General features: G+C 42.3%; 5 protein-coding genes, 1 long non-coding RNA gene and 1 pseudogene across 9 annotated transcripts; 3 read left to right on the top strand and 4 right to left on the bottom strand.

The window, feature by feature from the left end:
- Positions 1 to 7,625: 7,625 nt before the first annotated feature.
- On the top strand, positions 7,626 to 30,880 carry LOC139553399 (prostasin-like). 2 transcript variants are annotated; one of them, XM_071365680.1, is made up of 10 exons: positions 7,626 to 7,711; positions 14,117 to 14,137; positions 14,262 to 14,421; positions 14,553 to 14,821; positions 14,989 to 15,134; positions 15,341 to 15,527; positions 17,466 to 17,643; positions 24,385 to 24,641; positions 30,317 to 30,414; positions 30,512 to 30,880. In XM_071365680.1, exons 1-10 carry the CDS (start codon positions 7,645 to 7,647, stop codon positions 30,812 to 30,814), a joined length of 1,686 nt encoding a protein of 561 aa, XP_071221781.1. In that variant the 5' UTR covers positions 7,626 to 7,644; the 3' UTR covers positions 30,815 to 30,880. The 2 variants fall into 2 exon arrangements, with proteins under 2 accessions (XP_071221781.1, XP_071221780.1); XM_071365679.1 differs by having other exon boundaries at positions 15,341 to 15,557.
- A 4,093-nt stretch (positions 30,881 to 34,973) lies between these two features.
- LOC139553398 (tyrosine-protein phosphatase non-receptor type 21-like) lies at positions 34,974 to 63,958 on the bottom strand. 2 transcript variants are annotated; one of them, XM_071365676.1, is made up of 20 exons: positions 63,769 to 63,958; positions 62,260 to 62,563; positions 59,239 to 59,408; positions 58,743 to 58,840; positions 57,371 to 57,438; positions 57,182 to 57,252; positions 52,676 to 52,763; positions 52,274 to 52,362; positions 51,645 to 51,732; positions 51,271 to 51,350; positions 51,071 to 51,166; positions 50,637 to 50,697; positions 50,305 to 50,386; positions 48,582 to 50,092; positions 47,610 to 47,744; positions 42,600 to 42,818; positions 40,206 to 40,334; positions 39,803 to 40,037; positions 39,433 to 39,593; positions 34,974 to 38,510 (listed from the first exon to the last, which is right to left on the bottom strand). In XM_071365676.1, the coding sequence occupies exons 2-20, from the start codon at positions 62,437 to 62,439 to the stop codon at positions 38,382 to 38,384; spliced, it is 3,690 nt and encodes a 1,229-aa protein (XP_071221777.1). In that variant the 5' UTR covers positions 62,440 to 62,563; positions 63,769 to 63,958; the 3' UTR covers positions 34,974 to 38,381. The 2 variants fall into 2 exon arrangements, with proteins under 2 accessions (XP_071221777.1, XP_071221778.1); XM_071365677.1 differs by lacking the exon at positions 51,071 to 51,166 and having other exon boundaries at positions 63,769 to 63,956.
- A 6,319-nt stretch (positions 63,959 to 70,277) lies between these two features.
- Positions 70,278 to 74,236, top strand: LOC139553397 (uncharacterized). The gene is made up of 2 exons (XR_011670647.1): positions 70,278 to 70,396; positions 72,979 to 74,236. It is a non-coding gene; the product is annotated as an uncharacterized lncRNA (long non-coding RNA).
- Positions 74,237 to 74,636: 400 nt separating this feature from the next.
- Positions 74,637 to 122,978, top strand: LOC139553395 (potassium channel subfamily K member 10-like). Of its 2 annotated transcripts, none has more exons than XM_071365675.1 (7): positions 74,637 to 74,836; positions 83,689 to 84,101; positions 117,415 to 117,532; positions 118,128 to 118,288; positions 119,355 to 119,547; positions 120,025 to 120,167; positions 120,588 to 122,978. In XM_071365675.1, coding segments are annotated over exons 1-7 (1,629 nt in total). In that variant the 5' UTR covers positions 74,637 to 74,835; the 3' UTR covers positions 121,188 to 122,978. The 2 variants fall into 2 exon arrangements, with proteins under 2 accessions (XP_071221776.1, XP_071221775.1); XM_071365674.1 differs by lacking the exon at positions 74,637 to 74,836 and adding an exon at positions 74,904 to 75,443.
- A 20,547-nt stretch (positions 122,979 to 143,525) lies between these two features.
- On the bottom strand, positions 143,526 to 144,616 carry LOC139553041 (psychosine receptor-like). The gene has a single exon (XM_071365029.1). It carries the CDS (start codon positions 144,614 to 144,616, stop codon positions 143,642 to 143,644), a length of 975 nt encoding a protein of 324 aa, XP_071221130.1. The 3' UTR covers positions 143,526 to 143,641.
- A 1,564-nt stretch (positions 144,617 to 146,180) lies between these two features.
- LOC139553040 (B2 bradykinin receptor-like) lies at positions 146,181 to 150,804 on the bottom strand (annotated as a pseudogene).
- A 4,512-nt stretch (positions 150,805 to 155,316) lies between these two features.
- Positions 155,317 to 156,354, bottom strand: LOC139553038 (B2 bradykinin receptor-like). Its single transcript, XM_071365028.1, has one exon. It carries the CDS (start codon positions 156,352 to 156,354, stop codon positions 155,317 to 155,319), a length of 1,038 nt encoding a protein of 345 aa, XP_071221129.1.
- Positions 156,355 to 207,118: the final 50,764 nt, after the last annotated feature.

The following is a 207,118-nucleotide window of genomic DNA, read 5'->3' as shown; positions in this document are numbered from 1 at the left end:
TAGATGTCATAACCAGCCATAAAATAACGCAATATATGTCATGACAGTGTTATGACCAACTAAAACAGGCTATGACAAGTTGTCAGCTGTTGTGACATATTATGACATGGTTATGACCGTGTCATAACGTGTTATGACGCTGGGTGTCAATTAAAGTGTTACCCATATTTTCTATACTGATGGTATGTTGGTAGTTTAAGCAAATTAAAATGGTTGGAAATTTGAATCATGGTAATTATTTTTTTGATTTGAAGACTTGGGGCTCGATTCAATCCATAATCGCAGAAGTTCAGCACTATAGTGTCATTGAAATTGAAAGATCATTTCAAATTGAGCTGACATACAGTAGGCCTATGCAGCGTTTACTGTGAATGCAGTCTCCACGAACACGGGAACATGGCCTTTACATTTTAATCGTGCTATAGCACTGTACTTCCGCAATACGAATTGAATCTAGCCCTTAATCTGATTGATTTGAAAAATAAAATGTTTTTCAGTTTGAAATGTCTAGGTTCCCTGTGTGTGTGGGGGGGACTCTATGGATCTGTCTTTGTACGTTAGTCACACACGATATCTCAGACAGCACTGGCCCGATTTTGACAAAACGTGGGTGAATGAAGTGTTTTGTCATAGAGATCCGGCATTTACAAAATGACTTTGATTGGCCCAAGGGGGGTGCTGTAGTAATCAACTGAAATGCCAAACTTTGAACAAGTATATCTCCTGTCCTGTTTGAGCTACAGTTATGACATTTTGTACATATCACTAATTGGCCCGGGGGGCACTGTATCGTTCATGGGGGATGACATGTTTAAGGTTACCTTGTTTACTTTGAACCAGAGAATGTACAGTATGAGTAATGATATATTGTACTGACTATTCTCTAGCTCGATAGAGAGGGTTCTCCATCAATTGAGCTGAGTTGCCGAAATCCCCAAGAACAAAGGGTGCTAAAGGCGCCTGCAGATTAGGTTCTTACTGCTCCAAGTAGAACTCAAATAGGCGAAAGTGAACGTCTGTGCTGGCATACTCCCTTAAAAGACCTTTGATTGAAAAGCTAGAAAAAAGCTCTTTATCCTTCAGAAAGACACCATAGCAACAACATAGCCAGAACACTTCCTCAAAAGAGTCAGAAAAATATGTCATTTTTACATTTTTGCCAAGGAGGTCTTAGTCGTGCAATTTTACATCTAAGATGTTTGGTGTATTTCTCAAGTGAAAGAATTTGCATGAAACAAACAAACAACACTATGGATGGGATTCTGATATTAGAAACAACGTCACAAAATGTCATAATATAGGCCTATGTGCAAACTTTTTAGACTGGGAAGCATACAGTAAGCTTTGGGGAGTTTTGTAGTGAGCCAAGAAAGCCAGAGGGGTATACTACAAAGCAGGAACAATGAGTTAGCCAGCTAACTTTGATAAACAACCAGAAATACCAGTTGATTTTCTGGTTCGTTAAGAAAGCTAAACATAGGTGTGTGTGTTTGGTTGTTAAGTCAATTAGACCATGCTCATTTCAAGCTTATCTTTCTAAAAACTAAAAAGTTATTTCAGAATATTCAGGCAAGTTAGCTGGCTAACCTTGATCTTCCCCTCTGCTCGCTGGGAAACCAAACACATGAAGCCCCGGTGTTAAACTGCATGAGAGCGGTAGGACACCAAGAGCAAAGGGAAGTGTTAGGGACAGTTTAAAATTTACTGAGGGGTGGGCTTTAGCCAACAAACACACAATATTTTTGTCACAAAAACTGCTGCGTTAAATAGCAAATGGGCCTACTATGGTCTTGGCACGCGCGCTCTAGCCAACAGCTCGCAGGTACAGTGGGTAGGCTGTGCTGGTGTAACACAATCTCACACTCAATTCATGCAAATATGTACAAAAAGTATTTCAGCAGATTTTGTCTGTGTGGGTTAATTTGTGTGAAAATACACACATTTTAGTACAACTTAATTCGTAAGAAAATACACCCATTTTTGTGCAACTTCATTCATAGGAAAACATTTTTTTGGGGGGAAAAACAATCTTTTGAAAGTTATTGGAGCAATGCATTTTGGGCAACGGTGTTCTACACTGCCTTTTTTGTGTCCCACTTTTATTTATATCAAATAACAAATGTGTTAACATCCCAATATTGTTAATCAAACAGAAGTTAGCAAAGTTTTAACAGTTATGCAACTGTTTGAGGGGCTGAATCAAGATTATGAATGACATGTCATAATCATCACTTTAATCGTCTGAAGTCAATGGCACGCAAATCCCTCAAATTGTCTAATCCATCTCTCCATTGTTACAGCCTGGCTCAACTGAGATCACTGATAACTCAGGGTAAAAACCATGATCTGCACTGGTCTGCTGTACTCTATAAACTGGTGTTAATGCAATGTCACAGTTCTTTACCATCTGGTTTCCATCATGTCATAACGGCGCTCCAACACTGTTGGTGTGAAATAGCCAGACAGTCCTGGTTCCTTTAGGCCTCTGTGTATAGTGGGGGGGGGGGGGGGGGGGGGGGGGGGGGTTCAGCATTGGACTGACACCTATGATAATGTGATGTATTGTAGAATAAGTATTGTAACTGTGTATTGCAACAGTGAGTTGTTTTGTGAACAAGAAAACTGCCATATTGAATGAGACAAATTTACTTTTTTTATGTCTAAAGGACATCATACCATTTTCCCCCAATCCGGCATTAATTTATACCTGGCTTAAACTCAGGATCTATGCCTTGCAAACACATGTAACCTGAAGCTTCCAACCCATAGCACCACAGAAAAAGGCATATTTCAATGGCGAGATGGGCGACACTTCAGGCTGAGGAGTATGGGCTTGTATCAATCAGTAGGGCTGAAGATCACCGTTGTAGCGTGATTGACAGAGCAGCTCACAGATCACTGCACCTGTACCTAGCTCATCTGTAAATAGCCCATCCAATCTACCTCATCCCCATACTGTATTTATTTATCTTGCTCCTTTGCACCCCAGTATCTCTACTTGCACATTCATCTTCTGCACACCCTACCATTCCAGTGTTTAATTGCTATATTGTAATTACTTCGCCACCATGGCCTATTTATTGCCTTACCTCTCTTATCCTACCTCATTTGCACATGCTGTATATAGATTTTTCTACTGTATTATTGATTGTATGTTTGTTTATTCCATGTGTAACTCTGTGTTGTTGTATTTGTTGAACTGCTTTGCTTTATCTTGGCCAGGTCGCAGTTGCAAATGAGAACTTGTTCTCAACTAGCCTACCTGGTTAAAAAAGGTGAAATATATATTTTTTAATTGACATTTGAAGGCAATGTTCCTGCGTTAGTGGAGACTGTATTCACGGTAAAAGCTGCTTATGTCGGCTCAATCGAAAATTAGCTTTACATTTAAATTGCGCCATAATGCTGAACTTCAGTGATACAGATTGAATCAAGCCCTACGTTTCACAGATCTGCTACATATGCATAAAATCCATTTTGGACAGTTTGTTGAAGACACACTTATATCAGTGCAGTTGACATGGAAATGTTGAGTATGCTGAAAAGACCAAAAATAATTTATTGTCAACACACATATTCCATTATGTAGAGCACTCAAAGCGTGTCTGTTGCCCAAACTCAGTTTCCTTGTTTCCGTAATGATGCCAGGATGCGTTTGCACTTTCAGGGTACATGTAAAACACTTCATTGTGAGACTAAATATAACGGCTGGACATGCAGACAAATGAAAGTCAGATAAATAAAAAGTAGATTTTTCTGGGGTCTCTGGACTGATATGGTTAACCGTTTGACCCTGGCCAAAAGGCCACGGGATTGTAGTGCTAGGGGTTATACGGTGAAGGTGAATCATGGTTAATAAATCATGTTTGGTGATGTGGAGTGTCCACTATACCTGAATATGTCAAATATTAGAGCTGCGCTTGATTTTGAGTTTCCCCAGTACTCAACTGTCAAGTATTTGACATATTTGACCCAGGTCTGGTGTGCATATGGCACAATGAACACTTTTAGGGTTAGTGCTGTGATTGGTGGAGGCTATAAGATCCAAGTTGATGCAACAAGCCAAGGGTAGACAATGAAGTTACGTTGTTTGTTTTACGTTTTGTGCCTTGAAGGTGACCAAGCCACTTGTTGTCTTTCCTCAGGGCTCAGGACCCATCAATAACACCCACGATGCTTCACTTCTCTTTTTAGGTCAACAGAAAGACTTGTCACAGTTTCCATAAAGTGGACTATATTGTCTCAACAAGGAAATACAGATGTCATCTCAGCGAATGTCATGGCATTCAACTTCTGTCTTATGTGACAGGGCCAGTGTCACGCCCTGACCATAGAGAACCATTGTTGTATAGTAGGTCAGGGCGTGACTAGGAGGTGATTTAGTATATGTATGTCTATGTTGTATTCTAGTTTATTATTTCTATGTGGGTATTCTATTTTTCATATTTCTAGGTTGGTGTGCTTGATATGGTTCCCAATTAGGCAGCTGGTTATTGTTGTCTCTAATTGGGGATCATATTTAAGTAGCATTTTTTCCACCTGTGTTTTATGGGATATTGTTTTGAGTTAGTGCACGTAGCAACGCTGTAGTCACGGTTCGTTGTTAGTTTATTGTTTATTTGTTTTTGTCTTTGCTTAGTTTCACTTTCTAATAAATAATGTGGAACTCAACATCCGCTGCGCCTTGGTCCGACATTTATTCAAGCGAACGTGACAGCCAGAAAGGCCCCTATTAACTTTTTGTACCTTGGTTGTTGGTGGAAACACCTACTAGCATATTTCAAGGTGCTTCATGGTCATTCTTTAACTGATCTAGCTAGCGACTGCATATTTGTTTTTAGTTTGAATTGGAGCAGAGGAAATGAGGGGTTGGACGGTAAATACTGGCGTGACAGGAATATGGAACAAATAAAGGCCTTCGAAAACTTCTCAGACTGAAATATTGATAGTAAATGGGCAGAGGTAAAATCGCATGTACGGGAGTTATCTTTTCTACAATATCAATTTTGGGTCTGTAACTCCCCACAGCACAACAAAGGAAAGTATGGTAGTGTGTGTGTTAATGCGTCCCTTCTGGAGAGGAATAGTGGACTTGAAGATGTTCAGTACTGGCTCACTGCAAATTTGTTAATCTGTATACCTTCCTCATTCACTTCGCTGTTATGTTCAAGGAAAAGGGATGGGTTTTACAGAAACACATTCAGGTTGACTGGATTTGTGTGACACAATATGATGCATCACAATTCAATTCACTCACCTTATTAAATCACTATTTCGAAATCAGTGAATTCCCTATTATTTCCAATGAGAATATTCTCAATATAACGATTGACTTTCCAATTAATTCCCTGAATAAAATGGCCTCAGCCCTGGTACAGTATTGTAACATGTACAATACACTTAGGATGCATAGAATGGTGGCTGTCTCAAACTCAGACAATACCAACACACGCCTAATGCTCGGGAAAAACCTTGGTACCTGTAGGGGAATCTTTTGAATAGATTTGTCAGCAATTTCTTTAAGAGGGAAACAAAGAGGGTCACAGAAAAACAATGTGTATATGTGGCTCAGTCATTAGAGAATATCATGGACACAGAAATGTTACAGGGCAAGTTTATCATCCCATCACAACCTTCAAGTAATTTCTTCTCTCCATAGCTGCTGGAAGTAGGGGTGCTGAGGGTGCTGCAGCACCCCCTGGAAAATAAAGTAAGTAAAAAATATAAATATGCCTCCGGGTGGCGCAGTGGTCTAAGGCACTGCATTGCAGTACTAGCTGTGCCACCAGAGATTCTGGGTTCGAGCCCAGGCTCTGTCGCAGCCGGCCGCGACCGGGAGGCCCATGGGGCGGCTCACAATTGGCCCAGCGTCGTCCGGGTTTGGCCGGCAGGGATATCCTTGTCTCATCGCGCACTAGCGACTCCTGTGGCGGGCCGGACGCAGTGCACGCTGACCAGGTCGCCAGGTGTACGGCGTTTCCCCCGACACATTGGTGTGGCTGGCTTCCGGGTTGGATGTGTATTGTGTCAAGGAGCAGTGCGGCTTGGTTGGGTTGTGTTTCGGAGGACGCATGGCTCTCGACCTTCGCCTCTCCCGAGTCCATACGGGAGTTGCAGCGATGAGACAAGACTGAGTTACTGCCAATTGGATACCATGAAATTGGGGAGAAAAAAGGGGTAAAAAAATATATATATATAAATACATTCCCACCCCCAAAAATATGTATATTCTGTTTTTTTCTCATCAAAAGTAGCGCGCTGGGCCTTTACAACTCCTGTATTAGCAGACCGATATAGCCATCTGCAGTGGAGGGGAAAACATTTCTCACAAAAGTTGTGGACTGGGCCTCCTGTATTCCTGGTCATTCTGCTGCCCTAGGCAAGACAAAAATATTGCACCCTGGACAAAACTAGAGTAGAATAGTCCCAGTAAGCAAAATTACTGAGAAAATATGTAAATAATACATATTTTCCAGACGTTGAGGTTAGTTTCAGTTTAGGTCCTGATTGAAAGGTGAAAATACGTATTTCCAGGAAGTTAAAATCAGGTACATTTTCAGTTCTGAATGAAAGGGTTCCCGAGTGGCGCAGTGATCTAAGGCACTGCATCTCAGTGCAAGAGGTGTCACTACAGTCCCTGGTTCGATTTTAGGCTGTATTACATCCGGCAGTGATTGGGAGTCCCATAGTGCGGCACACAATTGGCCCAGCGTCATCCGGGTTTGGCCGGTGTAGGCCATCATTGTAAATAAGAATTTGTTCTTAACTGACTTGCCTAGTTTAATAAAGGTTAAAAAAATTAAATTGGTTAAAAATAAGCTATTTATAGAAGTCCAGACCGGACCAAATCTGAACCAAACACGGACATCTATGACATGGACCAAAAATCTATGTCCTTGGACGTTGAACTCAAGGCCGGTCTAGACCGCACCAAATTGAACCTTTTTGATTGGGACAGCGTTATTGAGCTGTTTTCAAACAGGCGTGGGGGACTCTTCAAGATAAATCAATGTCATTTTTGTTTTCACTGAATCTCCGTTTGGATATTTGGTAACAATTAGTCTGGGAAAATGTTAGCTAAGTGGGAAATGTAAACTAAATTGAGGTGAGTGCTAATGATCATTTTGATTTTAGAACATTTTGCTACATGTCATACAAGAAGATTTTGCTGTTCACTCACATAGTAGTAGTAGCCTTTCCTACTCCCAACCAAAAGCATGTGACTTGTCTGATAATTAATCAATGTGATTTTGTTTAACTGTCTGTCTGTATATTTGGTTAATTAATCTCTGGTTGGACAAGTGGAAGTGGTAGCCAAGAGTGTGTAAAGCTGTCATCAAGGCAAATGGTGGCTACTTTGAACAATCTCAAATATAAAATATACTGTATTTTGATTTGTTGAATTTTTTTTTGGTTACTACATGATTCCATATGTGTTACTTCATAGTTCTGTTGTCTTCACTGTTATTCTACAATGTAGAAAATTGTTAAAAATAAATAAATAAGAAAAACCCTGGAATGAGTAGGTGTGTCCAAACTTTTGACTGGTACTGTATAGATATAGATAGATATATAGGGGAGGAGTGAAGGCAGGGATGAGTACAAAAGTATAAACACTAAACAGAACAGGCTGTTGTGGTGGGCATGGAAACAATGGAAGTCTACAAAGCACTCTGTTTGGTGAATCTACTAGTTGCATTCCTTTCAAAAGGTAAGAGACACGATTCCCATTATTCCACTGCTTTACTTCTATGGACAGTTCTACAGTTGACTCTGGAGCTAAAGGGATAGTGTGATTATGCTAGTTGTAGGGGAGACCATGCTAGCTGTTGAGCATCACTCCATCATGGAAAAAAGAATAGGTGTATTCTTTTTAAAAACGATATCTACTTATATTTCAGGATGTTTTGTATCCCTGGAAATAATTGGAATGCATGTAACCTCGAACACAAATTAATTTGACTTGTTGAAAATCAGTTTTCTTTTTACCTAACTTGCTTACCACTTTTTCCATGTGGTTTCTTCCTTCACGGACTTTTAGAAACACGGGTAGCTGAACTTACCCCTTTGGCTCAATTTACCCCACTCTCCCCTACCTGTAGACTTCCAGTCATTGTGCTAACCTAGTGGCTTGCAAAACGACCTACAACTTCTTTCAAACTGCACACAGAGACATAAAAACGGTATCCATGAGTTCATCTGATGCTTGGCAAAATCTTGCACTATCCCTTTAAGGAGTTAGTCAGGTTATGCAATGGTGCTGGTGGTGAGCAAGGCCAAAACAGACAGTCAAAGTCAATACAATGTCATGTGCCTTGTGACACAGGAGAGAGACCTGTTAGACTGTTTTGGGCCTTGAGGATGCTGCTGTGCGTGCAATGAGGCAGAACGTTTACATTTGTCTAACACGTGTGTTGTGTGAGCATCAAAGCAACACAACAGAAATTGTATTGAACATGACTGAATTACACTGCAAAAGGTTCAGTGTGTATAGTGTTGAAGTGGACCAGCTGATGTCATCTTTCAAAGCAGTTAAAGGGACAGAATTAGATATTTAATGAGATGAAAGTTGAATCGTACAAGGAACTTAAGTTAGGGAGAGAAAAAAATACAAACTGGTAACAGAGTAACTCTTGGCAAGTCTTCCTCATAAAAGAAGACTGACTTCAAATGGGACTTCTTGGATTAAAAAAGGTTAAAAAAACAAAAAGACCACCAGTAAAACATTTTAAAAGCATCCAAGTTCCTCATTTAAGTAATGAGACTCATTAAACTACAATCTGACGCTAAGTAAAATGTTTATGAGAGAGAAAGAAAGAAATGAAAGGAAAAGGGTCTGCATGAAACCTCACTTTGATTATAGGGTGTCATGACAACTGATGATAGCATAAAGGAGATACGCAATCCCTGAAATAAAAAAGACCACAGGCAATGTTCCTTTACATGTCATGTGTATACCTTTATACAAACTAAGATTCTCCCAGCCAGCCAGACAAATGCACGCTGTATTTTGCATGAGAATTTGCATTTGAGAACAGCCTAAGAAAAAAAAAGCTAAAGCACTCTCAAGTAGAGACACCTACAGTTGAAGTCGGAAGTTTACATACACCTTAGCCAAATACATTTAAACTAAGTTTTTCCATAATTCCTGACATTTAATCCTTGTAAAAATGCCCTGTCTTAGGTCAGTTAGGATCACCACTTTATTTTAAGAACGTGAAATGTCAGAATAATAGTAGAGAGAATGATTTATTTCAGCTTTTATTTCTTTCATTACATTCCCAGTGGGTCAGAAGTTTACATACACTCAATTAGTATTTGGTAGCATTGCCTTTAAATTGTTTAACTTGGGTCAAACGTTTTGGGTAGCCTTCCACAAGCTTCCCACAATAAGTTGGGTGAATTTTGGCCCATTCTTCCTGACAGAGCTGGTGTAACTGAGTCAGGTTTGTAGGCCTCCTTGCTCGTACACGCTTTTTCAGTTCTGCCCTCAAATGTTCTATAGGATTGAGGTCAGGGTTTGTGATGGCCACTCCAATACCTTGACTTTGTTGACCTTAAGCCATTTTGCCACAACTTTGGAAGTATGCTTGGGGTCATTGTCCATTTGGAAGACCCATTTGCGACCAAGCTTTAACTTTCTGACTGATGTCTTGAATATTGCTTCAATATATCAATATATCCACATCATTTTCTTTCCACATGATGCCATCTATTTTGTGAAGAGCACCAGTCCCTCCTGCAGCAAAGCACCCCCACAACATGATGCTGCCACCCCCGTGCTTCATGGTTGGGATGGTGTTCTTCGGCTTGCAAGCCTCCCCCTTTTTCCTCCAAACATAATGATGGTCATTATGGCCAAACAGTTCTATTTTTGTTTCATCAGACCAGAGGACATTTCTCCAAAAAGTACGATCTTTGTTCTCATGTGCAGTTGCAAACCGTGGTCTGGCTTTTTTATGGTGTTTTTTGAGCAGTGGCTTCTTCCTTGGCGAGCGGCCTTTCGGGTTGTCAATATAGGACTTGTTTTACTGTGGATATAGATATTTTTGTACCGTTTTCCTCCAGCATCTTCACAATATCCTTTGCTGTTGTTCTGGGATTGATTTGCACTTTCGCACCAAAGTACGTTCATCTCTAGGAGACAGAACGCGTCTCCTTCCTGAGCAGTATGACGGCTACGTGGTCCCATGGTGTTTATACTTGCGTACTATTGTTTGTACAGATGAACGTGGTACCTTCAAGCGTTTGGAAATTGCTCCCAATGATGAACCAGACTTGTGGAGGTCTACAATTGTTTTTCTGAGGTCTTGGCTGATTTCTTTTGATTTTCCCATGATGTCAAGCAAAGAGGCACTGAGTTTGAAGGTAGGCCTTGAAATACATCCACAGGTACACCTCCAATTGACTCAAATTAGGTCAATTAGCTTATCAGAAGCTTCTAAAGCCATGACATAATTTCCCCAAGATGTTTAAAGGCACAGTCAACTTAGTGTATGTAAACTTCTGACCCACTGGAATTGTGATACAATGAATTATAAGTGAAATAATCTGGCTGTAAACAATTGTTGGAAAAATGTATTGTGTCATGCACAAAGTAGATATCCTAACCGACCTGCCAAAACTATAGTTTGTTAACAAGACATTTTTGGAGTGGTTGAAAAATGAGTTTTAATGACTCCAACCTAAGTGTATGTAAACTTATGACTTCAACTGTACATTCTAAATAAATACATATATGTATATCGACACTTGCACCACATATGTGGCCTGTATGACTGTGGTTAGTTCTTAGATCTAATACAGCTGTAAAGCCAGTGCTGATGCACCTGTAAAATGATGGACACTTCTTCCTGTTTATGCCACTGGAACTGATGTGAAAAAGGCACCTTTAATTAATTAGGCCTATCAGTCTTTCACTGATGTGTGTGTGTGTGTGTGCAACATTCCCTCTGAAGCGTATGGAGAGTTGAGCAAGACCATTGAATGGCTTTTCAACACGTCAAGGAAATGTTTCACCTTCAGCTGACAATTCCATCTTACTGGAAACCGTTAGCTTGAGTCACCAATGTAATCATTGCTTGTCTGTCGTTATCTTAAGGACAGAGTACAGGGAGGAAATTGAGGTTCCAAAGTGTATCAAAATTGGTGGCGACAGGAAAGTTGTGCCTCAAATCACAATGTTTGTCCTTACACACAACAAGTTGGATGGAATACAATATTTGATATATTCATTATGTAATGCAATATTTCATGCAATGAATTTGTAGAAATATATAATTTTGCAATAGAGAAGTCTGATTTGTCGATTGCTGTTTGCCTCTTTGTGTGTTGTATGCATTTATAAAAAAATATTTAAAAAACATGACCTGATTTTAATTTAGTGGGTGGGGACTGAATGTGAAGCCAGCCAGACACACCCACAGATCACACAGAAGTAGGGTGCTTATCAGTAGGCCATTAGTCTCTCACGGTTCTGGTTGCCAATATCAGCAGTCCAGTGGATCCCTCACCTTGTCTGTTCTCCTTTAGTTGCACTGGTATGAAAAGACAGAGTAGTTGAAAGTGTTATTAAGGCAGAAGTTTACCAGGGTTGCTGATGCTTTCACCTTGTCAGTTCTTTCAGATCCGAGGAGAGGAAGCCACTTTGGAAGATCCAAAACATTAGAGGAGGCAATAGAAGGGCAATTTGGGTTACCTTCTTTGTATTATTTTCTGTGAAATCCCTATATAGTCCTACAGCCATGATGACTCTGTTGTGACCACAACGCTTCCTTTGTAGGATGATTGTGTAAAAAAATTATTGTTATTGTTTTGTTTGGAAGAAATGTTTCCAGACGAAAAACCTGAATGGACAGTTTGGCACAAAGTTAACCATAACATCAACACCACTTTAAAAAATATATATATTTCTCCTCCTAAAATATATATACAGTGCATTCGTTAAGTATTCAGACCCTTTGACTTTTTCCACATTTTGTTACGTTACAGCCTTATTCTAAAATTGATTAAATTGTTTTTTCCCTCATCAATCTACACACAATAACACATGATGACTAAGCAAAAACATAATTTTTATGTATTTTTTGCAAATGTATTAAAAAAACAAAACTGAAATATCACATTTACATAAGTATTCAGATCCTTTACTCCATCCTTTTTGAAGCACCTTTGGCAGCGATTACACCCTCGAGTCTTGGGTATGACGCTACAAGCTTGGCACACCTGTATTTGGGGAGTTTCACCCATTTTTCTCTGCAGATCCTCGCAAACTCTGTCAGATTGGATGGGGAGGGTCACTGCACAGCTATTTTCAGGTCTCTCCAGAGATGTTTGATCGGGTTCAATTACGGGCTCTGGCTGGGCCATTCAAGGACATTCAAAGACTTGTCCCGAAGCCACTCCTGTGTTGTCTTGGCTGTGGGCTTAGGGTTGCTGTCCTGTTGGAAGGTGAACCTTCGCTCCAGGCTGGGGTCTTGAGCACTCTGGAGCAGGTTTTCATTAAGGATCTTTCTGCTCCGTTCATCTTTCCCTCGATCCTGACAAGTCTTCCAGTCCCTGCCGCTGAAAAACATCCCCACAGTATGATGCTGCCACCACCATGCTTCACCGTAGAGATGGTGCCAGGTTTCCTCCAGACATGACGCTTGGCATTCAGGCCAAACAATTCAATCTTGGTTTCATCAGACCAGAGAATCTTGTTTCTCGTGGTCTGAGTACTTTAGATGCCTTTTGGCAAACTCCAAGCAGGCTGTCATGTGCCTATTACGGAGGAGTGGCTTCCGTCTGGCCACTCTATCATAAAGGCCTGATTTGTACAGTGGTGCAGAGATGGTTGTCCTTCAGGAATGTTCTCCCATCTCTACAGAGGAACTCTGGAGCTCTGTCAGAGTGACCATTGGGTTCTTGGTCACCTCCCTGACCAAGGCCCTTCTCCCCTGATTGCTCAGTTTGGCCGGGCGGCCAGCTCTAAGAAGAGTCTTGGTGGTTCCATACTTCTTCCATTTAAGAATGATGAAGGCCACTGTGTTTTTGGGGACCTTCAATGCTGCATACATTTTTTGGTACCCTTCCCCAGATCTGTGCCTCCACACAAGCCTGTCTCAGAGCTCTACGGACAATTCCTTCGACCTCATGTCTTGGTTTATGCTCTGACGTGCACTGTCAACTGTGGGACCTTATATGGACAGGTGTGTGCCTTTCCAAATCATGTCCAATCAATTGAATTTACCACAGGTGGACTCATATCAAATTGTAGAAACATCTCAAGGATGATCAATGGAAACAGGATGCACCTGAGCTCAATTTCGAGTCTCATAGCACAGGGTCTGAATACTTATGTAAATAAAGTATTTCTGTTTTTTGTTTTTTTTATACATTTGCAAACATTTCTTGAAACCAGTTTTCGCTCTGTCATTATGGTGTATTGTGTGTATATTGATGAAGGAAACAGATGTTTAAAACCATTTTAGAATAAGGCTGTAACGTAACAAAATGTGGAAAAAGTCAAGGGGTCTGAATACTTTCCGAATGCACTGTATATTTCCTCATCCTATTCATTTTATTCATAAAGGTTTGGTCCAAAACGAATATCTACGTATTTCTTTAGTATTAGTTCATTAGTATTAGTTCATTTAGAACTATACTAAATGTCATAGTAATTCTGAGAGTAATCTATTCTCATATGTTGTTTTAATAATAGGTAATGTGCTCATTAGTATTAAACTGTCAAGCCTACTTCCGCTCTCTCTCCAGCGCGGAATTCGGGATAATGTTAAGTGTACAGTAATGTTCGGTAACATACGCAGTGATGAAATTAGTTTTGACGGATGGCGTTTTGTCAAACAATCCACAGACTAATGACAAACATCCAGCATACAAAGTTCGCTCACATGGAAACTATGGAGCAATACTAAATACACTAACTAATTGACTGACTGGCTTGCTGGCAGTGCTCAAGACTGTATGTTACTACCATAGAGATCCTATTCAAGTATTCTAATTCCTTATGTGGTTGCTATTGTAAAACCAGTAGGGTGCAAAGAGTTAAGTTACATGTTTGCCCACAGTGTGCCAAAACCAAACTGTTCAATTGTTTTTCTCCTCCTGTTTTTAGGGTCTCACTCTCAGTTGGATGGTAAGTATTTTTCTCATTGAATGACATTACCATGCACCAATTCACTAACTAGTGAGATTTCAATCTCTTCACTTCCTTTGTGTGCTCCATTTCGTAAACCTTCATCCACATGTGTCTCTGTTAGTATGCGGAACCCCTCTCAACATTAGGATTGTGGGGGGTCAGGATGCTCTTGCAGGGAGTTGGCCATGGCAGGCCAGTCTGCACAGATTTGGCAGGCATTTTTGTGGGGGATCCCTCATCAACAAAGAGTGGGTGCTGACCGCTGCTCACTGCTTCTCCAGGTGAGGAATTGCAGGATTGCTAGAATCCTAACATTTAACTCTTACACCAAACCTAATCATAACTCAATTGAGCCTCCTTTTACAGCATTACCGTTATCTTTTTAAAATATATATATTTATTTTTTTCTCAGCCCCAGTACATCAAATTTGGTGGTCTACGTTGGTCGTCAGAACCAGAAGGGCTCTAACCCCAACGAGGTGGACCGGGCGGTCACTCAGATCATGTCCCACCCCAACTACACCAAAAGTACTAATGACAACGACATGTGTCTTCTCAAGCTCTCCTCCCCTGTGACTTTTACCAACTACATCCGGCCAGTCTGCCTAGCTGCACCAGGCAGCTCCTTTCATGCCGGCACTACTAGCTGGGTCACTGGCTGGGGCACCATCCGCAGTGGAGGTGAGATCTGATGGGAGAGATTAAAATGTAATGCATGGGCAATAGTCAATATGTAAAATATATCCGTAATATAATAGGAGTGATCAATTGGAACAAAATACATTTTCCTCATTTCAAATCATGTCGTACTAACTTTACTTGTCTGAATGTGTCTCCCATCTCCTCAGTGTCCCTGCCTTCACCAAAGACCCTACAGGAGGTGGATGTGCCAGTAGTGGGAAACAGGCAGTGTAACTTTAACTATGGAGTAGGTTCAATCACAGACAACATGATCTGTGCTGGTCTAGTAGCAGGAGGAAAGGATTCCTGTCAGGTAAAATCTCTTGGTTATCCTTTTTGTTTATTACAGTGTGGGTCAATTACATATTGGTCCGATTCCCCGGACACAGGTTATACCTAATCCTAGTCTAAAAAGCATTTTCACTTTGAAAATGGTTCTTCATCTGGGAAACCGACCCATTATGTTTCATAATCCTGTGAAAATGCAATCTCAGTGACACTAAGTCTGTCTATGCATAGGGGGACTCTGGAGGTCCGATGGTAACCAAACAGGGTACTCGCTGGATCCAGTCTGGTGTTGTGAGTTTCGGCCAAGGCTGTGCCCTGGCAAAACTCCCAGGAGTGTACGCCAGAGTGTCCCAGTACCAGACCTGGATCAACAGCCAGATCAGCAGTGACCAGCCAGGCTTTGTCACCTTCTCCTCCAGTGGGACTGACTCTGACCTCAGTGTCTTCTGTACTGGTCTTTCAGCCCCTACAACTGCCCCTACAACCACCACCACAACTGCCCCTACAACCACCACCACAACTGCCCCTACAACCACCACCACAACTGCCCCTACAACCACCACCACAACTGCCCCTACAACTGCCCTACAACCACCACAACTGCCCCTACAACCACCACTACCACCACAACTGCCCCTACAACCACCACTACCACCACAACTGCCCCTACAACCACCACAACTGCCCCTACAACCACAACCGCATGCACATACCTACAGTGCCTTCGGAAAGACCCCTTGACATTTTCCACATTTTGTTACGTTACAGCCTTATTCTAAAATAAATTAAATTGTTTTTTCCCTCAATCAACCCCATAATGACAAAGCAAAAACAGGTTTTTAGACATTTTCTAAATAAAAAACGGAAATATCATATTTACATAAGTATTCAGACCCTTAGTACTTTGAAGCAACTTTGGCAGCAATTACAGCCTTGAGTCTTCTTTATGACGCTACAAGCTTGGCACACCTGTATTTGGGGCATTTCTCCCATTCTTTGCAGATCCTCTCAAGCTCTGTCAGGTTGGATGGGGAGCGTTGCTGCTATTTTTAGGTCTCTCCAGAGATGTTCGATCAGGTTCAAGTCCGGGCTCAGCTGGGTCACTCAAGGGCATTCAGAGTCTTGTCCCGAAGCCACTCCTGCGTTGTCTTGGCTGTGTGCTTAGGGTCATTGTTCTGTTGGAAGGTGAACCTTCGCCCCAGTCTGAGGTTCTGGAGCAGGTTTTCATCAAGGATCTCTCTGTACTTTGCTCCATTCACCTTTCCCTCGAAGTCTCCCAGTCCCTGCCACTGAAAAACATCCCCACAGCATGATGCTGCCACCACCGTGCTTCACCGTAGGGATGGTGCCAGGATTCCTCCAGACATGACGCTTGGCATTCAGGCCAAAGAGTTCAATCTTGGTTTCATCAGAGCAGAGAATCTTGTTTCTCATGATCTGAAAGTCTTTAGGTGCCTTTTGGCAAACTCCAAGAGGGCTGTCATATGCCCTTTACTAAGGAGTGGCTTCCGTCTGGCCAGTCTACCATAAAGGCCTGATTGATGGAGTGCTGCAGAGATGGTTGTCCTTCTGGAAGTTTCTCCCGTTCCACAGAGGAACTCTGGAGCTCTGTCAGAGTGACCATCAGGTTCTTGGTCACCCCCCTGACCAAGGCCCTTTACCCCAGATTGCTCAATTTGGCCGGGCGGCCAGCTCTAGGAAGAGTATTGGTGGTTCCAAACTTCTTCCATTTAAGAATTATGGAGGCCAGTGTGTTCTTGGGGACCTTCAATGCTGCTGAAATGTTTTTGTACCCATCCCCAGATCTGTGCCTCGACACAATCCTGTCTCAGAGCTATACGGACAATTCCTTCGACCTCATGGCTTGGTTTTTGCTCTTACATGCACTGTCAACTGTGGGACCTTATATAGACTGGTGTGTACCTTTCCAAATCATGTCCAATCAATTGAATTTACCACAATGGCTCCAATCAAGTTGTAGAAACATCTCAAGGATAATCATTGGAAACAGTATGCACCTGAGCTCAATTTCGAGTCTCATAGCAAAGGGTCTGAATACTTATGTAAATAAAGTATTTCTGTTTTTTGAAAACCTGTTTTCACTTTGTCATTATGGGGTATTGTGTGTAGATTGCTGAGGAAAAACATGTATTTAATCAATTTTGAAATAAAACTGTAACATAAAATGTGGAAAATGTCAAGGGTTCTGAATACTTTCCGAAGGCACTGTATAGTCTAACTTGTGCTTATGGCTACACCTTAATGTGAATCTTTACTTTTGTAACAAATCTGACTACTGGATTACTCCCTTTTATTTGTCTCTCAAATTTGTATCTGTCTTTCCCTCCCTCTGCAGTTGTGGTGTGTGGCAGCGCTAGCGCCTCTTTGAACTCCCATGTTGGTGGCGGAAGCTCGTTGGCGACAGCAGGTTTGTGGCCCTGGATAGCCAGCATACAGACCAACGGAGCGCACGTCTGCGGGGGCACGTTAGTGGCGGTAGACTCTGTCATGAGTGATGCCAGCTGCTTTTCTAGGTAAGTTAACTCTACCTGTATGTCAAAGGGGGAGAGTAAGTAGCTGGATTGAAATGTCACTCCTTATATGATTCTAAGGAAATCTCGTCATAGAACCTACATTTTGATTGGATTTAGATTTTTTTACAGTGCCATTACATTAACAGTTAGTGACACATAGAAAAGTTTCCTTTTCAACCCTAATGCAAAGGTTAACTAAGATTAGTACATATGACATTTGTACAATCATTGTGCTACTGAAAATTCTAGGAGAGATAGCTGTCTATAAACAACACCCATGTTTTACACAACCTTGGCTGCAGATGTAACGGATGTGAAATGGCTAGCTAGTTAGCGGGTACGCGCTAGTAGCATTTCAATCAGTTACGTCACTTGCTCTGAAACCAATATGTAGTGTTGCCCCTTGCTCTGCAACGGCCGTGGCTTTTGTGGAGCGATGGGTAACGATGCTTCGTGGGCGACCGTTGTTGATGTGTGCAGAAGGTCCCTGGTTCGCGCCCGTGTCGGGGCGAGGGGACGGTCTAAAGTTATACTGTTACATTGATACTGTTACATTGATGCTGTTGACCCGGATCACTGGTTGCTGCGGAAAAGGAGGAGGTTGAAAGGGGGGTGAGTGTAACGGATGTGAAATGGCTAGCTAGTTAGCGGGTACGCGCTAGTAGCATTTCAATCAGTTACGTCACTTGCTCTGAAACCAATATGTAGTGTTGCCCCTTGCTCTGCAAGGGCCGCGGCTTTTGTGGAGCGATGGATAACGATGCTTCGTGGGTGTCAGTTGTTGATGTGTGCAGAGGGTCCCTGGTTCGCGCCCGTGTCGGGGCGAGGGGACGGTTTAAAGTTATACTGTTACACAGAAAGCATGATTATGGTGTCATCATCATGTCAACCAGTGTCTAGGTGTGACTCCATGGGATCAACAGGCACTTACTGTAGTAGTTACTGTAGTGTACCAGAGGGGGGAGCCACCAGCCAACATCTCTCCCACACTACTGTTTTACCATCCTAATCAGCTGGACAGTTTAACGTTTTGGTACCTTCACAAGGAATTTAGTGGCCCATTCAGATTTAGGAAATCTATGCCTTTTTACGTGTTTTGATTTTAGCACTTCTCAGTAGTTGGTATTCAGATTTACACTACATGGCCAAAAGTATGTGGATTCGACTGACAGGTGTATAACAGCACACAGCAATGCAATATCCATAGACAGTAGAATAGCCTGTACTGAAGAGTTCAGTGATCTTTCAACGTGGCATCGTCATAGGATGCCACCTTTCCAACAAGTCAGTTCATAGAATTTCTGCCCTGCTAGAACTGCCCCGGTCAACTGTAAGTGCTGTTATTGTGAAATGTCTAGGAGCAACAACGGCTCAGCCACGAAGTGGTAGGCCACACAAGCTCCCAGAATCGGGACCTCTGACTGCTGAAGCGCATAAAGATCATCTGTCCTCAGTTGCGACACTCACTACCAAGTTCCAAGCTGCTTCTGGAAGCAACATCAGCGCAATAACTGTTCGTCGCAATGCCAAGCGTCGGCTGGAGTGGTGTAAAGCTAAACAATGCCAGGAGAACGCTACCTGCCCGAATGCATAGTGCCAACTGTAAAGTTTGGTGGAGGAGGAATAATGGTCTTGGGCTGTTTTTCATGGTTCGGGCTAGGCCCGAAGGAAAAATCTTAAAGCTACAGCATAAAATTACATTCAAGGAGATTCTGTGCTTCCAACTTTGTGACAACAGTTTGGGCAAGGCCCTTTCCTGTTTCAGCATGACAATGCCCCCGTGCACAAAGCGAGTTCCATACAGAAATGGTTTGTCAAGATCTGTTTGGAAGAACTTGATTGGCCTGCACAGAGACCTGACCTCAACCCCATTGAACAGCTTTGGGATGAATTGGAAAGCCGACTGTGAGCCAGGCCTAATCACCCAACATTAGTGCTCGACCTCAATAATGCCCTTGTTGCTGAATGGTAGCAAGTCCCCTCAGCAATGTTCCAACATCTAGTGGAAAGCCTTACCAGAAGAGTGGAGGCTGTTATAGCAGCAAAGGGGGGACCAATTCCATGTTAATGCCCATGATTTTTTTGAACGAGATGTTCGACGAGCAGGTGTCCACATACTTGTGCAGGTGGGTAGTGAGCTCTGCTGGTGTGGCTCCCTTGTTCGCACTGAATAAATGTGATTCAATTAAAATGTTTTGGTTCAATTAGTTTATCTCAAGCAATCCCTTTAAATATTGTGCAGCTTTAATTTAAATTAGATCAGCACAAGACTAATTCAGGTCTGAATTTCCCCTTAATGAATAATTACGTCAACAACTTCAAGACAAAGAAAATATCAACTTACTACAATAATTAATTGTATGTCAAATGATGATAACATGAATGAAGAGTTGAGTATGAAGGGTGCCTACCTAGGGCATAACACATTCATAACCCATACATATTACATTCATAAGCAGTACATAAACATTTCATAAGACAATAATCAGAATGAAGAGTTTAGTATCCCTCACTAAAGTAGCCTTACACAAGCCTTGGCTTGTCAAGCCAGAACGGCTCATTGGAGCAGGGTGAGGCCGCTTGATGTACACTCCTTGGACAGGACGCTAGTCTATCACAGGCAGTGGAGGCTCCACAGAGAAGGAAGGGGAGGACCATCCTCATCAGTAAATTTCATAACAATGTAAATTGTAAAACATTAAAGTTAACATTTTTAGATTAAACTATACTAAATATAATCACGTCACCAAATAACTTATTAAAACACTATTTTGCAAAGAAGGTCTACAGTAGCCTCAACAGCACTCTGTAGGGTAGCACCATGGTGTAGCCGGAGGACAGCTAGCTTCAGTCCTCCACTGGGTACATTGACTTCAATACAAAACCTAGGAGGCTCATGGTGCTCACCCCCTTCCATGGATATACAAAGTAATTATGACAACTTCAGGAGGACGTCCTCCAGCCTATCAGAGCTCTTGCAGCATGAACTGACATGTTGTCCACCCAATCAAAGGATCAGATAATTAATCTAGTACTGAAACCATAATCTACAGCTTGCTAGCACTGCAGTGTATAAAATGTGGTGAGTAGTTAACTCAAAGGGAAAGACAACAATAGTTGAACAGTTATTTTAACAAGTGAATTTCTTCCTAAATGAAGGAGAAGCAAGAGAAAGAGATGGTCTTTTTTTCAGTTTCACTTACTTAGCTAGCAAATGCAGCTAGCTAGTTTAGCCTACTGAAACACCCAGCTCAGAGGGATGCTATGTTAGTTAGCTGGCTATGACTATCCAACACAACACTGGAACTATTACTAATTTATTCTCACCGGGGCCTGTCGGTGTAACTGCTTACTGACTGTACACTAACTTCACTGCATGATAGTAGCAGGTTTTACTAACGCATTAGTTCTATTAACTATGACATTACTTTAGCTAATATGGTGACAACGATGTAGGCTGTGTGTAGTGTTTTGGCTTGTAAACTCTCGTTTGCAACTGTTGGAACCTCTTTGGGCTAGGGCGCAGTATTTTGACGTCTGGATGAAAAGCATGCCCAAAGTAAACTGCCTGTTACTCAGGCCCAGAAGCTAGGATATGCATATATGCATATTGGTAGATTTGGATAGAAAAGACTCTGAAGTTTCTAAAACTGTTAAAATAATGTCTGTGAGTATAACAGAACTGATATGGCAGGCAAAAACCCGAGGACAAACCATCCAGAAAAAAGAAAAAAAATTCAACCCACAACTGTTTCCAATGGCTGTCATGTTTAATATGAAGGGAAAACCTCCCCGATTGCAGTTCCTAGGGCTTCCACTAGATGTCAAGTCTTTAGAAAGAGTTTCATGCTTGTTTTTGGAAAAATGAGCTAGAATTTGTAGTTTTTCTAGGTGCCTCCCATTTTGGCTGTAGTGTTTTCATGCGCGTGGATGAGAGCGTGTTCTTTGTTTATCTCCGGTAAAGACAATAACGATTCTCCGTCTTAAATGTTATTGTTTATTTACGTATTAGGGTACCTGAGGTTTGATTATAAACGTTGTTTGGAGAAGTTTATTGGTAATGTTTGGGATTCATTTTATATGCATTTTGAAGGAGGGAAACCGGTGGGTTATTGAATGAAACGCGCCAGCTAAACTGAGATTTTGGGGATATAAAGAAGGACTTTATCGAACAAAAGGACCATTTGTGATGTAGCTGGGACCTTTTCGAGTGCCAACAGAAGAAGATCTTCAAAGGTAAGGCATTTATTTTATCGCTATTTTTATTTTTTTTTTTACCGTTATTTTACCAGGTAAGTTGACTGAGAACACGTTCTCATTTGCAGCAACGACCTGGGGAATAGTTACAGGGGAGAGGAGGGGGATGAATGAGCCAATTATAAACTGGGGATTATTAGGTGACCATGATGGTTTGAGGGCCAGATTGGGAATTTAGCCAGGACACCGGGGTTAACACCCCTACTCTTACGATAAGTGCCATGGGATCTTTAATGACCTCAGAGAGTTTCTGACTTTCGTGTCGCACCTGCCTGGTTGAAAAATGTTTTTAATGCTTTTGTGTGCGGTGCGCTGTCCTCAGATAATCGCATGGTGTGCTTTCGCCGTAAATCCTTTTTGAAATCTGACACAGCGGCTGGATTAACAAGAAGTTAAGCTTTTTTTCTGATGCATGACACTTGTATTTTCATGAATGTTAAATATTACTATTTCTGTAATTTGAATTTCGCACTCTGCAATTTCACCGGATGTTGTCGAGGTGGGTCGCTAGCGCCACGTCTAGCCATAACAGGTTTTAATGATTGCACCGAATATCAGCTAGATGCAGGCAAGAGTGTGAAAGGCGGTATTGAATGTCACTGTCTGTCACCTCAAATTGTCTCTCGATCTGTGTGCGTGCACCTAAGTTGTAAACTTTCATTCATGAACTAGGTTGTAGCAAGCTTATGATGGGTATAGGGAAAATTCCAGTATCGTGTGCAGTTGAAGTCAGAAGTTTACATACACCTTAGCCAAATACATTTAAACTCAGTTTTTCACAATTCCTCTTAGGTCAGTTAGGATCACCACTTTATTTTAAGAATGTGAAATGTCAGAATAATAGTAGAGACAATGATTTATTTCAGCTTTTATTTCTTTCATCGCATTCCCAGTGGGTCAGAAGTTTACATACACTCAATTAGTATTTGGTAGCATTGCTTTTAAATTGTTTAACTTGGGTCAAACATTTCAGGTAGCCTTCCACAACAAGTTGGGTGAATTTTGGCCCATTCCTCCTGACAAAGCTGGTGTAACTGAGTCAGGTTTGTAGGCCTCCTTGCTCGCACATGCTTTTTCAGTTCTGCCCACACATTTTCTATAGGATTTAAGTCAGGGCTTTGTGATGGCCACTCCAATCCCTTGACTTTATTGTCCTTAAGTCATTTTGCCACAACTTTGGAAGTATGCTTGGGGTCATTGTCCATTTGGAAGACACATTTGCGACCAAGCTTTAACTTCCTGACTGATGTCTTGAGATGTTGCTTCAATATATCCACAATTTTCCTACCTCATGATGCCATCTATTTTGTGAAGTGCACCAGTCCCTTTTGCAGCAAATCACCCCCACAACATGATGCGGCCACCCCCGTGCTTCACGGTTGGGATGGTGTTCTTCGGCTTGCAAGCCTCCCCCTTTTTCCTCCAAATATAACGATGGTCATTATGGCCAAACAGTTCTATTTTCATCAGACCAGAGGACATTTCTACAAAAAGTATCTTTGTCCCCATGTGCAGTTGCAAACCGTGGTCTGGCTTTTTTTATGGCGGTTTTGGAGCAGTGGCTTCTTCCTTGCTGAGCGGCGTTTCATTTTATGTTGATATAGGACTCTTTTTACTGTGGATAGAGATACTTTTGTACCTGTTTCCTCCAGCATCTTCACAAGGTCCTTTGCTGTTGTTCTGGGATTGATTTGCACTTTTCGCACCAAAGTACGTTAATCTCTAGGAGACAGAACGCGTCTCCTTCCTGAGCGATATGATGACTGCGTGGTCCCATGGTGTTTATACTTGCGTACTACTGGTTTGAACGTGGTACCTTCAGGTGTTTGGAAATTGCTCCCAAGGATAAACCAGACTTGTGGAGGTCTTCAATTTTTTTTCTGAGGTCTTGGCTGATTTTCTTTTGATTTTCCAATGATGTCAAGTAAAGAGGCACTGAGTTTGAAGGTAGGCCTTGAAATACATCCATAGGTGCACCTCCAATTGACTCAAATGATGTCAATTAGCCTATCAGAAGCTTCTAAAGCCATGACATAATTTTCTGCAATTTTCCAAGCTGTTTAAAGGCACAGTCAACTTAGTGTATGTAAGCTTCTGAACCACTGGAATTGTGATACAGTGAAATAATCTTTCTGTAAACAATTGTTGGAAAAATGTCTTGTCATGCACAAAGTAGATGTCCCAACCGACTTGCCAAAACTATAGTTTGTTAACAAGACATTTTTGGAGTGGTTGAAAAAGGAGTTTTAATGACTCCAACCTAAGTGTATGTAAACTTCTGACTTCAACTGTAGTAGCCTAAACCTATCGCTGTTACATTGAACTGGGTGAATGGAATATGAATGAGTCATCCAATATGCTGTAATAGAAAAATAAGGCCATGCTCATGAAAAGAAAATAGCCCTCCCTCATTTTAAAGGGCACTGACCGCCAATGATCACAGGACCTCACTAAACAGAGATGCAACTCATTATATCTCTCCAGCCAGGCCAACGCCTCTGAGTGGACCGTGATTCTGGGTCGTCTGAAGCAGAGCGGCTCCAATCCCCACGAGGTAACCCAGAACGTCATCAACATCACCATGAGCAATGTGACAGGCAAAAACGTGGCCATCCTCCGACTGGCCAGCCAACCCACATTGTCTGACTACATCCAGCCTATCTGTGTGGACAAGGGAACCAGAACCTTCAGCACAGGGACTCCGTGTTGGGTAGCTGGCTGGGCAACAGGCCAGGGTGGCGGTGAGTGGAAGGACTACTGTCTTTGTGTGTTAGTGAGAAATGTTCTCTGTTCAGAAACAAACCCTATAGCACCAAGGCATTTGTGTAGATCTGAAAGAATTTGGTAAGCAATGGTAGTAGGTCCACCTGTCTTCTGATAGGATAGGTGAGATTTTCACCATATTGCTTACAACCTATCCAGGCCTCTGAGATCTACACAAATGCCTAGGGTAGGGGCTGGCTGCACTGTAAGACGTTTCTGTAATTTCAACAGTAAAACACTGTAGAATAATACACAGTAATTATCATGCATTGTGGGAAAATGTTGTGGGCAGGGAAAGTGTCTTTGGCTCATAAATATATTTGAATGTGTGCCTTGTAAGAGGCTATATTTGTTGCACCTGTGGGTGAGAATGCTGTACACAGAATACAGTAATATACTGCATTTTAGGAATTTTACTAATCTTGTCCTGAAAATGGACAGTTATTTACTCTAATTCAGAATCCTGTACCATACTGCATTTTTGGAGCGCCAAAAACCTTTTGAACAATAGTGGGTGGATGGTATTGTGTTTCTGACTAACATATTTTTAGGCGTGTCTTGTAAGAGCTATATTTGTTGCACCCCGTTAGGGAGAATCCTGTACGTGTTAGTGGTCCCCTAACAATTTCATTTATATAGGGGACAAATCACTGGCAGCAAGTCTCAAACCTTTAATAGTTGAATGGCTAGCCATGTCCTTTTGATCGGTTTTGCCCTGTAGTCACTGTCAGCATAGAAGCCTTTGTTAAGGCATAAAGTGCAAGTGATATAAAACACCAAATATACAGTGTGGACAGTTTATTAGGTACACCAATCTAGTACCGGGTCAGACCCCTCTTTGCCTCTAGAACAGCCTGAGTTATTTGGGGAATGGATTGTACAAGGTGGGGAGTTCAAACGTTGCTCAATTGGCATCAAGGAACCGAACGTGCCAGGAAAACATTCCCCACACCAGAGCCATCAGCCTGTAATGTTGACACCAGGCAGGATGTGGCCATGGACTTATGCTACTTACGCCAAATCCTGACTCTCCCATCAGCATGTCGCAACAGGAACTGGGATTTGTCAGACCAGGCAATGTTTTTCCACTCCTCAATTGTCCAGTGTTGGTGATGACAACTTTCTACTTTTAAACTCGGACAAAACAGAGATGCTTGTTCTAGGTCCCAAGAAACAAAGAGATCTTCTGTTAAATCTGACAATTAATCTTGATGGTTGTAAAGTCGTCTCAAATAAAACTGAACGACCTCGGCGTTACTCTGGACCCTGATCTCTCTTTTGACGAACATATCAAGACTGTTTCAAGGACAGCTTTTTTCCATCTACGTAACATTGCAAAAATCAGAAATTTTCTGTCCAAAAATGATGCAGAAAAATTAATCCATGCTTTTGTTACTTCTAGGTTAGACTACTGCAATGCTTTACTTTCCGGCTACCCGGATAAAGCACTAACTTCAGTTAGTGCTAAATACGGCTGCTAGAATCCTGACTAGAACCAAGAAATTTGATCATATTACTCCAGTGCTAGCTTCCCTACGCTGGCTTCCTGTTAAGGCAAGGGCTGATTTCAAGGTTTTACTGTTAACCTATAAAGCGTTACATGGGCTTGCTCCTACCTATCTTTCCGAGTTGGTCCTGCCGTACATACCTACACGTACGCTACGGTCACAAGACGCAGGCCTCCTAATTGTCCCTAGAATTTCTAAGCAAACAGCTGGAGGCAGGGCTTTCTCCTATAGATCTCCATTTTTATGGAATGGTCTGCCTACCCATGTGAGAGACGCAGACTCGGTCTCAACCTTTACGTCTTTACTGAAGACTTATCTCTTCAGTAGGTCATATGATTGAGTGTAGTCTGGCCCAGGAGTGTGAAGGTGAACGGAAAGGCTCTGGAGCAACGAACCGCCCTTGCTGTCTCTGCCTGGCCGGTTTCCCTCTCTCCACTGGGATTCTCTGCCTCTAACCCTATTACAGGGGCTGAGTCACTGGCTTACTGGTGCTCTTTCCTGCCGTCCCTAGGAGGGGTGCGTCACTTGAGTGGGTTGAGTTACTGACGTGATCTTCCTGTCTGGGTTGGCACCCCCCCTTGGTTTGTGCTGTGGTGGAGATCTTTGTGGGCTATACTTGGCGTTGTCTCAGGATTGTAAGTTGGTGGTTTAAGATATCCCTCTAGTGGTGCGGGGGCTGTGCTTTGGCAAAGTGGGTGGGGTTATATCCTTCCTGTTTGGCCCTGTCCGGGGGTATCATCGGATGGGGCCACAGTGTCTCCTGACCCCTCCTGTCTCAGCCTCCAGTATTTATGCTGCAGTAGTTTATGTGTCGGGGGGCTAGGGTCAGTTGGTTATATCTGGAGTACTTATCCTGTCTTATCCGGTGTCCTGTGTGAATTTAAGTATGCTCTCTCTAATTCTCTCCTTCTCTCTTTCTTTCTCTCTCTCGGAGGACCTGAGCCCTAGGACCATGCGTCAGGACTACTGGGCATGACTCCTCCTTGCTGTCCCCAGTCCACCTGGCCTTGCTGCTGTTCCAGTTTCAACTGTTCTGCCTGCGGCTATGGACCTCTGACCTGTCCACCGGACGTGCTACCTGTCCCAGACCTGCTGTTTTAAACTCTCTAGAGACCGCAGGAGCGGTAGAGATACTCTTAATGATCGGCTATGGAAAGCCAACTGACATTTACTCCTGAGGTGCTGACTTGCTACACCCTCGATAACTACTGTGATTATTATTATTTGACCATGCTGGTCATTTATGAACATTTGAACATCTTGGCCATGTTCTGTTATAATCTCCACCCAGCACAGCCAGAAGAGGACTGGCCACCCCTCATAGCCTGGTTCCTCTCTAGGTTTCTTCCTAGGTTTTGGCCTTTCTAGGGAGTTTTTCCTAGCCACTGTGCTTCTACACCTGCATTGCTTGCTGTTTGGTATTTTGGGCTGGGTTTCTGTACAGCACTTCGAGATATTAGCTGATGTACGAAGGGCTATATAAAATAAACTTGATTTGATCATGTGCTTACTGGAGCCACTTCTTCTTGTTTTTAGCTGATAGGAGTGAAACCTGGTATGGTCGTTTGCTGCAATCGCCCATCCGTGACAAGGACAGACGCGTTGTGCGTTCCGAGATGCCGTTCTGCACATTACTGTTGTACTGCGCCGTTATATGCCTGTTTGTGGCCTGCCTGTTAGCTTACACGATTCTTGCCATTCTCCTTCGACCTCTCTTATCCACAAGCTGTTTTCGCCCACAGGACTGCCACTGACTGGATGTTTTTTGTTTGTCGCACCATTCTTGATAAACCCTAGACACTGTCGTGTGTGAAAAGCCAAGGAGGCTGGCCATTTCTGATATATTGGAACCGGCGCACCGACGATCATACCACGCTCAGTCACTTAGGTCATTCGATTTGTCCATTCTAACGTTGAATTGAACAGTAGCACTGCCTCTGCCCGTCTGCCTTCTTTAAATAGCAAGCCACGGCCATGTGACTCACTGTCTGAAGGAGCAAAACATTTTCATGAATGGGGTGGTGTACCTAATAAACTGGCCACTGAGTGTACAGTAAATTCATATGCTGTAATATATCATTGGATTCACTATTAGCAATTGTAGTTTTTCAATACAATTCAACAATAAATTGCTGTATATTTAATGCAGCATACTGTAAATGATGGTGCGTTGCATCCAGGTCTTGGACCCTCCACGTCACTTGCGGTGTCCCACAAGGATCTATTCTTGGACCCATGCTGCTCATCCTGTACATGGTCGTTTCATTAGCCAGAATGGAATCTCATTCCACTGCTATGCTGATGACACCCAGCTGTATGTAAAAACTACCCCAAGTCCGTCTGATGCATATGCCTGTCAGAACACCTGCCTTGAAGAGATAAGTGCATGGATGAAGCAAAACGTCCTTCAACTGAACAGCAGAAAAACCGAGGCCCTGCTTGTTGGTACCCCCCACCAGGTCCACTATTCATCAATAGCAGGACAGAACCTCCCTCTCTGCCCCTCAGTTTCCAATCTGGGTGCAAAACTTGATTCCTTCCTGACCTTTGGCAGCTACGTCAAAGAACTGTGTAAAGTGCCATTCTATCACTTCAAGAACATTGCCAAACTCCGTCCCATCCTGACTCAGTCTGATGCAGAAAAGCTCATCCATGCCTTTATCTCCTCAAGCCTGGACTACTGCAACACACTCTTCATTGTGATCCCTGGCAGGAGTCTCCAGAAGCTCCAATACATCCAGAACAGCACTGTCAGGATCCTGGTGAGAGTGCGGTAACATCACCCCCATCCTGGCATCTCTGCACTGGCTCCCCGTCTCATTACGGATTTAATTAAAAACCCTCTTGCTGACTTTCCAGCGTAGTCATGGATATCCCACTCCTTATCTCAAATACCATAACCCCACCCGCACCCTCAGGTCAAGCGATGGCCTGCTCCTCCACGCCCCCAGGACCAAGCTCTGCTCCTTGGGGGAATCGGGCTTTCGACCATCCCGAGCCTCTAGAATACCCTCCTGGACCACCTGAAGGCACCACTGACTGAGCTCCTTTGTTTAGGAAGGTCATTCTGTTGATAGCTGTGCTCCTTGGTGTCCTTGTCCCTTGTAGCGTCAGCTGGGTTCTTTGTACCAGTTGCCCTGTCATTTAGTTCTTTATTTTAAGGCAATTTGAGATTATTCTGTATAATGAAAAGCACTTTACAAAGGTAATAAATATTATTCATTGCTGGAGGGGAATGAATCACTGTCTCATGAACATATTTTAAGGCGTGCCTTGTAAGTGGCTATAATTGTTTCACCCATTAGTGAGAGTCCTGTACTAATTTAAGTGATGTGGTAGTAGTTCCCTAACAATTTAAATGTATATAGAGGACAGATCAGAGTGACAGCAGGTCTTAAACCTTTAATGGCTGAATATTTAACCACATCCATTTGATCTGTTTTGCCCTGTAATCAGTCAATTTGGAAGCCTTTGTTTAGGCCTCTGGGTCTTATTTAATATGCTGTAATATACAAATGCCTAGCAGCCAATCTGCTTACTCGAATCCCTTGTAATTACAGTAAAATACTGTAAAAATGACTTTCCTACAGTTTATTTACAGTTCCTTACAGTATTGTACTGTGTTTTATTGCTTTGACGTTTTAGTAATTTACAGGAAGCTGGCATCAAGTTACCGTGAATATCTCAGTAATGTATCATTATAAGATATCTTGTTGTAATTAGAATTATTTTAAAGACCAGTATATCCTTAACTACAACAACATTTTCAGTAATGGTTAGAGAAATGTTTACATGCTATGACTGATGTTTTTTTTAAATCAACCTTGGTTGACTGCACCGACTACGTTGATAAGGGCAAGAGCGACACTAAGTGACTAAAATGAAAACTTGCAAATAACACTGGGTAATATGCAGTAATTATAATTGGTACTGTAAATTAGATTTAAGTAAAAAATTTGGTACCGTTAAATGGATTACAGTAGCTGTACTGTAAAATAAATTATAGTACCTTTCTGGCCAATTGCTGCCAGTAAGTTTCTGTTCATTTTACAGGAAATGTTTTAGTGTAGGGATTGTTTCCGGACAGGACCGTGGGGGTGGGTGGGTAGGTATGATAAGTAATAAACCCATCTCTTTATCCTTAGCTGAGGAAGTTCTGCAGGAGTTCCAGACCTCTGTGGTGGAATGTGTGAATGTTTCATCTACGGACAACATTTGCACCGGAGCTGTGACACTACTGCAGGTTTAGTACAGATCTGTCTTACTATTTAGCTTGCAACATGTTGTTATAAGCACATAACATTATATCCATATTAACCCTAGTGTACTTCTCCCCACAGGGTAATGCCGGTGTTCCTTTGATGTGTAAGCATGGCAACTCATGGTTCCAGACTGCTGTGTTGACTGTCGACAGCAGCAGCAACACCACTAGCAATAACAGCACCAACAAAGCACGTTGGAGCAGGGGTCCCCACAGCTCCCCTATCCAAGTCTTCACCAAAACCTCCCACTTCCAAAGCTTCCTGGCTGCCAATTTGGGAACATTCCTATCCCCTGCCACCTCAGCTGGTGGCAGCAGTGGAGCTTCCCTGGCCCACTCCTCTCTCCTCCTCTCCTCTGTCCTACTGTTGGGTTGGTACTAAGAAATTCCACGGCTACCATTGACAAGCCCTCTCTAACCTCCAACCAATTAAAAGTATCTTTTTCAAGCCATTAATCAATTTGTCAGTGACTGGCAGTGTGTCAAAGCCAGGATTCTAGTTTTGAACTCAGGGAGCCTTAATTTCCAACTTCGTCTTTCTTTACTATTTTTGCCGTCAATGTTTGTATCAGTAGCATTTTCTGGATACTATTTTGTTATGACACTTACAACATTGCTGTTTGAGACGCAATATGCAAGCTTTTATGTTAACTGCCTGGGTATGTGTAACATTGTTACATGAAAATATCCAGATACCATGTAACATAATAATGTTGCTGCAAATAATGTTTTCAGAGTTGACCCTTTCTAGCCTGAGCGGAATGTTCCATTTCTTGCAGGATCAAGACCTCTGCGTATATTAATGGGTATACTTTGCTGGTGTAAAACCACATATGAAAACATGATAGGCATTTTGAAAGCTGAGAAACAGCCCCTTGAAATGATATGACATACAATAGCATCCCATCAATTTTAATCAGTCAAGAAATAACCTATGAAAATATGCTTTTCCCCAAACAACTGCCATTACCACAACTTTTTAATGAAGAAAGAGGGCATATTGTCTTTGATAAGTGTTGAACATTTGAAATCAGAATAGAAATACCTTTTACTGTGACTGTTATTTTTCAAAAAGTCTATGGAATATTCCTTGATCAGACACTTTCTTATCTGGATAGTAAATAAATAATGATAAGGAATGATACATGATAAGGAAATAAATAAACAAGTAATATAATATTAATAAAACAAAAACCTTCACCTCAGTGATTTTACTATAAAAATTGATCTGGAATTACAGTGCCTATAGAAAGTCTACACTCCCTTGAACTTTTTCAACATTTTGTTGTGAGAAAATAAGTATATATTAAAAATACAAAACTGGATAAGTCTCCATCCCCCTGATTTAATACTTGGTGGAAGCACCTTTGGAAGCAATTTCAGCTGTGAGTGCTGAAATAAGTTTCTACCAACTTCGAATTCAGAACTCTTGACTTTTTCCACATTTTGTTACATTACAGCCTTATTGTAAAATTCATTAAATTCCTCAATCTATACACAATAACCCATATTGACATTGATCATCCTTTTGATGTTCCTACAACTGGATTGGAGTCCACCTGTGATAAATTCAATGGATTGGACATGATTTAGAAAGCCACACATCTGTCTATATAAGGTCCCACAGTTGACAGTGCATGTCAGAGCAGAAACGAAGCCATGAGGTTGAAGGAATTGTCAGTAGAGCTCAGAGACAGGATTGTGTGGAGGCACAGGTCTGTGGAAGGGTACCAAAACATTTCTGCAGCATTGAAGGTCCAAGAACACAGTAGTCTCATTTTTAAATGGAAGAAGTTTGGAACCACCAAGACTCTTCCTAGAGCTGGCCGCCCGGCCAAATTGAGCAATCGGGGGCGTAGGGCCGTGGTCATGGAGGTGACCAAGAACCCAATGGTCACTCTGACAGAGCTCCAGAGTTCCTCTGTGGAGATGGTTGTCCTTCTGGAAGGTTCTCCCATCTCTGCTGCACTCCACCAATCAGGCCTTTATGGTAGAGTGGCCAGACGGAAGCCACTCCTCAGTAAAGGGCACGACAGCCCGCTTGGAGTTTGCCAAAAGGCACCTAAAGGACTCGGACCGTGAGAAACAAGATTCTCTGGTCTGATGGAACCAAGATTGAACACTTTAGCCTGAATGCCAAGCATCACGTCTGGAGGAAACCAGGCACCATCTCTACGGTGAAGCATGGTGGCGGCAGCATCATGCTGTGGGGATCTTTTTCAGCAACAGGAACTCAGAGACTAGTCAGAATCGAGGGAAAGATGAACGGAGCAAAGTACAGTACAGATTTGGCAATATATGAACATTCTTCTTTACAAAACTGTTCAAGTTAGGTCAAGTTCCTTGGGGAGTGGATGGACAGCAACCTTCAAGAAATGTCACACATTGTTAATTGGACATTTATCTTTTTATTCCTTAGCCATTCCACTGTAGCTTTGGCTGTGTGCTTCGGGCTGTGTGCTTCATTGTCATGCTGAAAGGTGAACTTCCGTTCCAGTTTCAGCTTTCTTGCAGAGGGCAGCAGGTTTTCCTCAAGGACTTTCATGTACATTGCTTTTTTCATTTTCTCTTCTATCCTGATTAGTTTCCCATTCCCTGACAATGAGAAACATCCCCAGACCATTATTCCTCCTCCACCAAACGTGACATTTGGCACTTTGCATTGAGGCAGATATCATTCTCCTGGCATCCGCCAAACCCAGATTTGTCCGTCGGACTGCTAGATGGTGAAGCGTGATTCATTACTCCAGAGTCCAATGGCGGCGAGCTTTACAACACTCGAGCCGACGCTTGGCATTGCGCATGGTGATCTGAGGCTTGTGTGCGGCTACTCGGCCATGGAAACCCATTTCATGAAGCTCCAGACGAACAGTTCTTGTGCTGACGTTGCTTCCAGAGGCAGTTTGGAACTCAGTAATAAGTGTTGCAACAGAGGACAGAGGATTTTTACGCCCTATGTACTTCAGCACTCCGCGGTTCTGTTCTGTGAGCTTGTGCGGCCTACCACGGAGTTGTTGCTCCTAGATGTTTCCACTTCACAATAGCAGCACTTACAGTTGACCGGGGCAGCTCTAGCAGGGCAGAAATTTGACTAATTTACTTGTTGGAAGGGTGCCATGTTCAGAGTCACTGAGCTCTTCAGTAAGGCCGTTCTACTACCAATGTTTGTCTATGAATATTGCATGGCTGTGTGCTCGATTTTATACACCTGTCCGCAACTGAAATAGCAAAATACACTAATTTGAAGGGGTGTCTACATACGCTATATAATACAAAAGTAGTCTAGGAGGGGATGTTGCAGGCCAGCTCAGTGCTGGAATTGGTGGAGCCACCTTCAAGATACTGTGCCTACACAAGGATTAAACAAACAACTAGAGTTAAACTGTTTACATAGTCCTTCCTAGATTTACCAGTATATAGCCTTTTGTGTATTTCATTGTTCTTCTAAATTCTTGATAATCGCCAGTGCGCCTGCCTCTTTTTATACAACGTATTTTACGCACCAATGCATATACTGTATTTTCTGCACGCAGCTCTGATAGGACGTGCATAAAGCTATCTTTGTATAGACAACATTCCTGTGCCGTTGAATTATTATTATTATTTTTGATAAAAATGTACTTTTCATGTTGCCTCTACACTGACGTGATGTATATTGATGTTGTATATAGCCTAGTTATTTAGGCCTACCTGTCATGTGACATTTACTTTTCGGGTTGTCCCCACCTCTATTTCTAGAGACATGTCCACAAAGCTGCCCGAGAAAGATTAGTTGTCGAAACGCGTTGTAGTTATGCGTCCTGATGTACTATGATGACTGCTCCTATATGTATTATTGTGTAAGTATATTGTGTTAATAGTTAACTAAAGTTAATTGCAACGTACTAGCTGCTTACTCGTCTGAGCGCGAAGGGTGGCTGCCGTCAAAAGTCCGACAATGAGCACTTAATGGTTTCAGAAGGCACTCTATCCCCGCTCTTTCAAAGAGAAAGAAACATGTTTTAAGTTCGATGCAGCGATAGAGCGGTATTTGAACTAGGGCTAACTCTGTTCAATCTATAAAGCTGAAGCGTTACAAATTCTGTGATTGAGATACAACGGTCATTTCTGATTGAGCCGATATGCAGCGTTGACAGTGAATGCAGTCTCAATTCATTTCACTAGGCCTGTCCCCCCCTCTCTTCCCTAAATGTTCAATCAATAGCTATTGTTTTAATCTAAGAAAACGGTGATTTATTTACTTAGGCTATTCATATCATTTGGAATAAGAGTAGCTATATTTCCATGTATTGTATATGGCATAAAATATATGGTGTAGTGTAAATGACGGTAGTCTTCCATCTGGTGCTGATGTGACCATGATGATGAAAAATGCACTTTCCTATATGTCCAGCAGTTGGCAGGATGTACATGGTCTGAGTTCCAGAGAACACAAAAACAAAATATCGTATGCCTTCACGTATGACTGTGATTCAGTTCAGCTGTTTCTTACAAGACTCAATATCATAATTATTTCAAATACTTAATCTTAGCAGAAATGACTCCTTTAAATATATATATTTTTTTTTACAATGGAATAATTCATTTTTTCCCCTTCATTTTATACAGGTAATAGGTCTAAATTGGTTACAACATGGTGCTTTAAAGCTGAGGATTTGACAATGTGTACAGCATAGCAAACCGGTATAACATTCTTAGGAGATCAGATATGGGCAAAACTGTAGCCTCAGTCACAAATGTGTTACATTCTGTAACAACTTCCACAACGTAATAAGACTCAAATCAATAATCAGCATGATCTTTAAAAAAAAAAAAAAAAAAATTGAAGCAGCATGTACAAGGGCCTTTAAAATCCAGTTCTGTTCTAAGCCAACCAATGTCCACTCAGTTTCAGGGTTATGAGTTTTTTCCAGTTCAATCTAATAAATATGGTAAAAGTTTAAACAGTTTCACACCTAAACAAATTAAATTGTCATTCTAAAGCAAGCCTTATCAAACCCACCTTTCTGGAAGAGACTACTACTCTTGTCAAAATCTTCTGGTTGCAATGTTGGAACCTGCTTTTGGAATCATCATTCCTGATTGATAGACTGCTTTGACCATATGGTCCTCATAAGGATATACATGTCAGTCAAAATACTTTCTGACAGCAATTAATTTTAAAAAAAACTATCCCTTTACGATTACTTTACAGGTACTGTGTCTATAGGCTAGCAAAAAGATCACGGTCCAAAAATGGCACCCTACTCTCTAGTGCACTACTTTTGAAAAGAGCCTCTATGTGCCCCTGTCAATAGTAGTGTAGGGAACAGTAGGGAATAGGGTGCCATTTGGGAACCAATTTGACCTGATATATAGGATAGGATCTTAACTCTGGTCCAGCATGTATTGGTTGTCACTGTGGTTAGGCCTGTTAACAACAGGATGTGTCTCTCTCTGTAGCAGAGGTGGGCCAAATGTCTCACTGGGGTGAAAACAAGCACTGTGCCCAGGATAACTGCTGCCAGTGATACTCTGAACCATTCAGAATCCACTAAACACATCTGTAATACAGCCCTGACACATACCTCCTCACACTAATGAGCATGGTACTTAGTTGAACATACCAAGCACCACTAGTGAACAGGATGACAAAATATGATTAGTGCTTTCCAATGAATGTGTAGGTCTGAATTCTCATGAAATACTTGCTTTTCCTTGCCTCTTTTTGATCATGGCCGTGAACATAGGTGACATTAAAAAGATCTAACCCAATCAAGTTCTTTCAATTTTAGCACTCAAAGGAAAGAAGACAAGGAAAGGAAGCTATTTGTTACCATTGGGACGCTGCCTTCGTGAAGAGGGCCATTGAACACGTCACATGTGTTTCTCCATAAGATGAGTAGAACAGACTACTTCATGGTACTATGATGTCAAAAGAAACTGATACAAACGATGCAAGAAAACATGGCAATTTAAAGATGGTCATTCACAACAAATTCCATCCGTGTTGTTTCCTTCATATATGCAATACATAAAGCCCTTTCAATGCAGATTTCTACACTTAAAAAATATATATGTAAGCACTTTTTCCCCCCAGATATAAAGAAAGCTCGCTGTAAAGGGGTATTTCCTCAACAATAGTTATGGCACTCATTTTAAACACATTCTGTGTGTTTAAATTAGTATGGATCAGCAGCGTTCAGTCTCTGAACGGCTAAATATGTAAATCATCCACTACAAACCAAACCTTTCCACCTCATTTCTCAATCCTTTTTCCATCTCATACACATGAATCTGACTGAAGTAATCAATCAATGGCCATGTCTCAATACCTACCTCCTTACAAACCGCTTTCTGACCTACAGTGCATTCAGAAAGTATTCAGACCCCCATTTGTTGCAGCCTTATTGTAAAATGTATTAAATAATTTTCTCTCAATCTACACACAATAACCCATAATGAAAGTGAAAAATTGTTTAGAAATGTTTGCAAATATAGATTGAGGGGAAAAAATCTATTTAATCAATTTTTGAATAAGGCTGTAACGTAACAAAATGTGGAAAAAGTCAAGGGGTCTGAATACTTTGACTCCACCGCATGTCCTTTTTCAATTGAAACGGTCTTATCCCAGAGTCCACCAACCATTTAGGCACACATCAGTTAGAATGGAATGTACATAAGGGTTAATCTGCAGTTACTACATCCATTTTTTTTTTTTTTTTTTTACTTACAAATGAATATGTGCCCATTGATTCTTGAAGAATATAAAACGTATAAATGCATCATGAGCTTAGTTCAACTGTCATATCCCATCAGAACTTAAAATAAGCTTGTTTTACTCCAATGTTTGTAAACAAAGTAAATGTAAAAGCCAATGTAAACAAACACTGTATAGCCTCAAAACATGGTTCAAACTATAATTTTGACATCATGGATGGTCAGTCCTTGCACACATAGCTCTGTCTATGAATTTGAGAGTGGCTACATTTCTCCAGCCCCACTCCTCAGCTTTTTACCAAAACAGTGGCGGGAAAAACACTTCGATATTTTTTCTACTGCGGATTGCACATTATGTGTGAGCCATGTCTGGTATAGTGCTATATGGGAGAGACAGAATGGGGGGGGGGGGGGGGGTAATTTAATTCCATCAATTCCAGGTATGTCCAAATACCTCAATGTGTGTTTGTGTTTAACAGTAAAGATTCTTTGGTAGACACCTGAATAACTCAACATGTGAAGCTATTGACTTTAGCTCTTTGGTTACAAATACCCAGTTTTCCCCAAAGTGAGGTTTGTGATACCATAAAATGAACCCCTCTTATAAATCAATACATGGTCTTAGTGTCAGGCCTATTGCTAAGCCAAATAAGAGCAAAGGAGAAATCCTAAACCACCACAGTAGAAACATGGTAACACATCTACACTCCTTAGATACAAGTGCAGTTCACCAAAGATGCCCTTCATTAAAAAAAGTGACCATTCTCATCTTCCACCGTCAAGCAGACAACAAACAGTAGTCCAACGTAATCAAAGTGTGATTTTAACTTCCTTCAGGAATTCTCAATCAAAACATTAGTCAAGTCCTTCTTTATAAAGACCATCATCCAGCACAGCACACAAATCGTCAAAACTAAAATCTGTGATAAACAAATATCTGTAATTAATGATATTGATATACAATAATCAGAGTGCTGGGTTTCATGTCTAGGTTTCAAGTGCTGGGTTTCATGTCAGTAATTGTGTAAAAATCCTACAGTGAAATCTCATTAATACTGTTCAAGAGTGGGACACGCACAAAGTCATGCGATCCTTTCATTGTCAGGTTTTATCGCAGTCTCACCTCCACTAACACTTCGAAAAAGGACCATCCACCAGCACCACCATTTTGGAGCTAAAGGCCACAGATGCTTCCTCGTGGGCGACACAAACCTTTGGGGGGGGGGGGGGGGGGCTGCCGAGGTTTGCGCTTAGATAAGCCTGGAGTTGCGAAGGAACTGGATAAGGACTTTGTAAATGAAGGTGTATTGTGAGATGGTCTGCACCATCATCATGCGTTGCTGCCGGAGCATGTTCAGGACGGTCGGGACGTCCAGCATCTGGAGGAAAGAGGGGGAAACAGGACACAGACATGTTAAAAAAGGAGTATGTTATTGGATTTGTTCAGGGGCCTCTTGAGCTAAACCATAAATGGGCAACTTTGATGGTGGTGGGAACCACAAAAAATTGGAACTCATAATGAGGGGCCGCAGTTGCGCCCAAAACATTTTACTGGCCCTCTTGACAGTGGAGAGAAATGTTTTACATTTTAATTTTGTACAATTCTATTCTGCCATGGGTTGTAGAGAACATGTACTAGTTTTAAGGCAAGTTCGTGGCAATTCTATACATTTCTCCATGGGGGGGAGAGATTTAGCAAATTTATAGCTAACAATGCAATACAAATTTTTCCATGGGCGGAGGGGAAAATGGGCTGTTTTACAGCTAATTTCCTGTAATTCTATCAATTTTGCCATAGGGTGTAGAGAAATGTTTACAGTTTTTAATAGATCTAATTGAGACTAACAAAATCAAATGGGGGCCCCCCGGCCGGTAATTCGACCATGATAACACGTTTAGATAGCTGGCCCTAAACTAACTTAGCGATCAAAAAATTGCACTTTGTGTATTTTACTAGTCTAACTCGCAACAGTAAGTTAATGAAATCAAATTATTATTTGTTTTTTTGGGGGAAATTGATCCGAGGGCCTTAAAAAGGGGGGCCCGTGGGCTGGCAGTTGCCCATCCCTGATCTAAACTGACCAATGCCTGCATTACTGATGGAATAGACTAGGGTTCAAGCCTGGCGACATGATTCACGCTGTCCTAACATAAAACAAAGAGAAGCATGAACCTTTACAGAATGTTTTAGGCATTCTACATAGCCCAGCAATGTAATGGCAATATGCAGATCCCACTATATAGCCCAGTAGACCAGTACTGTAATGGTAATATACATGTAGACGTTAGCTTGTTTTTTACCTCGTTGTGTTCCAGACAGGCGATCATAATCTCAGTGAGTATGACCACCCCGGTGCGGCCCACTCCAGCGCTACAGTGGACCAGCACGGGTAGGTTGGTGTTCTTTGGGTCGCTGGTGCTGTTGGTGTGTCTCCTCACTGACTGGATCTCCTCCAGGTACGCTGGGTAAAAAAATAGATAAATGATTTATTTTATTAACCAAACTCTTAATGAAAAAAGAGGATTTTACAACAAAGTGCCAATTAATCACCCCTTCAAATTAGACTGGAACTGCCTTCTTGACCTCTCCCTTGGAATATAGATTTACAATCTTAAGGCGAATTCCTGGTTTGAATACACGTTACATCTACATTTCAAACGATCCACTCACAGAGGAAGCCCTTGAAGTCCTCGGGGCAGCCGTGGTCGGGCCAGTCTGTGTACTGCAGGTGCCATACGGTGCGCTCCTGGCCCGTCAGCAGGTGTTTGATCTTCAGGCCCGTGGTGGCATAGCAGCCTGAGTCCGTCCTGAAGCGTGTGGTGATCTTAAAGCGTCCGTATGTCACCGTGTTGTGGCGAGAGCCCAGCCGTGGCCAGTAGCGGAAACTCTTCTCCCTGCCACCCTCCTGCAAAGGGGGTTAGAGGAAAAGGTTAAAGGTTAGCCAGAAGGATAGAGCTGAGAAACCTGCTACAGAAAGGTCAACAAGTCATGTTACTGCTAGATCTGAGGACATTCAATAACAACTTACACTTCTGACAGACATAATAAAGTTCAGTTTAACAAACACACACACCTCTTCAGCTGTAACCATGGCGATGATGGCCACACCCTGCTCCCACACCATTTGCCAGAAGTCCAGACAGGTGTTAGAAAGAGGGCCCTGGGAGGCGATGTAGCTCCACTCGTCTCCACCCACCGTGATCTAGGAAAAGCCAGAGGAGAGATATGGTTAGTGACCTCATTAAGCAATAAAGGCACATTCTGTGTTCTCCATCTAAAGCCACAGCAGGTATGCATGCATGCATGCCATGCTGCTCATTACCCTACCCAGCCCTGGGGAAGGAATGATTATCAAGGAGACAATGTCTGCACAGATGCCTGAGCTATCAGCAGTAATCTGGAATGAAGAGCATTTATAGGAATGTTGTTTTTTAGGATGTGACAGTCAACATTTGGAGGTAGTGACTTAACATCCAGCACTTATTACTGTGCTGAGGACTATTTGTCTGTAATAAAGCCCTTCTGTGGGGAAAAACTTATTCTGATTGGCTGGCTCCCCAGTGGGTGGGTCTGGCTGCCAAGTGGGTGGGGTCTATGCCCTCCCAGGCCCACCCAAGACTACACCCCTGCCCGGACATGTAAAATCCATAGATTAGGGCCTCATTAATTTATTTCAATTGGCTGATTTCCTTATATGAAATGTACCTCAAACTCTGAAGTTGTTGCACGTTGCGTTTATATTTTTGTTCAGTATATTTTGGCACCTGATGTGTCAATCCTACACCACATAACCTCGTTGTTCCCATGCACTGTCAGTAAGTTAACATACAAGACCCTGAAAATACCTTACATTCTGACTAAGTATGATTGATTACATCTGAAAATATTGACTTAAATTACTGGGTGCAGTAATGCTATTCAATGTAATGCTATTTTACACTGTTTTATGCTGCTATAACAGAGTAGAAAAGTTAGGGCAAAAGGATCAAATATACTTTTCTTTAAATATCAATGTTTTGGCTACAAGGTCCTTTTCAAATGAAGTTCCAATGGTACAATGCACTGTTGAAAACAGTTGATTAAGGGGCTATATCCTTTTGTTGGACTCATAAGTCAGCATGAAATAAAATAATCACTTCTGGATTCATTACGTTTTGTTGTCCAACTGTTTATAAAACTACAGGGTGTGCGATGCAACATGGCCTTGAGAACAGCAGGAACTGTGTTGGTCATCTTTCATCTCTTGCAGGTAGCCTATGGTCTCATTCTTAGCTTTGCAGTAGCCCTTGTTAAATAACAATTATAAACTGGGTGGTTTGAGCCCTGAATACTGATTGGCTGACAGCCGTGGTATGCCCTGGATTTGACAAAACATGTATTTTTACTGCTCTATTTACATTGGTAACCAGTTTATAATAGCAATAAGGCACCTCAGGGGTTTATGGTATATGGCCAATATACCACGGCTAAATGCTGTATCCAGGCACTCTGCTTTACATCGTTCCTAAGAACAGCCCTTAGCTGTGGTATAGTGGCCATATACACCACACCCCCTCATGCATTATTGCTTTAGTAGCTTGTTGTTATTCAACCTATTCTACAGACATTAAAACGGCATAAAATAAAGATTACTCTGAATCTTCTTCTGGTCTGTTGTATTCAGTGACATTCTCTGTTAAAACCTGTTTGGGATAGGGGGCAGCATTTTCACATTCGGATGAAAAGCGTGCCCAGAGTAAACTTCCTGCTACTCAGGCCCAGAAGCTAATATATGCATATTATTAGTAGATTTGGATAGAAAACACTCTGAAGTTTCGAAAACTGTTTGAATGATGTCTGTGAGTATAACAGAACTCATATGGCAGGCGAAAACCTGAGAAAAATCCAACCAGGAAGTGGGAAATCTGACCTGTAGCACCACCTGCACTCTGACATTACCACCTACACTTGGTACAAGAACAGATAATAAGAAGAGAATTACCCCAGAGCCAGGACTGAAGGGCTATGGCACAAAACCAATCGTGGGCCTCACACCTCTACTTTCTTATTGACCTATGTGGGATGTTTTCTACATTTAACTTTAGCCGAAATTCATCATTCCTTCTGGACGTTAATAATAAAATAAAAAAATAAAAAATATATATATATAATCATTTATTACAGTAATGGGATAATGTTTTCATAGTTCAAGATTATGCTTCTGTTCTTTCTCCATGGGATTCACTATTTCCAGATTTATCACTGGGTAATGTACTCTACATGGAAAATATTGACGACATATTAAAAAGCTATTTTTGCTTTTCGACTAAGTTGCTCTTAATTTATATGGTTTAGGTTTGTGCGTTCACATTTGTTTTTATGAGACACAGTTTATATTACATTGTGATTAAGGTCAAAATTCTGTTTGAAATAAACATTTTAGAGAATATATTTAAGCATATGGTGTATGTAGTCTGTGTAACATTACCCTGATGTGCGAGGCGTTGATGTAGCCTGTGTTGTTCTCCTTGGTGGGCACCAGCTCCACACGCGTGTCGTCGTAGGGCAGCACATCCTGGAAGCGATTCCTCTCGCCGCTCTCTGGCAGCTGGGCGATGCTGCAGTCGCCTGCCGGACGCCGCTTGGCCACCTGCTCGTACTCTGTGAACACCATGCCCTGCTCCATACGCTGCTCCAGCACCTTACACTGAGAGAAACAGAGTATGACACATTGGATTGATCAGCTTCTAGACATGAAACGGGTATAGAGTTGAAAAGCTATAGTTTTGTAAGTACGCAAGAAGAAAGTACATTTTCCTGATGGTTAGAAACATGTAGTAGCAGTATCTGTTGTGCATGAGACGGAAACATATCAGCCATCTCAATAAGCATTTTTCTACGGTTGGCCATGCTTTCCACCTGGCTACCCCTACCCCGGACAACAGCACTGCCCTCCCCTCTGCTACTCGCCCAAGCCTTCCCCATTTCTCTTTCTCCCAAATACAGTCAGCTGATGTTCTAAAAGAGCTGCAAAATCTGGACCCTTACAAATCAGCCGGGCTAGATAATCTGGACCCTTTCTTTCTAAAACTATCTGCTGAAATTGTTGCCACCCCTATTACTAGCCTTTTCAACCTCTCGTGTCGTCTGAGATTCCCAAAGATTGGAAAGCAGCTGCGGTTATCCCCCTCTTCAAAGGGGGGGACACTCTTGACCCTAACAGCTACAGACCTATATCTATCCTACCCTGCCTTTCTAAGGTCTTCGAAAGCCAAGTCAACAAACAGATTACCGACCATTTCGAATCCCACCATACCTTCTCCGCTATGCAATCTGGTTTCAGAGCTGGTCATGGGTGCACCTCAGCCACGCTCAAGGTCATAAACGATATCTTAACCGCCATCGATAGGAAACAATACTGTGCAGCCGTATTCATTGACCTGGCCAAGGCTTTTGACTCTGTCAATCACCACATCCTCATCGGCAGACTCGACAGCCTTGGTTTCTCTAATGATTGCCTCGCCTGGTTCACCAACTACTTCTCTGATCGAGTTCAGTGTGTCAAATCGGAGGGTCTGTTGTCCGGGCCTCTGGCAGTCTCCATGGGGGTGCCACAGGGTTCAATTCTTGGACCGACTCTCTTCTCTGCATACATCAATGATGTCGCTCTTGCTGCTGGTGATTCTCTGATCCACCTCTACGCAGACGACACTATTCTGTATACTTCTGGCCCTTCTTTTGACACTGTGTTAACAAACCTCCAGGCGAGCTTCAATGCCATACAACTCTCCTTCCGTGGCCTCCAATTGCTCTTAAATACAAGTAAAACTAAATGCATGCTCTTCAACCGATCGCTGCCTGCACCTGCCCGCCTGTCCAACATCACCACTCTGGACGGCTCTGACCTAGAATATGTGGACAACTACAAATACCTAGGTGTCTGGTTAGACTGTAAACTCTCCTTCCAGACTCACATCAAACATCTCCAATCCAAAGTTAAATCTAGAATTGGCTTCCTATTCCGCAACAAAGCATCCTTCACTCATGCTGCCAAACATACCCTTGTAAAACTGACCATCCTACCAATCCTCGACTTCGGTGATGTCATTTACAAAATAGCCTCCAAAACCCTACTCAATAAATTGGATGCAGTCTATCACAGTGCCATCCGTTTTGTCACCAAAGCCCCATATACTACCCACCACTGTGACCTGTACACTCTCGTTGGCTGGCCCTCGCTTCATACTCGTCGCCAAACCCACTGGTTCCAGGTCATCTACAAGACCCTGCTAGGTAAAGTCCCCCCTTATCTCAGCTCGCTGGTCACCATAGCAACACCTACCTGTAGCACGCGCTCCAGCAGGTTTATCTCTCTGGTCACCCCCAAAACCAATTCTTCCTTTGGCCGCCTCTCCTTCCAGTTCTCTGCTGCCAATGACTGGAACGAACTACAAAAATCTCTGAAACTGGAAACACTTATCTCCCTCACTAGCTTTAAGCACCAGCTGTCAGAGCAGCTCATAGATTACTGCACCTGTACATAGCCCATCTATAATTTAGCCCAAACAACTACCTCTTTACCTACTGTATTTATTTATTTATTTTGCTCCTTTGCACCCCATTATTTCTGTCTCTACTTTGCGCTTTCTTCCACTGCAAACCAACCATTCCAGTGTTTTTAGTTTTATTTTACTTGCTGTGTTGTATTTACTTCGCCACCATGGCCTTTTTATATTTTTATTTATTTATACATATATTTGTTTGCCTTCACCTCCCTTATCTCACCTCACTTGCTCACATTGTATATAGACTTATTTTTTTTTCACTGTATCATTGACTATATGTTTGTTTTACTCCATGTGTAACTATGTGTTGTTGTATGTGTCGAACTGCTTTGCTTTATCTTGGCCAGGTCGCAATTGTAAATGAGAACGTGTTCTCAATTTGCCTACCTGGTTAAATAAAGGTTAAATAAAAAAAATAAAAAAAATCTCCATAAATAAAGTCTTATATAACGCATGATGTAAAACACAACCCTTTGAATACAGGTGACCTGGATGTACAATAGATGTTAGAAAACTCCCAACAAGCAATCCTTGTAGACAACATTTACTCTGCCTGCTTGATCACCTGGTAATCGGAACCACTTACACATCCCAAGTAAACTATGCAAATGTGGGGCAGTGAGGAGCCATGTCTGTTTCTTTAAGGGCTGGGTTTTATTTCTAATGTTCCCACCTACAAGCATGGCATTGTTTATTAAATCAGAAACACCTGCAAAGTTCAGAGACGCGACTGAGTCAAACAGCTTTTCGTCTTCGCCTACACTGAGCTATAGGGGGTGAAGACTTATTATCCAATGGATAACAAGTTATTTTGACTTATTTCTGCGCAAGTCTAATATTAAATATATACACACAGAGTACAAAACATTAGGAACACCGGCTCTTTCCACAACAGACTGACAAGGTGAATCCAGGTGAAAGCTATGATCCCTTATTGATGTCACCTGTTAAATGCACTTCAATCAGTGTAGATGAAAGGGAGGAGACAGGCTAAAGAACGATAAGCCTAGAGACAATTGAGATAACGATTGTGTATATGAGCCATCAGCGTGTGAATGGGTAAGACAAAAGATTTAAGTGACTTTGAACAGGGTATGGTAGTAGGTGTCAAGAACTGCAATGCTTGACACCATGCCCCAACAAATTAAGTCTGTTTTGAGGGCAAATGAAGGTGTTCCTAATGTTTTGTACTCATGACTATTTTATAAATGGTATAATAATTGCTTGATATTATTGCATTTTGCAACCCTGTTCCCCCTCCGTCGGCCCAAGATGAATGGCTTTGACCACTAAAGTCGCTTCACTGCTTTAAAATTGGTGCAGCTAAACCACAAGTATCTATCCTATAATGAAAAGGCACCCACAAAATAAAATTAAAGGAACTTGTTAACCTATTTTGTTGCGCTGTTGTTATATTTGTATTTTGTGTCTGATGCGCTCAGGGTGTTACATGCCATTTGCAATGAGCATCATGATCAAAGTCATTGTAGCCCAGCGGTCACCAACCTTTTCTGAGTCAAGATCACTTTCTGTGTCAAAATGCAAGCCGAGATCTACTGCTCTGATTTTTTAAAGCCTATGCAACATTAACCTATTAAAACAATACTGTAGCAATGAGGTTTGTGCAGCTTTGCTTGTTGTTCGGACCATTTTCGTTTTTTGTATTACTTGAGGCACAGCTGAGTGAGCATACATTTAAATAATTTGCTTTTTATTTTACTGGGCTGATGGTCCCTGCATCTGATGGTCAGTGTCAGCGGAAGGGGAGAGAGTAGCAGACTGAGGGTCCGCCTCTCACCGTCCGTCCTTTCCTCTACGATACACTTTCCGACTCATTCATTACAACTGCAGTGCTGGTTGTAGCGCCAATGGAAGTAGGAAGAACACACATTTTATGGCTTATAAAAGTGACGAATAAAGTGTTGAATAAAGTGTTGACAGTGCTGAGTAAGAACTTAAACTCACTCATAGAAACAGCAGCTCTTTGCTTTATTCGTTGACAGTTTCACTCTAGTCAACTATGCCTTAACTTTCTTTTACACCTCCTATGTTACTGCAAACATTGTAATCTGAGCCATCCGATTGGCCAGTGGTAAGGCCTATAGTGCACTTGATTTTCTCTCCAGGCCCTCTGGGAAGGCAGAGGTTGTACCTTCAGACACATGAAATGGGAAAACAGCCTACCCGGCGCGTCTGGCAGCTGAAACGGGTGCACCTACCGCCGACAGCGCAAAACAAATAAATAAAAACACGAACGCAAGGCTTTATCGTTGGGTGTTTACGGAAATGTTTGGCGATCGACTAGGATTGCCTAGGAGATCGACCTTTCGATCGTGATCGACTGGTTGGTGACCACTGCTGTAGCCTATCATTTCACTTCCCCTGTGAGGACCATGAGCACGGGCTGACTGGCTTTGCTGTACTGCAGCCGACCTACCAAAAGGTTGCACCGTGCCCATTACAATGTAGAAAAATGCATGGCTCATATTGAAGATGCAAAAACTTGAGATAACAATAGACGGCAAAGTCAAAGATACTGATTTCCATCTGTGGCAAAGTTTTCCCTAAATGCTTATGACACATCCAGCTCCAGCCAAGTCAGCTAGCTAATCTTTTGAATATGGTGTAGCAAAAAAACAAACGGCAAGAACAGATAACATTAGCTAGCTAGATAAGGTCAGCATACTAGCTAGCTACACTGACAGCTGTTAGTTCCCCATTTGTTGATATTTCTCCACTCAATGTGGAATTCACCACAACGTTCTATCCCAACCCCAATTCGTAAATATATATAAGTAGCCTGTGTCATTCTTCTGAGGTGGAAATGTAACTATTTTGCTCTAGTGCAGGAATTACGCCGAATTAGGGGACGCATTGCTCCCTGGTGGGCACCTTTAAACTAGTCTAGAGCATTGCCCTCTGCCAGTGCCTACCCTCTCGTCGTTGGAGGCCTTCTCAGGTTGGTCCTTGCCTCCCTCGTGCATGGGCAGCCTGGACAGGGTCAGGCCGTTGAGGGCCGCCACCTTCAGAGGACCCATCTTCTTCAGCTCAGCCCGCTTCTTCATGCCCTGTTGTGACGGAGGACAGAGAGAGAGGTAGAGGGGAGAGAGAAAGAGTGAGTATGGCTGAAGTTGACCGAATGTCTAAGGAAGTTAGGGGCGGGGCAGTTATGGCTCAGCCTGGTTTGGTGGTGTGTTTTCCCATGGAATGAGACCGAACCAGCTACTGAGGTCGCCTTGCAACATTCCTTTCAGCTACAGGTGCACAAGGTGTCATCGTGAATCGGTCTCCCAACCACCATGAAACTACCCAGAATACCCCTGCATTGGTGGGTCAGTGAGTTTAGAAGTGATTGTGATGTCACAGGTTTAGTCACCTGATTTATTTAACTAGGCAAGTCAGTTAAGAACAAATGTTTATTTACAATGACGGCCTACCCCAGCCAAACCCTAATCTGGACGACGCTGGGCCAATTGTGCGCCGCCCTACGGGACTCCAAATCACAGCCAGTTGAGTGACACCTCTAGCACTGAGATGCAGCGCCTTAGACCGCTGCGCCACTCGGGAGGTTGAAATGAACATGGCCCACTTCTGGCCTTTGGTATATTCCACTATTGTGTTGTGTGACAGTCCGTGATGGGAATGACAATCATTCAAATGTCAGACATTTTAGCTAAGAGGAAAAATATATCTTAACTGACAGAAATTAAAAATAGTCTCCAAGACATGAAGATAGGGTAACAGCTGTTCCTTGAACAATGAAAGACACACTGACACCTCTAGTCAAACTTAGTAGTCAAATGTGCTTTTAAAAAACAATTCTAAATACACAGGCATGTTTGGGCAGCGAGTAAGGCAGTGGAGACTGGGGTTTACTATGGCAGAGGAGAGGGTGTATGACTCACGGCAGGAGGCAGGCCATCAATGGGTTTCTTCCCAGCAGGAACGTCTGACACAGGCCTCTTCTTGATGAAATCCTTCTTGGTCTTCGGTTTGTTCTGCCCACTGATGTCACTATCCGACATCGAGGGCACCATCCTGCCAGTCTGCCCGCCCTCAAACAGGTACAGTGACTCCGCCTCCTGGATCAGTGGGTGCACCTGATAGGCCGGGAGGCCAGACAGGACAGGGTCAAGGAAGGAGCCAATGGGATATGCGGGCGGGGGCTCCAGGGGAATCTGTCCCAGATTGGTTAGAAGCTGCTGCGGGTCAGGCCCGGACAATAGTGCATCGTGGGATTGGGGGGTGTGGCGTCCGCTCTCATCCTCAAACTCCTCTTCCTCGCTGCTGTGCACCAGCATGGTGGCGTCTGACAGGGACTTCTTGTGGCCGTAGCGAACGTCCTCTTTCCCCTCCCCTCCGTCCTCTGACTTGGTCCGCTCCAGGAACACGTTGAGCTGGGAGCCTGAGGGGCCATGCGGGGCCAGAGGGGGGGTGTCTGCGGCTGAGGCAGATACAGTTCTTTCCTTGACCCTCATACCCTCCAGGCTGTAAGCCAGGCCGGCAATCTCGATGGAGTTGCGTTTGTGTGCGTTGTGTTGGTGGGGGTGGTGTTGTGGGGGTCCAGCCAGGAACAAGGGCTCGGATACCTCCTGCAGGGAGTGGGCTACAGGCAAACTGTCCTCCTGGAAGGTCTGGACCGAGTGGTGCACGCGCCGCGTAATGATCAGGTCCGGGTTGCTGCTGCTCACATACAGGTGGCGAGACAGGTCCGGCGTGCTGTTGGCGGGCCGTGGGTGGGCGCCGTATGGGTAGGGGGGTGGAGGGCGGTACACTTGGGTCCTCATGATATTGGCTGCAGGATACTCCTGTGCCTGCTGCAGCTGGACGTTTGTCAGCTCGGGCACACTAACCGCCCCCACCACCGGCCTCCTCTCCGTGGGGTAGGGGTACGGCGAGGGGCTGTGGAAGCTGGAGTTGAGATGGAAGGGGTAGTGGTGGTGCGCTCCTCCTCCACCATGCTCTCCTCTGATCTCCGGCTGGCTGTAGACCAGGGGGTCCGGCCTGCTGTAGGCGTACGAGTTCCCAATGTTCAGGTTCCTCATGGAGTGGCTCTGGCGGTGCTCGTGGCCATGCACCATCCCTCCTCCACCTCCCCGGTTCTTCTGCCTCATGACCGTCTCGTAGTCCGGGGTGGCGCGGTAGGAGGGGGGGATGAGTGCGCTATGGCGGTGCGAGGGCACGTAGTCGGGCCGGGTGATATCACTGCCTGTGATGGAGGGGTTGGAGGACATGGGCGAGGGCTGCATGTAGTGCTGGGGGTTGGTGAGGGAGCTGGTGCTGTGGGCGCTGTACACGCTGCCGTTACGCAGCCGCCCGTTCCCACCGCCGCTGTTGCCGTATTCAAGTGGTGAGCGGTCCAGGCTGGTCTGGGAGTGGTAGTAGTAGCCGTGCTGACTGTTCATGTACAGGTTGTCTGAGACAAAGACAGGGTATTTTAGAACTACAGGCATAGGAAGGACATACCCTTTAATCTAAGCATTGTGGCATGATTAAGCAGTGAGCGGACATTCACCTTCATCTCTTTGTTCATTAGGGCTCAGATAGATGCATGGTGCATGATGGTGGTTGAAACTAGAGAAGAAACACCAGTGATCCTGGTAAGGTCAGGCCTAACTGTATAAGTACCTTGTGAGGATGTGTAAGGCTCAGTGAAGTGACCATTGTAGTGCATCTGTGGCGGGGGCAACATGTAGGGTGGGGGCTTTGGCTGCACAGAGAGAGAGAGATCAACCAACAACACGATTTAGTTACTACACACTTGATCTTCATGCAGCCCAACAGCATGGATTTACACACAAATCTAATGGTGTGCTGAAGCACTGGCCAGAGTCTGACATTTGTCATGTTCTGCGCTCCACCGGCCATAGCTTAGAGGGAAAGTGTGTGTGTTTGAGAGAGAATTCGTGTTTGTGTGTGTGTGTGTGTGTGTGTGTGTGTACAGTTCACTGGCAGCATACCAGAGACATCCTGGTGGAGGATCGGCGACTCACTGGGTTCACAGCGGTAGGCTGGGTTTGGCTGAGAACAGGAACATAAAAACGAAACAGGTAGTAAAAACAAAAAGGCTTTCTTTCAAGTTGAAAGGGACTCGGGGAAGTAGTTTTAAGAAGGCTGAATAGCTCAGATCACCTCTTCTCTGTTAAATTAAATCTCCCTTTATCGCAGTGAAAAATACAAGCAATATCCAGGAGAGAACTCCTTTTCTTAAGATTTGTTTTATTTGTATACGTCTTTCTTCGCCCAAACATTGAAAACATAAAAAGGTGGTGATGAGAGGATTGGTGTCATTTGAATGTAGCTAGGGTGTTTTGTAGGGCTCTGGTTGGTTTTTAGGAGAGGCTCTCTGAAGAGACCTGTACTGTGGGCGGTGGCTGCGGACAGCGTTGCTCACCCCTTGTTAGAAGGCAGAAAAGGAAAGCGAGGAAAGGAAAGAGTGAGAATGGACTTCTGGGAGCCCTCAGAAGGCGAAGGGGGGTCAGACTCCTCTCTGGAGAGAGGAGGAGAGGGGACAGGAATGAGTAAAAAACACACACACACACACACACACACACACACAGGAACAGGGCTAGATTCCTTAAGAGAGACACTTACAGGCTGCTCTTGTTAATCTTATAAAACTTGTGCCTGGCAAGACACATCCGGCACACATATTTGGAGGTTTCCAGGTCTTCCTGTAGAGGGGAAAGAAAACATTCACAGCGTTAGACATTCAGTACACTGGTGGTGGTGCTCTACTCATCCGCCTACCTAAATACAACTGCATGGGGCTTTGCCCAGCGGTTGTTGACTCTATACGCATGTGGCATAGTTACCGCCATACAAGATCACATGTTTATCTAGAAAGGTCAATACACATTCACACAGAATGCACTGTGAGAGCATAGAACTCCAGTGCATGTGTGGGACAATGTGTATAATGGGAAGAGGATAATTGCGGTGTGTGGTGGTGGTGGTTTGACACTCACGGTCTGGAACTGCACGCTCTCCTCTTTGTTGGTCAGCTCCAGGGCAAAGAAGGACTTATTGTGAGTCATGTTGTTAATTTCATTCCACCTACACAGTACATTAAAACACAAGGGGGGCGAGAGCATGAGGCAGTGTCAGTGGTCACAAAACCTCAGTTTCTGCAGCCTGCTGTGGGAGGGGAGTGACATTAACAGAAACCATATCTGAGTCAATAGTTAGAGAAGTGTTTACATTCAACACTCTCAGTAGCATTTAGACTGGGATATTCTACACAAAATGAGACTTCCTCTGTGTAAAATTGAAGTCATGTGACCTGATCTGAGGCCTAGAGTTTCTTCTTGCGAGGTCACATGGTCAGGAAAAACCCCTGACCCCAACTATAGAACATCCCATCTGATCCAAAATAGCCAGAGACGACCATGCCATCTAAGAATAGTAGCTAGCTGTGGACTGAACCAGACTCAATATGCTGAATCATTGGATCTAACACAATTACTGCTTCATGTACACAAATAGCAGACAGGCTTTTATTCAGACAGCCCGTATTTAGAAGAAGAACATATTGCAGGGCTGGGCGAATACTGTAAAAAATGTATATAAAAATAAACTAAATGATTTCCTGTCTTACTTGAATACAAGGGGTGGCCTGCCGTTTTTGTGCTTGACAAAAATGCCATCCAGACAGGCCCCAAGAAGGATATCAGTGCCTTGGCTGTCCTGTGGGGATGGGAAGAGAGAAGAGGATTAAATAGAAGAACTATAGCTAATGAAAAATGTGGACCTCACTGAGCTTTTTTGTCCTCTGTGCTGGAGGGGTCTATATTTATACTTCTATGAATATATTCCAGAAGATCAGCACCTGCTGAATTTTGAACTGAAAAACCATCTGTCCCTTTATTCATGTCTTCACACATACATAATGTTGAAAAATAGAGGTATTGACAGAATGTCAATAGGACTGGATAGCAATGTAGTAGTGCAGTAAAGCTTTGGTGGAGCAGGTAGTGTAGGTTGGTGTAGCTGTGTTCACCTTGGCTGGGGTACTCTCCTGGCCATAGCCCTCCATCTTCTCCACCTCCTGCATGTACAACATCTCAGCCTCTGGGGCAGGCAACCCCCTGAGAGAAACACACAGCAATATAAGTTAACAAACAATACACATGTCCAAAGCAGACAGACACAAATGGAGACACCAACATCCATTAACCAGCACAGACAGTACACAGACAAACCCACACATACTTAGGTCACATTCCAAAACAGGATTCATGACATCACACCCAGGGCTCCAGACTAACATTTTCCCCTGTTGGCACTGGTGCCACTAACTCTTTCAGTTGGTGGCACCAACCCATGATTTCACTCCGTGACACAATAGAAGAAATAAGGGATCATCTTATAAAGTCATTCAAAGTGCTTTATTAAAAAGGTGTACTAGACTACGGTTTGAGATTATATTCAAGAATGAAGTTGTTTCATCTAACATGTCTATGCAGGAATAATGCATGATTCCAGCAAATTTTGGGCTGATAATTAGGTTATCGTTATATTACTGTTAAAATAGGGCCCCATCATTTTCAGGTTTCAGCATCGTAGCTGGTGAAACTCTATTGCATTGATTGCAGTTGATTATTATTTTCCTTCTTCTGCCGATTGGTGATAAAAATGCATATCCCTGTGAGATGGTAAGGCCGAGGTCAGGAGGTTGCAACTTTGCATGATGGTAAAGGAGCAAGGGCCACACTATCATGCAATGCCATATGGCCACATGGCACTAACAAGTGATTGAATATGCAAACTTTTAAATCGCACACCCCTCATCCTGTTTGAGCTCGAGTACTGAAATTCAGTAGATAGGTCCCTCTCCTCACAAGGAACAAGTGTGCCTCAAGGACCCATAAGGTCCACCATGATGGATTTTCTACCATTTAGAAATTTGTGAAAAACAGTTAACTTAAAAACACTACTTCTCTGGCACCAAATGACTGATGTGCACAAAACATGGCATCGATGGAGCAAGCTGTCACAAATTCGTTTTTCCCAGGATAGCATCTCAAGCATTGGCTACTGACCAATAAGCAATCACGTGGGCGTGGTCTGGCACAAATGCATTTAACTCTGACAGATATTCACATTGTAACCAAATTTGGTACACATCAAACACTGTCAAGACTCAACATATCTAAGCACATTCAGCTCAACCACACAGTAGCGCTATAATGGGCATGTTTATAAATTGCTTGATCGGATTGACTCAGTGATGAAATTTGGCACACATGCTCAGGGATATGAGCCTGGTTAATCTGTTAAGTATGGTTCAGTTTGGCTCCATGGTGGTGCTGTTGGAAAGAAAAAAAAATCATCATTCATGCACACTCATTGGCTAATAGCAAGCATATTGTTTGAGCAAAAGTCTTGAAAAATCGATCGGACCAGTGGTGCTGTAGAATACATTTGAAAGTTGTAAACATCCTTCAAAATACATCAAACGGATATTACACTGCATGATCAGTTTGATTTTGAGTTCTGATATTTGGCAAGTGTGGTAAACAATACAGAAGTAATTCATCGTAGGGCAATGTGCCCAATTATTCCTGATGGTGACACAGTGGGCCCATTGCTGAACCTTGTCTTTTGTTCAATAAAGATACATTTATCTACATGTACTAATATAACTTTTTTGGGGCTTATTCACTACCTGAATGTGAAAATTCCAAACACGTTAGCTAGATCGCTAACTCTAAACATAATAGCCACTGATGGTAGCCACGTATTAATCTAAAAGTTTTTTATTTTTTAACCTTGCTGTGGTAGCCTACTACTCAATGGAGTCCCATGCACTTGCAATGGACAATGCACATTTCTTGTGCAAAATATCTCAGCCATATCAAATATCTTGGTTGTAAAATAGTTTCTATAGAGCTCCATTATCAGAAAGAAAAAAAATGCCTACACAAAGCTAAGAAACTTCTCTTCAACAGTGACGACTGTAGTTGCTTCCAAGGCTGTATTTTTCCCGCAATTGAGTTAAATGATATTTCCTACAATCTGAGCACGGTGGAGAGAGAGTGGTTCGCTCACTCTTCACAGCATCAAGTTCCATCGGAACAGGCACAGGGCAGAGACTTTCATTACAGGAACCACAAGGATTAGGGCCGTCCCTGACAAAAAACAATATTGTTTGACCAAGAGTCGTCTGTTCTTTCGACCAATCGGTTGGTGGCTGACTTAGTTGCTGAAGTGGCAACATAAATTACAGTAATTTCCGACTGAAAAGTTTACGAAAAACATTCCCCTCAACCCTTGCTCTATTTATGTGACACATGTACGCATTGCCTGAACTATTGCATATCATAATCACATCAATAAACAAACTCTGAACACCGTAACACGTGACAGCAGAATTGATACAGAAGACGTGACAAACACAAGACGGGGAAAGTTTACTGGTTAATCAGGAAGTAAAGGGGAAGTCAGATGTGTGAAATAAATTTCACTAGTTGTGGAAAATATTGGCGTTCAAGGGAAAAAAAGAGGTAAGGCGCAAGCGCTGCGTGCATATTATGTGTGCCAAACAGGTGCTGTTAGATTACAATATTATTTTTCTGACCGTTTGGAACAATGTAAACACTAAATACATTGCAAGCCTACCAGAGTCCGTTGTAACACTTTTTTTGGTAAAGCCTTTATTACAGCAAAGACTAAAAACAGCCGCCTTCATTGGTGAATGCAATTTCCGAAATGGAATAGTTATGGCCTATTTATTGTTTACGCTAATTATTCAATGGTCGCTTTGTTATTTTAAAACTAAAATGCTTGATTGCATTTCAAATCAGGAATTTCCCTTCTAGGCAGAGTTGAAGAAAAAGCCATATCTCAGACTGGCCAATAAAAATAAAGAACAGACACTGGACTTTTGAACAGTAGTGTATATGGATGATTTATAAAGCCAGGCACATTTATCAGTTAGGCTATTGATTATAAACCTAATTAAGTTGGGGTTTCCTCTCTCCTCACTTGTTTAGATAAACAGATGTCTAAAAAAAGTTAAGGGCTATTTTCTCGCCTCCTAACTCCATTGCTGCCTCCGCCGCATTGTTCAACACCAATATGCTGGTTAACTTTGCTATCATGCACATAGCAACATGGTCTAGGAAAAGGCGCTAATTCAGTGCACTAATTCGTTTCAAAACCGGACAATGACCACTGTCCGCGGGAGAAAACGCATTGGTTATAAAATATTATTTTTGGGGGGTTTTGCACAATTGTTCTTATGTAATATAACCATATACAATTTCCGCAGCACATTTCTTAAACTGATGGACTGTGCCATCCCCACAGCCTCCACAATGGATTAGTCCACTCAGACAGCCTCCAGGGGGGGAAAAAGCATTGCATGTGACAAATTCACTAAACCTCAACTAAATCTTGTAATGAATAATGTGGAAATTGAGCAACTTAAGGGGAGTAAACTGCTTGGAGTAACCCTTGATTGTAAACTGTCATGGTCAAAACATATTGATCGGGAGAGGTCTGTCCATAATAAAGCTAACATTATTAATATGCATGTCAATCTCGCCTGGCTTAAAGTAAAGGAGAGATCGACGTCGTCACTACTTGTACTTATGAGAAGTATAGACATGTTGAATGCACCGTCTGTTTAAACTACTAGCACACAGCTCGGACACCCATGCAAAAACAGATAAAAAGACACCTTATGGAACAGCGGGGTATGTGAAGACACACCCACAAATACATATACGATAACATATGCACAATACACACATGTACACTGTGCCGGAGGGCACACACTTAATGTGTTGTGAAATGTATTGTAATATTTTTTAAATTACTTTAATTTTGCTAGACCCCAGGAAGAGGAAATAGTCTGGAGCCCTGACAACCCATATCTCAACAAACTGAAAGTGTCAGTCTAGTTCAACCACCAGCAAGATCAGCTGCTGCTATGTGCTATCCCCCATCATCTCCATCTTCTGTTCATCTGTGTCACTGCACTTCGATTGACACACACAAAGCAGTGAAACCATTTCATACACACCAACATTGAGGCAAGCATCAACTCCTCACCTCCAGAACCCAAACCCCAACCTGACACCTCCCTCCCCTGTAGCTGGGGCCCAAAACAGCTTTTTCCATCTATCTATCCAGTTCATATGGGGGGTGAGCAGAAGGCTGGAAACCTGCAGATTGGGATGGCCGGAATGAAAACCAGCTGGCCTTGGAGGTGGCTTGGTGCCATGCCGGCCCCGGCTCGGGGCTTTTCATCCATCTGCCTGACTGTAAATTAGAGCTGAGGACCCCTGGTCAGATGGGTTTATTTTCAGCCTGCTGAGGCCAGATGAGAAAGAAGCACCATGGACTGGCCCACTGCATGGATCGAACCTGGACTCAATTAAAAGGCACTGCGAATGTCAGCCTCAGGAGATGTGAAGGGGGGTTCCTGTGGAGAATATAAGGCAGGTCTTCTTTTCCACAGATGGAAAATCTGATGTGGGAACATCTGAAGATTTCTCACCTGTAGTTCTGGTAAAGCACAGCCACTTTCTGAGTGGCCTCTTCCAGTACTCTCTCATCCTGGATCCAGCCCTATGAATAGATGGGGAAACCTAGATTACATTGTGCACATTCATGAACAGATGACTATAGATCGTAAAACAAGAACTTTGAGACGCAAAGCCATAGAGAAAAGAAAGAAACTGCTTACGATAGGAAAGAGCACAAACTTCTGAAGAAACTCCTGCGAATCGTAACGATTGAAGTCTCCAAAGTCAGCTGAAACAGAAAATAATAAAATACAATCTTAATTTTAGTACACTGGGTGAATACATATAACACTACAGTAATATTTTTCCTAGCAGTGAATACAAGTGAAAACCTGACAAACATTTATTTAAATAGGTACAAGTCTGTAATGAGTCTATTTCTGCAGTTAGTGCGAGGCAGACAAAGCGTCCATGGATTTTCGGAATGGTATGATGCTTATTTTAGAAAAGCAGGGGACCCGTGTGTTATGACACGGGATTGCTTTAACGTCTGAAATTGTAGTGGTCCAACGTTAACAGCAATCTCTGTCTGCACGCCAGCTATGTTCACAGCTATGTTCAGTATCCCAGGCATTAGCCATGCTAGCTACGGCTCTACCGGCCAGGCCCCCACAAGCCCTAACCTCAGCAGCTAGGTAAAAATAGACAATGTCCAAAACCAAAAGCAAACTTAGCAGGGCTTTTTTTAAGTCAACAAATACTTGAGGTTTCTTAAAGCTTTTAGTATTACTGGGATGCTATTTTGATCTAGCTTGCTATGCAGTTTGGGCAGCAATAGTTTGGACCTGGGTTGCACCAGTAAGTGATCTCAGTTGCTGTGCAATGTTAACACCTAGGCCAGTAACTTGCACTGCCTGATATAACTTTGCCAGTAATGTTTGAGATTCTTCTGGCTGGGCAAAAGTGGGAGTCCAGAAATGTCAAGCTGGAGACTCATGCAAAGGGAATCTACACTCCCTGAGCATGGCCAGTTTATAGGTGGGTTTGGGCTTGATGGTGCTTGATAAGTGTCCTACATTAACAGACTTGTGAAAAGCTCAATAAACCCAAAATAAAGTGCTCCTCAGCTTTTATACAAACAAGGTTACTTAGGATAGTAGAAAATGGCCTTACATTGTACAATGAGACATCAATGATGTTCTTTTGAATAGCAACTGAAAATATTCAAGTTTAAAATTCACGTTTTCCCTAGGTATGCTTTGAAATCATATGAGACTTCTGACGAGTCCCGAGCTGAGATTCAGTAATGATCCTCGAAACCATACTCTAACAACTTCACTCCTGTTGCATTGGTGTACCGTCACCAGCTTTAGGTTCAATAAAGCATGAGCTGTGGAATTTACAACAACAGGTCATGACAGCAGTGTGTGAGTGTGGTGCAAAACACTTGCTGTGGCCACCTATGGCAGGACCTGACCTGTCACCACAGTTTGAACAGGTGGCGATCCTCAGTCACCCCATCAGTAGATAAGTGTGTACCGAGTTGAATTTCCCTTTGTCACATTCAGAGCCAGTGTTCAGTATTCACATTACCTTGCACTGCCAAGCCAGCCAGGCGGATGGCCTGTTCTATGGAGCAAGGGATTCGGCCTTCGAGAACATCCTTCTTCAACTGGAGATAATACTGATATCTGTAGGGAGGTAGAGGAAGTTGGTTAATCTCAAGGTGTGGACAGAAAACAAACATGACTTGGTTTGACACCTCCATTCAAATCGGTCAGTGAGAGATGTGATGTCATACTGTAGTGGGTGCCAACACAGGAAAAAACAGTGGTTACTGGACTGAGTTGCTCAATGCTCAGTAAGTGTTATGGCATACGGAGTATGGCAAATCCTCTGGCATGTAGGACACACATGCATTACATCCCACTACTTTTGACTGGTCCAATAGAAATGGATAGATTAAATCAATATGGTGGGAACTGTGTGGCTAAGAGTTAACCAAGAAATACATGAAGGAGACAACATTTTGGCATGAGAAGCAACCTGAATGAGTGTCTGGTGTCCCTCTGTTAAGTGGATATCTGACCTAGTGATCTCCTGCTGCAGCTGGCCTACGGTGGGCACGTAGAAGACCACGCCGAAGTAGACAGTGGGCTCCAGGCCGTACTTGTCCAGCTGCTTCTTCAGGGGCTTCTCCAGATCGATCCAACGCTGCTGGTTCTGCTTGTTGAAGTACCATAGGCTGAAGTATGTTATCTGGTGGGGGAGGAAAGGAAATGTGGGGCTTTAAAATCGGGGAAACAGGAAGCAAACTATTGAAAAATGAGGCGATTGTGAAATCATTACTTGTTAATGAAATGACAGTAATATGGTATTTTGGTTTACAATGACAATAGCTTAGGTTAAATTTCCTACGCTAAATTATAGAATACTTAACATGTTTGTGCTTCCTTCATAAACATGGCGATACTACTACACATAGCTTGTATTCATCTGAAACATGAATCTTGACCCACAAGCCCAAAGTAAAGTTAAAGGCTGCTGTGCTGCTGCCACTCCCTGTCCAGTCTTGTGACTGTCTACTGGGGTGGAGCAGTGTGCATCACACAATGAACAGTGGTTCTGGAGTTGATCTGTATTGTTTATGATGAAGGGAGTCTGGCCACAAGGCTCACAACGTGATTGCTCTGACTACAATTATACCATTGCTAACCCATTTACAACGTCTGAATGTCTATTTGAAGTGTTGGAAATTATATCAGAAATCACTGCTAGGCAATTTAAACCCTCCCCTATTGCAAACAGTTCACAGAAAGTTCATGGTAAAGATCATCAACGTCTGTGAGAGAATCAAGACATTCCAACAAAGAGCATATTCTAGAGATTCTCTGAAGGCAAAATAGTCAGGCCAAAACATAGGCTACCAGCCTACAGATTTTGAAAGCATTTCTATCTTCCTTTTATATATTGCATGGTAACAGATCCTTCAACCATGTGACCATAGATTTATTTCAGTGTCCTTTCCTATATAGGGCCCTATAAAATCTGTAATTTTTTTGGGCCTGATGCCATTTAGTTTTTCCCCAAATTCAGTTCTCTGTTTTGTTTTCCAGGATTCCGGTTTAAGCTCAAAAGAAAACAAAACACTTTTTGATTAGAAAAACAAAATTGGATGTTCAAAGTCCACAATGCTTAAACCATGAGACCACTTTTGAGGTCTGGGAAAAATCTAAAGAAATGTAGACTTTTTGATTGTAGTTACCGAGAGAAGTTTCTGTAGCGCTCATGTGATTGCAAAGTCGTCTATTCTTCCAATCTATCGACTGGTCTACATTTTTTTTGTGTATTTTCCATTTATAGACCCACCCTATGTGTTTTAATAAAATCAACTATATGCACTGAGCGATGCTTTAAGGGCACTGTTTGATGAAATAATTAAGACACAAATGACTCAAGGAGGGAGCCAGAGATCAAGACAACCAAAAGAACAAAAACCTGTACCCGACCATCCTCCTCCCGCTCTTACTGGCCTTTGCAGATTCTGCCGTTATGCTCCTGAAGTTGCCGGTAGGCTACACATACCTGTTTCATGCCGAGTGCCAATTTATCTAACCATTTCTACCGATCTGTGTGCCAGTTCTGGTTTTCATATGCACATTCTCAAACAGTTTCATTTCATTTTTAATAATGTCTTCGCATCTCAAAACCGTTGTCGTGTTGTTAATGAAAATTTGAACTAAATGAAAATGATACAAATCTAAAAGTAACTTATATTGCCAACTATGTAAAAATATCCTATATAAAGCCAACAAATAAAAACATTGCAGACTGCAGGTAGAAAATATCCTATGAATCACATTGGCTACACATAGCCTGTCTGCAAGGAACTTGAAACATTGTATCAACTTGGTCTGGTGCTAGCAAACTAGCAACACTGTATAAATATTCTGGGCCCTCAGAGTTTCCGGGTCAGACACAGCTGTAGGCTTTTTGAGCAAGGGATAAGAAGTAATCAGGTAGAACAATTTTATGAAGTTTCCACTGGATCAGAGCATTGTTGTTTTATTTTGCAGAGTGGTTATTGAGCTGTAAAGATTATTCAAATAGTCTACACTGAGGAACTATTGTCAATGGATGTAAAAACAGACTGTTTATTTGCGGTTTGAGATGAATTAAAAAATACTTTGAGATGCTCCACAGCTCAGTTGTGGTGGGTTAAGACAATCAGAAATACTATCAGATACTATCAGATACTATCAGATTTGAGCTCTGCAAACAACGTGTCCACTCTGACAATGAGAACAGTAAAAGACTGTCAAAATAATAATAATAATATATTGAATACATTAACAGAAATGACCATAACCAAACAAACATTGTAGATTAGAAATTATGAGAATTAACAGTAAATGTACTGGTGATAGGGGTGTGCCATCCCCTCGGCCTCCACAATGGATTAGTCCACTGAGCCTATCGACCAAACAATTTACCAGTCGACTAAATGGGATCAGCCATGGCCACTGGATTTATGTAAATAATCATGATATAAATTCTGCCAGGTAAGCTTAGGCTACTTTATAGCTAACATTTAATAGATTTTTTTTGGAAAGCCTTTCCATTCTTACCAGAAGATGAGTATCATTAGCATCATCGTTAATGGCTACACAAAGTATAGACATACGCAAGCACAATATATTCTTTATGCGGATTCTAGAATATTCACATGAAACTCTGTTGCCAATTAGAGGGAAACCTAGCTACCGAGTCTGATTCAGATGCATACTGAATCACAGCACAGGTGTGTCCACTGTGTCCACAGCAGAGGTGGGTCCACTTGAGCGGTGCATGCATGGCCTACGTGATTGAAGAATGACTAGGTCAATGTGGAATGCCTTTGGCTGAAACAAATTATTCTTTCCATACCCTCAAGACAATAGGAAAGGTTCTAGGTTTCTGATTGTTTTATAATGACAGGACTATCAGGTAGGCTGTTGGAGAACAGATCATAGACCATGATAACTTTAGCCTAAATGGCCACCCACTTGAGAAGAGTAATCACGAACAAAACGACAACCATCAGTGTTTCAGTCATCTTGAGCATACATACCTCTCGTAACTCGAGTCTCTGTGCAACTGCCTCCAAACATTCCTGGCCGGTGCTCTCCACAGAAAGAGTAAACTCAACAAATTCCCCATTGAGCAGCTGAATGCGTGTGACCAGACAGCTCTTGCTTGAGACAGTATACCTTCGAGTTCTTTTGAGTTTTAAGCCGAATGGCAAGGGCATGTTTCAAAGTCCTTTGGCAAGGAGTACTTCCTTGATCCAGAAATATATGTCCCGTTGTCTCTAAACTTTGCCCATCAAAAATGTAGTGGATAAGAGGCCATCCATGAGTTGGATACATGTATCCCTGTGAAAACAGAAAGAGACTAATTGTTATGAGACAATATAAATGATTTGATCATTCCAGATAACATTTTCAAGACAAACATAGCCAGCAGTATTATACTATATGACATGTTATTCGGAATCACCAACTTTGGTTCTGGAGAGCAACATTGTGTGCAGGCTTTTGTTCCAACCCAGCACTAACACACCTTATTTTAATGTTCAACATTGATAAGTTGATTCAGTTATGTAGTGTGTGTGGCTGGAACAAAAGCCTGCAATCCCTGACCACCAGCAGAGGTAACCAATCTCAGAACATAAAACAGATGCCCTTTATGAAACAACCCATCTTATTGGTAATCCACTTAGCTAGTTAGACAGGGAGCATCTAATTTCTTGGTGCAAATCAGACAGTCGAGTGATTATTGAATGAGCTGCAAATAACTCTGTACCAGTAGCTTGCTAATGGTTCTCCATCCCAAAGTTATCTGTAGGACACTTCCATTACACTGGAATAACAGAGATCAAAATTGAATGTTGATAGACAGTGCAGTGGGCTCCAGTCCAGATTTAACTAGTAAACTAAAGTTGTTTGGAACAAATGACATCAACGACTTTTACTAGCTAATAGCCAATATACTAGATGACAACGTACAATACATGATATTGTAGAGACGGACAGTCTCCATCAGATATGAGCATTATTTTTTTAACGTTAGTTAGCTAGTCCAGCTAGCAAAGTCAGGTGGCTAACTAGCCGTGTTAATTTAGTTAGCTAACGTTAGCTCATTAACGCCATTAAGTTGAAGCAACAAATTACTTGAGGTTACATGAAAAATAAACAAACTATTTTAAACAAAGTTAGTTATACAGTTATAAAACAGAGATGCTCCCAAAAAAGCCTAAACATAGAACCACAGACAGTATAGTACGTTTAAAAACGATCCAGTAAGTTACTTCATGATTTCCCAAGCTCGGTCCTGCCACCATCCCCCGACTGCACTTTTTGTGTTTTGTCCTAGCACCACACAGTTGATCCAAATAACCAACTCATCATCACACTTTGACTAGTGGTATGGCAAAAGTTTGGGAAAGCCTGCAGTACACTAACTTTAGCTAATTAGCTTTCAGGCTAGCATAGCTAACGTCGACAGCGTCAAAATGGGCTCTCCATCACCATAACAAAATCCCTGCAAATAGCCAGATAGTTGACATTAGCATCTTTACCTTATTGATGTCCGCCAAAAGCAAATTAGTCAATTTGTAAATTGTGCATATCCAAAGCTGCCGCCAGTCATTATAGGTGATAGTTATGTCAAATATCGAAAAGGTTTAGTTTGGTAGCTGCATACAGAAAACCAACTCAGCTAACGACGTGCTTCACTTCCTGCGGAAAGAGCAACAAGTGTGTATGAATCTCTACATCCGCGGATCTATATTCTACTCTTTTTAACACAACCGTTTTCCTATAATGTTGATTTACATAGACAAACAAAACTATGAACATTTACATTAAATATATTTTCTTCAGGTCCTGTATGAGTTTCAACGGCTGTATTTCTTTATAAAAGTTTGAGTAGTTCTTCAACAGCGGCGTGATACACGGCAGATTTAGAGGCAATGACATCAGACAGCTGGAATGCCAGGCAGGGAAAATGCCAAGAATGAGACAGCTGCCACCCTGCTTACGACGTACGTTATTCAGCCCCGTACACTGAAAATCTATAATTCTGCTCATGTTATACTAATTTGTGAACTGTCCGTTTACTTTACTAATTTATTAATGCCAGCTGAGGTTGCTGTAAAACAGTGTGATACTGCTGGATGAAAATAGACGCACACACACCCCTCCCACTAGGACAAAGCTGAGACAAGTCGACTTTTGTGCAGAGTGCATGATGAAAGAGGAGGCGGTTCATAACAACATAACAAAACATTTTATTGTAAACATGAACAACACTGTTAGGCAGTCACAGCAAAGGTCACAGTTAACTAGGCTACATGTTGCAGAGAGCACAGTGCCTCTTATTAAAGGTATTTCCTAGAATATTCACAGATACTCTGTTATTTGAAACCAATAGGCTACAAAGTGAGCAATACATTGATAAATATATAAAAATACATTTCTGGTCTAGTTCATTCTCATCATTGTGTAACAATAATCGAAACACATATTGGTCAATACTTTGTACCGTAAATCTCCACGGCAATACAGTGTCCAGAACAGGAATGGGCATTTACAAAAAGTATGAAATATACAGCTTCCGTTTATAAAACACATTCGAGATTCAAAAACCTCAATATCAAATTGCTCGTAGCGAAAATAGCATCCTTTGACTTCAAAGCTCATTAAACTAATCCTTAAAATACAAATAAAATCAGAACTCATCATCACTGAAAGAGGCTAGAGTGTTTATATTCTCAGTGACTCCTGGCGCTGGGAAATCAGATGCATTGGACACGTGGAAAGACTCTTCCAGCTCTTTGGACAGTCCACCACGATTGTCTTCTAGGTTGATTGTGATCCTCCTCAAGGGGCAGAGGGGTATTTTCACCAAGTGAAAGACAACAGCTTTTTTCCCTGTCATGATCTTGCTCATCAAGGCCCTCTGTACCTTCATCAGCATCAGATGAACTAACAGACAGACACAGAGTCAGTCCTCTCAGGAGGAGGGCTACCATGTAACGGTGTGGACACTGACAATGGAACGACATTCTCCAGCCCACCACTGTCCTTGTTACTAAACAATGCATAGGGAAAAAGGTAATTGTCCTCTTTGGTTTCTGATGGTGATCCTCTGTCTAGAGACTCCATACACTGCAGATGACTATGAAGAAGGTCCATCTCTGTCACTTCACCAGTCTCAGGCTCTGCACCACAGGTAGGTGTGTTCGCTGGACTTTACAAGTCATTGCGCAAAGTCTCCAGAAGATGGCGCATGTTGTCCTTAAAAATAACAAAACCAAACTTATTGAAAAAAGTTCACTGTCTGTGACACTGAGTAATTCTCGGACAGATCTCTAATTTCATGTACATAATGTATCAGCTTGTTTGATTTCCTTTTTGCCATTTTGTATGTAGCATGAGTGTAAAAAACAACAACACAATAAGGCTGCCAGTGCAGATGCCCATGTAGAGTTGAGACACTCATCTCATCTAGTCAATGTTTGTTCTTGTCCACATGATGTTCAAACAACTGCTCTAAGACCCTTTGGAAGGAGAAGAAATTAGTATGAATACCTACATGTGGTAACAACACATTCATATTCACACGGACACAGAGACCAGTTAATCAACATCATTATGCCCCTGTTTAAAGACATATTACAGGTTTCATGAGGTGGGATTATTACGAGTAACATCACTTGTGATTTATAGCCCAGCATTAATACCATATGAGGTGCTGGCTACAAGGTCTCTCATGTCCTGAGAAAAACAGTTCATATAAAAGTGACATACACTATACAGTGCATTCGGAAAGTATTCAGACCCCTTCCCCTTTTCCACATTTTGTTACGTTACAGCCTTATTCTAAAATTGATGAAAGAAAAAAATCCTCATCAATCTACACACAATACCCCATAATGACAAAGCGGAAACAGGTTTTTAGAAATGTTTAAAAAAACAGAATTACCTTATTTACATAAGTATTCAGACCCTTTGCTATGAGACTCGGAATTGAGAATGGGTGCATTCTGTTTCCATTGATCATCCTTGAGATGTTTCTACAACTTCATTTGAGTCCACCTGTGGTAAATTCTATTGATTGGACATGATTTGGAAAGGCACACAACTGTCTGTATCAGGTCCCACAGTTGGCATTGCATGTCAGAGCAAAAACCAAGCCATGAGGTCGAAGGAATTGTCCGTATAGCTCTGAGACAGGATTGTGTCGAGGCTCAGATCTGGTGAAGGGTACCGAAACATTTTTGCCTTTATGGTAGAGTGGCCAGACGGAAGCTACTCAGTAAAAGGCACATGACAGCCTGCTTGTAGTTTGCCCAAAGGCACCTAAAGGACTCTCAGACCATGAGAAACAAGATTCTCTGGTACGATGAAACCAATATTGAACTCTTTGGCCTGAATGCCAAGCGTCATGTCTGGAGGAAACCTGGTGGCAGCATCATGCTGTGGCAGGGACTGGGAGACTAGTCAGGATCGAGGGAAAGATGAATGGAGAAAAGTATAAAGAGATCCTTGATGAAAACCTGCTCCAGAGGGCTCAGGACCTCAGACTGGGGTGAAGGTTCACCTTCCAACAGAACAACGACCCTAAGCACACAGCCAAGACAATGCAGGAGTGGCTTCAGGACAAATCTCTGAATGTCCTTGAATGGCCCAGCCAGAGCTTGGACTTCAACCCGATCTGACATCTCTGGAGAGTCCTGAAAATAGCTGCTCATCGACGCTCCCCATCCAACCTGACAGAGCTTGAGAGGATCTGCAGAAAAGGATGGTAGAAACTCCCTAAATACAGGTGTGCCAAGCAGGTAGTATCATACCCAAGAAGACTCGAGACTGTAATCACTGCCAAAAGTGCTTCAACAAAGTACTGAGTAAAGGGTCTGAATACTTACGTAAATGTCATATTTTAGGTAACAGTGGGTTAAACTGCCTTGTTCAGGGGCAGAACAACAGATTTTTACCTTATCAGCTCAAGGATTTGATCTTGCAACCTTTCAGTTACTAGTCCAACACTCTAACCACTAGACTACCCTGCCGACCCATTGTAAATAAGAATTTGTTCTTAACTGACTTGCCTAGTTAAATAAAGGTTAAATAAAATTAAAATAATATAATAGACAAACATTGGCAGTAGTATGGCCTTACTGAAGAGCTCAGTGACTTTCAACGTGGCACCGTGACAGGATGCCACCTTTCCAACAAGTCAGTTCGTAACATTTCTGCTCTGCTAGACTTGCCCCGGTCAACTGTAAGTGCTGTTATTGTGAAGTGGAAACATCTAGGAGCAACAACGGCTCAGCCGCGAAGTGGTAGGCCACACCGCGAAGTGGTAGGCCACACAAGCTCACAGAGCGGGACCGCAGAGTGCTGAAGTGAGCAGTGTGTAAAAATGCAACACTCACTACCAAGTTCAAAACTGCTTCTGGAAGCAACGTCAGCACAAGAACTGTTCGTCGGGAGCTTCATGAAATGGGTTTTCATGGCCGAGCAGCCGCACACAAGCCTAAGATCACCATGCGCAATGCCAAGCGTCGGCTGGAGTGGTGTAAAGCTCGCCGCTGTTGGGACATTCAAGGTACATTAATTATTTCTCCCTGTAGAGAAAATAATGGTAAGCCGGAATGGTTACTTTACAGGGGAACTATGTGCTGTAGGTGAGACTGCTAGGAGCTGCTAGGGCTCTGAAGTGATCATGAATTTATTATATCTAGCAGCCTATTTCACACTTTAACATATTCTCCTATATTTATAAAAGCTTTTAAAGCAGTAATTAAAAGTTTAAAAAAATCATTCTTACTCTGCAAAAAAGCCCTCTTCATGATAGATTTCATTATTTCTGGTGAAACCCTGGAAGACAACAATCAAGACAAAATACATACTTTTTTACAGAAAGCACAGCATTAAAAACACAACAAATACAGTCTGAAACCAGTATAAACAGTACCTGTATGAGAAACTGAAGTGATCGCTGCTTCTGCTCCTGTTTCCCTTGCTTCGTTGTCCAAATGCTGACAGATTCATTGTATGGGACTCATCGTCTGTGTCCGAGCGCTCATGCTCTGTACCATGTCCATATAATAACAGAGTGAACAATTCATTCTGCTTTAATTAGTCTCCATGTGTTTAATTAAGCTTTCTAAACATTTTACAAGTATAATTTGCTCAAGACTTGTTCGTTGTTAATGAGTTTTGGCGTTTTTTTCCTTATTTAGACCAGAGTTGTTTACTCTGCGTCTGAAATACTTGTCACTTCAATAATATTGACCTTGCAGCACAGCTAGTGTAATTCACCTCTCTCAATTTGAAATAGTATTTTTATTGGATGCTGTTTCTTGCTACTCTAAGACAAACCAGGCTGTCAATATGATGGATGCTGCCTTAGTCATCTCCCCCTTTACTATTACCTTATGGCAAGACCTTGGCACTGCGTCCAGATCAATCACATTTGTCTCTATTCTAGCCAATCCTACTTCTTGTCTATCATATTCTTAGCATGCCATACACCACTTCAACCTTCAACCTTCTAATGGATGCTGATCTTGCATTGTCTTTCATTTGTGGTAGTTGCACTTGAATTATTTATTTAGGGATTTCCTCTAGTCATACTACTTCGTACTCTATTTAACAGCAACAAAATTCTATGAATTCTACCACACTTTTTTCCTAACTATATTGTATAATACTGCAATATGTTCCTCCAGGATTGAAGGGTTTAATCCAACCTCTGTGAATGTGAGCGGGCTGACTGAGGACTTCTCTCAGAGCTGGCATCTTTCCTCAACTGTTCCCGCCGTAACTGGTCATTGTCTGTGAATGTACACAACGATGATTAAGTAAATCAGGTCATATAGCCTATGTGCGATTTTTTTCTTCTTGAATTTCAGGCCTCTCTGGTAGGTCTACATTATGATCAAATAGCCACAGTAGCCTACTTGGCCACTGTTTAAACTGTAACTTATAGCGGGTACAGCCTCAGTGTTCACAGTAAACGTGCGCTGGAAGTTGCACAGAATTTTCACAACGTTCAAGTTTGCGCTCAGCAGACCTGAAGTTTGCTCAGTGCCAAACAAAATTAGAGGGAACATTGGCCAGTACATCTCTGGGGCCGAGCTCCATGCCATCCAGGACCTCTATAGCAGGCGGTGTCAGAGGAAGGCCCTAAAAATTGTCAAAGACTCCAGACATACAAGTCATAGACTGTTCTCTCTGCTACCGCACGGCAAGCGGTACCGACGCACCAAGTCTGGAACCAACAGGACCCTAAACAGCTTCTACCTCCAAGCCATAAGACAGCTAAATAGTTAGTTAAATAGTTAAGCAAATAGCTAACCGGACTCTCTGCATTGACCGTTTTTGCACTAACTCTTTTGATTCATCACATACGCTGCTGCTGTTTATTATCTGTCACTTTATTCCTAGTTCTATGCACATATCTACCTCATAGCCCTGCACACCGACTCAGTACTGGTACCTCTTGTATATAGCTAAGTTATCATTACTCATTGTGTATCTATTATTACTTTTATTATTACGTGTTTTACTTTTCTTTCTCTCTGCATTGTTGGGAAGTAAGCATTTCAAGTAAGCATTAGTCCACACCTGTTGTTTACGAAGGATGTGACAAATAAAATTGGATTTTGATTAGATTTTGAAAAGCCCACTCCTGGTCACTCTGATTGACTTAACTTTTCCCAAAAAAGACCATAAATGGATCACCCAGATAAACATCCTCATCAAAAAAATCGCATCCCAACAAGAAACAAATCATTGTCCAATATACTATAATCTATAAACCTTCAATTATCGGCGCTTTTTTCTTTTTCATTGCATTCTTCGACACTACTGTTGTCCATTCCTCTTCTCCAACTCCACTCGATGCACTTCTCCTTTCAAACTCTGCATTCACTTCTGACATCGTTCTCCTGTCCCTGTCTGACATGGTCAACATGGATTGGACAACATGAACATTGTGGAGGAGCCTCAGTGATTTGGAACTGGTCCGGTTGAATTAATTGTTTGTGTGCTCTGATTGGTTGCAGCAGTTATGACTCTGGAGAATGCACCTCCACCTGTTTCCTACAAGATGGTGGTGCTTTACTGCGTTTCCTGCCACAGGACAGAGAGGAAAAGACATGGCAGCGCTGCAATTGTCTCCAGACAGCTAGCAAGGTAATTCGTGAGAAGTGAAAATTGCATGTAAGTTGTAACCACTGAATTATTGTTGTACTGAGTACTTTGAGACTAAACCTTTAACCTGTAAACAACCTGCCTGCTGTGGCAGTCCAAGCCCACCAGCATACAGCCCTGATTGTACATTTTAAAGGGTAGGTAGTATAAACGTAACCACTTGTAACATATGGATTTGCATTAGTATACGCATCAAAAGTCCCAATACAAAGTTACACCTCACTTTTCGATTTTGGGGGTTATTACATAAAACAGATCTGAATTCTGAAGAATGCTGAAGTCATGTCTGAAAATGTTTTTTCCAGGTGTGATGTAATATGGAGGACCCTGCAAGCCAGCTTATTCACTATAATATAAACAGGCTGAGTTAGCTACCAAAGCGAGGGGGAGGCAGGCGCTTCACCGGGCTGAGGGAGAGTCAGGGAAATCCAATAGCTACAGTGCATTCGGAAAGTATTCAGACCCCTTGACTTTTTCCACATTTTGTTACATTACAGCCTTATTTTGAAATTGATTAAATAGAAGAAAAAAATCCTCATCAAACTACACATAATATGCCATAATGACAAGGTGAAAACAGGTTTAGGAATTTTAGAAAATGTATTAAAAATAAAAACCAGAAATACCTTATTTTAAAAAGTATTCAAACCCTTCGCTATGAGGCTCGAAATTGAGCTCAGGTGCATCCTGTTTCCATTGATCATCCTGCTCAGGTATTTCAACATGAGGCCAATGGTGACATTAAACCAGTTACAGAGTTTAATGGCTGTGTAGTTACTCCACAATACAAACCCAATTGACAGAGGGAAAAGAAGGAAGCCTGTACATAATAAAAAAATGTTACAAAACATGCATCCTGTTTGCAACAAGGCACTAAAGTATTACTGCAAAAAAGTTGGCAAAGCAATTCACTTTTTGTCCTGAATACAAAGTGTTATGTTTGGGGTAAATCCAACATAACACATTACTGAGTACCACTCTCCATATTTTCAAGCATAGTGGTGCCTGCGTCATGTTATGGGTATTCTGTAATCGTTACGGACTGGGGACTTTTTCAGGATAAAAAAGATACAGAATGGAGCTAATGTAACAGCTGTCCAGTGACGACAAGTACACTGGTCTCGGCACCAGTGTAACAGATGTAATCGTACTTCGTAACTTCTTGCGTTGTGTTTTTAAAGAAAGGACTGTCGATCAAGCGATCCCAGTTGATTGGTGTTTTTTCTGACAATAGACACAAGGAAGCACATTAGATGTGCAGGACAACAGTATGTGGATGGCTGTAGATTCGTGATGAATCTGGAAATAACTGTGAATTAGCAGGGAGCTAATGTGTCCATTACAACTAGAGCATGTTAGCTAGCTCATCTCTTACAGCAATAACTGTACAAAGCACATCCCCGGATGCCTCCAATATCTAGTAGGTACCGTACACATATAGACACATCAGGACATGTACATAGTGTACTCGTACACATTGTAAATATGAAAATAGAATACAGTATTTCAGTATGTGACCTACCGCTTGCATGTCAATATCAGACTGTGAAAATTTTACGCTTGCGATTTCCCCCTATATGCAAGCATGACCAATGGCATAACACCTTATTGACATCTGACTTGAACCAACCAATTAGAATACATAAACATAAAATACATATTTATGCAGTGTCAAGTGGAAACATAACCAACCCTGTTACACTAAGCACAGGCAAAATCCAAGAAAACCTGGTTCAGTCTATTCTTCAGACACTGGGAGAGTAATTCACCTTTCAGCAGGAAAATAACCTAAAACACAAGGCCAAATCGACACTGGAGTTGCTTACCAAGAAGACAGTGAATGTTCCTGAGTGGCTGAGTTACAGTTTTGACTTAAGTCTACTTGAAAATCGATGGCAAGACCTGAAAATGGTTGTCTAGCAATGATCAACAACCAATTTGACAGAGCTTGAAGAATTTAGAAAACAATTATGGGCAATTGTTGCACAATCCAAGTGTGGAAAGCTCTTAGACTTACCTAGAAAGACTCAAAGCTGTAATCGCTGCCAGATGTGCTTCCACAAAGTATTGACTCAGGGGTGTGAATACTTATGTAAATTAGATATTTCTGTATTTAATTTTCAATAAATAAGCAAACATTTCTAAAAGCATGTTTTATTTTGAATTCAGACTGTAACACAACAAAATGTGGAATAAGTCAAGGGGTATGAATACTTTCTGAATGCACTGTAAGTACATGTTGATTTCAGAAAGCAATTATCCCATACCATTAACAGTATAGGCCTATACCAGTAGTCAATAGATGGGGTCATGCCAGACATGACATCACACACTTACAGTAAATGGTCTCTCTCAACAGCAACAGCCAATCAAAGATAAGGTGATAAATACCCCTTTTCCAAACACAAAGAAAATCTGATGAACACTATTTTGAGTACTCTTTGGTCAAAGGAACATGCTGTCAACAGCATATTGCTATTGCTGCCATGTTCCTTGTTTTGTTTAAGGGACCTTTTGACCCAGTACCGCCCATTATGAGCAAAGCATTATGATTTATTTTACAGCTGTGTGGTGAAGTACACAAGTGGGACAGATAACTCTCCCTCGAGGCTGGAGTGTTGGCAGTGTTGGGCAGCCCACTTCCATCATAAACCAATGTTCTCTACTTTTACCAATTTGCTCGATATTTCCTCTCAGACTCCTGAGTAGCGATCATTTATGAGCCTCAAGCTTGAAATATCTCTCTTGACGTGTTTAAAGGCAAAACTCTTCATTTGTGCAACTCAATATTAGGAAGGTGATCTTAATGTTTTGTACTCTCAGTGTAGATACTTGTGTAAAACATACATATTTCAATGTTAAGTACATGAACCATAGGGACAAGTGTCATGTCAGCCATACTTTTTTATTAATGACAACTTTGTGTACAACAATCTATCCTCAATGTGTACATGTCATTGACATATGGTAGGCTATATGCAGGCAGAAACCCTCCTGTTAACCTCTTCAATGCAGATGTGTTAATTCAGAGTAATGTCCTCTGACATGCACTAGTAGTTGTTCACCTCTAATTTTGCAATGCGGTTTTGTACTGTGTATTTGAATATTGTTTTCTTCCACATATTGTATTTCTACTACTGTACATTGCTTTTTAGTTAGGCTTAGGCCTACACTGTTTATACACGCCACATTTTATGTATGTACTGGATTCTTGACATAGCTCACTGTATATCTACTGCTGTACATATCATTCTTCCTTTATGTTGTGTAAATTCATCCTGTCTGTATATGTGTAGATTGCATTTGGATTACTGTTAGTGCTATTTGGGTTGTTCATTGAATTCGTTATGACATTTCTTGATTTATTTTTATGTTTAAAAAAATATATATTTGTGCACTTGTTTGACGTTTTACTGCTTTGTTGGGAGCTAGTAACATACGCATTTCGCTGCACCCAATATAACATCTGCTAAACTGTGTGGGCGACCAATAAACTTTGATTTGATTTATTCACAAATCTATGCCCACAATAGGCTGACTACGATAGTATATCACCAACCAATGGCTTGCTTTCCTTGCAGACAGTTTTTACACTTGGTATGCCAATTCTATTTCAGCTTAAAGTCAGACAGCTGTCTATCATAAGAACTGGTTGAAGGTTCTTGGGGGAAGCATAGTCTATAGCAACTAAAGCCGCCCAGTGTTTCTGGAGGTGCACTTTTCCCATTGTGCAATGGTTTCTCTGGATATTTATACATTTGTTAACAACAGTGAGATGTTCAATGAACTGTATCTGAATGAAATGAAATTATGATTTATCCATTTGTTTGTTTAATATTTTTTTTTTTTAAGTGTCCACTAGTGGTTGAATGATATGCAATTATACTACTCAAATGCATAATTCAACACATAACATAATATGCAAATCATAGGACATTTTGATGTTGTTAACATACCAGTGGCACGGTGCTTCGTTCTGCAAGGCCGATCCACTGCAAAAATAACAATAATTTCATTTAATTTAATTTCAGTTTTTTTGTAAACAAAATGTAGCCTACTGACAAAGCGCGTTTTGTATCTTAAATGCATTTCAAGCATCCCTATAAAATAAGTGCTGTTTATCTAGAACCTCAAAATAACACAGCACAAGATTTAATGGCATCTTTTTAATTAAGGGGCACAGTGACAGTATTGCAGATTACTGGTCTCGAGGTAGGCTATTCATTTTGATACATTATGTATGATTTCTCCAACATCGGATGATGTAATGTTTTTTTGTTGTTGTCTATGCTTGAATACATCATTTATGACTTTTACTCCCGCCGCATGTGCCTACACGCCGGTACCCAATCGTGATTGGAGTGGAGTGGGGATTTAATTGAAAAAAGGAGGATAGACGCTATCCCTCCCTGTCACAAAATAGTAAGTAAACCATTTAGACATTTGTTAATTAGCATGTATATAATGAGCCTACAGTATTAGTGGTAATATCATTAGTACTTTTAGAAAAGCGTCCATTGATGGAGAGATGGACTACTATCCAAGAAACGACGTTCTTCCTTTGTTGGGGTTACATCCACATCCTTGTGTGAAGTTCGTTGTTCTAAATGCGTTCGTTGTCCACTTCTGTTCGGAGCCTTCTTCAAGTGGACTGGCGTGTGAAATGTGTTGTAGCCCATAGGGTGGTCCTGAGTGGTGCGACAGACAGTACACATACATAAACCTCATTACGATCAACCGCTGGGGTGCACCCGCCCAAGCTGAGAAGGATAGGCTACATCTATGGCTTCAGACCCTGTCATTGATCCAGACACATTTTCGCCTTACTTTTCGGGTATATTTTATCATGCCATTCTAAGCAACACATATTTGTGACAAGGGCGCTGGCACATTTGTTTTATTTTTCTTCATTATCTCAAGCGCTATTGAGCAGATCTATGCTCTTTGTGTTTATTGAGAAGAACAATAGCTATGAAATTTCCACTGGAAAACCCTAGAAAACAAGTCAATTTGGACCCGGAACAACAAGGTTAGTAAATGTAAATTTTACTCTAAAAGTGGAGTTTGTGTAAAATGATAGCTTTGTGTAAGGATGTTCTATGTTGACTGAAGAACCTGGGTATACAGTTGTCTCAGCATCTTTACTGTGTGACTTGGACAAAATTAGTTACAATGTGAATATGTGCTATAGCTTTTCTTTCAAATGATTTATTTTGTGTTTATTTCATCTAAAATAGGAGCTTTAATGCCATTTTACAATCATGCAATGTGCTTTTTATGACGCCAGGCGGTTGGGAGTGGATCTCTTTCTTCTCCATCCCTTACGTGCTCAGCTGTGTGGTAGGCTACAGTGTGCTCTTCGTTAGGGATAGATGGAGGCGGGGATAGGACAGCTGCTGGGGAGATGTCGTTCAGGCCAATTGGGAATTACTGGGCATAGACAGAGCCTTTCTACTTACATTCCGCATGCTATTATCTGATTCAGTATTTTAATGTGGTCCTCCACTCTTAATCTCCATACTGAACCCACACAGACAGACTCCTTTCATGTGATGTTTCCCCATCTACAGCTGCTAGGCTGGATAAATCAATATTCTGGCCTCCCACTGTGCCACTTGCCTGGCTTCCCAGACTCCTCGTTCCAACCAAACGCTACGCCACGCCCACGGACGTTAGCTTCTTCTCCACAATGAGTCTGGATCATAGACTTATGATAGACATCGCATCATTGTATCTGTCCCAGTATGGCGTATGTGAGAGCATGGGCAGCGCCATTGAGGCCATCTCCATTTTGAAGTAGTACATTTTCTTCTTCTACTACTTCAATGACTTCGCAAAGAAACTGAAAGGGTGCACACTGCACCTGTATATTGTGTTGTTTGAACAGGTATAAAGCCAAGGTTGGTGATTTACTGCCACCTGCAGTTCTGGAATGTTTGCTCACCAGTGTAATTAATTGGCCGATCCAAAGACAGTACAGTATGAAGATAGGCATAAACTGCTTCTCCAATAGAACAGCCCAATCATGCTTGTAGGCGATGCCATGGCAACGCTGGCTAGCTAAGCTCATGCGCAGAAACACAAATCTGGTGTAACAGTCGTCTCGTGCTGAACTGCACATGTACAGGTCATCAAATCAAAGGGAATCCTTCAATATAAAGTTGGTTTTGACAAAAATGAAAACCTGTCTGTTTTTCACTTTCCCAAAGGTTGGAGTAATAACACATTCAACTACCAATATCCCAGAAAACCTAGACCCACTCCAATTTGGATACCGCCTCAACAGATCCACAGATGATTTAATCTCTAATGCACTCCACATTGCCCTTTCCCACCTGGACAAAAGGAACACCTACGTGAGAATGCTATTCATTGACTACAGCTGAGCGTTCAACACCATAGTGCCCTCAAAGCTCATCACTAAGCTAAGGACCCTGGGACTAAACACCTCCCTCTGCAACTGGATCCTGGACTTCCTGATGGGCCGCCCCCAGGTGGTAAGGGTAGGTAACATCTGCCACGCTGATTCTCAACACAGGGGCCCCTCAGAGGTGCGTGCTCAGTCCATTCCTGTACTCCCTGTTCACCCATGACTGCATGGCCACGCACAACTCCAACACCATCATTACGTTTGCCGACGACACAAAGGTGGTAGGCCTGATCACTGACAATGATGAGACAGCCTATAGGGAGGAGGTCAGAGACCTGGTAGTGTGGTGCCAGGATAACAACCTCTCCCTCAACGTGATAAAGACAAAGGAGATGATAGTGGACTACAGAAAAAGGAGGACAGAGCATGCCCCCATTCTCATCGATGGGGCTATAGTGGAGCAGGTTGAGAGCTTCAAGTTCCTTAGTGTTCACATCACCAACAAACTATCATGGTTCAAACACACCAAGACAGTCGTGAAGAGGGCATGACAACACATTTTCCCCCCCAGGAAACTGAAAATATTTGGCATGGGTCCTCAGATCCTCAAAAAGTTATATAGCTGCACCATCAAGAGCATCCTGACTGGTTGCATCACTGCCTGGTATGGCAACTGCTCTGCCTCAGACCACAAGGCACTACAGAGGGTAGTGCGTACGGCCCAGTACATCACTGGGGCCAAGCTTCCTGCCATCCAGGACCTTTATACCAGGCAGTGTCAGAGGAAGGCCCCAAAAATTGCCAAGGACTCCAGCCACCCTAGCCATAGACTGTTCTCTCTGCTACCGCACGGCAAGCGGTACCGTAGCACCAAGTCTAGGTCAAAAAGGCTTCTTAATTAACAGCTTCTATCCCCAAGCCATAAGACTCTTGAAAAGTTAATCAAATGGCTACTTGGACAATTTGGATTGTCCCACCCCCCATTTTTACGCTGCTGATACCTTCTGTTTATTATCCATGCATAATCACTTTACCTCTACCTTATTTGTTATATTTATTTTTTCTTAACTGCATTGTTGGTTAAGGGCGTGTATGTAATAATTTCACTGTAAGGTCTACACCTGTTGTATTCAGTACAGTTTTATTTTAAAGGGATACTTCAGGATTTTGGCAATGAGGCCTTTTATCTACTCCCCCAAAATCAGATGAACTCATTGATACCATTTTTATGTCTCCGTATCCAGTATTTAGGAAGTTAGAGGTAGATTTCGTGATCCAATGCTAACTAATGACTGGAAGTCTGTGGGTATCTGCTAGCATGCAATCAGATAGCGTAATAACTGGGAGTCTATGGGTAACGCAAATTAGCAATTGCGCTAGTGCAACTTCCTTCAAACAGCATGCAGACACATAAAAATGGTATCCACGAGTTCATCTAACTCTGGGTAGGTAGATAAAAGGCCTCATTGCCAAAATCCCGAAGTATCCCTTTAAGACATTGACTCGAACATAGGTTGAGCAACTGGATGCATCCGGTTTTCAGGGGAAATGGAAGGAGAACCTCTTACACGACTTCCACTTTTGGGCATTAATAAAGCTACACTCCGTCATAACTCCTCCTCCACATTTACTGGATTGGTTCGTCAAGATCAGAAGTAATTAAACTCAGGCGTTTCTTTTCCACCTGCTATGTTAGGTTACCAAACGAATGCCAACACATTCGGGCATGTCTGATTGGTCCAGAAACCGATGGGTTGGGCCAGAGCAAGAACACGTGGGTAAAGCGCTGGTTTGAAAATGTGTCATTGGCTTTGATTTTCTGATGGTTTAGAGACAATCCAATTGCTGATGACTTCGTTTTGTATAATGCCTCTCGTCACCACAAACGACTTCAATGATGGCGGTCTCAGACTAAAGTATGTAACGCATAGAGAATGAAAGAGGCCTCTAGTGGCCAAAAGGCCGATTTAGCATGGGCAACACCATTGAGGGCTTCCACCATTTCAATGTAGTTAACTGGGTGCAACTTCCAACTTTATTGGCTGATCCCTCTTAATGACCCCGTTGGAGTCATGTCCAACTGGGTCATCAGGAGGGATCAGCCAATCGTGAAGAAGAAAATCGACTACTTTAAAATGGAGTTTGCCTCAATGGAGCTGCCCCCTGTACTCACAGACGCCATAATGGGAACTATATAGGGATGCTCTACTATTGTTTGAGCTAACGACAGAGCAGCGGAATAATTGAGTTTGAGTCGTCAGGCTACTGTGCCACAACAGTATACAAAAAGTTTAGGTGTCAGATTTAACACTTGCAATTTGTGTGGCTCAGCATAAGATATTTCTGTTGTAAACATGGATAGGAGGTATGAAATGACCATATCATGAACACTCATCATCATCATCATAATGGCCTGTGGATGGCATCATCATATCCAGGATTTACCAACATGAGCACAAGAAGAAAAAAAAACATCTTTATCATCCATGCAGTTTAATATAGCTTTTCTTTGAAGATCCTCCAGTGCATCACATCACACTTATTTTTGTCCTGTCAGCTTTGTATTCCTCTGGTAACGTCTGGATGAGAGACAGAGAGAGGGGTTGAAGATGGGGATGAGGAATGTATTGGATAAAAGCGTTAGCCTACTCTCCTGCATAATCAAATCTTGTGAAACTATGGAACTCAACAGGAGGCGGGTTCAGTGCTTTGAATACTCTTATATATTTTGTGAAAGCTGAACTTGGAGCATAATATTCATTTCAAAGCCACAGTAGGTTTCAAATCTAGATCGCCATTACAACCATGAGTTATGCTAATAATGATGGAACCATTTGTGATTGGAATTGAATGGCTATTTTTAGACGGATGCAGATTTAGTGGTAGAGAAATAGCTCAACCCCTTTCATAAAGTACTCGTCCAAGTATGATAAACTAGAGGTCGACCGATTATGATTTTTCAACGCCGATACCGATTATTGGAGGACCATTAAAACCCGATACCGATTAATCAGCCGATTTTCTTTTTTTATATTTTTTATATATATTTTTATGTATTTTTTTTTTTTTTTTTTTTAATGTATTTGTAATAATGGCAATTACAACAATACTGAATGAACACTTATTTTAACTTAATATAATACATCAATAAAATAAATTTAGCCTCAAATAAATAATGAAACATGTTCAATTTGGTTTAAATAATGCAAAAACAAAGTGTTGGAGAAGAAAGTAAAAGTGCAATATGTGCCATGTAAGAAAGCTAATGTTTAAGTTCCTTGCTCAGAACATGAGAACATATGAAAGGTGGTGGTTCCTTTTAACATGAGTCTTCAATATTCCCAGGTTTTAGGTTGTAGATATTATAGGAATTATAGGACTATTTCTCTCTGTACCATTTGTATTTCATATACCTTTGACTATTGGATGTTCTTATAGGCACTTTAGTATTGCCAGTGCAACAGTATAGCTTCCGTCCCTCTCCTCGCTCCTACCTGGGCTCGAACCAGGAACACATCGACAACAGCCACCCTCGAAGCAGCATTACCCATACAGAGCAAGGGGAACAACTACTCCAAGTCTCAGAGCGAGTGACGTTTGAAACGCTATTAGCGCGCACCCCGCTAACTAGCTAGCCATTTCACATCGGTTACACCAGCCTAATCTCGGGAGTTGATAGGCTTGAATTCATAAACAGCAGAGCTGCTGGCAAAACTCACGAAAGTGCTGTTTGAATGAATGCTTACGAGTCTGCTGGTGCCCACCATCGCTCAGTCAGACTGCTCTATCAAATCATAGACTTAATTATAACATAACACACAGAAATACGAGCCTTAGGTCATTAATATGGTCAAATCCGGAAACTATCATCTCAAACAAAACATTTATTATTTCAGTGAAATACGAAACCGTTCCGTATTTTATCTAACGGGTGGCATCCATCAGTCTAAATATTCCTGTTACATTGCACAACCTTCAATGTTATGTCATAATTACGTAAAACTCTGGCAAATTAGTTCGCAATGAGCCAGGCGGCCCAAACTGTTGCATATACCCTGACTCTGCGTGCAATGAACGCAAGAGAAGTGACACAATTTCACCTGGTTAATATTGCCTGCTAACCTGGATTTCTTTTAGCTAAATATGCAGGTTTAAAAATATATACTTCTGTGTATTGATTTTAAGAAAGGCATTGATGTTTATGGTTAGGTACACATTGGAGCAACGACAGTCCTTTTTCGCAAATGCGCACTGCATCGATTATATGCAACGCAGGACACGCTAGATAAACTAGTAATATCATCAACCATGTGTAGTTATAACTAGTGATTATGATTGATTGTTTTTTATGATAAGTTTAATGCTAGCTAGCAACTTACCTTGGCTTCTTACTGCATTCGCATAACAGGTGGGCTCCTCGTGAGGTAGGTGGTTAGAGCGTTGGACTAGTTAACCGTAAGGTTGCAAGATTGAATCCCTGAGCTGAGGTAAAAAAAAAGGTACAAATCTGTCATTCTGCCCCTGAACAAGGCAGTTAACCCACCGATCCTAGGCTGTCATTGAAAATAAGAATGTGTTCTGAACTGACTTGCCTAGTTAAATAAAGGTGTTAAAAAATATATATAAATAAATAAATAAAATCGGCAAAATCGGCTTCCAAAATTACCGATTTCCAATTGTTATGAAAACTTGAAATCGGCCCTAATTACTCGGCCATTCCGATTAATCGGTCGACCTCTATGATAAACCGTAGTGCCCATTTATTCCATTCCACTCATTTATCACAAACGATGCAAACCAATTCATGGTTTTGTCAGAGTCAAGACACTTGAATGGGTGGGCTGTAGAGATGGATGTTCGATAATGTCCATCAGCAGGCCCCTCGCTGTAGCTTGCAGGTCTGAAAATATTACACAAAATGTCTTCTAAAAATAATCCCACACAACCCTAAGAAGTTCATTGTGAAGTTACTCTTTTTGGGCCTGTCTCCCGAACTCCAAGTCTTGGACTAAAAAGCAAGCTCAATGGGGAATCTTCATCGAAAGTAGTTTTAAGTCCAGGACCACGCTTCATCTGTGTCTGGCAAACTGCCCTTAATGTCCTAAAAATAGCTTGAAAATGTTTTCCTAGGCACCGGTAATGTGGTAACTCAAAGTGGCCATGTTGGTGTTGATGTTGGTGAATCTCCGGCTGTGTGTTCCCATCCTGATGACAGTTTGTTTTGATCAATTTAAGCTGTGATCCATGTCAAAGGATGAACTAACATGATTTTGATCCCTGTAAGTGAGTGAACTTCCTTGAGTCTTCATGACGGGTTGTGTTGGTGTTCATACTGAAGGATGCTAGACAGTTGTTCCAGGAACATAGTATGTGGTAGTGTAGTTGTCACGCCCTGACCATAGTTTGCTTTGTATGTTTCTATGTTTTGTTTGGTCAGGGTGTGATCTGAGTGGGTATTCTATGTTATATGTCTAGTTTGTCTATTTCTATGTGTTTGGCCTGATATGGTTCTCAATCAGAGGCAGGTGTTAGTCGTTGTCTCTGATTGGGAACCATATTTAGGTAGCCTGTTTTGTCATTGTGGGTTGTGGGTGATTGTTACTGTGTTCCTGTGTTTGTGTTCACGTTACGGGACTGTTTTGTCGTCGTTTGTTTGTTGGTTTATTGTTTTGGTTCTTGTTCAATTAAAATGAATACTCACCACGCTGCATCTTGGTCCTCCTCTCTTTCGCCCGACGAAGATCGTTACAGTAGTAAATGTATAATACAGTAAAATACACAAAGTCTACAGTTTAAATAGAAAAATACAATTCTTCACAAACTACACATATTCTCCCAGATATGTATTAAATGAATACATTACATATAGTATGCAAAGTATGACATATCCTGCAAACAAGGCTTCTTGTTGCAATTACACAAACATATCTTTAGTACAATAAGAGATTTGCTTCTAGAATACTGACAGGGGCTTTTTAGATTGTGTCACTTTAAAAATAAATAAAAAATGGGCTAGCACGTTACATAGCCATATAGCCAGTCAATCTCTCAAATTAAACAAAGCACCTCCCTATGAACAATGAGCTCTTTTTAAAAACAGAGTGTTAGGTATTGCATCATGGTGAAACCCAGCCAGCCCCCTCCCACCCCCCCTGGGGCTCAGTCAGAACAATCTCCCATAGGAGGAGATCTAAATATGGATGCCTCCTTGACACAATCCCACACCTTGGGTGACCCCACCCCCTCCCCATTCACATGCATTTATTGCACACCCCATTCGCAAAGCAATGACCCAGTGGCAGTTATCCCCCTCTCTTACGGGCCACGCTTGTCTATTAGAGAGATTGAATCCTGCTTTCGTAGAGGAAGGCGTATAAATGTTTTAAGTACACTCTCGTCAATGTTCTTAGTGTCTCTGTGTGTCAACAACAACTTGTCCTTCCCTTGATATCAAAACACCCACCGCATAATGCCATTTAGATACGGCTGTGGAAATTAGAATCGAGGGTTGAATACAAAACAATTCTCACTGTGGTAACATTTATTACATATCGCAATGGCCTGCTGGGATCTCAGAGAGAGAGATGAAATGCTATTCTACCCTAGGGTGGAATGGGGCATCAGTCCAGGGCTGCAGGCTGAGTACTACACTAATGGCTTCTATCATTAGTCTGCTCCGATAGATGAATACAGTTATCCCATCTGCCTCTCTGTTAATGTCTAGAACTGCAGAGGACAATGCACCATACTTGAACTTTGACTGTTTTTGAGTATTATTCAGGGCAGGTAAGGTCAATGACACCATTGTCAAAATGCCCTGTAATAACAAACTAAAAAGCTAAATTCCTAGAGGTTAATTAAAACAATAGTTTGCTAACACTTTAACTCTCTCTCCTCCTGTTAGTGGCAGTCCAAACCAACTTGGTCCCTCCAAAGAAGGTCCAGTCAGGGATGGTCCAAACCAGCCCTGTCCAGGCCAGTGTGGCGGCCATGCAGAACCCGATGGGCTGTGATCCCAAGGGGGCCAACGGCCACTGCCCCTTACCCCGGCTCTCCGTCTCCTCCCGTTCCGCCAGCGTGGTGGCCAGCATGGACACCACCGGTGACCTCTTGGCCCTCCACTCTGTGATGAAGTGGAAGACGGTGGTGGTGGTGTTTGTGGTGGTGGTGGCCTACTTGGTGGGTGGCGGCTTGGCCTTCCGGGCCCTGGAGCAGCCTTTCGAGAGCAACCAGAAGGACAGCATCACCCTGGAGAAAGCTTTGTTCCTGCAGAGGCACCGCTGTGTAATGCCTGCTGAACTGGAGGCACTCATCAAGGTGAGTGTTGTGGTGGTGATGGTTCACTACATGTGGACACCTTGTCAAACATCTCATTCCAAAATCATGGGCATAAATATGGAGTTGGTCCCCCCTTTGCTGCTATAACAGCCTCCACTCTTCTAGGAAGGCTTTCCACTAGATGTTGGTACATTGCTGCGGGGACTTACATACATTCAGCCACGAGCATTATTGAGGTTGGGCACTGATGTTGGGCGATTAGGCCTGGCTTGCAGTCTGCGTTCCAATTCAACCCAAAGGTGTTTGATGGGGTTGAGGTCAGGGCTCTGTGCAGGCCAGTCAAGGTCTTCCCCACCGATCTCGACAAACCATTTCTGTATGGACCTCGCTTTGTGCACGGGGGCATTGCCATGCTGAAACAGGAAAGGGCCTTCCCCAAACTGTTGCCACAAAGTTGGAAGCACAGAATCGTCTAGAATGTCATTGTATGCTGTAGGGTTAAGATTTCCTTTCACTGAAACTAAGGGGCCTAACCCGAACCATGAAAAACAGCCCCAGACCATTATTCCTCCTCCACCAAACTTTACACTTGGCACTATGCATTCGGGCAGGTAGCGTTCTCCTGGCATCCGCCAAACCCAGATTTGTCTGCTCCAGAGTCCAATGGCGGCGAGCTTTACACCACTCCAGCCAACACTTGGCATTGCGCATGATGATCTTAGGCTTGCGTGCGGCTGCTCGTCCATGGAAACCCATTTCATGAAGCTACCGACGAACAGTTATTGTGCGGATGTTGCTTCCAGAGGCAGTTTGGAACTCTAGTGAGTGTTGCAACCAAGGACAGACAATTTTTACGCCCTACGCACTTCAGCACTCGGCAGTCCCGTTCTGTGAGCTTTTGTGGCCTAACACTTCGCGGTTGAGCCGTTGTTGCTCCTAGACGTTTCCACTATAACAGCACTTTCATTTGACCGGGGCAGCTCTAGCAGGGAAGACATTTGACAAAGACTTGTTGGAAAGGTGGCATCCTATGACAGTGCCATGTTGAAAGTCCCTGAGCTCCTCAGTATGGGCCATTCTTCTGACAATGTCTGTCTATGGAGATTGCATGGCCGTGTGCTTGATTTTATACACCTGTCAGCAATGAGTGCGGTTGAAATAGCCAAATCCACATACTTTTGGCCATGTAGTGTATGTGCGTGCGTGGCTGACCTTTATAAGGGATCATTGGGACGTTGAATAGTGATGGTTATGATGAATTAATAATTTATGTGATCTGGCAGATAATGGGATCTGTTTATGATAGATGATCATGGGATCCTCATAGAATTCTTAGGGTCAACATGTGCTTACAATAAGTATTGGTCTGTTCATATGATCACTAATCTTTTCAAATTATATTCTATGTTCTGGAGCAATTATGTTATAGTGAATGGACTTCGGTATTGTCATATCTACAAAGTTCTGGGTGTGCAGCTTTAGTGCAAAGGTACATATATGTATGATGAGTTACGTAGATGCCCAGCTAGAGAAATGTAAAATAGGGTTGTTTGTATCCATATTACATTTGCAATCCTGCTTTAGTAGCTCACTATAATTCCTCCAGCTGTGTCCATGAGTCATGAGATATGAGTTAGGAACCAGCTAGCTAGTCAGGGTTGTTATCGGTAGCAAGCTTAGCCAGCTAACTTTCTTAGCTAACTAGCTTGAAAATGAAACAACTCCCTGATGAACAATAACGTTTGACACCTAGCTAGCTAACATTAGCTAGCAACAACTCTTACCCCTAAACTCCTGCTTGCTTCACACAAAGTAACTAGCTAGCTTGATAAAATATGTTTATTAATATCTGGTACTTCATTCAGCTGACTAACATTAGCTAGCTAGTAAATAATTGAAAGAACAGCAAACATTTGATGTTCTGACACTACACTAACGTTAGACCTACTGTGTAAATTGTTCCCTTACCTCGGTTCTTTTGAAGTCCTTCATAGTTCACTTCTTATGGCTGCAGGGGCAGTATTGAGTAGCTTGGATGAAAGGTGCACAGAGGTGCCAAGAGTAAACGGCCTGCTCCTCAGTCATAGTTGCTAATATATGCATATTATTATTAGTATTGGATATAAAACACTCTGAAGATTCTAAAACTGTTTGAATTATGTCTGTGAGTATAACAGAACTCATATGGCAGGTAAAAACCTGAGAAGTTCCACTTCCTGTTTGGATTCTTCTGAGGCTGCTAGATTTTCAACCAAGCTCCCATTGAAATTACAGCGAGATATGGATGAGTTTTCACTTCCTACGGCTAACACTAGATGTCAACAGTCAATAGAACTTTGTCTGACTCTAATGTGAAGGGGGGCCGAAGGAGACAGGAATGATTCACCACTGCCATGAGGTGACCACGCATTGAACACGCGCATTCACGTGAGGGGCAGCTCCGTTCCATCGCTCAACTGAAGTCAATGTAATTCTCCGGTTGGAACGTTATTCAAGATGTATGTTAACAACATTCTAAAGATTGATTCAGTACATCGTTTGACATGTTTCTACTGACTGTTACGGAACTTTTGGACATTTCGTCACTTTATAGTTAACCAAAGTAGCTAATTGGACATAAATAACGGACATTATCGAACAAATCAAGCATTTATTGTGGACCTGGGATTCCTAGGACTGCATTCTGATGAAGTTCATCAAAGGTAAGGAAACATTTATCATGTATTTTCTGGTTTCTGTTGACTCCAACATGGCGGCTAATTTGGCTATTGTTCTGAGCTCCGTCTCAGATTATTGCATGGTTTGCTTTTTCCGTAAAGTTTTTTTGAAATCTGACACAGCGGTTGCATTAAGGAGAGGTATATCTATAATTCCATGTGTATAACTTGTATTATCATCTACATTTATGAGTATTTCTGTTGAAACGATGTGGCTATGCGATGTGGCTATGCAAAATCACTTGATGTTTTTGGAACTAGTGAATGTAACGCGCCAATGTAAACTCCGATTTTTTTATATAAATATGAACTTTATCAAACAAAACATGCATGTATTATGTAACATGAACATTTCACTGGCTGTTGTCAAATCGATCCGGTTACCGGGATTGCAGCCATAAGAAGTTAACAAAGTTAAGTCTTGTTGAAATCACAGCTAATATTGCGGAGAGGCTTGACATTTTTTTGAAAGACTGTGCTAAAAGAATGTTAAGACAGTGAGTGGATCTCTCTAGCTAACTGACACTAAAATTTAAATATTCCCGCCCCAACGTGAGTGGTACTAGCCAGTTGGTCGGGTGTGTACTGACACGACGCCATGACGTCTCCTCTTTCCAAGAGTTATCACTAGTTACCACAGCCACAAATGGCTAAACCCTGCCTTTTTCTACAAGTTTTCTTAAAATATGACTTTAAACAACCTTAATCACACGGCTAACCTTATGTCTAAATCTAACCTTAAATTAAGACTAACATGTTCTTGTTCATGTTCATTTGTGGCTGTGGTAACTAGTGACAACCCTTTGCAAGCGCGAGTGTCATGCAGTTTACACACCCGAAAATGTCATTACGTTAATGCCCAATAATGAGTATATGATCCCAGAAATCCTGCACACAAATTTGATAAATTACCGCTCACGTCAAATTTCACTGAATGTGTACACGTAATAAAATACCCGTAAACACTTATTTTCATGCAGTGCATGGGAACACACCCTGCTGACTACCCCCTGGTCGTCTGGGTGTTCTGTCACGAACCGGCTCGTAGCCCTTAACAAAAAGGGAGACAACGCAGAGATCAAGGAATTACAAAATATATTTTATACCTATAAACAATTTCTGATGATGTGTGTAGTCAGTAATGTAAGTGAATGGTTGTGTGTATAGATGATGATAATGAGGGGTGCTTAGAGGTGCCAAAACAAACAAGCCACAAAATGCCACATCCAAAAATGTATTGTGACTGCGTGGAGAGAGTCTTCTTAATGAATAGGGGAAAGGTATTTATCCCCCGGGACACACCCGAGCTCAGTTGTGTCCCATTTAGCTGACGACCCGGCCCGCGCTGCCCACCGACATCCTGTTAAGGAAAACAAGAGCACAGAGAAAGAATTCGGCAGACTGAGTGCATCCACCCGCAAGTTGAATGACAAATCCAGCGAGCAGCAGCCAGCACCGGAGTTGAGGTAAGCAGCCTCTTTGCATCCCCAAAAGCCTGTTGACAGAGGAGACCAGACGTAAACCACCTTAGCTTTCAGCGAATCTGTCATCAGAGTGATTACGGTAGAGAAGTTCCTACAGAAACTACAGTAATAACCAATCATTTCCTTTTTAGTAGTTGGTGGTGGGAAAGCATCAATAGCTACCACTTTAGCCCGAACAGGATGCACTTCACCCTGCCCAACCACCTTACCAAGGTACGTAACAGTCGCCTGAGCAAACAAACATTTATCCAGATTGATAGTGAGGCAACCCGCAGCCAGGCGGTCGAACAAGGCTTGAATAAGGGACAGATGCTCCTCCCAGGTATCTGCATAAACCACTACATCATCCAGGTAAACAGCGCACCCGACCAGACCGAAGACAACCCTGTTCACAAGGCGCTGAAAAGTGTCAGGTTCATTATGCAGGCCGAAACTAATAACCAAATAAAAGTACAGACCGGAGGGTGTAATAAAGGCAGAGATTTCACATGCCCTACTAGTCAGTGGCACCTGGTAATAGCCCTTTAACAATTCAAACTTGCTCACAAACTTAGGTGCTCCAACCTGATCAATGCAGTCCTCCAGCCGAGGAAGAGGAAATTAATCTGGTTTAGTGACACGGTTTACCCACGGTTTACCTACAAAATCTGTTTGTCCCATCCAGTTTACTGACCAAGATACAGGGAGAAGCCCAGCTGAAGAAAGAAGACTCTGCAATATCAATCTCAGCATCCAGACAATGCCGTTTCTCTCAAGAAACTACAGAACCGATGACGGATGGGGTCAGCATCCCCAATGTCAATATCGTGTTCTATTAAGTTTGTACGTGTAGGTGTATCAGAAAACAACTTAAACACAATCAGACCGATCAACTCGTCACGCCTATCAGCAGGTAGATGAGCGAGAAGGCTATCCAAAATATCCCGTGACTGAATTTTTCAATCTACCCTGCAGTACGCAATCGTCAGGACCAGGGACATCCTCCTCACCATGCACGGATCTAGCATGACAAAAAGAGGAACCCAGCAATGCAACAGTACCGGCCAAAAGAACAGGTTTTACCGTCCTCTGCGGACTCCCAGTTCGGCCCCAGAGGAATGTGCATAATAGGGTTTTAGCAGATTTACAGTTGGCACAGTTGGTGAGCAGTTAGCAGATGGCACAGTTGGTGCGCTTTCCTCCATTCCGGAGTGGCAACTAGAAAGTTTTGCTCAGTGCACTGGTGCACAACCGTATATGGACCTTGAAACATGGCTTGAAAAGGAGAACCAACAATTGGCAGCAGAGCAAGAACCTGGTCACCTGGACTAAAGTGACGAGGCTCAGCTCGCTGATCAAATATGCCTTTCATCCTCCCCTGTAAAGATGATAGCTTCTCTTTAGCCATCTCACCAGCGGTGTACAGGTGTCGCCAGAAATCACACACAAGATAACAAGGACTGAGGTGGCTCAGGAGACTTCCAGTCATCCTGGAGCACCGCTAGAAGCCCACGCACACTATGTCCGAACACTAGGTCATTTGGACTGAAACCTGTGCTCTTCTGTGAAACCTCCCTGGCGGCTAACAGTAACCAAGGCAACCCCTCCTCCATCTCCGTACAATAAGCTCTCAACAAAGACTTAAGTGTTTGATGGAAACATTCCAGCGGTCCTTGACTCTGCGCCAAATTGTGTTTAATATGGAGTTGTAGGAGAACCCTTACCAAACAGATGAGAGGTGAAATTAGAACCTTGGTCACTGTGAATAACCTTAGGGATTCCAAACAGCGAAACTGAGTCAAAGCTTTTAGCACAGACTTAGTCGTGATAGACCAGAGAGGATAGGCAGCAGGAAACCTAGTGGTCTGACACATCACAGTGAACAAGTAACTACTACCATTCTTAGAGTGAGGTAGAGGGCCAACACAGTCAATAATCAGATACTCAAAAGGCTGGCTGAGTACGGGAATAGGAAACAGCAGTACCTGCTTGATTAGGTTTACACGTTAATTGACTGGTGTTACAGGTTGAAGGCAGAAACATCCCTCTTTAACCTAGGCCAAAAGCATGTCTCAGTATGCAACTGTAGGTTTTCCTCACACCCAGATGTACAACAACATCGTCGTGGGAAGTTAATGCCAACTCAGGAAGCTTAACTGGAACAACAACCAGACTAATAACCTCCCCCACAAAACTACTATGAGGCACCCACATTCTCATCAGAACATTGTCCTGGAGAAAATAGCCATGCGACATCTCCCAACTGTTCCACAGCCACAGTTTGGTAATGAACTCTTCTCATGTAGTCAGCCCGTTGCTCCTTGTTTAGATCAGAGCGGGGCACAGATAACGGAATAACATAGAAAGTAGTGACAGATTTCTTTGTAACGTCATCATTAGCCGGCGCAGTGACCAGGTTGCCACGGCTCACGGAACCCGTCACGCACACGCAGAGAACACCTCTGCGTGGCTTAGTGGAAACCATCAGAGATGAAGACACAACAGGCCACACACGCTCACTAGCCAAGTTATTCCCAAGGATAACGTCGATTCCCTCAACAGGCAATGAAGGACGCACCCCTACAACAACCTCACCTTTCACCAGTTAAGAATCCAACATCAGTTTATGCAAGGGAATTGACAGCGTGTTCAAACCGATTTCCCCCTAATTTAAACACTATTCCCCAAATCAGTCTCAGCAGATTGTACTAACCTCCTTGGACCAATATCCCAACAGCAAGTAGAGCAAGAGTTTCCAGCCTGGGCAGGGGCCTGGAAACTAACCAATGTTACTCTCTCCAATGCAGCACACAACCAACTAGCCACCGCAGAGGCACATTTATCAAACAAACAAAGGCAACCAACACTGGTCCTACCAAACATCACACAAAAAAAAAAAAAAAAAAAAATATTCAAACAAAGCACCTAATGCCACATTTCCTCCCAAACAAAATACTCATACCAATTAGCTCAACACTAGTATTAGGCCTACTGGCATACTTTCCCATGCAACACACCATTTGATGACGTCACCGGACAACCAAAAAGCACTGATGCGTCTAAGGCACTATACCGAACACTTATAAGACTATGCAGTGAATACCAACCAAAGCACATCCCAATTAGCATTCTCCATTAATAAAATACTATCCACCAAAATATCTAGGAACAAACCTTATAATCCTGGATTAGCCCCCACTTGTCACAAACCGGCTTGTAGCCTGTAACAAAAAGTAAGACAACGAAGAGATCAAGGAATAACAAAAACATATTTATTAACTATATACAGTTAACAATGGTGTATGTAGTCAGTAATGTAAGTGAGTGGTTGCGTGCATAGATGGTGGCAATGAGGGGTGTTGAGATGTGCTGAGACAAACAAGCCACAAAATGCCACAGCTAAAAAATACAGTGTGACTGCATCGAGAGAGTCTCCTCCATGAATGGGGGGGTGTCCCATTTAGCTGATGACCCTCCCGGCTCCGCCCACTGACATCCTATTAAGGAAAACAAGAGCAAAGAGAAATAATTCGGCAGACAGAGTGGAAGGGTTGTCACAGTTCTAATTGATAAGGAAATGTAATGTGCAGACTGACAGGTCAGATCCATAGAGATCCTATTGAATTAATATTTTTCTACTATAATTCCTAATTCTATGGTCAAGCCATCCTTCCTACAGTAAGCACAATTAAGACCCCCAGGGCCTGAGTCGGTACACTCTTAAAACTTCTTACGGCTGAGATCCCGTTAACGGGATCGACTTGACAACAGCCAGTGAAAGTGCAGGGCACCAAATTCAAACAACAGAAATCTCATAATTAAAATTCCTCAAACATACAAGTATTTTACACCATTTTAAAGATAAACTTGTTGTTAATCCCACCACAGTGTCCGATTTCAAAAAGGCTTTACGACGAAAGCACACCATCTGATTATGTTAGGTCAGTACCTAGTCACAGAAAAACACAACCATTTTTCCAGCCAAAGAGAGGAGTCACAAAAAGCAGAAATAGAGAGAGAATGAATCACTAACCTTTGATGATCTTCATCAGATGACACTCATAGGAGTTAATGTTACACAATACATGTATGTTTTGTTCGATAAAGTTCATATTTATATCCAAAAATCTTAGTTTACATTGGCGCGTTATGGTCAGTAATGTTTTGCCTCCAAAACATCCGGTGATTTTGCAGAGAGCCACATCAATTTACAGAAATACTCATAATAAACATTGATAAAAGATACAAGTGTTTCACATGGAACTTTAGATAAACTTCTCCTTAATGCAACCGCTCTGTCAGATTTTTTTTTTAAATTACGGAAAAAGCACACCATGCAATAATCTGAGTACGGCGCTCAGACACAAAAACAAGCCATACAGGTACCTGCCATGTTGTGGAGTCAACAGAAGTCAGAAATAACATTATAAATATTCACTTACCTTTGATGATCTTCATCAGAATGCACTCCCAGTAATCCCAGTTCCACAATAAATGTTTGTTTTCTTCGATAAAGTCCATAATTTATGTCCAAATACCTCCTTTTTTCCCGCGCGTTTAGTTCAAAAATCTAAATTCATGATGCGCAGGCCAGACAAAGTCAAAAAATTCCATTACAGTTCGTAGAAACATGTCAAACGATGTATATAATCAATCTTTACGATGGTTTTTAACATAAATCTTCAATAATGTTTCAACCGGAGAATTCCTTTGTCTTTAGAAACGAAAAAGAACGCAGCTACCTCTCACGGGGGCGCGCCTGAGTGAGCTCATGGCACTCTGCCAGACACCTGGTTGACACACCTCTCATTCCCTCATCCTTCACAGTAGAAGCCTGAAACAAGGTTCTAAAGACTGTTGACATCTAGTGGAAGCCTTAGGAAGTGCCATATGACCCCATAGACACTGTATATTGGATAGGCAAACCTACAAACCTCAGATTTCCCACTTCCTGGTTGGATTTTTTCTCAGGGTTTTGCCTGCCATATGAGTTCTGTTATACTCACAGACATCATTCAAACAGTTTCTGAAACTTCAGAGTGTTTTCTATCCAAATATACTAATGCTTGCTATGCATATCTTAGCTTCTGTGCCTGAGTAGCAGCCAGTTTACTCTGGGCACCTTATTCATCCAAGCTACTCAATACTGCCCCCAGCCATAAGAAGTTAAAAATAAAGATGTTATCTAGAACCTAAAAGGGTTATTCGGCTGTTCCTATACAGGAGAACCCATTGGAGAACCCTTTTTGGTTCCAGGTAAAAAATGGAGAAGACCCTTTCACAGTGGGCTCAACATGGAACCCAAAAAGGGTTCTCCGCTGGGGAAAGTCGAAGAACCCTTTTCTTTTTGAGTTTTTTAAGTCTAAGAGTGTAACCATGATATTAGCCAGTATAATGCACAATGACACATCATGTACATTCACTTCAGGCATCATGTTAAGTGACACAATCGATCAGCAGTCGTCTGTTACAAAACTGTCAGCAGAGAAACAATAAGGACTTGGGGGAATAACTGGATAGGTGATCGTCTGGGTAAGAAAATCAGCCTTACCTAAAAAGTTGTAACAGCCGGACCTCTAGAAAATCTCCATTTATGCCTGATATTGTGAATAATTAAGGCTGTGTATTGATTTGTTGCTATTTAACGGCGCCCACACGTCGCTAAATCAGGAAAACAAGCTGGTGGTCACTGGTCATAGAGTTCATATTTCTTTAAATATAACAACAAGCTGTAGAAAGAGAGAGTTGTTTATGCACCAGACATCAGTTAATTGTGTAAAACATTCATCTGTGTCTTCAAGCCATTTAGTTTGGCTAGGTAGGAATGTAGTCTCAGTATATTCACCTAATATGAAAGATGTACTGTAACTGATACCTACCAATTGAACCCGAAATTGAACCGAAATTCTGAATGTAGTGTTGCTGGCTATACAGTGCCTTCGGAAAGTATTCAGACTCCTTGACTTTTTCCACATTTTGTTACGTTACAGCTTTATTCTAAAATGTATTAAATACATTGATGAGGAAAACAATCTGCACACAATACCCCATAATGACAAAGCAAAAACAGGTTTTCAGAAATACCTTATTTATTCAGACCCTTTGCTATGAGACTCGAAGTTCAGCTCAGGTGCATCCTGTTTCCATTGATCATCCTTGATTGGAGTCCACCTGTGGTAAATTCAATTGATTGGACATGATTTGGAAAGGCACACACCTGTCTAAATAAGGTTCCTCAGTTGATAGTGCATGTCAGAGCAAAAACCAAACCATGAGGTCGAAGGAATTGTCCGTAGAGCTCCGAGACAGATCTGGGGAAGGGTACCAACAATTTTCTGGAGCATTGAATGTCCCCAAAACCACAGTGGCCTCCATCATTCTTAAATGGAAGAAGTTTGGAATTACCAAGAGCTGGCTGCCCAGCCAAACTGAGCAATCGGGGGAGAAGGGCCTTGGTCAGGGAGGTGACCAAGAACCCGATGGTCACTCTGACAGACCTCAGAGTTTCTCTGTGGAGATGGGAGTACCTTCCAGAAGGACCCCCATCGCTGCAGGACTCTACCAATCAGGCCGTTATGGTAGAGTAAAACTAGGCCTTCAAAGCAAGGCCTTATAGATTTTTGTTTTACCTGGTTCCTGATCTTGAGCTAGGCTACTCATGATGATGGACCTGTATTGCTTGTTTGTTTTCTGCTTTTGGGATTGAGATTGTTATGAAAAGTTCCATAGAAATGTTCTAAATTATTATTGTAATGTCATAAAGTTATATATTTTTTAATGATAATATTCCCCTAGGTACTCATTTGGTGAAGTCACAGGCCTTTAAAATTAAAGAATGTCTCTGTCACTAACAAATACAGTCATGGGTGGTAACTCTACAATGCACTCGAAAAGAAAAGGCACCAGGGGAAATATGCAAATGAGGCTTACCCCATATAGTGTTCAAACAAACCATTTACTGTAAGTGTTTTTCCATAACACTAATGGGAGTTAACTCTAGATTAGTGCTCTCAACCCTGTTCCTGGAGAGCTACCGTCCTGTAGGTTTTCACTCCAACCCTAATCTAGTGCACATGATTCTAATAATTAGCTGGTTGATAAACTGAATCAGGTTAGTTACAACTGGTGTTGTTGCAAAAACCTACAGGATGGGAGCTCTCTAGGAACAGGGTTGGAGAGCCCTGCTCAAGATTAATGCTAGTGTTGAGTAGAAATAACACTGGGAATGTTAATTACCCCATAGTGTTAAATTTGAGCAACATTGGCAAGTGTAATACAGTGCTATTTTTGTGTTATCAGAGTACTTTTTACATGCCATAGAGTGGGACCATATGTTATCTGAGGTAACTCTTTATTAAGTATTGATTTAACGCTGCACAATTTGCTGTGTAGGCTCATGAACCTTTCAAATCCTACCAGTAAACCATTACAGTGCTCTCATGATGTCTATACTGTAAAATCACACCTAAAAATAGGCCTACTGAAGCCAAAAATGAATCCCTACATCTGACAAGCAAAGAACCGGGAATAGAAAATTGTTTGAGATCTACTGCTGCAGTTGACTGAGCTAAATGGTGAAGTATGAAGGAGTCAGATAATGGAAAGAGCTGACTGGAGATCAGTGCTGTTGTAGTGGTTTTTGATTCAGCTGGCAGTACACTCTTAGAAAAAAGAGTTCCAAAAGGGTTATTCGGCTGTCCTCATAGGATAACCCTTTTTGGTTCCGGGTAGAACCCTTTTTTGGTTTCCGGTAGAACCCTTTTGGGTTCCATGTAGAACCCTCTGTGGAAAGGGTTTTTATATGGAACCCAAAAGGTTCCAGGTAGAATCCAAAAAGGGTTCTCCTATGGGGACAGCTGAAGAACCCTTTAAGGTTCTAGATAGTGCCTTTTTGGATCATACAGCTGTAACACAGAAAATGTAACAGAAACATAATGGGGATATCGTATGTCAGATCATGTCAGGTTATTCGTCTTAGACAGCTCTTTTTCACTTCCAACTGATGAAACTGCAAATGTCACACTGTTTTAGTGAGTGTCTGCTGAGATCTTTGTTATTATCCTGGAAACAGATGGTCGTTACAGTAATTTGAGACAGAGTCAAGGGTCTATGTGTGTTGACCCTACCATCAAAACAAGCTATGGCTGCATGTTTATGTGAATCCAGCCAAACCCCAACATAGTTGAAGTCGGAAGTTTACATACACTTAGGTTGGAGTCATTAAAACTCGTTTTCAACCACTCCACAAATTTCTTGTTAACAAACTATAGTTTTGACAAGTCGGTTAGGTCATCTACTTTGTGCATGACACAGGTAGTTTTTCCAACAATTGTTATTTCACTTATCACAATTCCACTGTATCACAATTCCAGTGGGTCAGAAGTTTACATACACTAAGTTGACTGTGCCTTTAAACAGCTTGGAAAATTCCAGAAAATGTCATGGCTTTAGAAGCATCTGATAGGCTAATTTACATAATTTGAGTCAATTGAAGGTGTACCTGTGGATGTATTTCAAGGCCTACCTTCAAACTCAGTGCCTCTTTGCTTGACATCATGGGGAAATCAAAAGAAATCAGCCAAGACCTCAGAAAAATTGTAGATATCCACAAGTCTGGTTCGTCCTTGGTAGCAATTTCCAAACGCCTGAAGTTACCACGTCCATCTGTACAAACGATGGTACGCAAGTATAAACACCATGGTACCACGCAGCCGTCATACCGCTCAGGAAGGAGATGCGTTCTGTCTACTAGAGACGAACGTACTTTGGTGCGAAAAGTGCAAATCAATCCCAGAACAACAGCAAAGGACCTTGTGAAGATGCTGGTGTAAACAGGTACAAAAGTATCTATATCCACAGTATAACGTGTCCTATATCGACATAACCTGAAAGGCCGCTCAGCAAGGAAGAAGCCACTGCTCCAAAACTGCCATAAAAAAGCCAGACTACGGTATGTAACTGCACATGGGGACAAAGATCATACTTTTTGGAGAAATGTCCTCTGGTCTGATGAAACAAAAAAAAGAACTGTTTGGCCATAATGACCATCGTTATGTTTGGAGTAAAAAGGGGGAGTCTTGCAAGCCGAAGAACACCATCCCAACTGTGAAGCACGGGGGTGGCAGTATCATGTTGTGGGCTTGCTTTGCTGCAGGAGGAACTGGTGCACTTCACAAAATAGATGGCATAATGAGGATGGAAGATTATGTGGATATATTGAAGCAACATCTCAAGACATCAGTCAGGAAGTTAAAGCTTGGTCGCAAATGGGTCTTCCAAATGGACAATGACCCCAAGCATTCTTCCAAAGTTGTGGCAAAATGTCTTAAGGACAACAAAGTCAAGGTATTAGAGTGGCCATCACAAGGTCAATCCTATAGAACATTTGTGGGCAGAACTGAAAAAGCCTGTGCGAGCATTGAGGCCTACAAACCTGACTCTTACACCAGCTCTGTCAGGAGGAATGGGCCAAAATTCCCCCAACTTGTTGTGGGAAGGTTGTGGAAGACTACCCGAAATGTTTGCCCCAAGTTAAACAATTGAAAGGCAATGCTACCAAATACTAATTGAATGTATGTAAACTTCTGACCCACTGGGAATGTGATGAAAGAAATAAAAGCTGAAATAAATAATTCTCTCTACTATTATTCTGACATTTCACGTTCTTAAAATAAAGTGGTGATCCTAAGACAGGGAATTTTTACTTGGATTAAATGTCAGGAATTGTGAAAAACTGAGTTTAAATGTATTTGGCTAAGGTGTATGTAAACTTCCAACTTCAACTGTACATATGACATAGCCACCAAGCAAGCCCAGGAGCCATGCTATGTAATTCACGTGATGAATGAGAATAGCAGAGGCAAGCTTCACTTTTCTCTTCCTGAATAGGTTCTTCATTAGTCTCAGCTTTTAGGTACTAAATGTCCCCAAAGACAGAATCAACGCTGCTCCAGTGAGTATCGGAGTGCCTGTCTTTCTTTTGCCCGCTTTATTTATATTATTTCCACACCCAGTTACATTCAGATTAGTGGAGTATCATCTTTTTCATTATCTCTGCAGTGGCTGATATTCTTAAGAGGAATGAAAACAGGCTAACTAACCAACTGCTGTATTTGTAGAAATCAATGGCAGTATTTCCTGAAGGAGGTGTTGACATAAAAAACCTTTAGCATGGTGTGCCTAGAGGCTCCATTGGGAATCTATTATTCATTGTATGGTCTGCCAGTCACAGACCTTCCCCATAAGCAGCAGCAGCATCAGCCAGCTGCATCCACATCTGACCCAGCGGAGAGCATTGGGAATCTATTATTCATTGCATGGGCCGCCAGTCACAGACCTTCCCAATAAGCAGCAGCATCAGCCAGCAGCATCCACAGCTGACCCAGCGGAGAGCATTTCCTGTGGTTTATAATGGTATTGAGCAACTATAGAGATTATTTGTGAATGCCATAGTATCCAAATGATATCAAGGATTTGGAAGAAGTGCTATTTTGCTTTTTTTTCTTCAGTATAAAGGAATACATTGGAAATATGACGTGGAGTCAGGGCTGTGGCGGTGACCGTATTTTACATTTTTATTTATTTCACCTTTATTTAACCAGGTAGGCCAGTTGAGAACAAGTTCTCATTTACAACTGCGACCTGGCCAAGATAAAGCAAAGCAGTGCGACAAAAACAACACAGAGTTACACATGGGATAAACAAATGTACAGTCAATAACACAATTGAAAATCTGTACACAGTGTGTGCAAATTAAGTAAGGCGGTAAGGCAGTAAATAGGCCATAGTGGCGAAGTAATGACAATTTAGCAATTAACACTGGAGTGATAGATGTGCAGATGAGGATGTGCAAGTAGAAATACTGGTGTGCAAAAGAGCAGAAAAAACAAAAACAAATATGGGGATGAGGTAGGTAGTTGGTTGGATGGGCTATTTACAGATGGGCTGTGTACAGCTGCAGCGATCGGTAAGCTCCTCTGACAGCCGATGCTTGAAGTTAATAAGGGAGATATGTCTCCAGCTTCAGTGGTTTACTGTATCATACAGATTTTTGCAATATGATTCAGTGATTTTTGCAATTCATTCCAGTCATTGGCAGCAGAGAACTGGAAGGAAAGGCGGCCAAAGGGGTGTTGGCTTTGGGGATGACCAGTGAAATATACCTGCTGGAGCGCGTGCTACTGGTGGGTGTTGCTATTGTGACCAGTGAGCTGAGATAAGGCGGAGCTTTACCTAGCAAAGACTTATAGATGACCTGGAGCCAGTGGGTTTGGTGGCGAATAGTAGCGAGCACCAGCCATCGCGAGCATACAGGTCGCAATGGTGGGTAGTATATGGGGCTATGGTGACAAAACGGATGGCACTGTGATAGACTGCATCCAATTTGCTGAGTAGAGTGTTGGAGGCTATTTTGTATTACCACCACACCAGCAGGTGTAGTATTACCACCACACCAGCAGTCATGAGTCATGACCGCAGTCAAATTCCACGTGACCGTTGGCGTCATGGTAATCTCCTCCTCCTATGCGATCTGTACATTAATGGGGCTGATACATTTGTAGTACCCAACTCGCTAACGACCGGCAGGACTCCAATGGCCTGGTACTCAGCGCTCTATTGTCCCTCTAATCCCTCTGATGGCAATGCAAATGATATGTGGATCTTGTATCAAAGCCAAACACAACATAATGGCCAATTATTTCTAAGGTGATGATTAATTCAAAGCATTTAAGACGTCGCATGTAGAACACGCATACGCATTTTAGAACTTATGCATACTGTATGGATAGGCAAATGAGCCCAAACCTGAAAAAAGTGCCGTTATACAACACATAGCCTACCACTTAATACGCACGGCAGAAAGACACTTTGGTACATAATTGGTCTAGCCTATACTCCAAAATTAAACAAACTGTAGTAATCGCCTTTGAGTCTGGACTGTATTATTATGTATACTGGATGGACTGGTTACCTTATACTACGCTCCAAACGTTCTATCCATATGGCTGGGATAGAATGTAGGCCTATAGACCTTGGTGAAGCTGTTGGTTCATTGATTGTGCAGGTCGGCATACTGAGTTAGCCTACAACTATAGTGAATTTGTATTTGATTTTAAATAGACTAGTAAATTTTTCTAAATTAATAGGCTGACATTTAGCTACAGAATACCTCACCGCCGTGCGTTTCCATCTCCTCCTCTCTCTCCTTCATTCCTTTATCGAGCGTGCAGTTAGAGGGGCTGTAAAGAGTTTAATGAAATATGTTTTGTTGTAAAAAAGTTTTTATACTATCGATGTTCCTGAACTGATTTCACTTGGTTTACCAAATTAAGTGTTAGGTAGCTGCAGGAACAAGGTTGGCGAGCCCATGGCATACAGAGTACTGGGTAGCTGCAGGAACAAAGTTGGTGAGCCCATGGCATACAGAGTACTGGGTAGCTGCAGGAACAGGGTTTGGAGAGCCCATGGCATACAGAGTACTGGGTAGCTGCATGAACAAGGTTGGCGAGCCCATGGCATACAGAGTACTGGGTAGCTGCAGGAACAAGGTTTGCAAGCCCATGGCATGCAGAGTACTGGGTAGCTGCAGGAACAGGGTTTGGAGAGCCCATGGTATACAGAGTACTGGGTAGCTGCAGGAACAAGGTTGGTGAGCCCATGGCATACAGAGTTTGGGCGAAATATCACCTGTCGAGAAGCAAAGGCTACTACTCAAACAGTGGTTGATGCGTGGTGTGAAATAAGGGTTCTTATAAGCCCAGACATTTCTATATGCAATCTGGTGTGAACGTTTTGATGGTTGCCACTAAAAAGAGGAGGATCCCAGCTGCTACTATATTTATTTCTCAGCTGCTAATATTAAGCACATTGCCTACCCGGCATGATTGAAAAAGGAAGCATGGGAACGTGCAGCCTCCATTCGCTATTCGAGTGCATACGGATGACATGTCTTTTTCCCCTGCCCGTTGTCCTGTCCATTTGATAATGGCCCATTCTAAATCCAAACTAATTTCACATATTAGTAAAGACAAGATGAAATTGAGAATAGTCTCATGGGTGAGAATATTATCACTTGATGAGAGAACAGCGTGTGCAGCCTGACACAAGGAACAGAGTGCAGTGTGACTTTTTAAATGAATCAATATAGGCACATCATGCAACCCATATGTGTTTTGATTTTTAAGACATTCTAAGGTTGGTGTCATTCACAACTAAAGTTGCCAAATAGACTAATAAACTAGTAAATCTAGCATATAGGACCTGTTTCAAATTATCACCTTTATGCTCAACATAGCCACCTTACTAAGGAATGTGAAAAATATCCTCATCCAAGTTGAATTATATTCTTCTCACTATAAAATTATATAATATAAAATAATGGCTTGGGATTTATAAGCATATCTTGTCTGCTAAATTAACTAGCCTACAGCCTAGGCTGCCAATGGCATAGCAAATAGCCAGATAACATACATGTACTCACTGACTCAAAAGATGCTATTTCGTTCTTCTGAAATACATTTTCTTCATATCATGATGATTCTTTATACCTGCCTAAAATAAATAATCGATTTATTGTGATGGTGTATATTAAAAATACCTTTTAAAAATTCTAAAAGCGCACATCAGTGGCTTGTATGTGTGGAGGCCTGGAGATGCTAAACGTGTTTATGTTAATTAACGGTCAATTAACGTGAGACCGGCAGTCATTTGCATGACAGTTACCGGCTGACAAATTTTCAAGACCGCCACAGCCCTAGGTTGGGTCATTGATTTCCAGTACATGTTGTCATGACGTGCCCCTTTTGGGTGAGGATCGTAGCCCCCCCCCCCTCTCCCACCACAGGTTTATGATGGTTGTAAATACCGAAACTCCTTTCCCCACTCTGCCAAAATGAAAGTTGAGAATCCCTTTGTTAACACAGAGAGACACTTGGACATCAAAAGGTCGAATAATTGAACAGTATTTCTGTATTCCAAGCAGTTGGAGTGGTCCGTGGACACTTAAGGAACAGTCATGTCTAGTTTGTTTCATTTGGTGACCTCATGAAGGACAGGAGACACACAGTACTGTGTCTTTGTTTGTATACACTTCTCAATGATGGGGTTTGCATCTGAATGTTGTATAAAACAAATGATTGTGTATAGGAATACATTTGGAAAGATGTAATGTGATGTTAGTCTCTAAATGAGAATTGTTTTTCATAGTAACTTATGATCAGTCAGTGGCCACGCCCCTGTGAGCACAGACATTTACATCGGTGTCATGGAACACCCCCTTTTCTACTCCAGTACAAAAACCACTTCTGACTAAATTTACATTAGACAAGAAAACATGGAGCTGTCGCTACATGTTGAAAAGGTTGGCAACTCTACCAAAGGACAAGACCAGAGAACGTGGAGATCATTCCCACTTTGAAATGGCTAAGAAATCTACAAACTAAAGAACAATTATTCAGGCTGCAGCTGTTTAAGTACTTTAGTCTGGTAAACGCAACCAGTGGAACGGCTTAATGGTACTCTGACGTATCCATTATAACAAGCTACAACTCCGAAAGACTTTGATCTCTGGTGGACAAACCAGAGATTTCTGTCAACAGTCTATCCAGCAGACGGACCGGCAATCGCAGAGAGGGGTAACAAAGGCATACACTCGTAAATATGTAAATTGCAATTTATTTTCTAATGAGCAGCTGTTCATGTTCAAAGTATAAGCATTTCCATGACTGTAGTGTATGTACGGGGTTCCACTCTGAGTTTTCCGCTCCTGAGCTGGCCCCACCCCTTTCCTTTGTCTACCAAGCTGTCATAATGGCTTAGCCCACTAGGGACTTTTCAGTGTATCATGTCAGTAACCAATGTAATTATATTGTGTGTGTGTTTATGTAATTCTGTGATTGATTAGTTAGTTAGTAAATAAATAATTAAGCCAATTTGTATATCGCTGATTCATGATTTGATGCTAGGGTTCGTGCAGATATCCAATGGTTTGCAACATTCAGGAATGAGATTGATGAGGTAATAATACATTGATAGATTGATAAGATATGAAAATATCTGATGAGTTAATTCAGGAAATAGAGACTCTATAAACATTTTCCCGTGGTGCCCCGACATCCTAGTTAATTAAAGTTACATGATTAGTTTAATTACATAAGGAATAATAACACATAGAGAATTGATTTGATAATATAAACAGTCTTGATATTTAATGATAGTCAACGCTACGACAATGCCCATCTTCTATAACAAGTCACATCTAGACATTAGCCTTCATTTGACAGATACATCCATGTCTGAAGCTCAGCAAAAGGAGGTTACAGTAAAAGCAGCAACTGTGCCCACTTGAGAGATGTCCTGTGGTGGGGCATGCACTCTTAAAACAAGCACTCCATCAATATGACTGGGATTTATCTGTTCCCCTAACAGGTTCTATAGCCCGGCCATTAGTGCTGTGTCAAGCCTGTCATTCAGCCATCATTCATCCTGATGGCCATGGGCAGTAGCCCAGCTTTCGGTGTCTCACTGTTGTCATTCTGTTTGACAGGGGCGTCGGTTGCGATATGGCAATTTCGAGAAGAGTGTGTGTGCATGCATGCATGCATCAAATCAAATCAAATTGTATTTGTCACATACACGTGATTAGGAGATGTTATTGTGGGTGTAGCGAAAGGCTTGTGCTTCTAGCTCCGACAGTGCAGCAGTATCTAACAAGTAATATCTAACAAATTACACAACATATACCCAATACACACAAATCTAAGTAGGATTGAATTAAGACTATATACGTATGGACGAGCGATGTCAGAGCGGAACGGACTAAGATACAGTAGAATAGTATAGAATACAGTATATACATATGAGATGAGTAATACAAGATATGTAAACGTTAAGTGAATGAGATACTGTAGAATAGTATAGAAAACAGTATATACATTGGAGATGAGTAATGCCAGATATGTTAACATGAAGTGACTAAGATCCCGTAGAATAGCATAGAATACATGTGCGCGTGTGTTTGTATGTGTGTCTCTGAAGTGTGTCTGCTGCCCACCCACTGTGTGCCCACCGGGACATTGGGCCTAATTGGCAGTGCCTGGCAGGGTTGGTATGACTCAGTGTGTGTAGCACAATGGGACTTCATGGTGTCATCCACTCCAATCAAGACCTGTTGTTTTTCTTATCTAAGAGCTTTAGCTCTGAAATAGAGCTTTTTAATGTTATACTGTCCACAGGCAGTTGTTTTTTTATAGTAAATATATTATTTGCCCTAAACTGTCTTTACTGGGTGGAAAAGCTGTAATTTACAGCACATCTATAATGGGTTTTTGTATTAGCAGTTACTCAAGCGTTTCCTCCTGCAGGCATACACAAACACACTCCTGCAACATTACAATGCCCTTGGTAAAGTTGCAGTCACTACCTGTTTGTGGCACTAGTCACTGATTAATTTGATTAGCAATAGACAATTGATTAAACCCAGGTTCAAGGTTAAATCCAGGTGGAATGATTGCATAACTTATCTCTAATGATATGTAGGTTTAATGTAGGGTTAAAACCAGTGCTAACTAAGCATGCAGAGAATTTAATGTCTACCAGTAAGGATATTCTTTTGTCACACTAATGTATTCCTTTCATCATACAGACATCAAACCATACAGCTTGAATGATGTAGCTAGCGGGTTGATTAATCCAGGTGAGGTTTTGTGAGAACTAAAATTAATCAGGAAGACAGAGAGGAAAAGTGAATCATTTATATAGTGATTGTATGTGTCACTGTGTTAACTAACCTCCAACTGCTCTTAAATGCAACTAAAACTAAATGCATGCTCTTCAACCGATCGCTGCCCACACCTGCCCGCACGTCCAGCATCACTACTCTGGACGGTTCTGACTTAGAATATGTGGACAACTACAAATACCTAGGTGTCTGGTTAGACTGTAAACTCTCCTTCCAGGCTCACATTAAGCATCTCCAATCCAAAATTAAATCTAGAATTGGCTTCCTATTTCGCAACAAAGCATCCTTCACTCATGCTGCCAAACATACCCTAGTAAAACTGACCATCCTACCGATCCTAGACTTCGGCGATGTAATTTACAAAACAGCCTCCAACACTCTACTCAGCAAATTGGATGCAGTCTATCACAGTGACATCCGTTTTGTCACCAAAACCCCATATACTACCCACCACTGCGACATGTATGCTCTAGTTGGCTGGCCCTCTCTTCATATTCGTCGCCAAACCCACTGGCTCCAGGTCATCTATAAGTCTTTGCTAGGTAAAGCCCCACCTTATCTCAGCTCACTGGTCACCATAGCAGCACCCACACGTAGCACGCGCTCCAGCAGGTATATTTCACTGGTCACCCCCAAAGCCAATTCCTCATTTGGCCGCCTTTCCTTCCAGTTCTCTGCTGCCAATGACTGGAATGAACTGCAAAAATCACTGAAGCTGGAGACCCATATCTCCCTCACTAACTTTAAGCACCAGCTGTCAGAGCAGCTCACAGATCACTGCACCTGTACATAGCCCATCTGTAAATAGCCCATCCAACTACCTCATCCCCATACTGTTATTTATTTTGCTCCTTTGCACCCCAGTATCTCTACTTGCACACTCATCTTCTGCACATCTATCACTCCAGTGTTTAATTGCTATATTGTAATTATTTTGCCACCATGGCCTATTTATTGCCTTACCTCCCTTATCCTACCTCATTTGCACACACTGTATATAGACTTTTTCTATTGTATTATTGACTGTATGTTTGTTTAAAGCACTGCTTGGCTTTATCTTGGCCAGGTCGCAGTTGTAAATGAGAACTTGTTCTCAACTGGCCTACCTGGTTAAATAAAGGTGAAAAAAAATATATATATATATTTTTTTTAGTCCTGAGGTACTCAGGCTGCGCTGACAGAGCTAAAACCAGACATTTCATGTCTAACCTTTTGAGCCTCTATAATATAGAGTGCCTCTCACTGATGCACTACCCTAAATTCAATGATGTGGAGATTGTAATGCACATTTAAGGAGAGGGGGAACTCATCCTTTCAATCTCTGGTTCCACCTATAGATCCAGAATTCCTTTGGTGGAAGGCTTGCTTGAGGAACATGTAGTTATGGACAATCTATTTCTGCCAGGCACAGTGGACCTATGGAAACCTTTAAAATCTTACTTCAATGACCACATCATTCCTGTTAGAATTAAACTGAGAATAGAATTAGTATAAGGATTTAGCCTGAGGGGAACAATAATATCTGTTAGTAAAACCTGGACAGAGATAATATTCCAGACTGTGCCGCTAACAACAAGGGAAATGCTCTCAATGAATCTATTTCCTCTATGCTTCCTCTGTCTATGGTCAGTTCTTTTGTTGCTCATATTTTTTCTTTTTTTCTTCATACCTCTATTTATCGATGATAGGTGATTGAGAATACATTCTCCTTTACAATAACCTGGTGTATATATTCAACTGCTCAAGTGTGAAGTTGATCTTGGCTTAGTCAAGAGAAGCAGGGAAATAGACAACTAGACTTACCTGGGCAGTGGAGCCTACTGCTGTTTTAGCCTGGACAGCACCGGTATCATTAGTCACACTGAGAGTCTAAACCTCAGCGTTAGCGTTGCCTTATGCTTTATCCCTAATAAGGCTGCATTGCGTAAATCTGAACATGACATATTCAGACATACTGGGAGAAAATGTAGTTGTCGCGTTAGGTCTTGAAACATATGAATTTCTATCCTATATTGTGATGTATGGGTGATGTCCAGATTCATTGGAATACAGTACAAGTTATCCTAAAAACTGCATGTTCAATCATATGCTATCAAAACCTACGGCCCTATGCAACCAATCCAAGTTTTACCTGTCAGCTCGGGGATTCGATCTAGCAACCTTTCAGTTACTGGCCCAACGCTCTAACCCCTAGGCTACCTGCCGCCCCATAATAATATAGATAATAATAATATAGATAATAATAGAAAATAGAATACAAATAAAAGTAAGAATAAAAACCACACAACTACAATGAGAGTTAAAGAAACTTGAGAATGCAGGTATATACAGGTCAGTGCCAGTACCTTATTCAGTGTGCAGGGATACTGGAGTGGCATGGACTGACCAGGTGAATCCAGATGAAAGCTATGATCCCTTATTGATGTCACTTGTTAAATCCACTTCAATCAGTGTAGATGAAGAGGAGTAAACAGGTTAAATAAGGATTTTTAAGCGTTGAGACAATTGAGACATGGATTGTGTATGTGTGCCATTCAGAAGGTGAATGGACAAGACAAAAGATTTAAGTGCCTTTGATATGGTAGTAGGTGCCAGGCGCACCGGTTTGAGTGTGTCAAGAACTGCAATGGTGCTGGATTTTTTACCCTCAACAGTTTCCTATGTGTATCAAGAATGGTCCACCACCCAAAGGACATCCACCCAACTTGACACAACTGTGGGAAGCATTGGAGTAAACATGGGCCAGCATCCCTGTGGAATGTTTTACACCTTGTATGGGCATGCCCCAACAAATTGAGGATGTTTTGAGGGCAAAACGGGGTGCAAGTCAATATTAGGAAGTTGTTCCTAATGTTTTGTACCTTCAGTGTAAACAGAGCTGAAAAGTGACTGGTAGCAGGAATATATATATATTTATGGTAATATACTAATGTAATATATATATATATATACTGAACAAAAATATAAATGCAACATGTAAAGTGTTGGTCCCATGTTTCATGAGCTGAAATAAAAGATCCCAGACATTATCCATACGCATAGATTAGGGCCTAATGAATTGATTTCAATTTCCTTATACTGTATGAACTGTAACCCAGTAAAATCTTTGACTTTGTTGTATGTTGCATTTATATTTAATTCCGCCAATTCTTTTTTCCGGGCCTTTCTCAGACACCGTCTTGCATGTATGTCCTGGATGGCTGGGAGCTCTCTCCCAGTGATGCGCTGGGCCGTCCGCACCACCCTCTGTAGCAGTGGCTGTCGGTGACTTTTAAAATGAGGAAGGACGATTATCATTTTTTATGAGCATGGCCTTATTTCTATTACAGCATATTGGATGACTGTGATTCATATTCCATCCACCCAGCTCAATGTAACATCAATAGGTTTAGGCTACTACATGATACTCTAATTTTTCCTATACCCATCATGAGGTTGCTACAACCTAGCCTATGAATGAAAATGTACAACGTAGGTGCACACAGGTTGAGAGAAGGTTTTGAGTACTCAAGGTGACAGACAGTGACACATTTAATAACGCCTTGCACACTCTTGCCTGCATCTAGCTGATCTAGGGTGTAATCTTTAGTCCAACAGTCGACAAACTTCTGTTTAAGAAACGTTTTTCAACAGAATTGGCGGAATTAATACACACCTGATCACACGCAAACACAGTGAACTTTCACAGCAGCCACATACAAACACCATGGATAATTTTTCTCATTGTACTATGCATTCTTGCATCTACGTGCTCTCCTCCTCTGAACCTTTTCCCTTTGCTTGTGGACTTCAGTGCACAACATATCAGCTTTCTGTGACCAGGCGAAAAACACTTTCTAAGCCAAATATATCATAACCGATAACGCGCTACACACAGCCTACCTACATTGTCGTAGCTACTAGAACTAACGCGTTAGTAAACCGGCTACAATCATGCAGTACAGTATAGGCAGCAAGCAGTTTAGCAGTTACACCAATGGGCCCCGGTGGCAATAAATTAGTAAAACCAAAAAGCTTACCTTGACTTGGAAGAGTTCCAGTGTTGGATAGCCATAGCCATCTACAGTAGCTAACATAGCATTCCTTTTGGTTTGAGCCGGGTGTTTGAGAAGGCTAAACTAGCTAGCTGCATTCACTAGCTAAGTTAAAGTGAACAAAAATACAACAAAATATAGCTATAGCTTGCTTCTCCTTCATTTTTAAAGATATTCATTTGTTCAAAACTGTTCAACTATTGTCTCTCTTTGAGTAAACTACACACCACATTTTATGCACTGCAGTGCTAGCTAGGTGTAGCTTATGCTTTCAGTACTAGATTAATTCTCTGATACTTTGCTTATCATGCATCTGTCTCAAAACAGGGGCAATGAAAAAAACTACATGTCATCTGTGCACTTAAATAGTGAATGGAGGACGCTTCTTCTGTGGTTCATTTTCATGCCAGCCAGGTAGGCTATTCTCCTGTTGTAAAGATAAGCTATGTGCTTAATTTTAGGAAAGTTGAGAAATAAATATAGAAAGCTGATGGGATCCTCCTCTTTTAATAGAGGCCATCACTCTGTTTTCTCGCGCAATTGCATAGCCTATAGAAATGTTGCGCATCATGAGCTCATGGGCTCTCGTGAAGTGTTTGATTAGATTTTCGATTACATTTGCATTGATGTCAGCGTGATTAGAGGGACAATAGAGTGGGAAAGGGGGATACCTAGTCAGTTGTACAACTGAATTCCTTCAACTGAAATGTGTCTTCTGCATTTAACCCAACCCCTCTGAATCAGAGAGGTGCGGGGGGGTGCCATAATCGACATCCACGTCTTCGGCGCCCGGGGAACAGTAGGTTAACTGCGTTGCTCAGGGGCAGAACAACAGATTTTTACCTTGTCAGCTCGGGGATTTGATCCAGCAACCTTTTGGTTACTGGCCTAACGCTCTAACCACTAGAGTGCTGAGTACCAGGCAGTTAGCAAGTATGGTAGGCTACTAATGACCATCAGCAGCATCAGAGCTTGAAAAAGTCTAATTACAGTGACTAAACGGTAACGTGGAATTTGACCGCCTGTGTGGCGTAATACGGTCACCGCAACAGCCCTAGTCATAATTACTGTGTAAGTCTATGGAAGGGGTGGAGAACCATGAGCCTCCTAGGTTTTCTATTGAAGAGGAGGACTGAAGCTAGCTGTCCTCCGGCTACACCATGGTGTTACCCTACAGGGTGCTGTTGAGGCTACTGTAGACCTTCATTGCAAAACATTGTGTTTTAATCAATTATTTGGTGACGTGAATATATTTAGTATAGTTTTATCTAAAAATTATAATGTTTTTAATTAAAATGACTGAGAAGGATGGTCCTCCCCTTCCTCCTCTGAGGAGCCTCCACTGTTTTGCAGGGCCTTCCGGTCGCGGGCAGTGCAGTTGCCATACGAGACAGTGATATCACCAGTCAGGATACTCTCAATGATGCAGCTGTAAAAGTTCCTGAGGATCTGAGGGGCCATGCCAAATCTTTTCAGCTTCCTGAGGGAGAAGAGGCACCGCCGTGCCTTTTTTTTGGCCCCCTCGATGTGGATGTGGGTGTGCACCTCCCTGGTTTCCTGTAGTCCACGATCAGCTCCTTCGTCTTGCTGACGTTGAGGGAGAGGTTGTTGTCCTGGCACCACACTGCCAATTTTATTACCTCCCCCCTGTATGCTGTCTCATCATCTGTTTCATCGTGTCGTCAGCAAACTTGATCAGGGAGTTGGAGTCGTATGTGGCCAACAGTCATGGGTAAACAGGAGGGGGCTGAGCACACACCCCTGGGGTCCCCCCGTGTTGAGGGTCAGTGTGGTAGAGGTTGTTGTTGCCTACTCTCACCACCTGGGGTCGGCCCATCAGGAAGTCCAGGATCCAATTGCAGAGGGAGGTTTTTCAGTCCCAGGGTCCCGAGCTTGGTGAAGAGCTTGAAGGGCACTTTGGTGTTGAATGCTGAGTTGTAGTCGATGAACAGCATTCTCACATAGGTATCCTTTTGTCCAGGTGGGAGAGGGCAGCGCAATTGAGATTGCATTGTCTGTAGATCTGTTTGGGCGGTATGTCAATTGGAGAGGGTTTAGGGTGTCTGGGATGATGGAGGTGATGTGTGCCATGACCACCCTTTTAAAGCACTTCATGATTACAGATGTTAGTGCTAAAGGGCGGTAGTAGCAATCCAGGTAATCAGGTTTATAGAATAAACTGTCTATTTATGTTTTTAATACTGAAAGCAGCCCAATTAGATACACACCGTACGTAATGTTCTGCTTCTTACTTCCAACACATGCATATGTTACGCCCCTGAAAAAGGGGAGAAATGATCACGAGAGTGGTACGGTATTGTTTACTCATTGAAACTTTTAGTGCAATCATTTTACAAAAGTAACACATTACAGAACAACAGATCTACAGGAAATAGATAGGTTTGTAGGGTACAAGGCTTATTCAAGTCACAACAGTATACGCTGTAATTCACTGAAACAGATACTAAATTCAATATAACTGTCAAGCACAAAGCTTTAACTCAGTAAACCATAACTCAATTTATCAACAGGCAATAAAGTGTTTGAAAAACCATTATACACATAACACCGCAAAATATCTTATTAACAACGCACATGTTCATTCACAATTGTCACACCCTGGCCTTAGTTATCTTGGTTTTCATTAGTATTTTAGTTAGGTCAGGGTGTGACATGGGTTAGTATGTGTTTTTGTATTTGTATAGTGTGGTTTGTGTGATTGAGTGGGTTTCATAGAGTAGATGGGGTTGTGTTCAGTGTAGGTGTTTAGTATAGTCTATGGTTGAGTGTTGTGTCTAGGTATGTCTATGGTTGCCTGATTGGTTCTCAATCAGAGACAGATGTTGTTCATTTGTCTCTGATTGGGAGCCATATTTTAGGTAGCCATGGGCATCATGTATTTGTGGGTAATTGTCTATGTGGAACGTTTGTAGCCTGTGTGTGTATGTGCACAACGTTATTTAGCTTCACGGTCGTTTGTTGTTTTGTATAGTTTGTTAAAGCGTTTCGTGTCGTGTTCATCTTCGTCGTTTAAATAAAAAGAGAAGATGTATTCATATCCCGCTGCGCCTTGGTCCTCATTCTCTCCAGTACACGATCGTGACAGAATTACCCACCATCGGACCAAGCAGCGGAAAACAACGCAACAGCAGCGATGTCAAGACTCCTGGACGTGGGAGGAAATTCTAGACGGGAGAGGACCCTGGTTACAGCCAGGGGAATATCACTGCCCCAAGGCAGAGATGGAGGCAGCAAGGCGACACGGGAGGAAGCCCAAGAGACAGCCCAAAAAAAATTTGGGAGGGGGGCACTTGGAGCAGTCGGCGAAGTTGAGGGGTGAGTCTGAGAGGGTCGAGGAGTTATTGGACAGATTGGAGGAGAGTGAACGAAGGGGTGATTATGAGACATTCGAAGAGTTGTTGAAGAAATTGGAGGAGAGTGAAGAGAGAGAGCTGTTGGTTTGGCAGAGTATGCATGGCATTCTCCCTGAGGAGCGTGTTAGCTGTCCAATGCCACCTGTGTCAGTTCCTCGTACTCAGCCTGAAACTTGTGTTAAAGTTCCGGAAGATTTGATGCCGGCTATACACACCAGGTCTCCAGTACACCTTCACAACCCGGTGTGTCCTGTTCCTACTTTTTGCACTCATCCTGAGATGCATGTCCCCAGCCCTGTACCACTAGTTCCGGCACCAAGCACTAGGTCTAAGGTGCGTCTCCAGAGCCCTTTACGCACTGTTCCTGCTCCCCGCACTAGCTTTGAGGTGCGTGTTTCCAGCCCATTACCACCAGTGCCTACACCACGCATCAAGCTTCCTGGGTGTCTCCAGAGCCCTGTTCCTCCTCCACGTACTAGCCCTGTGGTGCGTGTCTCCAGCACATTACCACCAGTGCCTACACCACGCACCAAGCCTTCTGTGTGTCTCCAGAGTCCTGTACGCACTGTTCCTTCTCCCCGTACTCGCCCTGATGTGCGGGCCCTCAGCCCGGTACCACCAGTACCGGTACCACGCACAAGGCCTATAGTACGCCTTGAGAGTCCAGTGTGCCCTGTTGTTGCTCCCCGCACTAGCCTTGAGATGCGTGTCCCTAGCCCGGTACCACCAGTTCCGACACCACGCACTAGGCCTAAGGTGCGTCTCCAGGGTCCAGTATGCCCTGTTCCTTCTCCCCGCACTAGCCCTGAGATGCGTCGCCCCAGCCCGGTACCACCAGTTCCGGCACCACGCACCAGGCCTACAGTGCGCCTCAGCCGGCCAGAGCTGCCCGTCTGCCAAGCGCCATCTGAGCCATCCGTCTCCCCAGCGCCATCTGAGCCATCCGTCTCCCCAGCGCCATCTGAGCCATCCGTCTCCCCAGCGCCATCTGAGCCATCCGTCTCCCCAGCGCCATCTGAGCCATCCGTCTCCCCAGCGCCATCTGAGCCATCCGTCTCCCCAGCGCCATCTGAGCCATCCGTCTCCCCAGCGCCATCTGAGCCATCCGTCTCCCCAGCGCCATTAGAGCCGCCCGTCTGTCCCGAGCCGTCAGAGCCGCCCGTCTGTCCCGAGCCGTCAGAGCCGTTCGTCAGTCAGGATCTGCCAGAGCCGCCAACCAGACAGGATCTGCCAGAGCCGCCAACCAGACAGGATCTGCCAGAGCCGCCAACCAGACAGGATCTGCCAGAGCCGCCAACCAGACAGGATCTGCCAGAGCCGCCAACCAGACAGGATCTGCCAGATCCGCCAGCGAGCCATGAGCAGCCAGATCCGCCAGCCAGCCATGAGCAGCCAGATCCGTCAGCCAGCCATGAGCAGCCAGATCCGTCAGCCAGCCATGAGCAGCCAGATCCGTCAGCCAGCCATGAGCAGCCAGATCCGTCAGCCAGCCATGAGCAGCCAGATCCGTCAGCCAGCCATGAGCAGCCAGATCCGTCAGCCAGCCATGAGCAGCCAGATCCGTCAGCCAGCCATGAGCAGCCAGATCCGTCAGCCAGCCATGAGCAGCCAGATCCGTCAGCCAGCCAGGATCCGCCAGAGCCGTCCAGCCAGGATCCGCCATTTAGTCCGGTGATGCCCCTTAGTCCGGGGCTGCCCCTTAGTCCGGTGCTGCCCCTTATCCCGGTGCTGCCCCTTATCCCGGTGCTGCCCCTTATCCCGGTGCTGCCCCTTATCCCGGTGCTGCCCCTTATCCCGGTGCTGCCCTTTATCCTGGTGCTGCCCCTTTGTCCGGTGCTGCCCCTTTGTCCGGTGCTGCCCCTTTGTCCGGTGCTGCCCCTTTGTCCGGTGCTGCCCCTTTGTCCGGTGCTGCCCCTTTGTCCGGTGCTGCCCCTTTGTCCGGTGCTGCCCCTTTGTCCGGTGCTGCCCCTTTGTCCGGTGCTGCCCCTTTGTCCGGTGCTGCCCCTTTGTCCGGTGCTGCCCCTTTGTCCGGTGCTGCCCCTTTGTCCGGTGCTGCCCCTTAGTCCGGTGCTGCCCCTTAGTCCGGTGCTGCCCCTTTGTCCGGTGCTGCCCCTTAGTCCGGTGCTGCCCCTGAATCCAGTGGGGTTAAGTTGGAGGGTGGACATTTGGAGGAGGCTACAAAAGCGGGTAGTGACTATGGTGGGGTGGGGACCACGACCAGTACCAGAGCCGCCACCATGGACAGACGCCCACCCAGACCCTCCCATAGACTTTATGCTGGTGCGTCCGGAGTTCGCACCTTAAGGGGGGGGTTATGTCACACCCTGGCCTTAGTTATCTTGGTTTTCATTAGTATTTTAGTTAGGTCAGGGTGTGACATGGGTTAGTATGTGTTTTTGTATTTGTATAGTGTGGTTTGTGTGATTGAGTGGGTTTCATAGAGTAGATGGGGTTGTGTTCAGTGTAGGTGTTTAGTATAGTCTATGGTTGAGTGTTGTGTCTAGGTATGTCTATGGTTGCCTGATTGGTTCTCAATCAGAGACAGATGTTGTTCATTTGTCTCTGATTGGGAGCCATATTTTAGGTAGCCATGGGCATCATGTATTTATGGGTAATTGTCTATGTGGAACGTTTGTAGCCTGTGTGTGTATGTGCACAACGTTATTTAGCTTCACGGTCGTTTGTTGTTTTCTATAGTTTGTTAAAGCGTTTCGTGTCGTGTTCATCTTCGTCGTTTAAATAAAAAGAGAAGATGTATTCATATCCCGCTGCGCCTTGGTCCTCATTCTCTCCAGTACACGATCGTGACAACAATCGACATAAAATGGCAGCTACTCTCAGTACGAAGCTATTCTTCGCTGCAACCGAGCAGGGCTCATGTTACTCTCTGCAAACTTAACTCACTTACTCAATATGTTGCTAAGACACACCTTAAACACTCTTGACATGTTAGCGAGTTATTACATTTAAATTACTCTTTTGTATCATCAATAACGTACCTGAAAAAGGGGAGAAATGATCACGAGAGTGGTACGGTATTGTTTACTCATTGAAACTTTTAGTGCAATGAGGAAAAGACTCCGGGAACTTGAGTGGAGACCAGAGCAATCGATCTCAGGCTCATAGATTAAGAGCATTTAGTAGATCACAGATTAACACTTTTACCCACGACAAAATAAAGTAATCAACATAACGTTTACACATTCCTCTCACAATTCGTACCCTTTGTACGCTTGACGGATTTTAACACAATTATATAAATGTTAGCAATCTCTATCAACTAATACTGAATGCATGATCTTCTTAACCTTAGATGTTTTAAGATCCTCACATACTATGAACTTACTAATACTTTTTAATGCATAACAGGCTATGAGTATTTCCTTTAACCTGTCACACATATATATTAGAGGGCATGTGCAATGATGTGTAGAAAGTAGTGCTCTGCTGAAGATGTGCTGTTTACTCCGTCTCTCTCTGTATATGTGACAGCAGGGTAGATAGATCCATATTCACGAGGGAGTACTCATCACTACCACCTGACAGCATGGAGGAGAAGGGAGGAGGTGTTTACTAGGCAGGCATGGGTTGGTCTTGTATTTCTATATTCCCATCAAGAAGGCTACAAGTGCTGAGGCAATTTCATTCTATCGTTCATTCTAATCTACGATTCCCTCTTCTGAAATAGCTCTACTTCAGCAGAAGTGCAGAATTTAAAGGTCCTTAGGGAAATATACAAATATTTGTAATTTCTACAGTAAGTCCTTATTGTATAACGCACATAAACATTGTGATTATATAATGGAGAAAATGGAGATAATATACTACTTTGTTTGGGTACTTGCTACAGTACAGAATAAGGAGACAATGAGAGGTAGTAGGAGACTGTAGTTCTCTAATGTTAATGCTCTGCCTCTGACATAGAGCAGGAGAAAAAAGTCAGGGACTTAATAAGACCTGAGATCGGAGAGAAAACAAAATATAAAAGTCTTCCTGTAGGTGACTGTCTCCGCGGACGTTCGCTAAGTGTAGGAGGAAATGCCAAAACACTAGTATTTTAAGTTTGGCCACACACACAACAAACCACCAGACACTTTGAACAGTCTTCGTAGTAGAGGAAGTTGGCATTCCTGTAAGAATGTGCTAAGTATGGGGTTGTATGGTGTGAGTATTGACTGTGATACATTAATGTTGTTGATATTATGGACTAATCTGACATTTGCTATGCAGCCATCTTTCATCCACCACTCAGTAAAGCCCTGATAGTAATTATTACAAAGGAAGTGTTCCTTATGGATGTGCCCTGTGCCTGGACAGTGGGTACCCAACCCTTCAGATTTACTGACTCTGACTCTCACACACCTGGCCAGTTCAGCAGTGCAGAAGTGCTGGGGCGGACCACGACTGCTGCCTGCCTTGCACGCCACAAGCACACAGCTAGCCATCTGGACAGTGGAAAACCCTGAACACCACCCCACCTTGTCCTGCCTAACTCCTCAGTGTCCCTCCCTCCCTCCCTCCCTCCCTCCCTCCCTCCCTCCCTCCCTCCCTCCCTCCCTCCCTCCCCACCATACATCCTCCTGCCACTGGTGACCTTCAAGGTTCATCTGAAGAGGTTGGCACAATCATCAGGCATTTGCTCTCAAGTACATTGCATAACCCATGCTGTGTATGGCACACACAGGGGGCGGCCGTTTACGCCATGATGAGTTTATAGTGGCAATTAAATGCAGTCAAGACACATGTTAGGCCTATGGTTTTGTCTTTCCATCAGCTGAGGGCTTAGTGTGGCATGGTACTGTCCTCTTTACTGTATGTAGCATGTGTTGAAAGACCAAAGACAACACAGGTTATTCCATTGGTTCCAAGATATCAAAGGGCTTGACTGTGGTTGGTTCTGGGTTCATTTTGTTCACCATTTGTCTGTTTAAGCAGATTAACTACACATTGAGCTGTATGGAATCGCTATGTAGCCTACCAGTTAAAATAACCTACCCTATACTCTGTCTGTTTCTCTCTTTGTTAGCATTCCATAGACGCTGTCAGTGCAGGAGTCAGTCCAATCGGAGACACGTCTTACAACTCCAGTCACTGGGATCTGGGCAGTGCTTTCTTCTTTGCTGGAACCGTGATCACAACGATAGGTAATCTCCATCACCAACCTACTAACTCATTACTTGCTCCTCTTAACTGAGTAGAATAAAGCAATATCACTTTGACGTGAAAGTCACCTACGGGTGCCGTGACTCGCTAATTCAAGTGCAGTTCTGTCAGCATTACACTACTGTAATGTAATGTGTGCTATTTATCATGAGCTTGCTGGGAAATGGATAAAACAAACGTAATTCACAGGATGTACTTTATGCTAATGTCTGTGTGTGTGTGTCTTCACAGTACATGATTTACTGACGATAATAGCATCCTATCGGGAGGTGGGAAGGAACAGTGGCACCAGGGTGTCTTTTTAGCATAACATATGAATACCATTTCATCTGTTTACACAATTACACTGCTTCTCTCACTTTGGAGAGGGACACACATCCCACCGTGCTGGTTTAGATGAAGCTGTGCCTTAGTCATCCCTGCCCTGTTTTGTCTCTCCATTTACTGCAAGTTGTAATTCATGTCATGTTCTCTGAGCCCAACCTGATTATTTCCTCTCTTAGTGCTTATTTACCTCCGACCTCCAACTGCAGGAATATAACACAGGCTTTACATAACAAAACACCACTGTGACAGGTTACGGGAACATAGCACCCAGCACGGAGGGGGGGAAGATCTTCTGCATCCTGTACGCCATATTTGGCATCCCGCTGTTTGGGTTCCTCCTGGCTGGCATCGGAGACCAGCTAGGAACCATATTTGTCAAGAGCGTCTTGAGGGTGGAGAAGATATACAGGGTAAATTGGATTACTTGAGAACTTTGGGTTTTGTTATGTACAGGGGGATTTACTGGAACTGCATAAGCACATGATGCTTTCAGAGATAAGTTGGTTATAGTTAACTTACAATAAGTTTATTCAAATTAATTTAGACACACCATGTTTGATTACTTATTTTGTGAGGAAAGGGGTCTTTGAAAATGAGTATTTGGGGCATGTTATATACAGATGTAGGATCGTAATTTGAGCCAGTTTGCTACAGCAGGAAAATAATCCTGCAGCAACAGGACATTTGAAAATATTATATTATAATAGACATTTTTGTAGGGCTTGATACATTTTTCCTAAACCAATATGCTACACACAGTGAAAACCAGGCATATTACCTCCAACCTATAATCACCCCATTCTCTGTGAACAGCAAAGTGAATAGGGTGATTACAGGATGATACAGTCATCCCTGTAAAAGCTATGTCTGTTATCCAGGTATTATACCAGGCTCAGTGAATGGTTTTGGACTCTTGTCCCCCCCCCCCCCCCAAGGAGTCAATACATGAGTCAGGCTAGCTGAGGCTGAGATTACGATGTGGTCTTTGTAGTGAGGGCAGAAGTGTTTGATGTAGTGTGGGAGCAGTGGAGGTAGAGGGCCAGGACCTGATTGAGATTCTGTGAGCAGTCTGTATGTATCAACCATCTCAGAGTAGGAGTGCTGATCCCTGTCCATGTAATCTTGTTTATTGGGATCTAAAAGCCAAAATGTAGAGCTAAGCCCCTCTTCAGACTACTGAAAGCCCCAGGGGACTTGAGTTTCTGTGACATAAGGGGAGTTTGGGAATTAGGATTTTCCTGCTGGATGAATGGAAGGGTGGTTTTGTATGGTTTTCTTGGTGCCTGGGGTACTCTGGGGTGTTTTGGCTAATAAATATTGATACATGAAGTAATTGATGAAACTGCATCTCTTCAAGCCTACTGTCTTTGAGCTGGAAATGTACTGTGAATAGCTAACTTTTATCAATCATTTTTTGACAACTTTGTGATTGTTGACTTACTGTCGTCCTCTGACCATGTCTTGTTTGTACTGCAGCAAAAACACAAACAGATCAGCCAGACCAAAATCAGAGTCACCTCCACCATACTCTTCATCATAGCCGGGTGCATAGTCTTCGTCGGCATCCCGGCAGTCATTTTCAAACACATCGAGGGATGGACGACTCTGGATGCTATCTACTTTGTCATCATCACGCTATCAACGATTGGCATAGGGGACTATGTGGCAGGTATGATAGTGTTACGGTATAACAGGTGTATGTACTGTGACTTTAGTTATCTGAAATTATCCATTGGATTCTCCATCAACTCAAAGTTTTATTTGCTTGTGTTTTGTTGTGTCTGCATTACATTGATAATCCCTTGAATAATGATGCTAAAAGTGACTGCCGGTAATTATATCTCAGGAAGACTTATCCCGGGGAATATTATGGCTAGAATAATCCAAAATAATGCTGATATAACATAAAGTCTCTTCAAAACCCAATTACAAATGTTGTGTTTGTCAAACTGAACCTTTCCACCTCCCTTGTCCTACTAATCTGTCTGTAATTAAAATATTTTTTGGGTGGTAAATGTTTTATTGTTGACAATAACTTGGTGGTAACAGGCATATACATACATACATACATACATACATACATACATACATACATACATACATACATACATACATAACTGTAACAACTCTTCCTCTGTTGTTCCAGGTGGGGATCGGAAGATCGAGTACATGAAGTGGTACAAGCCTCTGGTCTGGTTCTGGATCCTGGTGGGCCTGGCCTACTTCGCTGCTGTCCTGAGCATGATTGGAGACTGGCTCAGAGTGCTGTCCAAAAAGACCAAAGAGGAGGTGGGTGCTGCTCATTACATTACACTGCCTGTCATTACATTATCTAAAGCAGTGGAAACTAAAAGGTCACTCCTTACTAGACTCATCTCTTACCCTACCCACCTTTCTTCCGTGTCTGTTTTGCTATTATGCCATGTTGATGCCCCTGTCTGGAGCCCTTGAGACACTCCCGACAGACAGCTGTGTGTGAGAAGTGGTTAGAGATGCAGTCATTAGTGTTCAGGCTGACGTGTTAATAGTGAGCTTACTAAGCTATTTATCTGTACACACAGTATGGATGGATACTGTGGTATTGGCTTCCCATGGAAGGAGCTAGGCTTTTGTCTGAAGGGGAATTTGTAGAAGATCCAACAACTGTGATGTAATGCACCCCTTCCACCCTCCTGTCTCTGATGACTCTCCATCTTTGTGTAATTGCAGGTGGGGGAGTTCAAGGTCCATGCGGCTGAGTGGAAGGCCAACGTGCGGGCCGAGTTCCGAGAGACGCGGAGGCGGCTGAGTGTGGAGATCCATGACAAGTTGCAGCGGGCCGCCACCATCCGCAGCATGGAGCGCAGGCAGCTGGGCCTGGAGCAGAGGGCCCACTCCCTGGACATGCTCTCCCTAGAGAAGAGGGCTGTGTTTGCCAGCCTGGACCAGGGCCGCTTCAAAACCTCCTCCCAGGAGAGTATCGACACCAAGCTGAATAACTTGAGGTCGAAAGGGGCAGGGGATCTTTGTTATGACCAGCGGAGAGGCAGCGAGCAGACACAGCAGGCCTCGTCAGAGGATAATCTCTTCAACCTCCGCTTCCGCTCCCTCACCAAGCTGGCCAAGAGACACAAGAACCGCGACCTGAAGAGGAACATTCCTGAGGACGTGCGGAGGGCCTGTGAGGCGATGGAGAGGAGGAGGGAGGAGGAGGGAGTGGAGAAGGAGGAAGAGGTGGAAGAGGTGGAGGTGGGGGAGGAAGAGGAAGGGGGCGAGAGGAAGGAAGGCAATACCAGCTCAACGAATATAGAGTATGCAGACGAATGCTGAGGCCAAAGAAAGAGAGAACGATAGAATGTTGGAAGGAAGAGAGCTTGAGCCCCAGAAAAGTCCCTATTTTGATGTCTCAAATTGTGCCTTGTTGTTTTTTCTTTTCAGAGCACCCTACTTCCTATCCAACCCCACCCCACCCCCAACCGACAAAAAAGCAGACGCAATGTGGGATAGCTTCTCTTTTTTACCCAAGGCTTATGTGAGCAAGTAACCCAGTGAACTCGTGCAGGGTTTCCTAAACCCGGTCTGGGGACCCCCTGGGTGCACGTTTAGTTTTTTGCCCTAGCACTTCAAATAAGATGAGTTGGTTATTTGAATCTCTGTAGTCCTTGGGTAAAAAACTAAATATGCACCGTCCTAGTGAAATCTTCACCAATGATATTGAACCTTACTTATTGATATTCATTTCACACAAGCTATACTTTCAGCCCTGGCTGATGAACGGACTGCAACAAATATGACTTAAGGGGGAATTGGATCAATATACAATGTGTGCATTTACTGAAATAAACTGTCAACAATTATTCCTACATTGGTTTTGAAATGTAGCCCAAGGATAATCTACTCATATTTTATAACAAACAACCCCTACACTACACTCTGATTGTATATGATTTTGAAACAAAATTGGTGTACCAATGCAGTCAACATGAAGTCTGAAAACTTGAAAGCTCAGGGCGAGCTGTCCTGTTTGTTGTAATTTTAACTAAATGAAATGTACTGAATTCACTCTGTACTGTTAGTGGAACTAGAAACAATTAAGAGATGTTAAGGGCTGGGGTCAATCTGATCTCAAAGGAACGATTCAATTTAATCTACTTTTACTGATAAGGTTTTGATGACCATTGGACCCAGTTCATTCTGCACATCATAGGAACGATTTATTAGTGTGACATTTTGTTACTTTATTCTGTCATTTAAGATTGATTATGAATTTCATGTTTTTTATTAATTGTATTTTACACAGCATGTCTGTGTACAGTATCTATGTAATATCAATTTCTGCAATTCATTTTTTTTCACAGTAAAAGAGAATACAATTATATTTGTCCACCATACGCTACATGTACGTATGTGTTAGTGTTTTTCCCTCACACAATCAGATCAAGTATTGCATTTACCTATACTGAGGCAGGAACTTTACCTTATGGGTTGTAGCCACTTTACAGATGACTAATGTTTTTGGTCCTTTGCTATGTTTTTGTCATTGATGTGCTTCCTAAAGCTTTACCTACTGGGCAAAAACTATTTGAATCAATGTTGTTTCCATGTAATTTCAACCCAAAAAATCTACGTGATGTCATTGAATGAACGTGAAAAACTTGTTGCATTTGCAAAAGTCATCAACGTAAGGGAATTTCATTTTTTTTCACTCAACTTTTAACTGTGCCCAGTGGGTACTCATTAATCAAAAACACTAATTATGTGAATGGTGGTAACAACTTTTACTCTGTCAAAAACAATTACATAATGGTTTTAGGTATGAATGAGCTAGCCTTTCCATTATTTAATAAGGGAACACATGATTATTGGATTTTTGGTAGTCTAGTTATGTTCCTCTACGGTGGAACATTGAATTCTGTCTTTGGTCCCTCTGGTCTTCTGCATAGTCAAAGAAGGAACAGATGCTGTCGGGACTTAGGCTCACTCATCATATCAACAACAACAACAACAACAATAACATATTGGATTGACTGAAAAGCTTGTAGTCCTGATAATGAATAATGTAAGTACTGGTTGTAACCTCTATTTCTTGAATTCTATCATAAAAATGGCTTACCATGATAATGACCTTTCTAAGAACCAGAGTGGTTTTCCTTGCTCAGTCTTTTTTGTGCAAACATTACATCAAATGAAGTGAGTGCCTTTCTGGGAATAAATATCACTAAGGAAAATTAAGCTGATGTTGTGAAATGGCTTCTTATCACTCGTGTCATGTGAGACTCCCAGAAGTCTCTTAAAGTCCCCAACCGCCATTATTTCCAAACTTGTAATTAACAGACTTAAAGAGACCATAATTAGATTTTCTGCTGAAGGAAATGATCAGATTTGACTTCTAGAATAGATTTACTAAGCTAGCTTTGCTTTCTGGTCACAGTTTTTTTTTATATTGTATTTGAAAATCAACAAAAAACATACATAGACGAAAACAATAGACAACTTAACATTTACATACATTTCAACAAACATTAATGACATCACACTTGCTCAGACCCACATATTCCCACCGTATCCACACCCAATGTTGTTTTTCCATTGCTTAAAGACCCATATGACTTCAGATTGTGTTATGTTGTTTCTGTCTGTAGACAGATTTTTTTCAATATTTAAATATTCCGGTCACATTGTTGAGTGAGTGAAGTAAATCCAGGAAAAATTTTGATATATCTACTGTATGACGGCAGATAGTGAGGCGGCAGTTAGCCTAGTGGTTAGAGCGTTTGGACTAGTAACTGAAAGGTTGCAAGATCAAATCCCCAAGCTGACAAGGTAAACATCTGTTGTTCTGCCCCTGAAATGTGTGTGTGTGTGTGTGTGTGTGTGTGTGTGTGTGTGTGTGTGTGTGTGTGTGTGTGTGTGTGTGTGTGTGTGTGTGTGTGTGTGTGTGTGTGTGTGTGTGTGTGTGTGTGTGTGTGTGTGTGTGTGTGTGTGTGTGTGTGTGTGTGTGTGTGTGTACTTTTTAAAGACACAGACATTCTGTGTTTAGGGAGTGTTCCTGAAACACATTATTAATTGGATTTAAACGGTGGTTTCCCAGCAGTCTATTATCACTCTCATGCTGTACTGCATGTGAAAGATGCTGCAGAACAACATCTGCGAAAGGAGGGCCTTGTGAGGAACCAGAGAGAAAAAGTAGAGTAGATGGTTTGAAATGAATTAGCTTAGTAGCTTACGTTATACAAGTTCAGCCTTTACAAAACAAATGATAAGGGATCTACAAGATACCAGTTAAAAGAAACAGCTTAATGCTAAAGAAATAACAACATAATAATGTATAATATGTTGCATAGGTAACGACAGAAAGAACATCTCCTGACATTGTGCAGAACATCGCTAACTGCTGATAATACTCCGGACCCCAGTGCTCTGACTGTGTCTCTTACACGCAGCTTGGGTCACTCGTGGTGTCTCATGCTGGATCCAGTAAAACCTGCTGACTGCAACAGAAAGGGAATTAATCAAGACACCGAATAGAATAGGGAGAGAAAGCCATACCTGGGGCGGCAGGTAGCCTAGTGGTTTGAGCATTGGATTAGTAACCGAAAGGTTGCAAGATCGAATCCCCGAGCTGACAAGGTAAAAGTCTGTCGTTCTGCCCCTGAACAAGTCAGTTAACCCACTGTTCCTAGGCCGTCATTGAAAATAAGAATTTGTTCTTAACCGACTTGCCTAGTTAAATAATAAAAAAACATTCTATCTAATAGAAGGGGTTGGGTTATCAGAGAGGTGGGGGCTGCTGCTGCCTTCAAGGTTGAAGTGTCCTCCACTTGCCTGCCTTCCCTTGTCTCTTTCCCTCCACTGATAAACCAAGATGAATTGGCTGGTGCTCTTACAACATTTATTTACGTCTTGAAACCGGTAATCAATGGTAACAATGAAGCAGTAGCAGGTGCCCCGACTAGCCAGGGAAAAGTCCATGTGCTGACAAAACACAATCACCTTGTGGAGGTTGGGGAGGCACCTTGGGGAGGCATTTGCTGATGTTATTGGCTGGATAAATAATCTATGGGTGTTAGATCCATTGTAATTATCTGATCATTATTAGTAGTAGTTGGCATATAGATCAATTTGATTATCAATCTCTGTCTGTTTTTTTGTCTGCCAATCTAACATTATCTTCTGGTCAGTTCCCTTTCCCTATCAGTTCCTTTGCTTTATCTAGGCTGCAGGCTTAGCTGCTGAGCATAAAGAAACCCAGTGGTTCATGGTGTATTTAAGCAATAAGGCCCCAAGGGGTGTGGTATATGGCCAATATACCACGGCTAAGGGCTGTTCTTAAGCATGACGCAACATGGAGTGCCTGGATACAGCCCTTAGTCATGGTATATTGGCTATATACAACAAACCCCCGGACGTGCCTTATTGGTATTATAAACTGATTACCAACGCAATTAGAGCAGTGAAAATAAATGTTTTTTCATACCCGTGGTTTTCTGTCTGATGTACGACGGCTGTCAGCCAATCATCATTCAGGGCTCGAACCACCCAGTTTATAATATAGCTTACTTACATGCCAAATAGTCACGTTTAGCATTGAGCAATAATATATATTTTTTTAATCTTTAGGTTCAGACCCTCTTGTCTGTCTGCAGGCATGTTTGTCTGGACCACAGCCTTTTGACTCTCTCCCTGCCATGCATGCTCAGTGTTGGAGCCTGGAGCTCACTCTGGGGTGAGCCGGACTGAACTCACATTTGGAGTCACAGCTGCACCCCCGGGCCGTGGTCCCAGGTACCCACAGGGCCACAGGGCTGACCTCACATGACAGGGCCACAGAGTGAGGCATGTGGGAGCATGTGGAAAGGCCTGGTTGACAGCATTACCCATCTAAAATAAAAGGCCAAAGCCTCTGCATGTGATAAACAAATTGCATACTGTGGCAGACTGGAAACAATGACAAATTAATTCAACTATTTCTTGAGACACAGAAAGTGCTTCATACACAAAAAGCATAGCAACAAAGTCTTGGAGGTAGAATTATGATTTACAGTCCTCTTAGATATTGGTTCAATCTGATGGGACCACATTTGAAAACATGCCCCCTAGCTGAATATGAAGCTATGATCTCTGTATGCATTCCACTGCTTATTGTAAAGGAAGTGACTCAATTTTAAAAAGGGTCCTTGATTAAAGTCAAACAGAAGTGAATGATATTCATCATGCTAAGTCGCTGCAGTGCCGGTGGCTCACGGTTGCTCCTCCATTAAAGGGATGTAAATGACACTGAGGGGATGGGACCATGCATTGGACCAGGAGCTGCAGAGAGAGAAAGAGACAGAGAGAGACAGTTCTTGGGCGTTTCGGACACATTACCAGCAATATGGTGGTGGGTGGCTTTGTCCAGTGGTGTTTCCATGCAAGCCCTCATGAGCACATCCCACCCAGTACTCACCCAATCCTGTTGACTATGCTTTCAGGTTTACTAGTGGAGTGATGGACTGAAAATCCATTCCAACTTTCTGATGGAAATATCCATTAGAAATTTAGAAAGAGGGTAGAGCTAAAGATGCACCACAAATTGTGATAATATAGGTATCTTTACTTTTACTCAAGTATGACAATTGGGTACTTTTTCCACCACTGAAAACTTAATCTCATGTGCTACAGAAACTCTGCAAACCAAACAATTTCTTTGATTTTCTTCCAGACCTAAAAAGTGGTCTCCTGATGTGATTTAAACATTGTTATGGGTTTAGAACATCCAATTTGATAGTTTTTCTATTACAAAAGTGTGACTTTGACAGAGAAATCCTGAAAGAAATGAGAAGCATCAGAAACCTGTGAATTTCTGACTCAGTTGACAGCCTCATTCATCTGTTTCAATAGTAGGCCTACTATTAGCCTATTTGCACAGTGCAGCTTAGGTTGGCCTGACTGAATTATCGACATGGGCATTATAATTTTAGGTCATTCAGAGTTGTATATCACTGTTCCTCATATAACATATCCTTCGCCAGGCAGGCCATTTGGGAGATTTTAGACCCCAACAATTTTACCAAACGAAAGTCACACTTTTATTTGGTTACCCACTTCCAGAGGCACCATTGCAACACAGCATTAAGGTGTCTATAATAAAATAAATGTGCAAAAACAAATGTAAACATCAATAAATTAATCTTTATAGCTTCCAAAATATTTTTTGCCACGGTGGGGAAGTGCCAAGGAGCCGCGGTGGCTTCAAAACAGCAGCCCGGTACTCATCTAGTGTACAGTGCATTCGGAAAGTATTCAGACCCCATGACTTTTTCCACATTTTGTTACGTTACAGCCGTGTTCTAAAATTGATTAAATATATTTTTTCCCCCTCATCAATCTACACACAATACCCCATAACGACATCACAATACCCCATAACGACAAAGCAAAAGCAGGTTTATAGAAATGTTTTCAAATTTACTTTAAAAAAACAGAAATATCACATTTACATAACTATTCAGACCCTTTACTCAGTACTTTGTATAAGCACCTTTGGCAAAGATTACAGCCTTGAGTCTTCTTGGGTATGACGCTACAAGTTTCGCACACCTGTATTTGGGGAATTTCTTCCTCTCAAGCTCTGTCAGGTTGGATGAGGAGCGTCGCTGCACAGCTATTTTCAGGTCTCTCTAGCGATGTTCGATCGGGTTCAAGTCCGGGCGCTGGCTGGGCCACTCAAGGACAATTAGAGAGACTTGTCCCAGAGCCACTCCTGTGTTGTCTTGGCTGTGTGCTTAGGATCTGCCACCACCATGATTCACCGTAGGGATGGTGCCAGGTTTCTTCCAGATGTGAGGCTTGGCATTCAGGCCAAAGAGTTCAATCTTGGTTTCATCAGACCAGAAAATCTTGTTTCTCACGGTCTGAGTCCTTTAGGTACCTTTTGGCAAACACCAAGCGGGCAGTCATGTGCCTTTTACTGTGGAGTGGCTTCTCTCTGGCCACTCTACCATAAAGACCTGATTGGTGGAGTGCTGCAGAGTTGGGGGTCCTTCTGGAAGGTTCTGCCATCTCCACAGAGGAACTCTGGAGCTCTGTCAGTGACCATCGGGATCTTGGTCACCTCCATGACCAAGGCCCTTCTCCCTCGATTCATCAGTTTGGCCAGGTGGCCAGCTCTAGGAAGAGTCTTGGTGGTTCCAAACTTCATCCATTGATGAAGGCCACTGTGTTCTATGGGACCTTCAATGCAGCAGAAATGTTTTGGTACCCTTCCCCAGATCTGTGCCTCGACACAATCCTGTCTCAGAGCTCTACGGACAATTCCTTCGACCTCATGGATTGTTTTTTGCTCTGACATGCAGATGTCGACTGTGGGACCTATACAGTACCAGTAAAAGTTAGGACACACTTACTCATTCAAGTTTTTAGTGTTTTTTTTTCTTCATTGCATAATAATAGTGAAGACATCAAAACTTTGAAATAACACATATGGAATCATGTAGTAATCACCTCCAGACTCTTGGCATTCTCTCAACCAGCTTTATGAGGTAGTCACCTGGAATGCATTTCAATTAACAGGTGTGCCTTGTTAAAAGTACATTTTTGGAATTAATTTTCTTGTTAATGCGTTTGAGCCAATCAGTTGTGTTGTGACAAGGTAGGGTTGGAACACAGAAAATAGCCCTATTTGGTAAAATACCAAGTCCATATTATGGCAAGAACAGCTCAAAAAAGCAAAGAGGAACGACAGTCCATCATTACTTAAAGACATAAAGGTCAGTCAATCTGGGAACATTTCAAGAATTTGAACGTTTCTTCAAGTGCAGTCGCAAAAACCATCAAGCGCTACGGTGAAACTGGCTCTCATAAGGACTGCCACAGGAAAGGAAGACCCAGAGCTACTTACCTCTGCTGCAGAGGATAACTTCATTAGAGTTACCAGCCTGAGAAATTGCAGCCCAAATAAATGCTTCACAGAGTTCACATTTCAACATCAACTGTTAAGAGGAGACTGCCTGATTCACACATTCATAGTCATAGTTTCTGCAAAGAAACCACTACTAAAGGACACCAATAATAATAAGAGACTTGCTTGGGCAAAGAAACACAAGCAATGGACATTAGACCGGTGGAAAGCTGTCCTTTGGGTCAAAATTAGATTTTTGGTTCCAACTCCCGTGTCTTTGTGAGACGCAGAGTACGTGAATGAATGATCTCTGCATGTATGGTTCCCACCGAAGCACTGAAGCATGTAAGAGAAGGTGTGATGGTGTGGGGGAATCTTTGCTGGTGACACTGTCAGTGATCTATTTAGAATTCAAGGCACACTTAACCAGCATGGCTACCACAGCATTCTGCAGTGATACGCCATCCCATCTGGATTGCGCTTAGTGGGAATTTATTTTGTTTTTCAACAGGACAATGACCCAACACACCTCCAGGCTGTGTAAGGGCTATTTGACCAGAAATACGAGTGATTGAGTGCTGCATCAGATGACCTGGCCTACAAAATCACCCGACCTCAACCCAATTGAGATGGTTTGGGATGAGTTGACCGCAGAGTCAAGGAAAAGCAGCCAACAAGTGCTCATCATATGTGGGAACTCCTTCAAGACTGTTGGAAAAGCATTCAAGGTGAAGCTGGTTGAGAGAATCCCAAGACTGTGCAAAGCTGTCATCAAGGCAAAAGGTGGCTACTTTGAAGAATCTCAATATAAAATATATTTTGATTTGTTTAACACTTTTTTGGTTGCTACATGATTCCATATGTGTTATTTCATAGTATTGATGTCTTCACTTTTATTCTACAATGTAGAAAATTTAAAAAAATAAAGAACCCTTGAATGAGTAGGTGTGTCCAAACATTTGACTGGTACTGTAGATAGGTGTGTGCCTTTCAAAATCATGTACAATCAATTGAATTTACCACAGGTGGACTCCAATCAACTTGTAGAAACATCTCAAGGATGATCACTGGAAACAGGATGCACCTTAGCTCAATTTCAAGTCTCCTAGCAAAGGGCCTGAATACTTATGTAAAAAATGTTTTTTTATTTTTGTACAAAAAAATTCTACAAATCTGTTTTCGCTTTGTCATTATGGGGTATTGCCTGTGGATTGATAAAAACATTATTTAATCAATTGTAGAAGGCTGTAACGTAACAAAATGTGGAATAAGTCAAAGGGTCTGAATACTTTCTGAATGCACTGTATATATAAGTCATTGGGTCTAGCCAGGTAGTGAGCCTAGGCGTCACAATTCTCTGTCACTGTGAGGGTGTTGGTGAATGGAAAAATGCGGAGTCAGGTGCAGACACAGATATGAGTAATAGTCCAAATTTACTCAAAATAAAAGTAAAGTTCCAAACAAGGAACAAACACAATATTCCAGAGCACTAATACACGAACCCACATGACAAACAATAATGCACAAAACAGAGAGGGAAGTCAGAGAGTTAAATAAGGAACATAATTAATGGAATGGAAACCAGGTGTGTATGATCAAGACAAAACCAAACGAAAATGAAACATGGATCGGTGGTGACTAGAAAGCCGGTGACGTCGACCGCCGAACGCCACCCGAACAAGGAGAGGGACCAACTTCGGCCGAAGTCGTGACAGTCACTAAAATGAAACACGTTTCTAAAATGAACCATATGCAACTAACAATACACAGAGCTGATTCATGCAATCAATGTTATAGCATTAAATTAATTGAGTCAAATTAGAGCAGAGGTGCCAAGTTGGAAACCCAAGCATACAATGTGTTGTGTAATTAAACTTACCATTAAACCATAACGTATATCAAAGAATACTACTCTGAAATATGAGGACTACAGGATGTATCCATTTAAAAACAATTGAATGTATTACAAAAATGCATTAAGATGCAGTTATCAAAGAAGTACATACCATGAATCGTCAATGTAAAAAGGTACAAAAAATGTCAGGAACGGGGATCAACTAATGTTAGATTCAGCCGCAGGCCGATTTTTTCTTGAATGGTCGAGGGGCCTGAACATAATTACAAACTATTTGTAGACTGCAAATTGACTGCAAGAAGCCCAAACAGATATCTTTGTCTAAAACATAATAATATCAAACCTTAATTAAAATAACGTGGAGCTGATTTCTTGGTGTTTTTACAGTCTTCCAACAATGAAAATGATTGAATTGAAAAAAAAATAATAATAACTTGCGGCCCAGTTGGGGAACCTTGGTCTAGAACACAGAATACACCACAACCATGGCGATAGAACGTATAGCCAGGATATTTGTAATTACAAATGACTCAAATTGAACAGAGCAAAAAATCCTACCTCCCCCCTCCTTGCTTGTTCTGCCCACTCTTGCTAATTTGATCCCATTGGAAACGACAGGCTGTGGTCAATCTTGGTTAAGTTATAAAAATCTTTGGTAATACTAAGTGTACTTTGTGTAGTAAGCTGTTTGTAGCCCATGTGCCTCACCCTAATAATGTGGTCCATTTCCCCCTTATAACTTAACATTAGAGAAATGTCATCATCGAATATTGTAAGAGTTTTCCTTGTCTGCTTATATGCCCCCTTTATTTATCCTAAGGTTCTGACTTGGTGTACAGGGAGAAAACTGTAAGAATGGCCCATGTTCTGTATTCTGGCGCTCTACATTTCAAAAGTGCTGAACAAATAGTTATACTGACTATGTCTTAGCTCGCTCATTAATGTATTAATCGAAATTACGGATTGCCTCTTGTTCCACTCCAATGTTCCCTTATCCATAGTTTGTAAATCTCAATTGTCAGTAGAAACCACATTTGTTTAAGCAAGTCAGCCATATCAGCTATGTTTTAAAAAAGGCAGTAAATGAGGCTGAATTAGGACTAGGCGATATGGCCAAAATATTACATCATGGTATTTAAAAAAAAAAATGGACGGTATGACGGTATTTTTAGTTTTTTAATAATAAAAGTTGTACATTTGCTTTATGAGTAGTGAGTGATCCTAGGGGGGCAACACATACATTCTAAGTGATTTCAATTAGGCCTTCTCCATTCTGATTATTTTATACTGTTCAATTCAACTTCAACCATAACAAATTTCAGCACTTTTATAATTTCTGCATTTCCTGCACTCAATTGCAGTGGTGGAAAAAGTACCCAATTGTCATACCCGAGTAAAAGTAAAGATACGTTAATAGAAAATTACTCAAGTAAAAGTGAAAGTCACCCAGTTAAATATTACTTGAGTAAAATTATTTTGTTTTAAATATACTTAAGTATCAAAAGTAAATGTAATTGATAAAATGTACTTAAGTATCAAAAGTAAAAGTAGAAATATTTTCAAATTCCTTATATTAAGCAAACCAGATGGCACCATTTAGAATTTTTTTATTTTATTTACGGATATCCAGGTGCACACTCCAACACTCAGACATGATTTACAAACAAAGCATTTGTGTTTAGTGAGTTCCCCAGATCAGAGGCAGTAGATGACCAGGGATGTTCTCTTGATAAGTGCATGAATTGGACCATTTTCCTGTCCTGCTAAGCATTCAAAATTACTTTTAGGTGTCAGGGAAAATGTATGGAGTAAAAAGTACAGTATTTTCTTTAGGAATCCAGTGAAGTAAAAGTTGTCAAAGATAAAAATAGTAAAAAAAACGACTTAAGTACTAACCGAAATTATTTTTACTTAAGTACTTTACACCACTGCTCAATTGAGATAATTTCCACACTGCCACGTAGAGCTGAACAATATGGGCAAATAATCTAGGACTTATTTTTAACTAAATACCGGGGCGGCAGGTTGCCTAGTGGTTAGAGCGTTGGACTAGTAACTGAAAGGCTGCGAGATCGAATCCCCGAGATGATAAGGTAAAAATCTGTCATTCTGCCCCTGAACAACAACAGTTAACTCACTGTTCCTAGAATGTCATTGAAAATAAGAATTTGTTCTGAACTGACTTGCCTAGTTAAATAAAAATTTTGCAATTGCGATTTGACTTGCGAATTAGAACAAAAATGTTGGAATCATGGAAATAGAATGACTATTCTAATTCTATAGTTAGAATATAATAGTGGGCACTTTGTATACAGTGTTGTTTGAGATGACAATTAATTAAAATGCCAGGGAGGAGTTATTGTGACAGGGTAGGAACTAAAGCGCTGATAAGTGTTTCCTAGGGGTCCCTATAAGCTTTGGCTACATCGAATCCTTAAGCTGACTAGGTGGGGGAAAAAACCTGTAGATGTGCCCTTGAGCAAAGCACTTAACCCTAATTGCTCCTGTAACTTGCTCTGGATAAGAGCGTCTGATAAATTACTAAAATATAAATGAGGAAAATAGGATTTGGCCTACTGTATGTTGTTATCTGGCTATGCTTCATGCCATAGGCTTGTTCATTTAGCTGACATAATATGCTTATAAGTCCCGTGCCATTATTTTACAGTGCCTTCAGAAAGTATTCAGACCCCTCGACTTTTCCCACATTTTGTTACGTTATAGCCTTATTTAAAAAATAAAATTCTCAGCAATCTACACACAATACCCCCTAATGACAATGCAAAAACAGGTTTTTAGATTTTTTTGCAAATGTATTACATATAAAAACAGAAATAACTTATTTACATAAGTACTCAGACCCTTTGCTATGAGACTAGAAATTGAGCTCAGGTGCATTTCCATTGATCATCATTGAGATGTTTCTACAACTTGATTGGAGTCCACCTGTGATATATTCAATTGATTGGACATGATTTGAAAAGTCACACACCTATCTATATAAGGTCTCACTATTGACAGTGCATGTCAGAAACAACCCAACAATGAGGTCGAAGGAATTGTCCGTAGAGCTCCGAGACAGAATTGTGTCGAGGCACAGATCTCGAAAACGATACCAAAAAATGTCTGCAGCATTGAAGGTCCCCAAGAACACAGTGGCTTCCACCATTCCTAAATGGAAGAAGTTTGGAACCACCAAGACTCTTCCTAGAGCTGGCCGCCCGGCCAAACTGAGCAATCGGGGGAGAAGGGCCTTGGTCAGGGAGGTGACCAAGAACCCGATGGTCACTCTAACAGAGCTCCAGAGTTCCTCTGTGGAGATGGGATAACTTCCCGAAGGACAACCGTCTCTGCAGCACTCCACCAATCAGGTCTTTATGGTAGTGACCAGACAGAAGCCACTCTTCATTAAAAGGCTCATGACAGCACGCTTGAATCTTGAAACCAAGATTGAACTCTTTGGCCTGAATGCCAAGTGTCACATCTGGAAGAAACCTGGCACCATCCCTACGGTGAAGCACGGTGGTGGCAGCATCATGCTGTGGGGATGTTTTTCTGCGGCAGGGACTGGGAGACTGGTCAGGATTGAGGAAAAGATGAACGGATCAAAGTACAGAGAGATCGTTGATGAAAACCTGCTCCAGAGTACTCAGCACCTCAGACTGGGGCGAAGGTTCACCTTCCAACAGGACACCGACCCTAAGCACAAAGCCAAGACAACGCAGGAGTGGTTTCGGGACAAGTCTCTGAATGTCATTGAGTGGCCCAGCCAGATTCCAGTCTTGAACCTGATCGAACATCTCTGGAGAGACCCGAAATTAGCTGTGCAACAACGCGCCCCATCCAACCTGACAGAGTTTGAGAGGATCTACAGAGAGGAATGAGATAAACTCCCCAAATGCAGGTATGCCAAGCTCGTAGCGTCATACCCAAGAAGACTCAAGGCTGTAATCGCTGCCAAAGGTGCTTCAACAAAGTACTGAGTAAAGGGTCTGAATACTTACGTAAATGTTATATTTGCTAACATTTCTAAAAGCCTGTTTTGATTTGTCACTATGGGGTATTGTGTGCAGATTGATGACACACAAAAAAAACGATTTAAGCAATTTTAGAATAAGGTTGTAACATAACAAAATGTGGAAAAAGTCAAGGGGTCTGAATACTTTCCGAATGCACTGTATATTATATGATTTTATAGTAAGAAGACTATAATTGAACTTAGCTGAATAAAATAGAGAGGATATTTCTCCCATTCTTGAGTTAGTGTGCATATGAAGTGGCTATGTTGAGCATAAAAGTGATCATTTACAACAGGTCCTATAAACTAGATTTAGAGTTATTTGGCAACTTTAGTTGTGAATGATACAAACCTTAAAATGTCTTAAATCTAAAAAAATATATGGTCTGCATGGTGCAACTATAGGCTATTGATGATTTGAGAAAGTAAAAAAAAGAAAGATAAAAAGCTTACACTCGGTTCCTTGCCTCAGGCATCACAGCTGTTCTCTCATCAAGTGATCACATTTTCACCTATCAGACTATTCTCAATTTAATTTTGCCTTTACTAATATGTAAAATTAGTTTTGATTTAGAATGTCCCATTATCAAATGGGCAGGAAAAGGGTCAGGGGAAAAATATACGTCATCCCTATGCACGCGAATAGCGAGTGAAGGCCACACGCTTTCCAGCCGGTCCGCTTCTCAATGATGCTGGATAGCCTACTTTGGTTTTATCGAGGAGTATGAGCAGCTGAGAAATGAACATAAGAACACATATCACTCCACGCGTGAATTACTGTTGGAGGATCATGCTCTCGCTGCGCAACAGGTGATATTCCGCCCAAGCGCTGTATGCCATGGGCTCTCCAACCCTGTTGCTGCAGCTACCCAGTGCTTAATTTGGGAAACCAAGAGGAATCTGTTCAGGAATATCGACAGTAACAGGTTTTTGCAACGAAACATATTTCACTAAACTGTTGACAGCCCCTCTGCACGCTCGAGAAAGGAATAAAGGAGAGAGGAGATGGAAATGCATGGTGGTGAGATATTCTGTACTTTCCGACCTTAAAATCACTGACGTCATGATTTGAACTTGCTTTTCCCCCCTGAGTTTCCAGTTGGAAAGCACTTGAAAGCGCCATTAGTTCCTTACAATAATTGTGAACTTGAAAAGGTGCTCGCGTGCGCACTCTGCAGACGTCATACCTAAAATGAGAACAGCTCGAGAGGCAGCCTTTCGTATATACTCTATAGGGAACAATTTGGTGGTGGTGGAATAAATGAAATTGCTTAAAGACATTTAGCATGGAGAAATTCATACGTAATAGCCATTTTGTTTTTCATTACACAATTTACTACAGTAGGCTGCATAAAATAGATGAAGAATAAACAACATGTAAAGTAGGCTGCATGAGCAGGTCAAATGTTTCAATCATAAAAAGCATACTCAAATCTGTAGCACTCCTCAGAAGTGAATTGTGATCGGATTGCATGCACCACACAGCCAGGTATAGGCACTCTGTTCCTCTTCCCCAATTGTCCTCTTGCCCACATGGTGAATTGCCTATACTATAGGGCCTATACTATAGGGCCTATAGGCATTCAATCTGTAAAGACTGAAATATGCATAATGATTATTAAGTGCGCCCTTATTGTAAGAAATTCACGAGGTCCTTACAATAGAATACTTGATTGTAACAGTAATCAAAAGTATGGTAATAAGATAATAGCTAATTATAGATTATCAGACTGTGCGCGATCTTGGAATGGATGCAAGGTAGCCTACAAAAAAAATATGCACTGAAACTGGATTGTGTCACGATCTGTAAAATGTCAAACGCTCCTGTCATTACAGTCGCCAGCAAAATACGTGAGTGGTTGTAAACAACTATCTAACTAACAATCTTGGCAACTTGTGGGGGGCGACAATTTACCAGACTTCACTTAGTTATTTCGCTAGTTTTCCTAGCAAACAAACGCACTGCCTCAGATTAGGTTTTGTTTACATTCATTGCCGGTTATGACATATTCACTTTCACTTAATCAATATACATCAATACGATCAAACAGGGCTGTGCCAATGCAGGATAATCTATATTTAGCTAGCTAACTCCTTACTAGCGCTTCTAAAATGTAAACAATGCCTAGTACATTATGGTACCTGCTGTTTATTACACCCAGGTCATGTAGGGCTGCTTATTTGCAACATATCGACAGTGGGCATCGCAGTGCAGTTGCCACAAGTGTATTACTCGCAATTGTTCAGCCTGCAGTGTAATCTGTCTACAACTACATTATTTTGCGCAAAAGGACTTGACAGTAATACTAGGGGACAACGACGAACAGGTTCAAAGGAATATGTCAGGGGATGAAAATAGACAGCTTGGATGTGTCGGTCTTCTTCGTTTGTATTCTTCGTCTGCTTCTGTGGGTTTTATGGCGGGCTACAACCCCAAAAGGTGTATTGCCGCCACCAACTGGACAGGTTGAAACCTAAACAAGGTACAAAGAAAATCCATACGTAATTGGGAAACTAACTTAATCCACCCAAATAAACATAGTACATTGACAAAACAAAACTCCCACTTCTTCCTTCTTTCTTTCAAATCTCCATATCTTCCTTCTCAGGCTGTAGGGCCCGAGAGGGAGGTACTGCTTGTGAATATATTCCATGTAGCTCCTTCACCGAGAAATCGTTCAGCCCCAGGAATCGCTCCGCCACATCCACAATGATTTCTATCTTCCTGGACCTGCTCTCCATCTTGGCAGTGGCATTTATCACCATAGCTATAAAGGCCACCTTCTTAACCTTTAAAATGTCTGGCTCCTGCTGGTGAAAGTCAACCCCTGCAGCTTGCAGTGAAGGCCTATCCACCACCATGGACTTTTCTGGTGCACCATTCACACTCTCAACCCTTTTCACAGCTGCTGCATATGAAAAGCTCTTGACAGCCCTGATTTTGGCCACCTCTCTTTCACTCTTGCGGTGCATTCGAAAGACGTGGCTTCATGGTTCCCACCACAATTGCAACATATCTCTGTAGTTTATATACCCCAACTGCACTTGAGTAGGGGAGACTCCAAAAAACAAAAAGATCAGATAGACTCTTCCCTTTTTCACCATTCACCACACGATTCATCAAAAGTGTTTCAATCACTCCCGGAATATTTTTCATCTCTTCAAAATCGACTTCCCACGAGATGCCAGATATAACCCCCGTGAGGGATGCCCTATTCCGAAGAGACACAAACAACACTTCAAACTTATCAAATTGGTTCAGACACAACGCATGTTCCTTCTGATCCGCAGAAGGACAAAAAAATCGAACCTAGCCCGCCTCTCGTGATCCTCACATCCTTCACTCTACCAAGCACTCTCTCCACCAGTTTAGATAACTCAAATGGTTTCTTCAAGATTGGTACTCTGCTCAGCTGCTCCTCATTAACAAACCGTACTCCTACTAGATACAAAGGGTCATTCTCATCACTTCTCATAATTGTTGCGAATGTCATTATACCAAAGAAGAGATGTGGGAGAGCTGGTGAAATGAAAGATGGCGGAAGCGGATGGTGAAGTAGATTCTGAATACAATGGTGGTAGAATCAAGGAGAATTGGAGTATTGCTTCGTTTTCCATTCTTTTGGACAATAATCCAATTCTCCTTGATTCTACTGCCATTGTTTTTAGAATCCACTTCATCATCCGCCATTCCGCCATCTTTCGTTTCACCAGCTCTCCCACATCTCTTCTTTGGTATAATGGAATTCGCAACAATTATATGTGCATTCCGCCACCTACTGTACAGATGGATAAAGATCCAAAAAGGAAAAATTGCGGGGTAAAAAAAAAAAAATCCATACAAACTATCAATAACGAAATATTAATTCAACTAAATCAGCCTGCTTTTTTGGTTTTAATCAGCTCCCTACACAGACTATATAAATGCTACAAAATCCACCTTCTTCACAATAAGTGTATCCAGATCCCTTGATTGACATATAACATTTGCAGCTGGTTGTGGTGCATCCACCACCATATCTTCTTCAGAACTGTAGGAGATAGGATATTTGCTGTACAACCCTGATACTTGAGACCTCAACCTCTTTCACCCTAACAGGCCACTCAGGGAATTTCGAAATAGGATCCCCACCACAGTTGTAACATTTTACATTCACACTCTTCAATAACATATTCCTTCAGTCTGCAAACACTTGACACATGGCCAAACTTTTTACACTTGTTGCATTGCATCGGGTTTTGCGCGAACATTCTTACAGCGTATCTTGTATATCCCAACTTTACATAGGGTGGTAAATACTCATCAAACATCAATAATACTGTAACATCTGCTTCCAACTCACACCCTCAAACACGTAGATCCCCTGAACGCAGCTCACTTTCCAGCCCACTTTCCAGCTCACACTCTCAAACACCTTGATCCCCTGAACGCAGCTCACTCTCCAGATCCCAATCACCTGAATTCTAATCTCCTGTTCACACACCTGTATGTCATTGTCATACACTATTTAGTTCAGTTCTTTGCACCCCATCACTGTGAGGTATTGCTTGTTTTGTGAAACATGGCTTTCAGAGCTCTGGTTTGCCCATGTATGATAGTTTTTGCCTGCCTCACGCCTTTTGCCTATTCCCTGCCTGTACTTTAGCCTATCGGATTTCCTGTTATCTACCTATTGCCTGATCTCCCGGACTAAGTTACGAGCCTTTTCCCTGCTTGTACTGTTGCCCTTTTGGACCCCTGTGTATGACCTTCTGCCTGCCCCTGGACCCAGCTACCTGCCTCCTCCTGTGGTCCTTTGCAATCAACACCTGCTGCGCCCTGCGCTTGAAACCAGCTCTCTGTCTGCCCTCGTGTTCATTACAAATACAGATGAACATGGTTCCTTTTTCTCACTCTCCATACGGGTCAAGCAATGTTTATTAACTACTCCTGGAATCAAACTGTCCACTTCATGCGTCAATAATTTTGCGAGCCACAATGCACTCTCCTTTTGCTCTTTAGATACACACGATATCAACACCATACAACTCCTCGTTACTATGACTACACGATATCAACACCATACCACTCCTCGTTACTTTGACTGCATCCATTTTTCCCAACACCTACTTCACCATCCTTGTGACTTCAAATAAACATCAAAATACACATCCTTTTCCAAAAAACATACTCCAACAAGCAACGATTCATCAGACTCATCTTCCACAACAATTTTAGCCATTTTTGTTCCATTCTTGTTCCACTCAACAGACATCCCTGTTGTCCACTCATCTTTCTCGCTAACTGTACTCGACGTGCTGTCAACTTCAAACGACACTTCTGCTTCCGCCATCTTCCCACAACCTACTCCCCTTCTATTTTTTAATTTACCACTGTGTGTTGATGTGCGGGGCTGAGACGCAACATCCCTATCCACAATACTAACCTAATTGACAGAGTGAAAAGAAGGACGCCTGTACAGAATTAAAATATTCCTAAACATATTTACCACAATGCACTAAAGAAATACTGCAAACAAATGTGGCAAAGCAATAAACTTTTTGTTCTGAATACAAAAGCGTTATTTTCAAATCCAACACAACACATTACTCCATACTTTCACACCATATTTTCAAGCATAGTGGTGGCTGCATCATGCATCATGGCTGCATCATGTTATGCGTATGCTTGTATTCGGTAAGGACTAGGGAGTTTTTTAGGATAAAAATAAATGGAATAGAGCTAAGCAAAGGAAAATCCTAGAGGAAAACCTGGTTCAGTCTGCTTTCCAACAGACACTGGAAGACAAATTCACCTTTCAGCAGGACAATAACCCAGAACAGTAGGCCAAATATACACTGGAGTTGCTTTCCAAGACAACATTAAATGTTCCTGAGTGGCCCAGTTACAGTTTCGACTTAAATCAGCTTGAATATCTATGGCAAGAGTTGAAAACGGCTGTCTAGCAAGAATTTTGAATAGAATAATGTGCAAATATTGTACAATCCAGGTGTGCACGCTCTTAAGAGACATACCCAGAAAGACTCACAGCTGTAATCGCTGTATTGACTCATGGGTGTGAATACTTATGTAAATGGAATATTTCTGTATTTCATTTTCAATACATTAGACAATCTCTAAAATCATGTTTTCACTTTGTCATTATGGGCTATTGTGTGTAGATGGATAAGAAATGGTTTAATCTGTCAGTAATGTGTGTACATTTTATTGGTTTTATTTTGTGGACCCCTGGAAGAGTAGCTGCTGCTTCATTCAGCAACAGCTAATGGGGATCCGAATAAAATACAAAATACTAGAATATTTATCATATTATTTCTTGTAAGAACATGACTCCAGGGTTCTGATTTTGGCTTGCTAATGTGGCCAACAATGAGACTGGAAGTTGATAATGGAAGCATGGGGTGTTATTATTCCCCATATAAAATGCCCATCAGCTCCAACTGTTGTGCTCAAACGTGGATCGTGGAGAAACTGAGTCATCCACCTCTGATAGAAGTGATGCAAAATTGAAATCCAAATCATTAAAAGTGGCACCATGGTGAATGAGTAAATACATATTTTCCCGGTTCTCCTTTTAGCCTTGACGTTTATGCCAGTCAATAAATCTAATCCTGACGATGCACATCTGAGATGATCTGAATAGAACCATGACACAAGGCATCAATGGCCAGACTCATTCACTTTAAATTGTGGTGGATTAGGCTATTCGAGTTTATCAGCAGTAGCGGCAGTTCGCTGCCTTATAAACAAGTGATTATTAATTGTTTATAGAACGCTAGTTCACATATTCAGTCTTGTATTTTAACCATTATCTAACAGTTTCTTTAGACTCCTCTCAGCTTTCAGCTCTGTTGAAATCCAGAGCAGTTTTAGTAAAATCACCTGCGAAGATTACAGTCTTTTCATCCATCATCCTATAGAGCCTGTCTTTTATCGCAGTGTCCGAAAGTGATCGAACGAGACATGATAAATCACCTTATCACAACAATCATGGAGTGTGTGTGCGTGTGTCTATATGAGAGGGAGAGAAAGAGAGGCAGCTCCTGAAGGTGTGGAACCTGATCTTATCAACAGGGTCCTGTGGCTTCAGTGGTCTGTACCAGGAGCAGGAAGGTCTACAGGTTTCTCTTAAACCCAAATCAAACGGAAGACGTGCGTCAACCGCGACATTATTGCGCGCGGAAATTTGAGCGTGTCAAATCACACTAGGCGCGCAACTACTGCACACGTTGATCACGTTGATCTATTGTTGACATCATTGTTTACAAAAATTTAGACAGCCCTGCTGGGAATTTGCGGTGAAGACACTTCTTCATGGGTAAGTGAGAGTTCAACTCTGTGTAATAAAAATATGGCTTGATGATTATCTTTCTACAAGTATCTTTAAAAACAGAGCATATATTTGTTAGCTAGCTAGCTGTCAATGGGTTCTGATAATACTAGCAAATCAGTGCTTGCCCTTGTGAGTAATAAAAAAAACAAGGAATAGCTACATAATAGTACACTTAAGTATTTCTGATTTAACCGTTTGTATATGAAATAGGATTCCTCTTTTTTTTTAAACAGAGTAAATCTTGGCCGACAAATAGAAGGTGTTATATCGGGCTAGGCAGCCCTACCCAACATCTCCAATCTCGTCTCATTAATTGGACTTCAGGTTAGCTGACTCCTGACTCCAATTAGTTTTTGGAAAAGTCATTAGCCTAGGGGTTCACATACTTTTTCCAACCTACACTGTGAATGTTTAAATGATGTACTCAATATAGACAAGAAAAATACAAGAATGTGTGGGTTATTAGTTGAAGCACACTGTGTTTGTCTATTGTTGTGACTAAGATGAAGATCAGATCAAATTTTATGACTAATTTATGCAGAAATCCAGGTAATTCCAAAGGGTTCACATACTTTTCTTGCCACTGTACACAATCCATGTCTCAGTTGTTTCAAGGGATAAAAATCCTCCTTTAACCTGTCTCCTCCTCGTCATCCACACTGATTGAAGTGGATTTAATAAGTGACGTTAATAAGGGATCATAGCTTTCACCTGCATTCACCTGGACAGTTTATGTCATGGAAAGAGCAGGTGTCCTTAATGATTTGTACACTCAGTGTATACCAAGATGATAGTGGGCTTATAGTGGACCACAATGCCACTATAATAATAATTTGGTGGGTGCTTGTATTTGTCCTATTTCAAGTGTGTATTATACTCATGTCTGAAATGGAAATGTGTTTTTGCATATCCCAACTCTCCCTGAGTCACCCTCGGAGAGTGGGGTCACGGCCACTACAATGTATGAGGATATCCTCGGGACAAATAAAATGCCAATTTATAACCTGTGGGACAGTATCCATCCAGATTAAATTACATGATTTTGGTTGAAAGCAGCTGTCAGGCAGCTACCTTGTTTAGAGTCTTTGCCTCCAGTGTGTAGTGGCTGTACATATAGACAAGAAGAGGGTGCAGAATACATAAAAATAGAGATCCCACTGCTTTTCCAATGCTGCTACTTGATGGCTTCCGATACCACAGTTTACACGCTGCTCTACTGCCAGTGTTACATTTTACATGAATAAGCAAAAGCACAGCATGAAGGTTGACAGTTATGACAAGGATTTGGTCAAATAAGAATGCTGACCGAGTAAAGTGGTCAAGTTCTATTTTTGGTGCTATTAGTACACTTGGTCTCCTCTGAAACACTAGTCTGTAAATGTATTAACAGCAAGACAAGACCTGAAGTGAAAGTGGAATGAAGTTCATCCTTCTGTAGTGTCACGAGGAGGGATGAACGCAGTCACATTAGCCTTGAACGGTTCCTTTCAGAAAAACACGTCTTAGTAATGATAGCCTGGCACAATGATCCAAACCACAGCACAGTATGTATCCACGTTGGTATAATCTAACAGTCCTTCACATAATACATTTTGGAACGGAGTCTTGACAAAGCATGAGTCAATATTTGTCACTCACAAAACAGTATGAGTCTCTTAACTCCTTCAATGTTCTGGTTTGTGGTTGAGTATCACTACACTACACCACCTCCTGACCGTTCCCCTCTCTCCTCCCCTGGAGGAAGTGTACCACCTGTGTGACATTGGCCTTGCCCAGTCTGGTGATGAAACAGTAGAGGAAGGGGTCGGCCAGGCTGTTTAGGGCTGACATGGCCATGCTGATCTTATAAGGCAGGAAAAGCCAGGAGGGGCTCCGACAGTGCTCCAGAAGATCCCGCAGGAGCATAATAACGTGGATGGGTCCGTAGCAGAGCCCCAGGGTGAGCAGCACCACCCCCAGGAGTCTTGACACCCGTCTCCTCTCCTGCTCCTCCGTGGCCCGGTTGGAGCGGACCGCCACACAGATGCCCCGGCAGCAGAACGACACCAGCAGGACAGGAAACAGGAAACCCAGGACAAAGCGAGTCACGTTGACCTGCACCAGCCTGTCCCTCAGAGGGTACATGTCGAAGCACACAGCCCTTCTCCCCTCCAAGTCGTACGAGTCTATCCAGGTGATTGTGGCCGCGTTGAAGGAGATCACCAGCACCCAGATAGCCACGCTGATCACCACGGCCGTGTTCAGCCTCCTCAGGACTGGGTATTTCAGCGGGTGGACCACAGCCAGGTAACGGTCCAGGGCGATACAGCAAAGCAGCCCATCGCTGGTGTAGAAGTTTGTAAAGAGGAGGATGACAGAGAGGACGCGCACAGCCTCCCCGCGAAGCCAGACACCGCGCCAATGCAAGTCCACCCACAGAGACAGACCTATGGTGAATAGGAGGTCAGACAGGGCCAGGTTAAACAAATAAACACCCAGCTCGTTCCTCTGTCTGATGTGCTGCCAGGACACATAGAGGGAGAAGGAGTTGGATGGAATCCCGATGATAATGATGACCAGGTACAGACAGAAAAAGGGTTTCCTCTCCTCAGGGTAGTCAGCTGGATAACACAGTTTGTCTGAGTCATTTGTGGTGGTGAGGCTGAAATTCTCCATTCCAGCAGTGAAATTCATGGCCCCTCACCTTTTGGAAAACAAGGCAATACAACACAACATGACTCTATTTCTAAAGTGTAGCAACAATCCTTTCAAGACTGTGCATTATTTACCCAAGAAAGTAAACATCCCCCTAAAAGCTTGTATATTCAACATAGCAAGGATATCTCTAAAGCTAATAAGAATCAGTCAGATTTTCTTATAGAAGAAGCCATACTCACGGTTTATACAGGAGAGTAGCTGATTGGCCCGTATTTCTACTGTAGATTAAAGTCATAACATTAGCTGATGTATCACCCAAACGATAACCCTCCACACAGACACAGTCCACACAACACGTACTATCATTCAGATGATTGCTCAACGAGCTCAGACAAACAGGAAAAAGAAACCATTGCTTCCTGAGACCTTTACTACCGTATAGATATACATGTATATTGAGTTCAATCCATAACATGACAGACAGAGAGAGGTCTAGTGGACCACACTGTAGTTTTAGTTATACTCTCTATGTTGAGCCAATAACTACATGCTGTCTCTCCCTACAGTATTGGTTTCACAATATAGACAGGTTATATTAGTTTAGCTTGTCATGACATAATTGTTTGCAGTGTGATAAAGGATTATGAACAAGCCATATTGGGAACTTCCTCATGATATTTATCTAATCCAATTTCCATATATAAGTCAAAAAATGGGTAATGATCCAGAGTGTGTACATAGAGATACTTAGGTTTTCCATATTAAGTAGTTGTAGAAAATAGGATACTATATCTTCATATTAACAGATACTATTTAAGCATTGTACCTTTGCAGGAATATGTGTTAGGGTTTGAATAGCTATACATTTGCATAGAAAACATTTGAACAACATTTTTATAGAGTAGTGGATGCTTAAACAACACACGTACACTACTATTATAGCCTCACAAGGCATCAGTTGAATATATTGCGGCAAATACGGTTACTTAATTACTCTATCATGGAGGCTACTGTCTACGATGTGAGGTAATACACGTATACAAGAGAAGCTAGTTGCAGGTCCCAATTCTGAAAAATAATTTCAAACAAGCATGCTAGCATAAAGCAATTTTTACAGTTTTTATTTAAAAAAAACAAACAGATAAAGCAACACATCGCGGCACAACTCCTCTCCCCTATTTGACCTAGATAGTTTGTGTTTATGTATTGATACGTAGGCTACGTATGCCTTTACATTTTTTTTATGTAGTTCTGTGCTTGAGTTGTTCTTGTCTATTGATGTTCTGTATTACGTCAATCTGTTTTATGTTTCATGTTTTATGTGGACCCCAGGAAGAGTAGCTGCTGTTTTTGCAACAGCTAATGGGGATCCTAATAAAATACCAAAAGACCTCTTTACACAGCCGCTGGAGGAGAAGCCCTGCAGCGCTCCCGTGTGGTGAAGAAGGTGGATGCGGATAGACAGTTCTACACAATACAGCGCTCACTGCCACTGCAGTACGCACCTGCCGGACCCAGTAAAGAGGGTAGACCAAGGTCAGTTAGCGATCCACTGAGATGCAGCAGAGGAGATCAGACCCAATGTAGAAACTATGGTACATCACCACAGACAGAGGGTGTCCCGTACGGGCCGACCCAGGGCTGGCCCCATCCACACCAGCACGGAGATAGTGTAGAGGAGGTCTGAGATTGACAGGTTGACCAGGTACACGGCCAAATTGTTGCCTTTCCTCATTAGCAGCCAGGCCACCTACAGAGACAGGCAGTTAGCCGGGGAAGCCTACGAGGAAGAAGAGGGAGTACGCCGCTGGGTATACAGTATGTGGCGGTCCACCCATTTTGTCTTTAATGCAGGGGTCAGGAAGGTTAGAATTGGTCTGATTGCGTGGTGCTACTGTTGGGTCCGTCTTTGCCTTCTCTGAGTTAGATGACTCTGCATGCTCTGTGCTGTAGTCAACTACTCTACTTGTATGGTTCAATGAGAAAAGGGATGTTGGGAGCCCCTCTATTCCATGTGAATTCTATGCATGCAAATTCGTTTTCTGGAACTTGTGAGAATGGCTCTACCAGTGTTCTTAGGGCATACACTACTTATTTTTTTAATCAATAACAAAAACAATCGTTCTACATTTAGAATATTGTTAGACCTTGTTGGACAAATTATATGTATTATATGAAGATGTGTAATGGAGTGGAGGCCTTTGTAATATTTTCTCTTTCTCAATGTAAATTACACTCTGAATTTGTGTTTTAGCCAACAATCACATTTTATTTAGATGACAATTTAGTGGTTAGTTGAGTAATGGGTATCCAAATATATATGAATAAATACTGTAAATGCTACGTATGCATTTGAAGCACATGCATATTTCCCTGTTCCTGTCCCCATGAAGACTTACCTGAAAAGGACAAATTGATAAGTAGGAATGTTATCTGGTTGATTTACCTCTGAAAAGACAGCGGCCCCACTAGCACACGTAATGTAACATAATGGTGTGCATGGATTGTTTAGGAGTGTATTTGTGGAAGGTGATGTGATGTTGTTTTCCTCTTTTGTTTCATTGAGGTAGAGCGGACAAACAGCCTTACTGCATCGACCCACTGTTCTGTCTCCTCTGTCAACATTTGATCACGCAAATTGTTACACTGCAACCATTTCCATGTACTCACAACAGGAGAGAAAAGTTTGGGAGAAGAAAACAGATGGGTCTTGTATTCTTACACAGATGCCTGTCCAACAGTAGACATATTTCTCAGATATGTTTTGTTAAAAGTACATTAGGATACAAACATGGTCAAACAAAAATATTTGAATGTAAATAATGATAATCTGGATTTTTTTGATGACATTTGCATCAAACATAATTTATCATTCCACATTTCTGTCTATTGGCATAGTTCAACCACAAAGCAGGACACTATAACCTAATTTCCTTCATGTTTATGATATTAATCTCCTCTATAGCGTTGGATGAAAATAGAAAAATGCTTTCATTATACATAATGGCAGATGTCACAAAGCGATGGTTTTGTAAACTGTAAACAAGGTGAAATTAGTGTGAACAGGGCTGTTTTAGCTCTGTTGTAGCTGTTGGAGCCCCAGATGGCTAATACCCCTGATGGTCCATATAGCAGATAATTGAATGTCACTCGCGTAGCAATTATGTCAACCCCTAACTAAATTTAAAATCCCCCCTAAATATCTTGTAAACTGAAAGGGAGGAGACTGCGTGAATTTTCTAGGATGTAATATTTGGCACTCTTATCTGCTGTATGAAAATAAAACATTGGTAACATATTGTTCTTCTAGGTGTTTTCTACTTTTGCTCTCACACAATATTTATTTCGGTGCCAAATTTCTGTCTCCATCAAGGAAAATATTTGCATAAGGGTTTTCCTTGGAAATGCACTCATTCAAATGGTGAAAGTTCAACGGAGGTACTCTTGTGAATAATGTTTTGATTAGTCCTTTACTCTATTTATGTATTTACATATTAATTACCATCATGCCTGTGCACAATGACAAATAGAACAACTGCTCCCCCAAAAACCCAAGAAAAAACCCATTTGCCTTAATGGTTTTAAAAGTCAAGATTTTATCAGGAATTTCAAGGCTTTTGCTCTAGAACCTGCATTCTCTCAAGCACCAGGGATGTGACTGTTTAACTTAGCATCCTAAAGTGAATGTCAAACATTATTAGTCTCTAGCATTTCTTTGTCTTAAATGTCACACGAAATTAGCACTGCACTGTGTGCTGAGAGAGTGAATGGTGAACTCAACAATTAAACATGGGTGGTTTGCAGTTCATACATCATATTTATGTGCATAAAGCACACAAAAAAGGAGAGTTGTTTTTCAAAGGTGACTTTGGGGACCTTATCAGTTGTTATGGTGCAGTCAGTGACAAGAGTAATGAGTACAACAGAATTTGTGCAAACAGTGGGCCACTCATGCAACAGGCTTTTAAGCTGTGCATGAAGCTGTGGGCCAATGTCTCCACGTCACGTTGTGAGAAATCTGAAGCCCTAATACAGCAGCTAGTTAGTGTGGTGGACACCAGCCCACAGATTTGTGCAGAGCTTGACTGCTTGTTGCAGGAGTGGCCCAATGTTTTCACAAATTCTGTTGTACTCACTACTCTTGTCTCTCACTGCATCATAAGAGCTGATGAGGTCCCCATAAAGAAGGCCTCCCTAGTGTCTTTGCAGAAGCAGGAGTTCATAGACAGACAGATCAAGGACATCACTTGTAGTGCTTGTGAAGAAAAAGGATGGAGGAACAAGGTTTTGTGTTGATTACAGAGGCATCAATGCAAAGAACCCTTTTGACGCCTACCCCATGCATCAAATTCAGGAAATACTGGAGTCCTTACATGGAGCAACAGTATTCAGCACTATCTACCTCAAGAGCGGATACTGGCAGTTGGCCATGGACTCTGACAGCATCCAGAAGATGGCATTTGTTACTCCGGGAGGCTTAATTGAGTTTCTCGCTCTTCCCTTTGGTTTGAAAAATGTTGGAGCATCGCTCCAAAGTCTCATGGAAACACACACACCTATGTAGCATTTCAAATCTATCACCCCCATGATCTTCCCTGCTATAATCTACAATCTCTCTTGCTTGTCTCAGAGAAAGGACTGGAAAAGTTATATTTAGCATTAAAATTGACATTGTGACATTGTGAGTACACAATATACGCTTCAGGAAACATCGCCACTATCTTACTTTTGAGACTATCATTTCCGTGCAATCTAAATCTGATAGGTCTACATAATGTGGTTCTAGATTGCACACATTTGATGTGGATATATTTGATAAATTGCGTTATTCATTAAAAATGCCATTTAGTTGATATCAAATCACAAATGTGGAGGAAAATGCAGGAAGACATGTCTGTATTACAACAGGTTTGATTTGATCAACCCTTTGGCAATAGGTTGATACACTGGCATTTCAGCTTTCAGTTGTAGTAGAGCTCCTGCGATTCTTAGTTTTCCTGTAGATGGCGCTAACTTTCCTCCTAAAATACTGTCCGGAAAATACTTACAGCACAGGGTTTAGGCTACTGTTCAGAAATGCTAGGTACGTTGAAATTTGGGTTCCAATATCCAAGGTATGATCCCACTTCTTGTCCAAGACCTCTAATTCACACAGTATATCGAGTAGGGTGAAGAGTTGAATGTGACTCCAACACACAAGGAACAGCAGCGTCACGGCGCAAACGAGGACTGTGGCCTTCCTGTAGTTTCTATCCTCTATGTAAACACTCTCCCTCCTCTTCCACAGGGCTCTAATGATGTTACAACTGCAGGAAACAATCACCACAACAGGTTGAATAAAGTCCACAATGTTCATCAGGAGGTTGTGGGTTAGCTTCCAAGATTCCCCAGAGTTGTCAGGATACTCCAGAATACACACCATTGTCTGAAGTTCATCAACAAACATCTCCTTTCTGTGAATCGTCGCCAGCACCCCCATCAGCAGACCAAACAGCCACAGGATGAGGCAGACCACCAATGCGTAGCACTTCCTCCTCAGCCAACTGGCCCTTATGGTCCTCACCAGCGCTAAGTAACGGTCCACACTAACCATTGCCAACAGGTAGATGTTGGTATAGAAGTTGACTAGGATAGACTGATTGACTATGTGTCACAGGAAGTCTCCATACGGCCAGTTGTGGTTGTTGAGGATGTTCATGGCCTAGAAGGGCAGGCGGGCCAGGAGGAGCAGGTCAGTCAGCACCAGGTTTCCCAGGTATATCTCTGATACCTCTGGAGATGGAAAACCAGAAGGATGAAGCCATTACCCAGCAGCTTCACAACACACAGGGTTAAGATGTAGGGAGGGACGATGCTGTAGACCAGGATCCATTCTGTTGTGGAGAGGAGTCTAGATGGTGGGAAGTACTGTGCTAATGTTTTCTGACAGTAGCATTGCCATGGAGACCACCAGCTCTGTGGTCATAGGAAAATATCTTATCTGTGCTTATTATTCACTAAGAAACAACAATATTAATGTAAATATTGTGACTCTGAAGTTGGATACTGTATTTGGCATGGAAATAGAAGCCAAGGGGGAAAACACTGTAATTAATCTCCCGAACATTGTAGCCAGATATCTTTCAAAAATGTATGCTGAAGTCCAAACTCTTCAAAACTCCCTTGTAGGGTTACCGTATTCCAGTTAAGCTGTGGTTGCTTAAGTATGCAGAATCCACATACATGTTTAGTATTTCTGGTGTTGTTTGACAAAAGAGGGATTTAAGCATGATGTTTTAAGAAAGACATGACAGGAGTCCTTGGAGTAATTGATCACACATTGTTTTATTACTATTTCTTCTAAAATGTGATTTAGTAACTCATGAAAGATTTATCATGTGCGACTCTGAGTAGAACATTCTTAAAAATACAGATGGCTGATCAAACAACTATGCTTTCTTCTTGTCAAGTTGAATAACCTCTAAAAAGTGGCAGTCAGTGTGTTGGTCTATCAGTATTAATTTGTACTAAATTACTTTAGTCTCTATATAATTACTTTATTCAGATGCCTGGCTCTCAGAGCCATCTTTTTGAATGTCATGTAATAAATTGCTTACGTAGTGTTAATTTAGTTTTGAAAGGAGTTTTGTAGTGTTGTTCATCTTTAAGCTACTCACTGAGTTAGGGAGAGATCTGCTGGAAAGTTTGGTTCTGTATACAACATTTTTTGACAACCTTGTCCCATCGTGTATGTCAACTTGTTTATAAGCCACTTTCAGTTTGCCTCCTGAAGCGCCAAAGGTTAGATCAGAATGTACGAATACTCAAGAGAGAACATGTATTTTGTCAAGCGAACAGCTTGTTTGCCAAGTGTATAAACCCATTTAAGTGTACAAACCCATTTAAGTGTACAAACCCACTTTCCTTTTAGAATTATTTTAGAACATTATTATAACCTCTATGAAGTGGTCCGGAGCTTTTTGGCAGAGGTGTAAGAACACACATACATAACTGTAGGCCGAGGGCCAAGTAGCTGGCTTGATCTATGATTTCCTTTCTGTCCCCCCTTTCTTTCCAGTAGATTTAAACTTAATCATTGAACAGCCTCTGTTTATATTTCATCATGAGTCATTTCAAAGTGAATAACATTTTATTTGTCCCGTGCGCCGAATACAACAAGTGTAGACTTTACCGTGAAATGCTTACTTATGAGCCCTTTCCCAACAATGCAGTTAAAAAGTAAGAAAGTTAACAAATAGATAAAAATAAAATAGCATCACAATAAAATAATGTTTCTGGATTATAGAGTGTAATGGTAATGCATATTTTTACAGAAACATTCTATAGGTACTATACACTGAGTGTATAAAACATTAGCAACACCTGCTCATTCCCTGACAGACTGACCAGTTGAAACCAGGTGACAGCTATGATGCCTTATTGAGCTCACTTGTTTAATCCACTTCAACCAGTGTAGATGAAGGGGAGGAGACAGTTTAAAAAAGTATTTTTAAGCCTTGAGAAAATTGAGACATGGATTGTGTATGTGTCATTCAGAGAGGGAATTGGCAAGGCAACATAATGAAGTGCCTTTGAACATGGTAAATGCCAGGCGCACCGGTTTGAGTGTGTCAAGAACTGCAACATTGTTGGGTTTTTCACACTCAACAGTTTCCCGTGTGTATCAAGAATGGTCCACCACCCAAAGGACATCCAGCCAACTTGACACAACTGTGGAAAGGATTGGAGTCAATATGGGCCAGCATCTCTGTGGAATGCTTTCACCTTGTAGAGTCCATGCCCCCACACATTGAGGCTGTTCTGAGGGCAAAAGGGGTGCAACTAGGAAGGTGTTGCTAATTTTCTGTACACTCAGTGTCGGCCCATGCTTTAGGTCCACTTAATATGTGTCCGTCTTATTTCACTCTGGTTCATTTCTACATAGACCAAAACATCCACTTTAGTGTACAGAACAGATATATACAGTACAGACTACACCCCTCTGATCTTTCCCTTCTTTGGCACTCCAAAAACCATCAGTCATAGTCTCTGTAAACATACTTAGCTTCTCAACTTAAAGGCTGGTCTGTTATACTGTATGGCCGATATTCATCACAACAACCAATGTCTGTTTGCTGGCTAGACATCATCTTAGAGTTGAATAAGAATGTACTCTATATCCCCTTCTCACACATTATGACAATGTGAGGGTATATTTGGATTGTTACTCTGACCTGTCAATAACTACATTCAATCATTTCACATGGAATTGTGCATGGTAAGTACCAAACAAGTCATTGCAATCTTTATTGTGCAGTTTAGCTATTCAATAACTATTCCACAGTATTGGTCAGAAAAACATTCACTTATCATATAAAATAGATTATTATCAAGGACTTTACAGATGTTTTATTTGTATGAATGAATAAAAATGTCTAAACCATATAAAATATAAAATCACTGAGAAACCTTTTTGAGATACAGGTATACCAGTGACTCGCTCAATAAGGAAGTGGTCAGATGACGCGGATGCTACGCTACAGGACTGTTTTGCTAGCACAGACTGGAATATGTTCCAGGATTCATCCAATGGCAGTGAGGAGTATACCACCTCAGTCATTGGCTTCATCAATAAGTGCATTGACGACATCGTCGCCACAGTGACCGTACGTACATATCCAAACCAGAAGCCATGGATTACAGGCAACATCTGCATCGAGCTAAAGGCTAGAGCTGCCGCTTTCAAGGAACGGGACACTAATCCGGACGTTTATAAGAAATCCCGTTATGCCCTAAGACGAACCATCAAACATGCAAAGCATCAATACAGGATTAAGATTGAATCCTACTACACCGGCTCTGACGCTCGTTGGATGTGGTCAGGCTTGAAAACAAGACAAGAGCATCAGCTGTTCTGGATGACTGTGTGATAACGCTCTTGGTAGCCGATGTAAGCAAGACCTTTAAACAGGTCAACATTAACAAAGCTGCAGGGGCAGACGGATTACCAGGACTTGTACTCAAAGCATGCGCAGACCAACTGTCAAGTGTCTTCTCTGTAATACCTACATGTTTCAAGCAGACCACCATAGTCCCTGTGCCCAAGGAAGCGAAGGTAACCTGCCTAAATGATTACCGCCCCGTAGCACTCACGTCGGTAGTCATGAAGTGCTTTGAAAGGCTGGTCATGGCTCACATCAACAGCATCCTCCCGGATACCCTAGACCCACTCCAATTTGCATACTGCCACAACATATCCACAGATGACGCAATCTCAATCGCACTCCACACTGCCCTTTTCCACCTGGACAAAAGGAACACCTATGTGAGAATTCTGTTCATTGACTACAGCTCAGCGTTCAACACCATAGTGCCCATGAAGCTCATCACTAAGCTAAGTACCCTGGGACTAAACACCTCCCTCTGCAACTGGATCCTGGACTTCCTGACGGGTAGGGGGTAGGCAACAACATGTCTTCTACGCTGATCCTCAACACTGGGGCCTCTCAGGGGTGTGTACTTAGTCCCCTCCTATACTCCCTGTTCATCCACGACTGTGTGGCCAAACACGACTCCAACACCATCATTAAGTTTGCTTACGACACAACAAGGGTAGGCCTGATCACCAACAACGATGAGACGGCCTCTACGGAGGAGGTCAGAGAACTGGCAGTGTGATGCCAGGACAACAACCTCTCCCTCAATGTGAGCAAGACAAAGGAGCTGATTGTGGACTACAGGAAAAGGAGGGCTGAACAGGCTCCCATTAACATCGACGGGGCTGTAGTGGAGCGGGTCGAGAGTTTCAAGTTCCTTGGTGTCCACATCACCAACAAACTATCATGGTTCAAACACACCAAGACAGTCGTGAAGAGGGCACGACAATGCCTATTCCCCCTCAGGAGACTGAAAAGATTAGGAATGGGTCCCCAGATCCTCAAAAGATTCTACAGCTGCACCATCGAGAGCATCCTGACCGGTTGCATCACCGCCTGGTATGGCAACTGCTCGGCATCTGACCGTAAGTCGCTACAGAGGGTAGTGTGTATGGCCCAGTACATCACTGGGGCCAAACTTCCTGCCATCCAGGAGATATATGATAGGCGGTGTCAGAGGAAAGCCCATCAAATTGTCAGAGACTCCAGTCACCCAAGTCATAGACTGTTTTCTCTGCTATCACATGGTAAGTGGTACCGGAGCGCCAAGTCTAGGACCAAAAGGCTCCTTAACAGCTTCTACCCCCAAGCCATAAGACTGCTGAACAATTAATCAAATGGCCACCGGACTATTTACATTGCCCCCCCCCCCCCCCCCCCATTTGTTTTGTACACATCTGCTACTCACTGTTTATTATCTATGCATAGTCACTTCACCCCTACCTACATTACCTCAACTAACCTGTCCCCCGCACACTGACTCGGTACCGGTACCCCCTGTATATAGCCTCGTTATTGTTATGTTATTGTGGTACTTTGTATTATTTTTTACATTCGTTTATTTGGTAAATATTTTCTTAACCTCTTCTTTAACTGAACTGTTGGTTAAGGGCTTGTAAGTAAGCATGTCATGGTAAGGTCTACACTTGTATTTGGCGCATGTGACAAATAAAGTTTGATTTGATTTAAAGAAAACACACAGTAGCAAAGCTAAATACAATGTAAACACAAAACACATTCACAAGTTGCTGTTACACAAAACAGTGATGCTAGTGCAGAAATATGTGCTTTAAAATGACATGGTTATTTGGGGTTTATAAATCATACCTTAGTGGAGTCTGTGTACTTAATGGTGGAGTTGAGATTGACAGTATGATAGGACTTCCTTCCCTTTCCACAGCACATCATCTGTCTACATACCCCTCTTGCCCTCTGCTTAAAGTGCTTCCCCACAATCACATACAGAAAAGGGTTCAGTGAGCTGTTGCTGTAGCCCAGGTAGGTAGCCAGTTGAGTGCTGATTTCTAATACATCCACCCAGCCGCAGCCAGAGATGACCTCATAGTGATACAGGGTATCCAGGAAGATGACGACCTGGTAGGGCAGCCAGCAGAGGATGAAGATGGCCAGGACGATAAGCACCAGCTGGGCAGCCTTCCTCTCCGTGCCTGCCGCCGTCGTGCTCCTCCCCCTGCTCGCCTGGTTGTCCCGTAGGACACTGATGATGTGGTAGCTGCAGAAGGACACAATGGGTATAGGAACCAGAAAGCCCACTATGTTGACGGTCAGGTTGTAGCGCAGCCTCCAGCCGTCGTGGGGGTATGCCATGTAGCACGCCTCCACCCCCAGGTGGGGGAAGAACTGGACGGATCGGAAGAGTAGGGCTGGGAGGCTGAGAAGAGCGCCCACCACCCAGACAACCAGGCAGATCCCGCTGGCCCAGGCTGGTTTTCTTCCCCTGCCCTGGGACGACAGGGGACGGGCCAGCACCAGGTACCTGTCCACACTCACCAGCGTAAGGAACAGGACGCTGCAGTAGTAGTTCATCCCAATGACAATGTTCACCAGCTGACACATAAGCTCACCAAATGGCCAGTGGAACTCCTGTATGACCGCCACCACCCAGAAGGGCAGGCAGGACACCATGAGGAGGTCTGCAGCAGCCAGGTTCCCCAGGTAGATGTCTGCCACTGTGCTGTGTCTCTTCTGGAAGCAGAACACACACAGCACGAAGGTGTTGCCCACCATTCCCAGCAGGCAGATGATGGACATGTAAACTGGCTGGATGGAGTACACCCAATCCCAGGCTGCTGTGTGGTTACACTCCATTAAAGGGTCCACCGACCAGTTTGAGACCATTTCGAGAGCTGTCTGAAGAGAGATTGTGTGTGTCAATGTTGGAGCACAATTTTATATTATAAAACATCAAAAAAGCTTTTAATTATGTCAATGCTACTGAACATGTGTACCACGACTAAACTCATTTCAAAGTAAAGTAAACTGCTACCCTCTGGTTCAAAATAAAATGAATAATGTGCTAATGGACTGGGGAGGAAGAGAATGGAAGGGCTAATATTGATATTAGTAAGAGTACACAGGCTCTGCGTGCTGTTGCCTTGTGAAGCACACCTCAGCTCTTTACATAAACCACCGTGATGTACAGTCATCTAAATGGCTCTGCAGGCAACAGATGGTCCTTCTCTCTTATCTGGATGACATGTAGCACACTCTCTGTCGACTGACTCTGTCTACACCTCCCTCTGTACTGTAAGTCGGTACAGCTTCACTCAGTGGAATCCAGAGAGTATGTTTTCAGTCTCCCAAGAGAAAAGTAAAAGTGCATGGGGTACTCGCTCTGTGAGCTCTGTCTACACCTCCCTCACTGTACTGTAAGTCAGCACAGCCTCAGTGGAATTCAAAAAAGTGTGTTTTCATTCTATCAAGACACAAGTAAAAGAATGGGGTACCTTACAGTGAATGGGGGAGAATATTATTGTAGGTTACTCAGTATCACTCTTTTTGACTGAAGTACCTAGGAATACCACAATTTTTGGGGGGACCCAGCAGCAAAATTATTTCCTCTCTGCTCCTCATCAATTACTTCACCCACACAATGGTTTCAATTTCAGTTTCAAATTGTATTAGTTGTATGTACAAGATAGACGTGGTATACACTGTACAATGAAATGCTTACTTGCAGGTTCCTTTTCGACAATGCAACAACAACAAGAAATAATAAACGAGAAGAATATGAACATAAAGTAAATGGCTCAGTAGAATAGAATAAACATTTTACCATAAAATACAGGAAGGCACACTTTAAAGTACAATATCAACACATGTATAAGGGAAGGGGGGATTGGGGGGCAAGTGTTTAAGTACATGTAAAAAAAAATCATAATATTTCTTGTCTCTCAGATATAGGACAGACACTTCAGAACAAACTGATTTTATATCTGTTGTTCCATGTATTGAATCTGTTATTCTATGTGTTTGTATGGGCAGTAAGGACAAAACATTTTTTTCATCAAATTATATATTTAAAAAAATGTGATACTTCAAAGGGGTCTTAAACATTTTTAAACTTCTGACTTTCTTCACTGCAGCATACCCTCCGATGCTTCCTGAAGTGAACAATCAACTCCTTTGTTTTGCTGACGTTGAGGTAGAGGTTGTTGTCCTGGCACCACGAATGCCAGTTCACTTACCTCCTCCCTATAGGCTGACTCGTCGTTGCTGTCACACCTGCTCCTGCTCTTCCTCCCCCTGGCGCTCCAGGATCCCCAGCATTACGCACTCAAGATACCGTCAGTACGCACACCTGCCTTCCCCCCGTCACGCACATCAGCAATCATTGGACTCACGTGGACTCAATTACTTGTGTCATTACATTCCCTATATCTGTCTGTTCCCAAACTCTGTTCCCTGCTTCGGGATTAATTGTTTCATGTTCGTGTTACCCGTGTTCTGACGCTGTTCCTGTCTTGTTTCCTTGTCTGTTCCCGAATAAATGTCTGACTCCCCGTAACTGCTTCTCCTGTCCGGCGTCGTTTTTTACAGAATCCTGAAGCCATCATACGAAGCTTCGGGGAGTACTGGCTTTACGGTTGGTGGTGACGTCGGTCCTGGGTCGCTGCGGATGGAACCGGGGGTGCCTAGCCAGCTCGTCGGGGTTCCACGCCCTAGCTGGCTCGAGAGGTTTTGATTTCGAATTTTAAGACCCCTTGAAGTATCAAATATAAAAAAATATGTCCTTGTTTTTGAAAGAAAAGCTCATTTTTGTCCATTAAAATAACATCAAATTGATCAGAAATACAGTGTAGACATTGTTAATGTTGTAAATTACTATTGTAGCTGGAAATGGCAGATTTTTTTATGGAGTATCTACATCGGCTTACATATGCCCATTATCAGCAACCATTGTTAGGATTTATGTTTATGCACTATAGCCTGTTTGAAGATGAATATTGTTTTGTTACACACACACACAAACAATACAAACAATGTAGGTGTAAGGACTGACCAACACAGGCCATAAAAGCTGTGGACAGTCTGGAGAGGGGAGGGGTGCATCTCTCTAGGCCAACCAGGAAGTTAGAATACTGGACAATACCATATTAGGAACTGTTTCAGTGTAGAATCGACAGACACAAGACGGATCTAATCTACCCAGCAACCAGATGTGGACAAAAGGAACGCGCCAAGGGGCTTGGACAAATCCGAGGGCCAGCAAAGGCGGGGCAAAGTCTAAACCGCGCCCAGGCTCTACTGTGATAGGCCAACAGACGCGTTGGAACTACGTCATCACGGTATAAGAACAGCTGTTTACGTACTTCCTGCCAGTTCCCTGTTAACCCTGCGTGGTGATACAGCGAACCCGTATATACGAAAATTGCATTTGCCATTCATTGTTTGCGGTAATTAAACATAATTAAAGAAAGTTAGCAGACCTTGCTTTTTATTTATCCTGACACCGGATGTGTTACACGCAGCGTTCACACCATCGCTCCTGTGTTCCAATGGCACGTTGTGTTAGCTAATCCAAGTTTATCATTTTAAAAGGCTAATTGATCATTAGAAAATTATTTTGCAATTATGTTAGCACAGCTGAAAACTGTTGTTCTGATTAAAGAGGCAATAAAACTGGCCTTCTTTAGACTATTTCTGGTTTCAATTACAGGCTCAAAATGGCCAGAAACAAAGACCTTTGTTCTGAAACTCTTCAGTCTATTCTTGTTCTGAGAAATGAAGGCTATTCCATTCGAGAAATTGCCAAGAACTGAAGATCTCGTACAACGCTGTGTACTACTCCCTTCACAGAACAGCGCAAACTGGCTCTAACCAGAATAGAAAGAGGAGTGGGAGGCCCCGGTGCACAACTGAGCAAGAGGACAAGTACATTAGAGTGTCTAGTTTGAGAAACAGATGCCTCACAAGTCTTCAACTGGCAGCTTCACTAAATAGTACACGCAAAACATCAATCTCAAAGTCATCGGTGAAGAGGCGACTCCGGGATGCTGGCCTTCTAGGCAGAGTTGCAAAGAAAAAGCCATATCCTACAACAGGACAATTACTCAAAGCACAGCTCCAACCTATGCAAGAACTATTTAGGGGAGAAGCAGTCAGCTGGTATTCGGTCTATAATGGAGTGGCCAGCACAGTCACCGGATCTCAACCCTATTGAGCTTTTGTGGGAGCAGCTTGACCTTATGGTACGTAAGAACTGCCAATCCAACTTGTGGGAGGTGCTTCAGGAAGCATGGGGTGAAATCTCTTCAGATTACTTCAAAAAATTGACAACTAGAATGCCAAAGGTCTGCAAGGCTGTAATTGCTGAAAATTGAGGATTCTTTGACGAAAGCAAAGTTTGAAGGACACAATTATTATTTCAATTAAAAATCATTGTTTATAACCTTGTCAACGTCTTGAATATATTTACTATTCATTTTGAAACTCATTTCATGTATATTCTCATGGAAAACAAGGACATTTCTAAGTGACCCCAAACTTTGTAACGGTATATTTGATCAAATAATTTTGGGCCTGAGACCATACAAACGCATTGAATAACAGATTCACTACATGGAACAACAGTCCCAAAAACATATATAAAGGAAGTTTGTTCTGAAGTGTCTCTCCTACACCTGAGAGATATACAGTTGAAGTTGTAAATTTACATACACCTTGGCCAAATACATTTAAACTCAGATTTTCACAATTCCTGACATTTAATCCCAGTAAAACATCCCTGTTTTTGGTCAATTAGGATCACCACCTTATTTTAAGAATGTGAAATGTCAGAATAATGGTAGAGAATGATTTATTTCAGCTTTGATTTCTTTCATCACATTCCTAGTGGGTCAGAAGTTTACATACACACAATTAGTATTTGGTAGCATTGCCTTTAAATTGTTTAACTTGGGTCAAACGTTTCGGGTAACCTTCCACAAGCTTCCCACAATAAATTGGGTGAATTTTGGCCCATTCCTCCTGGCAGAGCTGGTGTAACTGAGTCAGGTTTGCAGGCCTCCATGCTTGCACATGCATTTTTAGTTCTGCCCACAAATCTTCTACAGGATTGAGGTCAGGGCTTTGTGATGGCCACTCTAATACCTTGACTTTGTTGTCCTTAAGCCATTTTGCCACAACTTTGGAAGAATGCTTGGGGTCATTGTACATTTTGGAAGACCCATTTGCGACCAAGCTTTACTTCCTGACTGATGTCTTGAGATGTTGCTTCAAAATATCCACATAATTTTCCTTTCTCGTGATGCCATCTATTTTGAGAAGTGCACCAGTCCCTCCTGCAGCAAAGCACCCCCACAACATGATGCTGCCACCCCAGTGCTTCACGGTTGGATGGTGTTCTTCGGCTTGCAAGCCTCCCCCTTTTTCCTCCAAACATAACAATGGTTATTATGGCGAAACAGTTCTATTTTTGTTTCATCAATCCATAGGACATTTCTCCAAAAAGTACGATCTTTGTCCCCATGTGCAGTTGCAAACCAGAGTTTGGCTTTTTTTATGGCAGTTTTGGAGCAGTGGCTTCTTCCTTGCTGAGCGGCCTTTCAGGTTATGTCAATATAGGACTCATTTAACTGTGGATATAGATACTTTTGTCCCTGTTTCCTCCAGCATCTTCACAAGGTCCTTTTCTGTTGTTCTGGGATTGATTTGCACTTTTCGCACCAAGTACGTTCATCTCTAGGAGACAGAACGCATCTCCTTCCTGAGCAGTATGACGGCTGCGCGGTCCCATGGTGTTTACACTTGCATACTATTGTTTGTACATATGAACATGGTACCTTCAGGCGTTTGGAAATTGCTCCCAAGGATGAACCAGACTTGTGGAGGTCTACAATTTTTTTTCTGATCTCTTGGCTGATGTTTTTTGATTTTCCCATGATGTCACTCAAAGAGGCACTGAGTTTGAAGGTAGGCCTTGAAATACATCCACGGGTACACCTCCAATTGACTCAAATGATGTCAATTAGCCTGTCAGAAGCTTCTAAAGCCATGACATAATTTTCAGGAATTTTCCAACCTGTTTAAAGGCACAGTCAACTTAGTGTATGTGAACTTCTGAGCCACTGGAATTGCGATACAGTGAATTATAAGTGAAATAATAATGAAATATATACATTTTGGCTTCTCAGTGTTTTTGTCAATATGACATGCCCAAAATGAAAACATATTTTTTCAATTTAGTGTATTTTCATTTAAATACCGTAAAACTTTAATTAATAGCCCTGACGTGTCTTTGCTTAAATCACTGAACACAAAAGGTGCTTATGAAAGACTTCTATTTGAGCCAGTGGAATAATTATTGTCCTCTTTGACTGTGCATTTTTGGCAGTTCTTTCTTTCACCACTAGAGGGTAATTGGCCTGTTTCTAGGGGTCTGTACTCCCAAAATTGTTTTTGTGCTTGCCAGTTAGCTAGCAGTTCTTAGCTGTTTTCCGCCAATGGCTAGCAGTTTCTTACTGGCGATAAAACGGATGATTGCCATCCTTTTTTCAGAGTCATTACTGAATTATTTTATGTAATGAATTAAACATTAAACCTCAAACAATTAATGGTAATTCATTGTAACCTCTTAAACAATTAACTTAGACCCCCCAGCATTTATTTGAAACAGGCGTTTATTTGCTTAAGTGTGTGTAGTTGCCAGGCTATTAAAAGGGACAAGTGGCTATTTTAGACTGTGTTTAATTGAAATTTTACGGTATCAGTTTCAAATCAGATTTTTTTTAATTACACCTAATTTTTTACTACTGAAGACAGTGTAGCCTCAGTGTAGCCTCTGGGTTAATTGTAACATTTTGACTTCCGACACTTTCGGTTGAATTGTAAACGATTGGTATGTCTTAGAAACAGAGACACAGTGTATAATGGTAGCTGAGATATCTAAGTTGTTTGTATAAAAATATTATTAATCTAAATCAAATAATATTTTCATGTTTCCGTGTCATTTCAACAACAAAAAATTATATGTGGAAAACTGATGAGCTAATTTTTTTTTAAGTCATCAACATAAGGGAATTTTGTATTTTCTTTCACCTAAATCCAATGACATGGTGAAATGTTTTGTTGATTTAATGTTGAATTCACATTAGTTGACAACTCAACCAAATGTAAATAAAAACTAGACGTTGAACTGGCGTCTGTGCCCAGTGGGAAACCTCCTGTAGGTTGAGTTCAATAACTACAGGCAGATGTATGGTGAGATGCTTTGAATAGGTCAGTAGCCTCCTGAATGTATGTACGTATTATAAACTAAGTGTTTTAATAACTTTCAAATGTAGTAACAGGTCCATGTAGAACAAACAACCCTTTACATAATACCATAGACACAGTGTTCTGCTAATTTAACAAAGTGACTTTTCACATTTCATTGTCATTCCCAGCCGATACAGATACTGTGCCCATCGGCATTTTGTTAGGTGTTTAGGTGGCTACCTTGGCAAACATGTCAGTGGCCATACCTTCCTGTGTGGTGTCCTGTATACAACAGTTCCCTGATCCTGGTGCAGAATACACAGGGTGTCTCCCTCCCCATATTGACTGATACCATTCAATTCAATAACTTAAAAAAAGACAATTCAAGTAAAAGTTGTGTCTAGTAAAATGTTAATGCCGAGTGCCAGGTCTCTCTCAATTCAGTGACATCAGTAGAAAGCCTGTCTGTCAGTCTGGACATCATCTTGCAAAGTCTCTATGTGCTGACTCTTTTTATTTTTCTGAGAACACATACACACATAGTCACTGTTCTATTACCAATGGCAGTTAGGATGGGTAATATCTGACACACAAACAGGTACTATGTTGAAGTTTGAACAGGTCTGGCATTTGGCAAAAGCATCTGTAGTCCTCTCCATCTGTAGAAATAGGCAGAGTTGAGGCAAAGTTAATCAGTGACACATAGAATGAAAAGGGTGTTGCAAATGCTGGACATTTCTGCTGTACTGTATTTTTAGTAATCCCCTTCAGTCCCATATTGTGGATGTGTTGCATGCCAGGTCTCTCTCCATCCAGAGACATCAATATCAAGCCTGTCTGTCGGTCTGAACTTCTTCACATCATCTTGCAGGTCTTGAAGATCTGTCTCCATAGATGCATCTGTAAACACATACACAGTTCCTCTTCTATTACCAATGGCAGTTGGATAGGTGATGTCTGACAAACAAACATGTACTACGTTGAAGTTTGAACAGGTCAGACTAAACATACCTAATTCTGGTCTCCCCATCAACGACCGTTGGTGAGCAGCCAGGAGGTGAGGCTGGAGGTAAGGACTTTGCCAGTGCCCTCTTGATTGGCATGGCAGTATAGATCAGCTCCTGGCCCCTCATCAAAGATACTGGTTGGTCACACACAAACACACACACACACACACAGTGCACTGCTTATGTTATCAATTGTGGTTATGATTAGCATGGTGGAACCAACCCGATTGCTGCATTCACCTTTCTATTTCACTTCAGTTCTCATGATATGTGAAATGAGAATGGTAAACATAGCGATCAGAAGGTGAATTGGGACAAACTATGACCAGGTCAAACGTCACCAACCTGATTCAAGTGTCCTTCCTGTTCCATTTATAGCAATGCTCAAAGTGAGGGCATATCTGCGTGATGCTGAGGGTCCCCTTGTTGCATGTTCAGCTGCAAACTGAATCTCTCTCAAACAACTGCAGCAGGCAATCCTTATAAACAATGTACTTCCTCATATTATGAGGTGGTGTTGACTGGGAGGGGCTGTGACAGGGTGATACAATAGACAGCCAAGTGGTAAACTGCATTTTGTTGAAAAGAAAGGACAAAGCTTTTTGATAATGCACTTCACAACCAAAATGACTATATTACTTGTATCTGCTTTGCTGGGTAATTAACCTACTAGATTATCAAACCAGGTGTTTTTTAATAAAACTTTTCACATAACACACATTGTTGATGTAGCCATCTGTGTCATCAGGGCAGTAATTTGAGTCAAGCTAATTCTAGGTCGTCACTAGTTACGACAGCCACAAAGTGATTTTTTTTAACCTTTATTTAACTAGGCAAGTCAGTTAAAACCTCTTGAAGCTAGGGGGCAGAATTATTATTATTATTATTTTTTAATAACGTTACCAAGGTAAACTGACTATTTCTCAGGCCCAGATCGTAGAATATGCATATAATTTACAGATTAGGATAGAAAACACTCAAAAGTTTCCAAAACTGTCAAAATATTGTCTGTGAGTATAACAGAACTGGTTTTGCAGGCGAAACCTGAGGAAATCCAGTGCCTTTTTTACATTTTTACCCCTGTTTTATTGCTTGTCCCTCTTCCATTTAAAGGGGTATTAACCAGATTCCTTTTCCAATGGCTTCCTCAGGCTGTGACAAGGCTTTAGACATAGTTTCAGGCTTTTATTTTGAAAAATGAGCGAGATTTATCAAAACGCGTCAGTGGATGACCAGGTGTCCTTTGATTGGTTCCTGCGTAGAAGAGATTTGGCTCGACATTTTCTATCTCTGTAGAATTGAACAGTTTACCGTCTGGTTGAAATATGATTGATTGTGTATGTTAAAAACAACCTGAGGATTGATTATAAACCTTTGACATGTTTCTACGAACATTACGGATACTTTTTGGAATTTTCGTCTGCCCTTCAGTACCAGAACGGACTTGTGGTTTTCTGAACATAACGCGCAAACCAAATGCCGATTTTTGGTTATAAAACTAATCTTTATCGAACAAAAATAACATTTATTGTGTAACTGGGAGTCTCTTGAGTACAAACATCCGAAGATTATCAAAGGTAAGCGATTCATTTTATTGCTTTTCTGACTTTCGTGACCAAGCTAATTTAAGGCTAGCTTTTCTAGCAGTGATTGATACACTCACAAACGCTTGGATTGCTTTCGCTGTAAAGCATATTTTCAAAATCTGACACGATAGGTGGATTAACAACAAGCTAAGCTGTGTTTTGGTATATTTCACTTGTGATTTCATGATTATAAATATTTTTAGAAATATTTTTGAATTTGATACTTTTTGGAATTTGTGTCTGCCTTTCAGGGCCGGAACGTGCATGTGGTTTTCTGAACATAACGCGCAAACGAAATGGCGGATTTTGGTTATAAAACTAATCTTTATCGAACAAAAAGAACATTTATTGTGTAACTGGGAGTCTCGTGAGTACAAACATCCGAAGATTATCAAAAGTAAGCGATTCATTTTATTGCTTTTCTGACTTTCGTGACCAAGCTAATTTAAGGCTAGCTTTTCTAGCAGTGATTGATACACTCACAAACGCTTGGATTGCTTTCGCTGTAAAGTATATTTTCAAAATCTGACACGATAGGTGGATTAACAACAAGCTAAGCTGTGTTTTGGTATATTTCACTTGTGATTCCATGATTATAAATATCTTTAGGATTATTTTTGAGTTTGGCGCGCTGCCAATTCAGTGGTTGTTTACGAAAATGATCCCGTAAAAGGGATCCGTGCGGCAAGAAGTTAAGAACAAATTCTTATTTACAATGATGGTCTACCAGGGAACAGTGGGTTAACTGCCTTGTTCAGGGAAAGAAGGACAGATTTTTCCTTGTCAGCTCAGGGATTCAATCCAGCAACCTTTAAAAGTAAATTTTTGTTTTCATGAATTTTTACAATATAGCCCATTTAAGACTTTGAGGCTGTGGTAACTAGTGGAAACCCCTAATTCTATGCTTTACAGATGTAGACTGACTGTAGCTCCAGATCACAGAAGGTTGGTGGCACCATAATTAGGGAGAACGGGCTCATGATAATGACAGGAGCAAAGTAAGTGGAATGGTATCAAATACATCAAACACATGGTTTCCAGGTGTTTGATGACATTCCATTTGCTCCATTCCAGCCATTTTTATAAGCCATTTTCCCCTCAGCAGCCTCCTGTGCTCCAGATTGGATTAGATTCAGGCCGGTGACGCCGCTACGGTTTGTTGCTCCTAGTTTACTGTATTAGTTAGACTCAGACATGAGTTCGCTACTACCATAACTGCATCCATTATTTCGTTTTGGCCTAGACCATACAGAATACACTTGCATGAGCTACGAACTAACTTGCAAATCCAACTTGTAGGCTAACATTAGCTAGCTTGTAGCTAGCTAGCTAGCCTGCCTCACTAGCATTATCAAATGATAACGTGACATAACCAGCAGTATCTAGACAATACACCAACTTGTATGCGCTATGACCTAAGTTTTAATGAGGTATGCTAAAGAGCTAAAACGTTAGCTAGCCTGCCTTGCTTTATCAAAAGATGTCTACCTACATAACCAGCAATAACGTTATCTAACGTTTTTAGGTAAGTTATACCAGAGGTCATTATATTCCAGTATCTCTGGTTATACTCACCACCCCCGGTCATTGCACACCAAGCTAGCCTTACTGGTGCAAACATTGGCACCGACGAACTCCTACAAGCCATTCCGCATACTCTGGTCCTTCGGCAAAGAATGAAAACCATAGAACTTTGGCTGTGGAGGCATGGTCAAACCTTACAGGGCTTTTCAGTCTGCTTTCCTTTGAACGCATTGGGAATGATGAAACAACGGAGCCCCATTCAATGAAGGGAAGCGGAGAGGCAATTTACACATGGAACTTGGCAGACGGGGGCATGATATTATTTGTTGACATAATTTTGATCCAAACCCAACATTCATTTACTGGTTCCAAACTTCGTTTTAGACAAAACTGACTTTATGACCAAAATTATACTTTTTACACTTAATAAATAAATGTTTGACTCATATCGATGCCACATAGGCCGTTTTCAAAGGGATTACTTGCTTTTTAGGGGGAGTCACTCTTTAATAACTCAGCACAATATTGAACTTTGCTGTTCTCTGTGCCTTTTTGAAAATGATTTACTCAGAGATACTGTGTCTGAATGTCTTCATCAGGAAGTCGTCTTATTAGAGAACAGTACAAGTGGCTAAGTGGTCGCTTCAGTGTGCTATTCCTTATGCATCTCTTCATGTGCGTATCTTGTAAATATCATATGGACAGGAACTTAAACACAGGTAGAGAAAGAAATGAAAGTATTCATGGAAGTCACCAGGGCGCGTACCCTGTTCACCCATGATTGCATGACACCAACGTCATCATTAAGCTTGCCGACGACACAACGATGGTAGGCCGGATCACCGACACGAGGAGACAGCCTAAAGGAAGGAGGTCAGAGACCTGGGAGTTTGGTGTCAGGACAACAACCTCACCCTCAACATCTATGTGGACTATAGGAAGCGGAGGGCACACTCCCATTCACATTGACGGGGCTGTAGTGGAACGGGTCGAAAGCTTCAAGTTCCTCGGTCTCCACATCACTAAGGACCTATCATGGTCCAAACACACCAACACAGTCGTGAAGAAGGCACAACAATGCCTCTTCCCCCTCAGGATGCCAAAAAGATTTGGCATGGGCCCTCAGATCCTCAAAGTTCTACAGCTGCACCATTGAGATCATCTTGACTGGCTGCATCACATCTTGGTATGGCAAGTGCTTGGCATCCGACCAAAAGGAGCTACAGAGGGAAGTGTGTACGGCCCAGTACATCACTGGGGCCGAGCTCCCTGCCATCCAGGACCTTTATACCAGGCGGTGTCAGAGGTGTAGTGGAAGAATGATAGAAGGTGATTTGCAGGCGCTGAGGCCCAGTGTGATGACTCAATCCCGATTTATGACATCGTTTGGATGGTCGGCCATCTGTGGGCTAACACAGGGGTCAAACACACCTTATTTGTGGCATTCTCTGGCGAGGGGCATTCCCACAGAACCCTGGGAGCATGGACAGATTGGAGGTGCCCTAAACAAAATATCTTATAGGATTAGTGATTTTTCCAATATAATCCTATAGAATTTTGTGTCACCTCTATCAGAATCCTATTGGACTACTTTTTTCCTATTGGAAATTATATAATAATCCTATTGGATCTCCTAGGATTCTAGCAGTCCTATAAGATTTTGTGTCCCCTGTATTAGAATCTTATTGGACTCCTTTTTCTTTATTGGGAATCTAAAGATGATAATCTAAAGATTATCCAAGATGGCGTAGCAGTCGGACGTGTGTTTGTCTTGTCTTGTCCCGTGTAAATAGTCCTCGTATTTTTCGTATACATTTCGTATATATTTTAATTTCACTTTCCATCTAGGAACTGAATATACATTCCTACATTCCGCCTCACCCAATGTGGTACGGACCTGCTATTTTTTATATTTTAGAACCGTAACCCCAATCAGAAGCTAGCCAGATAACTAGCTACTAGCTAGTAGTCAGTTAGCCACTGCTGCGGTCTTCACCCTTAACTCGGACACAGCCAGCTTCAGCTCGGGCCAATACCTGCCAGTCTGCAAGCGCGATATCAACCCAGAGCATATAGGACTGCTTTTTCTCTACCACATCACCGGATTCCTGACGCAAGCTCTGGACAATTACACCGTATCATCACAGCTAGCTAGCTGCAACCGAGTGGCTACTACTGGCTAACACCTCTGTCCCGAAGCAAGCACCAGTTAGCCTTGAGCTAGCCTCGAGCTAGGCCCATCTGCCGGCTAGCCGAAGAGGTCTACCAGCGAATTCTTGGGCTACAATACCTCTTTTGCCAATTGGACTGGACCTTTTTTTTTGCCGACACAGAGCCCTGCCAATCCATCACAACTGGTCTAAATCAGCTACAAGCTAATTTAGCCATTTTTTGCCGCTGCTAGCAGCTTTTACCTTCTGCACAGACACCAGCCCTGTTATTAGCCTGGATATTACTCACCAATTTACCAGCATCGGACTGTCTCTCGACAACAACGCCGGATTCCTGCCGTAATCCCTGAGCCACTACTTCTGATCCTCACAGCTAGCTTGCAGCTAGCGCAGCTAGCGCCACTGCCACGAAGCTAGCACCAGTTAGCAAACACAATTCTACAATTCACAACCTCTCTTTCGCCATCGCCATCCGGCTTGGATTCTCTGTCGACACGACCACGTCTGAGCAGACCCCCTCCGTCTGAGCAGACCACCCCCCGGGCTACTAACTTTAAACGCCGCGTGCTAGCTTAGTGGAGGCCTCCCTGCTCTATCTACGGCTGCCCCCTGGACACTATGATCACTTGGCTACATAGCTGATGCCTGCTTGACTGTCCATTAATTCACGGTACTCCATTCTGTTTATTTGTGTTTTATCTGTCGGCTCTGTGCTTTAACTCAGGATCTGTGTGTAGTTAATCCGACCCTCTCTGCCTAGTCGTCGCCATTTTTACCTGTTGTTGCTGTGTTAGACTAGCACCCTGTTATTGCTGCTGTTATCTTACCTGTTGTTTTAGCTAGCTCTCCCAATCAAGACCTGCAATCACTTTATGCCTTATTGTATGTCTCTCTCAAATATCAATATGCCTTGCATACTGTTGTTCAGGCTAGTTATCATTATCATTGTTTTGGTTTGCAATGGACCCCGTAGTTCCACTCTCCGTACCTCTGATACCTCCTTTGTCCCACCCCCCACACATGCGGTGACCTCACCCATTGAGACCAGCATGTCCAGAGATACAACCTCTCTTATCATCACCCAGTGCCTGGGCTTGCCTCCGCTGTACCCGTGCCCCACCATACCCCTGTCTGCACATTATGCCCAGAATCTATTCTACCACGCCCATAAATCTGCTCCTTTTATTCTTTGTCCCCAACGCTCTAGGCGACCAGTTTTGATAGCCTTTAGCCGCACCCTCATCCTACTACTCCTCTGTTCCTCGGGTGATGTGGAGGTAAACCCAGGCCCTGCATGTCCCCAGTCACCCTCATTTGTTGACTTCTGTGATCGAAAAAGCCTTGGCCTCATGCATGTCAACATCAGAAGCCTCCTCCCTAAGTTTGCCTTACTCACCGCTTTAGCACACTCTGCCAACCCTGATGTCCTTGCCGTGTCCGAATCCTGGCTTAGGAAGGCCACCAAAAATTCTGGGATTTCCATACCCAACTATAACACTTTCCGTCAAGATAGAACTGCCAAAGGGGGAGGAGTTGCAATCTACTGCAGAGATAGCCTGCAAAGTTCTGTCATACTTTCCAGGTCTATGCCCAAACAGTTCGAACTTCTAATTTTAAAAATTAATCTCTCCAGAAATAAGTCTCTCACTGTTGCCGCCTGCTACCGACCCCCCTCAGCTCCCAGCTGTGCCCTGGACACCATCTGTGAATTGATCGCTCCCCATCTAGCTTCAGAGTTTGTTCTGTTAGGTGACCTAAACTGGGATATGCTTAACACCCCGGCAGTCCTACAATCCAAGCTTGATGCCCTCAATCTCACACAAATCATCAAGGAACCCACCAGGTACAACCCTAAATCCGTAAACATGGGCACCCTAATAGACATTATCCTGACCAACCTGCCCTCCAAATACACCTCTGCTGTCTTCAATCAAGATCTCAGCGATCACTGCCTCATTGCCTGTATCCGCCACGGGTCCGCGGTCAAACGACCACCCCTCATCACTGTCAAACGCTCCCTAAAACACTTCTGCGAGCAGGCCTTTCTAATCGACCTGGCCCGGGTACCCTGGAAGGATATTGACCTCATCCCGTCAGTTGAGGATGCCTGGTCATTCTTTAAAAGTTACTTCCTCACCATATTAGACAAGCATGCTCCGTTCAAAAAATGCAGAACCAAGAACAGATATAGCCCTTGGTTCACTCCAGACCTGACTGCCCTCGACCAGCACAAAAACATCCTGTGGCGAACTGCAATAGCATCGAAGAGCCCCCGCGATATGCAACTGTTCAGGGAAGTCAGGAACCAATACACGCAGTCAGTCAGGAAAGCAAAGGCCAGCTAGAAATTTGCATCCTGTAGCTCTAACTCCAAAAAGTTCTGGGATACTGTAAAGTCCATGGAAAACAAGAGCACCTCCTCCCAGCTGCCCACTGCACTGAGGCTAGGTAACACGGTCACCACTGATAAGTCCGTGATAATCGAAAACTTCAACAAACATTTCTCAATGGCTGGCCATGCCTTCCTCCTGGCGACTCCAACCTTGGCCAACAGCCCCGCCCCCCCCGCTGCTACTCGCCCAAGCCTCCCCAGCTTCTCCTTTACCCAAATCCAGATAGCAGATGTTCTGAAAGAGCTGGAAAACCTGGACCCATACAAATCAGCTGGGCTTGACAATCTGGACCCCCTATTTCTGAAACTGTCCGCCGCCATTGTCGCACCCCCTATTACCAGCCTGTTCAACCTCTCCTTCGTATCATCTGAGATCCCCAAGGATTGGAAAGCTGCCGCGGTCATCCCCCTCTTCAAAGGGGGAGACACCCTGGACCCAAACTGTTACAGACCTATATCCATCCTGCCCTGCCTATCTAAGGTCTTCGAAAGCCAAGTCAACAAACAGATCACTGACCATCTCGAATCCCACCGTACCTTCTCCGCTGTGCAATCCGGTTTCCGAGCCGGTCACGGGTGCACCTCAGCCACACTCAAGGTACTAAACGATATCATAACCGCCATCGATAAAAGACATTACTGTGCAGCCGTCTTCATCGACCTGGCCAAGGCTTTCGACTCTGTCAATCACCATATTCTTATCGGCAGACTCAGTAGCCTCGGTTTTTCTAATGACTGCCTTGCCTGGTTCACCAACTACTTTGCAGACAGAGTTCAGTGTGTCAAATCGGAGGGCATGTTGTCCGGTCCTCTGGCAGTCTCTATGGGGGTACCACAGGGTTCAATTCTCGGGCCGACTCTTTTCTCTGTATACATCAATGATGTTGCTCTTGCTGCGGGCGATTCCCTGATCCACCTCTACGCAGACGACACCATTCTATATACTTCCGGCCCTTCCTTGGACACTGTGCTATCTAACCTCCAAACGAGCTTCAATGCCATACAACACTCCTTCCGTGGCCTCCAACTGCTCTTAAACGCTAGTAAAACCAAATGCATGCTTTTCAACCGTTCGCTGCCTGCACCCGCACGCCCGACTAGCATCACCACCCTGGACGGTTCCGACCTAGAATATGTGGACATCTATAAGTACCTAGGTGTCTGGCTAGACTGCAAACTCTCCTTCCAGACTCATATCAAACATCTCCAATCCAAAATCAAATCAAGAATCGGCTTTCTATTCCGCAACAGCCTCCTTCACTCACGCCGCCAAACTTACCCTAGTAAAACTGACTATCCTACCGATCCTCGACTTCGGCGATGTCATCTACAAAATAGCTTCCAATACTCTACTCAGCAAACTGGATGCAGTTTATCACAGTGCCATTCGTTTTGTTACTAAAGCACCTTATACGACCCACCACTGCGACCTGTATGCCCTAGTCGGCTGGCCCTCGCTACATGTTCGTCGTCAGACCCACTGGCTCCAGGTCATCTACAAGGCTATGCTAGGTAAAGTGCCGCCTTATCTCAGTTCACTGGTCACGATGGCTACACCCACCCGCAGCACGCGCGCCAGCAGGTGTATCTCACTGATCATCCCTAAAGCCAAAACCTCATTTGGACGCCTTTCCTTCCAGTTCTCTGCTGCCTGCGACTGGAACGAATTGCAAAAATCTCTGAAGTTGGAGACTTTTATCTCCCTCAACAACTTTAAAAATCTGCTATCCGAGCAGCTAACCGATCGCTGCAGCTGTACATAGTCCATCTGTAAACTACCCACCCAATTTACCTACCTCACCCCCCATACTGCTTTTATTTATTTACTTTTCTGCTCTTTTGCACACCAGTATCTCTTCTTGCACATGATCATCTGATGATTTATCACTCCAGTGTTAATCTGCTAAATTGTAATTATTCGATTTATTGCCTACCTCATGCCTTTTGCACACATTGTATATAGATTCTCTTTTTTTTCTACCATGTTATTGACTTGTTTATTGTTTACTCCATGTGTAACTCTGTGTTGTCTGTTCACACTGCTATGCTTTATCTTGGCCAGGTCGCAGTTGCAAATGAGAACTTGTTCTCAACTAGCCTACCTGGTTAAATAAAGGTGAAATAAAATAAAAAATAAAATAAAAAAAAGTAATCCTATTGGACCCTATATGATTCTCATAATCCTATAGGATTCATTGTCACTGCTATCAGAATTCTATTGGACTACTTTTGGACTACAAAAGTAATAAAATAGATGGTGTCTGTATTGTGTCTGTACCACCCTTCCCCAAGTGGTAGGGTTTGCGGAGAATAATAAAGGTATATTCTTTAAAAAGTATGTATATCTATATAGGTATGTGTATGTATATGTGTGTATACGTGTGTGTATATGGATATATATATATTTACCCCCAAAATATATGGGGGATTGGAAATGATGCAGACAATTACATTGATGGAAGCAACAATCTTTCCGCAATATTAAGCTGATCCACCCCTTAAATAAAAAATACTCTTAAATCCATGTTGTGAGGCCAGTTACGTTAATAAAGAGTGCGCACCTAATTTTCTCTGCCATTTGAGTTTGAAAATTATATTAGAATTGTAAATCCTAAAACCACTGGCACATATGACAAAATCAATGGTACAAAACCAATGATATTGATCTGTTTTAAGCAAATGATTTTGTGTCATTGTGATTACTATAAACCTTTAAACTAACATAACTAATCTTTAAAATTATGTTTTGATGTTTAATCCATTCTAAGGCTGCATGATGGGACTCTAATGATGATATGACAAAATTCACAAGCTGCACACACATCATCAGTTTCTCATTCAGAATTTGACAAGCACTTGATATTATTCTCACCAGGCCTCGAATTTCCCTGTGTCATCTCCCTTGTGTGGCCGTAATGCCCCCTAAAAACATGTGTGGCCGTTGTGCCCTTGGGCTGAATATTATAGGCTAATTCTAATTCCCTTCTCCCAGCTGTAGTGCTCCAAAGCCCCTCTCACTCACATGGCTGTCTTAGACGTAGCTGTCACGTGATCGGGTCCTTCTCACAGGCATTTCAGCTAAGAAGTAGGCTAAAAGTGAATGAAGACAGACACATCAGGGATGAAAATGTGAGCGTCCCTCTTATTGAATTTCGAGATGCAGTACCAGTCAAAAGTTTGGACACACCTACTCATTCAAGGGTTTTTCTTTATTTTTACTATTTTCTACATTGTAGAATAATAGTGAAGACATCAAAACTATGAAATAACACCAATGAAATCATGTAGTAACCAAAAAGGTGTTAAAAAAATCTAAATATATTTTATATTTGAGAATCTTCAAATTAGCCACCCTTTGTCTTGACAACTTTGCACACTCTTGGCATTCTCTCAACCAGCTTCATGAGGTAGTCACCTGGAATTCTAGGTGAAGCTGGTTGAGAGAATGCCAAGAGTGTGCAAAGCTGTCATCAAGGCAAAGAGTGGCTACAATGAAGAATCTAAAATCGAAAGTATATTTTGATTTGTTTAACGCTTTTTTGGTTACTACATGATTCCATGTGTGTTTTAAAAAAAAGTTTTAATGTCTTCACTATTATTCTACAATGTAGAATGTATATATTTTTTTTAAGAATAAAGAATGAGTAACTGTGTCCCAACGTTTGACTGGTACTGTATATATATACAGTTGAAGTCGGAAGTTTACATACACTTAAGTTGGAGTCATTAAAACTCGTTTTTCAACCACTCCACAAATTTCTTGGTAACAAACTATAGTTTTGGCATGTCGGTTAGGACATCTGCTTTATACACGACACAAGTAATTTTTCCAACAATTGTTTACAGACAGATTATTTCACTTATAATTCACTGTATCACAATTCCAGTGGGTCAGAAATTTACATACATTAAGTTGACTGTGCTTTTAAAACTTCTTAGGGCTGCAATCCCGTTAACGGGATCGATACGACAACAGCCAATGAAAGTGCAGGGCGCCAAATTCAAACAACAGAAATCTCATAATTAAAATTCCTCAAACATCTTATACCATTTTAAAGGTAATCTTGTTGTTAATCCCACCACAGTGTCCGATTTCAAAAAGGCTTCACAGCGAAAGCACCACAAACGACTATGTTAGGTCACCACTGAAAAACACAGCCATTTTTACAGCCAAAGACAGGAGTCACAAAAAGCAGAAATAGAGATCAAATTAATCACTAACCTTTGATGATCTTCATCAGATGACACTCATAGGACTTCATGTTACACAATACATGTATGTTTTGTTCAGTAAAGTTCATATTTATATCAAAAAATCTCAGTATACATTGGCGCGTTATGTTCAGTAGTTCCAAAAACATCCGGTGATTTTGCAGAGAGCCACATCAATTTCCAGAAATACTCATAATAAACGTTGATCAAAGATCAAGTGTTATACATGGAATTTTAGATCCACTTCTCCTTAATGCAACCGCTGTGTCAGATTTCAAAAAAGCTTTACGGAAAAAGCAAAAACCACGCAATAATCTGAGGTCGGCGCTCAGAGCCCAATCAAGCCATACAGGTACCCGTCATATTGTTCAGTCAACAGAAGTCAGAAATAACATTATAAATATTCACTTACCTTTGATGATCTTCATCAGAATGCACTCCCAGGAATCCCAGTTCCACAATAAATGTTTGATTTGTTCGGTAATGTCCATCATTTATGTCCAAATAGCTACTTTTGTTAGCGTGTTTGGTAAACAAATCCAAAGTCACGAAGCGCGCTCACTAAAAGCAGATGAAATGTCAAAAAGTTCCGTAACAGTCAGTAGAAACATGTCAAACGATGTATTGAATCAATCTTTAGGATGTTTTTAACATAAATCTTTAATAACGCTCCAACCGGAGAATTCCTTTGTCTTCAGAAATGCGATAGAACAGAGCTCGCTCTCACATGAACGCGCATGGTCAGCGCATATTCAGCTCATGATAGACCTTACTCAATCCCCTCTCATTCGCCCCCTCTTCACAGTAGAAGCATCAGACAAGGTTCTAAAGACTGTTGACATCTAGTGGAAGCCATAGGAAGTTCAAAATTACCCATATCCCACTGTGTATTCGATAGGCGATGAGTTGAAAACCTACAAACCTCAGATTTCCCACTTTCTGGTTGGATTTCTTCTCAGGTTTTTGCCTGCCATATGAGTTCTGTTATACTGACAGACATCATTCAAACAGTTTTAGAAACTTCAGAGTATTTTCTATTCAAATAGACTAATAATATGCATATATTAGCAACTGGGACTGAGGAGCAGGCAGTTTACTCTGGGCACCTCTGGGTACCTTTTCATCCAGGCTACTCAATACTGCCCCCGCAGTAAGACGTTTTAAACAGCTTGGAAAATTCCAGAAAATTATGTCATGGCTTTAGAAACTTCTGATAGGCTAATTGACATAATTTGAGTCAATTGGAGATGTACCTGTGGATGTATTTCAAGGCCTACTTTCAAACTCAGCGCCTCTTTGCTTGACATCATGGGAAAATCAAAAGAAATCAGCCAAGAGATCAGAAAAGCCTGACCAGACCTCCACAAGTCTGGTTCATCCTTGGGAGCAATTTCCAAACGCCTGATGGTACCACATTCATCTGTACAAACAATAGTATGCAAGTATAAACACCGTAGGACCACGCAACCGTCATACCACTCAGGAAGGAGACGCGTTCTGTCTCCTAGAGATGAGAGTACTTTGGTGCAAAAAGTGCAAATCAATCCCAGAACAACAGCAAAGGACCTTGTGAAGATGCTGGAGGAAACAGGTACAAAAGTATCTATATCCACAGTAAAACGAGTCCTATATCGACATAACCTGAAAGGCCGCTCAGCAAGGAAGAAGCCACTGCTCCAAAACCACCATATAAAAGTCAGACTACGGTATGCAACTGCACATGGGGACAAAGATTGTACTTTTTGGAGAAATGTCCTCTGGTCTGATGAAACAAAAATAGAAAAGTTTGGCCATAATGACCATCGTTATGTTTGGAGGAAAAAGGGGAAGGCTAGCAAACTGAAGAACACCAACCCAACCGTGAAGCACGGGTGTAGCAGCATCATGTTGTGGGGGTGCTTTGCTGCAGGGGGGACTGGTGCACTTCTCAAAATAGATTAAATCATGATGTAGGAAAATTATGTGGATATATTGAAGCAACATCTCAAGACATCAGTCAGGAAGTAAAGCTTGGAGTCTTCCATGAGTCTTCCAAATGGACAATGACCCCAAGCATACTTCCTCTGAAGGCCCTAACAATTGTCAAAGATTCCAGCCATCATAGACTGTTCTCTCTGCTACCGCACGGCAAGCGGTACCAGAGCTCCAAATCTGGGACCAAAAGGCTCCTGAACAGCTTTTACCTCCAAACCATAAGACTGCTGAACTGTTAATCAAATGGCTACCCAGACTATTTGCATTGACCCACTTTTTTTGCACTGGCTCTATGCACAGTCACTGGACTCTCTCTACCCACACACTCACACAATTCATTCAGAAAGTATTCACACCTATTGACTTTTTACACATTTTGTTGTTACAGCCTGAATTTAAAAGGGATTCAATTAAGATGTTTAGTCACTGACCTACACACAATACCCTATAATGTCACAGTGAAATAGTTTTTTTTACATTTGACAAATTAATAAAAATTAAAAGTTGAAATGTCAAGTCAATAACTATGTATCAATACACCCAATCACTACAAAAATACAGACGTCCTTCCTAACTCAGTTGCCGGAGAAGAAGGAACGATCAGGGATTTCACCATGAGGCCAATGGCAACTTTTAAAACAGTTAGAGTTTAATTGCTGTGATAGGAGAAAACTGAGGATGGATCAACAACATTGTAGTTAATCCACAATACTAACCTAATTGGTGGCTGCATCATGTTATGGGTATGCCTGTAATCATTAAGGACTGGAGCTAAGCACAGGAAAAAATCCTAGAGGAAAACCTGGTTCAGTCTGCTTTCCACCTAGACACTGGGCGATGAATTCACCTTTCAGTAGGGCAATAACCTAAAACACAAGGCCAAATCTAAACTGGAGGTGTTTACCAAGAAGACAAAGGTGCTTCTACAAAGTATTGACTCAGGGGTGTGAATACTTATCTAAATTCAATATTTCTGTATTTAATTTAATACATTTGCAAAAATGTCTAAAAACACGTTTTCGCTTTGTCATTATAGGTTATTGGTGTGTACATTAGATGGGTGATCTGTGTAATCCATTTTGAATTCAGGCAATAACGCAACGAAATGTAGAATAGGTCAAGGGGTATGAATAATTTCTGAATGCACTGTACTACACTGACACAACATATGCTCACGCATACAAAACACACACATGCATGTTGACGCCACACATACACACACACACACACTTTCACACGCTTCACATACGCTGCTGCTACTCTATTTATTATCTATCCTAATTGCCTAGTCACTCTTACCCCTACCTACATGTACATATTACCTAAATTTCCTCAACTATTTTGTACCCCTGAACATTCACTCTGTACAGGTACTCCTTGTATATAGCATCATTATTGTTATTTTATTGTGTTACTATTTCCTTAAAAAAAAAATTGCTACTCTTTTCTTATTTTTTAACTGCATTGATGGGGAAGCATTTCATGGTAAAGTCTACACCTGTTGTATTCGGCGCATGTGACAATACAATTTTATTTGATGATCAATATATCTTGTTATGGAAACATTTGGGAGATAAAACATTGTTCAATAATTCTCCTAAGCATTATGATACAAGCAGCTAGTAGGCTTATACATTATCCTGTTATCATTGTTTCACATACCAGTATCCTCATCAGCAGTGACTTATGACAAAACAGACAAAAGTAAAAGAAAAGTCGGACAAAATAAACATTCACACAGTAATCTTCTCTTTTGTAAGATGTGCTTTCAAATGAGAGGCAGCAATTCAATGATGTTTACCCTAAATATAATCTGAACTAACAATTTATTGTGATTATATAAGCAGTTCTTCAATATTTATAAATGTTCTTACACTAGTGAAAAACACTAGCCTATGTTTGACATATACATTTACAGTACTTAATCTTACAAACCTTGTCGGCTGGAGCGAGAGTCCTCTAGACTATGTGTAAATCCAGACGTGCCGTGCGTCTGGTCAGTCCAGTCAAGACGTTTCCTCACTGTGTTCCTCTACCCTGTGGTCGGCACCAACTCACTCTCTTAAAGGAGGAAGGAGTCCATAATGATGTCACTCCATCTGTGCACTTTTTTCTTCCATTTTTTCCCTTTTTTTTACATCTTAAATTCAAACAAGATCACTTGAGTGTGAAATATGATGACACTTGAAATGACCTGGTTTGTCTTATTGAACATTTCGGTCGAGCTTTAAATGATGTGAGCTTATAAAGGCTTCATCAAGGCTTCATAAACACTAGCAAACATTTAGCTAGCTAGCAGGTTCAACTAAATAAAAATCCCCCTAGATCGTCATAACAAAAATGATTTGCATGCTTCAATAGGGCAGAAGTCCATAAGTTGTTGCGAATCTGGATGCACAGATAGATGCCAACAATGACCAGAAACTGCTATGTGGGGAATCGTAAGTGATTTGTTTTTGCTAGTTTCATCTCGTTCTTGATAGCATGTCTTGTTTTGAGGTGTTTTGACGGATTTCATGTGGCTAAAATTTGCTAGCTAGCTAACCAACAACTGTAACGATGTATTTGAGAGAAAATAAGTTCTCATTGTGCAAATGTATTTATGTTGTCAATAAATGTTGGAGACGATATATAGTTTATGCCGACAATTTAAAGGCCAAATCAAACAATGCTTTTTTTATGGGCGTGAATGAGAGTGTTCACACTGGAATTAGAATGCACGGTATTGAATGAGAGAAAACAGACGGCCGAGAGAGTCAAAGCCGCCAACGACGTCATGCGCGTCAAATTAGAAAGCAAGTGAATTTTTTCTTGCAAGATGGTAAAGTGAGCGGATAAATTCCAATAAAAAAGATACAGAATTTACTCTAGGGTGTAGATGAGCTTTGATATTGCAGATGGTCTGTGGCTTCCATCAATGTAATTGTTACGTCCGTTGTTAAATGAAGACCAAGGTGCAGCGTGGTAGACGTACATTTTCTTTTAATTTTAAATGTTCCACCAAAAACAATAAACAACTCAACGAACGTAAAGCTAGGAGTGCAAACACATGCAACAAAAAAGACAAGATCCCACAACTGAAGGCGGGAAAAGGGCTGCCTAAGTATGATCCCAATCAGAGACAACGATAGACAGCTGCCTCTGATTGGGAACCATACTCGGCCAACAAAGAAATATAAACATAGATTTCCCAATCTAGTCACACCCTGACCTACCAAATAGAGAATTAAATGGATCTCGAAGGTCAGGGCGTGACAGTAATGGTTTGCATCATTTCCAATCTCCCATATATATTTTTTGGTGTGCATATGAATGTATATATATATATATAGTACCAGTCAAATGTTTGGATGCACCTACAGTACTTATTCAAGGATTTTTCTTAATTTTTTTACTATTTTCTACATTGAAGAATAATGAAGACAATAGTAAAGACATCAAAACTGTAAAATAACAAATATGGAATCATGTAGTAACCATAAAAATGCTAAACAAATCAAAATATATTTTAGATTGTAGATTCTTCAATGTAGCCACCCTTTGCCTTGATGACAGCTTTGCACACTCTTGACATTCTCTCAACCAGCTTCACCTTGAATGCTTTTTCAGCAGTCTTGAAGGAGTTCCCACATACGCTGAGCACTTGTTGGCTGCTTTTCCTTCACTCTGCAGTCCAACTCATCCCAAACCATTTCAATTGGGTTGAGGTCGGGTGATTGTGGTAGCCAGGTCATCTGATGCAGCACTCCATCACTCTCCTTCTTAGTCAAATAGCCCTTACACAGCCTGGAGGTTTGTTGAGTCATTGTCCTGTTGAAAAACAAATGATCGTCCAACTGAGCGCAAACCACATGTGATGGCGTATGACTGCTGAATGCTGTGGTAGCCATGCTGGTTAAGTGTGCCTTGAATTCGAAATAAATCACTGACAGTGTCACCTTCAAAGCACCCCCACACCATCACACCTCCTCCTCCATGCTTCACGGTGGGAACCACACATGCGGAAATCATCCGTTCACCTACTCATCAGACCAAAGGACAGATTTCCACCGATATAATGTCCATTGCTCGTGTTTCTTGGCCGAAGCAAGTCTCTTATTTTTATTGGTGTTTTATTGGTATCCTCTGCAACAGAGGTAACTCTGGGTCTTCCTTTCCTGTGTTGGTCTTCATGCGAGCCAGTTTCATCATAGCGCTTGACAATCCCTACCACCCTTCCCTCAATTGGAGTAAACTAATAAACAATAACACTTAGGCTTCTACCTTCAGTTTATACATATTGTACACATTTTACAGACACAATCTATTTTACAATAGTTATATTTTGTTTGTATTTAGTCCATCCTCTATTTCTGATGTCCATCCAGTTTGATTTCTATTTGTAACTTGTGCTATTTCACAACATTTCTGAACCTATATACATTTTACAGACCCCGTATGTTTTACATTGGTTATCTTGTTATTAGTCTCACCCTTCAGCTCCATTCACCCCCTCCCATCTATCTCTTAACACCATCCATTTTGGATTTCTATTTGCCATATATTTTTCAACTGTGCTGTGATGCTTCACAAAAGTACTGAACCTTTCTATTCTCATAGCTTCTACAGATTGTAAATTAAAGATACATTTTTGCTAAAATAATTATTATATTATTGATTGATTGACTATGGCTTTTCAAATCACCCAGTATTGCAATCTGCAACGTTAGTTCCAGGCAAATGTTGCAATTCTTCAGCCATTCCTGGACCTGTGACCAAAAACGAGCTACATATGGACAGTACCAAAATAAATGATCTAATGACTCTGCCTCCTCACAGCAAAATCTGCAGAGGTGGGAAGATTGTATCCCCCATATATATAACATTCTATTGGTTGCAAGAATTTTGTATTGTAATTTAAATTGAAAAATTCAAAGTTTTGAATCCGGCGTTGTTTTGCGTGTCAATTCATAAACCATCTGCCATGGAATGGGTACATCAAAAATCTCTTCCCAACTATTTTGCAATTTATATGGCACAGTTGTCAATTTTTTAGTCCTTAAATGAAATTGGTATATGTTTTTATTTATCACACTTTCTTTAACCATTTATGTTCTTTAATGCAGGGCCGACAGACAAGTTCCTCACTTTTTTACCCTTCTACTTGCCTCTTCCATTTTTGTGGTAATGCTGCAATTAGTTGTTTGTCATTTTGGGTAGAGCAGACATTTCCATGTGTCTGTGTTAGCTGCATGTGTGACATAACTCCACCAGTCCTATTTATGATATAATTTACTAAAATTATACATTTTTTTAAACATTTCATCAATTTTTTTTAATTTTTTTTTATCAATTAGTATATTTGAGTTTAACCACAATATTTGTTGTATTATTTGTTCTGTCTTTTCAGGTGGATTAAACTGAAATTGCAACCAACTTTCTAAGGCTTGGACTTGGCCTTTTAACAAATAGGGCTACCTTCTTCATACCACCGCTACCTTGTAACCACACAACTGATTGGCTCAAACGCAGCAAAGGAAAGAAATTTCACAAATCAACTTTTTACAAGGCACACCTGTTAATAGAAATGCATTCCAGGTGACTACCTCGTGAAGCTAGTTGAGAGAGTGCCATGCTGTCATCAAGGCAAAGGGTGGCTACTTTGAAGAATCTCAAATAGAAATTATATTTTTGTTTAACTCTTTTGCTTACTAAATGATTCCGTATGTGTTATTTCATAGTTTTGATGTCTTCACTATTATTCTACAATATAGAAAATAGTAAAAATTGAATGAATAGGTGTGTCCAAATTTTTGACTGGTACTGTGTATTTTTTTGATACCTAAAGGGGCCCTAAAATTCTAAATCAAATAGCTAAATGATCTTTGGTATGACCATCATAAAACAATTCCTTATGTTAGCTCAGGACTCAAACATTTCCCAAACACCACGCCCGCTAACGTTCTTCTCTGTATGGCGCGATCAATAAAGCACCAGAATTCAATTGCCATAACGCTTCCCATTAATCTAATAATAAGGGCTCAGTTAATTCTGTAATGTTTAAGTATTACAGATTCCGCAATAGAAATGTAAAGGTGATTTCCGATTGAGCCGACATGCAGCGTTTACCGTGAACGCAGTCTCCGCTAAAGCAGGAACATTGCCTTTAAATTTCAATCAGGCTGTACAGCTGAACTTCTGTGATGCGGATTGAATAGAGCCGTAAGTGCTTTTCCACATGGAATTTGCGCTGTTCTTTATCCATGCATGGGCACCAAGCAGACTAAGACTAAATAGGTTTGATATTGACCCAAAGCAAAGTGACCTTGGTATTTCTCCGCCTCAATGCTGCTGCAGCACTTAGTACAAATATAGCCATCAATTAACGTAACCACTGATTGTCTGGTAGTGGTCTCTAAGAAAACAATGATTTATGGGTGGGTTTAAAACAAATAAAAATGTCAGATGCCATTTATATAGATGGAAGACCTATTGTGTCACCCAATACAAGGCACATGTACTCTACAGTACATTGAATCACCAGTTGAAGAACATGTACCCCTGACCTAATTTTCTTTTTGACATTAAACAATAACACAAGACCTTGAGCAAGAATGGCCTTGTTTTTTCCCCCAATGTGAGATGGTGGTCAGTGTGAGTAATGATCAGTGGCAGAAGAGAGTGGGCATTAACCTCTGGCTGCAACACAGTCTCACATTCAATTCGCGCATATATGTACAAAATGTATTTCAGCAGATTTCGTGCGTTTTTGTGCATTTTTGGGGTGGTTCAATTCGTGCAAAAATACACGAATTTCTGTGCTACTTAATTCGTGCGAAAATACACGAATTTCTGTGCTACTTAATTCGTGCGAAAAGACACGAATTTAACCAGTAGGCGACACAAGCCTTTGCAACAGCCATATAGACGCGATAATTTGTATTTCATTTTTGTTCTTCTTAATGGCTAATTCAACGTCATGAATATACAGAAATGTTGTCTTTGTTTAACCATGTTTTAAAATGTGTCGTTGTATGCCTATATGTACTGTTTTAGACTTGCTGAACAGAATTTTTGAGAAAAGACGCACATTTAAGTGCGACTTAATTCGTGGGAAATATTGTTTTATTAATGCCAATGCTGTTTTCTGTGCTTGATTTCGCTTAATACTTTGGATACTGGTGCACTTGTAATCAGAACGCCTTTTTGTCATGTAGGCAACCATACACGATTTTCTTCATAACCCATTTCATATTTCGTGAAGCCTAAATTACACAATTTTCTTCATAATGCATGTATTACATGTTCATGTAAAATAATGAATTGTGTTGGCTTACACTTATGGCCTTTCCAAGGCCTTTCCATACCTTAAGGGAACATTTTAGCACTCACCATATGGTGAGTGAGAAACGCCACATTGCAAATGTAAGGTCCCTTACTAGACGTCCTGCAACGTTTCTAAAATTCGTGGACGGCGTCGGGCCGTGCGCGGGGGAGAGATCTTTCAGGAAGTCATCAAACTAAATCTCTCAGAAGTTCGGTTTCCGTTTTATAAAAATAACACATTTTGGTCATTTTTCCGCAGTCTCGGAAATTCCCACCAGAGGGAAAATAAATAATATTGCAAATGCACAAGCACATTGCAAATGCATGTGGCCTTTTCTCCTAAACGGAAAATATTTCGAAGACGTAATGGACAGTTGGCCCCGAACAAGATGGCGTCGAGGCCTCAACGCTTTTTGAGTTATGGCCATTTTTCTGGGATTAAAGGTCAAAAACGCAAAGTAGGGTGCTAATTTGACCGCTTCACGTCAAAGTACATAAGCATACGGTGTCAGGAAAAAAAGAACCAGCCATTTATCTATCGTAATTTAAGAGAAATCGTACATTGACAAATTGGTCATGTTCACAAAAAGGAGTAAAACAAAAAAAAGTTACAGATCCAGTTGCAGTGTGTTCAGACGAACATTTTTTAAGTGGGTCTCGAAGCTCTGCCAGAATTCTGTGATTTTATGTGATTTTATGAAATAACACACACTCATTTAACCCTCTGTAAATAAGTCAGTTCTTAACATAAAGACTTAAAACTCAATATTATATAAGAGCCTACCCCAAGGAGGATATGTGTTCGCTTTCAGCTTCCTATGTCAACCGGAAGTACCTTCAAATGGTGCCATAGGGTCAGTTTCGAAGGGTTAAAAAGGTCAGATCTGCCTCCCGGGTGGCGCAGTGGTCTAGGGCACTGCATCGCAGTGCTAGCTGCGCCACCAGAGTCTCTGGGTTCGTGCCCAGGCTCTGCCGCAGCCGGCCGCGACCGGGAGGTCCGTTGGCCTAGCGTCGTCCGGGTTAGGGAGTGTTTGGCCGGTAGGGATATCCTTGTCTCATCGCGCTCCAGCGACTCCTGTGGCGGGCCGGGGGCAGTGCGCGCTAGCCAAGGGGGCCATGTGCACGGTGTTTCCTCCGACACATTTGTGCGGCTGGCTTCCGGGTTGGAGGCGCGCTGTGTTAAGAAGCAGTGCGGCTTGGTTGGGTTGTGCTTCGGAGGACACGTGGCTTTCGACCTTCGTCTCTCCTGAGCCCATACGGGAGTTGTAGCGATGAGACAAGATAGTAATTACTAGCGATTGGATACCACGAAGAAAAGGGGATAAAAGGATGGAGTGAAAAAGTACGGTGCTTAAAGACACACAAAGCCTGCAATGGCATTGCCATTATCTCCAGGCCGTGCCGAGTTCAACGAGATGCCCCGCTTGACCGTAGCTAGCTCGGTCTGAGTGCAGCGACAGGGACAAGAAGAAGGACCCAAATGACCCTTTGACCTCAATTTCATATTTTTTTTGCTTTTGGGAGACAGAGAGAGAACCGTTAAGGTTAGAAGCACAATTTGACCTCAGGAACGTTCCCAAGGTCCTCCCGATATGTACAAGCCTAACATTGACCGTGTGGCATTAACCCTTAATAGTTAAAAGAAGGTGTTTACATCAAACAGTTTACAATGACATGTCTCCCCACAGGAAGTAATTGCCTGCTCCCCTAAATTCAACCTGAAGCCTATGTGGGTTAATAATGCCTTATGAACCTGTCTTCGATGACAGTCCATCAGGCCACTATGAGGTCTACCTGTGTCGATTCTAAGCTTCTTGGAGCAACCGGAAGTGGTTAAATCACCCTAAAAGTGTTTGCCATACCCAACCTGCAGTTTGAGAGAAATAGTGCATTCAACCCTATGTAAATCAGTCAGTTCTTAACGTATAGACTTAAAACTCAGGATTCTGTAAAAGCATACCCCGATCAGGATATGTATTTACTTATAGCTTCCTGTGCCAACCGGAAGTGCCTTAAAATGGGGTCATAGGTGCTGTTTCGAAGGTTTAAAAAAGTCAGATCTTTCCAAAACTTTAAATGTGTGAATCGGTCAACCCTCATGAACTGTAAATCAGTAATTTCGCTAAACAGATGTCAAAGAAAAGCTCTCTCACACACACACACACACACACACACACACACACACACACACACACACACACACACACACACACACACACACACACACACACACACACACACACACACACACACACACACACACACACACACACACACACACACACACACACACACAGCAAGGACGGAGTGAAAAAGTATGGTGCTTAAAGACACACAGAGCCTTAAATGCTTTTAGGGGGGATCCAGACTTCCATACCCGCTCTGGGAGCACTATACTACCGCCCCAAATCAATGGGTGCTGGCCTGAGTGATTTATGGAGGTTTTCAAAAAATATTCTGTTTTTTCTTCTGGAAAATATTTTATGTTTTTTCTTCTCGAGTCAATGGCCTGCGTGATTTATTGAGGTTTTCAAAAAATATTCTAAGTCCAAACTTTTCATGCACCTGGTATTTTTTTGGGGTTACCAGGCGTCATTTTTCAAAACGGTTGAAATTGCTTTTAGGGGGCATCCAGAGTGTCACATGACCGGATGAGGTAACTATTCTTGTTCTTCTTGTAACTTTCCGGTAGGCTAGAAGCTTTCCGGTGTTTTGCTGCTCGACACAGGTCGACGCAGGTATTGCACTTGATTTATCGTTATCGTAACCGTAGGTGCAGCCAAGTGGAAATACGAAAGCTTTCTAGCTATTTCGCACTGACGGTAATTTGAACACAAGAACGTTTCTAGTGAAAAGGTGCTTACACTCAGAGCCATGTATTTACACTCAGCCACCCTAGCCTTATTACGGGTTAACGTTTTGGTAATTTTGGTTGGCCAACAAAATGTAAGACTACAATGACTGCATACGTTTCCCCAAATGTTATACGAAAAAAAAATGTTTTGTTATTGATGGACAATGGCAAGGCTGCCATTGTATTTTCAGTTACATTCTGGTCAATAAAAATGGTTTACACGTTTGTTTTTTAAGAAATACATGGAACTACAACCGAATAAAACACCATTAGCCATAATGCATTGCATGATTCATTCTATACTGAAGTCTGTTCAGAAAAATCGAAAACAGTACATAGGCATAAAACCACAATGTTTTAATAGGGATTAAATAAAGACAATATATATATAACCTTTAATGGTTATATGGTTAAAAAAAAGACAAAATATCTATATATTCATAACGTAAAATAAATAAATACAGGCGATCGCGTCTATGGTTGTTGCAACGGCTTGTGTGTCGCCAACTGGTTAAATTCGTGTCTTTTCGCAGGAATTAAGTAGCACAGAAATTCGTGTATTTTCGCACGAATTAAGTAGCACAGAAATTCGTGTATTTTCAAACGAATTGAACCACCCCAAAAATGCACAAAAACGCACGAAATCTGCTGAAATACATTTTGTACATATATGCGGAATTGAATGTGAGGCTGGGCTGCTGAGTGCTGTCCTCTACATGGGAAGGGTAGCCATGTGGCCAATGGTGATGCTAACACACTAACGGCTCCTCTGTCACATCACCAGGGATCTTGGCACCACCCCACTGGGTACAAACTGGTTAAATCAACATTGTTAAATTGTCAACATTTTGTGACGTGGGATCTACATGGAAAATACAAATCACCAATGTAAACTGTTGTTATGAGGGTGAAATTTCAACCACAGGATTATGTCATCATGGTAACACATTTTCAACATTGACAAACCCTGTATAAAATATGTTGAATTTGTACCTTTGAAACAATGTCAGATCTTCAACGTGTAATATCCACTGTAAGAAAAAAACTGTAGGCTGGGAAGCACCTCCTACTGGAGAGTTGATCTATCTAGAGCCACCCTTTGGTCTCCCATCCAGGGTTTTAACCAAGCCCAGCTTAGTTTTGATATTCGTCACTGACTGTGGGGTTGGGTAAAATGCAGAAGACACATTTCAGTTGAATGTATTTAGTTGTGCAACTGAATAGGTATCCCCTTTAACTTTTTATCCTGAGAATGATTGTTGAGAAATCTCCACTTAATAGATTCACTGTTGCTATCAAAGTCATTCCAAAGGGAAGGTTCAACAGAGCAAATGAAATGTAACCATCATATATCATCAATCATATATGATATATGATGATAGATGATATATGTATCAATCATATATAATCAATTATGCATTTAGGCCTACATAGCTAAGCTGCAAAACAAATGTAGGGAGCATATAAATGCCCACATCAGATTCAAGCTTCTGGGGAAAAAGCTGCATCGATCATGACGAAGGTATGCGTATTCAAACTGCTACCAAGCTGCTTATCAACATCACTGTGTTTTTGGGCATGCAATAATTTGCTTTTAGAGGACATGACGAGAGGGAAAGCTCTGCCAATAAGGGCAATTACAAGGAGCTTGCAGAGGTAATTGTGCGTTACAGCGCTTTACTTGCTGAACATATGGAACTTTCTACTGTCTTTTCTGGGATGTTGAAAACAATTCCAAATGATTTGATAGCTTCCATTGCATCATCCAATAACAGTTAGATTAAAGAGAGAGGTTGACGCAGCGCATTTTTTCTTGTGCGCTCAAATAGACTTTCCACCTTCCTCCGGTATTTATTTAGCAAAGATGATAACACAATCATTCCAGACAGACACAAGCAAAAACTCATGACATAAGTGTTGCAGAAGCCTAGCCTACACCTAAACATTAGACATCTGGCATGCTGTATGGAATGAAAACAAGACTATTTTTCAGTCTGATCAACTGTAGGCTACTAATAAGAGCAGCTGCATACAGCCTATGCGCCCTGTCCATCTGGTCAGGATAAACTAATTGATAACGTTATGTATTTATAGTCCATTTGTGTGTCAGGAGAAAATGTGAATGTGATCCAATTTAGTTTATATTCAAAATTGGGCTGGCTAGGCTGCCTATACGTCCAGTATGATTAACTGGAATTATCCAATATGATTAACTGGAATTAATTAGTTGCATAGGCCTGCATGACGCAAACATGCGTAAAGCAAGCTTAGCCCTGTGAGTTCTATTGTCTATCAGTTGTTGTCTGTGTCTGGGTAGAGGAACTCCCCCTCCTAATCTAGTCTAAATATAATTGATATGAACAAATGTAAGGTAGCTGCAGTTTGACAGGGTTTTCATCCCCCCTAGGGACAGGAGTTTTTTTCAGGAGTTTTTTAAAACCATGTGACCTGATTAGGAAAAACTGGTCCCATCATAGCCCATATAAAACCTTTTTATAACAGAATAATCACTGTCATACCTTATAGGGTCCAGTGTTTTCCTAGTTAGGTTAACATATAAGGAAAAACTCCAGGGCCCAGGGTGTAAAAATTGCCACACCGCTCTGGGACCTACGGTGCCACCAGTCTGCTTGCAGTTGTCAGTTATCGTCAGGTATGTGGATGATCAGGGCTTTATTCAGGAACGTTTCTTGGGCTACTTTGATGTGTCAAGTGGGCGAGATGCGTAGTCTGTGTTTGACATGAATTTTGAGATGTCTGAGTTTAACTTCATAGAGAAACTTGTTGTCCAAACCTTTAAAGTTTGATTTGATTTAGTCCTACTAATTAAGTTACAATTTTGGTTGAAATGGAGATGTGAATCCAACAAATCAGTTATTCATTTGTGGACAAGCTGGAATTAAAGCCAGGATACATCTCCTTAAAATGTGTGTATGTGGTTGCATTGACAACCAAACACAATTTACTTTTGCTTCTCGACCAGTTAACAAATTATATGTTGGATTCAGTTTTCCGTCTCAACAAAAAACAAGGCAACAGTAAACATGTCGTCCCCAAAGAATGATGCAGTGCACCCCATTGGGCCAATTAAGAGATAGCGTGTGACTAACATATTTCAGTTAATTACTATAGCTCCCACCTTGGGCCAATCAGTGTCATTTTGTAAATGCCGGATCTCTATGACAAGACGCATTATTTACCCACGTTTCATCAAAATCGGGCCAGTGCTGTCTGGGATATTGCGTGTGACAAAGAGACAGATCCACAGTCCCCTCCCTGATTTAATCGTTTATTAAGCCAGTGGCTCATGTGGAACTATCCAAGCAGTAGATATATCTCCTTTAAATGTTGATATTTGGTTGCGTTGTCAACCAAACACAATTCAACATTACATTTTGTAATACAGTAAGTAGCCTAAAGTTTAGGCTACAACCTAGTGTATGTAATGTCCCACTGTTTAGATTGTTTATGTTTATAAGAACTGAGGTCGGGGCGCCCGTGTACTTTAGTTTAACTTTACTCAGAAGTATGCTGGTATTACATAGTTCACATCGCATATCACTCCCGCTGTCTGGCTACTGTAAAACGCGGAACTGGAATCCCACAGTGCGAATACACGGACTGGATTATGGCATAATGTTCACTACATTACATTTTAATAGCATTTATTCAATTTAAAAATTAGTAACACATCCCTATCCACATTTTGAGGTTACTGTAACAAGACATGTCTTATGTAATCATAGAAAGTGTGCATGTTCAAGATAGAATGCAAATGTCACAGGTCTGTGGAGATTTTCATTGCTATAACAATCTGCGCAGAATCTCAAACGGCATTGATCACTTGCACCATGTACTTAAATAATCTCAATTGCAATCCAGGTCATTTGGTTGTGCTAGTACATGAAGCACAGTAATAACACATTAAGTTGTATAAATAAACAAAATATCTAACATTGTATTCCCATTTGAACTTTGTTATGCTTTTAAACGGTTGAAAGCGAAGTGACATCACATTTAGGTGACAATTAACAAAGAATCTGACATTGATTTTCCATGCTTTTAGATGGTTGAAAGCATAGTGATAACACATTCACATTTCAACAAACTTTTAACTGTCTTTTTGAGTAGGTGAAAATAGGTTGTAATCTATTACCTGGCCTGATGACTCCTTGCTGTCCCTAGTCCACCTGGTCGTGCTGCTGCTCCAGTTTCAACTGTTCTGCCTGCGGCTATGAAACCCTGACCTGTTCACCGGACGTGCTACCTTGCCCCAGACCTGCTGTTTTCAACTCTCTAGAGACAGCAGGAGCAGTAGAGATACTCTGAATGATCGGCTATGATAAGCCAACTGACATTTACTCCTGAGGTGCTGACCTGTTGCACCCTCTACAACCACTGTGATTATTATTATTTGACCCTGCTGGTCATCTATGAACATTTGAACATCTTGGCCATGTTCTGTTATAATCTCCACCCGCCACAGCCAGAAGAGGACTGACCACCCCTCATAGCCTGGTTCCTCTCTAGGTTTCTTCCTAGGTTCTGGCCTTTCTAGGGAGTTTTTCCTAGCCACCGTGTTTCTACACCTGCATTGCTTGCTGTAGTATCCTTAAAGGCTTCTTAGAATTACGACTCATGAGACTTACGTACGGTTTAGTATTTAATTGTAACTTAGATTTTACATTATCTTATGCACCTGGCTTAAACTACCTGAAGCTTTCTTAATCATGGTTAAATAGGCAGACATAGGAAATAGCTACGGATAGCGGGAAGCAAACCCCCGTCTTGAGTCAATACTGCCATCTATTGGTAAACATAAATATACCAGGTTACTACATTCCCCCCCTTTAAAGCTAATAACCCAATTTAATTCCTTTCTGAGCTATGCTATATTCTTATTTACATTTTTTCAAAAATGATCTCCTTTAGGATCTGAAAAAGACTGGCGGACGTCTCTCTCTAATAGAGCGTCTCAGAGGTGGTGTAGCTGGTGCCACCAGATCTTCACCCCTTGATGGTGAAACAAAGTCCTTTTGTGGAGACTTCACAGGAGGAGGTCGTCCCGGACTGGTGGTCTCAGGAAGTTGAGCATTGTTGGTCTCAGGTGGTTTGTCCAACTGCAACTCTGGGGAACGTTCCAATGTCCTGTCCTGCTCGTTTAAGAATTGATCCAGATCTCCAGATGGAACTGGAATTCGAGCTCGGATCTGATCCACGTGTCTCCTTAGTCTTTGTCCACTTCCGATGATCACAGTATAAGATACTGGTCCTGAGCAATCCTCAATGGTAGCTGGAATCCATTTAGGACCAAACCCATAGTTTCTTGTATAGACATCATCTCCAGTTGAGAAACTTCTGAGTTTGGCTCGGGTATCATGATTCCATTTTTGATTCCATTGCTTTTGTTGTATTTTCATTTTCAGGTCTGGTCTGATGAGATCCAAGGTTGACCTTAACCTCCTTGACATCAACATCTCTGCAGGTGACAACCCAGTCGTAGCTTGAGGAGTAATCCTGTAGCTAAACAAGAATCTTGACACCTTTGTTTCAATGCTGGGCCCTTGCATCTTCCTCATCCCCTCCTTCAAGGTCTGAACCGCACGTTCTGCTAATCCGTTTGAAGATGGGTGAAAAGGGGCCGACGTTACATGCTGAATTCCATTTTGTTTCATGAAACTTGTGAATTCAGTGCTTGTAAAACAAGTAGCATTGTCACTAACCAACATTTGAGGCAATCCCATAACACTGAAGCTTTGTCTCAACTTCTCAATCGTAGCGTACGATGTTGACGTGTTCATGGGGTAAACATCCATCCACTTTGAATGAGAATCAATCAGCACAAGGAACATTTTTCCTAGGAAAGGTCCAGCGTAGTCCACATGTAATCGTGTCCATGGTTTTTCTGGCCATTCCCAAGGATGTAATGGTGCGGTGGGTGGTGACTTCCTGTTACTCTGACAATCTTCACACCGGCTAACCTCATTTTCCACATCGTGGTCCATCTTTGGCCACCAGACATATGACCTCGCTAGGCCTTTCATTCTCGACATACCTGGATGCGACTGATGCAACAACTTCAGTAGCAACCCCCGCCCTTGTGGTGGGATAACTACTCTTGAACCCCACAGAACACATCCATCTCGAACACTCAATGCCAAGCGGCGAGTGTAGTAAGGCATGATCTGAGGCTCTGTCACTGTAGGCCATCCTTTCAGGATAAATTCATGCACTTGTGATAACGTCACATCCTTTGAAGTCCATTGCCTGATTTGTGCTGTGTTCACTGGTGCATCATCCAACACGTCGATCATCAAAACCTGGTCATTTTCTTCTTCCTGACTGATGATTTCTGGAACAGGCAGCCTACTCAGAGCATCAGCATTCCCATGGTATCTACCTGGTTTGTAAATGATTCTGTACTCGTAGGCCCTGAGCCACACATTCCAACGTTGAACTCTTGGAGAGACCATTTGTGGTACTGGCTTTTGTTCATGGAACAGCGAGATCAGAGGTTTATGATCCGTCACAATAGTGAATGTTCTCCCGTACAAGTACTTGTGGAATCTCTGTATTCCGAGTATGACAGCCAGTCCTTCCTTGTCCAGCTGAGAGTACTTTTTCTCCGCTGGCGACAACGTTCTTGACATGAACCCGATAGGTTTCTCGGCACCATTCTCCATCCGGTGGGATAGCACCGCCCCCACACCATACGCTGAGGCATCACACGATAAGATAAGATCTCTGTCTGCTGAGTAGTGCACTAGCACTTCAGCTGATTGCAGTAACACCTTTGACCTTTCAAAAGCTTCTTCCTGTCTTTCTGACCATTTCCAGGCCACATCCTTCCTTAGCAGTTGATGTAAAGGAGCTAAGAGGGTAGAGAGGTTCGGGAGGAAGCGATTATAATAATTCAGTAAGCCTAGATAGGCTTTCAGCTCTGTAACGTTTGTCGGAGCTGGAGCTTCCACAACAGCCCTCACTTTAGCTTTGACAGTGTGTAACCCCTTGGCATCCACCTTGTGACCCAGGTACTGCACTTCATCAGCTAACAGTGTACACTTGCTCCTCTTCAGCCGGAGACCGGCGTCCTCCATCCTCCTCAAAACTTCACCTAAGTTTCTGAGATGTTCCTCCTTCGTGACTCCCGTGACAAGAATGTCGTCGAGGTAAACTGCTACCTTGGGTATCCCCTGCAGAATTCCCTCCATAGTTCTTTGGAAGATAGCTGGTGCAGAAGACACCCCGAAAGGTAAGCGTTTATAGGTAAACATCCCTCTGTGGGTGTTTATGGTCAGGTACTTCTGTGAAGCTTTATCCATTAGCACTTGCTGATATGCGTGACTCATGTCCAGTTTTGTAAACTGTTGCCCTCCGGTTAACGTTGAAAGCAAATCCTCCACTTTGGGTATTGGGTACTGCTCCAGAGAGGAAACTCTATTTACAGTCAGCTTATAGTCACCGCATAATCTGATTGAACCATCTGGTTTTAGTATGGGAACAACTGGTGCTGCCCACTCAGAAAACTTGACAGGTACAATTATATCCTCTGCTAAGAGTCTGTCAATTTCCACATCCACTTTAGGCTTCATGGCATATGGAACTGATCTTGGCCTATAGAATCTGGGAGTAGCATCAGCAGCAACATGAATGGTAGCTTGGACCCCTTTTAATGTCCCTAGCTCTTCTTTGAAAACACACTCATGCTTTGAAAGCACCTGCTGTAGTGTCAATGTCTCTGTGGTGACATGTTTGATTTCATCCCAGTTCAATTTTATTTCCTCCAACCACCCTCTTCCTAGTAAGCTGGGGCCAGTACCTTCCACTACTAAGAGAGGCAGATTTTTCTTTTGTCCTTGATATTCCACTTGAACATCAGCAACTCCAATCACAGTGATCTTCTCCCCTGTGTACGTTTTGAGTTTAATGGGGGTGTCTCTCAGTTTAGGCACTTCAACGGTTTTCCACTTCCTATAGAATTGGGACCTGTTCATCAGAGTGACACTACATCCTGTGTCTAGTTCAAACGGTACCTTCAATCCATTTATTCCCATTTCCACAATGAAAGGCTCCACCTTCTTCATATTCGCCCCCTGTACACTGTACATTGAGAATACTTGCTCTGCGTCTGCGCACTCACTTTCACTTTCTCTCACTTGATTAGAGCGGTAGCTAGAGCGTCTGGAGGTATTCGGTTTTCTGTCCGTCCTCTTTTCTGCAGCCCGTGGCTTTTTTTTATTGCGGCACGCCCTCGCAATGTGGCCTATTATCCCACAGGCATAACACTTTTCGTGTTTGAATTTACAGTCAACTGCTGCGTGTTTGCCTTTGCAACGATAACAGTCTCTATTGGCTGTTGCACCACGGCTTTCTGTTCTTTGAAATTCTAGGCGCTCAGCGTTGCTCTCTTTTATTGTATGGCACGCAGTTGCGCCCCTTGTCTGCAAATCCAGTGCATTTCTATTTGCGGACTCCATGGCCTGGGCCAGTTTGAGTGCATTCTCAAACGTGAGATTAGGCTCTGATAACAATCGTATTTGTATCCTGTCATCATTAATCCCACACACCAGCCGATCGCGTAGCATTTGCGATAATGTATTCCCATAGTTACAGTCCAATGCTAGTTTTCTCAACTCAGCCACATATTCCCCCACTGATTCGATAGGTTTTCTCATGCGTGAATCAAACTTGAATCTTTGTACTATCTCACTGGGTTTGGGGTTGAAGTGATTTTTTAATAGTTCGACTAAATCTATGAATGACTTTTCTCCTGGTTTATCTGGGCTCAACAGGTTTCTCATTAAGCTGTACGTCTGTGCACCGACAACGCTTATGAGTATGGATTTCTGTTTAGCGGCATCAGTTATTTCATTAGCAGCAAAGAAATGTTCCATTTTTTCACAGTACTCCTCCCATTCCTGATTTTTAGGATCAAATGGTGGTAGCGAGCCTATTGTTGCCAAAGCCATCTTTTCCGATTGTTTCTCCCCTCACACAGTCAATAATTTGTCCTACCCGTATCCAGGGAATCAATCCTTCAGAATCTTCCACCGTTCACTTGAGTCTCACCTCCCGCGTCGCACGCCAAACACTCCGTTAACTTCGTGGCAAAAAAAATCCAACGCAGTTCTCCATAGTTATCCTCATCGCCAAATATGTAGTATCCTTAAAGGCTTCTTAGAATTACGACTCATGAGACTTACGTACGGTTTAGTATTTAATTGTAACTTAGATTTTACATTATCTTATGCACCTGGCTTAAACTACCTGAAGCTTTCTTAATCATGGTTAAATAGGCAGACATAGGAAATAGCTACGGATAGCGGGAAGCAAACCCCCGTCTTGAGTCAATACTGCCATCTATTGGTAAACATAAATATACCAGGTTACTACACTTGCTGTTTGGGGTTTTAGGCTGGGTTTCTGCACAGCACTTTGTGACATCAGCTGATGTAAGAAGGGCTTTATAAATACGTTTGATTGATTGAATCTCATTGATCAACATATCAACCAAATATGACCCAATTTTCCACATTGAAATGACGTGGTGTGCCCAGAGGGACCTTATTTCCCTTCCTCCTGTCCAATGTTTCCTCAATTTCTTTCTGGCACTGAGCTCATTTCACATCTGCTGTGTGCAAACTTGAACATCGGAAAATCTGTTTACTTGTTTACTATGAACACTGAGTACCCGGTTTAAGTTACAGCTTTCACCGTGGCCAAGCAGGCTACTGTGCCTATTTGATCATAATGTAGGCCTACCAGAGTGACCTACCATCAAAAACAATGGAGAAAATGCATCCCCTAACATTTTAACATGGAAACATCCTTTTTAAGACATAAAAAAAACTCTTCACCTGACTTGCTTTTCAAAGATGGCTAGAAATGCACACATTTTGTGCTCTTGTAGAAAGCAACCACTCCTCCATTGTTGACAAAAAATAGCTATAACTGGGTTAATAACTCACAAACTACTAAAGAAAATGAACAAATTTGCACAGGTGGCTACATGCAGTTCTCGCTTTGATCTCAAAACAAGCACATCTACTCAAAACCGCTCATGCTGTCCAGTTCAAAGTGAATGGTACAGATCCATATATGGCAATGGTTATTTGCATATAGTCCTATTGCAGCTCTGATTTGGTTATGGCGCACCAAGTCTTGCATGTCAATGCAATAGAATCCTACTCCAATGCGCATTGCCGACACGAAAATCTCTTGCACAGTGAGTTTTGCATACTAAGTCTTGCATAGTGTTTCGGTATGTTACATTGAAATTGGATAATATTGCGTTGATTCGAGCACAATTTCCTCAGCAGGGCGAAACGTTGATAGTGTCCCCTGTGTACTCGCGCAGCTTAGAGGGAACATTGCTCCTGTCTCATATGACAGGTCCTACATGTGGTGGGCCCACAGAAGGCTTCAACCCATCATCCAACAATGTAATATTTCACTGGTGTCATGCAAGACTTCCTGGTCTGGCAACCATTTCCTCCACTTTTCTCAGCCCTTTCCTTTCAAAAATGAGATCATCACAAAAGTTGACGGAAACCTGAAAATCAAACTCTCACATTTTATGCCAGCAACTCCAGTGAGTTGATTGGAAATCCTCTTAAGACTCAGGAAATTGCCAATCTTTGTCTAAGGGTTTCTCAAGTAGTGAATTTCAATCAGTTCATCCATTGACTTTCAAAATGACCACAATACCGAACACTCTTCATCATTGCAAGACAAGTCAATCAACTGTGCTTAGTGCATGCTCTCAGTGCATCACAAACACCCATTGGAGCACCGTGCTTAAGGTGCTGTCAATAAATGCTCCACCTTGCAAGGGAACGGACACTCATTTCCCTTCAACATTTGTCCCGTCTATTCTTTCCACATCTATTCTCAGATTTGGACAAATGCAGCAACCGCATGACACTTCCCTTTATCAGTCCCACTTAAAAAGGAATTAACAATCTTTGTTGAGATCAACCGGCGACTTTTTGTCAGCCCCCTTATGTTATGTTGTTTGTTTTGGAACTGCGAGCACATCTGTAATGGCTAACAAGTCTTCCATGTGCATTATGATCAAATTATATTTATGTTTGCGCTCTGCAGGTGACCATATGGTGTCCATGAGTAACACAGTAATAAAACAACACACATATGGTATGTGGTGGGGGAAAAAACACTTAAACACTGCGTGTATCAACTGGGGAAAACATTGTCTGAATAACAATGTCCTAGAGAGTGCATGTCTCAAACACCACACTGTTGCACTAAAACATCAAAGGGTGACTCAAACACCTTGTTCCTGTGAAGTGCTACCCTTTTATCAAGACACTGTTTGAAACAGATGGCAGAAGCCACAAGGTAAATGATGCACTTCCATGGATAGTGTACTCTAACTCTATGCATTGACACTGCTATAGAGATGCAATACTTTCATACAGACCAATTGCAAGCAGTTGCACATATAGACACATGATACACTATGTATACAAAAGCATGTGGACACCCCTTCAAATGAGTGGATTTGGCTATTTCAGCCACACCCATTGCTGGTGTATAAAATCTGGCACACCGCCATGCAATCTCCATAGACAAACATTAGCAGAAGAACGGCATTACTGAAGAGCTCAATGACTTTCAACGTGGCACCGTTATAGGATGCCACCTTTCCAACAAGTCAGTTTTGTCAAATTTCTGCCTGCTATAGCTGCCCCGGTCAACTGTAAGTGCTGTTATTGTGAAGTGGAGACCTCTAGGAGCAACAACGGATCAGCTGCGAAGTGGTAGGCCACACAAACTCACAGAACGGGACCGCCGAGTGCTGAAGCGCGTAGTGATCAAAAATCATCTGTCCTCGGGTTCCACACTCACTACCGAGTTCCAAACTGCCTCTGGGAGCAACGTCAGCACAATAACTGTTCATCGGGAGCTTCATTAAATGGTTTTCCATGGCCGAGCACACACAAGCCTAAGAGCACCATGCGCAATGCCAAGCGTCGGCTGGAGTGGTGTAAAACTCGCCGCCATTGATCTCTGGAATGACTTTACCATCTGGCAGTCCAACGGACAAATCTGGGTTTGGCGGATGCCAGGAGAACGCTACATGCCCGAATGCATAGTGCCAACTGTAAAGTTTGGTAGAGGAGGAATAATGGTCTTGGGCTGTTTTCATGGTTTAGGCTCCTTAGTTCCAGTGAAGGGAAATCTTAACGCTACATGACATTCTTGACGATTCTGTACTTCCAACTTTATGGCAACAGTTTGGGGAAGGCCCTTTCCTGTTTCAGTAGAAAATTTAGTTGTTCACTGATGTCACACTGACACTGACTCTTACTAAACTAGAGACTGCCATTGTCTTTATATTACGTATCAGCATGTCTTATTTGTTGAAATCATGCATATTTATGAGTGCCTTTTAATCACGTATGCTGTGTGTCATTTACAACGATTGCCTTTCACGTAATTTCTTACATTCTCACATGTGAAATCGAATTGAATCGCATGGACTGTTTTGCTTGCTTGCATGGTGTGCTGTGATTCCACAGATTGGCATGGATGAAAGTGACATTGAGACAGCTGTTGCCAATTCCCTATCACCTCCTCCCTCTCCAAAATACATTTAACAAAAATACAAACACAACATGCAACAATTTCAAAGATTTTCAAAGAAATACATGCATTTTGCCCTAATCTATGGGTTTCACAGATATGCATCTGTTGATCACAGAAACAAATTAAGGGCGTGGATCAGAAAACCAGAGAATATCTGGTGTGACCACCATTTGTCTTATGCAGTGTGACACATCTCCTTCACATAGGGTTGATCAGGCTATTGTCCCACTCTTCAATGGCTGTGCGAAGTTGCTGGATATTGGCGGGAACTGTAACACGCTGTAGTACACGTTGATCCAGAGCATCCCAAACAGTCTCAATGGGTGACATGTATGGCGAGTATGCAGGCCATGGAAGAACTGGGACATTTTGAATTGTGTACAGATCCTTGCGACATGGAGCCATGCATTATCATGCTGAAACATGAGGTGATGGCGGCAGATGAATGACACGACAATGGGCCCCAGGATCTCATCATGGTAGCTCTGTACATTCAAATTGCCATCAATAAAATGCAATTGTGTTCGTTGTCCAAAGCTTATGCCTTCCCATACCATAACTCCACTGCCACCATGGGGCACTCTGTTCACAACTTTGACATCAGCAAACCGCTCGCCCACACGACGACATACATGCTGTGTACCATCTGCTCCGTGCATTTGAAACCATGATTCATCCGTGAAGAGCACACTTCTCCAGCATGCCAGCGGCCATAGAAAGTGAGCATTTGCCCACTGAAGTCGGTTACGACGCCGAACTGCAGTCAGGTCAAGACCCTGGTGAGGACGATGAGCATGCTGATGAGCTTCCCTGAGACGGTTTCTGACAGAAATTCTTCAGTTGTGCAAACCCACAGTTTCATCAGCTGTCCGGGTGGCTGGTCTCTGACGATCCCGCAGGTGAAGAAGCCGGATGTGGAGGTCCTGGGCTGGCATGGTTACACGTGGTCTGCGGTTGTGAGGCCGGTTGGACGTACTGCCAAATTACGGATGGCCGGCAATGAGACGGGAGGAGGGGTGGGCCTGGAAACAGGAGGCAAAGGGCTGTGAGACAAGGGCTTAATCCTGGACACATGAAAAGTGGGATGTATACGAAGGGTACAGGGCAACAGAAGACGAACAGCAGTGGGACTAAGGACTTTAGAGATGGGGAAAGGACCAATAAAAAGGGGGTAAAGTTTACCGGACTCCACTCGGAAGGGCAGGTTCCACGTAGACAGCATACCCTCTGCCCGAGACGATAGCGGGGAGCCAGAGTGGAGGTAGAGGTAGTCTTGAGGAGAGCAGACCGAGCTCTCTTCCAGATACCCTCAGTCCAGGTGTTCGTCCGCCGGCGTATGTTGACCTCTTCTTCTTGCTTCGGGAAGATCGGGGGCTGATACCTCATGGAGCACTCGAAGGGAGAGAGCCCAGTGGCCGAGCAGGCGTACTCCACCCACACAAGTTGTCGGCTCCAGGTGGTGGGGTTGGTCGAGACGAGGCACCTAAGCTTTGTCTCCAGGCCTTGATTGGCACGCTCAGACTGGCAATTGGACTGGGGATGAAATCCGAAGGACAGGCTGGCTGACGACCCAATGAGGGTGAACGCCTTCCAGAATCAGGACGCAAATTGAGGACCACGATCAGAGACAAAAAAAAAGATTTCACCTTTATTTACCAGGTAGGCCAGTTGAGAACAAGTTCTCATTTACAACTGCGACCTGGCCAAGATAAAGCAAAGCAGTGCGACAAAAACAACAACACAGAGTTACACATAAACAAACGTACAGTCAACAACGCAATAGAAAATAAAAATAGAAAAATATATGTACATTGTGTGCAAATGTAGAAGAGTAGGGAGGTAGGCAATAAATAGGCCATAGAGGCGAAATAATTACAATTTAGCATTAATACTGGAGTGATAGATGTGCAGATGATGATGTGCAAGTAGAGATACTGGGGTGCAAAAAAGCAAGGGGGTAAGTAATAATATGAGGATGAGGTAGTTGGGTGTGCTATTTACAGATTGGCTGTGTACAGGTACAGTGATCGGTAAGCTGCCCTGACAGCTGATGCTTAAAGTTAGAGAGGGAGATATAAGACTCCAGCTTCAGAGATTTTTGCAGTTCGTTCCAGTCATGGGCAGCAGAGAACTGGAAGGAAAGGCGGCCAAAAGAAGTGTTGACTTTGGGGATGACCAGTGCAATATACCACCTGGAGCGCGTGCTACGGGTGGGTCTTGCTATGGTGACCAGTGAGCTGAGATAAGGCGGGACTTTACCTAGCAAAGACTTATAGATGACCTGGAGCCAGTGGGTTTGGCGACGGATATGTAGCGAGGGCCAGTCACAACGAGAGCATACAGGTCGCAGTGGTGGGTAGTATATGGGGCTTTGGTGACAAAACGGATGGCACTGTGATAGACTACATCCAATTTTCTGAGTAGAGTGTTGGGGGCTATTTTGTAAATGACATCGCCAAAGTCAAGGATCAGTAGGATAGTCAGTTTTACGAGGGTATGTTTGGCGATATGAGTGAAGGAGGCTTTGTTGCGAAATAGGAAGCCGATTATAGATTTAATTTTGGATTGGAGATGCTTAATGTGAGTTTGGAAGGCAGACAGATTATTTCACTTATAATTCACTGTATCACAATTCCAGTGGGTCAGAAGTGTACATACACTAAGTTAACTGTGCCTTTAAACAGCTTGGAAAATTCCAGAAGATTATGTCATGGCTTTAGAAGCTTCTGATAGGCTAATTGACAACATTTGAGTCAATTGGAGGTGTACCTGTGGATGTATTTCAAGGCCTACCTTCAAACTCAGTGCCTCTTTGCTTGACATCATGGGAAGATCCAAAGAAATCAGCCAAGACCTCAGAAAAATGTTGTATCCCTCCACAAGTCTGGTTCATCCTTGGGAGCAATTTCCAAACGCCTGAATGTACCACGTTCATCTGCACAAACAATAACACGCAAGTATAAACACCATGGGACCACGCAGCCGTCATACCGCTCAGGAAGGAGATGCGTTCTGTCTCCTAGAGATTAATGTACTTTGGTGTGAAAAGTGCAAATCAATCCCAGAACAACAGCAAAGGACCTTGTGAAGAAGCTGGAGGAAACAGGTACAAAAGTATCTATATCCACAGTAAAATGAGTCATATATCGACATAACCTGAAAGACCGCTCAGCAAGGAAGAAGCCACTGCTCCAAAACCGCCATAAAAAAAGCCAGACTACGGTTTGCAACTGCACATGGGGACAAAGATCATACTTTTTGGAGAAATGTCCTCTGGTCTGATGAAACAAATATAGAACTGTTTGGCCATAATGACCATCGTTATGTTTGGAGGAAAAAGGGGAAGGCTTGCAAGCCGAAGAACATCATCTTAACCGTGAAGCACGGGGGTGGCAGCATCATGTTGTGGGGGTGCTTTGCTGCAGGGGGGACTGGTGCGCTTCACAAAATAGATGGCATTATGAGGTAGGAAAATGAGGTGGATATATTGAAGCAACATCTCAAGACATCAGTCAGGAAGTTAAAGCTTGGTCGCAAATGGGTCTTCCAAATGGACAATGACCCCAAGCATACATCCAAAGTTGTGGCAAAACGGCTTAAGGACAACAAAGTCAAGGTATTGTAGTGGCCATCACAAAGCCCTGACCTCAAACCTATAGAAAATTTGTGGGCAGAACTGAAAAAGAGTGTGCGAGCAAGGAGGCCTACAAACCTGACTCACTTATACCAGCTCTGTCAGGAAGAATGGGCCAAAGTTCACCCAACTTATTGTGGGAAGCTTGTGGAAGGCTACTCGAAACGTTTGACCCAAGTCAAACAATTTATAGACAATGCTACCAAATACTAATTGAGTGTAGGTAAACTTCTGACCCACTGGGAATGTGATGAAAGAAATAAAAGCTGAAATCAATCATTCATATCCAAGATGGCGCAGCAGTCGGATGTGTCTTTGTCCTGTCTGTCCCGTGTAAATAGTATTCGTATTTTTCGTATACATTTCGTATATATTTTAATTTCACTTTCCATCTAGGAACTGAATATACATTCCGCCTCACCCAATGTGGTACGGACCTGCTATTTTTTTTATACTTTAGAACCGTAACCCCAATCAGAAGCTAGCCAGATAACTAGCTACTAGCTTGTAGTCAGTTAGCCACTGCTGCGGTCTTCGCCCTTAACTCGGACACAGCCAGCTTCAATACCGGGACAATACCTGCCAGTCTGCAAGCGCGATATCAACCCAGAGCATATAGGACTGCTTTTTCTCTACCACATCACCGGATTCCTGACGCAAGCTCTGGACAATTACACCGTATTATCACAGCTAGCTAGCTGCAACCGAGTGGCTACTACTGGCTAACACCTCTGTCCCGAAGCAAGCACCAGTTAGCCTTGAGCTAGCCTCGAGCTAGGCCCATCTGCCGGCTAGCCGAAGAGGTCTACCAGCGAATTCTTGGGCTACAATACCTCTTTTGCCAATTGGACTGGACCTTTTTTTGCCGACACAGAGCCCTGCCAATCCATCACAACTGGTCTAAATCAGCTACAAGCTAATTTAGCAATTTTTTTGCCGCTGCTAGTAGCTTTTACCTTCTGCACAGACACCAGCCCTGTTATTAGCCTGGATATTACTCACCAATTTACCAGCATCGGACTGTCTCTCGACAACAACGCCGGATTCCTGCCGTAATCCCTGAGCCACTACTTCTGATCCTCACAGCTAGCTTGCAGCTAGCGCAGTTAGCGCCACTGCCACGAAGCTAGCACCAGTTAGCAAACACAATTCTACAATTCACAACCTCTCTTTCGCCATTCGGCTTGGTTTCTCTGGATTCTCTGTCGACACGACCACGTCTGAGCAGACCCCCTCCGTCTGAGCAGACCACCCCCCGGGCTACTAACTTTAAACGCCGCGTGCTAGCTTAGTGGAGGCCTCCCTGCTCCATCTACGGCTGCCCCCTGGACACTATGATCACTTGGCTACATAGCTGATGCATGCTTGACTGTCCATTAATTCACGGTACTCCATTCTGTTTATTTGTGTTTTATCTGTCGGCTCTGTGCTTTAACTCAGGATCTGTGTGTAGTTAATCCGACCCTCTCTGCCTAGTCGTCGCCATTTTTACCTGTTGTTGCTGTGTTAGACTAGCACCCTGTTATTGCTGCTGTTATCTTACCTGTTGTTTTAGCTAGCTCTCCCAATCAAGACCTGCAATCACTTTATGCCTTATTGTATGTCTCTCTCAAATATCAATATGCCTTGCATACTGTTGTTCAGGCTAGTTTTCATTATCATTGTTTTGGTTTGCAATGGACCCTGTAGTTCCACTCTCCGTACCTCTGATACCCCCTTTGTCCCACCCCCCACACATGCGGTGACCTCACCCATTGAGACCAGCATGTCCAGAGATACAACCTCTCTTATCATCACCCAGTGCCTGGGCTTGCCTCCGCTGTACCCGCGCCCCTCCATACCCCTGTCTGCACATTATGCCCAGAATCTATTCTACCACGCCCATAAATCTGCTCCTTTTATTCTTTGTCCCCAACGCTCTAGGCGACCAGTTTTGATAGCCTTTAGCCGCACCCTCATCCTACTACTCCTCTGTTCCTCGGGTGATGTGGAGGTAAACCCAGGCCCTGCATGTCCCCAGTCACCCTCATTTGTTGACTTCTGTGATCGAAAAAGCCTTGGCCTCATGCATGTCAACATCAGAAGCCTCCTCCCTAAGTTTGCCTTACTCACCGCTTTAGCACACTCTGCCATTCCTGATGTCCTTGCCGTGTCCGAATCCTGGCTTAGGAAGGCCACCAAAAATTCTGAGATTTCCATACCCAACTATAACACTTTCCGTCAAGATAGAACTGCCAAAGGGGGAGGAGTTGCAATCTACTGCAGAGATAGCCTGCAAAGTTCTGTCATACTTTCCAGGTCTATGCCCAAACAGTTCGAACTTCTAATTTTAAAAATTAATCTCTCCAGAAATAAGTCTCTCACTGTTGCCGCCTGCTACCGACCCCCCTCAGCGCCCAGCTGTGCCCTGGACACCATCTGTGAATTGATCGCTCCCCATCTAGCTTCAGAGTTTGTTCTGTTAGGTGACCTAAACTGGGATATGCTTAACACCCCGGCAGTCCTACAATCCAAGCTTGATGCCCTCAATCTCACACAAATCATCAAGGAACCCACCAGGTACAACCCTAAATCCGTAAACATGGGCACCCTAATAGACATTATCCTGACCAACCTGCCCTCCAAATACACCTCTGCTGTCTTCAATCAAGATCTCAGCGATCACTGCCTCATTGCCTGTATCCGCCACGGGTCCGCGGTCAAACGACCACCCCTCATCACTGTCAAACGCTCCCTAAAACACTTCTGCGAGCAGGCCTTTCTAATCGACCTGGCCCGGGTACCCTGGAAGGATATTGACCTCATCCCGTCAGTTGAGGATGCCTGGTCATTCTTTAAATGTTACTTCCTCACCATATTAGACAAGCATGCTCCGTTCAAAAAATGCAGAACCAAGAACATATATAGCCCTTGGTTCACTCCAGACCTGACTGCCCTCGACCAGCACAAAAACATCCTGTGGCGAACTGCAATAGCATCGAAGAGCCCCCGCGATATGCAACTGTTCAGGGAAGTCAGGAACCAATACACGCAGTCAGTCAGGAAAGCAAAGGCCAGCTTTTTCAAGCAGAAATTCGCATCCTGTAGCTCTAACTCCAAAAAGTTCTGGGATACTGTAAAGTCCATGGAGAACAAG

This window comes from Salvelinus alpinus, chromosome 25, assembly GCF_045679555.1.
Source record: "Salvelinus alpinus chromosome 25, SLU_Salpinus.1, whole genome shotgun sequence".
Lineage (NCBI taxonomy): Eukaryota > Metazoa > Chordata > Actinopteri > Salmoniformes > Salmonidae > Salvelinus > Salvelinus alpinus.
Note: the sequence above shows the minus strand (reverse complement) of the source record. Positions and strands in the feature narration are given on the sequence as shown.

What these genes read in the sequence shown, in the direction of transcription:
- LOC139553399 (XM_071365679.1), top strand. Translation starts at nt 7,645, where the DNA reads ATGGAAACAATGGAAGTCTACAAAGCACTCTGTTTGGTGAATCTACTA. An exon ending in CTCTGACCTCAGTGTCTTCT is followed by an intron (nt 15,558 to 17,465) that starts GTACTGGTCTTT and finishes CTCCCTCTGCAG; the next exon opens with TTGTGGTGTGTGGCAGCGCT. An exon ending in GAGCTGTGACACTACTGCAG is followed by an intron (nt 30,415 to 30,511) that starts GTTTAGTACAGA and finishes TTCTCCCCACAG; the next exon opens with GGTAATGCCGGTGTTCCTTT.
- LOC139553398 (XM_071365676.1), bottom strand. Translation starts at nt 62,439, where the DNA reads ATGCCCTTGCCATTCGGCTTAAAACTCAAAAGAACTCGAAGGTATACT. An exon ending in TTTCTGCCTTCTAACAAGGG is followed by an intron (nt 50,698 to 51,070) that starts GTGAGCAACGCT and finishes TCCTGTTCTCAG; the next exon opens with CCAAACCCAGCCTACCGCTG. An exon ending in GGACTTCAAGGGCTTCCTCT is followed by an intron (nt 39,594 to 39,802) that starts GTGAGTGGATCG and finishes TTTTTTACCCAG; the next exon opens with CGTACCTGGAGGAGATCCAG.
- LOC139553395 (XM_071365674.1), top strand. Translation starts at nt 75,386, where the DNA reads ATGAAATTTCCACTGGAAAACCCTAGAAAACAAGTCAATTTGGACCCG. An exon ending in TTTGGACCCGGAACAACAAG is followed by an intron (nt 75,444 to 83,688) that starts GTTAGTAAATGT and finishes TCCTCCTGTTAG; the next exon opens with TGGCAGTCCAAACCAACTTG. An exon ending in CCAAAAAGACCAAAGAGGAG is followed by an intron (nt 120,168 to 120,587) that starts GTGGGTGCTGCT and finishes GTGTAATTGCAG; the next exon opens with GTGGGGGAGTTCAAGGTCCA.
- LOC139553041 (XM_071365029.1), bottom strand. Translation starts at nt 144,616, where the DNA reads ATGAATTTCACTGCTGGAATGGAGAATTTCAGCCTCACCACCACAAAT.
- LOC139553038 (XM_071365028.1), bottom strand. Translation starts at nt 156,354, where the DNA reads ATGGTCTCAAACTGGTCGGTGGACCCTTTAATGGAGTGTAACCACACA.